The sequence below is a fragment of the Mesoplodon mirus genome (genome assembly GCF_964341445.2).
Source record: "Mesoplodon mirus genome assembly, chromosome: X".
NCBI classification, from domain to species: Eukaryota; Metazoa; Chordata; class Mammalia; order Artiodactyla; family Ziphiidae; genus Mesoplodon; species Mesoplodon mirus.
In genome coordinates this window covers 5,722,368-6,010,725 of record NC_138981.1, presented here as the reverse complement: position 1 = coordinate 6,010,725, position 288,358 = coordinate 5,722,368, and the positions used below count along the sequence as shown (strand labels likewise).

Sequence of the window (288,358 nt, the reverse complement as noted above, 5' to 3'; positions counted from 1 at the left end):
CAGCTTCCTAATATGTAGTTGGCTTTATGAGTCTGAAATGTAGCAGACAGGCCACATGAAAAGGCTGTTAATGTTGAGAGGGCAGCTGGGGAGACTGGCATAACCTGGGGCTTAGCATACTTTTTCTATAAAAGGCCAGAGAGTAACTATTTTAAGTTTTGTGCACCATAGGGTCTCTGTTGCAGCTCTTCAGCTCTGCTGCAGCAGCTCAAAAGCAGCCACAGGCCATATGCCAAACAGTGGATGTGGCTGTGTTCCAATAAAACTTTATTTACAAAAATGAGTGGTGGGCCTGAGTTGGTCCTTTGGCTGCAGTTTACCAACTTCTGCTATAAATTGTGTATTGAAGACATGGAACAGGTCTCTGAGGAATATAAGTACTTATAACAGAGCCTCTGAAAGTATAAAAGTATAAAAGAATCTCCTGGGAGCTATTTCAAAGGCAGAGATTTCTAGGCCCCATACAAGTTTCCCTTGCAATAGAAATCCAAGCTTGGATTTAAGGGATGGACAGTGAAATGAGCATAAAGAAAAAGGGGAGAGGGCAGCTTCCTGGAGCCTGGTGGAAGGGGCTGTGTACAGCACCCCTAAGAAATTAAGAGTAATTAGGACCACACTTCATCCATTGACCATAGCAACAAAAAGTTTGGGTTTAGTGTTGGGCGCAGAAGCCTGCCTATGGTGGGTGGAGAGGCACAGGGAAATGAAAACAGAAAATAGTGGCTCTAGACAGCTTTTTAATGAAGGGGAAAGCGAAGGTGGCTTTTAATTGGAAGAAGAGTTTCCAGGGAAATGTTTGTTTTAAGGTACGAGAGACATCATCACATTTAAAGGCTGATGACAAGAAGCCAGTGGAGAGGGGAGGTAAGGAACTCAGGAGAGAGGGGGCAGCTGATGATCAGAGCCAGGATGCTGAAGATGCAGCTGTTGGGTGACCAGGGTTTCATGGGAAAAAGCATCTTTATAAAGAGAATAAAAGTGAAGTGTCTGTTGCAAGTAAATTTAGAGGCAAGAAGATAAAATGAAAAAAAAAAAAAAGATAAAGTGATTGCAATTGACGGCCTCTTAGGTTTTCCTAAGCCAGGCCTTAGGTCATCTGCTGAAGGTGAGTGGGGAGGTCCTGTAGCTGGTAGGCTGGAGGGGATGAAGATCCGCTGCAGAAGGTGGGAGAGAGAAGCAGGTAGGAAAGAGGAAGAGTTGTGGGTGCGTTCTGCATCGGATTCAAGTCCAGGTCTTCCAACAAGCCTACATTATCTCCTCCTGGGTGGTTTTCACTTTCGTTCATTCAGTCTAAGAATACCCATGGTGTGCCCATTGCATGCCGGGCTACAGTGGAAGATGCAGCATCAGTGGAACATCATCCTTGCTCTCAGGGAGACATAGAATAAAGAAGTGCAAGGTGATACCTGTAGGAAGAGGTAACCAGAGCTCCACACAGACAGACAGACAGACAGACACACACACACACGTGGAATCTTCCCAGACCAGGGCTCGAACCCGTGTCCCCTGCATTGACAGGCAGATTCCCACCAGGGAAGCCCCAACAGGGTATTTTTGATACTGCACATATTGTAAGGTTACAGCTTGGTGAATTTTCACTACTGTGAACATATGCAACCACCACTCAGATAAGCGAGCAGAATATTCCCAGCCACACAGACCCTTTCTCATGCTCACTCCTGGTCACTAAGCATCTCCCTCTCCACAGCTAACCGTACAATTGACTTGACATTGTACATAACTTTTGTCTGTTTTGAACTTTACCTACATCATACATCATACTGTATGTTCTCTTTGTCCTGTCTTCTTTCACTCAGTGCCAAGTGTATGGGATTCTTCCATGTACCTCCATGGAGCAATAGTCCCTTGATTCTTATTACTGTCTTGCAGAATATTGTTGTAATTTTACCACCATTTATTTATCCATTCTGCTGTTGGTACACATTTCCCTTTTTTTCTCTATTACAAATGGCACAGCTCTGGTTATTTATTTATTTATTTATTTATTATTTGTACATTCACAACAGTGTGCAACCATTCCCTCTATCAAGGTCTGTACAAGTTTCATCACCTGCAAATGCTCTAAGTATCCTTCCTTGTGTGCGTTTTTGGTGGATATATACATGCATTCTGTTGTGTATGTACATATGAGTATAATTTCTGGGTCACAGCTGTATATTTGGGTTGGCCAAGAAGTTCGTAAGATGCTCTGGAAAAGCCTGAATGAACTTTTTGGCAAACCCAATATGTATTTAAAAATAACAATCACAAGGGAGGAGATATGGGGATATATGGATATGTATAACTGATTTACTTTGTTATAAATCAGAAAGTAACACACCACTGTAAAGCAATTATACTCCAATAAAGATGTTAAAAAAATTTTTAAATACATAAAGATAACGATCACGAAACTGCCATGTAGCTTGGACACTGATATTTTACAGGATAACACTGTTTGGGTTTTAAAATACTGTGGTTCATTGCAGACAATTTGGACAGTTCAAAAGGTCACGAAGTAAAGAATAAAAATCATGCATAATGCTCACATCCAGAGACAGCCACTCTTAGTGAGTCAAGGTGTCCTAGCTAACCTTTTATGTGTGCATTTCACGGACTACTTTTAAACCATTTATTTTTACTCAATCGTGAATTTTGTTTTATAGCTATTCCTTTACAAAATATTTTTAGTGGTTGAATAGTTATTCTATACTACGTGTCTATCATGGTTTATTTTCCAGTTTTTGGACTTATAGGTCATTTCTAATTTTCACTGTTTTAAAATACCAATGTTGTGGGTCAATGTGCATCCGTCTTTGTGAGTATATATCTCTATTTTCTTAGAATTACTTCCCAGAGGTGGAATTGCTGGGAATAAGGGTATTATCAGTCTTAAGGTTTGGTATATATTTCCACCCTGACCGTACAAGGGTATGTCAGTTTGTGTCTCATCTTAGCAGTGTATGGAATGTATGAATCACCGTTTCTCCACACCTCAGCTCATGCTGGTGGTCTAATGAAAATTCTTCGGCAATTTGGTCATACTGGAATACTGTGTGTGTCCTAAAATACAGCAGCCAGATTGTTTACACAGAAATGCATCAGTTTCTTGTAGTAGAGATGAAAATGGAAGTTTAAAAAACATTAGAATGGGGCTTCCCTGGTGGCGCAGTGGTTGATAGTCCGCCTGCCGATGCAGGGGACACGGGTTCGTGCCCCGGTCCGGGAAGATCCCACATGCCGTGGAGCGGCTGGGCCCGTGAGCCATGGCTGCTGAGCCTGCGCGTCCGGAGCCTGTGCTCTGCAGCGGGAGAGGCCACAAAATAAATAAATAAATAAAAAATATTAGAATGGTTCAAAAGAAATATGCTGATCTATAGGCAGTGTAAATGTTTATCAGACTAGTGATATGTAGAATGTTCTAGAACTGTCTCCTGTGCCTCCATTCTCATATAAAACATTTACCAGCATTTTATTATCAACACAGATATTCATGCTGTGCCTGCTGGGTATTATTTTAAAAACAGCACACCATCCTTGCCCTGTGTACAATGTAGCAGGGAAATCTTACTTAAAGTCCATCAAAGAGTTAAACAACATTATAGGAAATAAGAATTCAGGACAACAGTAGAAGCATTTTCATGAGCCATTTGATGATAATAATCACAGGCGTTTCAAAGATAGGTGGCTGTTACAGCGAAGAAGGTGAATTGGACAGATTTTCAGGGAAGGAGGGACTGAAAGCCCCTGGACTGTTCCAAGTGGGGGAGGCCTTCTAGGAGTTCTGAAAAGTGTGAACAAAATCCCCAAAGAGGAAAACTCAAGGCATTTTTTTTTCAGCTTTACTGGGGTATAATTGACAAAATTCTAAGATAATAACAGTATGATTTTATACACACACACACACATATTGTGAAAGAATTTCCCCCATCAAATTAAACACATCCATCACCTATCCTTCCTCCTTTCCTTCCTTCCTTCCTTTCTTTTTTTGTGAGAACAATTGAGTTCTACTCTCTTAGGAAACTTCAATGATATAATACAGGGTTATTAACTGTAGTCACCATTTTGTACATTGGATCCTCAGATCTTATTCATCTTATAACTGAAAGTTTGGACCCTTTGACCAACATTTCCCTGTGTCCCCCACCCCAACCTTCTGTTTCTAGGAGTTTGATTTTTTTTTTTTAAGATTCCACATATAAGTGAGATGATGCCATATGTGTCTTCTCTCTCTGGCTTATTTCATGTAGCGTAACTCTAGATTCATCCACGTTGGCTCAAATGGTAGAACTTCCTTCTTTTTTATGGCTAAATAATTCAAAACATTTTGGAAAAGTGCAATTAAATCTTTGGGCCCAAGGGTTGACTTCTTTGAAAATCTGAATTCCGGAGTTGAAGAGTGGGTTAGGAAAAGAGAGTCCATCGCTACTGAGCGGCCAGAGACGCTGGTCTCAGTGCAGACGGGTTCATGGTCTTCTCCTGCGGGGCAGATCTTAGGTGACTGTGAGAAGTGGGATTTAAAGGAACAGAGAGACAGGACGCAGAGGGAGGGACACTTGTGAAGCCTAGTGTGGCTAGGTGATTGCTAGGCTAGATGCAGTGGACAGAGAATTGGTCACCTGAGAAGTTAATGTGCACAGATCAGGAGGAGTGAGAACAACGGGTAGACGGGAGTATGCAGGCACCTTTTACTGATTTAGCGATTTTGCCTTTTGCTTGGCATCGTCATCTTATGATTGCCCCTGAAATGGGCGAAGGTTTCCTGGTGAAGACAACAGAAGGGAGGTACTGTGCCGTATGTGTATAGGTTTTTGCAGAATTGCTGGTGCACACCTGTTCAGGAAATTATGGTAGAGCAGCAAATACATTTGCATGTGTACAGCAGCTAAGGAAGTTATGAAAATGAATCAAAGTACAGACTCCAGAGAATTCAAAATGCTACTTCTCTCCCTATTCTACTCTCCCCCAAAAGCTTTATTGGTCATCTTTAGGACTCCAACTGTTTATTCTGAAATTTAATAAATGGAAGGAAAATAACACACATATATTCTGTCTTTTCTGAATGGATTTTACTTCAAGGATTTTACTTCAAGGTAATTTTACTTCAAGACTATCTGGATTTTACTTCAGATAGTCTATGATGGAAAGCCATTCTTTGTAGAGAAGCACATTAATAAACAAAGGAGGGATAATAGAGTTAGAGCATCACGCTTTGCTACCCCTAATGATGTCATACATCAAGGCAGTGATCATCGGTGGCTGCTAAAATCTTTAGGTGCAAGGTTGATGGGAGCTTTCAGATGGCTCCATCAGGGTGACCCCTCCAGAATCCCATGTCAGTCTTATCCGTATTAGCAGTGCCTCCTGCTGGGATGCAATAAGCTCCACCAAGGAAGTATTCTTGCCTTCCCCCCCACACAAAAAAATCAAGCCTCAATCTAATCAAGTCTCTAGAGCTAAACGGCACTTTGTATAAAAATACACGTGATAAAGGAGCATGTAAAAAATCACCACAAGAACACAACGTGTAACATTCTAGATTGTGGGAAATCTTATAGGAATATTGACTCAGGTTCTGAACGATATAAGTGACATAAGAGAGGAGTGCTGGGGCGCTGAAAGAAGCTTAGGTGACGTATCAATCATAAGAATCCTGACGCAAACAGATTAACTGCTGAAATTTTATCTTTCTGCAAAAAGTCAAAAAATAAATGATGACGGCTGGTATTAAATGATACTTAGGAATACTTGTTAATTTTGTTTGATGTGGCATTGTGGTTAAGTTTTTAAAAGCCCCGATTAGAGATATCTGGTGAAGAAGTTATAGGTAAATGATGATATTTTGACTCAGAGGGTAGTCAGCCATTCTGGTTTACCTGGGACCGAGTGGATTCCTGAGATACGGGACTTTCAGTGCTATGGGCTGGTCCAGGGCAAATATGGACAGTGGGCCTTTCCATCTGAGGTTTGCTTTAAAAAGCTCCATTAAAGGAAAAATAGAGAGCGCTTTAGAAAAATGTTGATGGTGAAATGGAGCAATGGATACCTAGAGGTTTATGACTCCATTCTGTCTATTTGGGACTAGGTTTGAGAATTTCTGTTATAATAAAAAATAAGATAGTAAAGATAATAATAAAATGATCTCTACTTTTAATAGTGTTTCTGAATGATAAGGGTATCTTTTCTCCATTTTGTCATCATCTGGGGAATCAAGGAGTCAAAATAAGAAGGAATCTCAGGGAATTTGTGGATATGGTGAAGGCCACTCAAAGTGTGTGTTATAGGGAGAACTTCTGGCAAAGATGCAAAGCTGGGGAGATTTCCTTCTATTTGGACCATATGTATTTCCACCGGACACGCCACGCCAATGATTTACTTGCCGGCTAGACAATGGTAAACTCAGGAAATAATTTATTTACAAAGAACATTATTTATATCGGAGACTGGGTGTGAGGTCTTGTTGGAAATACAGGGTCTATATACTCATATAGCATCTTTCTCCAAGGAGTGCTATCAACAGCGAGTTAATGCTGTGGTGCTGAATGTGAGGTCGACAAGAAACAGATATTTCTGTGAAATTGAATTGAATCTTTTGAGTCCAAATGGCAGTTTAATGGCATAAGGAAAAACTCGTGAAGGAAACGGAGACCCCTGTCACGTCATCTAATATTTGACAAGTTTTGCACAAACGTTTTGACAACTTTCAGGTCAGTGTTGGACAGTTTTCCAATTATTCAACGTGAAAGAGGAAGCCAAATGCCAGGTTACCGGTATAATGTTAAAGAGAGAAAATAAAACGGTGTCAGGAGATTACAGTCGGCCCCAAACATTTTCGCTTTCTAGTTGCGTACAAGTTGACGCTTATTTCTAAAAACCCTTTCGGCTTACGTCAATAAAGAGAATGTGAGAAAAGCAAAGGCGGCTGAAAACGGCAGGGTCGGGCGGAGCAAGCCTGGAGGAGACCCGCCACGCACCCCGGCCTCCGAGCTTCCGTGGGCACCGCGTGGGATGCCGTCCACACGCGTGTGCACACGTGCTCGTGCCGAGCCCTGCGCCCGGCCAGCGTGCTCGTGCGTGGAAATGCCCGACTGCACGAGTGGAAGCGACCGGCCGGGCCCCTGGTCTCTGCAAACCAAGCTTCTTGGAACCGGGTCATTCTACATTGCAGGATGGCTGTGTGTGGTCACGTGCGTGTCACAGATGTGCATGTGTCCATCCCCAAACCTAGACGTGAGCTAGGACACCACATCCGTATCTGGGGCAGGAAACCACAAAACCTGACCATCAGAACAAGGCGGCCGGGGAGAGAAGTGACTAGTTTTTATCTGAAGCTGCCATCAGCACCCTGTGGGAGGAAGTACTGGGATCCCAGTATTGGAAACAGTCAGCTTTGCTTTGTTTTACTGACTACAGATCCTTGAAAGTCTGATGACTGGGATGAAATAGGACCTTTTGTCTGTGATGGCGTTCAGGTGAGACCAGCTGCGATTTGGCTCCTGGGAGCTCTGCAGTAATAGAAAATATCATTTGTTTCAAAGGCTCAGGAAGCAGGCTGTGCCTTCTGGAAAGGCCGGTTTGGGGGTCCACATGTACACAGCGCCATCACCAGGGCAATCTGGAACATGCATGATCCCCAGAGCTAGTGCCTGCAGTTAGGAAGAGCCCTGCAGGGAGGAAACACCTCACCTATCATCATCATCATCATTAGCAGCATCAGCATGAGCATCATCAGTAGGACCAGGAGAGATCAGTGTCTGCAGCCTCCACGCCAGAGCGGCAAATAAATAGGGAGCTCCCAGTCCAAGGAGCTTCGCTGGGGAGAACTAAGAGCATGCTCTGAGCAGAGTTAGGCGATGCAGGTTTGGAGTCAGAGAAGAGGCGACGGGTGGAAGCGGGCGATGGATGGAGCGCTTCCTCCGCGACGGCTGGGCTGGGCTGGGCTTTGCCCCTGAGTTCCAGAGCAAGCCTCACTTGCAGATGATAAGCCCCAACTCCCAGCAGTCTTCTCCAAAACTTGTCTGCTCCGCTGGCCTCTGTGTTTGCGCTAAGGAGGAGAAAAAAATGTCCAAGGGCAGCGCGGAGGGTTAGCCAGTATTGTGGGAATTGCCAGAAGACAGAGGTTTGCCGAAATCTCGGGGATTCACCCTTTCCTTGCCCTGTGACCTAAGTCACAACACTTGCTCTGTTTGTGTTGTTGAATGACCACAATGGGATAAAATTTGCAAGTTTGTTTCGCAGGGTAAATGAGATACAAAAAGCACCAACATAAACGTGCTGAAATAGTCTCTTTTATTAAATAGTTAATAATGTGTAAAATCCAGTCTTGATGGGGAGAGATCCTGGGTGCAAATTGGTCCAAAAAAGGGTGTAATTGGCTTGATATTGCATTTGTTGGGGCAGCAAAGTGTAGAAAGAAGAGGCTCAGAAGCTAGAAGTCCCTGATTTCCCTTGGGTCGGCCTTTTTATTGAAGAATTCATGCACTACATGGGCATTTTAAAGAGGATCCTAATAACAAGCAATAACAAATCAATGATTATTATTATTATTTTAATGAGCACCTGCTATGTGTTGTGTGCTCCATTCAGCAATTTCCCACTGACCCTCTCTTTCACTCTTAAGAAACAGGTGGGTGAAATTATACCTGTTTTTATTTTTTTAATTTATTTTTTAAAGTAAGGTATTTTCTCTTTTTTAAAATTTATTTATTTTATTTATTTATGTTTGGCTGCGTTGGGTCTTTGTTGCTGCACGCGGGCTTTCTCTAGCTGCGATGAGCGGGGGCTTCTCTTCACTGCAGTGCACGGGCTTCTCATTGCGGTGGCTTCTCTTGTTCTGGAGCACAGGCTTTAGGCACGTGGGCTTCAGTAGTTGTGGCATGTGGGCTCAGTAGTTGTGGCTCACAGGCTCTAGAGTGCAGGCTCAGTAGTTGTGACGCACGGGCTTAGTTGCTCCGCGGCATGTGGGATCTTCCCGGACCAGGGCTCTAACCTGTGTCCCCTGCATTGGCAGTCGGATTCTTAACCACTGCGCCACCAGGGAAGTCCTATAGCTCTTTTTAGAGAGGAAGTAATTGAATGAGGCACCAAGAGATTTTTTTCTTATTGCTGTAAAGTTCATTCAACTTGGAAGGAGCAAGCCATGAGGTCTGCCTGGCTTTACAGATAGAAACGTTTTCAGGTGAATTCTGACATCAAAAGACTGTATACAGTATTTTTTGCAATCAGTTATGGAATATGTGTTTAAAAAAATGTGACCCTTTCTTAAGTGTGTGTCTAATTTTCGTGTAATATATAAATGACTACAAATAGTCGCCTATGTATTAGTCATCTAAGTAATTATATTAGACTTGGGTAAAGTTACATGGTTTGTTACTTAAAGAAAAACAAACTTTAAGCCACAATTTGCTGATATCATATGCTAGTTCATCAATTTCACTTTCTACTTTTTTCTTTATTTTTCCTTTATACTCTCTGTCAGTATTAATATAGGTAACCTACCTATACGGTGTTGCCTTCATAAATTAAAAAAAAAAAGATTGGTAATTGTGAAATACTTTTTAAGTGAACTCTGGGGAAAAATGTGTCACATATCTGAAGTATAAAGAGAATTCCCTGAGTTAAACATCTGTACTTAATGGCAATACTGATTTTAAAGTCTCCCCACCTCACTTTTGTCACCGTAGAAACACCGACTCTTTTTCTACTTGAGTATGTATGGGAATTAAAGGATGAAATTACTGCCATCTTGTGTTGCATTTGTTAAACGTCTTTCAACTGCCTTAGAGAAAAATGAAAATAAATCTTCACATTTCCAGCCCCTGGGTTTCACTAAGTAGGGAAAGCTCTTCTTCGTCAGAGGATGAGGATTATAAATATATCTTAAGTTCACTTAATGAATATTTAAATTTAAAATCCCAACAGAGCACCTGCGTGATCATTTCTCTTTGTACAGAAGAATCACTCTTTAAGTCTGACAATGCAGAATTTTTTTTTTGCCTTAATCTCATTACATCAAAATATTACTTAGTTATCTCAATAACTTTATTTAAGTAATAAAGTTACCTGTATTATTTAAAAGCTGTTAGGGTGAATGACTAGTAGAGGCATACCTCATCTTATTACACTTTGCATTGGTGTATTGCACTGCAAGTTACTTTGAATTTTACAAATTGAAAATGTGGGTCAACCCTGTGTTGTCAGTTGATGGTTAGCACTTTTTAGCAATAAAGCACTTTAAGGTATGTACATTGTTTTTCGGGGGTTTTTTGTTTGTTTTTTTAAACATAATGCTATTGTACACTTGATAGACTACAATAGAGCGTAAACATAACTTTTTAAAAATAGATCTTTATTGGAGTATAATTGCTTCACAGTACTGTGTTAGTTTCTCTTGTACACCAAAGTGAATCAGCCATATGCATACACATGTCCCCATATCCCCTCCCTCTTGAGCCTCCCTCCCACCCTCCCTATCCCACCTCTCTAGGTCATCACAAAGCTCCGAGCTGATCTCCCTGTGCTATGCGGCTGCTTCCCACTAGCTAGCTATTTTACATTCTGTAGTGTATATATATGTAGATGCTACTTTCTCTTTGCCCCAGCTTCCGCCTCCCACCCGTGTCCTCAAGTCCATTCTCTATGTCTGCCTCTTTATTCCTGCCCTGCAACTAGGTTCATCAGTACCATTTTTGATTTTTTTTTAGATTCCATATATATGTGTTAGCATATGCTATTTGTTTTTCTCTTTCTGACTTACTTCACTCTGTATGACAGACTCTAGGTCCATCCATCTCACTACAAATAACTCAATTTTGTTTCTTTTTATGGCTGAGTAATATTCCATTGTACATATGTGCCACATCTTTTTTATCCATTCATCTGTCGGTGGACATTGAGGTTGGTTCCATGTCCTGGCTAATGTAAATAGTGCTGCAGTGAACATTTTGGTACATGACTCTTTTTGAATTATGGTTTTCTCAGGGTATATGATGTGGGATTGCTGAGTCATATGGTAGTTCTATTTTTAGTTTTTTAAGGAAACTCCATACTGTTTTCCATAGTGGTTGTATCAATTTACATTCCCACCAACAGTGCAGGAGGGTTCCCTTTTCACCACACCCTTTCCAGCATTTATGGTTTCTAGATTTTTTGATGCTGGCCATTCTGGCCAGTGTGAGGTGATACCCCATTGTAGTTTTTTGATTTGCATTTCTCTAATAGTTAGTGATGTTGAGCATCTTTTCATGTGCTTCTTGGCCATCTGTATGTCTTCCTTGGTGAAATGTCTATTTAGGTCTTCCGCCCATTTTTTAATTGGATTGTTTGTTTTTTGGTATTGAGCTCCATGAGCTATTTGTATATTTTGGAGATTAATCCTTTGTTGTTTCATTTGCAAATATTTTCTCCCATTCTGAGCGTGTCTTTTTGTCTTGTTTATGGTTTCCTTTGCTGTGCAAAAGCTTTTAAGTTTAATTAAGTCCCATTTGTGTATTTTTGTTTTTATTTCCATTACTCTAGGTGGTGGGTCAGAAAAGATGTTGCCGTGGTTTACGTCAAAGAGCTTTTTTCCTATGTTTTCCTCTAAGAGTTTTATAATATCTGGTCTTACATTTAGGTCTCTAATCCATTTTGAGTTTATTTTTGTGTATGGTGTTAGGCTGTGTTATAATCTCATTCTTTTACATACATGTAGCTGTCCAGTTTTCCCAGCACCACTTATTGAAGAGGCTCTCTTTTCTCCATTGTATGTTCTTGCCTCCTTTATCTTAAATTAGGTGACCATATGTGTGTGCATTTATCTCTGTACCATTGATCTATATTTCTGTTTTTGTGCCAGTACCTGACTGTCTTGATTACTGTAGCTTTGTGGTATAGTTTGAAGTCGGGGAGCCTGATTCCTCCAAGTCCGTTTTTCTTTCTCAAGATTGCTTTGGCTATTTGGGGTCTTTTGTGTCTCCATACAGATTTTAAGATTTTTTTGTTCTAGTTCTGTAAAAAATGCCATTGGTAGTTTGATAGGGATTGCAGTGACTCTCCAGATTGCTTTGGGTAGTATAGTCATTTTCACAATATTGACTCTTCCAATCTAAGAACATGGTATATCTCTCCATCTGTTTATGTCATCTCTGATTTCTTTCATCAGTGTTTTATAGTTTTCTGAGTACAAGTCTTTTGCCTCCTTAGGCAGGTTTATTTCTAGGTATTTTCTTCTTTTTGTTGCAATGGTAAATGGGAGTGTTTCCTTAACTTCTCTTTCTGATTTTTCGTTGTTAGTATATAGGAATGCAAGAGATTTCTGTGCATTAATTTTGTATCCTGCAACCTTAACAAATTCATTGATTAGCTGTAGTACTTTTCTAGTGGCATCTTTAGGATTTTCTACTTATAGTATTATGTCATCTGCAAACAGTGACAGTTTTACTGCTTCTTTTCCAATTTGTATTCCTTTTATTTCTTTTTCTTCTCTGATTGCCATGACTAGGACTTCCAAAATTATGTTGAATAAGAGTGGCAAGAGTGGACATCCTTGTCTTGTTCCTGATCTTAGAGGAAATGCTTTCAGTTTTTCACCCTTGAGAATGATGTTTGCTGTGGGTCTGTTGGATATGTCCTTTATTATGTTGAGGTAGGTTCCCTCTGTGCCCACTTTCTGGAGAGTTTTTATCATAAACAGGTGTTGAATTTTGTCCAAAGCTTTTCCTGCATCTATTGAGTTGATCATATGGTTTTTATCCCTTAATGTAGTGTATCACATTGATTAATTTGCATATATGAAGAATCCTTGCATCCCTGGGATAAGTCCCATTTGATCGTGGTGTATGATCCTTTTAATGTGTTGTTGGATTCTGCTTGCTAGTATTTTGTTCAGGATTTTTGCATCTATTTTCATCAGTGATATTAGTTTATAATTTTCTTTTTATGTGACACCTTTGTCTGGTTTTGGTATCAGGGTGATGGTGGCTTTGTAGAATGAATTTGGGAGTGTTTCTCCCTTTGCAATATTTTGGAAGAGTTTGAGAAGGATCAGTGTTAGCTCTTCTCTAAATGTTCGATAGAATTTGCCTGTGAAGCCATGTGGTCCTGGACTTCTGCTTGTTGGAAGATTTTTAATTATGGTTTCAATTTCATTATTTGTTATAGGTCTGTATATATTTTCTAATACTTCCTGGTTCATCCTTGGAAAATTGTACCTTTCCAAGAATTTGTCCATTTCTTCGTAATTGTCCATATTATTGGCATGTAGTTTTTTGTAGTAGTCTCTTATAATCCTTTGTACTTCTGTGGCATCAGTTGTGATTTCCCCTTTTTCATTTCTAATTTTATTGATTTGTGTCCTCTCCCTTTTTTTCTTGATGAGTCTGGCTAAGGGTTTATCAATTTTGTTTATCTTCTCAAAGAACCAGCTTTTAGTTTTATTCATCTTTGCTATTGTTTTCTTCATTTCTATTTCATTTATTTCTGCTCTGATTTGTATGATTTCTTTCCTTCTTCTGACTTTGGGTTTTCTTTGTTCTTCTTTCTCTAGTTGTTTTAAGTGTAGGGTTAGATTGTTTATTTGAGATTTTATTGTTTCTTGAGGTGAGATTGAATTGCTATAAGCTTCTCTCTTAGAACTGCTTTTGCTGTGTCCCATAGATTTTGGGTCGTCTGTTTTTGTTGTCATTTGTTTCTATGTATTTTTAAAATTTCTTCTTTGATTTCTTCAGTGATCTCTTGGTTATTTAGTAGTACACTGTTTAGCCTCCATGTATTTGTGTTTTTTATAGTTTTTTTTTCCTGTAATTGATTTCCAATCTCATAGTGTTGGGGTCAGAAAAGATGCTTGATATGATTTCAGTTTTCTTAAATTTTCCGAGACTTGATTTGTGACCCAAGCTGTGATCTATCCTGGAGAATGTTCCATGTGCACTTGAGAAAAAAGTGTATTCTGCCACTTTTGGGTGGAATGTTTTATAAATATCAATTAAATCTATCTGGTCTCTTGTGTCATTTAAAGCTTGTGTTTCCCTATTTATTTTCTGTTTAGATGCTCTGTCCATTGGTTTAAGTCCCCTACTATTATTGTGTTACTGTCAATTTCTTCTTTCATTGTTGTTAGCATTTGCTTTATGTATTGAGGTGCTCCTATGTTGGTGCATAAATATTTATAATTGTTATATCTTCTTCTTGGTGTGATCCTTTGATCATTATGTAGTGCCCTTTGTGTCTTGTAATAGTCTTTATTTTAAAGTCTGTTTTGTCTGATATGAGAATTGCTACTCCAGCTTTCTTTTGATTTCCATTTGCATGGAATATCTTTTTCCATCCCTTCACCTTCAGTCTGTATGTGTCCCTAGGTCTGAAGTGGGTCTCTTGTAGACAGCATATATAGGGATCTTGTTTTGGTATCCATTCAGCCAGTCTGTGTCTTTTGGTTAAGGCATTTAATCGATTTACGTTCAAGGTTATTATCGATATGTTTGTTCCTGTTACCATTTTCTTAATTGTTTTAGGTTTGTTTTTGTGAGTCTTTTTCTTCTCTTGTGTTTCCTGCCTAGAGAAGTTTCTTTAACATTTGTTGTAAAGCTGGTTTGGTGGTGCTGAATTCTCTTAGGTTTTGCTTGCCTGAAAAGCTTTTTATTTCTCTGTTGAATCTGAATGAGATGCTTGCTGGGTAGAGTAATCTTGGTTGTAGGTTTTTCTCTTTCATCACTTTAAGTATATCCTGCCACTCCCTTCTGGCCTGCAGAGTTTCTGCTGAAAAATCAGCTGATAACCTTATGAGGATTCCTTTGTATGTTATTTTTTGTTTTTCCCTTGCTGCTTTTAATATTTTTTCTTTGAATTTAATTTTTGTTAGTTTGATTAATATGTGTCTTGGTGTGTTTTTCCTAGGGTTTATGCTGTATGGGACTCTCTGTACTTCCTGGACTTGGGTGACTATTTCCCATGTTAGGGAAGTTTTCCATTATAATCTCTTCAAATATTTTCTCCAACCCTTTCTTTTTCTCTTCTTCTTCTGGGACCCCTATAATTCAAATGTTGGTGCCTTTAGTGTTGTCCCAGAGGTCTCTGAGACTGTCTTCAATTCTTTTCATTCTTTTTTCTTTATTCTGCTCCTCGGCAGTTAGTTCCACCATCTTGTCTTCCAGCTCACTTATTCGTTCTTCTGCCTCCTTCTGTTACTGATTCCTTCTAGTGTATTTTTCATTTCAGTTATTGTGTTGTTCATCTGTGTTTGTTTGTTCTTTAATTCTTCTAGATCTTTCTTAAACATTTCTTGTATTTTCTCAATCCGTGCCTCCATTCTATTTCTGAGATTCTGGATCATCTTTACTCTCGTTACTCTAAATTCTTTTTCAGGTAGATTGCATATTTCCTCTTCATTTATTTGGTCTTGTAGGTTTTTACCTTGTTCCTTCATCTGTGACATATTTTTTTCCTGTCTCATTTTTTTTTTTTTTTTGTGAGTGGGATTGTGTTCCTGTCTTACTGGTTGTTTGACCTGAGGCTTCCAACACTGGAGTTTGTAGGCTGTTGGGTAGAGCTGGGTCTTGATGCTGAGATGAGGACCTCCATTAGAGCTCACTCTGATGAATATTCCCTGGGGTCTGAGGTTCTCTGTTAGTCCAGTGGTTCTGACACGGAGGTCCCACTGCAGGAGCTTCGGCCCGACCCCCGGCTCGTGAACCAAGATCCCACAAGCCTCGTGGGGTGGCAAAAAAAAAAAAAAAGAGAGAGAGAGCAATAACAAAGTAAAAAATAAAATTAGACTAGGAAACTAACAGATACGTTAGAAAGAATATAAAAATAAAAATATAGATGAATCAACAACCGGAAGGTACATCAGTACCACAATAGTAAAAAAAAGAGTAGGAGGGAAAAGAGAAAAAAAAAAAAAAAGGGTGGGGGGAAGGCCTTGGCTGTGGAGGGCAGGGCCTAAGCAAGTAGGAGGTTTGGGCAGTGGGTGGGGCCTATGCTCAGGACCCACAGGGCTGGAAAAAGCCCTGGGGACTGTTGGGGGTGGGGCTTAGGCTCAAGGAACAGAAGGGGCCCAGGCGTGCCCCCCACCCCTGGTCCCAGAGGGCAGGGGACCTCACCTGGGAGCCCGGCAGGCTTCCTGGGCTGCAGTGGGTGGGGCAAACGCCCTCCGCTCCTCACTTCCCAGAGGGCCCCTCCCACCTGCCTCTCCTGTTCTCCCTTTGGCCTCCTTCCTATGCCCCCAGGACCAACGTGGCTGCGGGGATGGGGGGACCTGGGCAGGGGACCGGCCTGGAAACTCAGCAGGCTCCCCAGCCAAGTGGGCAGGGCAGTCACCCTCCGCTCCTCTCCTGCCCCTCCTGGAGGGCCCCTTCTGCCTGCCTTTCCTGATCTCCCCAGCCTCAGGGGCGCCGATCCTACTTGGCCTCCACTTCTCCTCCCCCCTCAGTCCCCCACCATGTCTTACCAGTTCACTTGGGGGTTCCTCCCGTCTCCTTGGGCATCAAGTTCCCCCACCCGTGGCCAGCAGGCGCCCTAGTTGCGGGGAGACGCTAACTCGGCATCTTCCCACACCACCATCTTGACTCTGCCGCATAAACATAACTTTTATAATACACTGGGAAACCAAAAAATTAGTTGGACTCGCTTTATTGCAATATTAGCTTTATTGTGATGGTCTGGAACCAAACCTGCAATATCTCCAAGATATACCTGTATATTTGGATGTGAAAATTTGCTGTTCAAAATGCTTTTGGGCTACAAGGGTAGAAAAGGCATGAGGACTTTGACTGGGAAGGGGTTTATCCCTGCTCATCTGTCTGGAGCCCCCGTGCTTTTTGTGAATTGGATTGGCCATGTGTACAGCCATGGTCTTCAAACATCCTCGCTTAAATACTCTCTAAAAGGATCTTGCCACCCTGCGCAACTTCTAGCACACTTTGGTTACATCCCAAATTATACATCATCATTTTAACTAGATAGAAAAAATAGAATTTCCAGCGTACTGTCCATATAGACTGCTTAACACAGAACTGTGAGATCACTCTTTTAAACATGTTCAGTGTAATCTAATCACTACAGCAATTTGACACCTATTATAAGCAATTAAAAACCCTGAAAAGGCACTTTTCTAACAGGATGAAATTTTACATCATTTGTTTGCTTCCTTGAATTTTAGTTTCCATTCTGATTTCTGCAGAGAATTTTACCTTAAAGTAATGTTATATGATGCTCGAAAATCTTTTATTGGTAACTTGTTTTACTTACTGCTGTGGTCTGAATATTTGTGCCCTAGCCTGCCACAGTTCATGTGGTAAAATGTTAACCTGCAGTATGATGGTATTTAGAGATGGAACTTTGGGGGGGTGATGAGGGCATGTGGGTGGAGCCCTTATAGATGAGTCCCCAGAGAGCACCCTCACTGCCCCCCCTCCTCCCATGTGAGGACTCAGCTATGAGCCAGGAAGAGGGCCCTCGCCTGACCATTGTGGTGCTTTGGTCTTGGACTTCCAGCCTCCAGAACTGTGAGAAACAAATTTCTGTTCTTTATAAACCACCCAGTTTCTGGTATTTTGTTATAGAAGCCTGAACAGACTAAGACACTTACCTGAAACAATACTATAAATTATTTTAAACGTTACTTTTTTTTTTTTTTTTTTTTTTTCTTTTTGCGGTATGCGGGCCTCTCACTGTTGTGGCCTCCCCCGTTGCGGAGCACAGGCTCCGGACGCGCAGGCCCAGCGGCCATGGCTCACGGGCCCAGCCGCTCCGTGGCATATGGGATCCTCCCAGACCGGGGCACGAACCCGTATCCCCTGCATCGGCAGGCGGACTCTCAACCACTTGCGCCACCAGGGAGGCCCTAAACGTTACTTTTAAAAAATGTCTTGTAACCACAAGACTGAAGAGTTTAAAATTTTTTTCTAGTTTGTGTTTTCATTACATTTATTATTATTACATAGTTAATCAAAGCAACATAAACAGACATTGTTTAATTAAAGCATAAACATTCATAATTATTAAATAAAATTTCTTTAAGTGAATCTTTTAATGAGATAAGTAGAGGTTTTTTCCCCATTTTAAATTTATTTATAAATCCATATATAAGGGTTTCTCAACTTGGACACTGTTAACATTTGGGACTGGATAATTCCTTGGAGGCTAAGGAACTGTCCTCTGCATTGTGGGATTTTCAGCAGCATCTCTGGCCTCTTCCACTAGATGTCAGTAGTATCTACTCAGTTGTGTCCTCTAAAAATGCCTATAGACACTGCCAAATCTCCCCTGGGGAGCAAACTTCCCCTCCCCTCCAAAATATCCCTGCTGGCTATTCCATCAGGTCCTCCTTCAGTTTTGTGAAAACAAACACTTGGAAATAACGATCTTCCAAAGGATTTATTACCCATCACTAAGTTAATTTTTCTCAAATTCTCATAATTAAACCAAAAATAGTTATGAGGACTTGTAAAATTATTATTAATTTTACATTTTTTCCCTTAGAGGTACTCTTTTAACCCAATAAACAGAGTTGAGAACAATATAAATATTGTTGAATTACAATAAACCTTTCCCAACACTACACTTTTTGATAAAAATGTGCCCTACATGCGCTTTTGTCAAAACCTTGGATCTATGTATAAGCTTTTCTCAGTAAATGAGAAATTTCTACTGTGAAACTAATAAACAAATCAGCCTCTTTTTCAAAGTAATCAACCATATCAGACTTCCTTTCCGTCAAAACATTCAGACAGAATAGTTCAAGTGAAATGCATGAGTTAATTTATGTTTCAAAGAACATCATAAGACCTTCTGGGGAATAAATTACAGTAGACATTTGTAAGACTAATTATCAAAAGCAGTAAAGAGATAATGAATTTATCCATTTTTATTGTAGGCTATATAAACAAGAATAAATCTATATCCTGTTACTCATTATTTAATTTGCAGTAAACGTAATGTGATGTGTTGTATAAAATTGCAAGTTTTTATTAAGCAAGGGTTGTGATAAATGACATGATATTCTTTTGGTAAATATGTGTGCTGTTGATAGGCTTTTGGGAATAACTAAGAATCATCTATAAAAATTCAGACATAACTCTCTTAATTCTGTGAGACATCATGATCTTACTTTCCCTCTTTGTTTAATGAAAAAGAAAAGATAAAAAAACTAAAAATCAATTATCCCAGGAGCCTGTATGTTTTATGTCTTATTAATGAGAAATAAAATGTTAAACATTTTATATGATGAAATGAGGTGGGGTTGACTGTAATTTAAGGAAACACACGTTGCTTTTTTTGGTAAAGTAGGTTTCCATTGTTATTGGATAACGCACGAAATCCCAAAGAAAGCACATCAGATTTTTTTATTCTGAAGGTTTAAATCCAAAGTAATGTGAAGATCGGGTAGATCCTGACTCCCGTCAGTTGCATTTAATAAAATCAAGGTTACTAGCCTGTATCGATTCACCTGCTTGAAGATATTTTTCTTTCTCACTCATGACACACCACTTGCCCTGGACTATGTGTTGAGACTCTGAAAAGGATTGTTTGCATTGAGCTACATGGGAAAAATAACTTTTCTTATTCAACATTTTAAAATAATGTTCTTTTTGCTTTGTTAGTAGCAAAGGATGTCTCTTGAAAGACAGCCTAAGATAATGGGATAGGTGAGACTGAGGTTGGTTAAGGAAAGCTGACATCAGTGTCACACTGCCCAGCCTCTGCAGCGTATCTCAGGCCTGGCCTCTCTCCTCAAACGGAAACAGAGTGTGTGAGCAGAGCCCGGATTGTAATTCTACTCGCTTTCCTACTCAATGAGCATCTTACATTCACTTCCCAGTTTCCAAAATGTGTTAAAATCTCCTCTGCTACCGTCTCCTCCCGCATTCCGTCTGTCATTATGAATTAATACATTGATTGACATACCATTATTGTGAGCTTTGAAAAGGAGAGAGAGAATATGTGTTGTTAATCCACCATGGGTACGTAGACCTCTTAATTTTTCCCAAACTCCAAATTTAGACCTTATTTAACAATCTAGTTGATTTCATTAACAAGATAACTAACTCCTCCTCTTAACTATAATGGAGAGTTTGAGTTTTTATAATATCACCAAACCAAATCCCTTGTTATTGTATTAGAGCAGATTGACAGCATTTCATAATTCTTGCAACTGCTGTTTCTTTCTCTGAGAAAAAAGCTCATGACTGGTGTAAGGAGCTCCTAACAAACTCTTTGTTTGCCCTAGGTCAGGGGATGGCACACTAGAGCCAGTGGGTCAAATCCACCCAGCCCCATGTTTTTGTAAATAAAGTTTTATTGGGACACAGTCACACGCCTTCCTTTCTATACTGTCTGTAGCTGCACCTGAGCTACAGTGATGGAGTTGTGTAGCTGGGATAGAGACTGTAGATTTCTACATAGGGCATGTTACCCCGCTTGCTGGTGTTGGCTTGGTCTGTGCCAAGCTGTGTTAATTCTTTGTAGGAGATTTCAGATGCTGCAGTTACGGCTTCGGAGGATCTTTCTGACTCTAATATATGTACCATGCTTTATTCTCACCATGCACATTAACATATGTCTGGCACATGTGAGCACGTCTTTCATTTTGCAGCTGATGAAAGGTTTGCTTTGATGAAGGGATTTTCTGTCCAAGTCTTCCTTGTTACAACCAATAGGATTATTGACTTGTATCCTACTTGTATTTTGTTATTTATGTTATTTATATTATTCATGAATGGAAAAAATATTAATTCACTCTCCTCGAATGCTCTTTTATGGACGTGCACAATTTGCATTTATGGCTAGCTTTGCCAGATTTAGCAAGTAAAAATACAAGATGCCTAAAGCTGAATTTCATATAAAATTCATCAGATCATTTTTTAGGAGAAGTATGTCCCAAGAAAATGTAATTCAAACTTAATACGGCATCTTGGGTTATATCTAGTAACTCTATTTATGAGTTAAATTTATAGTATGTGTGTTTTCTAGGATGGTAGAGCTCTAGGGAATTACCCCAACGATGGCACATAGACTTGAAATAAAGAACTGAAAACTCCACTTTTACAAATGCATGCCATTGTGGTACTTGATGCCAGCCATTGAAGAAACAGATTTATGCAGACAGTAGTTGATTCCTTGTTGGAAAGGAATTATGCTGTAACCAAGATTGATTAAATATTATATACACTTAGGAGAAACAAGGGAAAAACCCATGTTCCACAGGTAGGAAATTAACACAGAGTCCGGCACTTCATAAATACATGTGGAATCGTGTCTGGATGGTAGGTACAAATGGAAGCAAAAATGAGAGATTTGGGAGTGTGCCGAAATTGCCAGAAAGTAAAAACAACTTGCTGGGTCGCAGCTACAATGATTTCATGCACGCTTCTACCAGCACAACTCCATTCCGTATCTCACCGATGTTTTTTTATCTCCTTCCTAAATCTGTGTTCTACACTGTTTTCTTATTGGCTCGCTCTCCAAGAAATAGTAAGGGAAAACACCCTCAGATTTTACCATGAAAGTATTTTAGAAAATAGAGACAGTAAAGGAGTGAGTGAACGCGTGTAGCATCGACACATGCTGCTTGTTGCTCGTGAAGGGTGTGCTGGGGACTTCACGTCAAGGAGGAATCCTGCTCTGAGAAGAGCATCTGGATGCTGTCCTTACCGGAACCTGATATACTGAGACTGTAGGTTTCAAATGGATGTTAGTGAGCGCTGGTTTTGAATATACTTAATTTTTCATTCATTAATGGCAGCGTCTGTAACGTCCCACTCATAAACATAACCTTACATTCTATAAATCCGACTCTGAAATATTTTGCAGGGGGCTCTTCTTAGCAACTTGACGTGACATTTACATCTAAGTCTATTCCTTTGCTAAACATCTAGTTAACCTTGCAAGTACAAAGGAGGTAAGAGTGTCCTTGACCTCCCCAGCCTTAGATGGTTCCTGGTTTTGAACTTGCATTCCTTGAGAACAAACTTTGGTTTTTAAGTAGTGGATGTGAGGTTGTGACAGAGGCCCTGATGGTGTTTCCAGCCATAGCTGACCAGGGCTCATTGTCCCTCCTTCCACACTCTCAGTCTCCCAGCTACCTGCTCTTCCGGCTTATGGGGTATATTTCTCTTTCGTATGTAGCATGAGACCCTCGCTTTTATACTGATCTTATTACCATCACAAATTATAGGTTCTGGCTTTACTAAATGACCCTTCGAGTCAAAATAAATGATTATGGACATTCATAATTACAGTTATACATGGAATCAGCTCAGTAATGGAGGATGGTGTGGGTTTCACTGATGCTCTGTTTTATTTATATCAGAATAATTTTATGCACACAATAATATATCATATAGGATGCTCCAGAGGGTGATTTTAGGGAACTTTGGCTAAAAGCTCTCCCTAGGGTTTGCATACAGTTTTAATAATATTCAACTAAACACATAATCAGATGTTTCTCATATATTTTCAAAAGCCCCATATGGTGAGAAATGCCTGCCAGATTTCTCTGTTTTGATAAACAGAATGACATTTATTTAAAGAGTTCTGAAAAATATCTTCTTTCTCTACTTTATACTCAGGAGAGTTAATGCAGTCCTGTTTCAGGCAACACAATGCCACATTGCCTGGACCTGTCCTACTGATGATTCTGATTTTCTCCCTCACATGTCATTCTGGAGAGACCCCAAGGACACTAGCCTTCAAAGATTTAAGGGTTTTAAACCAAGAATGGATGATGGCGAGTGTCTGACGTCAGTGAACTGGTTGGCGCTGAGTTTTTAAGGAGTTGTTGTTTGTTGCCTGTGAAACTTGGTATTCTCTAAAGAGGTGGTTACTTTTACCGCATGACATTCAATATATTTACCATAAATTCCAATAATAGAAATTCAAGCAGAATGGCTGAAGCAAAGCAGATAGGAAAAGGAGTAAATACTTTGGACATTGTTATGTTACGTTGACATATTTTCTACTCTGGCTCTACGGGTCACTGAACCCCATTATTTTAGCAAGGAAATCTAATTGAACTGAAAGCCTCCATCCTTGAAACATGCACTGTTTTGTTTTGTTTGGCTTCTTCCCTGTCAACCTTCCCCATCTCTGAGGTTTGCTTTGACAGCTCGGAAGTTTGGTTTATATACAATAATACACACAAAGTAAGGAAATAATTAGGTTGTATGGTACATTTTCATCCAGAAAACCACAGCTTTAAAATATTCCTACTGTCTTCCCCTGTCCTTTGCTGCTTGCTGATAGTTAGCAAGGCCTTGTGGGCAAAGGGTTGGAGGCGTGTGTGCCATGCAGAGCTCCGCTTCTCCTGTCGTCCCGCCAAGGGAGTCAGCGTGTGCTGGATTAAGTACAGGTGTGCGAAAGTTACATCCCAGTGCTATCAGTGGATTAGAAAAAGGGCCTTTCATTCCAAACAAAACACTGAATACTTGGGAGAATTGTATGTTGTAGCTGATTGTTGAAGGAAGTCTCCACATCATTTACTCTCGAAGAAATGTGGGCAAGACATACCATGGTATCAGAATACCCAGGATCTAGAAAACGTGGATTCATCCTGCAGAAGCCAAGGACAATCTAGAGAGTGAGCTCTGGCTGGCGCCCCACAAAACGTATTTCCATGGGAGTTTCCGAGCTGTTCAGCGGGTGTTCTCCATTCTTTTTGGCTTCACATTTGTGAAACTGGGTTCTCACAGCTTAGTTTCAGGATTTGACTTCCATGTTTTCTTTATATTTATCTGTATCATTTCAGTTTCTTTGAACGATAAAGTTTAAACAATGCTCCAATGACTCCTTATGAGAAGCTTCGTAAGAATGATAATACTTATTTTATCTTACACCAATACTTATTTAGGCTTATACCAATCCATACTTTGCCACCTTTTTATAACTCTCAGAGATTATGGGTGAAGCTTTCTTTTTCAATACTCAAAATGTCTCTTCAAAAATGTCATAGTGTGTTTTGATAAAAAGGGCCTACATTAGTTAGCCCTGGTAGTTACTAAAATGAATGCTTCACTCACTGAGATGATTTCCACTCAGTGAAAATGAAGCAATGAAGCAATGAAGCAAGTTTTGAAAATAGACCAAAAGGTATTTTCAGATAAATTCAGGCAAGTCCATCTGCTACTGGAGATTGAAAATTTCTATTTTAAAACTGCTGAATAGGGCTTCCCTGGTGGCGCAGTGGTTGAGAGTCCGCCTGCCGATGCAGGGGACGCGGGTTTGTGCCCCGGTCTGGGAAGATCCCACATGCCACGGAGCGGCTGGGCCCGTGAGCCATGGCCGCTGAGCCTGTGTGTCCGGAGCCTGTGCTCCACAACGGGAGAGGCCACAACAGTGAGAGGCCCGTGTACCGCAAAAAAACAAACAAACAAAAAACCCCCTGCTGAATAAAATGCTATTTTTATTTGCAGTTAGAGAAAAAATGTTGATATTGCTTGCATTAGAGGAACTTCGGAGCCTAGAAATTTTTAAAAGAAAGACTTGGTCTCTGACCCAACAACTTCACTGCTGAAGAATCAGAAACAGACGTATATCTGGAATCAGGTGGGGCGAGCATTCTGCTTTTTCGCAGTGAACTGACAGAAAGGGCTTTCAGGGGATGTCTGTTAATCAGCCCTGTGCATCACCGTTGCTTGCAATCCCATCATTTGTTTCAGTTTCCCAACTGCTAGAAAACTGTAATGCTGTTGGGGAGAAATGAATAATTCAGCTTAAATTTAAAGTAGCAATATTGATTGTCTACATTTTGTAGAATTAGAAAATAATTTTGAGTAATTTCATAAGAAGATAAGACCAAATCTGTAGAAAAGGGAGCCTTTATTGTAAAAACACAACTCTTAGAAACAAATGAAAAATAACAATGTGAAGTAAAAATTAAAGAAAAAGGTAGGAAATAATTCAGGTAATCTCCACATATAAACACATATTTTTAAATAATAGAACATCTGACTACCTTGCTGAATTCAAAATATCTGAATATGTTGCACAGAAAAATGTTTTGCAAGTCTTATGAAAATGAGTAGCCGAATAGAACTTTCTGCTCACGGGCATTTCTGACTTATCTTTGTAATAAATTTTTGTTTTATAACATGAATAGGAAACCCATTATTCATGTTGTCAAAGGCAATCAATTTTTTAAAAGTCTTCCCAATACTGATGGGATATTGCATGGGGTTTTACTATTCTCTGTCAAAAACTGGTTCTACTTTAATGTCTGAAAACACTGCACCAGAGCTCCCCCAGATACAAATGTGAAAGATGTACAATCAGGTAACACTCCTTGTATATTCCAATAAATCTTGGCAACAAAATATTTACGAGGAGAATTGCATTTTAAAACAAGCAAACCGGGCTTCCCTGGTGGCGCAGTGGTTGAGAGTCTGCCTGCCGATGCAGGGGACACGGGTTCGTGCCCCGGTCCGGGAAGATCCCACATGCCGTGGAGCGGCTGGGCCCGTGAGCTGTGGCCGCTGGGCCTGCATGTCCAGAGCCTGTGCTCCGCAAGGGGAGAGGCCACAACAGTAAGAGGCCCGCGTACCACAAAAAAAAAAAAAAAAAAAACAAGCACAAAGGAGAAATACAGAAGAATACATGAATATTTTATTATCTCTTCCAAGAGCCTTACTTGAAAAGACCGTCAGTCCATGGCATATGGACCCAGCTGATCCTGAAATAACCTTGAGTTGGGTGTGTCCCTTGACCATCAGCAAGCCAACTGTAAGGCAACGAGAAGGAAGACCCAGGTCACCTTGGGGTTCCTGTGGCCAACTTAAATGGGAAGCAGGAGCAGGGGACTAGCTGACGTTTACCGAACAAGAAAGGGCAAAGGTCGTGCACTTGGTACCTTTCAGTCATCATTGCTTGGAAACAAAGTGTACTTGTATGTAGGACAATAAATCTAGTGTGCACTTTATAAGAGACCCAGGCAATTAACAAGTGGCAATGCCAGTCCCCAGAATCTGTATAGTCTTTGTGTTGGGCAGCATTTCGATAGAAGCCTGGTAAGAAACCCAAATCAGACAGAGGCAGGCAGATGGCTGGATGTCTCTACTCTATGCAATCCCATCACTTCTCAGTGAACCCCCTGATAAACCCTCCTCACTGCCTTCCAGTTTATCCGAGTCTTTGCATCATTGCAGTACATCGCCCTCCTATTACTACTGATGAATGTTGCCAGTATTAAGGTCTGAAGATGATTTTGACTTTCTTTTCTTAATTAACAATAGTAAGCACATTATGTAACTTAGGGGCCTCTTTTGCATGTGAACGTCTCTTGTAATAGCCCTTGAAGAGTAAGGACTTGAGAAGAATGATATTTCAGTCTCTTTGCAGCTAAAAGGATTTTAATCATATTCCTCGACATTTTCTTGGCTTGTAAGTGGACTGTGTTCCAGAATGCAATGCACACAAGGACGTTTATGTGTCATAGCATCTTTGACAAGTGAAATTCCCCCATTAGCCTATAAATAAAAACAGCTGTGCAATCTCAGACAGTTACATAAACTGAAGATGTGTCAAATTTAAAAATGAAACAGCTATTATGGAATTAAACTCCTCCAGCTTTTAAATATCATTACAGACAACTTAATAATGCATTTCAGACTGACTGTGGCTTTTCAAAAATAAAACCAGAGGCTTCCAACTTTAATCTAGAAAATTGTTTTTGTTGGAGATCCTTCCCTATTATTGTTATGAAACAAAAAGCAAAACGAAAAATATAGATAAAAATTATCTATGAGTAAGATTGTTAAATTGCATATTTGATTAGAGGTTTTTTTAAATAAATTTATTCATTTATTTATTTATTTTTGGCTGCTTTGGGTCTTCATTGCTGTGCGCAGGCTCTCTCTAGTTGCAGCAAGCGGGTGCTACTCTTTGTTGCAGTGCGTGGGCTTCTCATTGCAGTGGCTTCTCTTGTTGTGGAGCACGGGCTCTAGGTGCACGGGCTTCAGTAGTTGTGGTGCACAGGCTCAGTAGTTGTGGCTCGCGGGCTCTAGAGCACAGGCTCAGTAGTTGTGGTGTGCAGGCTTAGTTGCTCCGCTGCATGTGGGATCTTCCCGCACCAGGGCTCGAACCCGTGTCCCCTGCATAGGCAGGGAATTCTTAACCTCTGCGCCACCAGGGAAGCCCCGATTAGAGCTATTTTAAAGTAAAATCGGAAATCCAATGAGGCTGAGAATACATCTACTGAAAAAGCCAAGTTGAAAATGTTAAACAGTCTATCATCATTTAAATAGAAGCCATTTATTATGTAGAGCTCTCTACTAGATGCTGTAAATATTTTATAAACGATGCATAGCAGCCTAATCTACTGAGAGTTTAGCGATGCTCTCTTAAAAATCTGGGTGAATTGAGTCTTATTCAAATATAAAACAGAAGTAGAGATAAGTCACGAGAACAGTTTGAAAAACTGTATGTGGTGGAGGAAAGAGACATCCGTTAACCTAGTACAGGAATCCTGCAAAATAATATATGGTTCCCTAATGAAGACCAGAAGACTGCAGTCCATGACCTCATTACTTCATGGGACTTCAAGGTTAAATTAGTCAGTCCAGGCCCCTCCGTTTCACAGAAACTCCAGGTGCTTTATTATCTTGCCCAAAGTTGCACAGCTAGTTAGAAGCAGACTCCAAACTGGTCTATTTGTTCTACACCTGATTGATTTTCCTGTAATAGCAGAATATTTACATTTTAATATGAAGGTTTCCAAAGGTTTGCATTGATCTACCTAAAAATGTTATAGTTGGATTCCTGAAGGTGTCCCAAGTTGCCTGTTGAGGGTCATTTTCTTTGATTCTCTTTCTAGTTGCATTTTCTTTAACCAATCGACCCCTTACACTGAGTAGTCCCAGGTATCATGGGAACAGTAAGCAGGACTGGTGGTTTTGGATGTTTCTGGTAGGAAAGAAGCTACAGAAACTCTGGAGCACATGCAGAGAAAGGAGTTCTCATTTTGCCCCTAAGATCGCAACTCCTGATGCAACCCATATAAATATCAGAGCATTGCTTGTAGAGATTTTCTGAGGCAGTGGGTGGTGAGGCTGTTCGAAGCGTTTTGTTCTCTGTTACTGACACTGAGGATCATAAAAGTAGATCTCAGTCTCCTGTGCATTTCCTACATGACCAGTCCCCATGCACATGCCCCCCTGACCCTGTCTAGTTGAGCCCCATGTGTGTCTTTGCTTGAATGTCCCTCAGCTCTGAGAAAATCGCCTGGACCGAGTGTGGGCAAAATTCATGATTCACCTAGACAAGATGTCAGTGGTTGGGTTATGATAATAAATGATCCCTGCATTGCAATTGTCTGTAGATTTCTATGCACAAAGGTAAAATTAAATCCAGCCGCAATGTTATGTACATACTTTGAGCCAAACACTATAAAGTAAGCAAAGATTTTCCTTTTATTTTCATATAAAGGCTAAACAGTTGGGGTAATTATACTGACGGCATAAAGTGCACATATTTAAGCCCTCAGATATTTGAGCCAGGGAATATACATAAGCAAGGTTTAAGGACTGCTGTTGCATTGCTTCTCTGTGTAATTGTCTTGTCAAACATTATAGAAATGCCTATAAGTTTCATCTTTATTATCCGGATTGATTTTAACCAAAGCCTTCAGGTAGATCAAATAGATGTAATTACTTATTCCTGTTTTTAATTTCAAATTTGCCGAGGGCTGTGGCAGCCACGGAAGACATACAGAGATGAGAGTCTTGTTCCTGTTTAGGGAAGTCCCTTGAAACCAGGGATATGATATTTCATGTCTTTTAAACCATAAAAAGGTGACAAATACTCCATTTGAGCCCTCTTTTGATGTCCTAAAAGCTAAGGAGATCAGCCTCTCCTGGTTAACTAGACAGACCATCTGGTTCTGGACAGAAGTCTCAGCAGGTGTGATCCGTTGGCCTAGGCCAGACAGGTCGAGAGGGGTGATCACTAACAGGGCTCCAGGATCAGTGGTTCTAACCTTATACAAAGTTCAGGAGACTAGATCTAGTGAAGAATGGCTTCTTGAAAATGAAAACCTGCCGGGAAAGGCAACACAGCCCACTCTTAAGGGGAGAAGAAAGTAGTAGAGAGCTACTTTAGCAACTACCAAGATGGAATCATCGTATATTTTATTAGTAAGATGTTCACACTTCTGGGCTTGGATTCATAAAAAGGACATACTGATTAAACTACGGTACTTAGCTTAGGACCAGGAGGACGTTTTGTTGAAGAGAACACATCAAGGATAAGTAGCATCCTGTCTTTGTCCATTTCTCTCTCACCTCCGGGCCTTCCAGGAGCCAACATGATGAGAGAGGGGTGTCATGTTGAACCTGTAGTGAGCTGGAGGTATGACCTTACCCATCTCGGTCATTATTTTAGGTCTAGTTAATTTCACTTGTGTACATCTTGCCTCTCCCTCAAAGTTGTGAAAATTGTGTTAACTGGGATTATATTCCTTTGCAAGCTTCAACCCTCACATCCCAATGGGTTGTGTAATAGATGTTTGGAGAACCTCCTTTTGGCAACTGAGGGAATTTTGCCCTATAAACGGTAGCTAGGTCATTTGCTATCTAACCTCAGCTCATTCTCTCTGCCCATTTCCCAGTCAGTCCTTTCCCTCTGCAGTGGCAATCAACAGTGTCTGGGAATCATGGTGTCCTTGGAGAATCCGGTGGAAGCTATGGACTTTTGCCACAGGAAATATCCAGTACACACGAAGCTTTGTCCTCAGGGTGTTCCTGACCCATGACTGCCAATCCAGGATCCCATGAAACACCCAGCTGCTTGCCACCCAGCCCTGTACATTTTGGTGTGGTCTGAGGCACACAAGTACTCGTCCATGGCCCACCATATCCTCGAGTTCTTAGGTCAAGCAGAGGTGGCTGCTGCTGGATGCCATGATCTCCTCTCACGGGTTTATGCTTCAAGTTATATTAATCTGAAATCAGGAAAAAACAGGAAACAGGAAAAAATTCTGTTAATTTTTTTCACTAGACATTTCTGTCTTTAAAACTTTTTTTTACTGAGGAAACATGGATATATAACATTATATGTTTCATGTGTTCAACATTATATTTCTACTTCTGTGTACCCTACGACATGCTCACCACCCAACTTTAGTTTCCATCCATCACCATACACTTGACCCCCTTTACCCAGTTAACTCTCCCGCCACACCTCCCTTCTGGTAAACACCACTCTGTTCTTTGTATCTACATACTTGTTTCTGTTTGATGTGGTTTGTTCATTTATTCTGTGTGTTTGTTTATTAGTATTTTATACTCCACATGTGAGTACAATTATATGGTATCTGTCTTTCTCTGTCTGACTTATTGCATTTAACATAGTACCACCTAGGTCCGTCCACGTTGCTGCAAATGGCAAGATTTCATCTTTCTTTATGGCTGAGGAGTCTTCCATTGTGTGTGTGTGTGTGTGTGTGTGTGTATGTGTGTGTGTGTGAGAGAGAGAGAGGGAGAGAGAGTGCATTATTTATTTGTGACAACATGTGTGAAATGTCTCCTACCAGGGAAGCTCATTAAAGAATCATCACCCAGGGTTTTAACTGGGGCTGGTCACGTAGGCACCCTCTGCCTAGCTCGTACCAAAATTCCAGATTGTCAGGGGAGCAGGTGTTTATCATAAACCACATTGTTTGTACAAACAGTTTAGCGCAGTGAGCCATTCTTATCCGGAATGGCAACATTTCTGAGCTCCACGTTCCCAGCTGCCAGCCAAGGGCTGACCTTGCAAGTAGGGTTTCCTCGGAGCGCCCTCTCAGGTCTGCCGTGTGAGACTCTTCTGCATCACCATCACGTCCCTCGTGTCTGGCCCTGCTTACCCAGACCTCCAGGTCCATCCCCCATCCTGCGTCTCATTGACTCTTATGCTCCATCTGCGGGAACTGCTTGCATTCCCCGCAGTCCTCCCCCTTCCCTGCCTCTTACTCCTGCTTCTGCCTGTGATGTAGTGGTGATGACGGACACCTCAGTAAAACTAACCTAAAATACAACGCAGTCACCCTAGACACACGAACATGGGCTGATGGAACAAAAGGCCTATGTTTTTGAACATTAATATTTGGTCCATTGATGTTTTTGAACATGAACGTTTTGCATTATGTTTTGAAACAGGTATGTTTTTATACAGATTTTACTATTACTTCATTTTATAGATGATGCCATTAAGATTTCCTTCTGAAGCTTGTCTTAAAATTTGTTTCATTTTCCTCTGATCATGCTCTTAAAAGGATGAATTGAAATGTAGTTATATAATAACCAATTATTGCTAACAAATATTAATGTTGTATTTTTCTTCTGATTAATTAAGGAGATTTGCACTTCCTGAATTGCCACACTCTTTAGTTTTTTCCCACTTATAATGTGAAAATCAAACATTAGGTTATTTTTGTCACAGTAACTCCTGTCTCTATGGAATATTCATCATTTATTCTCAGTGCTGAATTTCAAAGTGTAACAGAGAAACAGGTGTTGGTGATGATGTGAGGAGTTTAGACTCCTCTAATACTGCTAGTAGGAATGTGAAATGGAGCGACCACTTTGCAAAACACTGGCAGTTTCTCAGAAAGTTAAACATAGAATTTCCATGTGACTCAGAAATTTCACTCCTAGATAGATACCCAAGAGAACTGAAAGCATATGTTCCCCAAGAAGCTTGAATATGAATGTTTGTAGCAGCATATTCGTGCAAGACAAAACGTGGAAACAACCCAAATGCCCATCAACTGATGAGTAGAAAAACAGGATGTGGTCTACCACAGTGGAATAGTATTCAGCCATAAAAAGGAATGGAACACCGATTCATGGTGTGACATGAATGACCCTAGAAAACAAGATGCTAAGAGAAAGAAGCAGCCACGAAAGACCACCTATTGTATCACTCAATTTATATTAAATATCCAGAATTGCCAAATCCATACAGACAGAAAGTAGATTTGTGGTTGCCAGGGGTTGAGAGGAGGGGGAAATAGGGAGTAACTGCTAACGGGTATGGGCTTCCTTTTTGGAGTCATGATGATATTCTGGAATTCAAGGGAAGTGATGGCTGCACAACGTGTGAATATGGTAAAATCCCTGAATTGTGCACTTTAGAATGGTGGATTTTATGCTATGTAAGTTACACCTCAATAAAAAAAATGAGAAAAAATCATGAAGTTCCATTTGAAGATAAAGAAAATAATATTTTAAGTTTCTCTGGAAGAATTTTACAACAGAGGATCTAACGGAAGTTTAAAAAGAAATGAGAAATGAGAACCAAGGTCAGTCCTACTTAATTCAATGACAGTGTTTTGAAGAATCATCTAAGTCAGCAATCGGTGTTTACTTTGTCAGAGAGTCCCCAGTCACACCTAATAATGCATAATGATGTACAGCAAGTGATCCTGTTAAAGTAAATAGCTTTCTTCGTGTCAGTCTTCTCTCCGCTTCCAATGTTTTGAGGTATTGCAGGTTTTTTCACAGATGCATGAATAGTGTGAGGGAAAGACATATTGAGGGCATTTGGAAAACCTCAATGTCTCCTACCACTCCATCACCAGTAAAAGTAAAAAATGTGTCTGATGATGTATACATAAAGCTCATGTCTTTCTCTCTCCATAGAACTCCACTGAAGCGCTGTTAGGTGTTTCACCCTCGCTAGCTTTGGTAGCTTGCGTTTGCGCTAAGAACAATTGGTCAGGAAGAGGAATTAGTTTAAGCAATGCCACAGTTAATATTGCATTTCCAGTTTCCGGCTTTTTAAGTCTGATGATTTTGTTGGACCGTGAGGTAGTTTCTCAGTGTTTTTGGCTACTTGGAGGAATGTAATCATACTTTCACATTTTTTCAATGTGGGTGCTTTTTTTTTTTACTTGCTTATGCTTATGCTTAAGATAATTTTATCTTTGTGCTGTACTATGTGATAAGCTAAAATTGCAACAAACTACTTTACTAATAACAGGGGGCAGTTGGAATACCTTCACTCTGTGAACAGAGGACTAGTGGAATAGATTAAATGTCCAAAAATGATGACAGTTGTTTGTTTTGTTTTCTTTTGTGGTACGCAGGCCTCTCACAGCTGTGGTCTCTCCCGTTGCGGAGCACAGGCTCCGGACGCGCAGGCTCAGCGGCCACGGCTCACGGGCCCAGCCGCTCCGCGGCACGTGGGATCTTCCCGGACCGGGGCACGAACCCGTGTCCCCTGCACCGGCAGGCAGACTCTCAACCACTGTGCCACCAGGGAAGCCCGATGACAGTTTTTAAAAGATCCTATTTTTTTGGTTTCTGTTTTGATTAAGATGTTTTAAAATTAGTCATGCTCCTTTACAGGAAAGTAAGAATAAATATTCACTTACTTAAGGACTATTACAAAGTAGGCACCATCTGTGAGACCCAGGGACTAGGAGAATGGGTAAGCACACAAAGCAGCTCTTCAATCTGCCAGTGCACCAGAGGGGCCTCCAGTGGGCAGTGGGTGTGTCCCACATCCCTGAAGCAGATGACCATGGACTTGCCCTTACTTTCTTTCTACAGCTCAAAGGTCCAGCAGCTTCCCTTGAACCTAGAATGAACCCAGAAGTGAAGTCATGCACTGGTGCCAGGAGTAAAAATTGCCCAAACCTAGCAATTATATATGGTCCACCTTTGTTACTTGTAATCCCATAAAGTGATAAATCAATGACAAAATACCAGAAAATGTGAACTACTTGGGAATTGGAAATACTTCAAGAGAAATCTGAATCAGAGCATCAGTCAACATTTTAGGGAGGGGATCGGACCACAGTTCTGCCTCCCGTGAAACCTTTTGCCAATAAAAGACAATGTAAAAAATGGTACTAAAATGACAAGAAATTCTAGAAGAGAAAAATCGGGGGTACGACATACAGTACATTCTAGGGAACCATTGCACATAGCTTTGGATTGCGTCTCGTAAAGAAGAAGAACAGAACTTTCATTTCCTGCTCTGTGTTGTTTACAAAGTTACTTGCATCCTTCTTAGGGGAGAGGAAGAGAGAACAGAAAACCATTCACCCACCATTGGTGGTGGAGGAAGGAGCGATAACCTAACTAATTGGAATGTTCCCCAGGACCAGTCTTTCATGGCCATGCGCTAAGCGTTTAAGGCTTATTATCTCAATTGATCCTTTTAATAGCCTGTAAGTTAGGTATTATTAGTATCTCTATTTTACAGATGTGAAAACAGGATAGAGAGCTAAGTGTCGATATTTTGCCTGGGAATGAATTGTGAGTATTTGGTAAGGATGGATGTAATTGATGTTTAATCATCATAACTGGTCTGTTCTCTGTCTATACCACACTTTCTTTCATCTCCTGATTCATTCAAGACTTGGGTCAAAAATCACTTTACACTTCACCTTTTCTAGAAGGCATCATCTGTTGGTTCTCAAACAAAATTGTGGTTTTCCTTATTCTTCTCTCTGTAGTGTTTCCGTAGCTCTCAAACCACATATTATGGCTGTTATTTACTTAACTGGTGCCCAGAAGTTTTATTGCATTCATAGTTTTATTCCTGGAACCTGGCATACTCCCGGGTGTATAGAGGTGCTCGGTAAAAATTTGCTGAGTGAATGATTGACCAGTGAAGGAGTAAATTGGATAATGTTGAGCAAACGTTAATTTCCCATCCTCTGTGTTTACATACATATTAGAATTAACTTCACCTAGTTAAAACGTTGTCTTGAAATTTATTCAAACTTCCCATTTTCTATGAATTAACCAGAAATCCTCTGTCTTTAGATTTTCACTAGTTAACGAGTTAAATCTCTTTTGAATTACATCATTTGAAAATATCAAGTGGGACAAAATCCGACAGTTCAGATAGTTCACGTCTCTTTAAGGAGCAAAGGTTGCCCAGCCGTTTGCTCCCCTGTCTCAGAACTCAGCCAACACTTGCCCTGATGTCTGTTAATGCACATTAAATCACATCTCCTTACCTGGCCTCCAAGTGTGCCTTATTCAACAGGTCACTTGGTTATTATTATCTTCTACCCAGGAACAAGATAAAATATGTGCCAGAGAAAGATGTCTTATAGAGATTCTCGAAATGGGCTAGTTATACATAAACAAATAAATTACCAGACCGAACGCTCCTACCTTTTCGAAAGAGAAGGTTTGTTCTAGGGGTTGAGAGTGAAGAAAATCGATCCCTGTTGAACTGATAAATGTCCCTTCTAGATAGTTTATGTTGCCATTAAAGCATAAAGTTGCCACTTTCCTCTATCTGTCACCTACTTACTTCCTGCATGAGCTATTCAGGCTTTCTAAATCATATCTGTTGGTCTCTTGCCAAATGCTTGGCTGTTGGGTGCATATGGAATAAATTATACAATGAAAAACATCTCCATCTTTCCAGCTATTTGATCAAATGCACCTGTAAATCTTGAAACGCCTATAAAGAAATGTCTAACAAGCACCTTGGACACAAGATACAAAAATCTCACACAGGACAATAGTAACTAAAATTCAGAAGGTTCACTGGACTTAGGAGATTTCAATAGTTAGGGAGGAAACATCCCCAAACCAAGTCTTGAAATTCTAATAGATGGTAACCACTACTTATACACATTTACATTACTCTTCGTCTTTGGGAAACTGATGGGGAAATGGATAGTGGTATTTCCTTTTTAGGGTAGGAGGGGGAATTCCCCAATAATGGAAGGGGAGAAATACCCAGGAGAAAGGAGCACTCTTTCAAAGCCCCTCTTTTCCCAGCCATGGGAAAGGCTCCCATTTCTGAGCTGTGCTGTCCTGTGTTACTTGTTCTCCTGTAGTGGATACTTGTCGAGGCTGCCTGTTTTGTGAGAGCTGTGTCCTCAGGCCCAGCATACTAGAAGAGTATTAAATATTGTTGAATAAATGTATGTCGCTGCTGGTTCCTACCTGTGCACCTCTGTCAAGGTCATCCGTTCCTGCACCGGTCTCTCATCAGTACCCCAGCACGGATTATCTGCATCCTTCAAGGGGAAGACTTTCTTTCTCTGGGGGACATTTTCTGAGCCTCCCTTGCAGCCTACCTGGGGGAAACTTCTCCATCTTTTTTCCTTTGTTCTACAATTTGCATGTTGGAAACCTTTACTAATGCCCCTGTTACACTGCGTTGCTGTGTTTTACAGTATTTGTTCCTTCAATTACATGTGTTGTTTGCATTCCCAGGGTCCAGTTTTGTTCAATAAATAGCAAACGAACGAGTGAGGTAATGAGGGAGTGAATAAGGATACGATGTCCCTTATTGCCTTTTCTCATTGAAATACGTCCTTGTTCTGTGGCCTCTTCCAAAGAAGTGCAAGTTCACTGAGCATAGGGTTGCCAGATTTCGCAAAACGAAACAAAGTCTTACCATACGATCCAGCAATTGTACTCCTTGGTATTTACCTAAATGAATTGCTAAGTTCTATTCACTTGAAAACCTGCATGCAAATGTTTAAGCAGCTTTATTCATAATAGCCAGAACTTGGAAGCAAGCAAGATGTCCTTCAGTGGGTCAATGGATAAGCCAACTGTGGTCCATCCAGACAATGGAACATTATTCAGCAATGACCGGAAATGAGCTGTGGTGCCATGAAAAGACATGGAAGAACCTGAAGTGTATATGGCTGAGCGAAAGAAAGCAATCTGAGAAAGTTATATACTACGTGATTCCAGCTCTGTGACATTCTCAAAAAGACAAAACTGTGGAGACAGTTAAAAGGTCAGTGGTTGCCTGGGGTTAAGTGTGGGGAGGAATGAACTGGCCGAGCACAGTGGATGTTTAGGGCCGTGAGACTACTTTATGTGGTACTGGAATGGTGATACATGTCACTGTACATTTGTCCAGACCCATAGAACACAGCACCCAGAGTGAACCCTCGTGTAAACTATGGACTTTGGGGGATGATGATGCTGTGTCGGTGTTGCTTCACTGATGGTAACAAGCGCACCGTCTGGTGTGGGATGTTGATAGACAGGCAGCTGTGCCTGTGTTGGGGAGGGATCTATGCGTGTGGAAACTCTACTTTCCCCTCAGTTGTTAACCAAAAACAATTCTAAAAGGAAGGGTCTACCTCCAAAATGCAGGGAACCCAATTAAATGTGAATTTCGGATAACAAGACCTTTTTAGTATAAGTATGTCCCATGCAGTGCATGTGTGCATGTGTGTGCTTGTGTGTGTGTGCACAAAGACCCTCGCATACTGCTAAGTGTTATTTGTTTGTTTTAGTTGAGACATGGTTTACATACCGTAACATCACCATTGCGAAGCATACAGTTTGGTGGTTTCTTGTGTATCGGCAAAGGGGTATGATGACCATCACCACTGTCTAATTCCAGAGTATTTTCAACACCCTGGAAAGAAATCCCACAGCCACTAGCGGCTCACCCTCCTTCACGCCTCGTCCCAGCAACTGGCAGCCACTAGTCTTCTTCTTCTGTCTTTGTGGATTGCGGACTGGTTGCTATTTAAGGCTCCCTTGAACTTGGGGATTCCGTTTCTGTGTCCCAGCTCACAGACACAAGCAGGCCTTTCCTGAGGGCAAGGAAGGCTCAGCAACTGGAGGTACTCTTACACTCATGTTCTGAGTACAAAGAACTGACAAGACACCTTCCTCATTTATTTATTTTTTAACATCTTTATTAGAGTATAATTGCTTTACAATGGTATGTTAGTTTCTGCTGTATAACAAAGTGAATCAGCTATACATATACATACATCCCCATATCCCCTCCCTCTTGCGTCTCCCTCCCACCCTCCCTATGAGGCACCGTCTTTAAATCTCACATTGATCTCATGGCACTCACTCTCCATCTGAATAACCCTTAAGTGTTTACTGCACATAAACATGCACTGGTGAGTCTGTGACTTAAAGGAGACTCCTGAAGTCAAAAAGTGAAAACTCCATTTTACTCCTAGCCTCATTTGGTTCTACAGGAAATCTTAGTTTCTGTTCTTTTCTGACTGTTATGCAGTTACGGCTTGGTTAAAAGTATGCGTTCCCTTCCTCTCTCCCTTCCTTCCTTCCTTTCTTTCCTTCTCTCTCTTTCTATCTTCCTTTCGGAACTTGTGATTCTGAAAAGGGGAAGCAGGAAATTTAGAGCGCGCTTGCACTAAACCTCCTTGACATAGAGTGACTGGAGAAGATGTCCCTGGTCACAGTCATGATGAAGACGGGGGCAGGTCCCCCTTGTTCTGTGAGGACACCGGGTGGCCCCCATACTTGCGCTTCTTGTCTTTGCTTCAGCAGAGCATGCAAAGCCCGGCTACAGTCAGGCACTGAAGCGCCCGAGACATGCAGGATCAGATATGTTTTATGATAGGAGCATATTTAGGCTATGGTGGAGAGATCTGCTTTTTATTCCCAATATATCACATCTGGGTCGTCCTTAGCCAGAGGACAGCCATGTAATAATTAAAAATGAATTTGAGTTCTTATAGAATTCAAAATTAGCAAGAGCCATGATTGAAAACACATGACAGTGACCGCTGGAAAAGCCAACACTTGTATTTATTTACTGTAAAGCTATCGTAAGAAAAGGGCTTATGTGGCAAAAGTAAAATACTCTGCAGCTAGACCCAAATACTTTCCCTGATGCTGTTCCTGCTCCTGGGGCTGTTCAGAGGGCTTTATACGTATTTGGAGTCTAGGAGAAGTTTCTGTTCAGTTCATGTGTAAGTTATGCACTCTGTGACAAAATACAGTGGATTCTTGGCCTCTAAATTTCATGAACTCACTTTTTTTCCTTAAGGAACTATCTTTGAATTTGATATAATTGAGGACAGTTAGTAGAGTCACCTCATACACTTGGAGCGATATGAGGATCTCGTGGCATCAACTGTTGTACCACATAAATGCCTAGTGAATGGTGCATACGAGTTCTGGGGCTGCACAAGGAGAATCCTGACCTGCAGACCCGTGGGAAAAGTTTGCAAACCATTGAAAAACAGCACAAGGTACTAGTGGCTATGTCACTGAGAGGACATCCTACATAATTGTGGCAAGCCACGATAGCCTGTGCTACGGAGCATCGGGACCCCAGCATGGGGCACCGGAGTCCATTAACAGAGGGTGTAAGCCAAGATGAAACCACCATGTGGTCCTGCCATCGCTAAGCACGGCCTGCAGCGTCTGCTGTCTGCTGGTCGGGCTGCCCACTCCTCCATGGACGTGGCCAGTGGGGACACAAGGAGCCCAGATGGATGCAGGCAGGGAGCAAGGTCAGCATGGCATTGGCTCCCCAGGACTCTGGTCTCACACGACAGCAAAGAACTCAAGCACGCAGATGGCAGAGGCCTTGAGCTGTGGGTGGCTGAAACCAGGGACATGCAGCAGTGACCATCGGTGGGGGGAAGGGCTGGGAACGTGCCTCATAGCAGCTGCTCCCTAGGCTTCACTCTACCAGCTCCCAAAGGAATTGCAGGGTCTTCCACCAAGACGTGGGTTGAGGTGTGGTCAGCCTTTGCATGGGCGGCCTGTGGAGCACACACGAGATGCCAGGACACCACCGCGGAGGTGTTGCCTACAGAGAATTGCTCAGTGTCGGCAGGGGGGCATCTGTGCCCCCACGGTCCACAGCCCGGTCCCCTCGAATCTATCAGAAACTTGCAGTAGTAACTCTCCAAGGAATGTCTGGAGCCAGGCTTGGCTACGGGGGTGTTTAAGATTGTGCGGGGCTATGTGCTGGCGAAACTGGGACCAGAACTCAGTGAATCTTCCTTATCTTTCTTGGCTACTCATTCAGGCCTGGCGATAACACCCTGGACGACAGGGTAAAATAATTCCTCTGGCTTCTGTCCGCCCCAGCCCCCAGCCAAATCTCCTGTTCTGCGTCCTGCATCTATTTCAGTGTTTGTCCATGACACGTCAGTGCCCTGAAACGTGCGTGGACGCCATGGGGATGACCTCCCCCGTACAGGTCCGAGTTCTGAGTATTTCTCTCTCTGTCCTGAATATCAGTCAATCACTGTGGCCTGTTCCAGGATGTCTGAGGAGAAGGCAGTGACCACAGCTGTGGTTACTGGGGGTTTGGCCTGCGAGGTGCCCCGAGATCCACCAGAAAGGCCGTCCTCTCGTGATTCCCATGCATCAGTACAAACGTTTGCCCTCAGCAATTTCATGCTGCAGACTGGAGGGATTTTTCTTCATTCAGACGCTCATGGGTTGTCAGAATTCTTGTGCTATCTTATACTGTAATGCGGAAAGCGCAGCGGATGATGAGGACACTGAGATAGATTTAATGTGTCCCTTTGTGTAATTAAGGCCTCATGACGAATGACTTTGCCATATATGACTGTGATTCTACTCTACGTCGGATTATAGCTCTTGTCTACAGTGGTGATTTATAGCGCATCTCTCTTGTGGTAATGGAGGAAACATTAAACCAGAGCTTATCTGCTAAACCTACTGAGAGGCTAAGTCACTTGGTTTTAGTCCGTGGTGAGTCATGAGTGTATCACTGGCCACTGCCTTGCTTCACTTTCTCCTACCTGACTTCCAAGAAGGCGTTAAACACAAGAAAGATAAATGTGTATTTCAAGGTCTACCAGGAAATCGGACAGTACTCTGAGTATTTAAAACAGAGGGCACTTAATTCAGGAAGGTGGTGGCAGGGGATGGAAGAACTAAACAGCCAACCCGGGATAGGAGGGCAACGCAGAGCACAACCTCCAAAACCAGTAAGCCCCTTCGGGATGGAATGCAGGACGGAAGCAATGATTTCCAAACCCAGGGCCAGCACCGCCTGCTGGAAAGTGGAGGCACTGGGATCTGTTAAAAGACACAGAAGCCCAGACGCACTGCCCATTGGGCAATCCAGCTGGAAGCCTGCTCCTTGGAGAGCCTGGGGACCAGCCTGGGGGGACCAGCCCCATTACCAGGAAGGGACGACAGTGCAATACACAGAATGTTTGTGCCCCTTTCCGCTGCCAAAGTCCTCTGTTGAAATGCTATTGCCCAGTGTGATGGCATTAAGAGGTGGAGCCTTTGGGAGTGATGAGGTCATGAGGGTGGAGCCCCCCATGAATGGATTAGCTTCCTCGAGGGTAAAAGAGACCCCAGAGAGCTCCCGCACTCCGCCACCATGTGACGTTGTATTGAGAACGCAGCTATCCATGAACCAAGACGTGGGCCCTCACCAGACACTGAATCTGCCTGCACTTGATCTTGGACTTCTAGTCTCCAGACTGTGAGAAACAAATGCTTGTTGTTCACGCCTCCCAGGCTAGGGTATGTTTATATAGCAGCCCACACAGACAGGTACAAGAAATGGAGCAAATTGACAAAGACTTGAGCCTTCTTGAAGCTTCCCTTTTAGGGAGACATGATAAACAATAAGCATTTTATATCACTCATCATTACATAGCACATTATTATTCTAGTTTACCTAATGATAATTTTATGCTGCATTTTTTAGACTTTAAAAGGGTGGTGAGTGTCACGGGAAAACAAGTTCAGCAGAGGAAGGGGGTCAAGAGGACTGGGGTGGAGGCAGTTCCCAGCCTTAGACGTGAAAGGCAGCGTGTGCTGACCTGACACGCTTGCCTCTGAGCAAAGACTGGACGGAGGCAAGTGTCGCTTACGTGAAATTCTTTCCCCTGGTGTATTTCAGGCAGAGGACACTGCAAGGACAAAGACCTCAAAAGAAAGCAGGCCAGAAATGTTCCAGAATCACAAAGAAAGAAAGAACGAAAGAGAGAGAGAAAGAAAGGGAGGGAGAGAGGAAGGGAGGAGGGAAGGAAGGAAGGAAAGAGAGAGACAGACAGACAGAGAGAGACAGAGAGGGAGAGAGGGAGGGAGGAAAGGGCAGTTTCGGAAGAGGTCAGAAAGGGAAGGGGGCACCAGATCACACACCCTGGGGAGAGGTACGGGCAGCTGTAAAGTAGAATCATCCCTTCAGTTTGGTCCAAAGGATGTAAATTATGTCAACAGAACAACAGGATCTGTGTATTATCAAGTAACATTTTATCTGTAAACATGGACAACTCACCCAATCTTCGATAAATATTGAGTTCTTGTTGTGTGTCGAGTGGCAAATTTGATAGAAAAAAAATCTCTTTCATGGAGATTCTATTCTGATTAGAGATAAAGAGCAAACAATAAAATAAATAAATGTACAAATGCAGAATACAACTTCAGGCAGAGATAAGTGTTAGGAAGAAAAATGAAGCAAGGTACAGTGAGTGATTGGGGGTTGAGAGTATATACGTGACTAGAGATGGAGAAATCAGAACTTGACAAAAACATATTTTTCTTGGCTTCTTACAAGCCATTTTACAAATTTTTTCAGTTAGAGTGACGATAGGGAAATAAAAATCAACTTAAGTACCATCTTTTATATATTGAGGATTTTGAGGAAAGTTGTCATTTCTTGTTTGATGACATTCAAAATGCAGTTCTCGTAAAGACTAGGGGTATTTCTGCTGGACTTTGTGGAATTCTTTTCCTTGCGGCAAAGAGTGCGGTGGTGACACTGGCACGGGTGCTGGAGGATGAAGGGCTGATGGGGTGTAAAAATGTCTTTGGCTCTGGGAAACATTTGCTCATCTTCTGAGGAAGGAACAAGCTTGAAGTACAGCAAGATATACCCTGGGGCCGGCGTGAACAGAACAAGGAGAGGACACAAGAGGGAGCCCGGGCCAACCAGGAAGGGCTGGAGGACAGGAAAAGAGATGGGGTTTAACCTACAAGTGATGGGGAGCCATGGTGGGTGGGGAGGTGGAGAGCTACACCATCTCCTTTGTGCTTTGAGGGATCAGTCTGCTGACCTTGGTCAGCAGTGGGAAGGGAAGGTGTGAAGGCCAAGACCCCCTCGACAGCTCTCGAAGTAGTGAACAGAAAAGAGCAGTGTCAGAGGGGGGGCTAACGGAGGTCAGGTGTGAAATAGGTGTGTCAGGGCTGTGTAACACCGTATCGCTGGCAAGACTCGGGCAAGAGTGCACAGGCAGGAGGCAAGCCACGTGGTTCCATCACACTGAGAATGCCATCTGCCCAACACGTGGTCTCTGCTTTATGCTAGGGGTGGGCAAACTTCTTCCATAAAGGTCAGGTAGTCCACCTTCTAAGCTTGGTGCATCATAAGGTTTCTGTGACAACTACTCACCTCGGTCCGTGTAGTGTGAGAGATAGTATGCAAATGAGTGGAAGTGGCTCATTTTTTGTTCCAATAAAACTTTATTTAGAGAAACAGAAGGCAAGCAGTATTTGGCTCCTGGGCTCTAATTAGCTGGCCTTGTTTTAGAATCTTGGACCACCCGTAAAATTCCCTGACCTCTGCTCCGTGTAAGAGATTGTGGCCATGTTCTCTGGCCGTCCATGTGTCCAGGGACCCATGCTTCTGGACATTTTGAGCCGGTCAGTACCCGCCACCACCACCCCCAACTTCTGACCTGTAGGTTCACTTAATCTCTGGACCACAATGAGTCTTTTGAGCAGCTCACTGAAATAATATCATTCTTCTTGGTGTTTACTTACAAATCTTTCACTTCTGTGTAAGATTTTAATGCTAGCCTTTAACTTCAGGTTATTACAGATGAAGCCATAGGTGCATTTTTTCTGCTTCCCAATTACTTTCTTCCTTCTATTAAATCCTTTTCTGCATTTTTGGTGTCTGGAGGGATGGTCTAATGCAAAACACGTGGAATTTGGAGTACCTGGACCTGGGTTTGGATAACAGTTCCACACTTACCCACTGGGATTGGGCAATTGCTTAACTTCTGTGAACCTTCATTTCCTCATCTGAATACTCACATAATATTTCCTTTGCAGCCTAGTTAATATTAAACGATAACCCTAAAGTACCAAAGTACCAGACACTGAAACAACTTAGGATTTCTTTCTTCTTTTTTTAATTAATTTATATTGGAGTATAGTTGATTTACAATGTTGTGTTAGTTTCTGCACAGCAAAGTGAATCAGTTATACAGCAGAGTGAATCAGTTATACACATACATATATCCACCCTTTTTTAGATTCTATTCCCATATAGGTCATTACAGAGTACTGAGTAGAGTTCCCTGTGCTATACAGTAGGTCCTTATCAGTTATCTGTTTTATATATAGTAGTGTGTATATGGCAATCCCAATCTCCCAGTTTATCCCTCCCCCCCTTCTTGCTTGGTAACCATAAGTTTGTCTTCTACATCTGTGACTCTATTTCTGTTTTGTAAATAGGTTCATTTGTACCATTTTTTTAAATGCCACATATAAGCGATATCATATGATATTTGTCTTCGTCTGACTTACTTCACTCAGTATGACAATCTCTAGGTCCATCCATGTCGCTGCAGATGGTATTATTTCATTCTTTTTTATGGCTGAGTAACATTCCATTGTATACATGTACCACATCTTCTTTATCCATTCCTCCGTCGATGGACATTTAAGTTGCTTCCATGACCTGGCTATTGTAAATAGTGCTGCAGTGAACATTGGGGTGCATGTGTCTTTTTGAATTATGGTTTTCTCAGGGTATATGCCCAGTAGTGGGATTGCTGGGTCATATGGTAGCTCTATTTGTAGTTTTTTAAGGAATCTCCATACCGTTCTCCATAGTGGCTGTACCAATTTACATTCCCACCAACAGTGCAGGAGGGTTCCCTTTTCTCCACACCCTCTCCAGCATTTATTGTTTCTAGATTTTTTGATGATAGCCATTCTGACCGGTGTGAGGTGGTACCTAACTGTAGTTTTGATTTGCATTTCTCTAATAATTAGGGATATTGAGCATCTTTTCACGTGCTTTTTGGCTGTCTGTATGCTTTGGAGAAATGTCTGTTTAGATCTTCTGCCTGTTTTTTGATTGGGTCGCTTTTTGGATATTGAGCTGCATGAACTGTTTGTATATTTTGGAGATTAATCCCTTGTTGGTTGCTTTGTTTGCAGATATTTTCTCCCATTCTGTTGGTTGTCTTTTCATTTTGTTTATGGTTTCCTTTGCTGTACAAAAGCTTTTAAGTTTAATGAGGTCCCATTTGAATATTTTTCTTTATATTTTCATTACTCTAGGAGGTGGATCAAAAAAGATCTTGACGCGATTTATGTCAGAGAGTGTCCTGCCTATGCTTTCCTCTAGGAGTTTAATAGTATCCAGTCTTACATTTAGGTCTTTAATCCATTTTGAGTTTATTTTTGTGTATGATGTTAGAGAATGTTCTCATTTCATTCTTTTATATGTAGCTGTCCAGTTTTCCAAGCATCACTTATTAAAGAGACTGCCTTTTCTCCATTGTATATTCTTGCCTCCTTTGTCATAGATTAGGTGACCATAGGTGCATGGGTTTATCTCTGGACTTTCTATCCTGTTCCATTGATCTATATTTCTGTTTTTGTGCCAGTACCATACTGTTTTGATGACTGTAGCTTTGTAGTATAATCTGAGCCTGATTCTTCCAGCTCTGATTTTCTTTCTGAAGATTGCTTTGGCTATTTGGGTTTTTTTGTGTTTCCATACAAGTTATAAAATTTTTTGTTCTAATTCTGTGAAAAATGCTATTGGTAATTTGATAGGGATTGCATTGAATCTGTAGATTACTTTGGGTAGGATTTCTTTCTTAACACATATCAAATAGAAGTCAAATAGAAGGCACTGAACCCACTAGAAAATGCTAAGATTTGTGAAACCTCCAATTAATACTTTACTGTTTTCTAATATTTTCATAAAGTTCCAGTGACCTCTTAATTTGACTGTTTATGAATATTATGCAAATAAAGCACATCAACTCTAAGTATATATTTAGAAGAGATATTCAACTAATTGGTTATTCTTAGGGAATACAAGATGTAGAGCAGGAAAACCACATTTTCTAAATTTTTGTTAAAATGTCCTACCAATATACAGTGACAGAAACAGTAAATAGCTCTATAAGGGCAGAGATTTTTAATGTAGTGAGATAGGTAACAGTCACAAAACTCAAAATGTTTTAAGCCATTTACCAGTGCTTCATAAGTAGATATAAGTACAGCTATAAGCATCGACATTATAATAGCATCGTAAAAAGCGCCACACGTTTTCTTTTATTCATTCCTAGTAGATCGACTTAATGTTTATGCTAGGCTTGGAGACCCAGCTAATGAGCATCTACCAGCATCTTTATGTCCCAAGTTTCATTACATTCTTTTGAACCAACAATTTCTTTTTCACTTAAATTTCACAGTTACTAGACTAGTCATTCAGCATGGAAAATAAAAGTCAATACAGTCAGTCAGTGTAATTGCAAAGTCTGGGATGATGGTTCCATAATTGCTTTTATACTGTCTTCTAGGTATCTTGTGAGATTGCAAATAAATAATGGCCACACACATGTAGAGTATAGAGAGAAAATGCAGCCGAGTTGTAACCAGAGTGGCAGTTGTCGTCATACTGACGACAAGTAGAGTTGAGGTGTGTTCGAGCACCGTATTAGAAATCACGGCATCGGGTTAATTAAGGTTTTTGAAGAGAATTACCCTCTTTTTTTTTTTTAGTTTTATGTTATGTGTCTTTTTTTTTTTACATCTTTATTGGAGTATAATTGCTTTATAATGGTGTGTTATTTCTGCTTTATAACAAAGTGAATCAGTTATACATATACATGTGTTCCCATATCTCTTCCCTCTTGCATCTCCCTCCCACCCTCCCTATCCCACCCCTCTAGGAGGTCACAAAGCACCGAGCTGATCTCCCTGTGCTATGTGGCTGCTTCCCACTAGCTATCTATTTTACGTTGGGTAGTGTATATATGTCCATGCCACTCTCTCACTTTGTCCCAGCTTACCCTTCCCCTCCCCATATCCTCAAGTCCATTCTCTAGTAGGTCTGTGTCTTTATTCCTGGGTTCTTCATGACATTTTTTTCCCTTAAATTCCATATATATGTGTTAGCATACAGTATTTGTCTTGAAGAGAATTACCCTCTTAACTCATTTTTATAGCTTTATTTTACAGAGATATTCATTCCATTTTTCATCCTATAAAGGATTTTAACATCGTATGATAAATGTGGGTTCCTTTCTTATATTCTCTTCTGTCTTCATGGAAGGTACCAGGGTGCAGACAAATTCAGCTGCCCAGAGAAGAAAGCAGGCAAGCAGTGCATGGCTTCAACGAGAATGACGCTGAGTGTGCGCTATGACGTCCCATGCTTGCGTGCACGGGATAAAGATGAGTGCATTGCAGCCTCACAACCAAGCTGTGAGCAGGACTCTGCCCCCTAGTTCACAGATTCAGGAACATCTATTTTTACACATATTAACCTCTCTGAAATGGAGGTGGGGCTCCCAGCACAACCACAGCGTCTGACGGTCACGGATGGCCAGACGGCAGGTGGGAGACAGTCATCTTCACCCGAACATCGTCACGGCCGTCGTTCACTTCTGCTGGGTTTTGTGAACTGGTGGTGCCACACACGCTGGTTCTCCACGCCCAGCAGATGACACGAACAGTGGGAGAAGTCTCCGGCTCTCCCCTTTGAGGAGCGGCTGTCAGCGTGCTGCTGGGCCCCTGTCCGCGCTGAACGCGGGTTCCGCAGAGGTTCTGTGCATCTCCCACCTGACAGCCCCATTTCAGGGCGGGTCACCTCTGACTCAGTGCCTAAGGACGTGGGAAGGGCCCAGCAAGCCGCCTCGCTTGCCCCGCGTGAACGGGGCGTTCAGGGAGGCACCTCGGCTTCCCACAGGGGCTGCTACCCCTTGGCGGGACCCTCTCGCTCCCACTGTCATCACCTGAAGCAAAGCCCTTGGTTCCCAGAGTTTCCCCTAAGTGCCGGGGTCTGGTTCACCAACGGTTTGGCTGAGATGAAACCCAGCAGGGTCCACCGGGCTGCAGTGGCTGTCCACCCTCAGCACCAGCAAGGCAGGTCCAAAGGTGGACAGCCCGCAAGGCCATTCTCACAGCTCTGAGCAACACTCGACTTGATGAACCCGTTTTATTTTACTGATCCTCAGGGGGTTGCCATTTAGACCACTCCAGACTTGACAGCTATGATTAAACCCCGTGGCTCACCAACACGGGTGACCCCAACCAGGGCCCCTTCTCTGCTGAGAGACTGATTGCAGTAAAGCTGCACCACCCAGATGGTCCCCAGTGCTACCTGGTGATGGGTGACCTTGGCGCTGCAGCCCCCCATCCGGGCTCTTCAAGGTGCCCTCCCCTGCTTGCTGTCAAAGCGTTCATTGCTTTTGAACTTACTCAACACAGTGTCAGGAATGCTTGTCAGACACCTCAAGACCAAGTGCAATTTGCTGGCTGGTTACAAAATAATCCCAGCAGACCAGTAACAGCCTTCACTTGCCTTCAAGTAGCTGGGTAGGCAAGTTCAACATTTTAAAAAACCCTCGTTCTTAGCATTCTTTGGAACTAGAAAAGTTCATTGGTTGAGTATTTGTTGAAAAGAGAAGCTCATTCAATAAGGAAATGCAAACTGTAGGACTGAATATCATTGTCTAGAGGGATGTAAACATCTCCACCTATGAATAAGGAACCTCCAGAGGGTGGAGACTTTATTCTGTCTGTTATTGCGACACAGCGTCTGGAACAGTGGTTGAAACATAGTGAGAGGCTCAGAGAGTCACTGAATGAATGAAGATTATTTTTAACTTGTTGCTGGACAAGTAAAATATAAAACTAATCATGTTAAAATCACGAGGCGGAGAGAGGAGAGCAAATGAGAAACAGAAACTGATTTAACTGTACCCCTGTCCTGCCAGGCGGAGGACAGGAGAAGGACAGCAGGTGAACGCATGGTCTTCCCTCCCGGGGGCTGCTTCTGGTCGCTGATTCAGGGGCAGAGGCCAGTCAAGTGCAGCCTGTGGGGACGGAGCTGTGGAGCCCTTAGCTGGAAGTGAGGCTGTGGAAGGGGGAGCTAGTTACAACCTTCCAGTAGTTAGGGAGAGGGGGAGAGAGAGAGGGAGAGGCTTTTATCTTCACAAGAAGCTCCACTTTGAAGAGGGAGTGGAGTGAAGGCGGGGTAGGGGTGGGGATCCAGAAGTGAAACCGTACAAGAAACGGAAAGCTTTTATATGGTTCACTTCTAATTCAGAACATCCAGAACTTCATTTTGAAATATTGTGTCTCCTTTTTTTTTTTTTTTTTTTTTGCATGGTTATATATTGTTGTTTTAATTGAAGGACACATTTGTTTATTTGTTTCATTTTTCCTAGAAGTACTGCTTGGATATCCTTCATGTAGGAATTAGTCACACTGGTGGTTCTCAACCTAGGAAAGGGAGCAAGATTGTCCCCCAGAGGCACGTGGCAGTGTCTGGAGACACCTTCGGTTGTCACACTGGGGAGAGGGTGCTACTGGCATCCAGTGGCTGGAGGCCAGAGATGCCACTCACCATCCTACAGTGCACAGGAGAGACCTCGCAACAAAGAAGGATCCTGTTCAAAATGTGAATAGTGCTGATGTTGAGAAATCATGAGTTTCCTACCATATTCATCAAATTCTCATAATTTTTCTTAAATCTATCATTTGAATTCACGGACAAAAATTCTTGTTGATTCTCAACTCTGGTGGCATCAAAATCACCTAAACGCTTTAAAAATTACTGATACCTAAGCCACCCCAGACCATTAAATGAAGATGTCTTGAGTTGGGGCCTTGAGTTCAGCATCTGCATTTTTAAATTACTCATGGTCACAAGCATTGAGCAGCACTGATTTAAATGATGCAACACAAGAAATTAAAACCACCAGAGTTGATTTACCTTATCTGTGTTTAAAATATCTACAAATAAAATGATACAACTCTCCAGCTTAAATGAGAATATAATAGCTACCATTACTCCATGGCTTCCTATGTGCTTGCTTATATTTTGTAAAAGGATTTTCTTTCACTTAGATATGGAAAAATGTGCATTAAAAATGTTTCCTGGGCTTCCCTGGTGGCGCAGTGGTTGAGAGTCCACCTGCCGATGCAGGCGACGCGGGTTCGTGCCCTGGTCCGGGAGGATCCCACGTGCCGCGGAGTGGCTGGGCCGGGGGGCCATGGCCGCTGAGCCTGCGCATCTGGAGCCTGTGCTCCGCAGCGGGAGAGGCCAGCGTTCCGCAAAAAAAAAAAAAAAAAAAAAATGTTTCCTGTCTTGTAAAGATAGATCTGGAATAGGATAAAAATATTTACTTCTTTGTCTTGACATGTTGGTAGCAATGCTTAATTTCTAAGTCCTTATTTTTTTTAGTGAACATTTCAGTGACTTACTGGAGATACAAAATAATAGTAATAATAATAAAAGTTATAGAGTATTTTATGCTATTAGTCTGCTAGGCTGCAAGTCCAAATATAAGACCATTATAATTTCTCTATAAATAAAAACTGGAACATAAACTACCTATGGATTGGTAACTTTAAAATAACTTCTAGAATAATTGCGGTTTGGATGTAAACATTTTAGTTTTGGGTTGGATTATTAGTTTATTTCCTTTTAACTAAGTTTATGCTGCTGTGCAAGTGTTGTGTTTTTGTGTTTCTTTCTCTTCAATGCCCTAGACTTTTCCAGAGTTACTTATGAGGTTAGAAATAGACGCAGACTTCCATGTATTAGGATTCTCCAGAGAAACAGAACCGAAAGAAGATAGGTAGGTAGGTAGATAAATAGATAGACAAACAGATGATAGATAAATAGATTAGATACATGGATAACAGATAACTAGATGATACTGTAGATAGACAGATAGATGACAAATATGCTAGATACATAGAGATAGCTAGCTAGGCAGATAGATAGATAGATAGATAGAAAGAAGAGACAGAGATTTATTATAGGAATTGGCTCATGTGGTTATGGAGTCCAAGAAGCCCCACCATCTGTCAGCTGCTGTCTGGAAAACCAGGAAGGTCCGTGGTGCAATTAGGCCTCAGTACCAAGACCTGAGAATTGTGGGGCAGATGACGTAGGTCCTGGTTTGAATCTGAAAGCCCGAGAACCAGGAATGTGGATGTGTGTGAGCAGAAGCAGAAGAAGAAGCAGAGAGAGAGAAAAGGGCCCTTCCCCTGCCCTTTTGTTCTGATCAGGCCCTCGGTGGATTGGATGGTGGCCACCTGCACTGGTGAGGGCCATCTTTGTTCAGTCTACTGATTCATACGCTAATATCTTCCAAAGACACCCTCTCAGGCACACCCCGAAATAACATTTTGCCAGCCATCTGGGCGTCGCTTAGCCTAGTCAAATCAACACGTGAAATTAACCATCACAGTTCCTTTATCATATTAATAAATGGTTTCCCACTAACATGAAAAGGATCATGTTTGAAGAGAGTCTTTCCTAAAACTCACTCAAGTAATCAAAAAAGTAGATAAGTCTAACAAACATGGAGAAAACAATTTAGTAATATCATAGTAACAGAAAACCCTCAGATGGCTGATAGAAGGATTTCGGTTAGGTTAGGTTGTATCTGATACAGATACAATTAGGAACATATCTTTTCCTAATACTACATTACTTGAGACCTTCCCCAGATTACAGGTCTGGGTTTTCCAGACATCACCAACCCATGAGTCTAGGGAAGGCTTTGTTACAGTAGGAACTATTTTCCTGGCTTGTGATGGTCTTTAATCCTTGTAGCTCTTCCCTTTTACATATACCCATACTTGCTCCCCATGTGAGCTCATTCAGCCCGTGGTTTTGAGTATCATCTGTATGACGATGAGCCTTAAAATTTTCTGTTAGGAGAGTGAAGAGGTGAGAAACAAGGTGTCCCCTATCAGTGGGCAGGCAGGAGGTGCACAGCAGACCATGCCATGGGCGGTGGTGGTTTAAACCCTGCAGTTCTCATAGTCTCCCAGTGAGTCAGTTCCCTGTCTTGTACTTTTTACCTTCTCATTTTTCTCACAGTCACGTATTGTCTTCCTAGGGACACGAAACAGTTCTACAAAGTCTGGAGCTATTGCATTCTCAAGGTCAACATTCTTCAGTCATTTGAACGCTACCTTTTTGTTCTTTATTATTCCCAAGAATAACTTTCGACTACTAAGACTTATTCTTCTCTGGCTGTGTACTCAGAAAAAAAAAAAAGAATTGCTTTTTGACTTATTCTTTTAACAAGAATACATTTAATATTACTCTAGAAGACCTGGGCCCTGAATTGCTGCTTAAATAAACATTTAGTATCTGTTACTGTTAATTTTACTTCATTACATATATATATATAAATCTATCTATTTATCTATCTATTTATTTATTTATTTATGTCTGCATTGGATTTTCATTGCTGTGCGTGCAAGCGGGGGCTACTCTTCGTTGCGGTGCGCAGGCTTCTCACTGCGGTGGCTTCTCTTGCTGTGGAGCACAGGCCCTAGGCATGCAGGCTTCAGTAGTTGTGGCACATGGGCTCAGTAGTTGTGGCTCGCGGCCTCTAGAGCACAGGCTCAGTAGTTGTGGCACATGGGCTTAGTTGCTCTGCGGCATGTGGGATCTTCCCGGACCAGAGCTTGAACCTGTGTCCCCTGCATCAGCAGGCGGATTCTCAACCACTGCGCCACCAGGGAAGTCCCCCATTATATATATATATATATATATATATATATATATATATATATATATTTTTTTTTTTTTTTTTTTTTTTTTTTTTTTTGCGTTACGCGGGCCTCTCACTGCTGTGGCCTCTCCCGCTGCGGAGCACAGGCTCCGGACGCGCAAGCCCAGCGGCCATGGCTCACCGGCCCAGCCGCTCCGCGGCACGCGGGATCCTCCTGGCCCGGGGCACGAACCCGCGTCCCCTGCATCGGCAAGCGGACTCTCAACCACTGCGCCACCAGGGAAGCCCCCTATTATATTTTTAAATTAAATGTCAGGAACATGGATGAATTATAATTCCTGGTCCAGACATTTTCACCATTTTCCAGATATGGCACCTTTTACGTATTCAACCAGCTACTTAATTAGTTATTGTTAAGAGTGTAATGGACACGAGAAAATCCCATTACCAACAACAAAAGCCAGGTCTTTCACAATCAACCAACCCTCTTGCTTTCTTCACCATAACCCTGCAATCTAGGTCAACTATCCCTTTTTCTTTCTTTTTAATGTAGATTTATTGCATATGTATGCTTACTAATTAATTTGATTCTACTTACCTTTAAGTTTATGAAAAGGATATCCTGCCATACTAATCTCTTGGCAGTTTTCTTCACTGCCAAGTTGTTTTCAGTTTTTAAGGTTGATCTTTAACATGTACATCTCAGTAATTAATTTATTTTGATAGCTGTATACGACTTCATTATGTGTATGCATCTGCTCTTCCACTGATAGACATTTTGTTGGTTTCAAGGTCTTGCTAATTTGAGCTGTGCTATTATAAAACTTGCTTGTCTGTGGTTTTTGCAATACACATGCAATAGCTTCTCTTGGGTTGCCCAGGAGTGTAATTGAGTGATCATCAGCTGTGTGAGTGGTTGGTTGTTTACAGGTGATGTCTGGCCCTTTTCCCGAGTCATTGCATCAATTTACAGCCCCACCAGCAATGAATAAAAGCTTCTGTGGAGCCACCTACTCTCTGAGACGTAGCATGGTCGGACTTTCAGTTGTAGCCGAGAGAAAGGGTGTAAAATCACATGTGCTCTGGTCTTATTTTAGATATTTTTTTCCCTGATCATCAGTGATGCCAAACATCCCTTCATCTGTCTTTTAGAAATATGTGTTTCCTCATCTGCCCGTGCTTGTTCATAACTGTTGCTTATTTTTCTTTTGGTCTGTTTGTGCTCTTTTTATTGATTTGTAGGAATTCACTCCCTGGTCTTCATTCTACTATTTTGTCAGTGGTGAAAATATTTTTCTTCCACTTTGCAATGAGTCTCTTTTCTTTCTTTAAGATGTTTTTGATGAACACTATGTCTTAATTTTTAATAGAACTGAATATATCTTTTTTTAAAATAGGGAATGCATTGTGTGTTTTATTTAAGAAATGCTTTTCTAGTCTGTAGTTCTGGATTTATCTTTGATCTAACCTCTGATTTGTCCTCTCATGTCAGATGATGGTTTGAGGACTTCCTCACCTTCCCGGGCCTAATTCAGGTTTTGCTGGAGGGTAAAGCTGAAGCTTTGAGCTGGAAGCTCTCTCACCTGGGACTGAGCTTCCGGCCCCAGTTCCACATCTCTGACTCTGGGGGCAAACGTTGGTGCTGCATCCCAGCCCTTTGCCGCCCCCTGCAGGCAGCTGTAACTAGAGTTGCTGCATTAAATCAGCCAAATTGCATGCTGGGAAGCAGAGAGAAGGGTGTGGCCTGATGAATTTCCATTTGTTTCAGGTCTCAATAATTTCAGATAATTCTTATGCGGTTCCTGAATCCCCACCTCATACTTTCAGAACCTCACATAGTTACAGGGATAAACTATTCCTGCATCCAACATGTTGAATTCAGAAACAACATGCTCCGTGAAAAAAAGCCAGAGACAACACTTCATACTGTCGTTTATATGACGTTGTGGAAAAGAGAAAAATGGAAGGACAGAAATCAGATCACTGGGAGCAAGGGCAGGAAATGGATACAACAGGGCACAAGAGAACTATTCATGGTGCTGGAAATATTCTATATCACAGTCACATCGGTGGTCACACAACTGCACACTTTGTTAAGGCAAATTACGCCTTAACAATCCAATTGCTCATTTAAAATTTACAAATTGTATTTTATATAAGTTAATTCTGTTTTTAGTAGATTTACCTCCATAAAGCTGACGAAAAAGTCAAGAGTTTACTGAGGAAAAAATGTATAATTTAACTCCCCAATGATCAAATTTTATGCAGCAGGCACCTAAAGAGGTGTGTTTAAGATCAGGTAGAGTGTTTGACCAGGTGTAGAAAAACGGCTCTGGTGTTCACATCTGCTGTGCGAGTTCTTTTTGGATAACATCCGAGGTTTGACCGCTTGTCTTGGATACTTTGGAGAGGCAGGTGGTCGTTGTACCTGGGTATTTGCTTCTCTCTTTCGTCTGTCATCATTTATATATCGTCAAATAAGCTGTTTGGAGAAATCCTTTTAGAGAGTGGACTTGGTTTTCATGTTCGGAAGCTAATGTTCATTTCAGAAGTCATTTGAAAATCATCTTTACCTTTCCATTAGTGGGAACTGACTCCTTGCTCTAACACAGTGGTTCTCAGCTGGGAGTCATTGAGGAGACACGGTGCTATCGGGAGACAATTTTGTTAGATATGATTGTGTGGGGATGGGGTGTGGATGCTACTGACATCTAGTGGGTGGAAGCCAGATCAGCTTCCCATGGTAGAGGAAGCTCCCCACGGCAAATTATCCCCAAATGTCAGTAGCGCTGAGGTTGGAAACCCTGGTATAAAATTTATACTAAAGGAGTAGTTAAAAAACAAAACCAAAACGTACATTATAAATCCGTTGGTAAATACTGTGAATGCTGTATGTACCTTGCCTAGTTTGGGCACTTATTATTAACTGAAGGCCTGTACCTAATCTTTTCCAAGTATTACTTCAGAATAATCCTGGGAGGTAGTTTCTGTTACAATCTCTGTTTTGCAATGGGAAGATACGGGAACGCAGGGAAGGGAAGGAATTTGCCTAGGTGGCACATCCCTCGTTGCTCCTGTTGAGATTTTAACACCAGGTTGGTTCCGAACTGATGTTTTTCACCCCTTCTGATCTTCAAACTACATCATTTTTCACAATCCCTTAGCATCTGAAGAGGCACGTATGAAGTCACAACTTTATAATTTTTACAGTTACAGCTATCATTTCAGTTCATTATTTGGCAGGGAGGGAAAAATCTCTAGGGTAAAAAGTCTTTGATATGAAATTAACATTGATTAACACTGAACATGTGCACCTAATTCTCTGAAAACAGGAAGGGGCTTAGATCACGTTCATTTCTTTCATTGTTTGTAATGCCACGGAGCAGTAATGCACTTAGTGAGATCCTGCTAATGTGACAGAGTGAGCCAGATCTCGGTGATCCCAGACTCCGCTCACCTCCTCTTACTCTGCATCAGTGACCCAGGTACACGTCTGCCGGTATGGTTTCTCTCAACTGAACACTTTTCCTAGCTCGGTCCTCACATATGAAGAACAGTATGAATATCAATATGTCGAACATACATTTCTCCAGGATGACTGTGGTCTGTAATCATCCAAAAGGGTAGCTACTAATTATTTGCAGGAGAAGAAAAAGAAACGGATTCAGAGTTCTTTTTGAGCTGAGAAGTTGTTGCATTGTCACCAAGGACCTTCTCTACATGGTGCAACATCCAGAAGGACTGTAAGAACAATGTTCCCACTAGGAATCCCACTTAAACACTAGGGGAACCCCATTTACCATCTTTGATATCCAATTCTTGTCCATCTGTGTCCCAGAGAAGCACAGATTGCTAAGAAAACAGAGCACACAGAGCAAAGCAGGCTTGGCATTCCTTGTCTCGAACTCAACGTCAACCTTTTGTGTGAGCCTGTGAAGAGGAGTGGGCAGAAGGTCCAGAATCAAGTGTGTGGAGAGAGGAGGGAAGGGAATGACCTTTGATTTCTGATTCCTGGAAGCACCCAAAGGCAATCAAAGGGCAGAATAGCCTCCAGCTGGTTCCTGTTAGCCACTATAGAAAATCCTGGAAGTAAACCAAAACGTTTTTGTCTTTTGTTTTGTTTTGGTGCTAGGGGACACTTTTTTTTTAGCCCCTGCAGATTCAGAAGAGAAAAATATTAATTCCGACCTTAGTTACATTCATCAGTCTATTTCCCTTGGTCCCAGGGTATCACAGTGCTTCCCTCAAATTCTTCAACGTGTTTATCTTAATCTCTTGACTGTTGGTTCATCTTGTGTAAAGTGGCCAGTGAGCGATGATGAAAGGCAGTTTCTGGGTCTTCCTTCTGTTTGCTAACACTGAAGATAAAGGCTGTCAACTTTATTTGCTTTAGTTTCCCCTTGTGTTGAATTTTATTCACCTAAGTCTCATATTTTAGGAAATCTTAACAAGCAAGCAACGCGTGAGCTGCAAAGGTGTTTGGAAAAGGAGCTACTTCAAATACAATTCACGCACAGGCTGCCTTTGTCATGTAGTTTTGTAGTGAATAGTTTGAGAAGTGCTTAAAAGCTGGGAAAAAATTCATTTGAAGACAGCTGTGCTCGTTTCCCTAGTTTAGTTCAGTGGGACCATAGTTAAAGAGGAAAGCTTTGCTGTGTTGAAGTCCACAGTGGAATTAGTCTAGTTGCTATTAATTGACAACGTTGCATGATTATCCCAGTCAGATTTAGGCCTTAAAGTTGACGTCCTCAAATTAGCTTATCAGAGGATTCTGTCGACGGCCGTCATGTTTTATTTAGATGGCCAGCATGTGGCGCTGTTTCCTGCTAAAAGTTGCCTTTTTCATTTTCAGAAACTTCTCCGAATCAATGGTATTTACATGGCTCAGTGGAAATTTCCATGGGCTGAACAACATCAAAGAACAGCCCCACTTCAGTCTTTCAACAGAATAGAGCTTCAGTTTTCTGAGGAGCACCTGTGTAGGTTTCTTTTCATGTTTAGGAATGAAAATCCGAATAAAAGTCTGATTATGTGAGCTTCATTTTAAAAAGCCAAAAAAGTCTCATTTTACAAAATTTTAAATATGAATTTTACTGCACAATTTATCATTCATTTCCCATGAAAAGCAGGCCCTTCAGAAGTGAGAAATGAGGTTTTTAGTTAAAGTTATCTCATTTAAGATTTGGGATAAAATTATATAATTTACATTTCTTTTAACTTGCTTATGCTGCTCAAAATGTATGTTTGGGGGCAAACTGGTCATATTTTGGTCATGTCAAGAACCTGAAATACACAAGTTACTTTTTATATTTTAGTGTCCAGCATTTGGCTGTTACATAGTATTTCTTTTACGGCTATTTATATGTTTTTCAGTATCTACAGCTTGTCTATAAAATCAAATGTGAGAACCCTGACTCTTTCTGGTTGCTCATTGTTGTGTTGCTAACATTAAAATTTGTGTAAAATCAGTTAATTGCCTGGTCTTTGGGACAGGTGTTCAATTCTACTGACATTGAGCATTCTTTGAAACCATGGGGTTTTAAAAACCCAGTGTTCCTTGCATGGGCAGCAGCTGTTATGCTCAATAAGACACTAAAATCAACAAAAGCCCTCAAATAAGCTACAGTTAAAATTTTCTGCGGCTGGGAGGGTAAAAGCATTTACATTTGAACATCACCATCACCATACAATTGATCCCTGAAACATAAACATGCACACACTCCTATACATTTTTTTAGTAAGTATTTAAATTTTAGTAATTATTGCAGGAACAGAATAAAACTTTAGTGATGACTTAATCTAGAACAGGCTCTTAGCATGACTGCAGAACTGGCACCAAACAACTTTAACACTAATTGATGGATTGATGGTGACTTTGGGGGAGGGAAGGGAAAAAGGGCAAGGAGACAAATTCTTGAAGCGTAGTAGTAGCTTGAAATTGTGATATCTGACAATTCTTTGTATATTTTGCAGAAAAAAGTTTAAAATTTTCATTAAAATAATCTTCAGCACGCAAAAGTAACAGCAAACACATTTCTTATACTTCTTAGTAATAGCTTAGTAAACATCGAGGTAATTAAAAATAATACCTTTACACCTGTGTATACTGCAACTGAATTTTTATAATCTTGCTGAGGAGGAACATGTCTTGTAAACTACAATTGTCTCCAAATAGGATATTTACATTGCAGGATGAAAAAAGCAAGCAGATAATTGCAAATGGATATGCGTGTCCTTTTCCAAAAAGCTGAGTGTATATTCAATGACCCAATGCAAAAAGCTATACTTTTCGTTTGTAAATGATTAAATTTGCCATCAGGGAACAGATTGGTACAGCGCCACAGAGGTCCACCCCATTCTTACCTGAAATCATATTACAAAGGATACAAATGTGATATTTAGACATGCAGTTTTTAACTGCATCTGAGCTCCCCATTTCACGCTTTTTTTTCTTTTTTTCTTTTTTTTAAGAGCTCTCTCTATGTTCCCTGGATCATACAGTTCAAAGCTGAGCAGACAAGAGTTAAGTCTGGAGGAGGGGGAAAGCCCAGTTGAAGAAGAGATCTGGAAGAGTCTGGCTACCAAATTCTGACAACTCCACATGCAGATGTAGAGGTGAGTATGGGCCAAGGCTGTAGCATGGCTCACTTCTTGGTTTTTCTCAAGATGTTAATTTTTAATTTTTAAAAATTAATTTTAGGGCTTCCCTGGTGGCGCACTGGTTGAGAGTCCGCCTGCCGATGCAGGGGACACGGGTTCGTGCCCCGGTCTGGGAGGATCCCATATGCCGCGGAGCGGCTGGGCCCGTGAGCCATGGCCGCTGAGCCTGCGCCTCCGGAGCCTGTGCTCCGCAACGGGAGAGGCCACAACAGTGAGAGGCCCGCACCGCAAAAAAAAAAAAAAAAAAAAAAATTAATTTTAGTTTCTCTGAATGTTAACTGCAGTTTCTGAGAGAAGATGCATGTTAATTGCATCATCCAGTGAAAGCAATTAAAAGGAAACTGGGCCCCATATGTGAGTTCCCTGCCCTCACATCACTGTCCCCTATAACCTATAACCAATGACCGTGGACCACACTAGGTTTAAAACTCATAAATGCCATCGAATTAAAGTATTGGTCTTCTCCAGTTTTAGAGCAAGCTCTCAATTTGCTTTTCCAAGAGGGAAATGTCAGAGAAAGATTGTGCTTGCTTCCTTCACAGTTTAGTCTTATTGAATGCAGCTGAAAAGCCTTTAAAAAGACAAGCCGCTGGCCCCCAAAATGAGTCTAAGAGTGTCTTGGCTAAATGTTTTGGAAAAAATATATCAATATGATTATTAAGAAGTAGATAGGTATGTCCAATCTATATCAACACACATACCTAAAAAAGGTACTTTAAACAAAATGCAGTCATAGATGCTACTGAAATCAAAGCTTCCACTCCATTTTAAATGGGGCACAGGTTTTCTAAATCAGTTCTCTCTCAAACCTGTCCGTGGCTCACTTGCTCTGTGATCAGGTGTTGTTTCGAAGCTGAGATTCCAGGGCTGCCTTACCTCAGATATGCTTACTTAGAATCTCTGCATGTGGCGTCTTGGAGTGCACCTTTAGCAAACCTCTCAGGGGCCTCTTATTCTCTGCTTAAGAAAAAAAAGGAGAAGAAACTGATAACCTAAATCAATTGCAAGGAAGAGCATAGCTAACTTTTTGGAAACTGGGAATGGGGGCCTTGTTTTGTGTTTCTTCTGTAACCTGACTGAGATGGACCACACATTCTGGTCCAACTGTGTTCATGTACATAGAGATAAGAGTTAATTAAGGTCCTTTTCTACTCTGTTTAATAGGTGGGTGTTTTGTCTATTTAAGTCCCATTGAAGTCAATATGAGGTTCATTTCCTCTCCAAATTCAGACCGTGAGGTCCAACATGGCTTTGAGGAAAGACATACTAAGCGCTTTCTTACTAAGGCACCTACCTGGACGAGTCCCACCCATCCATTTACCAGTCATTCCTCCACACCTACTTCTGGTTCCCCTCTCATGTGGTTGGTCTTCAGGATCGTAGGGTATGGCTTACCCAGTCATGTCAAAAGTTAGGGAGTCTCTGTGCCAATTCAAAGGGTGAGCTGTGTAATAGATTGCGCATATGTGAGCAGAATAAAATAGTAGATTTTGACTGTTATTCTGACTTTACCAAAATGCTTTCCTTTTCAAAGTTACTTTAAACTGCAATTCAAATAAATAACATGAAAAAAGCCAGCATAATCACAGAAGATGTCTGTGATAATTCTAAAAGAAGAAAGCAATATAACCGCAAGTATTATTTTAACATATGCATAATAAAGCAGCCCTATATGTTTAATCCTAAGCTTTTTGTGCAACTCACTAGATGTTCTTTTGTGGCTTATCATAAAATGCATTTATTCATGGAAATGAATATGTTATGTAACCCATATAAGCAGAACACACGTCGCTTTTTAAAAAAATACAGTGATTCCTTTGAACATTTAAAAGCTGTTTTAAAAGCTCAGCATGCTTGTCCTTGTGACTTCACTTTCTAGAATATAAATTTCACGATATAACATGCAGAGTTATAAATCAAAGATACCATAAGAAAATATAGGCATGCATAATATCCTTGCCTTCATGAAGACCAGGTATTTGCTTAACTTTAAAACTCAAACCCTGTGGGAAGGATCCACTGCAGCTTTTGGAAATGTTTGTAGTAATTCCTGAATGAAACCGATAACATTCAGAAGACAATCCCGGTATTTAGGTGCCTCTCCTCCGTTAGTTGACCTAAGGCTCAATGCACCTTCCTGCTTGGGGTCACCACGGTGAGCTTCTTGGCGCTTCGTCAATACTGAGTATGTTTAACATTCTTTAAGAATACTTCCATCCACAGTTCTGAGCATCTTTTAAACAAACTTCTGAGCTCATGTGAGCTCATGTCTAGATTTTTTATGTCTCCGGCTCACGTGTAGCACAGTAATGCTAAAACCTACAGGTGCCGCCGGCTCTGTAATTCGTGGGACCCAGGGCGAAATGAGAGTTCGGAGGACGGTGTTGAAAATGAACGTCAGGGTTGTGACAGAAGAGCATTACACAAGGTATGGATCCTTCTGAGGTCACACACCCATCAGGCCAGCTCTGCCTACAGGACCTTTTGAACAAAACAACTCTGGTTTTTAAAACTCACTGGGAAACACGCTAAGCAATTAATTTTATTGGCCTTGCTGATTTAAACTCTATGAAGAAATATACATGTAAGATGATGTAAAAGAAACATGGGTATAATAGGATAACTGCAGATGCTTGTCTTTACCATTGAACAGGAAGATCTCAAAATCTCAGAGTGGAAAATCTGCAGAATTTTAGGGGGACAGGTATGGAGGTTGGAAAAAGCCACGGGCTCTATGGGAAGAAGACTCCAGCTTTGCGCGGTATCTTCGAGCAGGTTGCGTGCATCTAGACGCTCCAGCTACGCTTAGTGGCGTATTTAGGGAGATAGTGCGTTTTGGAATGTGAGTGCAATTCTGTATGAGAATGTGGCAGTGCCAGTTCATGGGAGTATCAGTCAGTTGTCCCGCATCCGAATGTGTGTGCGTGAGTCTTTTGGACCCTGCTGCGTTACATAAATATCCCCAAGTTTGGAGCACAGCCTTCCTCACATCCCAGCCCCTCTGTAGGCTCTCCTACCGGCAGGGGGCTGGAGCACAGTCACTTCCCAGTGGAGCTCAGGGCAGTCCAGAGCTTTGTTAGGGGTGGTGTGGCATAGATGCTGCTGCGTCTCCTCCTCTGGTGGGGCCCTAGCTGGGGCTGGAGAACGCGCGTGGTGAAGCAGCATTGGAAGAGAGTACAAGAGGGGACGGGGCAGCAATTTTGCTGCTGAAAAGGCCCAATCAGAAGACTTGGGGCAAAGACCAGGAGAAGAGTGTGGGAAAGGTTTGTGTTGAATTAGTCACTCAGGCTGGGCGGGTGGTGCTTCCTAGAACAACAGACACCTGAGGAAACTAGCGGTGTGGGTCTCTGTAATAAATGCTCCCAGCTGCGCGCTCAGATCGGTTTCCACGGGATAATAGGAAGGAGGGAAGGAAAGGCCTGGAGGAAGGTCTGAAATGGAGGAAGAAGAGAGGGAACGAGGGAGGGAGGGAGGGAGGGAGGGAGGAGGAGGGACGTGTCGGTCAAACGTCCCCGCCTGGCCTCTGTCTCGCCGTATGACACCCACCACGGTCCTGTCACTTGGCTCCTTCCCACTCCTCGGGAAAAGGGAAATTCAGACAAGCGAAGGCGTGAGCGGAGCTGAGCACGGGGTAGGAACCGGGGAGAAAGCCCACAGCGCAGGGGCGCTCCGCCCTTCCTTAGCCTGTTCCCATGCCCTTGTGGGTGCCGAGGCCCTGCTGCCCGAGACAGCGCCTCACATCCAGGCCCGGGCTTGCTCGCACCTGACGTTCACCTGGACGGCGGGGGGAGGTGGGGCAGGAAGGAGCGCGAGCGGACCGTGGGGAAAGCTGCGTGGGAGCGGACCACCTGGAGAGGGGCGCGCGGCGGCGCTCGGCCGGCCTCCCCCTGCGCCGGAGCTCGCGGCTCGCTGCCCCTCAGACCTGCCCACGGCCCTCCGCCCGCCCCCCGTCACTCACTTCCCTTCCAGCCAATGGCGCGGCCGCCTGTCACCCTCGCCCCACCCCTGGAGGCAGAGCGGGGAGGGCCTTGCCGGGGAGGGCGCGGGGCCGGAGTTGAATGATTGAACTTTCCAGCGGAGTTGCGGCGGCCGCGAGGTTCCCGGCAGTGCGGCCCCGGCGCGGAGCTGGGAGCCTCGGCCAGCGCCCGGCGCCCGCGCCCCCGACCCGCAGCCATGGTGCCCGGGGCGCCCCTGACCCTCTGCCTCTGGCTGGCGGCCTCCGGGGGATGCCTGGCGGCCGGCTCCGGCGCGACGGCCGCCCGGCGGCTGGACGAGTCGCTGTCGGCCGGGAGCGTCCAGCGCGCCCGCTGCGCCTCCAGGTGCCTCAGCCTGCAGATCACGCGCATCTCCGCCTTCTTCCAGCACTCCCAGGTACGAACCGCCGCCCGCCCGGGTCCTCCCCGGCGCTGCGGGCCGCGGCGGGTGCGCACGGGGCGCGCGCCTCCCAGCCTCGCCGCCCAAACTTCTCGCCCAGCTCAGCCGGCAGATCCGGCTTTCCCTCCGCGTGGATTTTACAGTCTGGGTGCGCGAACCTTCTTTTCCAGCCCCCTCCCTGCCCCCGAAAGGAAAAAGAAGCCTGCGGCGTCTTTACCTAACTCCCTTCTTCCGAGGGGCAGACGAAAGGCGGTTTCTCGGGGAAGGGAGAGCCGTTTTGTGGCTTCCAAGGGTGGAAGTGTGGGTTTGTTAGTTGCCCGGGACTTCCGCGCGGGAGTGCGGGCTGCTGGTGAGTCCCGCAAACTCCTGGGCGCTCCGGGCCCTCGGCGCGGCGGGCGCGGCGGGCACAGCGAGCGAGGCCGGGAGGCGCGCACCGCTGCGCCCGGGGAGCCGCGCGACGAGCCCCGGCCCCGCAGGTGCCGGCGGGCGGACACTTTTGTCTCTTTCGAGCTTTGCTTTCCCCCTCGGCGGGCCGAGAGCTCGCGGCCCACCCTTCGAGCCCCGGGCGGGGCACTTGGGCCAAGCCGTGCGTTCCAGCGCGTTTGTGTTGGGGCCCGGGGAGGCGGTGGTGATGGTAGCTGTGCGCGCCCCAGTTCGGAGCCCCAGAGCTTCCAGGTCTCGCCAACGAATGGCGTGGGGAGTAAGGGAAGGGATGCAGGGGATACGGGACTTGGAGGCGTCGTGTTTGGATGCTCTGAGCGGACTCCCGGGGGCCAGTATCTCCCCCCAGCCCTCGTAGGTTCTGTCGGCTTGAGGGTAGGAGAGCTTGTTTGTGGGAGCGTGGGTGTTGGGTGTGTAGAAGGCTCAGAGAACGGCACGCTTTTGGTGCCGTGGATGGCCAGGATCCTGGGGCGGGGGGCCGGGGGGAGGGAGGGCGCCACAGAGGGGAGGACCCCCGCGGGACTTGCTCAGGGACACTGAGCTGAGGCTGAGGGTGGGCGCACGGGAACCGCTCCCGGCCCCGACCGAGGTGCGTCCCACAGCTGCCTTCCGCAAATGACCCGAGTGCGCGCACTCTGGAACCATTCACGCAGATATTAACCGAATCCCTGTCGTCTGCCCTGGTTCTCGCCCGCCCTGGTTCTCGCCCTCTCGTTTCGGTCCTATCCTTAGTTGCTCACCTGTTCCAAAGTCCCAGCTTCTCGCCGCAGGGAAAACTGCGGAGGCCAGAAGGAGACCGGGGCTCCTGGGTGGGCTTCTAAGCCGAGCCCTCTGCCCTTGAGAAATAAACTGGGCGTCTCTTCCACTCGGGCGGGATACATGAGCCTTCCCAGAGGCCCTGGGCACTAAGCTGCGACAGGAGGCCATCGTAATGACCGTGGAGGTGGGGACGAATTTCCGAAGTCTGAAGCGATGTTCATTCTGGCGTGAGAACTCCTGAAACCTCGCGCCGAGGGGCACGAGGAGAACTAAAAGTTGGGCTCTGCAGAGAGTGAACCAGCAGGCGAAGTTTGCATGCGCCTGAGTGCGTGCTTCTCTGTCTTCTCCAAGAAGCGACATCGGTGGGTGTCAGAGAGCTCGGCGCGCTCTGCTGTCCTCGTGGGTCTTCAGGGAAAGGGAAAAGGCAGTGTGGTCTCGTGCGCTGAAATTACGCGGACATCCTGGAGAGGGCTCCTTCCCAGCCCGCTGGTTTCCAAACCGCCGGCCCTGCGCCCGCAGTCACTCCTTAGGAGACGCCACACTCTTGTGTCAGCGACAACAGAAAACAAAACGAAACGGCAGCCTGTTCCCAGGGAGAAAGAGTATCTTTTCTTTTTCTTCTTCCCTTCCTTTCTTTCTCCTTTCTTTCTTTAAATGGAATTGTCAGTTGCTGTAATTTATTTGTTTTACAGTTTCAGCGGCTAAAGAAGCAGTTTAGATCGAGCCAATTCCCGTGAAAGGCTTTTCTTGTGATCTCTTGGCATGATTTCTCTTCGGAAGAAAAACTGCTGACAGAATCCACATTGCCAGACAATCCTGATTACATTTTAATTAGCTGGGTGAAATAAGCTGCAAATTACTCAGTTAGGACTTAATAACTGCTGTTTTTGCAATCAATTGCAAAGCCATTCTTGGAGGTTTAACCCTCACCTGGTAATGCCTCTCTGATTTATCTAAATTGCAGGGATTAAGCGTTCTTTAGATTTGAGAAGACAGAACCACACACTCCTCATAAAGCGTCAAGCTTCCCTGCCCCTCCCCCTTTTAAATAATTGGAAGGATGCGGAGGAATCAGCCTGCGGGCAACTCATTACGCCGCACGTGGGATTCATTAATGGGCGGGAGAGGCTGGGCTGGGGGAAGGGTTCGGAAGAGCCCCTTCTCTCAGGGTCACCCCGCCCACTTGTACAAATAAACCGGAGCAGAAGGCTGTTTCTGGAGCAGGTGCCGGTTCCCAACTTCTCCTGCACAGCTCCCGGCCTCCCTTAAAGGAGCTGCCAGGGCCAGTGACCTAGGGTAGCAGGCCTGCAGAGGAGGCTGGGATCCAAACGTCCCCGCCCCAATTCTGCACACGCTCCGGTGCCTCGCAGCCTTGCAGCTCGAGGCTGGAGGTGGATGGAGCGCACGCGTGCCTCCACACGTGTGGGGCTAGGTCGGCTTCACTCGTCAATCATGTGGCTGTCAGCCTTGCCTGATGGCACAGGGGACTCAGTCCTGATGCCTGGAAGTGGGTGTGGTGATGGGGATACTGGAGTATCTGTATCCTGAATGGTCTGCCCTTGGCCCCCGACCTGAAGGCGCTTAGCATTTCACACTGCAAGGGAGATGGATTCTGAACTGAATCATTGATTTCACCACCGAGGGCTGCCTCTCATTTGTGAAAAGCAGAAACGGCTAGCATCTCACAGGTTATCAGTACCCGGCTCCACGATGCCGTGCGCAGGGCACTGGGCACGTTGCCATTTCAAGTTCACACGTATCATGCGTGCACGTGGCTAAAAGCCTGGCAACGGAGGCAGCTGGGAAGGGCGTCCTTTGCTCAGTGAATGCAGCCGAGGTCCGAGCTGTGGGGTAAGGAGCAGGGAGGTGGGCTCTGCAGCCGGGCAGGTGGGCTCTGCGTCAGGCTGAGCCACTTGGCAGATACGTAGCTTGGGGAAGATCACCTTCCTGAGCTTCCAGCCTCTCGTGTGTCCGGTAGGACACCTGCCCAGCAAGGTGGAGGTCATAAAACCTGTTGGGGATAATGAAAGCGATGGTAATAAAAGGGTCACTGTTCTGGGGGTCTTACAAGTCTGTCTCATTTCATCCCCATCACCGTCATACAAAGAAGGTACCGTTGGTGTCCTCCTAGAGCTGATAAGGACCCGGGATGCTGAGACGCTAATAGATGGGGGACCTGGGTTCCCAGCAAGGACAGCTACAGGTTTGGGATTTGTTCTTATTTTTAGGATCTTATTGGTTAGTGGTTTAACTTTCTTCAGAACCGGCTGCCTTTTTCTCAGGCCGCAGCGCCAAATGGAAACGTGCCGTCCATTATTCAGACAGCAAGAAGTGTTGTCGAAGGAACTAAAGTATAAAGCTTGTTCTTTCTTCTGTGACCCGTCTCTCTTGGAATTTGCTATCCAATGCTGTTCTCGGTAAAGCATAATTTAAACATGAAGTCATTCGCGTGGATTTCACTGTTCATCTTTCTCTTGTGCAGTGCCAGAGCATTTCACTTGTATGTGGAATCACCAGCAGTACACAGTTCTGATGTCCTGGGTCATCCCTGGAGGGAAAAGCGGGGACCAGACTCAGGAAGGTGGGAAGGAGGAAGCGAGGACACCCAAAGTGCCCTGTGTAGGGTTTGCCCAGTGGGTGCCCCACAAGGGGATCTTGCAGGACACGTGCAGACCGTCCTGGGTACTTGGGGTCTGGCGAGCGCATACGCCTGCTCAGGCACGGCACTTGCCCAGTGCCCTGTTCTGCCAGCTGCTGGACCAGCGCACCACACTTTGTTCTAGCCGGATCCTCAGGAAGCTGAGCTAGGGCTCTCCCCCTCCTACGCTCAACCCATAGCAGATGGTCAGCCCCCAGGTGTGCTTAGATCTGCTTGCCAGATGCAATTAGCTACCTGCATGAGGGACGGGCAATAGGCTTGTTCCCGTGGAGTCTTGGACTCCGGCTAGCCATCCACCAAACACAGTATGATGGTCGCAGCCTGGGCCGGGGACAGCCACTAAGAAATTCTGGGACACATCCACGCATGCATGCGCCACCCTGACCCTCGTCGTGCTCACTCAGGCCCCTGCAGAGGGTAGAGGGTGACAGTGACTTGGGGGTGAGGAGGGGGAGGCTGGGAGGGTTGGGGTGCCAGTGGGCCAGGGAGTGGGCAGCCGAGACTCTTCCCCGGGGAGGAGGGGGGTGGGGAGAGGCCGCATCATGCATGCCAGAGCCTCCAGAACACGCTCCCATATCCCACCAGACTGCACATACGAAACACAAGCTCAAAGACACGGTCGTTGAGGATTTCAGTATGGCCATCTCGGCACCTTAACCCTCAGGTGCGGGGCCCCTTCTGAGCGAGGGCCACGTGCGCTGGTCATTTGTCCCTGAGGCTGGCCCCGGTTTGGGTTTTTTAACCCTTGGAAGAGGTAGGTTAAGCCCACTTGTCCTGGCGGTTCTTCATAGTCTTGCATCGTGTTCAAGGGCGCAGTGCTGACGTGCTCACTTGGGAATAACCTGCCGTGCACTTGTTTTGTCAACCTCGCTAGGAGATTAAAGAAGAGGGGGACAGTGACAATGTGCCTGGAATAAGCTCTGTCTCTGTTTGGGTGACTCTCATTTAACTTGAGGGTGGCCTCCTTCTCTGTGCTCCTTGGGACCTTCAGGGTGGAGACTCTGCCTGTCTCGCTAGGTTCCGCTCATCCTGGCAGTGATGGAGCTGAGTCACAGAGCCTTTCCACTAAGTATTAGCAGACCTGCAACCTGCTCTTTCTCTGCCCGAGTTTTCTCAAAGGTGGCTCAGTAGAATTGGGCTTGAGGAAAAAGAGGAGCCCACGTGTCATAAAATAGGAAGAGCGTGTCTATTTCTTTGCCAGATTTTGGGACCAGAGGGGAAAAGTGGGTGGAATCTTGTTGGAAGATAAGTAGCAAGTGGCTGGCAGCCTTGGTCCTAGGGCTCTAGAATTTTATTAGTGTTAAGAGATTCCAGCTTAATGGGACATTATTCAGCCTCCAAACTACGGCTGATAGACTCGTTTAGGTAGCTGATTAGAGATCAGAGGCTTTTTTTCTAGTAGTAATTGGAAGCTGTTTGTTTTGGCAAAAGAGAGAAGTAAGCTGGTGATTAGCTCATTCTGCTTAGAAGACTAGCCTCTCCTCTCAGAAAAAGTAAACAAACAATTAGCGCATCAGAAACCTTTAGCAGCCACAGAACTGCCCCAGGCTTGCAGATTTTTGGAGGAGCGATTTTGTGGTGAACATACTCAGCTGTGGTGTGTCCGTTTGGCCTGCCGTGAGATTGAAGTTATACGCTAGAAAGTCTCTGGGAAGAGAGGCCATCCTCAAGTTTGACCTGTATGTTTCCTGGTCTGGGTCACTGGATCTCTGGCTGTGGTTCTAAGAATTTCTGAATTTGACCCAAACTAAACATTAGGTTATTCATGGCAAATTTTCATGTTTTTAATACAGCATTTCTCCTTGAACCGTGATTTACAAGTGTATCTTATTGTGACTATTACAGAACATTAAGAAAACACATTAGAAAATACCGACTTATTTATTTATTTGTGCACTGTACAATTAGAGGAGAAATATATTTATATATCTATATGTTTATATATTGAGTATAGTATATATTTATATATATTTCAATATATTATATTAATAAATACATACATATATGTATGTTTGGAGACCTACATTTAAAAGTTAATGTTGTTAGTTTAAGCATTCCCACCTTAATAACCTCCCAACTTATAATTTTTTTAATGTTTTTTTTTAAAATAGATTCATCAGATTTCACTGTATAACCTACCTGAGTATGTTTCGGCAAATGGGCATAAAACTTTCAGGCTAGGTAAAGAAACTTATCAAAGTGTCAGTGGGCGTTGCTTGTATTCACTCAGAAATGGAGAAGTTCCTACGTGTGACTTGCTATTGCCTTCCGGAAATCTGATTCTTACACGATTTTGAGGGTTGGGCTTGGGACAGTGATCGGTGAAGTGTATCTGTATTATTGAGAGACATTTTTTATATGAACAATAGTACTGGGGAGAAGAAAATAGCAAACGCCCTGTTGGAGTGCTTTGTCACATCACCCCATAACTCATGCTGTTGCTGCGGTGTCTGAGCTCCAAGTCCTTTCGAGTGCTGAAGCCAGCCACCTTTCAACATTTCCACTCAGCCTGCCCTCCGTATTTTGAAAGTATGTTGTCTATCAACATATGGCCTTTATTAAGTATGACCTAGTTTTTCCTCTTCACATTAATCAAAGATATCCATAACTCCTTCAAACCTCAGATCAGCGTGAGGTCGCCCACAGTACCACAGCAGACTGATAAAACTGACATTCTTGACATTTTAGCTATTTTTGTACTATCTGTCTTAGGAGAACGTGTAATTTGTTTTGGATTCTCTGAATATTGGAAATGGGTCATAGACACCTATTCCTTCTCAGGAGACGCTGTTGGTGACTTTCTGTCCCTCACCCCGCCAGCCCCCCGGCTCCTGGCTCGGCAGCTAATAGCTTACAGCTGCTCCCCCTGAGAGACTAACCTTTAGCCCCTGGGCACCATCTTGCCAGCAGGGCAGTGTACCCTCCTTCCCTGATGAGGGCAGATCATGGCCATTGGCTCTCTGCTGGGGGATCCAGGAGGCCAGCCCTCTGCTGGGATCAACTCTGGTGCAATTTATGCTCCAAAGCATTGCACGGGGCCAGGCTTATCAGGTCTCTAGCCGAGACCACATGCCTACTCAGGTACTCCTGCATCCTTCCCTCCCCTTCCACTGAGAGCTTCCCCCCGAGACATCACATTCACAGAAAGACCCCCTTTCAGCCTCAGCTTCCAGGAAACCCGACCTCAGACACCTACCTTCAGATACCTCATCTAATTCAACCCTTTTGTTTTGCAGATTAGACAGCTTGATGCTTATAGGAATGATTCATTCAAGCACATACAGATAATAGATAGTAGAAGTAAAGCTATAACCCAGCGTTCACAACTCTCAGCTCAGACTTTCCCCACTATCCCCTTTGCTGGTTTTCTTCTTATTTATTTTTTTAACTTAATTTTTATTTTACATTGGAGTATAGTTGATATACAGTGTTGTGTAGTTTCAGGCATACAGCAAAGTGAATCAGTTATACATATACATATATCCATTCTTTTTCAGATTCTTTTCCCTTATAGGTTATTACAGAACATTGAGTAGAGTTCCCTGTGCTCTACAGCAGGTCCTTGGTGATGATGGAGTTTATATACTGTATAGTGGTGTGTACATGTTCATCCCAAACTCCTAATTTATCCCTCCCCCTCCTGTCCCCTTTGGTAACCATAAGTTTGTTTTCTAAGTCTGTGAGTCTGTTTCTGTTTTGTAATCCACCATTCCCTTTAAAAAAAAAAGTGAGAGTTTATACAAATTAAAAAGAGAATCCTTCTAGACATGGAAGCACGTAAGAGCCGGTACGTTTTCTGTTATCTGAATTTAGTTTCTCTCTCCTGATGATTTCAGTAAAAAGTCTCAAATATTCATCCTAAGACATAAGCACATCATGCGCCTTCATTGCCTGTGTGAAAAAATATATATAGTCGGCGCTCCGTGTGTTCTGGTTCTGCCTGGCCGCAGCTGGTTGAATCCGCCAGTGAGGAACCCGTGGATACAGGGGACCGGCTATACTCTTATTATAATACGGACCGGCTGTCTGTATTACATAACGGACTTGAGCATCCCCGGATTTGGTATCCACAGGGGTCCTGGAACCAATCCCCCAAGGTCTCAAGGGATGATGGTGCTCTTAAAGCCAGCTTGAAATAGTTGTCTGGTAGGTGGACAGTAGGTGGGGTGAGGGGACATCATTAACCTCAGTACCCCTGGCAGGTCTAAGAGGATGGCAAAGAGGACCAGTTAGTTCAGATATTAACCAACTTTGCATTTACTCAGCAAGTGACCAGGCTGCCACATCCCCCAGGACCTAGAGTCCCCTCCATATCTTTAAAAGATTATGCACATGGTTTCAAAATAGTGAGCGGAGGCATTTTCCCCGATGGTGATGGAGAAGGTTAGATAAAAGTGGTTACCCCTGATAGCCGATAAGTAAGGATAGATTTATGGAAGCAGTGTTTATGGCTCATTTTAATGTAAATCTCAGACCGTAGATGCTGGGTCTGTTTCTCCCTTAAAACAAACAAACAAAAAAAACCCCACAAAAAACGCCACTTGAATCACTTCTACTTATTTCAGCTAATATCGATGGATTGCTGCAATTTCAAAGAGGAGGTGGTAAAATCCCTACTCCTGGGGGATTTATAGTCTGGTAGGGGCTAAGACTTATAAACAGACCACTGCAGTCCACAAGGGAGGGCTCAGGGAGAGTTATTTGTGTGAGATCTCAGGCTTGTTGCTGTAGGGGACGTGTCCTAGGGGAGATGACACTTGAGCTGAGACTCAAAAGCTGGGCTCTTCCAACGTAGAACAGCCGACGTGAGTAAATGCAGAGTCTTGCAGGAGTTCGGTCTGTCTGTTGGGGGCTCTCGGTGGCTCCTAATGGACGGGATGCAGCTTCAGCCCGCCCAGCCAGCAGCCAGGCCTTGGGAACTTGTTGGTAAGAGCTGTGACAAAACTCAAATGCTTTGTTCCCCAGGACGGGTTGAGAGCAGGTCATCACACTTAGTGGTGTCTTCCTGCTTCTTGCTGATCTGGTTGAACATCGGGCCACACTACCAGCTGCCCTCATGCTACTGAGTTGATCTCTGTGGAGATCCTCGCCAGCACCCCTAAGAAAGAGCCCCAGATGAACATAAAAAGGAGAGAAGGGGGCTGCCTCTCCCATCTCCCTGCCATCATGCTTTGGTTTACGGAAGGACCCCAGTTCCGATTGGTGGGGCTGGATCCTAAGTAAGAAACTCTCCTGAATCACTGAGCCACAGGTTAGAAGGTATTTAGCGTTCATCGCATTTTTTGCTGTCTTGGTGCTGAGAAAGTAGTTTCACATAATGTATCTATTTGACCTTCACAACAACTCTTTGAGGTCAGGAGTGTTATTTTATTTTTACAGATAAGACAGCTGAAGGTTGTGAGCTATTGGGAAGTGAGATAACCAAGTCTTCGTAGCAGAAACTCAAGCCCTGATTGTCAGGTTCCCAAATATTTATACTAAATGATCTGCTTCTCAGCATGTTGACAGTGAGAGAAGACAGAGTGAAAATATCAGCTGTAATGTCATCGACAATCATGGAGTTTTTGGGGGGAAACGGACCTCCATGTCTCACTCTCTCCTTGCCCCTTGGAGGTACCACTGCATCACGAAGTGGCACAATTGTGGACGACTGAAAGGTTGCTGGTGTGATAGAAAAAGCCCATTCAAAATAGCAGTCCATCAACGACACCCGCTGTGCATCTGTCTACCCCAATCCTTCTTCCAACCAATATGGATCTGTCACACACAGTTGTTTTTCAGGTAGCTTAGATTCTTGGGACCCAGCATCAGTGACACGTGCTTCCTGCCCACAAAAGAATTATTTTCTACTAGAGAGAGAGGGGGAGAGAGGGGGGAGGAGAGAGGGAGAGAGAGAGACAGACATTTACACAAATCATGAATCATCTTTTAAATCTTTACGGAGAATTGTTTGACACATTACCATAATTTCTTAGATGAAGAACTTTTTTCCCCCGTATAAGTTGATTTTGTTGAGGTCCACCCAGAATCCCACTTGTCTAGCAAAATAGCGGAGTAGTATTGTGATCCTTGCAGGAATGTTTCACGAACAGCTGAACGCCTTGATGCCATGGAGGATGAGTTTGTTGTCTGGAAATAACAGAGGTCTCAGGGCTTCACCCTGGACCTTCATTCTTGGCTGCCTTTGCTGTTTTGTGCAGTGGTGGGACGCATTTGGAATATTTGCAAGTGGTGTTCATGGCTTGTAGGTATGTGACAGCGACTTCTAAGAACTCAGAGTGTCTTATAAGTTTGCTTGCTTTTGTTTTGGTTTTGGGAGAGAGAGAGTGTGTGTGTGTGTGTGTGTGTGTTTACATTTTATCATTCTTTCCATCATCTCTGTAAGATATAAAAGTTGGGCAATAAGGAATTCTGAGAAGAGAATTTAGAAAATTCTCAAGGCTGCACATGAAAAGAAAATGGTGATGAATTGGGGTTCTTTAATCCCCCAGAGTGCAAAAATCTATCCTCAATCTGAGAAACAATGGCTCATCAAGAGGGAAGAAAAGCTCTTAATTCACATGCTATTTATCCTTTTTTTTTTTTTAACATCTTTATTGGGCTATAATTGCTTTACAATGGTGTGTTAGTTTCTGCTGTATAACGAAGTGAATCAGCTATACGTATACATATATCCCCATATCTCCTCCCTCTTGCGTCTCCCTCCCACCCTCCCTATCCCACCCCTCTAGGTGGACGCAAAGCACCGAGCTGATCTCCCTGTGCTACATGCTATCCTTTTGTTTTAAATTATAACTTTTGTCATTTAATAAGCTTTTCCATCTCCAAGTGATTAATATCCTGCCAACTTGAGAAAATAGCATTCTGTTAGAGTGACCTCAAAATATATAATTTTGTATTTCATATTACCTTCTTACTTTGAAAGATAAGGCACATATGCCGTCACCACTGAATGTCTGGTGACCGCCATCTTCATTTTAGGGAAGTGCGTGTTCTTACTGGCGTGTGCATAGGATCTCAGATAACCTTCAGAGAACAAAAATGGATGTTTCCCCTCAATTCAGTATCTAATTATCCTGGATGACTTTTTAAATTTCATAGCTAATTTCTGGTTATATCCAAAGAAGTGACAATTTTATAAGTCTGTAAGTGCAAACACAAAACAGAGGGTCCTTTTAATGAAACAAGAAACATTAATTTTGCACAGTAATCCATCACCTTACGAAAATGTCATTAATCCTACTGGTGCTGGGGACAAGAAAAATGCTGGGAATTCATTCACTTAAGCAACTTAGAGCTCTTTTCTCCATATTCTGTTTGCAGTTTACACCTTTTTCAACCCACTTTAATATTCTAATGCATTAATAATTCTTATGTGTGAAACGCATCACAGTGTTTTTGTTCTTCCTCTCTCCCTCCAATGCAAATGATGGTCTTGTCTGAGGACAAACCAGGTGGATCACATTCTTGGGAGATTACTGACAGCTTCTCTAAAAGAAAGACTGAAACGGTTGAGAAATTCTAAATGCAAACAAATATAAAGTTTTCAGGTTAAAGGTGATTTTACCTATTACTTATTGTATCTCTATTGAGTTCATATAAATGGTTCATCTGATGTATGTTTACCAACTCTTGTTTAATTCTCTGATAATGCATAATTGAGAGAGACAGCACTTTCTAGACTTAAGTAAGTGCCTCTATTCCTGTCTTTAAATGCCTACACTACTGGAATGAATAGCACTCTTTTGAAATTTATACTGTTTGTTATACTTTGTGGACTGGAAGCAAAACGGACAAAGCCTTGCAATAGTGACAGAGATTTTGAAGAGGATGCACATCTTGTAGTGATGTGTCACCCCAGCCGCTGGACAGGTTTCCAGGTGCTGTTATAGCAACTCAAATATGGCAAGGATCCTGGCATCTCAGGATCATTAGCTTGCTTTCCAACGGATGAGCAGACCCCTTCAGAATGCAAATACCAAGACCATTTCCAATCACGAGGGAATCATCACCACCACCACCATCATCATCATCATCACCATCAACACCATCACCATCATCATCATCATTATCATCATCATCATCACCACCACCACCACCATCATCATCATTATCACCATCACCACCATCATCATCACCACATTTGAACATATGACACTGTTCCCTGAGAAATCTCTGTACAAACAATTCTGTTGAGATACTCAGATTACCATGCCTATCCATCATGACAGGCTACTTATTTTTGCTCCTGCTTACTGATGTCTGTTCTTCCCTTGATGGCCATTCCCCCAAGAAGAGGGTTTTGCTCACCATAGAGGAGAAACCTCTTGTGAAACAAGGATCAGAAGACCACCCAGGCATCTGGGGTGGCCCATTCTTGCCCAGCAGTCCTGCCATATGGATGATTCAAATGTACGTACAGTTAAGAGCTGCAACATAGCGTAACTTGGAGCTTGCTTTCTGGAGTGGAAACGTGTTAGCGATAAGGATGCCAAGCTTATGCAGAAGTTACTGATTACTTTGAGGAACGATGAGCAGAAAATAGGAGACCGGTCTCTGCTAAAATGTTTTGGTAACTGCAGTTCTTTTACATTTCTTCTGTGGCAAGGAAGTGCAGAGAAATCCTCCAAGATGCTGTCCACGATTAAAGATAGTCATTGGTTGAAGGTGAGCACTTTCTTGGCTTCTCATTTTCTCGTTCACGTTTTGGGCTATTATAGCCGTTTAGAACTAGAACTTTGCCTTTAAAACCTAAGATATGTACCCCAGTTCCTTTCTTCCTCTTTTAGACATAGGTAGGCCCTTGGTAGAGGTCTGGCAAATATCCCTGGCACATGTTTGACTAGCAATGCACTTTCTCTCCCTTTCTGTCACCCCCTCCTCTCTCCCTCTCCTTCCTTTATTTTGACACTTGGCTGTACCATTCTGAAAGTAGCACAGCCAAACCCATTTGCTGATCATTCCAGAAATGGCCTGCATCTGGGAAGTTATTTTCCCATTGGGCCAGAATGTAAAAGAAAGTACGGAACATCTTTTGTTGTTGTTGTTTCCACATTTTTTGTATCCGGAATTATGAGATAATGTCCTCACAGCTGCCAAGAAATAAAAAAACACTTCTGGACAGGATATATTCACTTGTTAAGTATCACCAGAGAAAAACATATTTAGAGGCGAGACTCCATGAGAACAGACATCCATTTGTATTTTGATGTTTCTCCTACACAGGGGCCATGGACTTGTATAATATTTTAAACCTGTTTTTTATTGGGCAAGATTGGCATACTCTAGTCCCATTTATGACTCCACAATTTTGAAAAAAAAGGAGGAAGTTTCTTCTTTTTTGAACAGCCGTATGAAGTTAGGGCCAAAATGTTTTTTTCCATATATATGTCTGTATGTGTATGATCCAGGAGTGTCTAGTTCATGGTTTCTCACCCTTGGCACTACTGACCTTTGGGGCCAGATTATCCTTTGTTATGAGGTCTGTGCTGTGCATTGTTGGATGTTTAGCAGCATCCCTGGTCTTTACCCACTAGATACCAGTAGCATCCCTCCTACCCCCAGTCATGACAAAAAAAATATCTCCAGACATTACAATATGTGCCATAGGACAAAATCACCCTTGTTGAAAGCCACTGGTCTAGTTCTCTCTCTTTTTACTTTACATCTGTCTCGGTTGATGTGTCTCTAGTTCAATATCTGTATTCAGATATGTATATCCATATCTAAATGTACATGTATGAGTCTTTTATTACATATTCAGTTACCCTCTTTGAAAGAAAAAACTCAGATATATGAGTCAATAAATTGATTGCAGTAACAGTGTTCCTTTTCACTTATAACATGAGAGTTTGGAAAGGTGCTCATTTATGTCTCCATTTGAGAATCTAGGAAAGAATAAGGCACTTATTTTGAAAAAAATGCTTGTCTTCCATTCTATAGCAAACCTTCTCCTGAATGAAAACAACAGTATCTCTGTCTTTAGCAGTGATGATTCTGAAGATATGTCATGGCATTTGTGGATGTGATAGCCTATAAGAAAGTCGGGGTTTTTCAGCCATGACCAGTCTAATGTGTAAAGTTGGTCATATTGCACCTTTGCCTTTAAATACCTGTTATGTTTTAAAATTTTGGTGAGCTGGTCCGAAAGTCTGATTCCCTTGGAACTTCTTTGCAAGTGAACTGTCTTTTCCTTTTAAGAAGCTTTTGTCTCTGAGCGTTGTTGCTGACTGCTCACGTGCTCTTCACCTCAAGTGCCTCGCCTGTAAAGCGGTGGCGATGGTAACACAGCTTCACTGGATCGTGCTGTGATGCCACACAATTCACTCGGAGCAGAACCTCCCGTGTACTTAGCTGTACAGAAGTACTGGCTGCTGTTGTTTAGGTGAGCGAGTGCTGGTGCTGAAGATCTTGGGACGGAAAAATGAGTCGTGTGCCCCCCTCGATCCTCCACAGGCTGGTCTGAGAGCAATAACAGGGAATTTAAACAACCTCATTTTCAAGTGCGCCAAAGACCTCAACTGACACCACACCGAAGAAAATATATAGATGGCAAACAAGCATATGCAAAGACGCTCCACATCACATGTCGTCAGGGAAGTGCAAATTAAAACAACAAGATAGCACCACGTACCCATTAGAATGGCCATAATCCAGAACTCTGACAGCACCAGGTGATGCCGGGGCTGTGCAGCAACAGGGACTCTCCTTCCTGGTGCTGGGAATGCAAAGTGGGACACTCACTTGGGGAGGTAAGCAGTTTCTTACAAAACGAAACGTACCCTTACTCCTCGGTGTTTCTTCAAATGAGACGAAAACTTACGTACACGATGTAACTTGCACTTAGATGTGTAGAGCAGCTTTATCCATAATTGCCCAAACTTGGAAGCAACCAAGATGTCGTTCAGTGAGTGAATGGATAAAGAAACTGAGGTACATCCAGATTATGGAATATCACTCAGCACTAAACAGAAATGAGCTATCAAGCCGTGAAAAGACATGGAGGAACCTAAAATGCATATCACTATGTGAAAGAGGCCCATCTGAAAAGGCTGCACACTGTATGATTCCAACTGTCTGTCATTCTGGAAAAAGCAAAACTATGGAGACAGTGGAAAGATCAGTGGTTGCCAGGGGCTGGGGATGGGGTCTGGGTAGGAATGAATAGATGGAGCACAGAGGATTTTTTCAGGATTTTAATTTTTTTGGGGGGAACCAACATGGTTTTCTTATCAACAGAACCTGCCTGGGGAAGTAGGGGGCCTACTCTGCCCCCAGAGGGGCTATGGACCTTGGTTGTCTGGGGCCCGTGGGAGAGATAAGTGCACCCAGTGAGAACAGCTCTGGCCACCACTGGCACCTGGGTGGTCAGAGGCAGGGTCTGGGGGGCCAGCAGGGGGCATGGGAGCCCCCCGGGGACCTGAGTCTTGGTTCCCCCTGGCTCATCTGCAGGAAGCCAGTGAGGGCGATCAGCTCAGGCCCACTGAGCCAGGTGGTGGGGCAGCCAGAGGACGGAGTGGGGAGAACCCAGGGGGACATGACTGGGGGTGGGACTGGCAGCTTCAGAGAGCCCATCACCTGCTGAGGGGCCTGAGACAGGTGCAGGGGAACACACTGCCCACAGGGCAGCGGAGGGTCAGAAAGAAAGACATCTTCACAGCACATCCCTGGGAACCCTGCATCCCTGGGTGGCTACTCTCCACTCTGATGTCCTGCTAGACTGGCCCTGAGGCCTCTGCCTGAGGCTGCTTTGTACAGAGGCCAGAATGAAGGATGGTACAGGGTATGATACTATAGTTATGGACATGTCATTATACATTTGTCCAAACCCATAGAATATACAGCCAAGGGTGAACTCTAATGTAAACTATAGATTCTGGGTGATAATGATGTTTCAGTGTAGGTTCATCAGTTGTAACAAATGTGCCCCTGATTGGGATGTTGATAATGGGGGAGGCTGTGTATGGGGGAACAGGGTGGGTATGGAATCTCTGTGCCTTTTAATTTTGCTATGAACCTAAAGTGCTCTAAAAATAACTTTTTAAAAATAAATATTTTAAAATTTATTTTTTTAATTTAAAAAACCCTTTGAAGTTTCTTGGAAAGTTCTTAGTTCTAGGTGGTGAATGAAATTCAGATCTCTTATATGCTCTTGTCACTTAAAGATTTTCTGTTCCCGTGTGATGCATGGGAATAGCTTAAGTAGATTTTTAAATTGAAATTTGAAATCCAGGATAGGTATTGTGTAAGTAGAAAAGGCCATTGAATTCTAGGTCATCTATTCTATTAGGAAAACATAGTTGACTTCCCAGATGCTGGGTGCTTATAATTCTGCAGATAACATATTTTTCTTGAAATTGACTTTTTTTTTTTTTTTTTGCAAAGCAAGGTCTTTTCTTGGGGTTATTGAGCTTTCTCTTGTATCCCATTTAATTCATCATGTTTTCTCAAGTGATCTCTCATTAAAACATACTATTTTTTTGAAGTTCATATTAAAATAACCCAGAATCATGATGAATGGACTAGAATATCATGTAAGTCAGGGTATAATGGACTATGAGGTGTTCTGTATTAGTTTGATTAATTATTCTGTACTCTCTAATGAATAGCATAAATTAGCACAATGAAGAAGCATATATCACAAGAAAACCATGTGACAAAAATCTGACTTAGTAAAGTCAATTAGAATGGGAAAACCATGTATCTCTAGTAATTCTTTTTTCCTGCTTAGGTTTTCTCCACTACAAATGAAAGTCAACTAAACTACATCCTGAGCCTTCCAGCCTATATGTGTGTATCAAGGTGGTAGACTTTGCTTTAGTATTAAAATAAGTCCTTCTAGGATTTATTGAGTGTATTCCAAAACGGGTTACTAAACTCTCGTGTAGGAATGCAAATAGTTTTCATTTATAGGGCCTTGTATGTTTTTTCAAGTAACATTTTTTAAATGGTTGTAGTGATAATAGCAATAGAATCCAGTTCATGTATCCAGTTCATGTTATCTGGCAACACATTGTCTCTGGTTACTATTAATGCTTCTGAGTAATTAGCTCGATAATTTAAAATTAATCCTTAGCCTCTGCTGGTCAACACACCAGAAACCAGGCCATAATGAGTCTCTTGGGAACTGCTTATTATGAACCACGGATCACCCCTGTCAAGTTTCACAGCTGCCAAGGATCTATTTTGAAAAATAATAGGGGACTTGAGAGTGCCTTTGAAGACTGCTGCGATTTTTCTCCTCACCGTTTTCCCAACCAATACATAGCATCTTCCTCGAGTTGTTTATTTTATGAAGATACCCGGAGACTGAGGTGAGGCTGAGACACAGTGGAGGCCAGCGTGGCCTGGACCTGCTGGGGATCATTGCTCTGGGTGATTCGTGCTCCCCGAGTTAGTGTCGGCCTTCAGGCTCAGAAGCAGAAACGGACTTGAGTTGGAGGAAAATTACATGTGTGCGCACACACACATACACACACACACACGCACACGCACACAGAGACATCCAAAGATCAACTTATTACTTGATACAGAGGATTGTATGTCTCAGTACCCAGAATGCTATGAGATACCTGAAGAGCTGGATGAAGTACTCAGGACTCTTGCTGGTAACATGGAGAGAGAGAAGGAAGCAACACTTGGAGTGGGATTCCGTGAAGTGTCCTGTGTAGCAAAGTACGACCAACAGTCCTCCTCCCTCTGTAGCCAGGTTCTCTAGCTTCAGCAAGCCTCAGAATCATTGGGTAGCCTTGTTAAAACACAGCTCACTGCACCCCACCCTCAGAGCTTTTGATTCTGTGGGTCTCGGGTCACACTCGAGATGTGCATGTCTGACAAGCTTCCAGCTGAGGCTGACACTGCTGGTCCCGGGACCCCACTTTGAGAACCACTGATGTAGGGTTATTTATGCTCCGGGGCTTCTCTCTAGGGTCCTTCTCTGCTTGGTAAGTTGTGCCACGTTCCAGCATGGAAACCTTACGTTCTCTGCCCCCTGACCTCAGCATTCCTCTTCTGACCAACCTTCCTCCTTCGTTCAAAGTTACATAACATTTATTAAGATTTAGCTTATTAAGTAGGAGTCGGTGGTGGCTTCCTCAGCAGGAATGTCACTGAGGGCACAGTTTCAAAACAGTCACTTGTCTAGGGGGAGGGTTGGAGTCTCCGCTGGCCGTCATCTCTTTTGAAGCATGGGTCACGGCTCCAATCTGTTGATGGGGGAAGAAGCTCATCACTGCTTCCTCTGACCATATGTGTTCAGGAAATCTAGGTGTGGGGGCAGACGCCTTCACAAAGACCTCAGAGGGCAAAAGTCATTAGCAGTCAAGGTTTGTTATGAAATGAAGTCAAGAACATGACGTTGGGGGTCTGGACAGGGTAGAAAAAGCACTGTAAGAATGGACTGGTTCCCCTGTGGGGACAGCAGATGCTGGGCACGCCCACATCATCTCCTTGTGCCTGTGTGGTTGCTTATTTAAGAGGGCTGTTTTCTCCACAGACTGGACTGCTTGATCCTAAAGAGTCTACTTTATGGTTCACAAGTGTCTCCTTATGATGCAAGCATATGCCTTAAGTCCTTTCTGTAAAACACGAGGGACCGGTCGTCGCTGGCGAGATGGACAGACGATGGGACGTACGGAGACCCTGCGCTCTGACCGATGCCGGGGGGTGGCAGGGAGGTCAAGGTGAGGGAATAAACCCCGACCGTGATTTTCTGAAGCAAGTGGAAAAACTGCATGAAAACATGAAGGCAGATTCTCAGTTGGGGTGGAGGTCGACGTTTGGTTGAAACAACATAGCATGTCTTCCATGGCTTTGCTTTAGTTTTAGTCACTGTTATGGGATGAACTGTGTCCCCCACCCCCCAAATCCATATGCTGATGTCCTCCCCCCCAGTACCTCAGAAAATGAGCTTACGTGGAAATAGAGTTGTTGGACATAGCATTGGTTAAGATGAGGTCATACTCGAGTAGGCTGAGCCCCTAATTCAGTATGACTGGTGTCCTTGTAAAAAGGGCAGATTTGGACACAGACACGCATAGATGTGAGGACGCAGGTAGAAAACCATGTGACGATTGGATTTGCAAGAAGAACAGGCAGCTAACGCTTAAAGGACCCGCACTCCCTGGTGGCTTTCAGAGGTGGGGGCGGTTTAAAGGCATCATTTGGGGTGAGGGTTCCAGGGTGCATGACTTTCTTCTGATGGGTTGGTGGTGAGGGAACAGGAATCTTAATCATCAACCTCTGGTTCCAGCCCGACTGGGTCTTGTGCTCTGTAGGCAGTCACCGTCCTCCACCCGGGTGGGAGCCTTCGTTTCTGAAGAACAACTCAAACACATGTGTCAGATGGTGATGTATGTTCCTTGAGCAGCTAGGACTCTGTTTTATGCTGAACTACTGTTTAAACTATCATTACTTTTTTTGCTTAACTGCTTTTCCTATGTTTCTGCCTTCCCTCACTTCCCTAATTAGTAACTACTTAAGTCTGCTCTTTAGAACTTAGCGAAGGCTTAGAAGACTAAAGCCTTTTTCTGTAAACAAGGAACAGGGTACATGGAGGGGCTTTTGTACCAGGGAGGCCCCTGCAGGGTCCTGCTCAGTTCCAGTCCTCCCTTTTCTCTGCTACTCCTTGGCCCTAATGGGAACAGGGACAGGACAAGCAAGGGAATAAAGTTTTGGATAGAGAGGTTAATTTTGTACTTGGCAGGGGAACTCGGTTTTAGGGGGACTCAGTTTGACCATAAAGCAAGGAACGGCTAAAAGTTAAGAGAAGGGCATGGACCACATTCTCCCCTAGGGCCTTCGGAGAGGGTTTGGCTCTGCTGACACGTTGATCTCAGACCTCTAGCCTCCGGAGCTGTGAGATGATCTGTTTCTGTTGTTTAAACCATCTAGTTTGTGGTACTTTATTACAGCAGCACTAGGAAGCTTATTGTCACTGTGTTTCATTTTGAGTTTTAAATACTATTAGGAATAGTGTGATACTGTGATTTATAAGAATATATATTTGGTGGTTCAGGTGACCAGAATATTTCTCATATTACGTATTTGGTCTTCACCCACGGGTTCCTGACTCACAACTCTTAAAATCCTTGCAATTTCCTGTAATAAGAGTGACGAAGGTATCTTTTGTTATGTTAATGAGAATAGGGGTGACTTTTGGAAAACTCCTGGGCAATCTAAAGAAGGGGGTTGGTTGCCGCCCCCTTCAGACATCCTGGGAGGGGAGGTGGGCTGGAGGTTGGATCAATCACCAGTGGCCCATGACTTAATCATACCTATGTAATAATAATAAGCCCTCTGTAAGAACTCAAAAGGATGGGATTCAGAGAGGTTTCGGGTGGGTGACCACGTGGAGGTGCTGGGAGAGGGTTGAGCTTGGAGATAGCACGGAAGCTCCGTGCCCCCGCCCCATGCCTTGCCCTGTGCATCATTTCCATTTGGCTGTTCCTGAGTGATATCCTTTTATAATACACCAGTAATCTAGGAAGTAAAATGTTCCTCTGGATCCTGTGGGCCGCTCTAGCAAATTAATCAAACCCAAGAAGGGGTCATGAGAACCCCTATTTGTAGCCAGTTGGTCACACGTATAGGTAACAACTTGGACTTGGAACTGGTGTTTAAAGCCAAGGAGGGATTGTTGGAACCGCCAATCTGTAGTTTGTTGGTCAGAAGCTCAGCTGATAGCCTGGGCTTGCTGGTGGCCTCTGAAGGCGTGGGGGCAGTCTAGTGGGACTGAGCCCTGATCCTGTGGCATCTGGCACTGTCTCAGGGTAGATAGCGTCCTAATTGAATCACCCTGTTGATGTGCAAGAATTGCTTCGTGGGAGAAACTACCCTCCCCCTCGCAACACACATGTTGGAATCGGGTCCAGGAACTGCAAAGAAATAGTATTTGTTGTTATTAGATTTTTAATGTTCCCCCAAATGGGGTTATGAGTTATGAATTTAATTTAGTGCAGCTCTGCACTGAAGTACTGGTCTGAGCTGTGCTTTGCATGGACCTCGTGCCTTTGCGAAGACTCCAACCAACCAGATGACATAGAAGTCCATGACTGACCTTATTCCTAAGCAGTTGAAAGTCATTTTCTTTATCATTAAATCAAACCTTATTGAGCGCTCTTAGAATTCTGACTTCTGCACAGTTAATCAATCACAGGAGCCAGGCAGGACTCCAGAACTCTCTGTGAACTTTTTCTAAGTTATTAAGAGTCACTGCTTGTACGATGGATTTGCATCTTGCCAGCTAGACAGCAGCCTTGACTTTAGAGGATCCCAGGGGTCTTCATAAACATCTCTGTGAGGATCTTTATAAAAACACTCTTCTTCGCATTTTAGAAAAGAAGAAATTAATTTTTCCGAGAGCTCACAGTTTACGACGGAGAAGTGGCCTGGGATGCTAAGTAGGGTCTTCTGACTCCACATGAGGTGTGATTTCTATTAACGTATTTTGATTTGAATCCACAATGTGTTACCTATTTTTAGACTTCCTGGGCTCCACTGTCTGCATGTCTAAAGAGAGGGCATCGGTCTTGAATCTCCCTTAACTGTCCCAATTCTCATGACCTAGAATTTTCCTCAGAACCTGGTGTTGCCTGTATTGCTGATGGCTTTCATGTGTCATTCAAATCCATGATAATGAGTGACCCAAGTGGCGAGACAGTCCTAGCCCTGGTCATGCCGAGGTTTAGTGCCATCACTGGACACTTACAGCCTCCCTTCCCACCCATTCTGCACTTTCCTTTCTCCTCAGACCCTGGTGGGCGTTTCTCAAAAAGTTCCCCATTTCACGTTCACTTCCAAAATGCGGGTTGTCTGCCTCATTATCTTGGTCCCGCTGTTGAGTTTCGTGGGGTTGAGGAACATCTCTGTGGTCTTCTCTCTTAGGACTCAGACTGAATGGACCCTGTGTTGTGTCTTTCTCATGTGGGTTTGGCTGTTCTTTGTAGGCGTTGTAAATGTTTTGGAGAGTTATTATTAGAGGCGCTAGTTAATGAGAGGATAAAATATTAGCAGGCAGAAGGTCTGAAAGTTAATAACTTCTTACCCCTTTGCTCTTAAATGGTTTTGAGAGGTTTAGGTAGGAATTCAGGGATGGAAGCGTCGATGAGACAGGATAACGTGACTGGGACACTGTAACCTCTTTCCTTTGGAAAGTGCCTTGTATCGTAAGACAATGGCGTGTCATTAACAACTTACATGTGTCTTGTTTTCAGCAAGAAGATGGATTAAATGACCCTTAAAGGTCTTCTCTGATTTGTAATTATATGGTAGCGTCTGAGTCAGAATTCTACAGTTTACAAACATTTTGAGTGGGTATTTGCCATCATGTCTTCGGTCCCTTTCCTTGTCCTGGTTGTACTTAGACAACAGGCTTGGTCTTGGTCGAATAGATCTTATACTTTCACAGAGAGGGACTGACAGAAATGCACACTGATGCAAATGCTTTGCACAAAAGGTGACTGTTTTAATAATGTTGAAGGAGGTCTCAGCTCTGGGATCCCACATGACTCATGTGATGAATGGTGGAGAGCCCTCAATAAGGTTTTTTTTTTTTTTTTTTTTTGTGGTACGCGGGCCTCTCACTGCGTGGCCTCTCCCGTTGCGGAGCATAGGCTCCGGACGCGCAGGCTCAGTGGCCATGGCTCATGGGCCCAGCCGCTCCGCGGCTCGTGGGATCCTCCCAGACCAGGGCACGAACCCGCTTCCCCTGCATCGGCAGGCGGACTCTCAACCACTGCGCCACCAGGGAAGCCCCCCTCAATAAGTTTTGATATAATACATTGGTTTTCAATTGCTTATGAATAAGAGCAGCTTTTATATACTACCCGTCCCAGGTGGGACAAGATTGAATCCCTCTGTAGCTCAGAGATCTTGTGAAGTCATTGTTTTAGTAGCTGACTACATCCCTTTAGATTCTGCTAATACTTCTCCTAATTTTCTGTTTTGCTCACGTCTAAAACATCCCACAATAAAAACAACAGCAACAAGAGCAACGACAATTAAGGAAAGAAAAGACCTTAGAAGTCTCCTAAACGTTACTAGTCATTTAACATTGCCTACGTATACTTCAGTGAGTTGTAAACATGTACCTCATCACTGTCTTTCCAGAGAATGATAGTAAAAGATGTAATTAAGAGTTGTGTAGGGCTTCCCTGGTGGCGCAGTGGTTGGGGGTCCGCCTGCCGATGCAGGGGACGCGGGTTCGTGCCCCGGTCTGGGAAGATCCCACGTGCCACGGAGCGGCTGGGCCCGTGAGCCATGGCCACTGAGCCTGCGCGTCCGGAGCCTGTGCTCTGCAACGGGAGGGGCCACAGCAGTGAGAGGCCCGCGTACCGCAAAAAAACAAAAACAAAAACAAAAACACAAAAAAAAGAGTTGTGTAAAGTTACGTTTTTAAATTGCTGTTCCACGTTGCTCTTGCATTTTTTTCTCCTTTGATAATGGTTTGAACTCTTCACAGGAACTTTGATGTGTCTTTTAAACAATATTTCCACTGTTCCTTTCAATTGTTTGGTACACAGCCTCACATGAAAGTTGCTTTCAAAAGTGCAGATTAACATAGCTGCCAATAACAAGTGGAAACGTATTGTAAAAACAATACGTTCTTTGGTGAATGTGCTCAAGAGACCACAATTCTCTTAGTTTCAGGGAGGATGTATTAACCTGCAGTGAAATTGTGATGGCTCCTAAAGTAGCTTGGTTGATTGAGGAGCATCTTGGGACTTGAAATGAAGAGATGTGTCCTTGGGCTAAAATGCTGACCCCCTCACCAGCCTCTTCGTATGAACCCACTTTCCTCTTCTGCGCTGGAGGGGCTACACTTCCATGCTGCTCTTAACACCTTCCCACCATGGGGTTCATTTCTTCAACACCCTCATCTTTTTCGAGAAATACGCCTCATATCTGCTTGCCTTTGTTGAGACTTAGCTTCTTCCAGAAGCCCTTGCATTGGAGAAAGCGCATTCCCTCATACTTGATGTCTATGGCAAGATGCATACTTTTCTCGGGTTGTGTTACTCGTGCAGCATATTCTGAGATTTTGAGATCTGAGCTCAGAACGTTCCTGGGTGGTGTTCTTAGGATCAGGCCTGGAGGGGAAGTGGACGGAGCCTGGAGCGGGAGGCGGATTCGGGCTGCGGGCCGGAGCAACTGCAGCCACTGCGGGTCCCATCGCACGCCCTGCAGCTTAGGGTGCCTTGAAAGTTACCCTGAATGGGACAAGGTTGGTCCTTTGTTCCCCAGCATCAACCAGGCATTGGATATGGGCTTCTCCCTGAAGAAACACGGTCTTGCATCGGCTCTCTTCAACCAAGTACCACTTCTGGGCGGGGAGAGAGGGAGTTTAGCTGTGAGCTGTCAGTTCTAACAGTCTCAGGAGCCAGGAACGTGTTCATTTCAGTCACGTGGTTGGGATGTGGGGCCATCTGGGTGGTCCATGCAGTATTTCCTACAGACAGTTACTCTTATTTTGTAGGACAGAATTCTCCTACAGTTCCAACCATTGGCACACCTTGGCCCTCTCACCCACCAGAACTCTTCTGTCTTACGCTTTTTAAACTCCACTTTTCCATGCTGAGCACAAGCACCTACCATTTTAGTGCTTTTATTTCCTTTGCACAAGTGCTCTCTCTCGTTCACCGCAAGACCTTCATTCCGGAATCCCTCAAAGTTCAGATAGTCTGTTGGCCTAGTGTTTACCACATGTGCCACATTGTAAGGAACGTTCGGGGCATCTGTTAATCTACAGGTTCCAGGGTCACGTCTAGGTCTACTGAGTCAGTCCCTGAGAGCCTTTATGTTGAACACATTTCCCAGGTGATTCTTTTTTTTTTTTTTTTTAAAGAAGATGTTGGGGTAGGAGTTTATTTATTACTTTTGCTGTGTTGGGTCTTCGTTTCTGTGTGAGGGCTTTCTCTAGTTGTGGCAAGCGGGGGCCACTCTTCATCACGGTGCACGGGCCTCTCACTGTCGCGGCTTCTCTTGTTGCGGAGCGCAGGCTCAGTAGTTGTGGCTCACGGGCTTAGTTGCTCCGCGGCACGTGGGATCCTCCCAGACCAGGGCTCGAACCCGTGTCCCCTGCATTAGCAGGCAGATTCTCAACCACTGCGCCACCAGGGAAGCCCCCCAGGTGATTCTTGAACCAGGGAAGTTTGAAAGTACTGTTACATTGACCCTTCTTGTAATTTCCTGCTGAGTCCTGTCTAGGACCCGTGATGCATCATTTTAATCTTTTATTTTTTTTTCCCCCAGTAGTTTCATTTTCTTGCCCTTTGGCTAACTCTCTAGCTATAAAATTCTAACTCTAAATCTGTCAGGCCTTAATAGCTGCCTACTTGGATGTGAGTTCAGTGCTGGGTACTGCCCGAGAAGATCACACACCTGTATGGAGTGGGGTGACTGTAAATCCATAGTCTCAGCCGCAGGTAAACATCTGAACTGTCCATCCATCCTCCGAGTGTACCTCGAGTCCACTCCAGCTCTCATCTTCCTCCAGCAACGAGTGCACTTTTCACTTCTCTGCTTAAATTCCCTCCCCCATTACACTCACTTCTTGTGGAAAATCTCCTCAGTCCTGATCTCATTGGGAAGAATGAAGGGCACGGGAATCTCCTTCCTCCAACTTCCCGTCAGGACAGATGCTGTACTCACATCGCACGTAGACATCACCGGAGCTGACACTGGGTTTACCTTCGGTGTTTGTGATACGGGTAGACCTTCCTACATCCGCTGACCATACCCCGCTCTTTATCAGCACAGGCTCACTTTCTAGAAAATAGTTACCAGTTTAATAAATTACTCACTAATTATTTCCTGGCTGCAGATTAGGGAAAGGGGGAATAGTCCCCAAAAGAGTAACTGTGAAGATATGTCAGTATGGAGGAGAAAGGGATTTGTGGAGAGCTCACATACATCTGTGTACAAGATTTCACAGGATCTAAGAAGCCATGGGCAAAACATCCATTTTTACACAACCCTAAGATTTTTATTTATTTATTTATTTATTTATTTTTGCGGTATGCGGGCCTCTCACTGTTGTGGCCTCTCCCGTTTTGGAGCACAGGCTCTGGACGCTCAGGTTCAGCGGCCATGGCTCACGGGCCCAGCCGCTCCGCGGCATGTGGGATCTTCCCGGACCGGGGCACGAACCCGTGTCCCCTGCATCGGCAGGCGGACTCTCAACCACTGCGCCAGCAGGGAAGCCCAACCCTAAGATTTTTAAAAAGTGATTGTAAATAATGACAGATGGTTTAATGATGGTCATTTATGAAGCATCATTTGGTCTCACTAATATCTTGTTGCTTTGTTAACAGCTTTCATCTGGTCCAGCAGATTTGGTGATTTCTTCTGCCTTCATTTGCCTTTTTGCATGAGATTGTGAATCCTTTTGTTCATATATTAGTAAGAATGTGTAGCACAGATTCATCTATCTGTGACATACTCCTTCCTTAAATCCTATAAAGTATTAGTTATTTAGTTACAAGAAAATATGAAAATGCGCAAGTTCAGTCTTTCCACCAATGAATATTTGCCGCACCTCTTCAGTCTTTGCATTTCTGAGCACAGAACAATTTTTCCTTTCAATGTCAAATCTTAGTCTAATTATTTTAATCACATTTTTTAAAATTAATTTTTACTGGAGCATAGTTGATTTACAGTGTTGTATTAGTTTCTGCTGTACAGCAAAGTGAATCAGTTATACATATGCATATATCCACTCTTTTTTAGATTCTTTTCCCATATAGATCATTGCAGGGTATTGAGTAGAGTTCCCTGTGCTGTACGGTAGGTTCTTAGTAGTTATCTGTTTTACATATAGTAGTGTGTATATGTCAATCCTAATCTCCCGATTTATCCCTCTCCCGTTCTTTCTACCTTGATAACCATAAGTTTGTTTTCTACATCTGTGACTCTATTTCTGTTTTGTAAGTAAGTTCATTTGTACCATTATTTTAGATTCCATGTGTAAGCGATATCATATGGTAATTTGTCTTTCTCTCTCTGACTTCACTCAGTATGACAATCTCTAGGTCCATCCATGTCACCGCAAATGGCATTATTTAGTTCTTTGTTATGGCTGAGTAATAGTCCATTGTACACATGTACCACATCTTCTTTATCCATTCCTCTGTTGATGGACATTTAGGTTGCTTCCATGTCTTGGCTATTGTAAATAGTGCTGCAGTGAACACTGGGGTGCATGCATCTTTTCAAATTATGGTTTTCTCCGGATATATGCCCAGGAGTAGGATTGCTAGATCTTATGGTAGCTCTATTTTTAGTTTTTTAAGGAACCTCCATACTGTTCTCCATAGTGGCTGCACCAATTCACATTCCCACCAACAGTGTAGAAGGGTTCCCCTTTCTCCACACCCTCTCCAGCATTTACTATTTGTAGATTTTTTGATGACTGGTATGAGGTGATACCTCACTGTAGTTTTGATTTGCATTTCTCTAATAATCTGTGACGATGAGCATATTTTCATGTGCTTTTTCACCATCTGTAAGTCTTCTTTGGAGAAATGTCTATTTAGGTCTTCTGTCCACTTTTGGATTGGGTTGTTTGTTTTACTGATATTGAGCTGCATGAGCTGTTTGTATATTTTGGAGATTAGTCCCTTGTCAGTTGCTTCATTTGCAAATATTTTCTCCTAGTCTGTATGTTGTCTTTTCATTTTGTTTATGGTTTCCTTTGCTGTGCAAAAGCTTCTAAGTTTAATGAGGTCCCATTTGTTTATTTTTGTTTTTATTTTCATTACTCTAGGAGGTGGATCAAAAAAGATCTTGACGCAATTTATGTCAGAGAGTGTTGTACCTATGTTTTCCTCTAAGAGTTTTATAGTATCTGCTCTTACATTTAGGTCTTTAATCCATTTTGAGTTTATTTTTGTGTATGGTGTTAGAGAATGTTCTAATTTCATTCTTTTTCATGTAGCTGTCCAGTTTTCCCAGCACCACTTATTGAAGAGGCTGTCTTTTCTCCATTGTATATTCTTGCCTCCTTTATCAAAAATAAAGTGACCATATGTGCATGGGTTTATCTCTGGGCTTTCTATCCTGCTCCATTGATCTATATTTCTGTTTTTGTGCCAGTACCATACTGTCTTGATGACTGTGTAGCTTTGTAGTATAGTCTGAAGTGAGAGAGCCCGATTCCTCCAGCTCTGTTTTTCTTTCTCAAGATTGCTGTGGCTATTCAGGGCCTTTTGTGTTTCCATACAAATTGTAAAATTTTTTGTTCTAATTCTGTGAAAAATGCCTTTGGTAATTCGATAGATATTGCATTGAATCTGTAGATTGCTTTGCGTAGTATAGTCCTTTTGACAGTATTGATTCTTGCAATCCAAGAACATGGTATATCTCTTCATCTGTGTCACCTTTGATTTGTTTCATCAGTATCTTATAGTTTTCTGAGTACAGGCCTTTTGCCTCCTTAGGTAGGTTTATTCCTAGGTATTTTATTCTTTCTGATGCGATGGTAAATGGGATTGTTTCCTTAATTTCTCTTTTTGACCTTTCGAATCACGCTTTAAGTAGTAATTAAACCCAACATGTATAGAACCAACAAGGTACACAACTCAGTGTCAGTGGTGGTAGCGTGCACAACTGGGACCATCAAGTTCACATGTGTGAAGTGTTGACCTCTATGTCATGACTGCCACCTGGCCAGCAGTGATGGTGCACATTCATCAGTTGGGGTATGAAGCACCCCGACTTCAGAAACAATCAGATTTTATGTCTTCATGGTGTGTTATCTCAGGACTTTTCCTAAGGTTGTTGAAAGGGTTCGTTCTAGGTCCAAACAAGCGGATCCTGGTTACTAATCACGTTTCCAGAACTCATTGCCTCCTCGTGTCCACCAAACTTTCTTTCTGTGCTTTGTCTCTTAATTCCTGTAGACTGCAGGTGTAGCTGGGATACTCAGATTTTCGTGGGGACCCCATATCCAAAGTTGGACACGATGGCCCGGTGGTTGCCATGGAGACCGAGCTGAAGCTACATAACTGAGCATAGCCTCCTAGTGTCAGAAAGTGCCACCTCTTCATTCAGACACCCACCAAAGGGACCGCTGAGAGGCAGCCCATTGGCAGCTGATGGCAGTCCTCATGCCAATGGCTTTAGTGTGGCTGGGTTATAATAATCTTAAAGAGTGCGGAAGGTTTGCTTTGCCTCTTGATGACAAAAGCAAAATGTGCTTCTATATTAAATTTTAGAGAGGTTTTAACATCTCATGTTTATGCCCAAGGACTTAATATGCCACTTACCCCAGACTTTTGGGACCTTTTCTATCTTTCTTGCCTATTTCATCCACTTCCTTCCCTACGGCTCCTTCTCTTCTTCCCAGTCTTGTCTTTCTCACCATCACTGAGACCAAAACAAATGATCAAAACTAAAGTCAGGGACCCTTCAAAGTAAGGGTTGGAAACAGAAGTGGCTGTGGCCACCTCAAGCCACCCACCTTGGAGATAACCCTTCCAGCACTTTGAAGCAGATGGTCATTCCTACATGATGAACCGTCGTGTACCTCTGTCCTGCCGGCCTGGGCACTTTATTCCATAGGCATTTACTTTCTAGACAGCAGGTATGGCGACTGGGGAGAGGTTCCTGGAATTGGGAGAATCCACACAATTTACCAGCGAAGTAAAAACTTGAGAGTGATGTCTGAGCATGCCTGCCTTTATAATCTGCGTTCATCTTCATCGACACTGTTTCTTGTCCCTGCTGTGAAGGAGGAGCTGGGAAGAGAATGAAGTTTATACCGACGTTTCTTTATTTTCTAGGTTCCCCAGAAACAAGGCTGTAGTTGTTTAATTTATATAGGTACTCTACTGCTCATGCTTTCCTTACTTTGTAAGATGAGTCATTTACTAAATTTTAGTTATTACATTGAATGCTCCCTCTAAACCTACCTAAGGTTGGATTTCTTTGGGCACAACTCATTTATTCAGTCTTGAAATCCTCCAGGGCTCTATGTGATTTTGTGGAGAATGCACAATTTACCAGAATTTTCTCCTGAAAATATAAATTTTACGACCAAACATGGTTCAGTGAATACATACCCAAAATCATAGCCGTGGTAAGAAGGAATTCAGAGCTAGCACATGCTCTTGGAGGAGGTTACAGTCGGAAGACTAGTGCCTGAAGTGTGCTAACAGAAGCTAGTATCTCCGATTCTGTGGTGGGTCCTAGCCTTCTGTCAGAGACAGTAAGCAGTAAAAGCTGCGTCCTCCTGTAGCGCTCTCCCACAGACAGAATTTGTAAGCATATTCCTGATTAAAATTCATAGTCAAGTGTTCATGAAAGCAATGTTTTCCCATATGGCATCGTCGAGCCCTTGCTGTCCTATACATTTTTCTTTAGATGACTCTATTTACATCTATAAAAAGCTAATGAGCATGATTCTTTCTTAAGTAATTTGTGCTTGATTCTGAATACAAGTTTTTGTTCAGATTTTCATATTCTCAGGCCGAATCGCTTGGACATTGACTCTACAGGAAACAAAATAATGAAGCCGTTTCCTAAAAGCTCCACCCAGAGAAGATGAAAAATTTGTTCAGCTCCATCTATTTATTTCCTTCTTTTCAGTTCCTCATGATCTAATGATTACGCTTAAATGTATCTGTATGACTCCGTATTCCATTCATTTATTTATTCAGTCAGTATTCATTAAGGTCATGAGGGAGCCAGTGGTGAGGGGGAGATATAGACACATTCTGTCTTTAAGGAGGTCATAGGCGGGGCTGGGTGGGGAGCGGTGGTGATGATCACTAAGGAAAAACAACACGAATATGTTTCTACTTGGCAACTGTGTAGAGTGCCTTGGAAGAGAAGTACAGGTAGGCGCAGAGCATGTGCAACAGGGGAGCTGTTGTAGTCAGGGAGTGGGCGTCGGGGAAGGCTTCCTGGAAGAAGCGGCACTTGCAGCGGCCTGAAGGGTGCATGGGAGTTGACTTGGGGAGGGGACGAGTTCTGGGTGGGAGGACAGCACTTACAGAGGTTCTCATTCCTGGACAGGCTTGCCAGGTGTGAAGAAGTGAAGCAAAGAACAGCGTGGCCAGGCCCTGCATTCCATGGTGGGGGCCAGAGGGGAGGGCTGGGTGTCTGGAGAGGTATATTTGTATGGTCCAGTACTGTTTTCCTATAGAATTCAGTTCACTGTGAGAGATTTGTAGAATCCAGAGGGAAATGTTTTAGGGGGACTGGTTAATGAAGAGGCTGTTTATTTACTGAGGATGATCCATAACATTTGAAAGAACTCCTACTGTAAACAACAAATGTAAACATAGAGCTTTTTTTTAACCTTTTAAGTAGACTTTGTTTTAGAGCTGTTTTAGGTTCACAGCAAAATGGAGCAGAAAATACAAAGAGTTCCTATATACCCTCTGACCCTGTACATGCACAGCCTCTCCTGTTATCACCCTCCCTCCCTGGTGGTACATTTGCTACATTGATGAACCTTCACCGGCATGTCTTCATCACCCCAAGTCCATAGTTTACATCAGGGCTCGCTCTTGTACATTTTATGGGTTTGGACAAATGTATAATGTATCCACCATTACAGTATCATACAGAGTGGGTTCAGTTTCCTAAAAACTCCTCTGTGCTCTGCCTGTTATCCCTCCCTCCCCTCAACCTCTGACGACCGCTGATCCGTTCACTGTCTCCATAGTTTTGCCTTTTCTAGAACGTCATAGAGTTGGAATCTTACAATATTATAGCCTTTTCAGATTGACTTCTTTCACTCAGCAATATGCATTTAAGTTCCCTGAGAAATCTTTTGAATGAATGTATAGTTGTGATGATCACTAGCAAAGATTCATTTTAAAACATATTTTGAGGGCTTCCCTGGTGGCGCAGTGGTTGAGGGTCTGCCTGCCGATGCAGGGGACACGGGTTCGTGCCCCGGTCCGGGAAGATCCCACATGCCGTGGAACGGCTGGGCCCGTGAGCCACGGCCACTGAGCCTGCGCGTCCGGAGCCTGTGCTCCACAATGGGAGAGGCCACGACAGTGAGGGGCCCGCATACCGAAAAAAAAAAAAAAAAATTGAGCCATGGAAATGCTTAGTCTCAATTTAAGTCTCCTGAACTCCTCTTTTAGCTGTTGAATACATGAGAAACTTTGTGAGTGTATCGACAATACAAAGGAATATCCTTAAAACAATAAATGAAATCAACTATTTTATTCCTTAATTCCAAAGTAATAGGAAAATATTCTGGATTAAAATGAACTGCTAAATTCTAATCTATGCCTTCATTTTAAAAACCTTACATTTAACATGAAAAGAAAATCATCGATTGAGTCACCGCTGATTACTTGTGGTTTCATAGGGTTGATTTGTAAAGTTTAGGTCTGTGGTGGGTTTTCTGCAATGGTTTCAACTCAAATGTTCTGTCCTGCTGTTGGGCGGTCACTCAGTGTTGAGTTTCCAAAACTGCACACTGGTTAGTCCTTGTGGCTCTTCCACACCATCACCTGCTTATGCTAAAAAACAAGTGGGACCTGTTCTAGTTCTCTTTTTTCTTTGCAAACGGTTGTATCTAGATAACTAGTTTTCATCTCTCTTTATCCTTCCCTTGAGGGCTGTCTTTGAGTGAAGTGTTTACTTGAAGCTTTTGAAGAATTATTTTTCTTAAAGGAAAAAATCAAAAGGCTAGAATGGAGGGACTTTGAAAATATCATTGAAATAGTGTCTGGGTGCAGTTGATTGAACTTATGTAGACTCTTTGAAAGTTGGATTGACTGGCATTCATGTTTGATCTAGTTAAACCAATAAAATACAGGATATAATCTTTATATAATTACAAAACTCCCGCTGTCTGATCCTACCTGGAGGTTACAAGGATGATTCTAGAAGCAGATGTCTTTCATGCCTAATGTACTTTGTCTCTTTATTTTGCTGGCTTTTAGCCAGAGTGAGACTTTTTTATTTTTGTTGTCAATTGGCTTTACTGGTGAAGGCTATTGTAATCCAACTAAAAACTTCCCCCAGGCGGGATGTTGAAAGGTACCGGATTCTTGTCTTTTTCCATTGCTTTCCTGCTCAAAGAGCATTCCAGGTAAGCAGCGTAGGTGGATGGTGCAATGTACGTGCACACCTGGCCCAGACACAGTGGCTGGAGTTACTCAGCCACTTGATGCCATGAGGTAGGGTTCGTAGAAGTTCTTTGTAGAGATAAATTGTATTGTATGGCCGATGCTGATTGATACAGGCAAAAGCATAGGGCAGCTGCAATACCTTGACGTGGGTGGGGGGTGGGGACTGTTTTAAGAAAAATAGGAAACCCAAAACCCAAAAAGGAAATAGGGTGGAAATGTGTGTGTGTGTGTGTGTAGAAAATTTCTGCAGAGAGAAAACTCCATGAATAAATTCAAAAGACAGATGATGCACTGGAAACATTTTACAACACCTATTACTGACAAGTTATTATTAAGTCTAATTGGTACTAATAGCTGCTACAATTGCCAAGAAAAGAGTAAGCCATCCAAAATAGAAATGGTAAAATGCATAGACGGTTCACCGTAAAGGAAATACAAATGGCCAGTCAAAGGCAATTAAAGCAATTGCCGTCTCATCACATTGGCAAACATTGGAAAATTGCTACCACCCAGGGAAAAATCCATGATAATTCCCCCCGCCCCCTCCCACCCCCCAAGCCTCAGTAATAAGATGGAACCATTTAGCATAGGATGAGTGCTACACACAGGAGTTGGGAGACTGTAAGTCCAGGATTACTCCTCAGAACAAACCTAATGGCAAACAAAGAAAGTAACATCAATAATCACAATGGCCTTTAAAAAAACCTTTTTTTTTTTTTACATCTAACTCTGTGCCAAATGTTTTGCTAAATACTTTGCATGGATTACCTTTTTAATCTTCCCAAGCAAACTATGACATACTATCTTCAGTAATGAAAAAAGAAATGATTATAATCACAATCATCTTTCATGCCTGCTTGCTGTTGCCCTGAATATTTCTTTCTAATGACAGCTTTTCATTTTATGATTAATGGGAAATTTTGCTTAAAATGAAAATGCTTTGGTTGACGAGATGCATTGATATAAACTCCCAATAAAATGTAGACAACAGATGGGCTTTGTGGCCATTGGGGTATACGAGCCAATAGGACAGGGAACACTGTTTCAGCATGGGAGGGGTTAGCAGAGTTTGCATGTGCTGGGCGGCTGAAGACAGGCTTTGCTGGATTCTTTTATTGTTGAGGTTGGACCATTTCATCTACAAAGGGAACAAAAGGATTCTAACCAAGGTGTGCCATGAACAGAGCGTCTCACAGATCTAATCCTCTTTTTTTTTTTTTTTAAACCCTCTGACATGTACTAAATAAAATACTTTATTTCCAATAAGTCAAAATCCACTGTAATCTGCTTTCTACCTATTCAGCCGACCTCCTCTCCTATTGTCTGCTCCAGCCCATCCATCCGATCTGCTGTTCCCTGAGCTTACAGCGTTCAGGACTCTCTGGACCAATTCTACTCTCCTTCCAAGATTATAAACCTGGGGATTCCTTCACAGCCCACTGTAAATCTCACCCTGTGTCTCACTCAGCTTTCCTCACTGGGGTTCTCACGGTGGAGTTAGCCACTGGCTTCAGGATGTCCATATTTTAGTTGCCGTCTTTGACTCCCAGTTTCTTAAGTAGAAAATGGGTAAATGAAACTTGTGTCGTATACAGGATGATGATATGGGGCTGAATATGTCCAGCACCAGAGCGAGTGCCTGTTCTACAGATGTGGACGGTCATGCAATCATGGTAATATTTATAGATAATAATTGGGTCAGTGGCATATTACCCCGCGGGTAATATTTTTGTCAGCCACTAATTGGGGGCAGGCAGCAGTTGCCACGCCTACTTTTGCAGGCCCAGTCACCTTTGCGTGGCCTTTGATGGAGGCCACCTCTGTGAGAACCAGGAGCTGGTCCAGTGGCTTGTGTGAAACTTTGAAGCAGAGAACAAACAGGAAGGCCGGTCTACTGGACCACGCTCTAGCTGAGGAGCAAAGGCTTAGGTCAAAGAAAACAGATGCTACAGCAGGAGAGCATGTGATACATCTCTCAGGAGCAGTGCAGCAAATGCAGAGAGGCAGACATCCAGAGGTCCTGCCCATCTGTCCAGGAAAAGGAAGACCTGGAAGGGAAGGAGGTGGAAGCTGGTCCGAGGTCAAGGCTCCCAGAGCAAGGGGCCGGACCCTCTGACCTGACACAGGGAGGCAGAAGCTCCTCAGACCTGGTGCAGGAGGTTGTCAGGATGTGGCCCTGACCTAGTCTCTTAGATTGGCGTCCATTCACTTCAGCCCTGAGTCTCTTTAGAAGGAACCTCACTGGTTCCCATCTCTGGGCTGTAAGCACAGAGCACTGAAGTTGGGGCCAGGATGTTCTCTGACAGACGTGGTCCTCGGAAGTCCCAGCAGGACCCAACCCCGCATGGACCAGAGACCCTTCCGGGAAAAGACAAGGAGGGTGGACGTTCTCCCAAAGCTGCCCTGGACCCTGTTGTCGGCTTTCCTGTGATAATATACTCCTCAACGTTTGGCCCCTGCTTTTTGTTGCAGTTGTCACCCTATTTATGACCGACAGCTCAGTCTGCCTAACCCCCTCTGTGAACTTTGAGTGTGTCACCAGGCCCAGGGCTCCCTTTCTGAAACACCAATTTGCCCGTCATGCCCTCTTTCTTGCACCCTTTTTACTAACACGTCATTTCCAGTAATTAAACCATGTCCACTGTTTGTCCAACTTTGGCCTCTGCCCAATCTAATTATTTCTCTGATCTTGCCAAAGATCATACTTAACCTCAGCCCAGGCTGTTCATATACTGCTCCAGCTTCAGCCCTTGTTTGTCGGACTGATGTACAATGATATGTAGAGAGAGATAAGGGCCCCCTGAAGATGTGTGGACCTTAATAAGGGGATGAGTAGGTTGATACCAGATTATCTAAAATTGCAGAGATTTTCAGCAATTTGGGGGAGTTAAGACTGTAAAGGAGAAAGTTAGGGCCGCATGGTGCAGAGATTTAATAGCTGAAGCCTTACTGTGGGACTGAGATCTATAGCCGAGTGATTTTTAGATAGGAGGGGAAATTTTCTAATCCTAAACAGTTGAGATCTACCCAGTGGTTTTGGGAATCCTGTAGTATTAAGATATATTATTGTGAATGGAAGAGCAAATATCCATACAATGGAACGTGACAACAAAAAAGAATGAAGTATTGACATATATGACAATATGGATGAAGCAAAAATAGTATATCATTTAACATCATGTAAAACATTATGAAATGAAAGAAGTCGGACACAGAAGACTACATATTGTATGATTCCGTTTATAAGAAGTGTCCAGGGTAGGTAAATTTATAGAGAAAGAAAGTACGTTCGTGGTGGCCAGGACCTGGGTGGAAGGACTGCTAATGGGTACTGCTTTCTGTCAGGGGTGATGAGAAAGTTCAGAAATTACTGGTGATGGTCGCACAACCTTTCTTCTGAAAACCACTGAGTTATATGATTAACTTTTGTGTTTGTGAATTATATATGAATAAACGTGTAATAAGAGTATTTTTCAAAAGATGTATCATTGGTTCAATTTTTGGGGTTTTTTTTAATAGTGTTTATTTTTGTTGACAGTTTGCTTTATTTATTTATTTATTTATGGCTGTGTTGGGTCTTCATTTCTGTGCGAGGGCTTTCTCTAGTTGTGGCAAACGGGGGCCACTCTTCATTGCGGTGCGTGGGCCTCTCACTATTGTGGCCTCTCTTGTTGCGGAGCACAGTCTCCAGATGCGCAGGCTCAGTAATTGTGGCTCACGGGCCCAGTTGCTCTGCGGCATGTGGGATCTTCCCAGACCAGGGCTCGAACCCGTGTCCCCTGCATTGGCAGGCAGATTCTCAACCACTGCGCCACCAAGGAAGCCCCTCAATGTTCTTTTAACTGCAAACAAAGGTGATACTATTCTGTTCATACCGATGTTCTTAAAAGTTTAGGCATTCATACATAGGAAATGGACTACTTTATCTCATACCCAACCTTGAACTTCAAAGAACAAGAGGCCACAGCATCTTAATTTTTGGGTGACTGTTTCTGTTATCTGTTACAACCACCCCAGCCTAGAACAATCTGATGTAAATATCACAGTCCAACCATCACCAAAATTTTAGTCATGTGGAATGACAAGTTTCAAGCAGAAATTCAAATACTAGGGATAATAAATCATAGTCCTACAAAACTATATTCAAAAAGATACAGGCACCCCTATCTTCATAGCAGCACTATTTATAATAGCCAAGACATGGAAGCAACCTAAGTATCCATCGACAGATGAATGGGTAAGGAAGATGTGGTACATATATACAATGGAATACTACTCAGCCATAAAAAAGAAGGAAACAGTGCCATTTGCAGCAACATGGATGGACCTAGAGATTATCATACTAAGTGAAGTAAGTCAAAGGCAAATACCACAGGATATCACTTATATGTAGAATCTAAAATGTGACACAAATGAATTTATCTACAACACAGAAACAGACTCACAGACAGAGAGAACAGACTTGTCGTTGCCAAGGGGGAGGGGTGTTGGGGACGGGAAGGATTGGGAGTTTGGGGTTAGGAGATGCAAACTATTGTATATAGAGAATGGATAAACAACAAGGTCTTACTGTAGAGTACAGGGAACTCTATTCAATATCCTGTGATAAACCATTACTGGAAAAGAATATGAAAAAGAATGTATATATTTATATAACTGAATCACTTTGCTGGACAGCAGAAATTAACACAACATTGTAAATCAACTATACTTCAATAAAATACATTTTAATAAACAAGTAAATCCTAGTCCTAGTATTTGGTACATGTTGAGTAGCTGTCAAGCTGTGCGAAGTGGATTGTGTCTCACTTAGTTATCCCACTGACCTCATGCAGAAGGTATTGTCCTTATGCTTTGCAGACAGATACAGACTGAGGGACAGACATAGTAAGCCCCTTGTCCAGAGTCACACATCCCAGTGAAAGGGAAAAAGGAGGTTTTTCCCATGGGATTTGACTTCCAGGCTCAAACACTTATTACTGAATTGGTTAAAATTGAAAGCCTCCAGGATGCCAACTTGTACATTTACCACAGGTACTCACTACAGAAGAACCGTCTAGCGGTCATTTTCCTGTTGGTCTGTATTCTGTTGCTCAGCACACCCAAGAGATGGCTCAGACACTTTTCCTTTTGAAACACCTTGAAATCTTCATTATTTTATATGTGTTTGTATCATAAAGTCCAGGGCAAAAAATGATATCCTATTTTAGGGAGAGGGACATATATCAGGGTGCCAAAATTGGTCTTTCATTAATGCAGGTATTTTAAAATGATATTAATACACACAGCTGTATGTAGATTTCAAGTAGAAAATTATTTAATGAGTCAATATTTCTTTTTCTTTTTGCAGAACAACGGTTCCCTGGTTTGGTGCCAGAACCACAAGCAATGTTCTAAGGTACGTTCCCTACAACTATATCAGTATTTAGAAAAACGTTTCATTTTGTAACAACTGTAGAGTCACAGGACGTTGCCAAGCTAGTACAGAGAAATCACATGTACTCTTCACTCATTTCCCACCAGCGGTTACCCTTTACGTATATGTAGAACAATACCACAAGCAGAAAATTGCCTTGGTACAAGGTATGTATATAGTTCTATGAGATTTTATCACATGTATGGATTTAGTTAGTGTAGCCACCACTTCAATCGAGGTACATATATCAGCATTACTGTATACTACCTTATTTCTCTCTTTAGTCTCGAATTACTTCAATCAAAAGTATTTTTAAGGAGAAAACATCTTCTGATTACACGAGAAGATTTAATGCATTCTCCTTACGCCTAAGTTGTTTTGTATGCGTTTATTGTGTTTGTGTGTGGGAATTGCTCGTTCGCTAATCTGATTCTTTAACTAAGCAGTCTCTTTTCTATCTTGGAGTATTTCTTGTTGCACACACATATGCTCTAAAGTTATCATTATACTCATTCATATGTTTCATAGCATAGATTTCTTACCTCAGTCCCCAAACATCACCATCTTTAAATATATTTATATGTTTATAGAGAGAGTATATATGTATGTATATGCTTCAGCTCCAGTCTCAAAGTCGGTTTTATATTCAGAATACTGCAGCACTTTGGGATTGTAATAGCGTTTGATGAGATTTCTTTCATGGTTATGACTATTAGACCGAACATTGAAGCATTCCTTTATTTTACAACCAAAATTTCATCTGAGCAATACACGATAATATGAAACAGCATATTTATGAAGAACATTATTAGTTTGAAGGGTCTTTCAAACAAATTATCTCAAAGTAAATGATTGTAGAGTAATGTTCCTAAACCTAAAACTTCACTATAATGATACATTCTGACATTCATGCATGCGTTGTGTCATTTAATCTGCATGAGCGTTATTAAAAACAGAACAGAATTATTATGTGAATGTGAAATAATTTGGTGAAAACAAACTTTGCTTAGTTCTGACTCTCTAGATCCTGAGCAGAAATGAAATGTCTGGTTTATGATCCTTTTACTCTTTTCATATAATATCATACATATTTGCTCTGATTAGAGATTTTTTGCTTATTAATTGTTCTTCAGTTGGTGTTTTGGGTAATTTGTTTATGTCATCACTGCAGGAGAAGATATGTGTGTGTGTGTGTGTGTGTATTTATATGAATGTATGGCTATGAGGCTGACTAAATTTCATAAGTAGTGTTTTTGTCCAGTTTTGTTCGTTGGGTATTACTTGAATGATAATTTGTTGTATGAGTATTATTTCTCATAAGCACCTCTTTTCTCCTTATGCCATCAAGAAATTAATTTTTTTTACACACTTGAAATTTGAGTGGGACACGTTCATTTAAACTGCTTTTAAAATATCCTAATTAAAGAACATTGCAGCCCTAGGGAATACAGATTGTTAAACCATATTTTGTAATTGAATGATCAAGGCTGACATGAGAGACTGAACTTGACAAGAAAAGAAATCAGTTCCTTTTGCCTGAAAGCGGAAATGAATCAGTAAGTCATAGACAACTTCAACAGAAACTTTGGAATATATTACAAAGCCAACATAAATTTAAGGGTTGTCTTTAGTCTGAATACTTGGGGATGAATCTTACATGTTAATCACAGTTTATCTCTTTTGGATATTATCACCATGGGATACATTTGCAGATAATTACAGTTTGCACTTCTTCTGAGATTCATGAAGCATTGTGTAGGCTTTTCCTTTGCTTTTTAGGTTAATGAGGTGAAGGGTGAGCGGTGGTAACTCCATTTTACACATGGGGAAATTCAGGCACATACGTATTGGATAATGTCCTGGAATCACTCAGCCAATCAGCAGAGGTAAACTAAAGTTTGGAATGCCATCTCCTAGGCTGTGTTGTATAGAGACCAACAACTTGAAAAACCGTTGTGAGCAAATATTGGGACCGAAGAGTAAAAACACCTCACCAAATCAAGAAGTAATGCTGATGATATAACTTTCTGAATATATGTTAAAAGATAAAGTTCACATAACATTTTATAGAAAGCACACACTTTCTAATTCGTTCTCATTGTGTTTGCAAAGCCCATCACCTTCAGGATCCCCCCAGAAGGTGAGTTCTTCTTCCCGTCTAACTGCCTGCCTTGTCCAATCTGCCATCATCTCTTGCCTGGACCAATCCAGGAGCATCCTCTTGGGTCTCCCAGCTTCTACTGCACCCACGTGGCTGCTGGAAAGACCCTTTAAACATATAAGCTGAATCTTGCTGCTGTCTGCCTCACACCTTTTAATATCTTCCTACCTCACTCAGTCTAAGACATCGATCGGCCCTGCCTTGTCTGCCTGTGCTCTCTCTCCAACTTTCTCCTTTGCTTTACCCCCATCAAGCCTGCTTTTCCCTCCACCAGAAGGCTCCTTCCGCAGTCACCCAGCTCACCGCACCCCATTCATGTCTCAGCACAAAGGCCCCCTGCTCAGCCTTGCCCTCCCAGGCCACCTCCCACCCATTTACACACTTCCTCGGCCGTATATTATACCCGCACGACATGATATAGTTGTTCCGTTATCTCTGAGAGTCTGTCTCCTTCACCAGAAAGTAAGCGCCGAGGGGCATCGACTGAGTTGTTTTTGTTCACTGTGGTATTTTCAAGCCTAGAATGGTGTTTGGCACAGAGTAGTTGCTCCCCTAATATTTGTGAATGAATCCATGAATGAAGTCCATACAGCACATTTTCCTCCTCCCCCAAAGTACATCACTACTGTATTACCTTCAGGAAAAAGGTTATAATCCATTTTGTATCCATGTAACTTAGCATGATTATTTATTATTAATTAGGAAAATCTTCCTCCTATAATGAAGCCAGTACTATGAAGTCAGGGGTCTTTGGCATCATTTAGCTCCTAGATGATGTAGAGCAGTGACTTACTGTCCTGCATGGTTTGAGGCCAGTGGTTCTCAAGCTGGAGCGATTCTGCTCCCAAGGGATCATTTGGCAATGGCAGGAGACATTTGTGGTTGTCACTACTGCCATCTAGTGGGTGGAGGTCAGAAATGCTGACAAACTACAATGCACAGGACGCCCTCACAGTGAAGAAGCTGTAAGCTCAATAGCGCCCAGGGAGGTTGAAAAACCCTGGTCTGTGCATTTTGCGAGTTATAAAGGAATTGAAGAACACATTCCTATTCTCAGCAGTTTTACTTTATTATATGAAGGAAAATAAACATATAACTTACCGAGCATGTGGTATGCGCCAAGCACCTTTTCAGGGGCTCATTATATGTTAGGAGTTCTAATGCTCATCATATACAATTTCTTTATTTTAATATATTTATTTATTTATTTTGGGCTGCATTGGGTCTTCGTTGCTGCGCACGGGCTTTCTCTAGTTGCGGCGAGCGGGGGCTACTCTTCGTTGCAATGCCCGGGCTTCTCATTGCGGTGGCTTCTCTTGTTGTGGAGCACGGGCTCTAGGCACGCGGGCTCAGTAGTTGTGGCTCACGGGCTCTAGAGCACAGGCTCAGTAGTTGTGGCGCCTGGGCTTAGTTGCTCTGCGGCATGTGGGATCTTCCAGGACCAGGGCTCAAACCCATGTCCCCTGCATTGGCAGGCGGATTGTTAACTACTGCACCACCAGGGAAGTCCACATCATATACAATTTCTGTAAAAGGCCAGATAGTAAATATTTCCATCTTTGTAGCCCATAAAGTCTCTGTGGCAACTACTCATGTGGCCACTCTAGCATGAAATCAGTGATAGATAGTACCTAAACAAAGGACAGTGGCTGTGTTCCAGTAAAGCTTTATGTTTGGACACTGGAATTTGAATTTCATGTAATGTTCATGTCATGAAATTTTATTATCCTTCCCAACCATTAAAAAATGTAAGAACCATTCTTTGCCTGCTGGCTGTACACAAACAAGTGCCAGGCTGGATTTGCCCATTTGCCAGAGTTTGCCATTGCATTCACATATGCAAAATCAGTCAAAAACAAAACAGTAAAGTTGCATTTGTCTCTCAATACAAAGACATATCTTGATGTATTCAAACTAAAAGATGGACAGTTTCTAGCTTCCTGTGTGGAACATTTTTGGTCAGCTTGCGAGGATTTGTTGATTGAATGAAGGAATGGTAAACAACAGTAAGAAAACATCAAATCACAATTAATTTTTGAAAATTCAGTGTTAAAACGCAATTATTAGAGCCAGTAAAAATTGTGGAGCACTTTAAGATGGGCAAAATGATGGCTGGATGTCCCCTCTTGCACCCTTGCAGGTTATCTGCATTGTTCATTGTCTTTGAGCTATTTTCTTACTCTGTAAATGTAGAAAGCTGATCATAATGCAGATGATTCTTGTCCATGGAAATGCAAATGGTTGTGTGCAGTGTATTGCAATTGATGCTTCCCCCATCAATAGACCGTTTTGCATCTGGTTGTAAATCCGTTTTAGCATTTGTTTTTGTGTGTGAATATATTTATATTTGTATTTCTTGGATTTCTCCTTTGAACCACATGTAACATACTACTGGTTCTTGCAGTGTTTTCATGGGTTAAATCTTTGAGACTTGTTCATTTTATATTTGCATGTGAGTCATGCATTTACTTTATAAAATAAGCATCCTTTGACCTTACGCTGCTCAGTTACCCTTCTAAACATTGCATCTGAGAATGGCATTCTTGTTGACACGCACCCCTGTCTGGGGAGCAGGCATGCTCGTCCTTCTCCTTTTGGGTGTTATAGCTCACTCACTTGACTTTTGTTTCCCATTTGGTTGTGAGGATTTGAGTTGAAAAGCAGTAATTTAGGGCTCAATCTTGGTGTGGTGGCATGTTGCTTTGATCTCAGTGGGAGTTCGGTTCTTATAAGGGCTATAACTCCAGATTCTTAGTGATTTTCCAGGTTTATTCAGAGCCAAATTTAGAGGTGAGGAAGATTGGTTTTGCTTGTATGAACATCTGGACAGTTTCATTTGACATCTCTGAAATTTACTGGATAAAGGTCAAACCCCAGAAACATAACTGAATGTGACCGTTGAAGGTTTTTGTGTTGTGTTAGGTGCTTTCTATGATTTATGTGGTAATGACAGTAAATCTATAGAGCCCCAGGAAAATACATCTTAAGGAGGAAAATGAAAACTCAGGCACCCATGGAAATGCGCTATGTCCAAACACCCAAAGAACCAAAGTCGAACAGTTTATTTTTTGTAATATTCTAGTATCCAACAGTTTGAAATTTCAGTTGTTTTATATCCTTTAAAACATTTAAAGCCTATTGTAATACTTACTGATATTCCTACAGTTTTCCCTGACTTTGTGTAATCAACTTCAAGGACAAAGTTGATGTATATCGAGCATCTCTTGTCCAGCATACTGATATCTTTTGGGAGGTACCAATTATTTCATAGGCAAAGCCACCACTGACATTGATTGTCAAGAAAAGTTGTAGGTTTGTGCCACTGGAGGAGTAGAAAACTTCTCCAATATTATAATTAATTCCCTTTATTTTGGATACCAATGTTATTATTTCCATAAGTAATGATCATGATATTATTTCTAAGTAAATGGGATGTGATAATCTAGGAAGAGAAGAGAAATATTCTATTTCCTTACGCCAGTGGAATTAAAATGTGTATGGAATGCATATGAAAAGAAATTGTGAGGTGTGTGAAAGTTTGGCTAGTGTTCTTTTGAAATACCAGTCTGTACATGCAGTATTGTACTAGCATGATGAATAAAAATTGTCACATGCACATTTGTTAGACTATCCTATAACATCATGCCAGTACATGGCGTGATTTTAAGTACCCCAAAGGCCATTATGTGCTTTTGTGCTTACCAGGAGATGAAGTCTGTCCTCTGGGAGACCTGAGCTCTTGGATTTCCTGGTCTCCATGCAGCTGAAAAATCACATCATCAGCAACCTTGAGTCAGGGGTCCATGTGTAACTGCATTCTCGAGCACTCCATCCAGTGTCCCTGTAGGGGAACATTCAAGTCGGTATCATCTCTGCGGTGAAGGCAGAAATGGAGAAAAAAAGAAAGGACAAAGTGAGAGAATGTGGAGCAACAGATAAAAACAAAAAGAACTTACAAATGGGGGAGCTAAATGAATACCTAGTTTCCAAACTTCATTTCTGAAGTGGTAGGTGCTGAGGTTTGTGAGAATCAGCGAAGGCTCCCATCAGGGTCCCTGCTAGGGCTCAGGCAGGTGGATCGGTGAGTTGATGATTTTAACAATGAGAGATTTGCCATCTGTCACCGCCTCCTGGAATGCAAGCTCACAGCTCTAATTGGAGCCTTCAGCATGGAAGGCAGCCTGAACTGGTGTCACTGATTTGCTTTCCCTCACACTGTCATTCTTATGGTAAGTGTTTTCTGCCCTCACGCTGGGAACTTTTATCAAACATATTAGTGTGCTTTGGGGCGATCATTAGCCATCAGTAGCTGGAACATTCCAGGGTGTTTTTAGCCTGGAAACTAGCCTGTGTGCTGCAGTAACTTGCAAAGCTTGGCCAGGCTCACAGCACAATCAATATTTAAGGAAAAGAACAGGTTCGTATTTGGATGTAAATCCAACATGCGACATGTTAATAGCCCATCGTGTTTCTGATTTTCCATATCAGTTTTTACGGATGCGAAAGACTTCCACCTGCTGTAAACTTCAAAGCAAAGACATGTGGAGGGGAAAAAACATCTGTATACAAGTCTTTATCCTCACCCCTTCCTCAGCTCTTCCTATTAATTTCTCCTTCCATCTGATGAAAGAAGATGCCAACGAAATCTCTTATTTGGTTCATGACTGATCAAGGGTTCTTGAAAGCTGGCTTTAGAAAGGGGATGCATTTTGAACATATGAAACACGTATACATCAGGATGCGTCACATGGTGATTATGGTCTGACAGACGTTTTGAAGTTGTATTCATCAGAAGGTACACAGAGGAGCCTGGATGAGCTCCGATTGCTTGAAGATGTTGGGTTTGAGCTGGCAACTGGCAAAGAGCACCAGTGTCGATTGAAGGATGGGAATGGTTGTGTTTTAGAAAGAAGATAGACTTGGACTTCAGTAAGCTGGGGAGGGCAGAATTTGTGGGCACTGAATACGTCATTGTGCTGAGTTGCCCTGCCTTCTCCAAGGAGAAGTAGTCTCCCCTGAGGTGAAAACTCTCACTTGAATTTGGGGGGGGCGGTCAGCATTTATTTTTCTATGTTCATGATTGTGACCTCATCCTGTAGGTAATCCTTGACATGAGGGTCAAGTTGTTCTACCGAATCATACACAGGAATTCCTCTTAGAAGCCTAATATGTGTTGGTACATGGTCTGACTTGGAAACATTATTGCTTTATGTTTGTAAAAGAACAGTTGTTATAGGGAAATAAATCTAAGTATTAATTTCAACTCTGTTTTTACTACCTGACACTCTCTTTACTAGGAGATGCTCTTGTGTCTAATTTGCCTAAAGAAGGAATATAGGCTAATTATTTGAAAAATTAATTTTCCTTTCTCAAGATTTCTCACTTTTTATCTATTTGATGTGGAAGAACTTCCTTCATCCTATAAATAATCACATTCAGTTACCTTAGTTTATTTGTTTTCTAATCTTTGGGGTCATAGGACTTTCTGTAAGATTCATTGCTCAAAGCATGACGCTCTTTGGGTGATGTTGTTACTGAACCAAAAACTTGGGTCTGATTGCCTGTGCAGTAAACCCAATCTACTGACACTGGGTTGTGGTGAAGGGAAGTGTAGTGTTGATTGCAAAGCCAAGAAAGGAGTATGGACAGCTCGTGCTCAGAAGACCCAAACTCCCTGATGGCTTTCAGGGAAATGTTTTTAATGACTCGGTGAGGAGAAGGGTTGCAGGTGTATGATCAGCTTGTGGACATAATTTTATTGGTTGGTGGTGAAGTAATCTGGTGGTATTTTGGGAGTCAACGTCATCAACCTTCTGGTTCCAGCTGGTCTGGGGTCTACGTGCTTGTGGTCAACGTGAAGTTAACTTCTTCCACCTGGTGGAGGTTTCAGTATCTCCAAAACAGCCAAAGGACATGGCTCAGAATATTATCTATAGCCCTTGAGAAGGAAACAAATGTCCTTGATTTTGTTTAATGGCTAAACTATTATTTTGTCTTGCTTGACTGTTTTCCTTTGTTTCTGCATTTTTCACTTCTCAGATTAAATTTGTTCTTTGGAACTCAGGGAAAGCCTAGGAGGCTAAAGTTTTTCTACAAACAAGAGGAATGCAGAGGACATGGGGGGATGGTCTGTCCTGGGAAGGTCCCAGAGGGTGCTGCTGGGTTATAATATGAAGTGTGTGTGTGTGTGTGTGTTTAATGGCTAAGCTGGGCATTTCTTCTAAACTCTTTTTCAGCCAAAAATTACCATAGCTGTGCATGGGATCTACCATTGAGTTTGTACCTTTTGTTTTCTTCTGAGTTGGAAGAGAAAATTTTTCCTAAGGAGGATCTTTATCAAGTACTCCCTTCATCTTCTTTGGTGCGTGTCTAGGCAGAGTTAGGGTGACGTTTTTATTCAAGCAGTCATCCTCATTAGGATCTGTAATTTTTGCTGTGGATGTCAGAGCTCACAGCAGTTCTGCTGGCTGTGAAATGACAGTGATGTATCAACAAGCCGCTGCTCTCCTGCTACTTGCCAAGAACTAGGATATCAAACCTTTTGTATCCTTGCAGTACCAAAAGGCACCAGAGAGGAACAACGTTTATACATGCCTGATAGATATATAGTTTCCAGATGCTGTACAATCCATGCTTCCATTACAGGACTAACTATGTCCTTTCACAATCTCAAAATTGTCCTTTGACAAATGACGTTTACTGAATCCCATGTTGCTGCAATGCAGCACGTGTAATATTCTCAGAAACTATCTCATAAACCCAGTCACCAAGGCCACTCTGAGGAACTTGCCAAGGACATCAGTCTGTTATTCCATGCCATCTTTAGGAGAAAACTTGGGAAAGCATTCATCGTGTTCACTTTATCAGTACTAATTATGCGTCCCTTAGAAACTGGTAGATATTTTAGCCTGTGGACACTGTGTTTTCCCCTTAGAACTGACTGTTAGAAAGCTGAATGATAAATAAAATCACCTACTTTAACAAGGTTACTGAAATTTATCCCGTGTATACGGGGACTAGCTTCATCCCTGACTCCAGTTTTTATTTTCTTTTATCTTGTTTTTATCACACACACGTAAGATTTGTTTTCTAGCTGTATCCCGTGGATCTTTGTAAATTGTCTTGAATCCTTTTAGGAGTGAGAAAGGCAATAGATAAATCCATACATCCCTAAAATAACAAATAACTAGAGAAATGCCCCATTGTGGCTGACACTTGCCTGGTGCGTCGTTTAGTTTCCTGAACCATTTTATCCACAGTTTCATGGTTCACTGAGGTGAGATGACAAGACATCTATATTCCTAGCAGGGCTCTTTCAGCTGGTGCTGACAACTAGGGCTTCATTCCTTGGGAATTAGCAAAGGTGGCCCCTTGTCATTTAGGTAGTGGCTGTGACTGGGCCGAAGAAAGAAACCAGGGGGTGAGTATGGACGTGTTCTGAGGGGGAATGAGGTAAGTGGAACAAAGGTGAAAAGCTTTTGTTGGTGAGCGCCTTTTCGAGCCAAAGGGGTTTGGCCCTGTCTTCACAGATCTTAAGTCATAAATAGCAGAGGTCAAAGAATAGTCTTTAAAACCGCACAATAAAGAAAGAACTTCTCTCAGCTGGGTCTTTTCAGAGCAGAGCTACCAATGTGGGTGAGTTCATTTTCCATTCGCATGGGGGAGGCAATGACTTAAAGTGCGCACTCTGTAAAGATGGCCCTCCCTCCCTCCCTCCTTTTCCCTTTTCTTTCTCTTTACTTACTTTTTCTCTCTCTCTCCCTTCCTCCTTCCCTCCTTCCCTCCCTCCCTCCCTTTTTTCTTTCCTTCTTTTTCTCTATTATAGTATCTCTTAGAGTAGCAAATGTTGATGTCTGTGAAGAACCTTCCCAATCTGCCTTAGGTGATGGGAGTTCCTCTTGAAAATTTTAGGCACAGAGTAATAGAAGTGCTTGAACTGGGCATTTTACCTTCTTTAGCTACAGCAGAAACCCCACTCAAGCTACGGCGTGTGCATCTCCATGTGCTTTTCCTTACTCCACTAGCGCAGTTCACATGGATGTTGACGTATATTCGTGTTGGAAGCCAGGTCGCGGTAAGGCAGAGCTGAAGGAGAGACGTGTGCTGGTGGTTAGAAAACTGGGGTCACCTGGCATTGCCTTACTAAACACCGGGCGTTTTAAGTAATTACAAGTGACGGAGGCTGCGTCACATCCCACGTAGGGAATGAGAACTGTGGAAGCTGCCTGGGCCAGGACGGGCCTTGCGCTGTGCAAGCAGAGGCCACTGGGTGTTCGGCCGCCTGCAGATGTGGCCCGTTCAGCCTTTCGTAGACGTTTCTCACGTGCCTCGATGGCAGCTTTGTGGAGAGGGGCCCGGGAGCTGCTCGCTCTTCCTCCGGACAGAATGCAGCTCTTCTGGAGTCCATCTGTGGATGAAGGTGGGGCTCTGGAGGGCTGCGCGCCTCCGGGTTCTCACAGCTGCAAGGTTGAACTTGGGCGGTTGCAGATGAATGAGCCGCCTTTCCCAAGAGAAGCTGCATAATGGCTTCGGGACTATTAAGCTGTGAAGATTCATGCTCTGGCGTTTGGGAGTGTGTGTTCTGCATCTTTTCCTTGGGGAGCGAGGGGGGCATTGCGTTTTTGGCTTTTTACATCCAACTGTATGCACATTTTCCCTTTTTGTATGAGGAAATAAAGCCTGCACTAAGGGTAAACCCTCCCCTCCTCCTAAATCCTTCCACAAAAAGATACTTATTAAGGCTGGCATTCTGAAGAACTAAATGCTTCTTTAACTTTGCTTTATCTGCTTCAATGAGCACAGTGTACGGAGTCCGGGGAATTCACATTATGGCCGCGAGCCGCCCTCCCTATTCTCTGGGGCCCTTTGGGCACAGAAATAATCCCTTCCTAGAAGCTTTTGAGAAAGGAACTGAACTATGCGGGCTAATCAACTGTAAATCTTGGCCATCCCCAAAGTCTTGCATGAAGTTGCATCGAAAAGTGTCCCGATCACCAAGAAGCCTAATTTCAAGACCTAGGGCAAATCTGCCGCAAACATGTTGATTTGCTGTGTTTTAAAACTCTGGAATGCTGCTCCTTTCTGCAGCCATCCTCCGCTTTTGTTGTTTGCATCCTGTGTATGGTTCTTTCGTTTCTTTGTCATTTGGAGACAAAAAGACAATGAAACTCCTTAGAACTTTTGTTTTCCAACTGGTAATGGAGAATATTATAAGGAGACGTGAACTCTGATGGAACGTTGAGTTACAAACACTCGGAGGCTTTTCTATGTGACTTCTAAATCATTTTCTGCTCAGTCAGAGGACAATATTGGGGAGGAAAAAAATAACCTAGGTTGGGGGAGTCACATCTCCAGGCCTCTGTGAGCCACCGTGCTGGAATCCCCCATGTTTTCACAGTGGCTGTCATTCTGCTGAGAGGCTGTGTCCTGCTCAGGACGAAGGCAAAGCTAGGTTGCCTGCCTTCTCCTTGGACATCTAAGATAGTATCAGCAATGCATGTATAGTAGCATAAATCAGGCCTTAAGACACTTAACGTATAGAAGTGAAGGCTGTCTTTCGGAATCACCAAAACCTAATGGAAATGGGACAGTGGCATTGGCTCTCTGATATGTGGAAGGCGGGATGAGACCTTCATTTTTGGCCAATGAAATGCCCCCTCTTTACCTGCCTCATTCTTGCTGATAGTCCTCCGTCTCTACGTGCACAAACCACGGCCATTATTTCTATCCTGAGATGTGGGTTCAGCTCCATACTGATCATTTCTGATTTACGGTCCCTTAAAAACCCTTTAAGTTGCTGTGTCCTCATGGAGACACATTTCTTCTGCCCTTTGCATGCGAGGTGGCGAGCGGCATGTGGAGAGTCTGGTCTTTGGGCTCCAGGGCTGAGGGTGTGACTTAAAAGCTCTGTGACCTGGACCAAGTTGCCTCTTTGCCTTCTCCAAACCTGTCCCTCACCCTGGATTCTCTATAGTCATTAAAAACATGGATATTCCCTCAATCACTCAACCTAAAAACTCACAATTCTCTTTAGTGCCATCCTCTTCCTTTACCTTTATACCCATCCTTCTGCAAAGTTCTTCCGTTTCATGCCTCAAGCTAATTTGCCATCCTGTCTGCTATAACTCACACATGTATCGTCCTTGACATATACTTGTCTCATGGCCTCTATTTTCTCCCTCTTTCGACTATTTTATGGCTCCCAACTTCTTAGAGCAATGCTTCTCAAACGTTAGCATGCTTAAGCGTCTCCTGGTGAGCCTACGCTAGTACAGATTCCTGGGTCCCACCTCCAAAGATTCTGATTCAGTAGGTCTGGGCTGGGGTTTGAGATTCCGTGTTTCTAAGAGACTTCCAGTGGCTTCTGGTGTTGCTGGTCCAGGGTAGCTCAAGTTTCTCACCATTAAGTCTCATGATAGCTGTAGGTATTTTTGTCAATAGTCTTTATCAAGTTGAGAAAGTTTCCCTCTATTCCTAATTTACTGAAAGTCTTTATCGTGAATGAGTGTCAGATTTTGTTAAATGATTTTCCTGCATCTATTAATATAATCATGTGATTTTTCTCTTTTAGCCTCTTATCGTTATGGATTACATTAATTGATTTTTGAATGTTGAGCCAGCATTGCATTCAATGCTGGGGTAAATCCCTGTTGGTCAAGTGTTGTGAATTCTTTTTATACATTTTTGGATTTGGTTTGCTAATATTTTCTTGAGGATTTCTGCATCTGTGTTCATGAGAGATAATTTTCTACAGCTTTCTTGTAATGTCTTTGTCTGGTTTGGGTATTAGGGTAATGTTGGCCTCATAGAATGAGTGAGGAATTATTCCCTCTGCTGCTATCCTCTGAAATAGACTGTAGAGAATTAGTATAATTCCTTCCTTAAATGTTTGGTAGAATTCACCAGTGATCCCGTGTGGGCCTGGTGTTTTCTGTTTTTGAAGGTTATTAATTATTGATTCAATGTCTTAACATAGATATAAGCATATTCAGATCATTGCTTCTTGTGTGAGTTTTGGCAGGTTGTATCTTTTAAGGAATTAGTCGATTTCATCTAGGTTATTGAATTTTGGGGCATAGAGTTGTTCATAGTATTCCTTTATTGTACTCTAAAGTTCCATGTGATCCATAGTGATGTCCCCTCTTTCATTTCTGATATTAGTAATTTGTGTCCTTTCTCTTTTTCTTTGTTAGCCTGTCTGGAGGCTTAATGATTTTATTGATCTTTTTAAAGAAACAGCTTTTGGTTTTGTTGATTTTCTTTATTGATTTCCTGTTTTTAATTTCATTTATTTCTGTTCTAATTCTTTTTTCTTCTCCTCACTTTGGATGTAATTTGTTCTTTTTTTTCTAGTTTTGTAAATTGGAAATGTAGATTATTGATTTTAGATCTTTCTTTTCTAATATAACAGTCAATGCTATATGTTTTTCTTTAAGTACTGATTCCCGTACATGCCACAGGTTTTGAAAAGTTGTGTTTTTATATTCATTCAGTTCAAAATAATTTTGAATTACTTTTGAGATTTCTTCTTTGACCCATGTGTTATTTAGAAGTGTGTTGTTTAATCTCCATATGTTTGGGGGTTTTCCAGTGATCTTTCTGTTATTAACTTCTAGTTTTCATTCCATTGTGATCTGGGAGCAGACATTTGTATGATATATCTTCTTTTAAATTTGTTATACTGTATTTTACGGCCCAGAATGTGGCCTGTCTTCATGAGTATTCCATGTGAGCTTGAGAAAAATGTGTATTCTGCTGTTGTTGGATGAAGTAGTCTGTAGATGTCAATTATATACAGTTGACTGTTGGTACTGTTGAGTTCAACCATATCTTCACTGATTTTCTGCCTGCTGGATCTGTACATTGCTGAGAGAGGGGTGTTGAAGTCTCCAGCTATGAAAGTGATTGCACCTACTTCTCCTTGTCGTTCTACTTGGGTTTGTCTCATGGAGTTTGTTAAGAACCGTTATGTCTTCTTGGAGAATTGACCCCTTTATCATTATGTAATGTTCTTTTTTTATCCCTGATAATTTTCTTTACTTTGAAGTCTGCTCTGTCTGAAATTAATATAGCTACTCATGCTTTCTTATGATTAGTATTAGCATACTTTTTTAATCTATATGTGTCTGTATATTTAAGGCACACTTCTTTTTTTTTTTTTTTTGCGGTACACGGGCCTCTCACTGCTGTGGCCTCTCCCGTTGCGGAGCACAGGCTCCGGACGCGCAGGCTCAGCGGCCATGGCTCACGGGCCCAGCCGCTCTGCGGCATGTGGGATCTTCCCGGACCAGGGCACGAACCCGTGTCCCCTGCATCGGCAGGCGGACTCCCACCCACTGCGCCACCAGGGAAGCCCTAAGGCACACTTCTTATAGACAACATATAGTTGGGTCTGGGTTTTTGATTCATTCTGACATTCAGTGTCTTTTAATTGGTACATTTAGACTATTGACATTCAAAGTGATTATTGATTTAGTTGGGTTAATAGCTATCATATTTGATACTATTTTGTTTGTTGCTGTTCTTTGTTCTTACTTTTTGTGTTTTTTTTAAATTAAAGTCTAGATGATTTACAGTGATTCAGGTGTATAGCAAATTCATTCAGTTTTATAGATAGAGATATTGTTTTTCAGATTTTTTTCTGTTGTAGGTTATTACAAGATATTGAATATAGCTCCCTGTGCTGTACAGTAGGTCCTTGTTGTTTACCTGTTTTACATGTACTAGCGTGTATCTCTTAATCCCAAACTCCTAATTTATCCCTCCCACCCCTTCCCCATTGGTAACCATAAGTTTGTTTTCTATGTCTGTGAGTTTATTTCTGTTTTGTAAATTTGTATTATTTTTTTAGATTCTACAGATAAGTGGCATCTTGATATTTGTATACTCTGACTTCACTTAGTATGATAATGTCTAGGTCCATCCACGTTGCTGCAAAGCATTATTTCATTATTCTTTTATGACTGATATTCCACTGTGTATATATACCACATCTTCTTTATCCATTTATCTGTCAGTGGGCACTTAGGTTGCTTCCATGTCCTGGCTATTGTGAATAGTGCTGAAATGAACGTTGGGGTGCATGTGTCTTTTCGAATTATGGTTTTCTCCAGGTATATGCCCAGGAGTGGGATTGCTGGGTCATATGGTAATTCTATTTTTAGTTTTTTGAGGGACTTCCATACTGTTCTCCATAGTGGCTGTATCAATTTACATTCCCACCAACAGTGTAGGAGGGTTTCTTTTTCCCCACACCCTCTCCAGCATTTGGTGTTTGTAGATTTTTTGATGATAGCCATTCTGACCAGTGTGAGGTGGTACCTAATTGTGGTTTTGATTTGCATTTCTCTAATAATTAGGGATGTTGAGCATCTTTTCATGTGCCTCTTGGCCATGTGTATGTCTTCTTTGGAGAAATGTCTATTTAGGTCTTCTGCCCATTTTTTGATTTTTTTTTTTTTTTATTGAGCTGTATAGGCTGTTTGTATATTTTGGAAATTAAACCTTTGTCTGTCACATTGTTTGCAAATATTTTCTCCCATTCTGTGGGTTGTCTTTTCATTTTGTTTATAGTTTCCTTTGCTGGGCAAAAGCTTTTAAGTTTCATTAGGTCTCATTTGTTTATTTTTGCTTTTGCTTCCATTACTCTAGGAGAAGGATCCAAAAAAATATTGCTGTGATTTATGTCGAAGAGTGTTCCGCCTATGTTTTCCTCTAGGAGTTTTATAATATCCAGTCTTACATTTAGGCCTTTAATCCATTTTGAGTTTATTTTTGTATATGGTGTTAGAGAACATTCTAATTTCATTCTTTTACGTGTAGCTGTCCAGTTTTCCCAGCACCACTTATCAAAGAGACTGTCTTTTCTCTGTTATATGTTCTTGCCTCCTTTGCCATAGATTAATTGACCATAGATGCGTGGGTTTATTTCTGGGCTCTCTATCCTGTTCCATTGATCTATGCATCTGTTTTTGTGCCAGTACCATACTGTTTCGATGACTGTAGCTTTGTAGTATATTCTGAAGTCAGGGAGTGTGATTCCTCCAGCTTGATTCTTCTTTCTCAAGATTATTTTGGCTCTTTGGGGTCTTTTATGTTTCCACACAAATTTTCAAATATTTTGTTCTCCTTCTGTGAAAAGTGCCATTGGTAATTTGATAGGAATTGCACTGAATCTGTAGATTGCCTTGGGTGGTATGGTCATTTAAATAATATTGGTTCTTCCAATCCAAAAACATGGTGTATCTTTCCATCTGTTTTGTGTCAACTTCACTTTCTTTCATCAGTGTCTTATAGTTTTTGAAGTATAGGTCTTTTGCCTCCTTAGGTAGGATTATTCCTAGGTACTTTATTCTTTTTGATGCAATGGTAAGTGGGATTGTTTCCTTAATTTCTCTTTCTGATAGTTCATATACAGAAATGCAACAGATTTCTGTATATTAATTTTGTATCCTGCAGCTTTACCAAATTCATTGATGAGCTCTAGTGGTTTTCTGGTGGCATCTTTAGCGTTTTCTATGTAAAGTATCATGACATCTGCAAACTGTGACAGTTTTATTTCCTTCCTGTTTGGATTCCTTTTATTTCTTTTTCTTCTCTGATTGCTGTGACTAAGACTTTCAAATCTATGTTGAATAAAAGTGGTGAGAGTGGGCATCCTTGTCTTGTTCCTGATCTTAGAGGAACTCTTTCAGTTTTTCACTATTGAGTATGATGTTAACTGTGGGTTTGTCATATATGGCCTTTATTATGTTGAGGTATGTTCCCTGTATGCCCACTTTCTGGAGAGTTTTTATCATAAATGAATGGGGAATTTTATCAAATGCTTTTTCTGCATCTATTGAGATAATCATATGGTTTTTATTCTTCAATTGGTTAATGTAGTGTATCAATTTGATTAATTTGTGGATATTGAAAAATCCTTGCATCCCTGGGATAAATCCCACTTGATCAAGGTGTATGATCCTTTTAATGTATTGTTGGATTCAATTTGCAAGTATTTTGTTGAGGATTTTTGCATCTATGCTCATCGGTGATATTGGCCTGTAGTTTTCTTTTTGTGGTATCTTTTTCTGGTTGTGGTATCAGAGTGATAGTGGCCTTGTAAAATGAGTTTGGAAGCATTCCTTCCTCTGCAATTTTTTGGAATACTTTGAGAAGTCCTGTTGTTACCTCTTTTCTAAATGTTTGGTAGAATTTGCCTGTGAAGGCATGTGGTCCTGGACTTTTTTTGTTGTTGGGAGTTTTTAAATTACTGATTCAATTTCAGTACTGGTAATTGGTCTGTTCATATTTTTTATTTCTTCCTGGTTTAGTCTTGGGGGATTGTACCTCTCTAAGAATTTGTCCATTTCTTCTAGGTTGTCCATTTTATTGGCATATAGTTGCTCATACTAGTCTGGTGATCCCTTGTGTTTTTGTGGTGTCAGTTTTAACTTCTTTTTCATTTCTGATTTTATTGATTTGGGCCCTCTCCCTTGTTTTCTTGATGAGTCTGGCTAAAGCATTTTATGATTCTAGTTTCTCTCCTTTTTTAGCATATTAGTTATACTTTGTTTTCTACTTTATTTAGTAGTTGTGTTAGAGTTTACAGTATACATTTACAGCGCATCCGAGTCCACTCTCAAATAGTCCTGTACCACTTCACTGGTTGTGTGGGTACTTTACAATAACAAACTAATCCTAATTCCTTTCTCTTGGCCCCTCTATCATTGCTGTCATTCATTTTACTTAAATATAAGTATACAGAAATATATATATCTACAATTATATAAATATATTTATATAATATATAAATATATATTTAGGTATAAATATATACATTTTATATACATATATTTTATATATGTTATATAATAGATAAATGTATACATTATAAAATAAAAAAGCACATATAAATATATATTTATAATGTATAATGTATATGTAAGCACACACAAGTGAATAACTTGATGCTCTTATTATTTTGAAGAAACTTATCAATTAAGAATAAGATAAATTAAATTTTATCTTCACTTATTCCTTCTTTAATATTCTTTCTTGCTTGCTTTATGTAGATCTGAGTGTCTGATGTTATTTTTTTCTCTAAAGAACTTAACACTTCATGCAAGGCAGGTGTCCTGGCAAAAAATTTTCTCAGTTTTGGTTTGTCAGAGAGTCTTTATATCTCTTTCACTTTTGAAGGATAATTTTACAGGTTAAAGAATTCTAGTTGGTGGTGTTTTTTTTTTTCATCTCAACATTTTAAATATTTCTGTCCACTCTCCTTGCTTGCGTGGTTTCTGAGGAAACGTTGGATGTAAGCCTCTGTTCCTCTATAGGTAAAGTATATTTTTCTCCTTTGGCTTTTTTCAGGCTTTCTTTTTTTTATCTTTGATTTTCTGTAATTTGAAAGTGATATGCTGAGGTGTAGGTTTTGGGCATTTATTCCACTGGTTTATTGAGCTTGTGGATCTGAAATTTTGTGTCTGATGATTTTTTTTCCTGAGCTGTGCACTTACCTACTCATAATTCCATCAAAGGCATTCTTCATTTCTGTTACAGTTTTTGATAGCTAGCAGTTCTTTTTGGTTCTTTCTTAGGATTTCCGCCTCTCTGCTTACATTGCCCATCTGTCCTGGCATACTGTCTCCTTTATCCATTTGCGTCCTTAGCATATTAGTCATAGTTGTTTTAAATTTCTGGTCTGATATTTCTTTTTTTTTTTTTTTGTGGTCCACGGGCTTCTCACTGCTGTGGCCTCTCCCGTTGTGGAGCACAGGCTCCGGACGTGCAGGTTCAGTGGTCATGGCTTACGGGCCCAGCCGCTCCGCAGCATGTGGGATCCTCCCGGACTGGGGCACGAACCTGCGTCCCCTGCATCGGCAGGCAGACTCTCAACCACTGCGCCACCAGGGAAGCCCTGGTCTGATATTTCTAACATCCCTGCCATGTCTGCTTCTGATGATCGCTTTTTCTCTTCAAATTGTGTTTTTTGCCTTTTGATATGGCTTGTAATTATCTCTTGAAAGCTGGATGTGATCTACCAGGTAAAAGGAACGGCTGTTAAACAGGCCTTTAGTTATGTGGTGGTGAGGTGCGTGGGGTGTGGAAGCATCCTTAGTCTTACCGTTAGATGTCAGTCTTTTCGTGAGCCTGTGCCTCTGGACTGTGACCTTCACACGTCTTTCTGAAATTTTTTCTCCTCCCTCAGGTGGGACAGAATGGCTGAAGCCAGCTGGCATTGGGTATTCCTTGTCCCCAGGTCAGGTAGGCTCTGATAATACCCTGGCCAGTTAAGGTCTGGTGAACTAGTTTCCCTGAAGCTGGCCCTCTTGGGAAGAACAGAGTGCTCCAGCATATTTCAGAAGGGTTCCTTTTGGAGTCCCTCTGGAGTTTTAACCCTCAGACTTGTCCCCTGGAGCCTCCAGCAGTTGGTCAGTTAGGTTTGAGGTTCCCTGCCCTAGCACTGGTTCCCACGGTGGCTTCCACCTGGGCATCTCCGCTCTGGGAAGCTGTGACTGCCTGTATCCGCCTGGCTGGCTCTCCAGTCTTGGGAGCACTGGTTTGTTCTGTGTCCGCACTTGCCTAATGGGTCCAAGAGCAGTTGTTGATTTTTCAGTCTGTTCAGCTCTTTATTTGTTGTTAAGATGGAGAGGCAACTTCCATGTTCCTTACATGTGGACCTGAAAACCGGATGTGCCCGTTCCATATGTTTTTGCTGTGAAATTCTCCTTTTCCTCCAATGGCCAGATTTAATTCCTTCTTTTTTTTTTTTTTTTTTTTTTTTTTTTTGCGGCACGCGGGCCTCTCACTGTTGTGGCCTCTCCCGTTGCGGAGCACAGACTCCAGACACGCAGGCTCAGCAGCCATGGCTCATGGGCCCAGCTGCTCTGCAGCATGTGGGATCCTCCCGGACCGGGGCACGAACCCGCGTCCCCTGCATCGGCAGATGGACTCTCAACCACTGTGCCACCAGGGAAGCCCTAATTTCTTTCTTTTGTGCAGCCTTTCCTGACCTTTATATTTCCTCAGCTCCAGGACTGATGACTCAATCCCTCCTGGGCGCTGACATGATGCTATGTTCATGTTAATTGTCTTGGAGCTTTCTGCTTCTGTGTGTTGGCGTGTGGCACCCGAGATTCTCAAGGCCGGGAACCTCGTTATCTTCACGCCTCTTTATTATAGTTAGTTTATCCTTCTTCACTCGCTTTATATTGGTCCAGCTTTAATTACATTATATCTGTGTGCCTAGTCCAGCTTGTGGGAGGGTAAGTAGGACGAGGGGATGGGGTGTGGGTTGGATGTAAATTTCATCATCTGATCAGAATTCTTCAGTTTTCTGCTCTCAGAATTACTTTCTGATCAGTGTAATTCTTTCACGTCCTAAATGTACATTAATGGTAATTGGACATTTTTATTCTAGATTCCTTCCGAAATGTGTTGACAGCAACTTTGGCTTGGTCTTCAGTCCTGATGTTAATATCTTTTCGCTTGGTTAAGATTTACAGTCTGCAAAAGTCTTCACATAAATTAATACCATTTGCTTTTCAAAGCATCTTTCTGAAAAGAGAAGGGAAAATACTAACTTTCTTTTTTGTGCAAGATGTGGTGTAGTGGATAGCCTTCTCAGTGTCTTGTGGCTAATAGGGTGTGAGGACAGTGGAATGTACCCCAGTGGCCTTGGTGACTTTGAAGGGGAGGGGGTGGGAGAGCCTGGCTAGCAGGAGCCTGACTGCCTGTGAGTTGAGGAAAATGTGGAAATGGACAGATTTATTTCATGTTACAGTGCCTCCTCCTTTTGATAGTGTGGCCATAAGGAAAAGAGGCTAACAACGGAAATCAGGGTTTTGAGAGCCAGGACAGTCTCTCAAACAATAGATTTAGCTATATTTTCTTGAGTATGCATACATTAATATTCCTCCTCACATTTTACTAGTTTGTATGGATACTGATTTTCATTGGCTGCTTTATAATTGCTGGTTTCCTAGACTAGCGTAGAGGGAAAACACTGTCCCCTTACCCTCTTAGGTTCCCCAGCTTGGTCTCTTGGCTAAACTTGACAAGTATGCTAGTTTTAAGGCAGGGCGTAAAGAACTATGGCAGAATCTTGGGACGGCTCTTAAAACTTCTGCTCCGATGTGGTACTTGGCACTTCTCACAGCCCATTGGCCAAGCAAGACACAGCACCCATGGACAGAGAAGTGTACATAGTCATGGACCATCCCCTTCTAGGTGGGGCAGAAAACATTTGGGATCTGCGTACAATCTGCCTTACTAGGAAGATGACTTAGAATGATGAATTATTGGTTTTCATCATTAAACATGTTTGCAGGTCTGCAGAGAATGGCAGTAACTGGAGATAATTTCACTCACTCATGCTAACATATCCCACCTAAGCCATTGTTTATTTAGCTGGGTTGGAAGCCGTGTTCTCTTGCCCTGACATGGGCGTGAACCTCCTGTGAGACAGGACTGGTTCCTGCACCTCACCCGGATGCAATGGTGTGATTTCTTTAACGTGTGAAATTTCAGGCAGTGTTTAGTTAATATGCACTATATGCATAATACTCTGCTACACATAATTTTTCTATCAGCTAAAATTTTTGAATTAGTTTACATGTTATTCTGCATGACATCTTGACGTCTTAATAGTGCTTTATGATCCCAGGGGTGCAGACCTTTGGGTCTGGCTTTGGCTGTATCTTTTCCCTTCTCCCCACTTCGTTTCCCAGTCAAGGAACCTGATAGAGACGCAAACAGCTAAGATTCTCATTTTAGATGAAAAATCATGGATTTGCCCACATGTACGTCTTTGACATTTTTAACTGTTTTTGCTATTACAGACCACAAATTACTAGTGCCATGTCACACAACATAGTGCAGTGCACCAGTGTGTCAAGGCCCCGTTTGGGGGCCTACTTACGTAGACCAGATTCTTCAAACTTGAGTGTGCGTCACTTGGAGATGTTGTTCACATATAGATTCAGATTCAGCGGGTCCGGTGGGGCACAAGGGTCTGCATTTCCAGCAAGCTCTCGGGTTATGCTGGTGCCGCTGGTCCATGGACCACATTTTGAGTAGCAAGGGTCTAACCAATTAACTGGAAATACTGTGCAGGCCTTCAGGGGTGGCGTCATGTCTAGAATAACATTGCTCATTCGTTGTAAAGGTTATGACATGTAGTTGAGTGAACTTTCCATTTTACCATGTGTAACTGGGTTTCCTTTCCCTCCCTCCCTCCCTCCCTCCCTTTCTTCCTTCCTTCCTTTCTTCTCCTAATGGAAGTGATTCTGTTGCCCAAGGCATTCATTTATTTTATTTCACCACAAACTAAAATTAATCCGGACAAGCTGAGTTCCAGGAACTTTTATTGGCATTATTTACAAAAGGAGATATGTGCCTAAAATACGGATTGTTAAAGTGTTTTTCTTCTTGTTAGCAGTCTGCTTGGTCATCCACCAGAAAAGCTTCTTTGATGTGGCTGCAAGACAAATGGGTCACGTTACACCACAGGACGTGGGCACCCGGCAGGAGACAGGGGCCCTTTAAGCATCGTACCCGCAGCAAGGAATGTCAGCTAATACTCTCTCCTTAGCACTGATTCTGCAGTTCAGCCACAGTCGAGATGCGTGCCACAGGGCGTACTTTCAGGACTGTTTGTTTCCTGTGGGTGGACTGTGCTGGGAGGGGCAACCAAGAGGTTTCTCTGCCGTTCTCTCCTATCTCAGTGCCAAGGGGCCCATAGGTGCAAAGTGTGTGTGTGTGTGTGTGTGTGTGTGAGCCTGTGTGTGTGTGCATGTGCCTGCCTCATAGCTAGGAGTGCTGCATAACCAGGCTGTTCATCTTTTTTTTATTGTGATAAGATACACATAAGATTAAAATGTTACCATTGTCATCACTTTTAAGTGGCATTAAGCACATTCCCATTGTTGGGCAACCATCAGTGCTATCCACATCTCTAGAACTTTTCCATCATCCCAAACCCGAAATTTGTACTCACTAAACACCTGACTCCCCATTTCTCCCTCCCCAGCTCCTGGCACCCCCCCTCCTACTTTCTGCCTCTGTGAACATGGCTCCTCTAAGTGCCTCATGTAAGTGGAATCGTGCAGTGTTTGTCATTTCGTGTCTGGCTCCTTTCACTTACATTATGCACTTCTTTTAAAGCCAAGTTGTTACTTACTTGACCATTATTGTTATTTTTTATGCTAAATTGTCAAAACAAAGGTTGGTGGGACAGGGTGGGTCATCATTTCATCTCTAGGACTGTTGAGTTGAATCGGTGCCCATGAATCAATGGTTTTGAACTGTTTGTCCTTTGGAAGAGCTCTTGAAACTAACAGATGCTTGACCCTTTTTGTTTTACAATTAAAGAGAGTCGTTTATTTTGCTCTCTTTTGGTAGCTGTTCACTTAGGGGGCATTTCCTCTCCAGATTATATGAGCCGTGGCGTCCGGGTTGCTCCCACAGTAAGTGGTGTGTTCCCACTGTGGACCTCTTTCATCTACTGCGGTGTTTATGTGCCTGTCTCCTTAGATGGGCGTCCCTGGAGCCGAGAGACGGTGCTGACAGCCACTGGGGCTCCGTGAGCTCCTTGCTGGGCAGGGCAGTCTTTATTCTTTTCTGTATCTTTTAGCACCACGAGCGTCAAAATACCCTCGGTGAAGGGAAATTGAAAGTTAGAGCACGTGAAATGGGCGAAATGTACAGGGTGGCACATTCTGAAAGGTGCTCTTTTCAGTTTTTGCAGTGACCCCAGGAAGTGGCTATTATTTTTCTCACTTTACAGTTCAGAAAGCTGGGCTTTGCTTGGAATCACGAGTTGTCCAAGGTTCCCGAAACTGGCCAGTTGTGGGCTCGATGGCAGGACTGTTTGTCTCTACAGCCCATGTTCTTTCTTTGTACTTTAACTGTTCCTGGCATCAGAAATGTTGAGTAGGTTCCCCCTCCAAGTACTTGGGAGGAAATATAAAACGTTAGTGTATTTCACCACACTGAATATTGTTTCTCTGCAGAAGTACCCGTATATTTCTTGGGTTGTAGAACTGGGAAGCGAGACATTTCAGCCTCAGGGCTCTTGCTGTTCAATTGCCTTTGACATTCCAGAGAGGCGGATTGCTTTAGGCGCCACTCCCTTTGAACTTGGACTCCTTCTGGGGCCCTTGGTTGTTTATGGAGTCTCTGACCTGACACAGTTATCTCATGTCCATGGGGGATTGTCTTCCCTCCTCCTTGTCACTAAACTTTCCACGGTATCCTAGGATCCTGTGTAACCCCACTTGAAAGGCCCCGGCGTCGGCTCAGGGTCCAGTGATGGAAATGAGGTGACCGCGGCGGGCTGAGGGACAGCTCGCCGGGTCAGGTCACTCCTGCTGCCCCAGAGCAGCCGCACCTGGTCCCACGTGGTGGAAGTGTTCGCAGAGAGGGGACAGCCAGCCAGCAGGCACAGCTTGGGGTGGTCGCGGCTGTTAACTCCCTCTTTGGTTCCGGCCCCTGCTACTGACGGATCTCTGCTCATCTCATTATTCCCTCCCTGGGTGGCAGGTATGGATTAAAAAAAAACAAAAAACAAAACAAAAACCTGTGGTGGTTTTTTAAAAATCTCCTTTTTTCCTATTAATTTTGTACCTTTTGACACACTGCTGGGTTAGGATTGCCGTCAGTGCTCTGAGCTGAAGACAGCAAATACATAATTATTTTGCAAATAAAGTGAAAGCTTACATTGTTTTAATCCTTAGCCCTTTCAGGAAAAAAAATTCTGAGTGTCCCATCATATTTGTTGACTGTCAGCCTAGCCTTTTTTTTTTTTTTAATAAATTTTATTTATTTTTTTATTTTTGGCTGCGTTGGGTCTTCGTTGCTGCGCGCGGGCTTTCCCTAGTTGCGGAGAGCGGGGGCTCCTCTTCGTTGCGGTGCGCGGGCTTCTCACTGCGGTGGCTTCTCTTGTTGCGGAGCACGGGCTCTAGGCGCGCGGGCTTCAGTAGTTGTGGCTCGCGGGTTCAGTAATTGCAGTGCATGGGTTTAGTTGCTCCGCGGCATGTGGGATCTTCCCGGACCAGGGCTTGAACCCATGTCCCCTGCCTTGGCAGGAGGATTCTTAACCACGGCGCCACCAGGGAAGCCCAGTCTAGCTTTTTATACTAATTTCAGGAGTTTTAAGACAGTGCTGTCCAAAATAGTAGCTGCTTGACACATTTGCTATTTAAATTAATTTAAACTGAATGCAATTAAAAATTCAGTTCCGGTAGCCCCATGGTTCTCAACCAGAGCTAACTTTGCTGCCCCCAGGGGACATTTGGCAGTGCCTGGAGTCATCTTCGGTTGTCACAGCTAGCAGGAGGAGGTGCTGCTGGCGTCTAGTGGGTAGAGCCCAGGGTTGCTGCTCTAGACATCCTACAGTGCCCAGGACAGATCCCACGACAAAGAAGTATTTGACCCAAATGTCAGTAGTGCTCAGGTAGAGCAACTCCACATTAGCCACATTGCAAGGGCTCGGTGTCCACTTACCGCTAGAGGCTGCAGTGTGGGGCAGCCCAGGCAGAGAACATTTCCAGCCCTCGCTGTGGACAGTCTTACTGGACAGCACCATCTAAGGTGAGAGGGAAGATGTGAATAAAACTGAGGTGAGGAAGAGAGAGAGCAGGGAAGTAATATACTTCTAAAATAGATTTCTCTGGACAAGGTAGTGCAGTTTCTGTATTGCTTTTCCAACCTCTGTCTTAAGTTTTGGAGATTACGGTCCTCACTGAAGTCACACCATTAGTAATGTTAGTGCTCATCCTCGTGTAGAAATCCGTGACTGACCATTACTTTACCGTCAGCTGTCTCATTTAATTTTTGCAGAAGTCTAAAACAGATAAGCTTTCCATTTTACAGATTTTTAAAAACGAGAGAGCGATTTATTTGACTGTCTTCATACGTGAGTGAAATATATTTTAAACAGAAAACTGGTTTGGTCACGCCCGTGTCACGGGTGGAGCCCAGGTCTTCTGGTTTGGGAGCCGGTGCCCTTTCCACTTTGTCACCGATGTGTCCTTTGAGAAAGTTTTTAAAGACTGCACTAGTCAATGTCTAATGTTTAGAAACAGGCCAGCTCTCAAAACCCCCAATCATTTTTGCATCTCAATTTTCCGTGGTCAGTCTTGGAAGGGAAAGAAAGGTATAAAGAAAAGGTCGTTCTTTTCCCCTCACTGAACATTTATGAGACAGTTATGGATCTTCCTAAGTTTATAGACCATGTTTTCATAAATACATTTTTACTGGAACATCTCAACTGAAGAAGAGAAGGCATACCCCGCCCCCCACCTCCTAAGTTCAGTGGAACTTATGGACAAATAATGTGACATTTTACAATAAGTATCAACTCATTTTATTTTTCATATTTGGAAAGCTCATTTTCCCCAGATTAGCTTATGCAAATAAAGATAACATATGCATGTGCCTTAGTTTTCTTAGTTTCTTTCCAAAGGAAAACCAGTTACAGTTATGCTCTTTCAACAAAATGAGCGATTTTGGAGAGGAAATCAAAGTATATGATATTAAACCATACATAAGGGAACCCAATTCTCAACTTCGGCTGGTTTGCCATTTGAGTTAAATGAAAAACAAATCCGTCAAAACAGCAAGAAATATATACTCGGACACCCAAGGAGAAACTCCTCTTAACCATTTCTAAACAAAATCGTTGATGTCGATATGCTTAATTTTAGAGACCAAAGACATGGGCTTCTTATATTTAGATATCTTGATGATTGCGTTCTCCCAAAGGTTAAGACCCATGGCTGTTTTCAGCTCCACGTTCAGATAGAGACTGCCATTGTCATTAATTTCTCGAGACTTTACCTGGCATCTGGGTGGACTCTCTCTGAACACCAGCAGAGAGGACGGGATTTCTGGGGTCATGGTTACCATGCCTTTCTTTGAGGAGATCCTTTGAGATCCTGCTTCTCTGCTTTGAAGGTTGAAGCCAGCATATGATCAGTTTATGTATCTATGTGTTACCACATGTTTTGGCCCAAAAACGATGCCTAGGAAAATATGGAATACATTATGTTACAAAATACTTGGGAGATTCTCTCTGTTAACTTTTGTGCCAGTTCAGGGGTGCCAACTTTTGAAAGGAAATTTGTGCTAGTTGAGGGTGCTGCATTCATAGCTTTTGGATCTTGAGACATTCCTTTCTTGTATAGGATGTACGGTAGTTCATGCGTGTAAGACTCAATTTCTAGACTTCCATGGCCCACACACGCCTTTCAGATCGTATTTGGTAAGAATAACTCTACAATCAAAAAGGGGCTGAGGAAGTGGGAGCTTGCTATTATGTTACCCAGAGCTGATTGCATGGAGACGGGGCAGAGACGGCCTAGTCGGGAGGTCAAATGCACAGATACCACAGTTTGCCTGAGAAAATCTGTTTGGGATTCCTCTGTTGCTCCTGGGATCACCCACATTTTAGAGGCAATTCAGGGATTTCTGTGTGTGAATTATGAATTTCACATGGATGAGGCACATGCATTTTATTAGGAACTCCTCAGGCCTAGAGTTTTATGCTCATCATTTGAGTCATCTATGTCTTTAAGACCTTAGAAAGTAGGTAAAGCAATCCTATCACTCAATTAGTAACATGTGTTACTTTCTTTGTGAGGCTTGTTGATTTTATAACTCTGACTTAAGGGGATCACAGAAATGTTAACACAAACAACAAAACAGACAAAGTGGGCATTGTTTTCATTTCTGAAAAGAATAAGCAAGAGTAGTATTTTTGAAACCTAAATTAGCCGAGACCTTGAGGAAATGCTTTCTGTGCTTTTGCAACAGATACGCACGTGGATTCTGCGCCTCCCTTTTCTATCACATAAAAGTGAAGGGGCTTTGTAGAGTCTTCCCATGTTAAAAAAATAAATCAATCCAGACCATGAGTTTCTTGGTGGAAAGTCAAGAAATAAGCCAAAAGGTCCTTACATTTGGTTTATGTGGCCCTTCTCGGGAGCTTGTGAAGTTTCCTTTACTGTTGGCATTTGGAACGCGGTGACAGGCTGGTTGACACCTTGGGCAGAGAGAGACAATAGGCACCCTCGCAGTGCAGAGCTTAGGGTGGTGGCGGTGGCCCCTCGCTGAGGCCGGCCTGCCTGCAGCGTCAAGGTCATCACAGTCTACTCCGCTTTCTCTTTGCCCTTGCTGGTTGCGTTCTCCAAGCATGTGCACCTTTGGCCCTATCAGTCTCACTCAAATGTTGACTGCACTCAACCTGGACAATGAATTAATCATCGTCTCTGTGGTGATTTGGGGAAAGGACCCAACACAATTATTTCAAAAACGTGAGTTAACTTTACCTGACATTTCAAGGCAGAACAGAGTTCATTGGCCATTTCTTGACACTTGGACATGGAGGAGGACCGTCTGGAAGTAGGAGTTGGTGTGTGTGCCGTAGGGGAGACCCTCAGACCCACCTTTAAGGCGACATCACTGCCCATGCCATCCTGGATCCAGAGGGCTGATGTGTCTGCAGGCTGCTCTGACTCTTTGTACAAACCAGGGTTCTGTTTTTGACAGCATTTGGAAAAACTACCCTCTCTGTCAGACAGAGATTTTCCTTTTCCATGGAGATTGTAGTAATGGCTAGCAGAAATGCGTACGATGGCCAAGTTCCATGGTTCCGAACGTTTTTGAAGCACCGTCATGTCCTGTGAAATCTCTTGTCAGTTTCTGAAAAAGAACCAAAAAAAGTCATTCCTGGGGCCATCAGTGAACAGAGAAAAGAGCCAAATTCAGTGTGACACGCCAGTTTTAAAAATACATTAGATCAGCGGTAGGTAGTCAGTCATGCATGAAGCATTAACTAGCGTTTACCAAATTAATGCCAAAAGGTGAACGGATGTTGGTGGCACAGAAACAATTTTTAAATATGGGTTTTACCTTAAAATCATGTTACATCACCTTCCTATTTTTATGTTAAAGGACGTCTAAAGTAACAAATGATTTCAGTGTAAAAAAAAAATAGCTGTCTTATTCCGTAATGTGCATAATAAAGTTGAATACTGCGTCGATACTCCATTTTAAGTAATATTTATTTAGTTATATGCTACCGAGATAAAGTTCTAACTTCTTTGTTGGTTCTATGATTTTATTTATTTTTATGTCCCCTGGAACAATTAAGAAAATGTCCTTTTACTCTTGTTTTTTGCTTCCTGGAAGAAGACTCATCCTGTTGAGATCCATCGTGATCTGCTGCTCTGTGAGACCAGCCACCCCCTGGGCAATGAGTTTTCCTGTTACAATCAGGATATGACTGGTGTTCAAGTTGAAGACCCCAAGATGATGAATTAACAGATTGGTTAGCCCTGTCATGGGCCGGTTAAGGGCGAGGGTGTCTGGCACTGAATTCTCATCCAGGGGACAAGAGATGAGCCCCTGTGCCCAGTGCTCCCGGCTGCTTAGCTGCAGCAAAGCTTGTTAGCAATGAATGACTCACATGCTGGGAGCAAGGGCACCCCTGGCCCTGGCGGAGATTATAAACTGACCCCCGTCCCTTGACGGGGAGCGCTCTGGCGTGGGTCGTTCCCACTGCTTCAGGCCAAGCCTAAACAGACCGTTCATGGGAACTGGGCTGATAGATTTGGAGTTCATATGCACAGGTTAGGGCCTGAGCAGCAGATGGATTCCATGTACACTGATCCCCTCAGGCAGTGCACATGCAGCCACCACCGAGAACCTGACACTTTCCTGCTGTAAAAGTAGGTTTCTAAACTCTCCTTGGCATGACGGGGTGGGTCCAAGTTTTAATTCTCTTTAATGTCAGGGGAGGCATGTGGTACAAACAGGAGAGAGAGAGAGAGAGAGAGTGTGTGTGTGTGGGGGGGTGTCTGTGATTTCTCTGTTTTTTGATCCAGTCAAGAAAATTGATTTCTATCATTGGATTTTTTGAATGGTCTTTTATACACACATAGTATATATACATATAATATGTGCCATCATAATATAAAGCATGTATAAATGTTGCTTTATTTGAGAGAAGGTTGGTTTTTATAAGCATGCCGAGGCATTTCCTAAGTCAGAGGAACACTCGTGACTACTGATGGGTCTGGGCATTTGGTCAGGTTACATCCTGGCTCAGCACAGAGGCTTCACAGCCATGTTCTTCTTTTCTCTTTCGAAACCAGCAGGAAATTACTATTCAGAAGAGTAATTTAGCACTGTATCCTCTGGTACCAACCAGAAAGGAAATGTAATTTGCACCTTTCTACAAATATCTTCTTATCTGATTTGTACATGCCTTGACCCACTTTTCTGGAAAAAAATATATTTGAATGTTAAATATTTAAATTAAGCCATTTCCCTTCATAGAGATGAAAACATCTTTCCCCAAAGTAAATTATTTGACCTTTTATAAATACCTCAGATGAAAAATGGAAATATTAGTAAGACGCTAGTATTTAACCTCTCTCTTCTGGAAGTGAGGTTCTCTCCTACACAACAGGTACCTTGATATCATGTAATGAATGACAAATATTCAATATTATGAAAAGGGCTTTTCCCCTTCCTACGACAAAATGAGGGGGAGTATGGTAAATATTTACTAAATGAATGAATGAATTCTGATACCTAACATATTTCTCATGTTTAAAATCATTCATTCATGTATTCATTCATCCATTCACTCAAAAACACACTCATTATGGCACGTCATAGTGTGCTGATTCATTCATTTATTCATTCATCCATTCATGTAAAAAACACTCACTTTAGCACATAATAGTGTGCTAATAAGCCTTTTCTCTGCAGGTTGCTCTGCATGTAGGTACAGACTTGGGCTTTATGGAGTAAAGTCGGTATTATTAGCAAAGAAGGAAGTGAGGAAGGCAGCCATTTCAAAAATGGACAGACATTTTATCAAGTGTTTTGGAAAAAATAGGATACTAAGATAAGAAAGATAGGAGGGCTTCCCTGGTGACACAGTGGTTGAGAGTCCACCTGCTGATGCAGGGGACACGGGTTCGTGCCCTGGTCCGGGAGGATCCCACATGCCGTGGAGCAGCTAGGCCCATGGCCATGGCCGCTGGGCCTGCACGTCCAGAGCCTGTGCTCCGCAACGGGAGAGGCCACAACGGTGAGAGGCCCGCATACTGCAAAAAAAAAAAAAAGAAAAAAAAAGAAAAGAAAGGAGATGTGACATATTGAAAAAGTTCTCTGACGATGAAATTTCTTGGAAATTTTGAAGAGCAGGCAGAGTCAATGGCATGTACCAAGGCACTGGGGCAGGAAAGAGCTCACTGTCTTTGGGGGAGTTTAAGAAACTGTTACATGGCCACAGGAGTCCTGGAGAAGAAGGCCGGGGCCTGCGCTCTACAGGGCTTTGGAGGATCAAGTATTTTATATCCTGTCTGAAAGTTCAAAGATAGAAGCCAATGAGGAGTCATAACTTGGGGTGTGTGTGTGTGATGTGATACAAGTTATATTTGGGGGAGGTTCTTAAGACAGAGACTGGGAACTGGGGACCCGTTCTGAAGCACATGAACTGATTCAGGCAGAAAAGAGAGACTGTGGTGAAGGCAGGGTGAAGAGGATGGATGTGGGGAACCTCCACTCAGAATGGGCCAGGCTTGGATATGAGGTCTGAGGGAGAGGGATGCCTGGGTTTCTTGGGAAACTGGGGAGAAGCGTGGGCCAGTTACTGAGATGGAAGAGACTGGAGGAGGGGCTGGGCTCTTCCTCTTGGGGAGGGGAGGGCCGTGTTGAAACTTCCTTTCGAACATGATACATTGAAGCCTGTGAGATAAGGAAAGGCAGCTCTTAGAGGTCGCTCAGGTCTCTGGCTCAGGAGCAGTCGGGACGAGGGACGTGAAGTTGAGCTGTCAGTGGTTGTGTGACGTTTACAGCTTCCTAGGAGAGCCCCTTGGGCAATTCCACTCTCTGTGCCCGTGGAGAGTGTTTGTCACTGCTTCCCTCCGTGGTAATTTAATAAGCACGGTATGTTGGTGAGGATGGGCGGGGACTCAACCTTGGCGGATAGTTAGGGTGGTTCATCGGATGGGCGGGACCAGAGGCCGGGTCAGCGTGACGTCCACTTCCCATTCCTTGCACCTGCTGTGTGGCCACACCCGGTACCTTCATCTCCTTGCCTTTTTCTTCCCCAAAATAAGAATAATGAAAGTTAAGTTTTATCTTGCAGGTTCATGTAGTTTCAACCACATAGGGAAATCTGGGTTTATGTAGGTTTTCTGGCACATCACGGGTGTTGTGCTGATAGATGCTTTATAAACGCACGGGGAGAAGGAAATGATAAGCCCGAATGCGGGTGTCGGGTGGACCACTGCTGAAGCGGATTCATTTCACAGGCAGTGTCATTCCACAATGTACAGACAGGGTGAATATCCTACTTTTAATGGAAGTAACGACACAGTTGCAGTACCTATTTTAGAGGGCATTTCTGAATCCACAGAAAAAGGCAGGTGTTTACTCTCTTCTTTTCTTTCATTGATTTCCTATTGGACCTACTGCCTTCATGTCACGTGCATGTTGATGAAAGATACTTAATATGTGCAAGCTAGCATTTTTACCATTTATAGATGCTGGTAAAATAATTCAAACAATAGTTTCTTGTGTTTTTTCTTAAATTTCTATGTAGAGTTCTAAATTGTGTTTTTTCATCTACCATGTCAACTCAGTCCATCCACCTACTTGGAGTGGCATTAATTTCAACATAGTTTAGGTACTTGTGTGATAGATTTCTTACTAGAGATATCGTCTTTGATGGAATGTTTGCATGTTTGCCATATGTCTGAGAACATTAAGAGATCGTGGATTTTTTAATGAATAGACTTCTACTGGGTTTTTTTTTTTTTTTTTAGCACTTCCACCCAAAAATTGAGTGGAAAATACATTGAGTTCCCTCTGCATGGTTTTCCCTACCATTAGCATCTTGCTTTAGTTTGGTACCTTTGTTACAATCGATGAGCCAATATTGATATATTATTATTAACTAAAGTCCATAGGTTACATTAGGGTTCACTTTTTTTAAAAAATATGTTTATTTATTTTGGCTGTGCCGGGTCTTAGTTGTGGCACGCGGGATCTCTAGTTGTGGCTCGCAGGCTCTTAGTTGTGGCATGTGTACACTTAGTTGTGGCGTGTGGGATCTAGCTCCCTACGCAGGGATCGAGACCAGGCCCCCTGCATCGGGAGCCCAGAGTCTCACCCACTGGACCACCATGGAAGTTCCAGGGTTCACACTTCATGTAACCAAGAGTGGGGTCCGGCTGCTCACCCCTCAAAAGCCAGTAAAGGGGCCAGGTTGGTGCAAAGGAAAGCTTGCTTTATTTTGGAGGCCGGCAACTGGGGTGGGAGGGTGGACGCCTGTCCAAAGGCTGACTCTCCCCACCCCGCCAAAACTGACAGTCAGTGGGCAAGAGCTTTTATAGCTGGAGGGAGGGAACTGTATGTAGAAACAGCACAGTCAGCTCTGACCGTCGTCTTGAAATTGGTCATTGGTGGTCTGACCAGCGTCATCTTGACGGTTTTAGATACAGTTAGTCTTCAGTTCCAGGGTCGGTTTGTTCCCATTTCCTTAGGCCAGTTCTCGGAATTGTGGCAGCTTATATGTCATGGCTACAGTCTGGTGATCATGGAGTTCACTTCTTCCACCTGCTGGGGGTTTCAGTATTTACAAGACAGCTCACAAGATATGGCTCAGAATATGATCTATAGCCCTTGAGGAGGAACTAAAGGTCCTTGACTTTGCTTAATGACTAAACTATTGTTATTTGGTCTCGTTTGACTGTTTTCCTTTGCTTCTGCATTTTGTTACTTCTCTCATTAAATGTATTCTTTGGCTAAAGTATTTTCACAGACAAAAGGCTGTGTGGTTTTTTTTTTGTTTTTTTTGTGTTTTTTTTGCGGTACGCGGGCCTCTCACTGTCGTGGCCTCTCCCGTGGCGGAGCACAGGCTCCGGACGCGCAGGCTCAGCGGCCATGGCTCACGGGCCCAGCCGCTCCGCGGCATGTGGGATCCTCCTGGACCGGGGCACGAACCCGTGTCCCCTGCATCGGCAGGCGGACTCTCAACCACTGCGCCACCAGGGAAGCTACTCTGTTTCGTTCATGGTGTGCATTCTGTGGGTTTTGACAAACATATAATGCCACGTATGCAGAAGTACAGTATCATGCAGAGTAGTCTCACTGCCCTAGAAGTCCCCTGTGCTCCACCTGTTCACGCCTCCCTCCCTCTCTCCTCGCCTGGGACCACCGATCTGTAACTGTCTTCTTAAGAGGCTTTGGATTTTTACTCTCACCTTGCTTTTTTGTTAGTTTTCATTGTGGCCCCAAGGAAAGGATTTGCTGTTACACCTTTGATGCTGAGACCCTCCTACCTCAACCCAAAGCTTTCGGACCATAGTTGTTGATTCCAGCCATTGGGTTACGGGTAGGACAGGGGAAGGTTATGGCTCCCACAAAGTTGACGTAGCTTTCCTGTGTCAGCGTTGTTTTGGAAACTGGCTCCACGCACTTTGGTTTATACTGTAATACTGACCCTGCTGCTGTGGACATAGAGGTATTCCTAGCTGCTGTTGTAATTTAATGGACCTTATGTGCTCCAGGCAGTTAGAAGCACTTTTCAGGTATCAACTCATGCGGACCCCATTGCAGGCCTATGAAGTAGCTTCTCTTCCTTCCCCGATTCTACATGTGGAGCATCTGGAGGAGACGGGATTTGAACCCGGGACACCTGGCTCCACAGTCCATGCTCTGAGCTTCCACCCGCTCCTGCTTCTGCACAGCTGCAGTCTTACCCTCCTGACCCAGGCGGGATTTGGGGGAGAGCCTGCCTGAAAGAGAGTGGTCCTTTCTGGTCTTTGGCAACTAAATTCCTTAAATTGCTCCCCCCACCCCGAAAGAAACCCTCCGTATCCCTGATGATGTGTGATATCAAATAAACTTCACAGTGGAGTTAAGTGGACAAGGACAGTGACCCGTGATCCCCTGGGTCCCCTGCCTGCTGTGTAAGCCAGGTCCCAGGGTTGTGTTCATTCTCTGGAACTCCGATCTTCTACTTGAGAACTGAAGGGTTTTCATGAGATGCTCTCCTGGGTTTGACCTCTAAGATAAAGTTCTAAAACTTGCATGAAATTAGGGAAGAATTTCATTTGTGCAATATCAGGAAGGCTTGAACCTCTTATAAAAAGCAAATGTAAGCTCATTTTTCTCTTTATTGTAGACTTGAACTTTCTTAGATATGTCCTAGAATTTTGAGGAAAAGTGTCAGCAACTCTGAGCGTCTGATGGGGTAGGGCTGGGTGAAAGAATCTGGACAGAGTTGATAGCTCCCATACAGGTCGATACTATTCAGCCCAAGGCTGTGGGTGATGGCTGGGGTTTCCGTTCTTTTCACGAGTCTGATTGGCCTGGAGCAGGATGTATTTTCTCCCAGGTGGTTCCGCCTGTGGGCACGTGATGTGCTTGTTCGGGGTGGGTAGCAGGAGGGTGGATTGCTGGCGTGGGTGATCCTGTCAGCTCTTGGGCACCCCTGGCCCTCATCCCAGGGCTCAGAAGGAGAGTCGAATTTACAGTTATCAAGAAGTCTGGAGGCTGGGAGGAAATATGGAATTAAAGGGCACTTATCACAAGCGATGTAAATCTCCACGTTTTGGAGAGATGCCACTGTTTCATTTAGTACAAAACCAGTTTGTCCGTTTTTACTTCTTGGCCATTGCAGAATGTAGAGCATTTCCTCTCGAGGTTCTCACATGTCATAGACACCAGCCCATGCACTCCTGAATTCCTAAATTCTTAAGTTCCTCTGTAACCAACTATAATGATGCGTCAACACGTTAAAAGTTAAAACTTGAAAACATCACAATTTTGCAAATTTTCTGACTCCATTTTCTGTGTGTGTGTGTGAATTTTCCTTTAGCTCACAGTAGCAGCATTACTTAATTTCTTGTTACAACACCTATGATATAGGAAAAGATAACCTGTTACTGCTTTGGGAATTCCTGAATTGTTAGTAGTGAACACTGAACACTATTTCCTGTTTCCTTCAATTCCCTGTATCGACATGTTAATCTTTCAAATTTGTGAAGTGTGAACAGGGAGGTTCTTCATACTGGTACATATGTGACAGAGATTACACAGTAAGCTGGAAATACGAGACCCCTTCCCTTCCCTCTGTTTTTTCTTTTATTTTCTCTCTTCTTTTCTTTTGTTTTCTTTGTGGAGTGTTTATGAGTCAGACTGAAGAAATGTCAGTATTTTTAATTTCAAAAAATATCATCAAAAGTTGTTCACTTTGGGGCTTCCCTATTGGTGCAGTGGGTGGGAGTCCGCCTGCCGATGCAGGGGACACGGGTTCGTGCCCTGGTCCGGGAAGATCCCACATGCCGCAGAGCGGCTGGGCCCGTGAGCCATGGCCGCTGAGCCTGCGCGTCCGGAGCCTGTGCTCCGCAGCGGGATGGGCCACAACAGTGAGAGGCCCGCGTACCGCAAAAAAAAAAAAAAAGAAAAAGTTCACTTTGCCAGAGTGAGCATGGTAAATACTGCCACAGTTACCTGCTATAATATTTTGAAGGTCAAATTAAGTGACCGCTTTATTTCTCAATAGTCACTTATTTCTCAGTAGTCGCTTATCCAAGAGGAGAATTTTTTTAAATGTTTACCTCATCGGGATCCCCAACATTTCAGCACCTGAAACATCTACATCCTTATCGAGTAGTTTTAAGAAGGAAAAAATTTGATATTTTAGACTTCAACAGTTGTCTTAATGAGTGCATAGTATAAAAATGCTGCTTCCATGTTGAAGGCAATATACACCCCTTCAGAAACACGTAGAGAGTGCGAATGGGGAGAAAAAGATGTCGCCCATAGGTCCACTACTCAAATATGAGCCTTTGTTGGCATTTGCTTCCTGTATTTTTTTCTAGGACTAGGAAGCCCTTTGGTACCAGTGGAACCTTTTTGCTGCTGATTCTGGCGCATGGGGCTGGGACTAGCTCACGTCTCAAGCACAGCTCTGTCTGGCAGAGCTCTGGGAACCACCGGGGTCCTCTTTCCTTCTGCGTTTATTAATTTGCATCCTGTTTTAAGGAAGAGTTTATTTTCATATTTGTGTTTCTGTTATCAGTGTGGACTCATGAATTTTTATTCACCTTGTGAAAGAAAACCAGAGCCTGAGCACTGCAGAAGGGCCGGCTGAAGCATGGACGTGCTCTTTCTCATGCTCTGGGAGGGGCACTGCTAATGGTGATGAATGCCAGTTGTGTGTGCGATGGCACAGGCCCACACCATCAGGACCGCTGGCCACACCGGGAGCCCAGGAACGGTGGCCTTTGTTATTTTTACTATGGCAGCAGGCACTCTTGGTTAGCATCAGCTTTCTGAATTGTGGTCAGAGCCAATCCTTTATAAAAATCAAACAAGCAATAGAATTCCCCAAAGTCTACCATTCTGGGCTGAATCGTGTCTCCTCTCTCCTGCTTTATATGTTGAAGCCCTAAGCCCCAGAACCTCAGAATGTGAGTATTTGGAGATGGAGCCTTTAAAGAGGGAACTGAGGTAAAGTGAGGTCATTAGGGTGAGTCCTAGTCCAGTAGGACTGGTGTCCTTATAGGAAGAGGTGATCAGGGCACAGACATGGAGAGGGGTGACCACGTGAGGATACAGGGAGAAGACAGCCGTCTTCATGCCGAGGAGGGGGGCCTTGGGAGAATCCCACCCTGGTGACACCTTGATGTCAAACCTCCAGCCTCTAGAACTGTGAGACGGTGAATTTCTGTGGTTAAGCCCCCGGTCTGTGGTACTGTATCGTGAGAGCCCTAGCAAACTATACATCTACCTAGATCCGTACACTTTCTTACCTGGTCGATCGGTCTATTGCTGTAACCTTTAGCGTATGATTGAGAAGTGCCTTTAGTAGGTACTGCTGTATTCCTCTTGTCTCCTCTGCCTGCTGTTCAGCTTCCTGGTCTGCCCTGGCATGCATCACTGTCTGGGCCATTGAAGTTCTTTCTGTTTTGATAAATGTACAGTGAGGCCCTGCTGTTGACAGGTCACTCCCCACCTCCTCTAGGGTGTACATGCATCCAAAGTGTGAAGCACAGTGTGTATATGCAACAGGATTGTGACATGCTGTGGGTTAAGGTAGACATATATCCTTGTTTTCCACGGTGTTCTGGTGCGTGCCTTTTACCTGCAAATCAAGAGCAGAAGAGGTGGACATCCAGGGCGTGTAAGCTGAGGGCCCGTGAAGATATTTTCCAAACGGCCCTCCTTCAAGGAGATTGCATCCTGTCTGCAGTTCTTCCACTAGTTTCTTGGGATCCCTTCTAAAATGACAGTGCCTCTGAGACCAAGTTTTAAATCAGTTCTATACCATTATTCCCAGAATAAATTCCTTCATTTATACTATCAACAGATATTCATTGAACAATTACTAAATATCTTAGTCTCTGGGGATAAATTGGACAAGTCACATATTATGGGGGGAAAACAGGCGATAAAGAGGAAATGGTAACAGAACTTGAGAAGTGCTGTGAGTGGATAGGGCACATCAGACAAGGCCCCCAGGCCCTGGGACGGCACTGGAGCTGAGCTGACTCCGGAGGATGAGTCGGCCAGCTGGGAGGGTGGGAGGTGGAGGGCGTGTCTGTGTTCCTGGGAGGTGAACGGCCGCTACAAGAAAGCCAGATGGGCCAGGCTCACTGGAGGAAATAGAGCTGACCAAGCAGATGCAAATGGGGTCTCCTGTGTCCCCTCTGTGGCGCTGGCTGATCCCCTCACACCCACGGCTGCTTCTGCACGTGTATGTCACTCTGCCTGGGAGCCTGGACACAGGGGGACCCTGCCCTCCGCCATCTGAGGGACGGCCGGGAGGGCTGGGAGTTGCCGCCCTGAGAGCAGCCCCCAAGCCCTGAAGCCGGGAGCTGGTGGACGATAAGGACCTGGGCTTCCCTGTCACTGGGGTGGGAGAACAGTCCGCCGTGGTCCCCAGGGCCGCGGAGCCCCAGGTGCTCGGAGCAGGAGCTCTGCGTGGGTGCGTTCGGGCTCCTGCCCTCGCCTGCCTCACCCCCCTGCCCCTCCCTGCTCCGTCCCAGCAGCGCGCTGACCAGGGCTTCTCCAGACCGGGAGGTGACAGGCACAGTCCTCCTGACAGTCACGTATGTTCTGCTCGTGTGACGCCGACTATAAGTTCAGAGGTTCCGCAGACCACCCTTACGTTGGAAAATTCACTAAAAAGATGCAGCATTCGATGGTTCCTGTTCATTACAGGGAGAGGATGCACGTGTGAACCAAAGGAAGAGACGCACAGGGCAGAGTCTGGGAGGGTTCCAGACAGAGCTTTTCCCTCCCGGCATCCCCGTGTGACACTAGGCACCGAACATCGCCAAGCCTGAAGCTCACCTGTGCTTCGGTGCCCAGAGCGTTTTCTCAGGGCTTTGGCACGTGGGCATGGTTGGTTGAGTCACTGCCCACGTACCTCCATCTCCAGGTGCCCCCGCTCACCTCCCCGGAGGCTGCGCGTGTACCATACGGCCACCACAAGTCAGCCATCTCATCAGTTAAACTGTCCATGAGTCAGAAGGGGACTCCCACCCCTCAGGAAATTGCAGGGGTTTAGGGGGAGACCACCTCCCGGGAACTGGAGGACCAAGGCCGGACCTCTCTGAGGGAGGCCACCTTCCTTACCACGCAGCTCCCACAGCATGAAGCTGGGGGAACCGAAGTCAGGAGCCTTAGGTCTCAGATGCTGGGGAGCGAGGGGCCTGCTTTCCAGCTCTGCTGACTGCGCTGATGTTGCTGGGCTGAGCTGAACGACACTGCCTCGGATAAAGCCACCTTCTCTCCTTCATCCTGGCTGGGGCGCTTCCTACAAGCGATAGACTTGCTTTGTATCCGCCAGAGCCCCGTTTTGCTGATGCTATTTAAGGTACTTTACGAGATAAAAGAAAACAATTTTGAGGTCTCAGATTCTTTCCAAAGGTCAGAATCCTGCTGGTTTGAATTTGATATAGGTTTGAGGGGGGCCCTCTGTGTTCCAGGGCCCTGCTGTATTGTGGGGAGGAGTGATAAACTATTGATAGGACAGGGCTTGGCGAGTTTTCTTTAAAGGGCCAGATAACAAGGATGGGGGGCTTTGTGGGGCTGAGTGCCGCGTTCCAGCTTCTCAACCCTGCCTGCCTGGAAGCAGCTGTGGACAGTATATCAATGAATGGGAGTGTGTGTCAGTCACACCTTGGTTTGGACATTGACATTTGATTTTCATGTAATTGTCACATACTATGAAACTCTTCTTTTGATTTGTTTCAACCATTTAAAAATTTAAAAATCATGGTTAGATTGTGGGCTGTACAGAAACACGAGTCAGGCTAAGTTTTGCTGTTGGACATAAGTTAAAGGCTTTTTATGTTCAGTTCTTAAAAACCTGCTACAGTTCCTATATTGGATGAATTAATGGATATAAAAAGGAAGAATCAAGGAATATAAAATCTTGTTTGCTGAACATGGACTTTTAAAAATAATTAATTTTTCACTGCATTGGGTCTTCACTGCTGAGCACGGGCTTTCTCTGGCTGCGGTGAGTAGGAGCCACTCTTGGTTGCGGTGCGCGGGCTTCTCATTGCAGTGGCTTCTCTTGTTGCTGAGCATGGGCTCTAGGCATGCTGGGTTCAGTATTCATGGCATGTGGGCTCAGGAGTTGAGGCTCATGGGCTCTAGAGCTCAGGCTCAGTAGTTGTGGCATGTGGGCTCAGTAGTTGTGGCTCGCGGGCTCTAGAGCGCAGGCTCAGTAGTTGTGGCGCACGGGCTTAGTTGCTCCGCGGCATGTGGGATCTACCCGGACCGGGCTCGAACTGTGTCCCCTGCATTGGCAGGTGGACTCTTAACCACTGCGCCACCAGGGAAGCCCCAGACTTTTTTCTTTAGGCCACAGCACGATGAATTTTTAGCAAAAGATCAGAAATATTTTTTGTTGCTCTTGGGCAGGTGGCGTAGAGACAGACCTTCACCAAGACCACAGTTTATCGTTTCTTTAATGGTGTTATATTTCCTACTAGCAGAGCACAGGTTTCTTTTTTTTTGGGGGGAGGGGTTTTGTATTCAATTTTATTGAATGCTCTTTGTAAATATCCAAATGCTAATACTGACGTCCTGTACCGGTAGACTCTGCCCTCCTGATGCAGACCGATGGGGAGAAGACACCAGGTCCGGTTTCAAGGGGGCATGGCTGGCAAAAGAGGTGTCAGCTCTGGGGCTGGACGGCTTGGCCTTGAAAGTTAGAGCAGGGACAGTGTCTGAGGCTGAAGCTGAAATGCAGAGCCATTAATTTCATCCCGCTCAGGGCCAGTGCCAAGGGATTTAGCTGAGATGTTCCCTGGAAGCTACAGCCATGTCTATTTTCGTCACCACTGAATCCTCAGCACCTGGCACCATGCGTGGTACTCACTACAGTTCGGCTGGAAAACAAAGACGTTGTTTCATACCTGGAGCCGCGTGTCAATCTGGTTTATTCTTCAGTCGTACATGGATCGTTTATTGAGTGCCAAAGACTGCGAGAGACTCTAGTGATTCTAGAATGAAAGGGTGGACACGTTCCACGTCCTCATGGGGGGACCTTCTAGTGCAGAAGAGAAACCAGAAACACAAGAAGCAAATCTAAATACTGTGGTTGGCAGGGAGCGCAAGGGAGAAAACTGAAGGCAGATTAGGGGAAGGTGGAGTTTGGCGAAGGTATGTTTATTGTGCAAAAGGTTCCCTCTAAAGGCCTTTCGTATTGGCACATCTGGAGAGAGTGAGAGAGAACTTAGGTGTTTGGGAAGGATTTTGAAGGTGGAGCCACCAAGACCTGAGAGGGTGGATGGATGGCAGTTGGGAGATGAGAGGGCAGGATGTCCAGGACGACTCCAGGGATGGAGGGGCGCCTTCCCCTGCTGGGGTGGATGCCACGCCTTCACCGTCTGGGCACTTCCTTGCCACCTGGGAGAGCCACCCAGCAAAGGGATGGTGGGTTCACAGAGACGTGTTCATGCACGGCTCTACGATGAGCTTTGTTTCTTCTCTGTTCCTCGACATCATCAAACCCAGAACACGTCCAGTGAAGAGGTGAGCACGTGACAAACGTGAGAATGAAAGCGTCAAATCTCAGGGTCAGTGATATGAATGACATGGGAGGAAGACGGGCTTCATTCACTGGACAGAGGACTGGCTGTGCTCACACAGTTGGCCGGACCCTGTGGAGTGGAGGCTCCTGACTTTGCTCTGGAGAGATGCTACCCTGCGGTGACACAGGCTGTGAGAAGGGCCCTAGGACACCCCCAGTGTTGCTCCTAGTAGGATACTCTGGCGTATGTCCTGTTACCAGAATGCGCTCTGCCTGAACTTCAGCAGGACCTTCTACTTAGTATTTGTATCGGCAGTAATTGTTCCCGCAGGCTACTTCCTTACTTCTGACTTCTACATGTGTGAACCATGTGGACCGGTCAAGGTCTCCTTTCCCTGTTGGGTCATCGAAAGCTGAGACCAGTATTTGTGGCCTCTGTTCAGCGCACGTTAAGGCCTTTGGAGGGTGGAATTTGGTATCAGATTATTGATTCCACTTCATGACCTCATTTCCCCTTATTTCTTCTCATTAACTTCCAATTTAGGTCAGTTTTCTATTTTTATGAATATGTATATCATTTAAAATTCTTCCTAAGAACAAAACCCAAGGCCTCAATGTACCCTGGCCGTTGCTGGTGACCTCCGCCTTCTCTGTGGCTGCTGTCTGAAGTGCCTGTCCCCTGGGGAAGTTTCAACCTGACCCAGGACCTCTGATCCCTTTGCTCACTAATTATGATGGGAGCTTTAGGGCAGTAAATGCAATTTCAGCTAAACTACTGGTTTGACAGGAGTTTATCTCACATAGGTAAAAACGCGGCAGTGATCTGCCGAGTTTTGTACGTGCCGTTTTCCACTCTGAAGTGTTTTATTGTGTGACCTTGTGGAAGCCAGTGCAGAAATCTCAATGGGGGGAATTGTTTCTTGATTTAATATCATTTTAAATGGTTTTTAGAGCGCCTGCTTTAGTATTCCACAAATCAGAGGCCTGTCCCTCAGACACACTCCTGTTCTAAATCAGATAAAAGTGATGACACTTGGTCTCCTATTACATGAGAATATCGTTCTGAAAAAGGTTTTCTCTTTAAGCCCTCCCAAGTAATCTTCTTTTCCCCCTACAGTTCCGTGACTTTGCTAATCTCTGGCTAATTTTATTTAACATTTTCTCCCCTGTTCTTCAAGGCCTTAACGTATTTTGTGCTCCTTTTCCTGCAAAGGGTAGTATTGGAGGGGTCTAGGAGGTGATTTGCATTGGCTTGAAGACAGAGGGCATGAGAAGGCCGCCTGCTTTGGAGCAGGCTACGTGTTTTGTGGTTTGAGAGGTGGCGGGCCACCTTGGAGCATCTCTGATTCCCTCCGGTAGGCTGGGAGGGACCTGCGTGCTTGGCCGCCCCGTGCCAGCAGCCCCGGCGTTCCCAGGGTACGCGGCACAGGGCTCTGTGTCCCGGCCAGGCCATTTTTCCCAATCATCTGTCCAGTCTGGAGACACTGTGTGCTTTCTTTCAGGTGTCAGTGTGGATCAAAGCCACCCAAAGGACATTTGCATGAGAATCTGTGGAATGATTAATTAGCAATGGTCATTAGTAATTTTCCTTTTAAGGCTTTGAAATGTCTTTCATTGATAAACTGGTTCTGTTAAGCCTTGACTCCTTTTCACATAGTCTTCACTCGGTCCTCCCTCTGTGACTACAAATTGGATTTCCCCCCTGTCTACACCTCTCCTGTTACTTGGATCTGGCAGTGTGGTTGAAAGGACAGCCTCCTGTGAGGGTGGCAGTCTTCATCATCAACCTACACCTTTTTCAGACTGTATTTTATAGGAGGGTATCTTCCATCCTCTCTGTTGGTAATTCCTACAGTTGTTCTGTTTACCCCATCTTCTGGTTCTCTCTGAATTGTAACAGTGCTGTTCTCTTTTTACAAATAGCACTGTGCCTGTGACACTCTGATTCTCATGTGCCTTTTCCTGATGGTCCAGGAGCCCTTGGGGATGTTCTCGTAAAGGGCAGATGGAAAGTGCATCATCAGGCAGGGTCACAGGCACATCCTGAGGCAACAATTTCACACCCAGGAGAGACCCTGGAGAACTCTGGAAAACACTGCAGTCCCCACAAGGGGATGGTGGCAGGTCCCCCAGGCAGGTATCGTGGGCAGCAGATCAAACGAATACCAGCCAACCCTTAGCCAAAAATGGAGCCTGTCACCATCACACACTGGAGGTGTGTGGAATGGAAGCTTACATAGTTAAGAAAAACGAATGAAGCTATGTTCATTTTGCAGATTTCATATGTGGACACATAGCAAAGACTTCTTCCAGGGCCTTGGAGGGGGCTTATATGGAGTGAGGTGCCGTGAGCTTTCGACTTGGGGAGCATCCTGTGAAATTCACTTCAGCACCCAGGGAGGGAGGGCTCAGCCACCTGCTGCCCCCGGAAGGGGTACCTCAGAAGTAGCTGGTCCTTGTGGGAGCTCCACTTGGTGCTGGTGAAGCGTGAGATGACAATTCCTGTTTGTGAGAAATGTTCAATTACAGGACTTGGTCCTGTGGAGGTTGGGGGCGCTGGAATCTGATTGCTCTCTCATTCGTGGAGTACGTCCTGCTCATGCAAAGTATCCCTGAGCACAGAGACAAAAATCTCGTCCTCCTGAGCATAAGAAAAGACGGTGATGGGGCTATGGCAGAAAATATAGTGAAGAATGTGGTGGTAGCCATTCTCCGTGGCTCAGGAAGATGCTGTGACCACTGGGTGAGTGAGTGCCGGGGGCATATGATGGGGGGCTGGCGGGGAGGTGAGGAGATGGGTCTTCAAGTCCTGGTTTTGTCATGAGATGGTGTTAGTCACATATGTCAACTCCCTGGACCATAACGTTCTCAGCAGAAAAATGGCATCCTTTAGACACTTCTGGATCATTCTTAGGATTTATGAAGTCTTGTATTTTGTTTTCTCCATCTCATGTCTGGTTTCAACAATTCCATCCCTGTATGCCTCTTACCGTCAGAGATGTTGGGATCGTTTTGATTTTGCATTTTATGAGGTGTCTTGGAGTTAAGGATGAACCCCTTTGTAAATACCTGGGGTACTAAGGGAATTCAGGTGTCATTCCTGGGAGAGACGTAGGCTGGAGCAGTGTAGCGTTTTTCTAGTGGATTTTCACATCTGTAAACCTTTCTCTATTGGAACCACTTTAATGGACGGTCTGGTGAGAAAGGAATTGCTGGCTTGGGACACTGCCATTCCTTGCTTGGTTCTTTATATTAAAGAAAGGAGATTTAAGGCAATGTTCAGTCATGGGTTCAGTTTTTATTCATTAAACATCTAGAGTGCACCTGGTTCTGTGTAGAATCCTTTAGAATACCATATGTCCATGTCTATAAGTATATATTAAAACTGGTTATTAATTTTTTAAAATTTAATTAAATGAGCATATGTGTTAACATTGGCTATTTAGTAACATCTGGAAATTAAATTAATAAGTAAATTAGTAAGTAAATAAGCATATATGTTAAAACTGACAGTTGAGTAACTGGTTCTCTTAGAGATTCATAGGAGTATTTTAAATACAGTATTGTTGCTTAATATGAGTAACAAATTTCTATGGTTCTTTAATTTTATGAAGTGACAATATATACTGAAAATATAAAGGACATAAAGTTAACATGTGTTAAAGAATTGTTGTTCTTCAACTTGGATTAGGTATAACAAAATGAGAAAAAATTGGCCCACTTTTGAATTACTTTGCTTCTTTTAGACTCCAGAATTATGGCCAATAGTAACTTAGTTTGAAGGCTTATTGGATGCTTTCTTTCAGCATTTACTTGACCTGATTAAATTTGTTTCCTTTGCAATAAAATTATCTTGATATAATTATTCGGTTTTAATATATCATATTGGTCCACTTTATAAGAAACATATAAATTATTTTACACTATGAAGATTAACCCGAGAAGCATTACTTTTAATTGGCTCATCTAACAATTTATAACATCATTACAATTTAATGCACTTCACCAGGTTTTGAATGCTTAGTGGAAATGGGAAGTTTTGATGTTTGTTGCCCTCAAGTAGACGGCTGAGTGGAAGAGAACAGAGTGACTAAATGATGTACAATCAAAATGTGTGCGTTTAAGGTGCTCCTTTGGCTAAAGAGAGTGTAATGAGGGAATTTCAATAATGTAACGATTCATTTTTCTCTCTGTCCCTCATCTTCCTGGAAATCTTAGGTCTTTTCTCAAGGTTGAACATAGTAACTTATTTGCTTACTGCTTACAGCTAATAGGGAAAGTATCTCTCAGAGAGCCTCTAGCTAGAAACATTCTGTTCACTGAAAAGCTAACAGATTTGACTTCTTTACATAAATATTCCAAAGTACCACAGAAATATTATTCAAAACAATGTTGATCTGCGGAAATACTTTTAAACTCTACAGTTATTTTCAAGTGTTAGTTATAATTGTTCTTTATTTTCCTTTTCTTTCACCCTTTGAATTGTTACAGTGAATTACTTCTATTCTGACCTACTGGTTTTAACAATCTGGATTATATTGTTGAGAAAACCATGTTGTGGGGATGAGCGTTCCTATTCTGAATCAGTAGGGCGTGCTCTGAATGCTTTTCCCCTTGGTGCTGATGGTTTTAAACCCATTTATTCATATGCTCTTACCGCATCCTATTGGTTCTCTGTTGGGGACTCGGCAATATTTTGAGATATTTTGGGTTTTCGTACGTGGGGCTGGAGGTGCTGCCGGCCTTTAGTGGGTAGAGGTCAAGGATGTTGCTAACATCCTACAATGCACACGGCTCAGCCTCCCCCAGCAAGGATATAAGGTCCCAAATGTCCAGAGTGCTTAGGAGGAGAAGCCCTGCCTGTTCCATAAGGTGAACAGTATATTACGTAGCAGAGGCCTGCTCAGAAGGTAGAAGAGAGTTTGCTTTGCATATGACAAATTGTGCCATTTGGGGGTCAAGCCCTCAACCTCGGTTTCATTAGTAGCCTCCAAATGACGCATGACGTAGTCTCTTAAAATACGATTCTATCTTCAAGAGTTTCCCTTTTTTGTGGGGGCGGGGGTGAGGAGGGATAGCCTTTACTGATAATTGCAATCTACAAAAGATATAAAGCTTTTATCGTAGCCAAGTAAGGATGCAAGATGGGTGTTATGTTTTACATTTATGTTCATGCTGAGACATATGATGTCATTTCCTTGTAGCCATTTTTAAAGCACTTCAGTATCCTGGCAGCAGTTTCCAAAATCATTGGGCCACAGAATTCAAATTTCACGTGCCTGAACACGTCTTCCTTGATGGTCCCGCATTTATTACTCTTGTTCTTGAACTCTGCAGCTTTTCCTTTGCTGTTTGTTACTATTTTGAAGCATAGAGCCTACGATAGACACGTTGCATGCTACTACTCTTCTTCCCCAGGTAAAGACTCCCATAGGCTAAATGCCTAGATACAGCTAAGGATAGTCTTGCCTCTTTTGAAAAAGTAAATTATGGGGAATTTTAAAAAAGTCTGTTTCCAGAATCAGAGGGAATCTCTATATCTGTATATAGCCACCCTCCCTCCCCAGATCTTTTTGTGCAAGAAGAAAAGACATACGAAACTACATCAGGTAGACCCAGCTTCCAGGCAATGTTTGAGTTCATGTTTCTTCTCTGAGAAGAGAAAGATAGGATGAATTCCAAAATAAATTGAAACAACAAAAGAGCGTCACGATAGCACAGTAAAGGTGAGTGGAGAAATGTAATAAGAGGAAGCGATAGTAGAAACACAAAGTACACTGGTCTACGTCTACCGCTGCATTAGGTCGGCAGGGTTATTGAAGGTAGAATCTGAGGGTCCACACAAGAAGTCTTCCTTCAGGGAGGCCAGCAGTTGGAAATCTCAGTCAGTTCGTGCTTTGCCAGCGTCTGCAGAGAGCCCTGTGGGTCACCCTTCTGGGTCCGGCGGGCGTGGACGTTTCTTCTCCTGCTGGACAGCCGGACACGTTGACCTCCCTCTGTCGATGGGAGGTTGCACACAGCGCCAGGGTTCCTCTGCCTCGTTGCACTTCTCCCCCAAGGAGCCTTGAATTGCATGTTGAGGAACATGCATTTGAAATTGGGTGCTTTTATGGTAAAAGCATTTCACTTCAAAATTACATATGGGAAGCCCATCCAATACAGTGTTGAGGCCAAAAGGTACACCACATAAGCCATTCCTTTCAACCTAGATCTTCAAAAGAAGCAGAACAGAACACTAATATAACTTAGAATGGGAGGGTCCGATTCATGAGGGCAGTGGAGGGGTTTTAGCTTAAAATTGTAGTCACCAGTATCTCGGGATGATACGCCATTTTGCTACATTGATTAGAAGGGAGTCCAATGATTACAAGTTGCAAACGCACCTCCTATTTTTTTTTATTATAAAGACCTTTGCTGGATAACGTATGCAATGTCAGGAATCCATAAAGGAGTGCCAGTTCTTGCATTGGTATGTCTAGAATTTATTTTTCAAGAGGTCATTTCATCTTCAAGAGGTCTTTTTTCCCCCAGGTGACAAACAAATAGAAAAAAATGTTTTGACTGCCCTATAAAACTTAAGGTAATGTCAGTGTTTTCTAGCATCTTCTAGATTTATTGCTTGTGGGTGGTTAAATATGTTGTATGGAAAATAATTATTCCAAAATTAACATGGAAGTAGAAACATTGAAAGTTCTTCAGAAAGAGTCCCATTTTTATGTGGCCAGGTCTTCTTCCGGTCTCAGAGTGATTTGAAGTAATTGTTGTCATTTGGATCGTGGTCCTCAAATTCAGCCTGCATAAGCATCACCTGGAGTCCCTGTGGACACATCTCCCTGGGTGCTCCTTCAGACTGAATCCCAATCTTGGTGAGATGCTGGGGAGGGGACCAAGCTCACACCCTGAGAAAGACTGATCTCTGTGCTCAGCCCACTGAATGGGATGGATGCGTCTGACAACATGAATCTATTCAAAATGGGACAAAGATGACTAAATTTTTAACCTATGTGACTTTCATTTTCGATTATTGTTCAATAAAATTACATATTGGTGGATTTATAAACATAATTTTTAAAAATAGTAACATTATTGAGATATAATTCACATGCCGTACAATTTACCTATTTAAATAATTCATTGGTTTTTCGTGTCCTCGCAAAGTTGTGCAGCCATCAGCACCATTACAGGATATTTTCAACACCATCCTCAGAAAACACCGTAGGCATTAGCAGTCACTCCCAGTTCCCTCTCATTTCCCCAGTCCTAGAGAACCACTCATCTATTTTCTGTCCCTGTGTAGATTGGGTCCTTCTGGACATTTCATATAAATGGAATCGTACGCTACCTTGTTTTCTCTCTCTGGCTTCTCTCACCAAGTATAATGTTTTTAAGGTTCGTTTATGCTGCAGCACGTATCACATCAGTGTTTCATTACTTTTCATTGTCAAATAATATTCCATTGTACATTTTCATTTTTATTCATTCTTCAGGCAATGTACATTAGGGTTGTTTCCACTTTTTGACTATCATGAGGCGTGCTGTTATGAACATTTGTTTACAAATTTTGGGTGGCACGGATGGAATTACTAAACCTACTGGACATATTTTATCCTGAAATTTGTGCATTAACTTTATCCTAGAGTTGTCTGTTATAATATTAAGATAAACTCTTTTCATTGTTTGTCCCCATTGTAAGTTCCTGACATAAGAAAACTCACACCTGACATTAAAACAATAACAAAACAAAACAAAACCAGAGTGGATGCCTTTCTGGAACACTAAACACTAACCTTAAATCAGCTTGTGGGGAAATTTGCTTAGTACTGTTGAGAAAAGATGAAGAGGGTGCGTGCACACACCCACCTTCCCTCAGAGTCACATTCCCTTGAGCACACGGGCATAACTGGGGTCTACATTTGGTATTCGAGGTGATATCTTGTGGGCTTTAAGAGATCCATGATGATTTCCAACAAAATAGCATGTGAATCTGTGTGTGTGTATGCCTGTGTATGTTATTTGCTTTTCAGTCTTCTGATTTTCAGGTCTTGTACTTTCTCTTTATAATATTCTAATGGGTCAAAGAAGGTTGACAGTTGTTAACGAGATGGATTGATTTTCCAGTGATATTGTCTTTCTTTTAAGAAGATTGGTGGGATAATTGCATCTACCTAAGTGACAGTGGGGAAAAAGGATCACAAGAAATAATAGTTTAATGAGAAGGTACATATGAGGATCCCTATTTTATTTCACTGACCACTGTCCTGAAGCCTCTTTTTTTCTCTTTCCACACATCTGATTATTGATTATTCTCTCGTTTAACAGCGATGAATTAGATAGTTGGCAATGTGTTGCTTTTATTTCTTTGCTCTGTGTGTGTGTGTGTATGTATCTGGTTATGTTTATGACCCTTCAGAGTCATAAAATATATTATTTTTTATTGCTTTCTCCCCTGTAAAATTCCTTACTCTTTGGGCATTCCATATGTCTGACTAACCCACTTATTTCCAGTAGTTTCCTCATACTTTAAAAATGTTTCTTTTTCTTCATATAAGCTGAGCTATTGAGGTATAGTCTTAAAGAACATCGGAGAAGGAAGTACAGTCGTGTTACAGTGAGAAAGCATTGCTCTGTTGATTATAACGACATTAGAAAACTCTGTTTTTTAACTCCTGACTTGGGTCATAGTCAGTGATGGGGCCATCTCTACCCACTGGTTTTTTTCTGGAGTTGAAATTGTAGCTATAACATAGAAATGATCGATATGAATCATGTCCTGTAAAGCTTTTCTCATAGAGACTGTCTTTAGATAGAATGGGCTCTTTATTCGCCTCGAATAGCAAATATCTCTTCACAGTCCAACAGGGTTCCTGAATCGAGAAGAATTCATTTCAAAGTCCTGTGTACGATTTTATTGCAAGCAGAAGAAAAAATAGCCCAAGAAACAGATCTTCAATATTTCCAATACTATTTTTTGCAGGTTCTTTTTGCTAATTAAAAAGTGTGAGCAAAAGGCTAGGCTTTGCTTTTTTTTCTCTTTAGAGCAACACGTTGAGAGCCAAGTCTGCAGGACAGAGAAGGCTCCGTGTCTCACGGCTTAACCGCATTGATTTGGTAGGGCCCTCAGTGCGGTGGGCAGCCGATTTACATGTGCCTGATTTCTGTCGAGTGGCAGGCGGGGACTTGCCCCCGCGAAGACGAAACCCCCTCCCTGCAACGGGTTCCCCCCCCCCCATTAGGAGACCTCGCTGAAGACAAACAGATGCCTGCTGCCAAAACGCAGGACTTAACCTGACCCTCCACGGCTCACAAAGGAGGGCTTTCAGGTCCCCCGGGAAACAGCCCCTGCATTTTATCAGGCCGTGAAATTCGGAGTGAAAAGCCCTTGCCTCTGGCTGCCTAGCCATGCGGGGCAGTGGTGAGGGTGTCCGGGAGGGAGGGCGGGGGGGAGGTTGGACAAAGTACCCCCGCACAAAGGCAGCCTGCCCCCCCTTCTTTGATTGCTAGGTGGTCTGTAAGTCTCCTGAGGAGCCGTCCACCCGGCCCAAGAGCATTTTGTTGTCACTGGGTCACTGTGGGGGGGGAGTGCGGGGGAGGGCTGGAGAGGAAGACTGGAGTCTTCTCTGCACAGGAAGGCCCCTGGCTTCTCCTCATTAACAAACAGCAAGGGCAGCTTCGTGTCCAAAAAATAAAAGCTAGAAGAGGGAGAAACTCCTCACTTCACGGGAGGACTTACCTTATCAGACAAGCCTGGAGTCTCTAAAAGTGTTTAGCAAACTCTCTCTCCTGCAGGCGCTGGAATGCTCTTTTTTTTTTTTGCTGTACGCGGGCCTCTCACTGTTGTGGCCTCTCCCGTTGCGGAGCACAGGCTCCGGACGCGCAGGCTCCGCGGCCATGGCTCGCGGGCCCAGCCGCTCCGCGGCATGTGGGATCCTCCGGGATCGGGGCACGAACCCGTGTCCCCCGCATCGGCAGGCGGACTCTCAACCACTACGCCACCAGGGAAGCCCCTGGAATGCTCTTTGCAATGAAGTCTGTGTACGCTTCACTCACATTTCCTGCTTAAAGTTAATAACGGGGTACATGTTTCGAATGTTTTGTATCAACACGTAGAGACGTTGCGAGCGTGTTCAAGAAGTGGGAGAAAAGCCTTCCTCAGAGTGTAAAAGTGCATTCATTAGGTGCCGTCAGGAAGAAAGCGGAGTGGCTGGCCATCCGTGATGTGGCTACATTACGGTGTCTTGGCTGATTTCACTTCTACTTTATTCTGCAGATTCGAGGTGTTTTAGGTCCCTCTCAGGAAATAACAAGTGGACAACACACTGAATGAACTGGGAGAAAATAATAGAACCTGTGGCAGAAATACCCTTTACTTTTCCTCTTGCGTGTCCTTGGCCAGCTAACCTACCAAATTTAGTGGTGCCCAGTTATATTGAGCTGCCAACTCAGATTTATGGGGTCTGAAATTTCCAAAATAATCTTATGTGTGGGTGAGACGATTTTTAAGCTCCCCTAAAATGGAAGAAAGCCGTCGTAATATACCAGCTATGTCATAAATACCCCACGTGTCTGTTATAATATAGGAGCGTCCTAATATACGCTGTTTTCAAGTACATGGAATCTATCTTAGGAATTTTACCATTTCATAAAGCAGCTCTCTCCATGCTGTATTTATTAGGTAATTGAAGAATTGGTTCTATAAACGGCGCTGGATATCTGGAGAAACGGAAGCTAGATCATTTGTCTCTGATAAAGGGAACATAAATTTCTTTAATAACAGAGTCATTTTCTTTCCTCCGTTCTACACTTTGACATCATGTCTGCTATGCTTTTGGAAACACATTCGGCAATTACTCTAAGGACTGCTGAGATCCCAGCTTCCATTTGCCCAGCAGCTAAAGTTTACTCTCAGTAGCCTGTGTGTTATAAATCATGTATGTTTCCCATCTCACAACCCAGCAGAAACTACTGGGGTGGATCTATATTGCCGAAATTTACAGCTTTATTTTCATGCTTCTGAAGGTCAGATTTGACAAGAACATCCCACTTGCTTTTGCTACGCATTCTTCTCCCACTCATTATTCTTTTTACAGCCTAGACATCCCTTCACGCAGAGAGCTTTGTCCAGCTCTATGCTAGGGTTACGTTGTCCCCGTCTGTGCTTCTCTCCATCCTTATTCCATGGTATTGATCCCACGTGTTGCACTGGCTTGATTAATTTTGCCCTCCATCACACTTAAGATTGAAGCAGGCAGACTGCCTGTCATATGTGCCCACGAACTTCCCGTGTCTCTCAGGGTGTCGGACACACGGATGTGGCTCAACAAATACGTTTGCAGGGGCTAGGGAGGTAACAAAGTGAAGGCAGAGCTTATAAACTAATGCGGGTGACACAGTAGACAATGGGAGAAGCCATGGGTACATTTTGCGTTTTTGATGGCGTAGGGGTTAAACCTGAATGCACATCTGTCTTCCTAGTTGCTTGTGTCAGCCAGTGTCAGTGAAGAAAACAAACCACTCTAGGTACATAAACTAGAAGGAATTTAATACAGGGAATTAAATGCTTCTAAAATGATTGGAAGTGTTGAAGGAACGGGCTCTGCGCTAAACATCCAGAGGTGACTCCAGAGCGATACAGAGCCAACCCCCTTGCTCGTTCTGAGGTCTCTCTAGAACAATGACCTCAGAGCTAGGAATCTCCCCCAGGGAAGTCTCTTCAGACATCTAGGAAGCTGAGGAGTGAAGACAGAAGAAAACCTGCACACATCCACAGTAGTTCTGAAAGGGTGAAGAGGGGAAAAGCAAGAAAATACCTTCTGCTTCACTTCCGCCTTCAAAGTTTGCCCTGGAGCATTCATTACCGTGGCCAAACTGCATTCCGAATCTGAGTGATACAGTCATCTGGGAAATGTAGTTTTTATTTGCTTTCCCACTAGAAGGAGTATGTATAGTGGGTATTGAATGTGCACCCTTGTACTTTCTTTTAACACTCTCCAAGGTGGTTGCCACTAGCCACATATGGCTCTGCAAATTTAAATGAATTAAAATTAAGTAAAATTAAGTGTTTACTTTTTCATTTACACTGGCCACATTTCAGGCTCTCAATTGCCTCCTATGGCTGATGGCTCCCATATTGGACCATGCATACATAGAGCATTCCCACTGTGGTCTTACGTTGGGTAGCCCTGGTCGGGATGATGCAAGTGCCTTCTTCTTCTGGCCTTTTTGGTCCAGCAGAGCCACGGATGAATGAGCGGGTAAGGTGGTCGAGAGAGTCAGCATAGAGTTCATCAAATGGGGTTGAATTAGCTGAGTTGGGACATGCAAAACAGCAAGAGGAGACTTCTTTGGTTGGGTCCTTCATTGTGTGTTTCAGGTCAAAAGAGGTACAAGGGGAAATTGGCAAAGAAACCCACATCTGCATTGCCCACAGTGTAAAGAAGTCTATTCTAGACCTTGTGCACAATCTGAATCGTTAAACAAATCTTCATTCTGATCCAAACTTACTAAGTTTGCTCCTGCTGCTAGTTTTGTTTTGTGTTGTGGTACGCGGGCCTCTCACTGTCGTGGCCTCTCCCGTTGCGGAGCACAGGCTCAGCAGCCATGGCTCACGGGCCCAGCCGCTCCACGGCATGTGGGATCTTCCCGGACCGGGGCTTGAACCCGCGTCCCCTGCATCGGCAGGCAGACTCTCAACTACTGCGCCACCAGGGAAGCCCTTGCTGCTAGTTTTGATTGGGCTCACAAGTAGGTTTAATTGCTGTTTTATTATAATGGAATTCCACTGGACACAAGAACCTCAAGATCAGTCTTTAAAGGGAGAACAAAATTTAATATCCAAGTGAGATTGTGCAAGTTCCAAGTTTGGTTTAAAGGGCAAACAGGGTCTATAGAAATAGGGTCTCCCACCCATAACTAACGTATATCCTCCTCCCCAGTGTTTTCAGCTTCCGGAAGGTTAACGAATATTACGACTCACTTGTTAATTTTGAGCAGACCTACCGCATAAGGCCTATTTGAATGGGTTTGTTCAGGGATGCCCTAATGTGCTAGAGGGCCTTTACTGTCAACAAAGCCTGGCTGATTTGATCTGGCTCGGGAGACAGGAAACATGAAAGTCCTTATGAGATTCAGCACCCCCCCCCATCCTTTCAGGAGCAGGCCATGCCTTCCTGGAGCTTGACGTGTCAGACAGCCGAACCACACAGATACATATTAAGCTGTCAGTGTAACAAGCTGCTTCTCTCTGAAAAGGATTAGCACTGACACTCCTGATGATTTGTCTGACTGTAAGGACTCGCTTCATTCCTGGGTCCTTGCTGAGTAGCTGCTACAATCACTCACCTCTCAGACAAATAGATTCGACTTCTTGGAAATAGTTAGCCACAGTGTACATCTGCCTAAGCCATTCATATATATTGCTGACATAAATAATCTCATTAACCCAGAGCACGTATTATAAATAAGTTCAAAAGTACCTCCGTGAGGTTTACTATAGGGCCACATTGAAAACTCAATTACTCCTGTGACGTAGGCAAGATATCATAAGGCCTGTAGCTCAGGGCAAAAGGACAGCAGGCCACCCAGCTTGGGGGTACGATTGACACGGTTCTCTGACACCACCAATTACGTGATTTCTTAGGAATCGTGTATTGTTAAGAAGATGTGTAGAAGAAAATATATACAGAGATAAGGATCAACGCTGGACTTGCCTAAGCTTTTCAATGTAGCATGAAGGCAGGGAACTCCTAATCTCCATTCAGCCTGTGGCATGTCAGGAGCAGTGCCTCAACCTGGGCCTCCGTGCTGGCGGAAGCATGCTGTGCAGATTACATTCCGGCTTTCACGAGGGAGCGGGACCTGGCTGGTTAAACCCGCAGGACGCTCTGACCAGGGATTCCTCTTGAGCTGCGCAGCATCTGATCGAATGAAAGCACAAGACCGTTCTTAATTCAGTCTCTAAAATCTGACATATGTTGGGAGACAGGCTTCCCAAGTTATTTTGATTACCTGGGGGTCAATATTGGAGAAAGATGAGTCGTTGATTTGATAGCCTGCAAAGGACACATGCCTGTAATCAAACTATAATAAAAAACGGTGTGTGTATGTGCGCGTGCGTGCATGCATGCATGTGAGAGAGAGAGAGAGGGGGAGATATCTGACTTTGAAATGACATAGAGATAATATTCTCCAGCCATTGTTGATTTGCTGAGCGCCCTGATGAAATATACATTTTTAATTTTCCCAGAGGAAAGGCTGTCTTGTCGTGTACATCATTTGGGTGGGCTGTCTGCTTCTGCAGTCCGTATCCCACTGAGGGCCCATTCTCAGGCGTCTTTAGGGAAATGTTCAAGTTAGGATGAGGAAATGGAACACACCCTTCTGTTACATCCCTGCCTTGGCCAAACACCAGGATCAGTTTTTCCTCGTTGGACTTGTAATAGGGATGGGCTGATTCTGCTGATTTTAGAATTTAGGTATGAATTTAGGCAGCAGGTGCAGATACTACTGGAAGCTGATAATTATGTAGGACGTCTCACTGACTGGTTTGCAAAGGCAAAATAAGTAGGTTATACTCATTTCCTACTTTCATTGTGAGAAACGTTTTGCTTTGATGTTGTAAGAATGGTTCCTTTAGTACAAAGGAGGGAGGGACATTTTCAGAGGCAAATTGGACCACAGGGCTGAGTGAACTCATTTCCTGTGTTTATAATCAGAAACCAAGACAAGGGGTTGGGATGATTGGGGTCGTCACACCGCCCCCCCCCCATGGAATTACCCTGGGACTCCAGGATGACGGGGCTGCTCCAGCCTCAGCGCCATCAGGGTTCCTGAGGCTGTCCTTAAACCACCTGTTTATAGAACCTGTTAGATACAACTTTGCAGAGCCTAGACGGTTTTTGTTAACCATTCTGTGGGAAGACGTGCCCCTCAGTCACTATGAGGTTTCAGGTCTCAAGCCTTTGTCCCTAAGTCTCCATTTCTTCCCACAACTTGTTTAGAACTGCTTTACTAATTTTCAAATCACCTTTTGCTCATAGGTCTATGTCCATAATAGATTTCAGTGATGCCTGCTGAAGAAAATTTGTGATTTTGAGTAATTTTAAGATTACTTGATGTGTTCATTTTTAAAAATTTGAAGTCTAGTTGATTTACAATGTTGTGTTAATTTCTGCTATACAGCAAACTGACTCAGTTATACACATATATACATTCTTTTTTGTATTCTTTTCCATTATGGTTTATCTCAGGATATTGAATATAGTTCCCTGTGCTCTACAGTAGGACCTTGTTGTTTTGATCTATTCATTTTTTACTTCATTTAGAACACTTCAGAAAAGTTACGAGAATAGGACAGAGAACTTCCATATATCTTTCATCTAGATCAGAGTACAGCAAACATTCTTACAAAGACATAAATATTTTTGCCTTTCTTGGCCATACAAACTGTTTCAACTATTCAACTCGGCTATTGTAGCCCAAAAGCAACCAGTGACAATACATAAATGAATGGGTGTGTCTGTGTTCCAATAAATTTTATTTACAAAAACACATGGTGGGTCAGATTTGGTCCCTGGTTTCTAGTTTCTGACCCCATCCTAGATTTACCAGTTAAGTTTTATTTGCTTTTTCACATTCTCTCTAGATAGATAGATAGATATAGGTGTATGTGTGCATTTACAATTGTTATTTTTTTCCCAACCGTTTAAAAGTAAGTTGCAGACATCATGACTCTTTACGCCTAAATGTTTCAGCATGCATCTCTTGCATAACTGCCGTGGAATAATCAAATTAAGAGAATTTCACATTGATGTAATCTTAAGATCTCCCATTTGGTCTGAATTTTAAATTTCACTAATTGTGTGAATAATGTCCTGTCTGGCATTGTTTTCTCTGATTCAGGATCTGGCCCATCAGCATGCTTTGCGTTTAATTGTCACATGTCTTTACTCTCCTTTCATCTGGAAGCAATCCTCAGCCCTTCTTTGCCTCTCATGATATTGGTATTTTTTTTTGAAACTAATAATATGAATTTTAATGTGGGTAAATTCAAAATCCTACAAATACCGACCACATAGATACAAAGATGAGAGACCAGTTCTTACAAAGGAATCGTCTCGTTGTGGCTTCTTCTTTGTCTTTGGATGTAAGGTCTTTTTTGGTAGGTTCCAGTGTTTTTGTTCGTTTGTTTTTGTTTTTTTGATTTTGGTGTTTTCCTAAGAAGGGGTGAGCTCACGTCCTTCTATTCCGTCGTCTTGCCAGCAAGTTCCCGATGTTGGTATTTTTTAAGACTAGAGGCTTGTTGCTTTGTACAAGGCGCCTCATTCTGGATTTGTCTGATACTTCCTCATGGTTCAGTTCAGGTTCTGCCCTTTGGGCAGGACACTGCCTCAGTGATGGTGATGCTTTGTTTTTACCAGTGCATCACATCGGGGCACACCAGGTGGGTTTCCCTGTTCCTGGGGATGTATCCTTTATCACTTAGTTAAGGTATTATCTCCAGTTTTCTCCACTGTAAAGTTGTCACTTTCTCTTCATTATTAATATTTTTTACCTTTATTTTAAAAAACTTTTTATTACAAAAATTTTTAATTGAACTATATTTGATGTACAATATTATATGTTACAGGTATGTATACAGGTATACATTGTATCTTTTTAATACGAGAAGTAACCATGGGCTATTATTTGGAACTTCAGTACTATGCCAAAATGCCATAGCAGATGATCAGGTGGAAAATCTGGATGCTAAGAAAGTCTGTTTGGTCTTTAATGAAACAGAATCCCCTGACAGATCTATTTCAAGAGACTGAATAATAGGCATAACGGTATGAGAAAGAATGACAGTGACAGGATGGTTTTCTGATAATAACTACCTCAATTCGTTTCTTTTTTCCATTTTAATTGTTTTTGTTTGTTTCTAAATACTTTCGCTGAAACTAAAAGAGCTCTTGAAGTTAGAATTCCCTTTATTGTGAACAGTAGTTGTGATAAAATGAGGCCCAGATTTCTTTTTCCTTTCTTTTTTTTTAACATCTTTATTGCAGTATAATTGCTTTACAATGGTGTGTCAGTTTCTGCTTTATAACAAAGTGAATCAGTTATACATATACATATGTTCCCATATCTCTTCCCTCTTGCGTCTCCCTCCCTCCCACCCTCCCTATCCCACCCCTCCAGGTGGTCACAAAGCACCGAGCTGATCTCCCTATGCGGCTGCTTCCCACTAGCTATCTACCTTACGTTTGGTAGTGTATATATGTCCATGCCACTCTCTCACTTTGTCCCAGCTTACCCTTCCCCCTCCCCATATCCTCAAGTCCATGCCCTAGTAGGTCTGTGTCTTTATTCCTGTCTTACCCCTAGATTCTTCATGACATTTTTTTCCCCTTAAATTCCATAACTCAGCATCGTGGCAGGAGAGTAACTATCCTTTGAGTGTTTCAGAGAAAGTTGACTTCTGATGTGAGATGTCTTGAGGTGTGACATTGCTGTGCTGGGCTGGCATGCTGATCCTCTCGGGTTTAGGCCCTGCTGCTTGTTCAACTGTACTTCCGTGGGCTGACTGCCAAAAGATTTCATTATTTTGGCAAGACATGGTACACTTTTTGACACAACGGGATTGTAACAATTTCTATACCAATTTAGAGCTGGAGAGAGTCACTGAATACGTCTAAAGCCAGTATGGTGCACATATTTCAGGAAATATATTGGGGGAAAAAACGCTTCCATCTAAAAAACAGATCTACAGTTTCCTAGAGAAACTTGCTGCCATTAATTCAGGAAACAGAAAAGGTCTTTGGAAACGTCTATTGCTGGCATTATTATATACTATGAGTATATACCTGTATGAAATGAAAAGTGGATTTTTTTTTCTGGAACCCCAAATTTATTCTTTACATCCATCCAACCATCCAGAGAAAAATTAAATATAAATCACTATTTAACTTTTTTTTTTTAACAGAACATTTTTTGTGTGTGAGAGCATACCATATGTCCTATAAAACGTATGGTGCTCTAGTCTCAGATTTTTCCTTCTGATTCCACCTTCCGGCCGCATACGCAAGAACATGCCACCCCACCCATCCATAGCTGTTGGAATTTGGGCAAAAAATTGGCACTTTTAAAACAATTATTGGAACATGCTTGAGAGACTAGACTTAAAAGAAGATTTATTTTCTTCTTTAATTAAAAGAAACAAAGGTAGATATCAGGGAAATATGAAAGAACTAAAATTAATTCTCCTTTTTGGTCTTCTAGAAATGGAAGGGAATCTCATTCACTGAGTACCTACTACCTACGGGCATTTAAAAATGTGATCATTAAAGTTTTTATTCTGAAAGAATCCTCTTGGGCAAATGTTACTCTTTCATGTATCAGAAACCTCAGACCTGGCTGGAATCGTCAGTTTCTGTGTCCCTCACCTGTGTTGTCTGTCAACTCAGGACCTCTCAAGCTCAGTCACCAGAATTGCCCCTAGAAGGGCACACACATCTAATCATCAGCACTTTCTCACCACACTGGAAAACTAGGGACAGATTGTGCTTCTCATGACCATTGTTGTGTGTCTCTGCCTCCAGATTCTTACATCCTCTAAGCTCAGCAGTGAATTGAATGGTGTGTGTCCAATCACAAATGGAGCCCTGGACTTGAATCCTGCTACCCAGCCATTGCTCCTGTAAAGATGTTTTAGTTCCCAAATCTGGAAGATGTAGGGTTGGGTTAGATGCCATCAAAGATGCTTGCCTTTCTAAACTTCTGTGTTTCCATGTTGTAACCCCTGCACAACTTCTGGGACCTGGGTCTATTGATTATTTCCCATTTCTCCTACATCTTCAGTCAGACCCCCTCCACCTGATCCTTTTTTTCTGCCTACCAGTATGTTCCAGTCCCTTCTTTTTCAGTCTCCCCGGGCACAAATACAGAAGAGGGGGCAAGAGAGATCACACAGAAACATTTTGCTGAACTGTGAGCTCGCCTCAGTGTTGCCATTCTAGCTCTCATATATCCCGGCCCCCCAAATTCTTGACATGCCAACTTCATATTTTCTCTGCTTCCTTTTGACATGTGTCATCTTCGACTTTTGCTTAAAAGTGAACATGCCTTGTTTACCTTTCTAGACTGTGAAGAACTTGAAGGCAGGTGTGTGTGTGTGTGTGTGTAATTCATACATTTAACAGACCCATCACTTAGCATGACGCCGTGGTGATGGCAGTCAGCACATGTTTATGAAAGAAATGAATGCATGGTGTAGAAAGAAAGAGAAAAGAAACCTGTAAATGCTTGTCATTAGCTTTACCCTTTCTCCAGAACTGTGTGTCCATAATTCCAGTGGGCATCCTTCCCTGTATATCCACTTGACAGCTCAAGCTCATCAGGTTAAACGCTTAATTCCACCTCTTGCCCCGTGTTTGTTTCGCCTGCACCCTCCGTCATAGTGGCACAGTCAGCTCCTTTCCGAGTGAGGTTAGGAAGTCGGGTGCCTTTCCCATTCTCACTTCTCCCACGTTGCCTTTCATAGGTTGCTTTTTCTTTTCCTTTCACCCAAGGTCCTCTTCCATCCAAATGGCGTATAGAAGTGCTGGAGAGAAGGTTTGGAAGAAATTGTAAAACCTTTGCTCTGGTTTCATTTGCTGCATATTTTGCCTCCGTAATCCATCTCCTGTTCTAACACTCAAGTCATTTTAAGCACAGATGGGGGCAAGCAACTCCTTTCTAAGACTGTCAGTGGCTCTCATTGAATTCCAGGGGCCATCTTCCTAGCCTTGGGTTTTATTGCGTCTTCTTTTTCAGCTCACACACTCCACATATTTACGACATCATCCAGGCCCCAAATCTATTTACAATTGATCAGGTCCTCCTCAACCTTCTAAGCTAATTCATGAGCCCTCAGTTCTGTGAAATCCTCTCCAGTTATCCCATATGGAACAACATACCACTTCCTTGGTTTCTTATGGGACTTTATTCTTCTATCACTTATTGTATACTTTGTTGCTGTAGACTGATTTATTTGCATGCTTTTCTCCCATGGAGATTATAGACTACCTCAAGGCGGAACAAATTTCGACCAGATTTCCCCCACCTTGGTGAGTCGACGAGCACTTCGCACATAGGAAATATGAATCCACATTCATTGATTTAGCAGAAGTTAATTTGATCAGGTTGAAAAGTATGGAATGCTGGCTGCTTTGTTTTAACGTGGGTTCTGTCTATTTAACATAATGTAATTATGGGTTCTGTTTCCTTGAGGACTGGGCATGTGTGAAAATTTGAATTTTATAGGAAACTTTTTTGCCTCAGAATTCTTTGTGATTGCCATTTAGGTAATGTAATTTCCTTTTCTGTACTTTTGCGTGGAAGTTTTGGGTTAAGTGTAAGGTATGGAACTCTGTGCTAAACTGTCCAGATGGTAGTTCACCAAAGCAATATCAATAATTTTCTTCTTTGTCAGTACTTTGGCTCAGAGGAGTGGGATCTCTTTGTCTGTGGTATACATAAATACCTTGGAATTTGTAGCACCTAGGGCATTCTGGAACTGAATCCTCCTTGGGATCATAATAATTTAGTAATCTCATAGATTTGCAGACTGCTCTTCAGTTTCCAAATCCCTGTCACATATCTCATCTCTTTAAGCTCTTGTAGCATGTGGCGTAAATGGGGCAGTGCTTTATAATGGAAATAACATTCCTTGCAGTGTGCCAAAGCGTGGCTCCAAATTCCAATTCCCATAGCCTCACCCACAGTCACTTGCTTTGTTTCCTCAACCTCTCTAAACTGCAATTTCCTCTCTCTAAAATGTGAGAATAATAGCACCTAATTTTACACACTTCCGTAGTTTTGTTGCTATGAGGCTCCACTGAACAAATCATTTTAAACATGCTCCATAAATCTGTAAAGATTCTCTCACATTCAGTAATAGTTTAACAAGTTAATATGGAGGATTGTGTTCTCATATTTGAATTATCAAGCTGAGGCTAAATAGATAACGTGATTTTCTCAGTTGTAGATTAGACACATGGCCAAGTTAGGGCTCAAACCAAGGCTTTCCATTCCGTGGTGCACATGGCTTGTTTTTTATAATCTGTTCTCTTGTTTGCATGCTCAGTCCCATATGCCTTGTGAGGGATTATAAAAGGGTTAGCAGACATATTCCCTCCTCAAGAGGATCTGGAGGTAGTGTAACTTTAATACAAGTCACAGGCTCCACAAATCAGTCAAAAATGTGAGAATTCTTGGGGGGAACTCTAAATGCTACATGGCTGCAGAGAGGGCAGATAGATCAGTGTGCGCTGTGTGGACAGCAGTGGCCAAACATAGATGGTTTGAAGCAGCTACTGATCTGAGTGGAGAAGGCAGGATAGCTTGTCTGTCAGGAAGACATATCGTAACGGAGTGGAATTAGAAAGGATCTTGTTTTGGGGGAACAGAAAAGCAACCAGCTTCACTGGAAGCAATTCACAGGAGGTTGAAGGAGTTGGTTGGACAGGATTTGCTGGTTGACCAGACGTTTTGAATGTAAAACCATGTACTTCAGGTTAAATTCGATAATTCTTGACTAATTGTATCAGTGACCTCACATCTTCAAAACCGTGTTTTAGAAGGATGAATGTGCCCAAAATGTGTAGAATTGTTCCATGATTGCAGGTCATGGTGCTGAGTAGCATTTACTCCTCCATCCTGGGGAAGTTGTTTCTCAGGACCATCCCTGTTACTGTGGTTCCTTTGCGTGTTGTTCAAAAATTCTCAACCTTGGCACTGTTAACATCTGGAGTCAGATAATTTTTTTTACCATGTGAGTGCTGTCTGGGCCCTGGAGGATGTTTAAGCAGCATCCCTAGCCTCACCCCCAAGAAGCCAGTACCTCTCCCCTTAATCATAACAAAATGATTTCACACATTGCCAAAATCACTCCCATTTCAGAACCACTTACTTAGAGCAATTTAAAAAATTTACCTACTATCTTTTTTATTTTTATTTTTTTTTTTTTTTTTTTTTTTTTTTTTTGCTGTACGCGGGCCTCTCACTGCTGTGGCCTCTCCCGTTGCGGAGCACAGGCTCCGGACACACAGGCTCCGCGGCCATGGCTCGCGGGCCCAGCCGCTCCGCTGCATGTGGGATCTTCCGGGATCGGGGCACGAACCCGTGTCCCCTGCATCGGCAGGCGGACTCTCAACCACTGCGCCACCAGGGAAGCCCTTATTTTTTATTTTTTTTAAGCCACGCCACGCAGCTTACAGGATCAAGCCTGGGTTCCCTGCAGTGGAGGCATGGAGTCCTAACCACTGGACCACCAGGGGATTCCCTCTAGTATATTATAATATAAATTAATTACAATAAAAAAGACCTATACAGTGTTGTACAATATATTTAAAAGTTGGAAGGGTTTATATAACTTCTGCATCATTGGCTTCTCTGTAAAGTTTGAGTGTCAGGCAATTCTGGAAAACAGCCAGAAGGCAGTAAAGAGCAGCTGTTTCCTGGATATGGGCTGACCTCTCCAGTTTCCCATTCTTTTTGTCACCCCAGTTATCCAGAATTTACCCCCTTCACTCTTCCTCATTATTTGCTTCGTCTCTAGAAGTACTTGGGTATCCCAGTCCTAGGTAATAGTTCTAAAAACATTTCAATTTATCAATAAATTTATTCAGCAGGTGTTTATTGAGCTGCAACTAAATGATAAGAATATTGTAGTAAATGTAGTAAATGTCACAAAGTCTCATTGCTCACTACGCCATGAGTGGAATATTGTATCAACATGTTTTATATTACGGTACATTTTATTTTTTATTTATGTATTTTAAACACAACATATCTCTCACTTTCTTTTCTTTTTTTTTTTTTTTTTTTGCGGTACGCGGGCCTCTCACTGTTGCGGCCTCTCCCGTTGCGGAGCTCAGGCTCCGGACGCGCAGGCGCAGCGGCCATGGCTCACGGGCCCAGCCGCTCCGCAGCATGTGGGATCTTCCTGGACCGGGACATGAACCCATGTCCCCTGCATCGGCAGGTGGACTCTCAACCACTGCGCCACCAGGGAAGCCCTATTTATTTCTTTTTTAACTTCACTTAAAAGTATTTTGGGTTTTCAGCATATAGGTCTTGACATTTTTTAATCAGATTTATCCCTAATTTTTTTGAATTTATTTTATTTATTTTTCTTATACAGCAGACTCTTATTTGTTATCTATTTTATATGTATTAGTGTATACATGTCAATCCCAATCTCCCAGTGCAACCCACCACCAACAACAACCCCCGCTGCTTTCCCCGCTTGGTGTCCATACATTTGTTCTCTACATCTGTGTCTCTATTTCTGCCTTGCAAACCAGTTCATCTGTACCATTTCTCTAGATTCCACATATATACATTAATATACGATATTTGTTTTTCTCTTTCTGACTTACTTCACTCTGTATGACAGTCTCTAGGTCCATCCACGTCTCTACAAATGACCCAATTTCATTCCTTTTTATGGCTGAGTAATATTCCATTGCATATATGTACCACATTGTCTTTATCCATTCGTCTGTCGATGGGCATTTAGGTTGCTTCCATGACCTGGCTATTGTAAATAGTACTGCAGTGAACATTGGGGCGCATGTATCTTTTTGAATTATGGTTTTCTCTGGGTATATGCCCAGTAGTGGGATTGCTGGGTCATATGGTAGTTGTATTTGTAGTTTTTTAAGGAACCTCCATACTGTTCTCCATAGTGGCTGTATCAATTTAGATTCCCACCAACAGTGCAAGAGGGTTCCCTTTTCTCCACACCCCCTCCAGCATTTGTTGTTTGTAGCTTTTCTGATGATGCCCATTCTAACCAGTGTGAGATGATACCTCATTGTAGTTTTGATTTGTGTTTCTCTAATAATTAGTGATGGTGAGAAGCTTTTCATGTGCTTCTTGGCCATCTGTATGTCTTCTTTGGAGAAATATCTGTTTAGGTCTTCTGCCCATTTTTTGATTGGGTTGTTTTTTTAATACTGAGCTGCATGAGCTGTTTATATATATTTTGTAGGTTAATCCTTTTTCCATTGATATGTTTGCAAATATTTTCTCCCATCCTGAGGGTTGTCTTTTCATCTTGTTTATAGTTTCCTTTGCTGTGCAAAAGCTTTGACGTTTCATTAGGTCCCCCTGTTTATTTTGGTTTTATTTCCATTACTTTAGGAGGTGGGTCAAAAAAGATCTTGCTGTGATTTATGTCAAAGAGTGTTCTTCTTATGTTTTCCTCTAAGAGTTTTATAGTGTCCAGTCTAACATTTAGGTCTTTAATCCATTGTGAGTTTATTTTTGTGTATGGTGTTAGGAAGTGTTCTAATTTCATTCTTTTACATGTAGCTGTCCAGTTTTCCCAGCACTGCTTATTGAAGAGGCTGTCTTTTCTCCATTGTATATCCTTGCCTCCTTTGTCATAGATTAGGTGACTATACGTGCATGGGTTTATCTCTGGGCTTTCTATCCTGTTCCATTGATCTATATTTCTGTTTTTGTGCCAGTACCATACTCTCTTGATTACTGTAGCTTTATAGTATATTCTGAAGTCAGGGAGTCTGATTCCTCCAGCTCCATTATTTTCCCTCAGGATTGCTTTGGCTATTCAGGGTCTTTTGTGTCTCCATACAAATTTTAAGATTTTTTTGTTCTAGTTCTGTAAAAAATGCCATTGGTAATTTCATAGGGATTGCCCTGAATCTCTAGATTGCTTTGGGTAGTATCTTCATTTTCACAATATTGATTCTTCCAATCTGAAAACATGGTATATCTCTCCATCTGTTTGTGTCATCTTTGATTTCTTTCATCAGTGTCTTAAAGTTTTTTGAGTACAGGTCTTTTACCTCCTTAGGTAGGTTTATTCCTAGGTTTTTTATTCTTTTTGTTGCAATGGTGAATGGGATCGTTTCCTTAATTTCTCTTTATGATTTTTTGTTGTTAGTGTACAGGAATGCAAGAGGTTACTGTGTATTAATTTTGTATCCTGCAACTTTACCAAATTCATTGATTAGCTCTAGTAGTTTTCTGGTGGCATCTTTAGGATTCTCTATGTATAGTACCATGTCATCTGCAAACAGTGGCAGTTTTACTCCTTATTTTCTAATTTGTATTCCTTTTATTTCTTTCTCTTCTCTGATTGCTGTGGCTATGCCTTCCAAAACTGTTGAATAAGAGTGGTGAGAGTGGACATCCTTGTCTTGTTCCTGATCTTAGAGAAAATGCTTTCAGTTTTTCAGCATTGAGAATGATGTTTGCTGTGGGTTTGTCATATATGGCCTTTATTATGTTGAGGTAGGTTCCCTCTATGCCTACTTTCTGGAGAGTTTTCATCATAAATGGGTGTTGAATTTTGTGAAAAGCTTTTTCTGCATCTATTGAGATGATCATATGGTTTTTCTCCTTCAATTTGTTAATATGGTGTACCACATGATTGATTTACGTATACTGAAGAATCCTTGCATCCCTGGGATAAATCCCACTTGATCATGGTGTCTGATCCTTTTAATGTGCTGTTGGATTCTGTTTGCTAGTATTTTGTTGAGGATTTTTGCATCTATATTCATCAGTGATATTAGTCTCTAATTTTCTTTTTTTGTAGTTTCTTTGTCTGGTTTTGGTATCAGGGTGATGGTGGTCTCATAGAATGAGTTTGGGAGTGTTCCTTCTTTTGCAAATTTTTGGAAGAGTTTGAGAAGTGTTAGGTCTTCTCTAAATATTTGGTAGAATTCACCTGTGAAGCCATCTGGTTCTGGACTTTTGTTTGTTGGAAGATTATTTTTTAATATTTATTTATTTATTTGGTTGCACTGGGTCTTAGTTGCAGCAGGTAGGCCCCTTAGTTGCTGCTTGTGGGCTCCTTTAGTTGTGGCTCGAGGGCTCCTTACTTGCAGCATGCAAACTCTTAGTTGTGGCATGCATGTGGGATCTAGTTCCCTGACCAGGGATTGAACCCAGGCCCCCTGCATTGGGAGCTTGGAGTCTTAACCACTGTGCCACCGGGGAAGTCCCTGTTGGAAGATTTTTTTTTTAAATCACAGTTTCAATTTCATTACTTGTGATTTGTCTGTTCATGTTTTCTATTTCTTCCTGGTACAGTCTTGGAAGGTTATACCTTTCTAAGAATTTGTCCATTTCTTCCAGGTTGTCCATTTTATTGGCAGAGTTGCTTTTGTTAGTCTCTTGCGATGCTTTGTATTTCTGCGGTGTCTGTTGTAACTTCTCCTTTTTCATTTCTAATTTTATTTGAGTCCTCTCCCTCTCTGATGAGTCTGGCTAAAGGTTTATCAATTTTGTTTATCTTCTCAAAGAACCAGCTTTTAGTTTTATTGACCTTTGCTATTGTTTTCTTTGTTTCTATTTCATTTACTTCTGCTCTGATCTTTATGATTTCTTTCCTTCTAGTAACTTTGGGTTTTGTTTGTTCTTCTTCCTCTAGCTCCCTTAGCAGTAAAGTTAGATTGTTTATTTGAGATTTTTGTTGTTTTTTGAGGTAGGATTGTATTGCTATCAACTTCCCTCTTAGAATTGCTTTTGCTTCATCCCATAGGTTTTGGATCATTGTTTTTTCATTGTCATTTGCCTCTAGGTATATTTTGATTTCCTCTTTGATTTCTTCATTGATCTCTTAGTTATTTAGCAATGTATTGTTTAGCCTCCATGTGTTTGTGTGTTTTACATTTTTTCCATGTAATTTCTAATCCCACAGCATTGTGGTCAGAAAAAATGCTTGATACAATTTCAGTTTTCTTAAATTTACCAAGGCTTGATTAGTGACCAAAGATGTGATCTATCCTGGAGAATGTTCCGTGTTCACTTGACACAAAAGTGTAATCTGCTGTTTTTGGATGGAATGTCCTATAAATATCAATTAAATCTATCTTGTCTATTATGTCATTTAAAGCTTGTGTTTCCTTATTAATTTTCTGTCTGGATGATCTGTCCATTTAACAAGTGAGGTGTTAAAGTCTCCCACTATTATTGTGTTACTGTCAGTTTCCTCTTTTTTTTTTTTTTTTTTTTTTTGCTGTACGTGGGCCTCTCACTGTTGTGGCCTCTCCCATTGTGGAGCACAGGCTCCGGACACGCAGGCTCAGCGGCCATGGCTCACGGGCCCAGCTGCTCCGCGGCATGTGGGATCCTCCCAGACCGGGGCACGAACCCGTGTCCCCTGCATCGGTAGGCAGACTCTCAACCACTGCGCCACCAGGGAAGCCCAGTTTCCTCTTTTATAGCTGTTAGCATTTGCCTTATGTATTGAGGTGCTGCTCTGTTGGGTGCATATATATTTATAATTGTTATATCTTCTTCTTGGATTGATCCCTTGATCATTATGTAGTGTCCTTCCTTGTCTCTTGTAACATTCTTTATTTTAAAGTTTATTTTATCTGATGTGAGTATTGCTACTCCAGGTTTCTTTTGATTTCCATTTGCATGGAATATCTTTTTCCATCCCCTCACTTTCAGTCTGTATGTGTCCCTAGGTCTGAAGTGGGTCTCTTGTAGACAGCATATATATGGGTCTTGTTTTTGTATTCATTTAGTGAGACTGTGTCTTTTGGTTGGAGCATTTAAACCATTCACATTTAAGGTAATTATCGATATGTATCTTCCTATTACCATTTTGTTAATTGTTTTGGGTTTGTTTTTGTAGGTCCTTTTCTTGTCTTGTGTTTCCTACTTAGAGGAGTTTCTTTAGCATTTGTTGTAGAGCTTGTTTGGTGGTGCTGAATTCTCTTAGCTTTTGCTTGTCCGTAGAGTTCTTGATTTCTTCATTGAATCTGAATGAGATCCTTGCCTGGTAGAGTAATCTTGGTTGTAGGTTCTTCCCTTTCATCACTTTAAGTGTATTGTGTCAGTCTCTTCTGGCATGTAGAGTTTCTGCTGAGAAATCAGCTGTTAACCTTATGGGAGTTCCCTTGTATGTTATTTGTTGTTTCTCCCTTGTTGCTTTTAATCATTTTTCTTTGTCTTTAATTTTTGTTAAGTTGATTACTATGTGTCTCGGCATGTTTCTCCTTGGGTTTATCCTGCCTGGGACTCTCTGCACTTCCTGGACTTGGGTGGCTATTTCATTTCCCATGTTAGGAAAGTTTTTGACTATAATCTCTTCAAATATTTTCTTGGGTCCTTTCTCTCTCTCTTCTCCTTCTGGGACCCCTATAATGTGAATGTTGGTGCGTTTAATGTTGTCCCAGAGGTCTCTTAGGCTCTCTTCATTTCTTTCCATTCTTTTTTCTTTATTCTGTTCCATGGCAGTGAATTCCACCATCCTGTCTTCCAGGTCACTTATCCATTCTTCTGCCTAAGTTATTCTGCTATTGATTCCTTCTAGTGTGTTTTTCATTTCAGTTATTGTATTGTTCATCTCTGTTTGTTTGTGCTTTAATTCTTCTAGGTGTTTGTTCTTTAATTCTTCTAGGTCTTTGTGAAACATTTCTTGCATAGTCTCGATCTTTGCTTCCATTCTTTTTCCGAGGTCCTGGATCATCTTCACTGTCATTATTCTGAATTCTTTTTCTGGAAGGTTGCCTATCTCCACTTCATTTAGTTGTTTTTCTGGGGTTTTATCTTGTTCCTTCGTCTGGTACATAGCCCTCTGCCTTTTCATCTTGTCTATCTTTCTGTGAATGTGGTTTTTGTTCCACAGGCTGCAGGATTGTCGTTCTTCTTGCTTCTGCTCTCTGTCCTCTGGTGGATCAGGCTATCTAAGAGGCTTGTGCAAGTTTCCTGATGGGAGGGACTAGTGGTGGGTAGAGCTGGCTGTTGCTCTGCTGGGCAGAGCTTAGTAAAACTTTAACCTGCTTGACTGCTGATGGGTGGGGCTGGGTTCCCTCCCTGTTGGTTGTTTGGCCTGAGGGGACTCAACACTGGAGCCTACCTGGGCTCTTTGGTGGGGCTAATGGGGGTCTCTAGGAGGGCTCACTCCAAGGAGTACTTCCCAGAACTTCTGCTGCCAGTGTCCTTGTCCTCACGGTGAGACACAGCCGCCCCTTGCCTCTGCAACAGACACTCCAACACTAGCAGGTGGGTCTGGTTCAGTCTCCTATGGGGTCACTGCTCCTTCCCCTGGGTCCCGATGTGCACACTACTTTGTGTGTGACCTCCAAGAGTGTGTTTGTTTTCCCCAGACCTTTCAAAGTCCTGCAGTCAAATCCCAGTAGCCTTCAAAGTCTGATTCTCTGGGAATTCTTCCTCCCATTTCCTGACCCCCAGGTTGGGAAGCCTGACATGTAGCTTAGAACTTCACTCCTGTGGTGGACCTCTGTGGTATAATTATTCTCCAGTTTGTGAGTCACCCACCCAGGGGTTATGGGATTTGATTTTATAGTGATTGCGCCCCTCCTACTGTTTCACTGCAGCTTCTCCTTTGTCTTTGGACGTGGGGTATCTTTTTTGGTGAGTTCCAGTGTCTTCTTCTCGATGATTATTCAGCAGTTAGTTGTGATTCTGGTGCTGTTGCAAGAGGGAGGGAGCATTCGTCCTTTTATACTCCACCATCTTGAACCAATCTCTATTACTGTACATTTAAAAAACATAAATTTAATATAGTTATCATCTGAGCAAGTGATAGTGTGAATGTATCTTTCTAGATTAAGTAAAAAAAAAAAATTGATAGCTATATTCCAAATGATGATCAATGTGATTAGCTTGCTCAACCTTTTTTTTTTTTTTTTTTAAGTTTCTCTGAAATGTGAAGTTTTTCTTCACTGGGCTTGAAGCAGTAGCCTAGGAGGAAATGATTTCAAACAGTTGATCAGCCTAAACCTTGAAAGCCTAAACCACTTGCTAAAAAATACTAACTTTCATTACTGTTTTTGTGTGTTTGTTTTTGTAGTTGGATGCAGGACGTGATCATGGCCCTTAGAGTTGCAGTTGTTTGCTTGTAGTATTGGTTCTCTACTGCTCCCTTCACACATGGAAGAGAGTTTTGCGACTACCTTTTTTTGGCGGCACTTTTTTATTATTGTTACTTGGAGAAATAGAAAGTGTTTTCTCCTTGTTCAAAGTGTGTGAGAAATGGCTGTCATGTTTTTCCTCTTTGGCTTTTGTTGAAATCATTTTACCTGGCCAGTAGCACCATAACGAAATAGAGCTTTGGAAAATTTATCCTGCAAAGATTTACTCAGATGTTTACATCTAGGCTGTTCTTGTCAGGTAGTTTTCACAGGATTACTAAAAGAAAATGTTGGCTGTCATTAGTAGCATTTTGAGATGTGTCTTTAGGTGCTACTGGTTAGTGGTGACTGGAAATGAGGCAAGCATGCAGTTAGAATAGAACTTTAAATGAATCGCCTATACCAATGCTAGACTTGACAGATGGAGATTCTGGATTAACAAGAAGACAAGTGCATTACGTATTGCTGTTGTTAGCATTTCAGAAATATGCCCACTTTTGTAAATGATACCTAGTTTTTATAAGGCATTTATTCCACAAGTTGTCAGGAATACGGTTATTTGGAATCGTGGACATCACAAAGGACTGACTTTTTTAATGCACTCATGCATGTCTCTAGTTGTGAAAATGCAACTGTATACATGTAATATCTTGTTTTCATAATTTACATTTTCAGCGGTGACAGAAAGCAAGAATCACATAATTATTCTGAGACATTTTTAGACACATTTCACTGAACAGTTTTTATATGGAATAAATGCTTGTTGGATGTTTCCCAAGTGAAATGACAGATACTTAACTTGTAAGTAGCTGAGCCTCTGTCCGTGAAAAATCCCCAGGTCTTGTGGTGCAGTCCTGCTCCGTTGTAGGCCACTTCTTCAAATGAAAAAAATTGCAAGGTATTTTAAAGAGTGCCATTTATTCATTTCAAGTAGTCTTGAGAAGGAGTTAGGTCTAAGCATATTTATTAAATGACCAGTAAAGTTTTTTGGCTAGGAGCCAGTGTCTTGCAACAAATAAGGATAGCTCTGTGGTAAGGCATTGGATGTACCTTTAGGAAACAAAATTCACTGTTTAGGGAGCTCATGAAGTATGTAAGGTAGACAAGTTTTAAACTATTTCATTGCTATTAGAAAAATGGTATTGTTTTAAAATTGTTATATTGGTGAAAAATTGTGCATTTGTTTTAGAACATGCTTGGAAGAGCTGAACACTAATAGACTTGGGACAAGCTTATATAGGTCTTGGAAAAGCATCACTGACGAGCTCAAGTTTTTTTAATTAAAATAACTAAAAATGAATTGTTCATATACAACATTAAATGATATAAAATCTAGAATATTCTCACAAGCAGTAGACTGATTCTTAAATGATATTTACATGAACCAAGAAAGAGCCATTACAGACTCTGTTTTCATCAAATTCTATAGCAGTTCTTTTTTCCCCCCAGCTTTATTGAGATATAAGTGACATATATAACGTTGTGTAAGTTTAAAGTGTACAGTGTGCTGATTTGATACACGTATATATTGGGAAATGTTTACCACAATAAGGCAGTTCTTTTTAAAGTTTAGTGTAAGCACCAAGATTTTCAGGAGAACTTGCTGAAAGAGGTTCTCAGCTCCCAACCCCAGAGACCTGACACTGTATACCTAGTGCCTTTCCCATGAATTCCAAGGTGATGCTCATATTCTTGGTCATTTATCGCACTTTGAGGGCAGTGCTGTGACAGACTGACAGCTGATACGGTCAGTAGTTTGTTGTTTTCATATATGCATTTTTGATTGAAAAAAGTAGCAATGGATATTTGCAAAGTCAATTTCACCATAGAGTCTTCCAGTTCATCTTTAAACTGTATCTTTATTTTAAAACAGGGAGGTTACTAGAAAGTCAAGTGAAACTATAGTACAGGTGTATGTTCTGAATTCTACATTATATATGTCTGAAATTTAACTGAGAATTTTGATATCAACTGGAAAATTTATCAATAATGAAAGTCAGATACGTAGAATTACCATGAGCTTATGGGAACCAGGGTATGCCAATATTTAGATAACTGTCATTTAACTCTATGAGATGATTAATTTGTACTAATTAAAATTTTCATTAAAATATAATTTTGAGAATCACATATCCATTCATATGAATGTAAGATTTTAATTTCAATCATGAGGCCTGGCTGTTATCTCTTATTTATTACAATATATTATATAGATACTATATATAGTACTATATTTTAAGTGTTATAATTATACATTATACATAGTAGTATGTATACAAAACCTACATTTACACGTATATATACTTTGTTCATTCAGTAATATATTGTTTATTATTACAATTGTTACTGAACAGTGGATCCTGGCTGTTATCTTTGATTTATTAAATCATATGTGTAAATTATATATATGTATTCAAACTTTATTCTGAAGCTCTTATGGCAGAGTCTCATATTCAGGTTTATTCCATACACTTTAATAGAGTAATTAAACTGGATAAATGTGAATGCTGCTGGATTCACTGAGATAAACACATAAGTTAACAATAATGGGTGTGATATATATAAACATATATATATATACACATATACATATATTTAATGTAATACTTCAGTCACTTAGAGAAGAATATTCAAAATATAGCCCTATATTGGCAATTTAAAAGCAAGTTATTGGGGCTTCCCTGGTGGCGCAGTGGTTGAGAGTCCGCCTGCCGATGCAGGGGACACGGTCCAGGAAGATCCCACATGCCGTGGAGCGGCTGGGCCCGTGAGCCATGGCCGCTGAGCCTGCGTGTCCGGAGCCTGTGCTCTGCAACGGGAGAGGCCACAACAGTGAGAGGCCCGCATGCCGCAAAAAAAAAAAAAAAAAGCAAGTTATTGTTAAGGTTGATGAGAAAAAAATTCATCTATAACAACAACCTTTAGAAAATATTTTTTACTGAATAAAAATAAATATCCAAACTGCTGTGCCTGACAGTGAATATAATTGCTTCTCCTACATGTCGCCTCCAGACTGTGCAGCTTTCCTTTTTCGACTGTGTGGAAACGTATGTCTTTCTGTCCCTGGTTGGTCATGATGCCCTTGCTCGGGTTCCTATGATACACACAGTTAAGATGAGCTGCTGATTAATTGGATTTCCTAAAGTCACTAGGAAAAGTAGGCCCTGAAAAGTCAGGAGTGTGCACAGGTGGGTTCTTTCCTTGTGGGCTTTGTTTCTTTCCCATGTTTACTGACTGGTTTTCACTGTTCATCTCTCCTAGTGCCTGGAGCCCTGCAAGGTGTCCTGGGACCTGCGGAAGCAGCAGTGCCAGAGCTTCTGTGAGGTGAGAGGCCCGGGGCGTACACAGCCACAGACACTCAGGACACAGTTACAGGCTGACCACGTGCCAGCGGGTCCTTGGCATGGGAGGGCATCATGTTCTTCTGTGGCTGGGGAAGTGCACTTTCCTTCAGGTGTGTGTGTGTGCATGTGTGTGTAAATTCACATTCAAAAAATTCTCGAGACGTCTTAAAACCTAGCCACCCACTGCTTCCATTATGAATCAGACAGTAAAACTTTTTTTTTTTTATCACCATTGAAGAGGGTACAAGCTGTTGCCATCCTCCCACCTCACATCATGGCTCTTCTGTGGGTGCTTCTCGGCATGATGATTCTCATGCCTTTTGGAGGAAGCCAGCATTTTATTAGTGGTGGGGCTTCTCAGAGATTTTCACCTGACTGTTCACCCTCTGGGCTGCCCATACTCTGGGCTGAGGCTTGCCCACGTTTTCCCGTATGGAAGGCACCTTACTTTCCCTGTGCTCTCAGGTAGATGATAGAGCGTTGCTGTCCCAGACAACCACTGTCTAAAATCATCAGTTGTGCTGACGAGGGGGAGGGCTGCTTTGCTGCACTGTGTCTTCCAGGGCAAACCAGGGACCCAGGGACCTGCTGTGAAGCAGCCAGGCTGATGGCACGGTGGCTGCTCAGAGTAAGAGCAGTCGGAAAGCCCACAAGGGCCATGAGCACAAGAGTTGGAAGAGTCCACTCTGGGGACCAAAGAAACACCGTGGAGGGTGGTGGTGAGGGAACGCCAGAAGACATGCCCGTGCGGCATCAGAGGGAAACGACGCTGCAGGGCTTCTTTGAGTGGAATTGGGGGCTGATAGGGCGCTTCCGAACTTCTCCAAACAGACACGGTGGTCCCACCACCGTGCGGGAGCTGCCAAGGTGGTCCTGTTGCCTGCGTTTCACCTTGGAGGGCACACAGATTCTGTTCTGCAAACATGCCTGTGGACCTGGGGTCATAACAGTGCCATCAGTTTTTTTGTTTGTTTGTTTTTAATTACTTTATTTATTTATTTTTGGCTGCATTGGGTCCTCATTGCTGCGCGCGGCCTTTCTCTAGTTGTGGTAAGCGGGGGCTGCTCTTCGTTGCGGTGCGTGGCTTCTCACTGCAGTGGCTTCTCTTGTTGTGGAGCACGGTCTCTAGGTGTGTGGGCTTCAGCAGTTGTGGCACGTGGGCTCAGTAGTTGTGGCTCGTGGGCTCAGTAGTTGTGGCGCACGGGCTTAGTAGTTGTGGCGCACGGGCTTAGTTGCTCTGCAGCATGTGGGATCCTCCCAGACCGGGGCTCGAACCTGTGTCCCCTGCACTGGCAGGCTGATTCTTAACGACTGAGCCACCAAGGAAGCCACAGCTCCATCAATTTTAAGGTGCGTGAAATACATCCTCAGTCCTGATACCGTCTGACTTTCCCAATAAGCATGGAGATAAGCAGGGCACACTGTAAGTCCACAGAGCTGTGTGTGGATGTGTGGAGGCCTGGGAAGCTGGAAATTATCAAGTCACGTGGCTCACCCACTGCAGGTGGCAAGACCGGCTCTCAACTGCATCTCTGACCCCTCTCCCCATGTCCATGTGCTGCTGTGGCTGGATTCCCCTTGGACGGTTACAGGGGCTCACTGCGTTACAGGGTTATTTTAGAAAAGTGTTTAGTGTTGTTTTGGAAAACTAGGATGGAAGTGTTTCTCAAATGCTAACGTAATCAATAGGGGATCTTCCTAATCTCAGTTTTATTTTGCTCCAAAAGTTTCTACTCAGCATTTTGTGAATGGCTGGAATATGGGTGATTTGCAAAGTCTTACCTAATGCCATCTGTTGCCAGAAGTACCTGGGGGCTGAGGATTTTACCATAAGTGAAGTCTTTGTAGTAGTGAACTTTAAAATGCTTCCAGTAATACATAGGACTGGCAGATATTTGAAGTTACATAGCCAACTGCTCTGCTGCTGACACACACAGCTAAGCTGATGATTCAGTGTCAAATCAAATAGAAGAGCTCTCCTATGTCTTTTTGCATCTTGTCCTTTTCTGGACGTTGGAGATGACGCAGCTCCCTCAAGGGAGCGGACATATTACACTTCAGGTTTTCCAAAGTATCTTCAGGCTTCTTTAGGGATCCAATCCAAACTTTCCCGGGAAGTGTGCTCACCTGCCATTCACGTGAATGTTTCTTTATATTACTTACCTCTTCCTGCATAAAAAATTACCCCCAAACTTAGTGGCTGAACACAGAACACAGTTTCTTTGGGTCAGGAGTTTGGGCACAGCTTAACTGCATTCTCTGCACAGGGTCTGTCAAGTCTGTAATCAAGGTGCTGGCTGGGCTGCCTTCTCATCTGGGGGCTCGATTGTAGGAGAACCTGCTTCTAAGCTCATTGCAATTGTCGGCAGAATTCATTTCCTTGCAGTTGTAGGACTGCGGTCCTGTTTCCTTGATGACTCTTGGCTGGAGTGCACTCTTAGCCCCTAGAAGTTGCCTGTGGTCCCTCCCCATGTGGCCCCCCTCATTGGCAGGTCACAAAACAGTTATGTACTTCTTTAAGGCCAGAATCCTGATTTCCAGTCTGCTGAGACGGAATTTTGTATAACACAACATAATCTCAGGAGTGGCAGTGCTTCACCTTGGCCATGTTCTATTGGTTAGAAGCAGACACACACGCACACGCACACACACACACACACACACACGGAGGTGATTACACCAGCGCAGGTCATGACTCAGTGGGGCTCATTCTAGGCTGTGCAGGGATTCAGGTCCCTTGAGACACAGAACAGAGAAGATTGATCAGAAATGGAAACAAACAAGCAATAAACAAAACTGATGAATCTGTGCAAAGGCAAGGGAGTAAGGCCATCCCTGTGTCTCCTACATTCTGTAAAGTGCACTCCTACTTTATTTTGTATTCTATCCTGTACACAAACTGTACATATATATGCTGCTGTAGAATCTAGAGGAACAATATGTGCCCTGCTGTTCGCTTGGTGAACACTTTATCCCTTAATATCACTAACTCTGTGTTGATAGTTTTCCCTCTGATCCCTGAGAAGGGAGATATAATTGAAACCTTTCTCCCTGAAATTCCAGATGTGATAGTGGGCTTCTGTAATTGCCGTTCTCTCTGAAGTAACCGTGAGGACTTCTGAACCACATCGGTTTATTAAAATGGGACTCGTGTGTACAAATTGTGTCTGCTATGGCAGAAAGGTTAACTGAAACTTGAAAGGTGGGAAAAACAGAGGCCAGTTAATGTGAGGGACTTTGTGGAGAGACCTCAGCCCACTGGTCCAATGACTCAAAGCCTTAACGTTCAATTTTAGTTGCTTTGATTGTTCTTATCTCTCTGTGTTTTTTTGCTTCTGTTTTATTTTGCAGTAAGTGTCTGACTATTATGCTTAAACAGACTGAATCCTGAAAGGACTCGTCCCTGTTTCAGTATTTTTAAGGCTAGTCATTCATTGAGACAGACCCGTCCATCCCCTTGGTTATCACATTATGTATTAAGAATGCATACCAGTTCCATATTGTCAGGAACCTAAGCTTTCCTTTTGTAAGAGTTGGGACCCAGAAGGACTCCAGGTTTTGTTCTTCTCCAACAGAAACAACTAGACTGTTAGATATATTTGGCTCAATGTGTATATTTGCAAGATGGTCTGAGCTTTATCTTCTAAGGCACGAGCTTGCAAACCACACCCCACAGAGCAAAACTGGTCTGCCTCTTGTTTTTGTAAGTAAAGTTTTGTCGGAACTTGGCCAAAGCAGTTTTTTTTTTTAATATATCATGTATGGCTGCTTTTGTGTTACAACAGCAGAGTTGGGTAGTTGTGATGTATCATATGGTCCACAAAGTGGGAACTTTCCAGGAAGTCTGGCCTTTTACAGAAAGCGCATTCCAACTCCTGCTCTAAGAAGAACCACAGTCCTAATGATATCCCACAACCTACCTGACCATTCCGACTGTCATGATTTCTTAGTCTGTATTACCGGCACCAATTTCTAAACATAAAGTATTTATTTTCTTGGTAATTTTAGTCGTAAAGTTGCGCTATGTGGAAAAGATTTTCGGGGGCATGTTAATAATAACATACCTAGAATTCATTCATGGCCTCCTCATGTATTGATCTCTTTAACTTCTCATATGATTATCTATACAGTTCTACTTTTGCTATTTTTTCAGGCTGATGGCAGAGTTAACAATGTTATTTTTTTTAAATGACATAGTTAAGTATATTAGAACAGGAATCTTTTTTTAAAAAATTTTTCACATTTATTAACTCATCATAGGGGTTCACTCCAGAATATGTTTTCTGCTTTTGGATAACGTATGAACTCTGACAAAAGTCACCATCAGCATTCATTGGGAATGTCTCCAGTATGAATCTTTGGGGGCAAATTAAGATAAACATCTTCATCTTGTCTCAAGAACCCTTTGGGATCCTGATGTAGCTTACAGGAAAAAGAGGCAGTTCTGGTACACAGAGTATTAGGACACTCTGTTCACCTTTCAATGTTTGGGATAGATGACAGCCCAAGGCTATGGATGTCTCTCAAGCCTAGATCTGACTCATAAGGGATGATTTCTCTGACTCATAGGGGATGAATTCTCCTGTGTCCTTTTATGAAACGTGTTATTTTCCACGATAGAGACATAGATAGATTGTGCTTCATTGCTTTAGTTTATTAACTAACCATTAGCCCCTTCCTCTTACTTTTATAAAACCTTAAGAAACATGATAAACTATTATAATTTTTCATACGAGTCATAAAATACATGTTTTCCCATGTTTAAATGTACTTTTCTTACAACTGATGTAATCTTGAATTATAAATGAACACGTCCTTTTAACTTGTTAATGGTATATAAAACAGTCACGTGTGTTACAGCTGTTGTCTTAGTTTCATTCTTTTTTTAAGAAGTAAATTTATTTATTTATTTATTTTGGGCTGTGTTGGGTCTTCGTTGCTGCGCGTGGGCTATCTCTAGTTGTGGTGAGCGGGGGCTACTCTTCGTTGCGGTGCGCGGGCTTCTCATTGCGGTGGCTTCTCTTGTTGTGGAGCACGGGCTCTAGGTGCACGGGCTTCAGTAATTGTGGCTCACAGGCTCTAGAAGCCAGGCTCAGTAGTTGTGGCTCACGGGGTCTAGAGCGCAGGCTCAGTAGTTGTGGCGCACGGGCTTAGTTGCTCCGCGGCATGTGGAATCTTCCCGGACCAGGGCTCGAACCTGCGTCCCCTGCATTGGCAGGCCGATTCTTAACCACTGTGCCATCAGAGAAGGCCCCTATTGTCTTAGTTTTGATGACACCTGATACACCGTCGTTTATGAATGGCCTTCTTGCTGACGAAACACCTCCCATCTTTAATTCTGATGTTTTTGACTTCATAATATCCCCACCCTAGTAGGATGTCAGCTGAGATGTCAACCTTGGCTGTATGAAATGTGCACTAAGGGTCATGGAAAGCTGAGACCTCACCTGCGTCAGGGGTCAGTCAGTGAGGGAAGCATCCATTGTTGTTATTGAACTTGTCATTCGATCAGCCTGGATTCTCATCGATCCAGCCCTGGTCAGGGTGAAATTAGGAATAAAAAAGAGGTTTTCACTCTGCCACAGATAGCATTAGTGATTCATTTCTTTGTGCTTTTGGATTTTCAAAATATTTTCCCATATTACTCCATTTGATTTCATAGCAATTCTTAGAAGTTAGGTCTGGATTTTACTAGGCGAACTTTATGGACAGTGAAACCAGCACACAAGGAGAAAATGTTTTATTGGCCCAAGATGACATGGTTCAGAGGCAGAGGAATAAGGTCTAAAATCGAGGGGCTGTGCCTTCTAGTTACGTTTCTTTCCCACTGTCCTCCATCCCAGACACCTCTGTCTACCTCTGCTCCATGAATGAGCCTGTCTCTTATGTAAAATTGTTGGTCCAACCATTTGTGTGTAAACAGGCTTACTCTCAAATGAGAAGGAAGTTTTTGTTTTTGTTTTTGTTTTTTTTTTGCAGTATGTGGGCCTCCCACTGTTGTGGCCTCTCCCGTTGCAGAACACAGGCTCCAGACGTGCAGGCTCAGCGGCCACGGCTCACGGGCCCAGCCGCTCCACGGCATGTGGGATCTTCCCGGACCGGGGCACGAACCCGCGTCCCCTGCATCGGCAGGCAGACTCTCAACCACTGCGCCACCAGGGAAGCCCGAGAAGGAGGTTTTGATGATGCAGAATTATAGTTAGTTAACTGAAGGAAGAACAAGCCTCCTTACAAGGTTCTTCCACGGCAGGGTCTCTTTGGCCATGGGATGTTCCAATGTGACTGGGAAGACACCTCGAAACTAAGGTGTCAGATGTATCACACTCCTCCGCTTGCTGTCAAAACTTGTCCTCCATCCGCTGCTCCACAACCCAGTGTTATGTCTTCAAATCTAGGGTATTAAGTAAATGCATCGCTTCAGGAACTCAGGCAGAGCCATCACCTGTGTGGGAATGTCTCTACAAGAGGTAAAGGTACTGAAAGAAGCTGATGAGAGCTAAACAGGAAAAGGATGTAACCTGCCCCAGATGTTTGCATGCCGGGGGAGGGACCGGCACGTAGAATTTAATACAAGTTAGCAATCTTTTGCTTTCGTGTACCAGAACAACAGCTGACCTGATTAGAATATCCTTGTGAAGGGACGAGTGGAGATGGACCTTGGTGCTGTTTTTTGAACGTAGTCATGTCTTTTCTTTCTTGGGGGTTGGGGATATACCAGAGCGTAATAAAATAAAGCTGGCTTTGGGTGCCACACCATGGGAGTCATGATACAGTCACCTCTAGTCTTTTGAAAAGTCAATTAGTGAATCGTTCTGAGTCCATTAAATTAAGGTCCAGTGTACAAGATGGACTCAATTTTTATTAAAAAGGTTTGCTATGTTGGAATATTTTCCCTAAGAAAGTTATATTATTATATGGCTCCTGAGTCCTCCCTTTAGGGGAGTCGTTCATATTTGGGGGGGCACCAGGATGGCTCTTGAGGTGTAGGACTGGTGGGTAAGAAGCACAGGTTCTTCTTACTTGTACAGTGTGAGTGCTTGAGCAGAAGAGAGATGTTGGTGGGTTAGTCCAGGGTGCCAGTGGTGGAGGTGGTCAGCACATATTCTGAAGGTAGAGCTGACAGGATCTGATGACAGGTTGCATGGGATGAATCGGGGGAAATGAAGCGTTGATGGTAATGGTGGGTCTTTGTCATGAACAGCTGGGTGAGGGAGCTGGCATGACCTTGAGCAGATACCAACATGTGGGGTGTGTGAGAGGCACAGGTTTTGTGGGGGAGGCGGGGAGAAAGGACGGCCAGAGGCTTGGTGTTGAGCATGCTGTGTCTGAGATGTAAATCAGACCTCCACTCCAGATGTGTCATGGGCACGTAAGATACATGAGTCTGGTGTTGAGAGATCAGGCTGGACATACAAATGTCATGGTTGATAGATGGTATTTAAAGTAATGAAGCTGGGGGCTTCCCTGGTGGCGCAGTGGTTGAGAGTCCGCCTGCCGATGCAGGGGACACGGGTTCGTGCCCCGATCCCGGAGGATCCCACGTGCCGCGGAGCGGCTGGGCCCGCGAGCCATGGCCGCGGAGCCTGTGTGTCCGGAGCCTGTGCTCCGCAACGGGAGAGGCCACAGCAGTGAGAGGCCCGCGTACAGCAAAAAAAAAAAAAAAAAAAAAAAGTAATGAAGCTGGATGAAGTGGTAGGAGGCCAAGAGCATCATGGGACATGTCCTGAATCACACCAGTGTAAGAAGGATGGGAGCCAAGGAAGAGCCAGCAGGTGGACTAAGGGGGGCCGTTAAGATGGGAGAAGGTCCACGCGAGGGTGGAGCTCTAAAGGACACATGGCAACAGCTCTTCAAGAAGGAAGAGGTGATCAGTTGCATCTGCAAGACTGTGGAGGTCTGGAGATTGGTCACTGGGTACCGTGATGCACAGGTCACGGTCGACCTTAACAAGAGCAGAGTTAGCGGGTGGCTGCAGAGAAAGCCTGACGGATGTGTTCCAGAGGGGTGGTGGGGCGAGAGGGAGAGAGGAGGGGGCATGAGAGCATTTCAGACAGCGCGGATTGCTGTGGAAGGTTGTGGGTGAAGGGGTGAGCAGGGCGACCCCACATTACATCACGTTTGGGGTGAAGCGATCATCCCATAGTCTAAGCGGATGGGAACTGTCCTGAAGAGAGAGGGTGTTTGATGCTGGAGGAGAAGGGAGAACTGCAGAAGCACGTGACCTGAAGCGGCAGCGGCGTCCACTGCACCACGTGAGGAAGGTTTGACGTGGGAGTAAAGGACCGCGCCTCCTTGTCACAGGACGAGGTAGCGAATGAGAGCGCACGGGCCAGCTTCCGGTGCATAGGCGGGTGTGAAAGGGGATTCGTGGAAGTGTCCTTCTCAACACTTCACTTTTCTCCATGAAATGGGGTGTTGAGCTGAGAGCGATGGAGCCTGGGGTGACCAGCACGTAGCGCATTTCCCAAAAGCGCCAGCTTTTGAATAAACTTTTATTTTTTACAAATGATAAACATTTACCTTTTATATTTTTATAGTAAAGAAAAGTGTTAATGATATAGTCTGGATTGTGGTCCTTGGTCAAGGTGCAGATATGGTCCAAGTTTTCTTTTCCACTTAGTGAGGGTGGGAGTAATGGAATCGAAATGTTTCAAGGAAGGCTGAAGACTTTTATAATCGTTACAAGATTTCCTTTACCACCATCTTATAAAGCAAGCTGTCCTTATGAGATCAAATTTCACAGTCCTGGAAAATGAGGATATCAAGAATATTGAATGACGTTTTATCGTCGTTCAGTAAATTATTTACTGGGTGGAACGTGTTCTCCACGGAATGCAGCCTTTTTTTTCTTTTCATTTTTTTAAACAGTGAGGCTCAATTTTCATTGAATTTTTATGTGTTGCTGGGGAGTATACCATGAGACTCTATTGAGGAGAATTGATGAGTTTTGAAAATTTATAAGAGGCTGAGACTGGAGGCTATTTGGAATGATTTAAAGACCTATCCTGTCTGAAAAGAGGGACTAGCCAGGTAGCTACACAAGGCATTAGGGGAATATCATAGAAATTACAAAAGCATCTAATTTAAGTAAAAAATCAAAGGTGCATGTAAAGCACTTCAACGGTGTCTGAACATAACAGACGTTAGATAAATAGTAGCTCTTTTTATTATGAAGGCGGAGGGCCAGGTCACCCCTTTGGAATTCTATGACGGGTCAGTAGAACACAGCCTTAAAAGGTCCCACTCGAATAGTGAACGTACAGGAGGAAATGTACAACAGATGCACACAACTCTGTCCACAAGTTTAAGTTCCTTCCTAAGACCACCTGGGTGGGAAAGAGGAGACACAAGTGGCTTGGTCAGGGGCTTTGATTTTGGGGAAACGGTTTTTGTGTTTTTACCTTGAGAAGACTTGAATACATTTATAAGCCGAGGGGAAATGACCGTCATCGGGAGTGTGAAGTGGGAGATTCGCTGGGGGAAAAGCCCAGGTTTCTGGAGTGAGAAACTAGGCTTGAATCAAGTTTCAGTGCCGAGATGGAGAGACTCAGCTTCTGCAGATGCCAGCTGCAGCTCCCCGGGTCCAGAGCAGCGCTTGCCAGACTTGGTCCTTCACACACATCGCCTGGAGTCTTGCTAAAGTGCAGATTCTGTCTTAGCAGGCGTGGGCTCTCGGCACGAGAGTCTCCGTTTCCCCAGCGGTGCTGATGCTGCTGGATGAAGGACTAGCAAATGTGTGGATGCTCCTTCTTTGATAGTGGGGTTCCCTGTAAGCTCTCACTTTGAGGTGCCTACTGATGAAGTCTTGTGGTTTCTTCTGTGGTATTCTATAGAGAGAAAATGTGCGATGGCCGAGAATGATTGAAAATAAACAGATGAAAGTGGTTTTTAAAAGTGGAAGGGCTTCCCTGGTGGTGCAGTGCTTAGGAAGATCCCACATGCCGTGGAGCCACTAAACCCACGAGCCACAACTCCTGAGCCCACGTGCCACAACTCCTGAGTCCACGTGCCACAACTCCTGAGTCCACGTGCCTAGAGCCCGTGCTCCGCAACAAGAGAAGCCACGGCAACGAGAAGCCCACGCACTGCAACGGAGAGTACCCCCCGGCTCACCGCAACTAGAGAAAGCCGGCGCGCAGCAACAAAGACCCAACACAGCCATACATACATACATACATACATACATACATACATAAAGAAATCAACCCCTCACACTTTTATCATTCAAAACGCAGAATTATAATTGTCGGTTTGTCTCTGTCCCCAGACAAAAGGTATTTCACTGGGTACAGAATTTCCAGTTAGCAATTTTTTAAAAATTAGTTGTTTAAAAATCTTTTCTTCTGTCTTGTATATTTTCTGAAAAATCTCCAACATTCTTTTTTTTTCAACTGTTTATAAAGAATCTTTTTATTTCTCTGTCTACTTTTAAGTGTTTCTTTCTATGTCTAGTTTTAATATGATTATGGTATACCTTGATGGGGTGACCTTTATGTGTTTTCTGTTTGGGGTCACTAAGTTTCTTCTAATTGTGGGCTTATACTTTTAATCAAATTTTAAGCATATGGGCCAATTTTTTTTCTGCCCCAGCCTCTGTGTCTTGTCTTCTGGGGCCCTAAATATACATGACAGACTTTATGTGGTCTCCTGGGTCAGTCAATCTCTGATCATGTTCTTTGCTCATTTTTTCCCCCACTGTCTGCTTCATTTTGATCGTTTTTATCATTGTGTCTTCAAGTTCCCATCAAGTGATCTTTTCTTCTACAGTGTCTGAGACTTTTTAAATCCTCTCTGGCATGTTTTTGTTTCTTCATTTTTACTTCTGGAAGTTCCATGCAGGTCTTTCCTGCATCTTCTGTTCCTCTCCTCTCTGTGTCCATGTTTTCTTCTACATTCTTGGGCAAATAGAGCATGAATAATATCCTTTTATTGATAAATGTCCTTTCCTGCTAATTACATCACCTGTGTTGTTTCTGGCTCTGTTTCTTTAGATTCTCTATTTCCCTTTTGGTTGTGTGTCATAGTTTCCTGCTTCTTTGCATGCCTGATGATTTTTTTTTTTAAAGAAAGTACTTTTTTAAAAATAATTAATTTTTGGCTGCATTGGGTCTTCATTGCTGCGCACGGGCTTTCTCTAGTTGCAGTGAGTGGGGGCTACTCTTCATTGCTGTGCGCAGGCTTCTCATTGCGGTGGCTTTTCTTGTTGCGGACCACGGGCTCTAGGCACGTGGGCTTCAGTAATTATGGCACGCGGTTTCAGTGGTTGTGGTGCATGGGCTTAGTTGCTCCATGGCATGTGGGATCTTCCCAGACCAGGGATCGAACCTGTGTCCCCTGCATTGGCAGGCGGATTCTTAACCACTGTGCCACCAGGGGTGTCCAGTGTGCCTGATGCTTTTTGATTGGATGTCAGATTTTCGTGTTCTGAATTTTGGTGTATTTTGTAAAAAGCATTCGATTGTTCTGGCATGTAGTTACTTGGGATCAGTTTGCTTTTGTAGAGACTTGCTTTTAAACTTTCTTAGGGCAGATTCAGAGCAGCCTTTAGTCTAGGGCTAATTTGTCCCCATTACTATAGTGATATTTTTCTGAGGGCTCTATCCGATGCCCTGTGTATTATGTATCCTTTCTGCTCTGACGGTTAGAATGTGAGGTAGTAACCTCCTTAGAACTCCAGGACTTGCTTGCTCTAGTGCTTTCTGTCTGTTCCTTCCCTGGTCTCGTGTGCTTTCACCTCATGCATGTTCAAGAAACAGACTTGATGGACATAGAGAACAGACTTGTGGTTGCCAAGGGGGAGCGGGTTGGGAGAGGGGTGGAATGGGAGTTTGGGGTTAGCAGATGTGAGCTTTTACATGTAGGATGGATAAACAACAGGTCCTACCGTAGAGCACAGGGAACTCTCTTCAGTGTCTTGGGATAAACCATAATGGAAAAGAAGATGAAAAACAAAAAAAAGAATGTTAGAAGAAAGTAGTATTCAGCCCCAAACTTGAGGGGTCCCTCACAGCTCTCTGGGTTTCTCTTTGCCTAGTTCCATCCTTCCTGATTTTCTGCCCACAAGACCTACTCGTTTCAGCCTCCTCAAACTTTGATCTCTTTCTCCTCGACTCAGAAAAGCTGCAGGACAACCTTTGGGTCACCCATCCTTGCACTGTGGACTTGAACCTACCCCCGGCCGTGCAGTGTCGGCCATCTCCAGGCTCACCTCATTTGTGTGCTCTCTCAGGGCGTACAGCCCTGTGCTAGCTGTTGGCCATGGTCTGCTGTTACATATGTTCTGTCCTGCTTTATGGTCGTTTCCAGAAGGTCAGTTCCCACATGCCTCAACAGGCCTACGTAGAGGGTTTTTGCCAAATAAACCAAATGGATTGAAGCCCTCCAGACTGTGCTCTGACTACTCTGGTTTTGCACAATTGATTCTTTATGGCTGAAAAAAGCACTGACATGCGAACGGTCCTCTTCACTCCTGCCTTTCTTAATTTCAGACAGCTGTTACATCTCCTGAGCGCCTTCTTTGACCTTCCTGTGAGCTCGTGTCTCTCCTGTGTTTATTAACTGATATGGTTATTTACATTTTATCGCCCCTGAAAGGCAGGCAGCCTGGGAGCAGAAGCCGTGACTTCCTTCTCTCTGTCCCTGTCGTATGACACACTGCGGGACACTGTCGAGATGTTTTTTGAATACGTGCTACCAGTCGTTCTGGCTGGATTTGTACGTGTCTGTTACAGCGCTTATGACATCGTGGTCTGGTTGTTTCGAGGTCTGTCTCCTACAGAGGATTCTGGACTTCTCCAGAGGGTGATGGAAACTTATCTCCCTTTCACATTTGTGCTTTTCTGGCTAATTCATCAATATATTGCTCTAATCCAGTCTTGACCTACGACACTGTTGACATTTTTGGTTAAATACTTCTTTGCCACGAGGCTGTCCTGTGCGCTGTAGGACCTTTAGCCGCATCCCTGGGCTGTACCCAGTCACGAGATGCCAGGAGCACTCCCCTCCCGGTTGTAAGGACCAAAAAATGTCTCCAGGCCTTGCCTTAGAATACTCTCTGTGGGGCAAAAGTCACTTCTGCTGAGAAGCCTTTTGCTAACCTATGGCATTTGTAATTTCCCTTGCACATTATAATGAGGAAATAACATTCTGTTCACATTAATTCCTAGTTCACTTGGTGATGGTACAATCAGTCTAAAAGTGTGCTATCCATATAGTAGTGTATAAACAAAGGAAGAGAAATTTCAAGGAAGATTTCTGGGATCCTGCGATTTATAAGAAGAAATGTATGCCTTTGGTTTTCAACTCCCTGCTTGGCACAGAGGTCCTCGGGAATGTCCTAAGTGGTGAGACCTCTCACCAGGTGTCTTTTGTTACTTTAATGAGGTGACCTTTGCAAAGCACCTGCTCACAGGGGGCTGGTTGCCAGTGGAACGACCCTGTAGTTAGGGGTTGGAACTTTCCTCCCACCCTCTGACTTAAGGGAAGGAGGGAAGACCTGGACATGGACTTCAGTCCTCAGCGGCTCATGAGCTGATCAGTCATGCCCGAGTAATGAGGCCTCCATCAAACCCCCAGGGGACTGGCTTCAGAGAACTTCCTGGTTGGTGAACACGTGGAGATGTGGGAAAAGTATCTTGTGTCCTTTCCCCATACCGTGCCCTATGCACGGCTTCCACCTGGCTGTTTCCGCCTTACATCCTTTCGTAAGAAACTGGTAATACAGTAGGAAAATGTTGCTCTGATTTCTCTGAGGCACTCTAGCAAACTAATGGAACCTGAGTGGGGCTTGTTGGAACCTCCAATCTGTAGCCCTTTGGTCGGAAGCACAGGCGACAACCTGAACTTGGAACTGGCCTGTGCAGGGGCAGTAGGGGATGTCGTCCTGTAGGACTGAGCCCGTGACCTGTGGGGTCTGATGCCGTCTCCAGGAAGATAGTGTCAGAATTGAGTTGAGTTGTGTAAGCACCCAGCGGGGGTCTGAGAATTGCTTGGTGTTTGTGCGGGGAATGCCCCCCGCCCCTGGATGACATTGGAATTGGGGGTACAGACCTTGTATAACTTCTAAGACTGTGAAAGTGTATCTCTTTTCTGAAGTATGATTTTGCTTGTAACTTGGCTGGGACAGTATTTGCAAAATTCTCTGAGATGGAAACATGTTAGAAACTTAAAACTACAAATCAGAGTAAATATGTACATTTAACAACTTGACAATTTATTCCTCCCTGAAAGAAATTTTTCATATGAGGATGTTACGTACTCTATAATTAACCTCTTGTGTTTCTCATTGTTTTTTTGTAGAATTTCTAGAATGATGTTTTAAAACTCCAGTACTTCTTTTCGGGGCTAGCCCTAATTTCAGCAGGATTATGTGGCCGAACCTGTACCAAGTGTTTAATACACGTCAATGCTTAGGGTCATCGTACACAATAAGTATTATCGTTATTCCCCTCTTACATTTGGAGTAACCAAGACTTGGAGCACTGACGCTGTCACCACAGCACGCAGCTCCTGCCTTACTGATGTGTTTGCCGTGCCGTGCATGGAGTGCCCTGTATTTGCTTCTGCCCTCGTACTTGTCATCGTTGCCTTCTAGAATAGTCCTCGGCCCTCCCACACCGCGCTTACCCAGTTAACTCACGCTAAGCGTTGGCAGCCTATCTTAAAAGCTTCCTCCTTGTCTAATCATCTTCTGACCTCACGTGTGTGGACCTGCGTTACCTCCCGTGTCTCGCTCTATTTTAATACAAGTGAAACTGCTTAACGATGTCACCTGTCTGTTAGTAGAGACATAAACTGCAAGCATAGTGCGTCCTAACTGTCACGCTTGTCTTCTGTTCATCAGTACATCCCTAGTACCTAGAATGCCAGTTTGGCTTCCGAGTCAGTCTGTAAAGGCTTTGGGGGGGCTAATTATTCATAGACATGCCTGGTAGCTCCTAGTAATGAAATGCAGGACGAAGGAGAGAGCAGGAAATGGTGGTTTATCAAGTGTCCTAACTGTCCCTGATTCTCTAGAAAAATTTGAATTTTTGGAATTATTTTTGTGCCTGGCGATCTTCCAAAGATCTTGAAGCATGACTCTGGAGTGGTGCTCCCAGTGGAGGGTTGGACCGTTGATACCCTCATACACTGTGTCACATTTGCCTTCAAAATAAATAGAAAAGCCAAGGAAGAGGAAGCCGAGAGAAACACACATAAAGAGGACTCTAATGTAGCAAAAGGGGCATGTACTCATAGGAAAGTGACTCTTTTCAAATACATGTTTCTGATTTTCTCCTAATTTTACAGTATTCATGGCCAAGGTCTACAGTTTGCCTGGGAACCAAATTAACTGTAATCACATTTAATAAATTAGGATGTGTAGCTGAGTTTCCAAGCAAATTATAATTTCATTTCCAAGCATAAATTAGAAACATTTGAACTGAGAAGGCTTTTTCCTATTTCATGCATACTTAGTATTTAGTTGCCTTCTTTGAAAGATACAACTGGCAGTGTGGGTTGTTTTTTTAAACAGTATAATGTCTTTATTTTTTATAGAAATTATATATGCCCATTGAAACCTTTATGTAACAAACTGCACAGGAGACTAAAACTTAACCTTTACTGCAAAGTCTACCATCTGGAAATAGCCATGGTTACCTGAGTGGAGGAGTTATCATAGCAAACCTGTCCTTAGAAATTCCTGCTTAAAAGGTTGGCCCTTGGCTGGCTTCTGGAAACTTAGACTTGGGTGGGGGGAGATTTTCCCACCAATCCCCAACTGAGAAGAGGGGCTCACTGTTCTAAACTATTTTTCTTTTCTTCCTTGTATTTTATTTGTTTATTTATTTATTTTTAACATCTTTATTGGAATATAATTGCTCTACAACGGTGTGTTAGTTTCTGCTGTATAACAAAGTGAATCAGCTATACATATACATATACATATATCCCCATATCCCCTCCCTCTTGTGTCTCCCTCCCACCCTCCCTATCCCACCCCTCTAGGTGGTCACAAAGCACCGAGCTGATCTCCCTGTGCTATGCGTCTGCTTCCCACTAGCTATCTCTTTTACATTTGGAAGTGTATATATGTCCATGTCACTCTCCCACTTGGTCCCAGCTTACCCTTCCCCCTCCCCGTGTCTCAAGTCCATTCTCTACGACGTCTGAGTCTTTATTCCTGTCCTGCCCCTAGGTTCTTCAGAACCTTTTTTTTTTTTTTAGATTCCATATATATGTGTTAGCATACGGTATTTGTTTTTGTCCTTCTGACTTACTTCACTCTGTATGACAGACTCTAGGTCCACTACAATTAACTCAATTTCGTTTCTTTTTATGGCTGAGTAATATTCCACTGTATATATGTGCCACTTCTTCTTTATCCATTCATCTGTTGATGGACACTTAGGTTGCTTCCATGCCCTGGCTATTGTAGATAGAGCTGCAATGAACATTGTGGTACATGACTCTTTTTGAATTATGGTTTTCTCAGGGTATATGCCCAGTAGTGGGATTGTTGGGTCATATGGTAGTTCTATTTGTAGTTTTTTTTTTAAGGAACCTCCATACTGTTCTCCGTAGTAGCTGTACCAATTTACCTTCCCACCAACAGTGCAAGAGGATTCCTTTTTCTCCACACCCTCTCCAGCATTTCTTATTTGTAGATTTTTTGATGATGGCCATTCTGACCGGTGTGAGATGATATCTCATTGTAGTTTTGATTTGCATTTCTCTAATGTTTAATGATGTTGAGCATCCTTTCATGTGTTTGTTGGCAATCTGTATATCTGCTTTGGAGAAATGTCTGTTTAGGTCTTCTGCCCATTTTTGGATTGGGTTGTTTTGTTTTTTTTGATATTGAGCTGCATGAGCTGCTTTTATATTTTGGAGATTAATCCTTTGTCAGTTGCTTCATTTGCAAATATTTTCTCCCATTCTAAGGGTTGTCTTTTCATCTTGTTTATGGTTTCCTTTGCTGTGCAAAAGCTTTTAAGTTTCATTAGGTCCCATGTGTTTATTTTTGTTTTTATTTCCATTTCTCTAGGAGGTGGGTCCAAAAGGATCTTGCTGTGATTTATGTCATACAGTGTTCTGCCTTGTTTTCCTCAAGAGTTTTATAGTGTCTGGCCTTACATTTAGGTCTTTAATCCATTTTGAGTTTATTTTTGTTTATGGTATTAGGGAGTGTTCTAATTTCATTCTTTTACATGTAGCTTCCAGTTTTCCCAGCACCACTTATTGAAGAGGCTGTCTTTTCACCATTGAATACTTTTGCCTCCTTTATCAAAGATAAGGTGACCATATGTGCGTGGGTTTATCTCTGGGCTTTCTATCCTGTTCTATTGATCTATATTTCTGTTTTTGTGCCAGTACTATACTGTCTTGATTACTTAGCTTTGTAGTATATAGTCTGAAGTCAGGGAGCCTGATTCCTCCAGCTCTGTTTTTCTTTCTCAAGATTGTTTTGGCTATTCAAGGTCTTTTGTGTTTCCATACAAACTGCAAAATTATTTGTTCTAGTTCTGTGAAAAATGCCATTGGTAGTTTGATAGGGATTGCATTGAATCTGTAGAGTGCTTTGGGTAGTAGAGTCATTTTCACAATGTTGATTCTTCCAATCCAAGAAGATGGTATATCTCTCTATCTATTTGTATCATCTTTAATTTCTTTCATCAGTGTCTTATTTTCTGCATACAGGTCTTTTGTCTCCTTAGGTAGGTTTATTCCTAGGTATTTTATTCTTTTTTTTTTGTAATGGTAAATGGGAGTGTTTCCTTAATTTCTCTTTGAGATTTTTCATCATTAGTGTACAGGAATGCCAGAGACTTCTGTGCATTAATTTTGTATCCTGCTACTTTACCAAATTCATTCATTAGCTCTAGTAGTTTTCTGGTAACATCTTTAGGATTCTCTATGCATAGTATCATGTCATCTGCAAACAGTGACAGCTTTACTTCTTCTTTTTCGATTTGGATTCCTTTTATTTCTTTTTCTTCTCTGCTGTGGCCAAAACTTCCAAAACTATGTTGAATAATAGTGGTGAGAGTGGGCAACCTTGTCTTTTTCCTGATCTTAGTGGAAATGGTTTCAGTTTTTCACCATTGAGGACGATGTTGGCTGTGCGTTTGTCATATATGGCCTTTATTATGTTGAGGCAAGTTCCCTCTATGCCTACTTTCTGGAGAGTTTTTGTCATAAATGGGTGTTGAATTTTGTCAAAAGCTTTTTCTGCATCTATTGAGATGATCGTATGGTTTTTCTCCTTCAATTTGTTCATATGGTTTATCACATTGGTTCATTTGCATATATTGAAGAAGGCTTGCATTCCTGGGATAAACCCCACTTGATTATGTGTATGATCCTTTTAATGTGTTGTTGGATTGTGTTTACTAGTATTTTGTTGAGGATTTTTGCGTCTGTGTTCATCAGTGATATTGGTCTGTATCAAGAAAAAAAGGGAGAAGACTCAAAGCAGTAGAATTAGAAATGAAAAAGGAGAAGTAACAACTGACACTGCAGAAATACAAAGGATCATGAGTGATTACTACAAGCAACTATAAGCCAATAAAACGGACAACCTGGAAGAAATGGACAAATTTTTAGAAAAGCACAACCTCCTGAGACTGAACCAGGAAGAAATAGAAAATATAAACAGGCGAATCACAAGCACTGAAATTGAAACTGTGATTAAAACTCTTCCAACAAACAAAAGTCCAGGACCAGATGGCTTCACAGGCGAATTCCATCAAACATTTAGAGAAAAGCTAACACCTACCCTTCTCAAACTCTTCCAAAATACAGCAGAGGGAGGAACACTCCCAACCTCATTTCGCGAGGCCACCATCACCCTGATACCAAAACCAGACAAAGATGTCACACAAAAAGAAAACTACAGACCAATATCACTGTTCCTAAACTATTGACACCTGTTTCCTTCTGGGAGTCTGGGTTTTGGTACATGGTATGCAGGAGGTGCCTATGTGACCAGCCCCCCAGAAAAGCTCTGGGCTTCAAGTCTCCCCTGGACTTCTCTGGTTGACAGCATTTCACACGTGTTGTTACAACTCATGGCTGGAGGAATTTAATGCATCCTGTGTGACTCCGCAGGGAACGTTTGCACCTGGTTTCCTCTGGACTTCTCCCCACAGGCCTTTTCCCTTCTGCTGATTTCGCGCTGCACCGTTTAGCCGCAGTACATCATAGCCCTGAATACAGATGTCCTAAAATTAAGGTCAAGATTTCTTGCTCCATTCCTTCTAACCTACCGGTTTTTTAAGACATATTCTTTTAATTTTATTATATCATATTATCTTTTAAAACTGTAATTCCTACTTTTTTCAATTTTAGTTTTACATTTATGTGGATGACAAAATGATTAGTAATTCTTTTATGCTAATTTCTTTATTTTGGGCTTTCTAAATTGGATCATGTCTCAGTGTCTTTTTAAAATATACCATTTTCTTTGAGATTATTCATGACAGGCTCTGCCTACTGTTATACCTGATGTCCACATGGGTTTGCACAAACTTTTTTCTCACGTAATGTGTAAGTACACGCTTTATATTTTTTTTCAGGGGGTGCTGTGCTAGCCCACCTACTCTTTATTTCCGTGAATTTGTGGAACAGCTGAATTTTACCATTGCATAGTTTTGCAAGAAAGGCTCATGAGTGTCATATTCTCTGAATCTTTATGTCTTTGAGAATATTTCTGTCACATGTTTATTTGAGTAACAACTTAGCTGATTTTACATATATATATTCTTTAGTATTATATAGCCACTGCTGTATTGCCGTCACACATTAAATTTTATAGAGACAAATGAACCTGGGAGAAACCTTATTTTCTCCATCATAACCAACTTGCCTTCTCTACCTGGGTGCCTGAAAAATTATATTTTTCTCGTCGACATTCAGTGGTGCTAGCTATATCTCAATGTTGCTCATTCTTATCAGTATTTGTGGACTATAACTGCCCTTTTGATTTATATATATATATATATATATATATACACATATACATATGATTTACATGTATACAGGTATATAAGTGTGTGTGTTTGTGCACCCGCGTGCATTCTTCCCCTCTGGTCTAGTCCTAGATATTTCCAGAATGCTAGAAGCCCCCAGGTTATCCTAGTAGGGAAGCAAGTTGAAAGCCACTGGCTTAGCCATCTTCTAATTTTACCCTGAGATACGGGGCAGCCCTTAGATAAACACTGGCCCACACTCTTACTTGTTTGTGATTTTGGATACATTACAGCCTCCCCGAGCTTCTGTCTGCTCATTTGTGAGATGGAAATAATCCTGGCTGTAGGGCCCGGGGAGGAGTACGTGGGGTGAGCTAGGAAAGCAGCTGGTAGAGGTGACGGGGTGGGAGACCCTCGGCAGCTGTTAGTGATGACCTACCACGGCTGGTTCCTCGGCTTGTCACTGGTGAGGGTGGCAGGGATGGTGGTGATGATGGTGGAGAACTCATTTCAGGGGTCCACACTGAAGGTTGCATGCCTGTGTGTTGGCTGGAGCCAGAAGAGAGCCCCCAGGCCCTGGCTCCTTGCCAAGGCTGTGTATTGTGATTGCGCACATGTGCAGGTCTGGTGAATTGAACCAGACACCAAATGCAGAGTTTTCTCCATATCTGAGGCCTCATATTTATATGATTTCTAACGTATTAGTATATGTTACTGAATTTGATGTGTTTGTGTTCATCATTCCATGATTGCTGCACAAATTATTTTATTGTGCAATACCTTGCATTTTACACCAAACAAAATGAAGATCATGGTATCTTTTTAAAAAGCACCCAAGAACAGTTAGTGACTATTGTTAGTATTTCATTTTGTTTTTACCATTTGCCACAAGAAAGATGAGCTTACTGTGTTGCCTAAGTGAGGCACTGAAAACACATTTTAGTTTTGGGCTAAGAGATGGGATGTAGGAGAGATTTATAAGAATTTATTAATATTGTGTAGAATGTTTATTAAAATATGGAGGAGTTTCCCCTTAATGCAATGCACCCAAGGGCATTTTCCTTCACCTCTTTGCTTTTTTGAGCCCGTCTTTGGATGCATAATGACATCTTTTAGGCACTAACTACTCTAGAAAAATACATGATCTTTGAAGACTATTCCGCTCTTATTTTTGTGTATGGACAGGGCAGAAAAAAACAAACAAAAATTAATCAGCATAGTAACTACGTTTTCTCCAAATTTTAAACTCGAGCCAGTGACCTGGCGAAATGGTTATTTGTGTGAAATTATTCATATGAATAGTTTTATAAAGGAATTGTAGTTACATAGTTTTACAGTTCATAATTTGCCTTAACAGACTGCATGCAGTTGTATAAACAAGAAATGCAGCATTTAGTAGATGCATCTGTTGTTGCCATGCGTATTTTCATTTCTGTGAAGTTGAGGGGCATGACACTCCTTGTGGTTTGGGTAACCCGCACCTTTGCTAAAATGTTCACATCCCTCTTGACAAGTCTATGAGTTATTAACTTGTAATAGCCCAAGAAATATGACACGCTTAAAGGTCAGAAGTTTCTTTTCCTGCACCCAAATGATCTTTTGCTCACAGGATTTCCAACTGGTGATCAGGGGACCAATTTACACATTTTCTTTATATATAGAGTACTCATGTTCACACATCGTTTTCTATCACCTATGAGCATTTTTGCCTTATTCCATTCAATGGTAAATTCTCATTAAGCAATGATTAAAGACATGGGGAGAGACCTTGTGTACAGATACCATATGTTCTCTAATTTATATTCAGACCATTAATAGTTTTCAACCTAATCCAAGAGGATTATCCAAGATAATTGATAGAGAACATCAAAATTTGCCTTCAGTAGAGCTGAACAAATAGAACTGTTAAGTAGAACGCCTCTATACGATTACTGTACCAAATCCACGTATTTGTAAGATGATCTTCATTTAAGTTCAAGGACTGAAGACTATTTCTTTATTATAAATTCCGAGGGGCCCCAGTTCCCTCCTTGCAGATTTCAGTGCTGGGCCTGGTGGGGGCATGTTGGAGACTTGTGGATGGTCATGCCGTAGGAGAAGTGGAGCCACCTCTCTGTCTTTGGCTCTTGTAACGTATGATCAGAATAACAGAAGAATTTGGAAATGTTAAACAGGAAACGTGGAGCAGTGGGAAAAGAAAAGATACATCCATGAGTCCAGTCCTGCTGAGTAGCTGTTAGGAGCTAACTTGGTACAGCCCTGCCTAGTTCTCCGTGTACACAATCTAATATAATACTCATAATGTCATCTGGAACAATGCAAGCTCAGGGACCAGTCTAGAAAGCTCCAGTGCAGAGAGGAATTTTCTTTGATTCCCGATTTGTTTCCATGGACCTCAAAACACCCACCCCCCCACACACAAAAGAATCACATGTTTGAATCCATAGCAAAAAGGAAAAGAATTGTACAGAACAACCCTACATCAACTGGAAGATCCAAATTACTGTGCTAAGTATGATCATTCTTCTTTTACACTCAGTGGGAACAAGTATTGCAGATCTGTCTCTACCAGTGTTTTTGTTTATTTGTTTTTAATTCTGGCCCGTTAGCTCGGTGAGTAAATCAGTAAAGGGAGGAGATAGCAGCTCCTGCTTTCCTGTTCCTCCCAGTTCAAGGGCGTGGCAGTTGGCTTGAAGATGATTAGAGTCATATGAACAGACAGCCCTTACTTTGTTATCTGATTCCCAAGTTATACTCCGTTTTCATGTGTGAAGAAGTTTGCCGTGAGTTGATTTGATTATACATAGTGCAAACTAAGTCCCTGTAATTGCTAACTTAGCAAGCAGTGAACACTTGCCAGATTTAATAAAATTATGCCTACTTGCAAATCTCAGCCGGTGTGGCAGGGGCCAATGATTTTAGTAATTTAAGTAGCTTCTTTCAGTGCATGTAATGTATACATGTTGTTGAAAGAGGAAAGCTGGCCAAAACTCTATAATTGTTCCAGGTCCTTTCACATGCTTCTTTGATTCCTAAGTTAGATTTGGACCTGAATTTAGAACTTCAAAAACCAATGAAGGGCTTCCCTGGTGGCGCAGTGGTTGAGAATCCACCTGCCAATGCAGGAGACACTTGTTCAAGCCCTGATGTGGGAAGATCCCACATACCACGGAACAACTAAGCCCGTGCGCCACAACTACTGAGCCTGTGCTCTAGAGCCTGTGCGCCACAACTACTGAACCCATGTGCCTCAACTACGGAAGCCCACGCACCTACAGCCCGTGCTCCACGAGAGAAGCCACTGCAATGAGAAGCCCACGCACTGCAACGAAGAGTAGCCCCCACTCTCCCACAGCTAGAGAAAGCCCGCATGCAGCAATGAACACCCAACACAGCCAAAAATAAATAAATATATATAAAAAAAAACCCCACACCATACCAACTCAGTATCCTTAAAAAAAAAAAAAAAAAAAAAGGGACTTCCCTGGTGGTGCAGTGGATAAGACTCCGCACTCCTAATGCCGTGGGCCTGGGTTCAATCCCTGGTCAGGGAACTAGATCCCACGTGCATGCCACAACTAAGGAGCCCAGGAGCTGCAACTAAGGAGCCCACTTGTCACACCTAAGACCTGGTGCAACCAAATAAATGAATAAATATTAAAAAAAAAAAAAAATGAAGTAAAACACATGTAGCAGCTAACAGAGAAATGAGCTGTGAAAGTGAATAAGAGAGAAAAGCCTTAAGAACTTAAGAACTGATGATGCTTTAAATGTTTATAAAGTTTTTTTAATTTAAATTAACTAGCTACAGATGTGTGGTACTTCAGTATTGAAAGCATGACCTTTCTTCTGTTTTTACCTGGAAAGTTCTTGAATTGAGACACTGTTTTAATGCAGTCAATTTATGTTATTTTCAAATTTTATATATCATTAATTTAAAATTTTTTTAACTTTTTTTTAATGAATTAATTAATTTATTTTGGCTGTGTTGGGTCTCTGTTGCAGTGTGCAAGCTTCTCATTGCCGTGGCTTCTCTTGTTGTGGAGCACGGGCTCTAGGCGCACGGGCTTCAGTAGTTGTGGCGCATGGGCTTCAGCAGTTGTGGCTTGTGGGCTCTAGAGCGCAGGCTCAGTTGTCGTGCAAGGGTTTAGGTGCTCCGCGGCATGTGGGATCTTCCCGGACCAGGGCTTGAACCCATGTCCCCTGCATTGGCTGGCAGATTCCTAACCACTGCACTACCAGGGAAGCCCTATATATGATTATTATTAACAATCAATTTTATTCTCATCTACAATTCTAATTCAAACCTTGAAATTATACTTTTTCTAGCTAGTGTTTCTAGTTTTCTACCTTTGGTAATTAAATTAAGAGTGTGAAATTTTCCCCTGGTATTTAATTGTCCGAGTATTTATGTCTCGATGTACATTAAATTTACAATATCAGAACTCAGAATGTAACAATAATCTGTGAATGCGTGTATGTGTAATTGATGTGTATCTGTTGCATGTAAAATAAAGTTCTAAGTCATGGGTCATAGTCCTTTAAAAAATGAGCATAAAAGATCACTTCTTTAGGGGGAAAGAAAGCAAGTACATTTACTCTGTAAACAATTCAAGGGAGAATTTGATGCAGTAAGAATTTTGACCTGCCTTTCCGATGTCTTGGAAATCAGACTCCATGTGTCTTTAACGGGAGAATTTTTTTTCTATTCTCTCCCAGCCTCTGTTCCCCAAGAAGAACTATGAATGCCTGACCAGCTGTGAATTCCTCAAGTACATCCTGTCGGTAAAGCAGGGGGATTGCCCAGCTCCCGAGAAAGCCAGTGGCTTTGCCGCCGCCTGTGTCGAAAGCTGTGAAGTGGACAATGAGTGCTCTGGGGTTAAGAAGTGTTGTTCCAATGGATGTGGACACACCTGCCAGGTGCCCAAGACTCTGTACAAAGGTAAGGGGCAGAGTGGAGTAGGTGAGGGGACCTCCAGGGTCACAGGGGGATTTGTGTGCCTGTGAGGGAGGGTGTCAAAGATGTGACTTGGAAGGAAAGAGAGAACTGTAAGAAAATTTACCTTGTGCCACATACTAACATCTGAAAATACTTACTGGGCCGTAGAAATCAGCCCCAGTGAACTCATATTGGGCTGGAGTAAATCCTTCATGGGAATTCTTCTTATTTTTTATTGAAGTATGGTTGATTTACAGTATTCGTTTCAGGTGTACAATATCGTGGCTCAGTATTTCTATAGATTATATTCCATTTAAAGTTATTATAAAATAATGGCTCTATCATATGAATTCTTTTAGAAGTTAACATGTAGGAAGGCCACCATCAATTCAGGAACTTTTTTTGTGTTTTTCTCCAACATGAGTAAATGAATGAAGCTCCACTGGCTACCTTGGAGTGACTGTATTCAAATCCTTGGAAAACAGGCTAGCGATGGGGCCCAGCTGAAAAAGGCTTAATAGACGCATGAATTTTGTGGGGTTTTCTGTTGGCATAATCCAAGAACAGAAGTGTGCTTGCAGGGAACTTTCAATATTTTGATTAGTATCTTAAGTTCCCAGATGGAGGAATTGCCCTCTTCCAAAAGATAGGGATGCAAGTTATCCAACAATTTAGCCGATGTAACGGTTTACATCCATAGGCAGTTTCTAGAGCGCTTAACTCCTTTATGCTGTTACATGCCTCTTTCTGTAAGTGTGACAAAGTTCTTGTATGTTAAACCGATGCTGTTGTATTATGTATAGTTAGGCATGCCAAAAAGTATACTATGGGAGACATAACATTTCGTTACTTTTTTAGGTCTAATTGGAAGAGAAAAATAGAATCAGTCGCTAGGCATTATTCATTATAAGTAGAAAGAGAAATCTGTCTTGCTTTCTCTCACTTTCCCTCTCACGCATCAAGCATATGTTGTTGCAATGCCGGTTCTGAATGATGGGCTTCTTGACTATTTTCACAAGTCCATTCTTAGGCTTATAACAATTCAGGTCTCCCAGAAGTCACATACCTGCGCCATCCTCCTCCAGCTGTCACTTGGAAATACTCTTCTGTGAAATCTATGGAATCCATCCAGTTTTCCATTTTTTTCCCCTAAGATCCCTGGAAACCTGGCACAAATACTGTCTCAAATTCAAAATAATTGCTGCTTTCCCTTTCTTAACAGACTGACGTTTCCTTAATGGATTTAAAGTTTTATTGTTTCCATGCCTTTTATTAGAAACTACGTAAAATCACTTCTGCCCAATCTAACACCATTTAATTTTTTAAAAGTCTACTACTATGAAACCTGTTCAGTTATTATAGATCATTTGCTATTTAAGTATCAGCATTTACCATAAAAATAGGATGCTTTTAGAATGATTGTTGAAAACCCATTTGTAAAACCTTTTTTGTTTTAAAAGTAAGGCGGTTAAAGGACTCAATATACATTAAAATGTGCTTTTCATGTGAAAGCAGTGAAGAGTCAGTATGAATTTCAAGTATGCCCGGTTCACCGAGAATCTGGGAAATATTCTCTAAAGGGCCAGCGTAAATGATTAACGATTAAAAGATACCTGCGATTTAAACTTAATACGATGGGCTTTTTTCAAGTGCTGAAGTCACCTTTCTACTACAATAAGTCTTGACCTGGGTGTTTGTGGACAGAGGCAATTCACGGAGCACTAACCACAAATGGAATAAAAAAGACTCTCTTGACCTGACAGTGACTTTTGCATAATGAGCACAAGGATAAAATAGTATTATTTTGAAAAAATATATATATATACACACACACACTACATAGAGATTTTTTTTCCTTGCTCTCTGAATGAAGGCTGGCTTCCATGTCCTGGGAGCACCTGACAGTCATCAAAAGAGGGTTCTGGTGCTGATGGCCCCGGCCTCTCTGGGAAAGGGTCCTTCCTGACCCAGCGCTTGGCTTTGTGAGGAGAAAAACATGCATGCAGCCAGACAACATGCATGCAGATCAACCTGGCAATCTGTGGAGGCCCAGCTGTCCCTGTCCCCTCTCACCTTCATAAGGGCCCTCTTACTGCCCCAAACAACCGGCGGGAAATGAGCTCGCCTGCCTGTCTCTGCTCACGCCACGTCTGTGCAGGCGTTTTCCTTAGGAAGAGGGAGCTGCACCGCTGGTGGAGCTGGACCAGTCCCGCTGTCCGTTCACAAGTGCTGAGGCTGAGGCCACAGGCCGCCGCTGAGGGGATCCAGTGGTTCGCAGAAGCAGTGCATCTCGTGCCTGTTCCCGCCCGGGCCAGCTCTCCTGTCAGCTTTATTTTGACTCTATCCAGCTACTGTAATAGGACCCTACACTTCAGGCCCTCTTTGGGCACCCCTGTATTATTATATTATAGCTCAAGTAAAAGATAGATCAAGATCGAATAGATTAAATCTGATACAGTCACTGATTTATCAGTATTTTTTAGGCTCATAAATAACATGGAGCTGTTTTTCTTTGAACTTTATTTCCAACTAGTTTGTGGAGTTGTAATATTTAAATTAGATACAAAGTATACCTCGTGAAGAACCAACTTCTATTGGGCAAACCTGTAAGTTCCTCATGGCCATTTCATTCATTCATTATTTACTTATTGAAGTGTCGTAGGAAATCCCAGAGGGCATTTTCTTAATGTCTTCCCCATTTTGAGTTTAAAAGGGACTGATGTCACCTGGATCTACAAGTACTGACACATTTCAGCTCAGTTGGTAATTACTGACTGTGTGTTAGGAGTTACGGGCAGTGCCTGACATTGGTTATGGCCTGTACTGGGTGAGCACCGGGGTGCAAAATCAAAGGACACCAACCTCCACCCGGCCCAGCAGTTCCTCGTCAAGGTGGTCATACGCACACACTCACTGAAGTGGACCGATCACTTTCTTAACTTCTGCCATAAATTGCTATGTGCCATCCGCTGTCCTGTTTTTCCTTTTATCGCTTATTGAGTTAATGAAAAATTTTTAAAATACATGGAAACGCATATATCCTTTCTGTCTGGTCCACTTTTGTAGAAAGGAAGATGGGCTGTGGGCTGATTTCATACCTTTGAAGGCTTTATATGCTGGAAACTTGAGTTTTTCAAAACACTGTGTGTTTTGAAAAAATGATCAGCAGAATGTCCCGCGTGACATTTGCGCATCTAATTTGGGTTATGCTGTGAGAACTGTCCCTGGCTGACGCCTGAGTTAACTTTACAGACTGGTGTTAGGGTTTGAGACAAAGGAAAATGAAAGAGAGCTTTTCCTTCACCCTTCAAGTAAAGACGATGAGAAGCAGCCCCCTGGAAGACTTGACCATGTTACCGTGGGTAAACCAGGCCCGAAGGTGCTGGTCTCTGACACTCACACCTTCGTGAGATTGTGGGAAATTCACAAGCTGGTCTTCTACGGGTGAAACACAAGCTCCGGTTCGTCGGGGCACTGGTTTTCCTTTGATCCTCCCCTATTTTGGGTCTGGTTTACAGCTTAGTTGGACTGTCCTCTGTCTAGAGGTGATGCTTTAGTACCTTGCTGCCTCTCCTCACTCCCAACTGGGACATTTGGTTTGGGGAGGGAAAGAGAAAAGCTGAACTTGTTTTCCAAATGTAAAGATTCAGAGTAGTTTGTGGCCTTCAGTTAGGTAGGTGGCCGTGACACAGCAGTCATTTTTCTTTACCAGGTGCTAACCAGGAATTAATCCTATATCAGTTTGTTTCTTCCCAAAAAGATCTGATGTGATGATGGAGTTGATTTACTATTTCCATGAAACTCTTAGTATTTGAAATACATAAACCTCAGGATTTTAGAGGTGGGCCGCTTTTCACAAATTAACTTTTCACATTTTGAATATAGTGACTGAGTGCCTTAATGTGATGTAAACACAAATTCCTTGAGTACAGTTGTCCTTATGAGAGACATTATCCCTGGAACACAATATCTTTTTTTTAAAATTTATTTTATTTATTTTTGGCTACGTTGGGTCTTCATTGCTGTGCATGGGCTTTCTCTAGTTGCGGCGAGCAGGGGCTACTGTTCGTTGCGGTGCGTGGGCTTCTCATTGTGGTGGCTTCTCGTTGCAGAGCACGGGCTCTAGGCATGCAGGCTTCAGTGGTTGTGGTGCTTGGGCTTCAGTAGTTGTGGCTCACGGGCTTAGCTGCTCTGCGGCATGTGGGATATTCCCGGACCAGGGCTTGAACCCGTGTCCCCTGCATTGGCAGTCGGATTCTTAATCATCGTGCCACCAGGAAGGCCCGGAACACAATATCTTGCTGCATTTTCATACCTAGACTTGTGACAAGTATATTTATATGAATAGTCAGATCTTGTGGTGATTTGCAAACTGCTGATGGTCTGTCTTGATTGAGTTTTCTATCAGTATAGTTTCAACATTTTTTGAAGCATTGGGTTTCTGTTCCTTTGATTTCACCAAAATACTTGCAAGGTTTTAAAGAAAACAAAAATGCACCAATATTGTCCTATATTGTGGGATGTTATATGATAGCATTTTTGAAGTTTTTAACAGAACAGTTTAGATTTCAGATGACTAATACGTTCAAAAATACTAAAAAAGAAAGATCCTAGTCATTTACATAATAAAAACCACACTGAGGACAGATCCATCCTCTGCATCTGGTTATGCAGCCAGGATGCTGGGTGAGCTCGCAGGGACTATGAAAGGACTGACGTGAGGGCTGAGGGTCCAGGCCTGAGCCCCATCTGCACACAATTACAGCGAGGGCTGCAGTTACTCCCAGACAGGGGAGCCAGCTGACCCTAATGCAAACCAGATGGACCATTTCTTAAAATGCAAATTGCAAGACCATTGCACATCATAATTAAAGAGATTCTCCAATGAAGGAATTTGAACTGACAGTGCCCTGACACTCGTCATGTTCCATGAAGGCTCTTGGTAGCTGAACGATATTCAAGACTGAAGCCTCAGAGCACGGGGTGCGGATGCAACTCAGCAGCGGCAACTCTGCTGCTGACGGGTTCAGGGTGCTTCAGTGACTTGAGGATTTACTGTAGCTGCGTTTACGCCAGAGGATTAGACATGGAGAGCCAAGAAAGTGCTCTGTGAGGTTCAGGAACTAGCCAGCCGTCTTCTCTTTAAACAGTAAGTAAAGGAATGTTTGAGCCATTGGACCTTGACAGAAAAGGAGATGTGAGCTCCTTGAAAGGATACACACGCCAGAGAAGGTGGCACCGAACGCCTGCGATACGTCTTCTCCTTCCCCTCCATGAGTCTCAAGCAGAGAGGGGTTTACCATTGTCACAAAGATGTGTGTAAATGTTCCGAGTCCTCTTACGTCCGCAGGTGTATTCTTGAGAGAAGGATAAGGAAGCGCGTTGGGCTGTTTCTTCAGCGAACAGTTCCGGGCCATTCCCTCTTGCACAGCGCTTTCTACGAGGACATGGTGATGTGGAAATTGAGGAGACGTGGTTCTTGACCTCTGGGGCTTTAGCTTTGTGGGGAAGACAGACGTCATTACACGAGCTGGCTGTGGGGAGAGGCAGTTAAGTGCACTTTGACGGTTACAGGTTAAACGCTGAAGAGCTGGCAGAAGAATGGAGCCTTTATTCCCAATTGGGAGCTTCAGGGAAAGTGGCTCCGAAGGGAGGCATTTGGCCTGAGCCTGGAAGTATTCCAGGGTCTGTGGTCAGAAAATAGAAGGAAGGAGATTTCAGAGTGAAGAAAACACCATGAACAGGCCATGGTCGTAGGGAGTGCCAGGCAGTGTGTTTGTGGGAAAGCTGGGTGTAAAGGCAGGGTGTGTGACAGACACGTAAAAGGTACCACGAGATCAGCTGAAAGATAACTGGTAGGCGGTGGTGAAGATGGATGCCTCGAGTGAGATGCAGAGACGTTTCCCTCCCTGCTGTAGAAAACGGATGCGCTTGAACCTTCTGAGAAGGAGAAGGAGACCCCCTCTCCTCCACTTGAAGAAAATAACCACAAATACGGTGAAGAGGGAATTAGAGAAAAGAGATTGGCTTCCAGGGAGATGGGTTAGAGGCTACGGTGAGGGTCCAGACAGGAGAGGAAAGTGCCTAAAGCAGGTGGTCACCATGGAGACAGGATGACTGAGGTGTTCCTGAAATGATACTCTGCAGTAAAACACCAGGATGTTGGTAGGTGCAAGCGCTAGACAAAAGGTTTTGGGAACCCTTCAGTGTCCAAGAGCCTAGAGATGTCATGAAGACCTATGTCTCAGGAGGAGGGGCGTATCCGGGGAGAGGCATTCGAGAGGGGACTTACGCAGCTTTATGAGGTCCTGCAGCCCTGAGAGGGACTGGGGGTAGATGTGAGAATCACTCGCTCTGCAGAAATATTCCAGGCATGGAAGCGTAAGTGTAAGGTTATGCACCAAGAAGTCCCTGACATGAGCTTGGAAAGGACTCTTGCAGGGGCACAGCAGGAGCAAAGACTAGGAGGGAAGTCCCACCCCAACCAGGAACTTCAAGGACGTTAGAATCAGAACGTCCAAGGGACTTGCAGAGCTACGGAAACCACTTCTCTCTACCTTTCTAAGTGGCTTTTCCTAATCCAAAATGCGGCAGAAAATTCAGAGAGAAACCGGGGATGGGTCATAGCTCCAGGCAATTTATTTAATCGTCCTCAGACTCAATTCCCTGGTGCTCAAAATGTAGCTGCTTCACCCTTCACCCACTTGATGAGGTCACAGCAAGGATCCCATGAGACAACTTTATGGTAAAGTGAAAGGGTAACATACAGATACAACCCGCCAGCAAATCAACACGGAGAATGCAGTAGGGGCGGTGACCGTGGCTGTTTAGAAAATAGTTTTGGGGTTTTTTTTTAATTTATTTTATTTTTATTTTATTTATTTTTGGCTGTATTGGGTCTTCGTCACTGCACGCGGGCTTTCTCTAGTTGTGGCGAGCAGGGGCTACTCTTTGTTGCAGTGCGCGGGGTTCTCGTGGCGGTGGCTTCTCTTGTTGCAGAGCACGGCTCTAGGCGTGCGGGCTTCAGTAGTTGTGGCGCGTGGGCTCAGTAGTTGTGGCTCACGGGCTCTAGAGTGCAGGCTCAGTAGTTGTGGCGCATGGGCTTAGTGGCTCCGCGGCATGTGGGATCTTCCCGGACCAGGGCTCGAACCCGTGTCCCCTGCATTGGCAGGCGGATTCTTAACCACTGCACCACCAGGGAAGCCCTAGAAAATAGTTTTTAAGAGTCAGGGAGCTTTTGAGCAGATATACATGTGCCATTTTTAAATTATCCAACTGTGTCCACCTCAGTGTTTAATGACTTTAAAAGTTCCCAGCACAGGATTTGGCTTGGATTAAGATAAAAATGAAATGAGTTGAATTCAGCCACATCACTAACATGCATCAGAGCTCATATTTTGTATTTGCACATTTTCTAGTTTTCTCAGTTTAAACTTAAGAAACGGAAAAATTAATGCCGCATTCTGAAGTAACCATTTCAAATGATAAGTCGTCAGTGCTTTAGGCAAATGCTCATTCTCAGCAGAGAATGATTTTAATGCACCTGGTGTTCTTGGTTTGGAAGGCATTGAACATCATGATGCCATAGACTCTACCTAATTCAGTTAGTTTCATATATCCTCTTAGTATTATACATTTGTTTTAAAACTCCCTTTCCATAACGGCTGCTATTTTGAACCGTGGTTCTTAAATCTTTCAGTTACCAGGCAACTTGCATGCACTGTAGGGGGAAAAAGAAATCAAAATGATGAACTACTTTCCAATGAGGCACCTGTGAGGGGCTTCTGAAGCCAGGCACTCACTCATGCCAAAAGCAAACATTATAAATTCATCTTTTTCCAATTTTAGACGGTAAGTCAATAAGGCAGAGGCCCAGCAATCAGTTGGGGAATCCACAAGACCCATGCTTTGGAAACCATTCTTGTAAGATTTGACCACATGAGAGGACTGGGCTTTATAATGTTTTCCTTAAGAGGAAAACTCGTTCAGATAGAGAGGAGAGGAAACTTGAGAACCGTGCTTGAAGGACCCTAGGATCTATCAGCAGAGACGGAGCGTGTTACGTGGGAAAAAGGACTCAAGACTCCTCATGACTGTCGCCTCGTGTGGATTCCGGGTTAGCCTCCAGTGCTGCAGCTTGGTAACAGGATGTCCTTGGAAGAACACACATAAAGGAATTGCTCTAGAGGTTACCTTGTCCAGAATCAGGAATCAGTTTAGAGCCTCTAAAAAAACTGGGAAAGTGAAACTGAACTTAGTGTCAGGAGATTTCAAATGTGAGCCCCTGATAGGGAGAAGCTGCTTTTAAGAAAGGAAATAGAGGATCTGTTGTTTAGATGAGATTTGTCTCTTCCGTAGATTTTCTTCTTCAACCTTCACCGCACTCCGAGTCACACACAGGCTGTTTTAACTGGCACGGTTCTGTTTCAGGTGTCCCCCTGAAGCCCAGGAAGGAGTTACGATTCACAGAACTGCAGTCCGGGCAGCTGGAGATTAAGTGGTCCTCAAAATTCAATATTTCAATTGAGCCCGTGATCTACGTGGTACAGAGAAGATGGAATTATGGAATCCATCCTAGTGAAGACGACGCCACACATTGGCAGACGGTAGCCCAGGTTAGTGCTTCCTAGGCTTTGTTTTCCCCTTGAGGTAGTGTCTCCTTCGCCTACAGAGAGAAACTTAGCTTGCTGGGCCCCAGTCAGAACAACCTGGGCACCGAAATCACGTAATCCGAGGTGGACGTGCCCTGCATGTTGGCGGAAGACGGGGTGGGCTCTGTAGGCATAACCGGGTACCACGAGGAACTTGGCTGAATGTGTTCACGGCGCACGTGGAAGGGAGACGGTTTTCTGAGTGTTCACATTGATTCCGAGAAGTACACTTGCCTGAGATAAACTTAACACCGACTAGAGTGAGGGAAACGCAACACCCCTAGGACTGGTCAATGTGCTCTTTGATCATCTCAACGACTTCTCCTCTGTTTCTCCTACATTTAAGCCTTTATTCCGCATGGGACTTTCGTGGCGGGAGGAAGACTCATGTCACACAACTACTTAGTGGGAAGCAGCCAGCAGCTCATCAATCTCCCCTAAGTGCTTTCTTCTTCTTGGTCAGCTTACCAACTGGGAGGCCACCTGGATGGCAGCCCTCCTGGAGTTTATCTTCCCGGCGCTTTTCCTCCTCTGTCTTGTGGATGTGAAAAGCAAAATATTTTCTTTCTTTTTAAGAGCTGTTAAATGGACTACCAGCTGCAAGCAGACTCCACGGATGGAGAAGAGAATAAATTCTCAATATGCAACTGCTTCATGCTTTTCAGCAACTGAAATGCCTTCTCTACATGTAGGTCTCTAGGGGGAAATTCTTTCCTGAAGTTGATCAGGTCATTTTTTTCTCCAAGGACAAGATTCCCGTGATTTTTTTTCAGTAAATATAAAGTAAATTTCAGTATTCAGGTGTTTAGAAGAAGAATTTAGTCCCTTTTGCAATAGTAGTATCTCAGAGAGGCTAAACACTAAAATAATTTAAATACCACCCAAATCAATGAGAAATGTGATGTTAAGAGAAGCATCTTAAATTAGGGAGGGAAAAATGGTCAGATAAATTTAGCAATTCTATTCCATACCTATTTTGTTAAAAAAATTGTACTTTAACAAAACATAAAGATCTTCAGAATACAGCCTAAAATTATATTTGGTTTACATGGCATTCTCCCTCAAACAGTGCTTCGGCATCATTTGTAACTTTCCCAAATTATGCAATTTCCAAATTATAAATTTGAAGATTTCTGAAAGTAACTGATGATAAGCCCTTCTCTTTCATATCCTCTTATTCGGAGAGAGGAAAGACCTTGCATTATTGTTTCTGTTATTATTACTATTTTCACTAGTTAATGCCACATGTAATGCTTCCTTTCTCTGTCTGCTGAATGCTGTGGCTAGCATGCTGGCTTTAGTTCCTTAAATTGAAGGCTAAAACTAGACAAACTAGTCAATGAGAATGTTGTCTCAAATTCTGCCAAACGAGGTAGAAAGCCACACTTGAGGTCATCTTCTTCCCTTGAGCTCGGAAATGCTTAGCTTCTTTTGAATGTTAAAGTACACATGACGATCCTTTTCAATAAGTTATTATAAACTCAGGTTTAGGAGGGTTTCCATTCAGTTCTGTTGCCCAGTTTTATCCATCGAGCGCCAAGCTGAGCTCAGCCCTTGGCGCAGATGAGGCATAGAACTCGGGCGTTTACCCCTCGGAGTCAAGGCCAAGGTTTCACGTCTACCCTGGGACATTGCTGGAAGCAGGCATATCGCCCTGAGTTTGATGAAGAGGAGGGCAGTGGGAAGATGCTCAAGTTGTTTGATATCTTGGGACGTAGCTGTAGGGACAGCAAGACCTGTGGACCTGTCCCATTGTCCAGTTTTCTTCTCTGGACCTTTTATTGGACGAAACCTACCTCACCCTTCAGGAACACGACTCTTGGCAGATCTTACATGATTTACTCAAATTAAACAAAAAAGTCTTGGGTTGCGATGTACTTCCAGAATTTAAGTGTGTGGGTTCACATACATACTTCCAAAGTTATATTTGGCACGCAAGTAGGAGGCATTTCCCTTCTATGAACTAAAGTTGATTTCATTTTCTCTATACTGTAATGATTACTTCATGTATTTATTCATTCATAAGTATAATTTATTGATGAAATCTCTCCAATGCTGTATTTAGTCACCAGATTTTAAAACAGCCCAAGCATTTGTCACGAGATTTTGACTTCCAGAGAGCTTTAACTCTTCGAGGTAAAATACCTATGAATGGAATCAAGCAGTTGGAACCTTCCCTAGGAATTCCTTGGTCCCCGACGGCCCTTCCCGTACCTGAGCAGGATGGGCTGCCCTCATCCAGGAGGGCAAGGCTGTGTTGCATGGGCTGATGAGTGCGTGTGTTTCTAAAACAGACCTGATGTGCACGTCAGGATAAAGGGGGTCTCTGTGCTCTGTGACTTTCCCCTCAGACCACGGATGAGCGGGTCCAACTGACCGACATACGGCCCAGCAGGTGGTACCAGTTCCGAGTGGCAGCCGTGAATGTGCACGGGACCCGAGGCTTCACCGCCCCCAGCAAACACTTCCGCTCCTCCAAAGGTCAGTTTTGCTTGCCTGCCCCTCTATGCCCAACTCGCCATGGGGGCACATCCATCTCATTTCCAAGTTCTTTTTTTTTTTTTTTTAATTTATGTATTTATTTTGGCTGTGTTGGGTCTTCGTTTCTGTGCGAGGGCTTCCCCTAGTTGCGGCGAGCGGGGGCCACTCTTCATCGTGGTGCGCGGGCCTCTCACTATCACGGCCTCTCTTGTTGCGGAGCACAGGCTCCAGACGCGCAGGCTCAGTAGTTGTGGCTCACGGGCCTAGTTGCTCCGCGGCATGTGGGATCCTCCCAGACCAGGGCTCGAACCCATGTCCCCTGCATTGGCAGGCAGATTCTCAACCACTGCGCCATCAGGGAAGCCCCATCTCCGAGTTCTTATGTGTGGTTGGCCAACAGGTGGCTGTGCTGTGCTTAGCGAACGGGACCAGATGGGTCTGAAGGTGCCGGCGAATTTATGATTAGGACCATCCCTGGGCTTTTACCTCTGAGAGACTGGAGAAGATAATGTGATGGGGTTTTCTCAACTCTGAAGTCATGGTTTTCCATGATCAACTTCCGTTGGCTGTCTCAATATCTTCTGAGTCGAGCAGCATTCAGTTAATTTTTGGAGAGAAAGGTTTAGTTTCTGCCACATCAGACTATGCAGGTTTCTTGAAACAACTGCTATGCTGAGTGTGAATTAATCTCTTTTGTTTCATAAGAGGCAGAATTTAAATCCCTCCCAAGTCACTTTATCATGGCTGTCATTTTGTTCAGTTCCTACTTCAGTGCTATTTTAAAACCTCTGTGGGATCCGATGAATACTAAGTATATTACATTTGTGGGTAGTTTAGTCTGTGACAGTGGGAGGACATCATTTGACTGGATATTAATAATAGCTCTGCGTTTATTTCTCCAGTTGTGTTGAGATGGCTGTGTGCTCTGAATTAATGATACATCTGCTTGGCTAGTAGTCCGTGAGGGCCAGTTTCATGGATGGAGATTCGTCAGATGATTCCCTTACCAATTAGCAGTTATCCTCTTAGGGAGCTCGTTTAAGTTTATTTTAAGAATACATTATGATATTAATGAATAACGTGAGACTGGTAACATCAGTCATGTCTTTCAAAACGGGAAAGTTTGAACTGGCTGCTATAAATTGCAGTTTCCATTCCATTTTGGGTAAAATGTATGTTTACATTAGTCCATTTCTCACCAGATAATATTGCCACACCTTTCTCTGCATAATCATAGGTCTCAAGTGGAAACCTTGCAACCAGATCAATTGAGTATTTGAATTCTATTACAGTGTATGTTGTAGATTTTTAAGTCTTTCTTTTAAAAAAGTCCTTTTAAGAAAAGAAAAGTGCAGTGCACACCCCCGCCAACCCCGAGGCAAATACGCTGAGCAGGTCCAAAAATGAAATAAGAAATACAGACATCAGACCTTCCTTGTCTGAGGACTGCCTCCAAGTGGTCTGAGGACTGAGAGAGGCCGTGGGAACAAATAATTCACAGTGGGTTCAGAGGCAAGGATCGGTACAGGGCTCGAGAAGTCTTCACCTTGACCTTGGCAGTTCAGATGTGGTCCAGGCGCACGGTGGTCACAGTGCGTTCCCATCTCCTCCCTTGCCGGCAGGCTTGGGGTCTGGCGCTGTCAGATCACGGCTGCCTGTCCAGACATGACGCAGAGCAGCTCCCAGCCTCTGCAGACAGAGGTGGAATCCCTGTCAGAGTCGGACGGGGTCTGGGCAGAGGCCCTGCGACAGTCCCCAGGGCCGGCCCGGTGGCTGCCAACCAGCAAAGAGGCATCCGTCCTGGGCAAGGAGCAAGGCCGTAGTGTCCCAGCCCTTCCTGCATGTCTGAGGACCGTGTTATGTCTAGAACGAGAGCGGCACCCCTCAAATTTCAACAGGCTTTTGTTGAAGGAAAGTGCACCAGTTTTGGGAAAACTTGCAGTCACCATTTAATTGTTCTGTTTCTTGGTTTTACAAATATGCCCAACATTCAGCTTTCCAGACTTCAGTTCTTGCACTTCTGAAACCAAAAATACATGCCCAGAATTTATGGCAGATTGTACTGTTTCCACTGAAGATGCACCACAGAATGATGGGAATATAATAGACCCACTAAACGGTTGAAAGCATTTCCTCCAGGATATGGCTAAGGATACGTCACCGTTTACAAGGTGGTACCCCGTGTTCCCTCACCTTAGTCAGTTCTCATCAAGCGTAGAAATGTGTCTTACTGGGAAAATAACTTTTAACAGCCTTATTGAAATATAATTTACATACCATAAAATTCAGTCATCTTAAGTGTGTTAGCCAGTGATTTTTAGTATTTACCATAAAGTCGTGCAAGTATCCTTTATACAGTTTTAGAATCCTCCAGGAGACTCCCCGCCTCACTGGGAGAATTTTAAGGTAGAAATAAAGTGTTTTGGGGTCTCGTTTTATCACTCACGTTTCATTCCCTTTTTTATTAAATGTTTGTTGAGCATCTGCTCTGTGTCAGGCACTGTGATAGGCACTGAGGTAACAAGTAAAAGACAAAAATGTCTGCTATTGTGGAAGACACACACACACACACACACACACACACGGATTCACTCTAATTGGGGGAGAGAGGAAACAGTAAACAAGGTTAATACCTAAAACACTCTCATGTACTAGGGTAGAGAGTGATAACTGACAGTGCGGAAAATAAAGACTAGACACAGGAGCTGTGGGGAAGGGGGTGCTTTTGTTTTTTTACTATTTCAGGGAGGGCGGCCACAGAAGAGATGCTGTCTAAAGGAGTAAAGGGCTGGCTTTGTGCCATCCGAAGGAAGAGCCTTCCGGTTCCGGGCGGTGGAGCCTGAGGGTGGAGCAGAGAAGGGTGCAGACGGACAGGAAGAGGAGGGTCTGGGCGTGCCGGGCCTCCAGGGTCATGGCACACAGCGCCAGTGCAGTGTTCCTGGTCAGAGATGACGGTCGCCTGGAGGGCACTGCGCTGAGTGAAGTGAGCCAGACAGAGGAAGACGAGCGCTGTGGGTTGTCGTTTACATGTGGATCTAAAAGGTACAGCAAACCAGTGACGCAGTAGCGGTAACGAAAGGTGACAGTAAGTTGGACAAAGGCAGACGTCAGCTGGCCGGGGAGCACACGTGGAAAGGTGACTCTGACAGGCTTCGGGGATTTACCCGTGGCCTGTAGGAAATGACTCCAGGGTCTTCGGTCAGGAGCTGCTGGGAGATTGCTGTTGCCAGTGTCTAAAACAGAGATGACTGAGACAAGAGGGTGCTTCTTCCTTTGGGGACGCACGTATTTCCAGAAGAGGAGTAATCCTTGCCCAGTCAGTATGACTGCTGTGTTTTAGGGCCTTTCCTGCACATGGGCTTTTCTGAGGGGTGGACGTACCCAGGTGAAGGACCCTGGACATGCTGGAAACACGAGTAATCAAAGGAGAAGCTGAAGACACAAAAATAACTTTGTTTCTGCCTTAAAATTTTCCCGGCAGGGCAGGGAGGATCTTGATGGGGCAGCAGAATCCTTCTAAAATGGATGGTGGTGGTGATGGTCACACAACTTAGTAAACACTAGAAATCACTGCTTGCACACTTGAGTGAACTGGATGGCATATAAATTATAGTTCAATAAGATTGTTACGTGTTTTCCCCCAGCAAGCACTTTTGTACATTTGTAAGTGCAGTGGAGTAAGATGGGGAGAAACGAGGTGGACCGTCCTGGCAATGTCTTCAGCCATCAAGCAGGTCTGTTATCCCCACGCCCCCAGCCCCATTCTGTGATGCATCTTCCCTGAGACCACCAGAGGATCTGTGACGACCACTGCACACACGTTTTGGTTTGCAGCGCGCAAGGACTGAAGTCTGGAATCCTCCTCACCTTGAGATGTATGGAAGAATGGATGAGCGGTGTGGTTTGTAAAAGGAAATAGCGCCACATTTTAACGGTCACTGCAGCGCCTCCAAAAACGGTGCATTTTCATTTAATTAAAAGCCCACTTATGCCCGCCGTGCTCCAGAACCAGCTGACACTGTACCAGTTGTACGTCTTCTAGTGGTTTAAAATTACTTTAAGAAAGAAATAGTGCTTCCAAAATAATTGTCTGTGCAAAGGGTAGGCAATTTTCTAGTGCATTTGGATTTGGATATGGGACCAGACTTGATCATTTAAGGCTGGGGCAAGGGAAGGGGCAAGGATCTTATCCATGTTCCACGAACACCTCTGAAAATAAAAGCAAAATTAAATAGGATGATAAAAAAACGTGGTAAAATGGGCGTCATTTAGTTTAGGTCTGCTGCCTGGTACTCATCCTGATTCTCACAGAAATGCCAAAATTCTTGTCTTTCTCTTCTTTAGGGTTACTTTTAAATACAAAATTACTAGTCTGTGGTTTGCCGGAATAGATTTGTTACTCAGTTAATTCCCCCCCACCCTTTTTTTTTTTTTTTTTTTTTTCCGGTACGCGGGCTTCTCACTGTTGTGGCCTCTCCCACTGCGGAGCACAGGCTCTGGACGCACAGGCTCAGCGGCCATGGCTCACGGGCCCAGCCGCTCCGCAGCATGTGGGATCTTCCCGGACTGGGGCACGAACCTGTGTCCCCTGCATCAGCAGGCGGACTGTCAACCACTGCGCCCCCAGGGAAGCCCTCCCTTTAACTCTTATATCTCCCTATAACTTAATCCTAACCCCTTAGAATACCTATTTTCTATAAGAAAATTCTGAGTTGCTCATAGATTGGTAAGTCAGTTTCAGGCTTTTTCTTTTCCAGGTGAATACTGTTTCTGGATATTTTTATTGCTAACCCCTGCCAACCCTCCTCCCCAAGGTTGAGGTGATTTCTGTATTTACTTATTTAAATGCTCTATACTGTCTTTCTCCCTGGTACTTGAGAAGGAAAGTTGGCTACAACCTTAAAAACTAGAATTACAGATAATTTAATAGACTAATGTATAATGTCCCTTTCTACTTTTTGTCTCTTAATGGAGAAAATGGAAATGGTAACCCTTCCACATGGTGAATTGCCTTCCTAGGCTACTCCTGGGATGAAGCGCTCGCTTTTCTGGGCACCAAGCCTGCCAGACCCTAGGGTCTTGGAAACTTTTCCATCCCGTGGCGTGGGGAGTGAACCCTAGGAAGCATCGGGAGACAGGTGTAGATACGTGTGGAATCACAGGGGCGTTTGCACGTGGGACTCCTGATGCGGGAGATGACCTGCCAGGGACATGATCCCCAGACGCCCATGCAAGTTAAGGCTCCGCATGGAAGCAGTTTACAGAGGCAAGGATCCAGGACACTGGATGGGCAGGGGCGGGGATGAGAGGGGAAGGTGACCGGGAAGGGAAGGCGGAACACAAAGGTGCGTTCTCATGCTAGTTGCCACTGTGGGCAGCGCTTCGCCCTCTGAGGAACTGGGGCATTGCAGGCAGGCTGCTCCAGGGCGTCTGTGTCCTGCACATGCACAGAGCCAGCTCTGGGTGCAGACAGAGGCGCGGGCGTTTACAAGCGGAGCGGACGTGCCCTGAAATAGCACAGGACGGGACGGGTGACACCCCGAGAGCGTCTGCTGTCTGCCTCTTGGTTTACTCAATATCTGCAAGATTCCCATTACAGACGTGTCTACTGTAGTTTGAATTATGGTTTAAAACAAAGATACAAAGAGTTTGATGGACGCAATTCGGTGAGATCATGAAAGGAGTCCCCCCCACCCCGTGTTCCCAAATGTGGGACAGACGTCATAGTAAGTGGAGACAGACAGGCCTTCCCAGGCTCGCTTTCTTCCCTCCCCCGTCTGCCGTCACCCTTCCCAACATCAGATCCATTTCACACTGTCGTCCGCTGCTTTGACGAAGACGCCCCTGACTGCTAACCCACAGAGCGCCCCAAGGTGGCAGGCATCAATTTAGAGTGACGCTTTTGCCAGCAGAAAACATACTTTGGTATACACTCGTCTTTAACATTTTCTCGATCATGTTGATATTTATGGACGGGGCAAAAAATGTGCATATACTGCGTGCTTGGTATTGGAAGTATACGTTACTAGTACTACTTCCTGTTACAAGGGACTGCTTACAAGTTGACTGAATTTGGGAAATAAAGTGCTACCGAGACTTCTGTGTGTCGACATCAGCAGTGAAAGCAGGTAGACGGACAGTTTCGCGCATTATATTAAGCAAAACCCAGATTCATTTTTTTGCATGTTGCCAAAAGCAGGCAAACATTTGTTTGGATGTTTGAGATTAGTCAGTATCCATTTAACACTGAATTAATGTGCTTTTAAGAGATCTTATAAAGAAAAATTTTAAAATCCACCTTCCATTGTCATTAACCTAATACGTCTTCCAGTGTACATAATACAGTTATTATATTCACTTCCTTCCAAATTCAGAGTTTTCCATCCATCTTTTCCCCCTTATTTCCCCATGTGTACAGGATACATTAAAAAGGAGAAGAAAAGCAGACAACATTGTTTTCACAGCGTACAGGTATCACACGGGATGTTATTCCACTCGTACATTACAGAGTGTTAGGAAAGCGAGAACAGACTCCACTGTGGTCATAAAGTTCCCTGTTGCTCCACGGGGACCCGTGACTTTCTGCACAGCTGCTCTGTGTGCCATTTCCACTGGATAACACTGTGCTGAGCACATGTCCTGAAGCTATTTAATAGCTGGAAATTCGCCTGCCATGCAGCTTCTGCAGCTTCTCTAAGCTGTTGTGTGTCTAGATACTGCAGGGGGATTTCTTCCTTCTCCTTCCCTTTCCCTTTCCCTTCCATTTCCCTTCCCTTTCTTTCTTTCTTTCTTTCTTTCCTTTCTTTCTTGTCTTTCTTTCTTTTCTTTTTTTTTTTGTTAATGAGGGAAGTAAAATTATTCCAACTGCTGTGTCTGGAAAGAAAAAACAGTTTAAATACCAGAACGAACCTACTCATTAGCTGGAGAACGTGTGACTGGTTGTATCATTGCTTTGAAAATCTAACTGCCCTTGATCACCGCCCCACACCTAAGAGGCAGTCCTCTGATGCATTTCACATGGGAAGTCTGTTCCCTGGACATCCTTTGAGGAACTCAAATAAGTAATAAAACGAACATTCATGCTCTTAAAGCATATCTTGTTCCTCTCTCTGTGTCTCTGTATATATACGTACATATATATATTCCTTCATGATCGTGTATTTATAAAGGTCTCTCTTTTTTTTACTGAAGTAGAGTTGATTTACAATATTGTGTTAGTTCCAGGGGTACAGCAAAGTGACTCAGTTATAAGTATATATGTTTTCAGATTATTTTCTCTTGTAGGTCATCACAAGATACTGAGTTTAGCTCCCTGTGCTGCACAGTAGGTCCTGCTGTTTATCTATTTTATATATAGTGGTGTGTATCTGCTAGTCCCAGGCTCCTGATTTATCCGTCCCCGCCTTTCCCCTTTGGTACCCGTGAGTTTGTTTTCTGTCTGTGAGGCTGCCTCTGTTTTGTCGATGGACTCATTTGTGCCACATTTTCGATTCCACATGTACGTGGTATCCTGTGATGCCTGCCTTCCTCTGTCCGACTGACTTCACTGAGTACGACCGTCTAAAGGTCTCTCTCTTCGCTGCCACTGGCACCCCACTCTGCTGTTGTGCTCACACGCGCGGCTGGGTCTCCGTGTTTAACCAACAGGATCGTCTGGACACGTGGAGGCGCCTGCCTCACAGTCAGTGCTGGGCTTTCCCCTGGGATGACAGGAAGGGCCCCTTTCCCATGAGAGTTCACATCAGTGTGAGAACAGGCCTGCCTTTCTCCAGGGGTGACAAGTGATTTCATTTGGCACTTTACCCGTGGTAGGCGTAAAGCTGTTCCCCCGTGCCTGTTACTTTGTCACAAAAGGGTCAGAGATGAAACCGTAAATCTATCTGCTGAAACCCAAGGTTCCATGTTGCTTTGCCAAAAGCACTACCTATGATCGTTCATAGAAGGAACTATTTTTCTCCAAGGCTGAAGTTGGTTATTCCTGCTAAACATTGAATATATCTTTGCCCTGGAAATCATGCAAGCTGTAAAAGGAGCTAATACGGGCTTCCTATTACGTTTATCTTTGAAAGTGTCCTTGCTGTCTGCTTTGTGAGTTGTGTTTCTGCAGATAATTGGGAAGGTGGCAAAGAGGGAGTGGATGAAGCAGAAAGAGAAGTGAGGTGGGGGAGAAAAGCTCTCATTTAAGCTTCAGAGGGAGGGGTCCAGGGGGCTCTGGTCTTGTGATGGGCCTCTGACCTTCTCCCCCTGCACTCTGGAACTAGTGAATTAAACTCTCTGATCCTCAGTTTCCTCATCTGCAAAATGGGAGCAAAATGCCAACATTAAAAAAACAAAGTACAACCACAGGCATATAAAATTGGAAATAAGCTGTGCTTATGTCCAGTTCCAAGAGACTAAAGGGTGTCATTGCTTTGGAAAGACGCTAGCTCAGGGGTTGACAGTCCATGGCCTGTGGTCCCTATTTGGCCTGCCGCCTGTTTCTGCAGATAGCGTTTCACTAGCGCAGAGCCGTGCTCATTCGTTTCCATATTATCTGCAACTCCTTTCAAGCTACAACAGCAGAGTGGATTCGTTGCAACAGAGACTGTCTGGTCTGCAAAGCCTTGAGAGTCACTGTCTGCCCCTTTACAGAAAAAGGCTTTCAGTCCCTGTGCTAGACTGTAATGGGCACTTTCCCCAGCAAACGGCTTCACATGTTGACTTTCTGTAGAGACGGTGGCCCATCGTGACGATGATGATGATGATGATGTTGATGACACGTAACAGATGTAGAGATGTGGCCTCAAACCCCCCTTTCTCCCCTTATTGTCATCCTCACGCCTGGCTCTGCCATCGTTACGTGAATGACCTCGGGCAGGTCACTTTACCTATCCAACCCTTAAGATTGTTTTTAAAAAAAGGTCATATAAATAAATTATAAAATCCCTTAGGGCTTTATCATAATGTGGAGTTGCTCTATGCATGTAATTTTTCCCACAAGCTTCCAACTGCATGTCAGTGTTTTAATAGAATGAAAACATTACGTAAACTGAAAGAAAAGATTTTGTGTATTTCCACAAAGTGAATATACTTGATTTCACACCGCAGGGAAGCATTTCACGAGGCAGTGAATAACAGCAATCTGGGAATTTGTTGGGCCTGAATGAAATCCTTCAGGTTAGACAACCAGGACAGACTGTCTCATCTGATTCGTCTTCAGTGACTAGACAGATAAATGAGTAGCTTGTTTACAGAGGGTAATTGGGGCGATAAACAGATAACCTCTGCTATTCCCCTTTGGCTTCAAAATTTTAAAAAGTGGTAATTTGGGGGGAGAAAGATTGGGGGTGACTCACGTTGGTAATGGGAGTAGGCCACCTGGGTATTGTGAGTACTCAAACGGGCCTTACTTTTAAGAAAATGTGAAGCAAATATTACTAATTTGTTTATTGGAAAGCACTACTTCCTAATGCCATTTTCATAAATTATGTTGTTTCATATTTTATCATGTGTCATAATAAACTAGATGATGTTATTCTGAATTATGATCACATCTAAGGTATGAGAAATTTTTCCAGGGCAGTAAGAAATGATATTGTGAATGAAGTAGATTAAGGAAATGATGAAATACCAAATACTAGTTGCCTTCCTTAAACCTGGAATTTCTTTAGAAAAGGAGATGATTTTGAGCTTTTCCTATGAACCTAGACTCTCTGGAAAATTCACATAACTACTTATTTTCAGCATGTAGACATCCAGGTGCATCACTGAAAACATGAATGGCTGTAATTATCTTTACACATTGTGATTTTTCTCTTGCTTTGAAGTGACGATGAGCTTGCCAACCAGCTTTCTGTAGGAAAGGTCTGCAGTAACCTGCTATAGGTTAAGGACTGAGTCATACCGCAGAGGTTGATCTTAAGGGCGTTGGAGAAAGCAAAGCAGGAGAAAATCACGGTGAAACTCTGCTGGTGCGTGGAGGAAATCACATGTAACCGTTTTGAATAGGGTGACATCTGGTCGACCTGCAGTAGGTAAAGACTCTCGGGGAGGGGGGCGGGTAGGGAGGGAGGCGTTTAGGCTAAACCGGTGGAAAAGCTTCAGTAGCTCCTGGTTCTCATCTGCACGTAATCAGATGGGAACCAGTGTGGCCAGGGCAGCAGGCTCAGGTGGGGACAGGAGAGGAGGTTTGGGAGGTTATGTGTGGTAAGAACGCACAGGACTTTGGGGAGGCTGCCAGCACTTGGACTGTAAGTGAGACTGGAGGCCATCGAGAGCTTCCAAGCTGAGGAGCCTCAGCTTGGGTCGTAAAGAACCACCAGCTGCCGCACTGAGAAAGGCTCGGAGGCCTTTGCCGTCGTCAGGGAGCAAAGACAAAGGCTTGGCACACGGTGTTCTTCTGGTGGAAACAGTAAGATTCCAGATTTTTAAAAATTTATCTATTTGTTTGTTTATTTTGGGCTGTGTTGGGTCTTCGTTGCTGTGCGTGGGCTTTCTCCAGTTGCGGCAGCGGGGGCTACTCTTCGTTGTGGTGCGCGGGCTTCTCACTGCAGTGGCTTCTCTTGTTGCGGAACACGGGCTCTAGGCGCATGGGCTCAATCTGCTCCGTGGCATGTGGGATCCTCCAGGTGCAGGGCTCGAACCCGTGTCCCCTGCATTGGCAGGCAGAGTCTTAACCACTGCGCCACCAGGGAAGGCCTCCAGATAGATTTTTGAAGGTACCTGCTAGCTCAAGGAATGAAAGCAGAAGTGTACGACCTCGAGGTTTGGGGCGGGAGCAGCAGGAAGGAGGAATTCGTGTTTCCTGAGACAGGGCGTCTGTGGTGGGCAGCAGGGGCTGGGAGGGACGGGGACTTTGGTCTTGGGCACATTCCTTTCAAGCTGCCTCTGGGACCTCCAAGCGTAGCTGACGCAAAGACCCTTTAGTACGTGAATCCAAGTTCAGGGGCAAAGTCTGTGTTGAAGCCATACCTTTGAGAGTTATCAGCTCAAAGACTTTTTAAAGCCGTGACTGGTGAGATCTCTAGAGATTGGGTATAGATGCCGAGAGGCCCCCGAGTTCAGAGGCCGGATGCTCCCCCGCTTAGCGACGGTGGGATGGGGAGGTCAGGAGCGGGAGGCCGAGGAGGGACACGGGACCAGAGGGACAGCCAGTGGGGAACGGAAGCAGGCGAAGAGCACGATGCAAGGTGAAAGCGGTGAGGCGTGTGGCGACTCCGTGGGGGTGACCAGAGCGGGGCTCCCAGGGGCTCCGCAGAACCTGCAGAGGGAGGAAGGCCATGCCTCCTGAGCCCGTGATAACAGGACCCAGCACTTCCCTCCTCGCGGGAGCCGAGGGCTGTTTACACCTTTGCTTGGCCGCCACCAGCTGCAGGACTGTTCAGCTTCTGACCTGTGGATCATCTCCTTCAGAGTAGCATGTGTGTGCTTTACATAAAAGTGTGTATTTTACATAAAACATGAATATATATTTAACGTGAATATATCAGTGGGCCACACCTGTGCTCACTGAATCGGCATGCCTCAGTACAAGTCTCGGGCGCTCCCAGAGGGTTCCCCACGGTGACTGAGAACCGCCTTGGTCAAGCATGTCAGGTAATGTGCTTTGGATGAGCCATTAGCCTAGGAAAGCAACTACAAAGCTTTTAAAAATGACACAGCCCAGCACACCTCCAAAGCTTACCTATCTTACAGAAAAGCAACAGATTTTTAAAAAAATAATTCATGTTTCCATCATCCCTGAAACACAAACCATCCCAAGAGTAAAAACCATGGGTATTTTTCCCCAGTCTTCTTCGTTTATAGGGAGTTAGATATAGCGTCTTTGCCCCTTTGATGCAGATGGTATTATAATTAGAATTATTGACAGCATTTTCCCGGGCAGGCATCTTAAAACAAAACCATCTGTAAATCATCTGTGGTGAGTGGCATCTATACTTGCTCAATTTGGGGCAAAAAATGAAGGAAAGACCCTCAGCTTTACAGGTACTTGTCATCTTCATGTATATATTTCAAATGGAGGCTTGTAGAGAAATCACTCCAGAACCTAATCTCTCTCTTGACAGCTGAGACGGTTTTGGCTTATGCGACAAACTAGAAATGGTGAAATTATAAAAATGTTACCCGTCTGTCATCCACTTTGTAATGTGGATAAAAAATAAATGGTTTGTTTTTGCTGATGGTTTCATGTCACTCTTAACTTCTAATTCAAGGATCTAAAGCTCCAGGACCTCTCGGATGAAAACAGTTACTTGAATGAGCTGGTCCTAGATTTCTGTCTTGTCTTTTCAGAATTTTCAAAGGCATTTCAACCTTGCTGACCTATTTAATGCCAACCAACCTAAATGGAATTTGACCGTGTTTTACAGAACTTTATCAATTTCGGGACAGTGAAAATTTGGCTGGGTTGTCGTGGTGTGGAAATGCCTAGATTACAGATATGGCCCAAACACATTGATCTTACTGTTCTTTATAGGCTGTATTTCAATTTGAGGCTTAAGAAGGGGACCTTCCTTAGTGCTTGTCTTCAGCTATTCTCCATATCAAGGGCAGTCTTCCTGCATCGACCCTGTAGTCATTCCATGTCCAGAGGCGATGCTTTTGTGGTCATCCTGGGCCCTTGTGTCTTTCTCCTGGGATTTCAGATCCATCTGCACCACCGGCCCCAGCCAACCTCCGGCTTGCAAACTCCACCATCAACAGCGACGGAAGCTTGACTGTGACGATCATTTGGGATCTCCCCGAGGAACTGGACATCCCAGTGCATCACTACAAAGTCTTCTGGAGCTGGACGGTCAGCGGCAAGTCACTTGTGCCCACGAAGAAGAAGAGGAGAAAGACCACGGGTGGGGTGAGTGAGAACTAGGGGAAAGAGGCCCATGTCCTCGCAGTGGTGTTTGAACTCAGGCACCTGGTCTGAGAGTGGCCTCTGCTGAGCCACAGAGAGGGACGCATGAGGGTTCCCATCCCTCCCCTTTGAACGAGGAAGTTCAGAAAACAGGGGACCACGCCAGCCGTTTAGCCGTGCACATTTTAGGTGACAACGGTTGAATTTAGTCTGTCGACTTACTCATGTCCAAATGGCTGGCACCACTCCAGAAATCACAGGAACAAAAATGTCTCCATCTTAACCTGTCTAGCCATTGAAAACGAGACAATTCAAAATGTCCTTGACGTTTAGGTCTCTTTTTTTCTAAAGAGATCCTTGTAAACTGAAGAGTAAATGTTCATGGCTTTATCTGTTGTGTATGGTAAGGTGCTCCCATCTATAATCTAATCAGTGCAACAGCAAACAGTTTAGAAAATGCATGTTGGACAATATGCTTTTCTTATGGATTAAAAGACCTTGGAATGGCTTATTTTCCACATGCCAAGAAATAAAATCTTCACTGAACCGTTTTATGCGATGAGACCTCTATAACACTGAACATTTTGCATCATATGAAATGCTTAATGCATAGAAATGAGTGTTCGGTGTCCTTTTAGTACATATTCCTTTATCTTGTTGTTATAAAACTTAACACCTTTTCCCCTAATTCATAAGGTTGAATTCCATAAATAAATGTTTGAAAGTGCTTTAGAAGGACACCAAGACTTTTTTTTTTTTTTTTGCACTGAAGATTCCAATATCTGTGCCATTGAGAATTATAAAACATATCTCCACAGGTCCATATCACTGATGTTTAGCTGTGATACTGTTTTGGTTTTATTTTCAAGAAACTTTCTGACAGTTCCAGCTTTTATTTTGTAGGACTTTGTGCAACAAGTGACCATTGGTAATATGTGCTTATCTCACAGAAAGTGCTGAAAGAGATAAACTTGTTTAAGCACAGGGGTGGAAAGCAAAAAGTGATGTGATGAAATGCTGACAGACCCCTGCCCCTGCCATGCCCTTAATAACCAAACAGCATCAAGGATTAGTAGGGAAGTTTGCAATTTATTTCCAGTATATGTCAATTCGATAAATAAAAAATGAACTGCAAATTTAATTATAATTGTTAACAGGCCCAGAGTAGCCTTAATCACAGGTCACTGTCTTACAGGTGACATGTTTTTTTGGATCCACAAGAGGCGCGCTGTAGGTCATGTGACTCATTAAAGTTCTCAGTATTAAAATTTGACCAACTGAGAATTAGGATCAGGAAGTGGAAACATATAGAAGAACATGAGAAATTGTGAAATTTTCTTCTTGGGGATCAATGTCTTTTCATTTCCTAAGAGTCCATCCTAATACCCGTGAAAACTAAGAGGAGTGGGGATTTTCAAGGAAATGCTCTTTCGAAAGTGAATTTTATTTTACTTGTTTGAAGATAATAGTTTAGGAAGAGTGACGCAGAACATAACAAGAAAGCCTAACTCAAAAAAATTGGGAATTGGTAGTTCATAGACATACTGTAGGTAAAAGGCAGAAAGGGCACGAAGATGCACGGTTCATACCACAGTGGGTGTGGCTGAGAGGCGGCCCAGCCTCCCCTGGGAACAGGGACCACGGTCCACAGCCTGCCTCTCAGCCTCCACTTGTGAAGTGCAGTCCTTTCAGCCATCCAGAGCCAACCTGCTGCAAGGTGGCCGAGTTCTGATAACTGATCCCTCAAAAGCCTGAATCATGTAAGGGTGCCAAGCTATTAATTTACAGGGAGCGTTGTGCTCAAGGGTCTGAAATGCCCGTGGAAATCATGTTCTCTCCCTGAAAAGAGATCTCACGTGACTCCAAATGATGCGGAGAATTCCGACAGGTCATTGTGGTATTTAAACAAGGGACCGGCTTATGTGATTCAGTATTTGACAATTTCAAGATGACGATACCTTCATGTAGCACAATGCACGCATACAGCTGGCCTACTCTTTGCGGGGAAGCACGTGCTACTTACTGACTGCCTGATGTCTGGTGTCGCGTTAGTGATGGACACATTTTTCCCTTCATAGGTGTTAATACCACCAATTAGACCATTTAGGGCCATGTGATATCACATGTACTATATTTTGATGAATGTTTGAATTCTAAGACAATAACCTTCTTTCTCTTAATTCTGAGTACTTGTAAGGGACTTTATTATGATACCTGCAAGCCATAAAAAAGTGCTTTAAGCATTTTGTCAGGTTGATTTTTCTTACAACTTTTCGTGGAAATTTACTCATAGAAGATTTAGGATAAAATCAGAGAAATACAGGGAATGCCAATTCATAATCTTTCCAGGTGTGTGCTAACACGAGCCTTTACAGCTCTCTTCTCTCTGTAAGGAGGGAGGGGACATAATTATTCATTTTCTTGCTACCAGAAAGCATCCAATGATGGGATTAGGAATACAATGTCAAAAAAAACCTGTTTGTGCTTTTTGTATGCCATTTATTTCGATCCACGGTAAAAGTGGATTTTCAGATGCTGAAGATGTAGAACGATCTGTGATCTTAGATAGTCCGGGCAGACCTCAGAGAGGAGCTGGTGTGCTTCACGGGGACACAGCAGCTGGGCAGGGAGGCAGAGAGGCAGGGAGGCTTGTAACGGAGTCTGTGTGTGTTCCCTCCACCTGCAGTCTCAGAATTCTGTGACCCTGGAGCCACTGCAGCCCAACTGCGACTACACAGTGGAACTGCAGGCTGTCACCTACTGGGGCCAGACACGCCTCAAGAGCACCAAGGTCTCCCTGCAGTTCACGTCCACACATGCCGTCCACAGCAGTAAGTGCTTCGAGTTCCTTTTTCTTATTTGCGGTCTTTACATGGAGAATCTTCATACCCGTGTACACGTAAATATGTCCTTTGAACTATGATGTGTACAAATTTTACCTTTGAGTCTTTCTTAGGATTTTTATCCGTTTTATGTGCAATATTTTGGCGTCATAATGGAAATTTAAGAAGAAAGGGTGTCTCATTCAAACAGATGTTTATAATTCCATGATTTGGGGTCCTTATGCATATGCGTCCTTGTTTTTAAGGAGGGTCCGCACAGTTAAACTGTTAGAAACTGTTGCTTCCCTCCTAAAAATGCGACATGCCCCCCCCCCCTTTTTTTTCTACTGGTTTTACACAGTGGTCACAATTACTGCAGAAGGCTACCTAATTCTCCACTGGGGGCAGCGACCAAATCATTCCCATACCCGCTTCCTGTTGCCAGTGGTTCTAAACTAGTCTGTTTGCCATGAACTGAGCAAAGCAAGAGGAGAGTCTTAGGAGACATTCATCTCTGAGCTGGAAACTGCGTTACGTGGTGTTTCCGGCTTTGCTCAGAGGTGGGGACTGGTGAGAAGAGCTGTGGGGAAGCTCCTGGCCAGGGATCTGGGGACGGGCAGACAGAAGGCGAGCCCGAGAGAGGCCGCCAGGGGTCTCCGCAGGTGCTGCTTCCCCAGGCTCGCAGGGTCCCGTGGGATCTGCCTTTCATCCCGGCCCGGGGCCTGGTCAGACACGGAAGGTGTGACAAGCTTGTTGAATTTAGGAAAGGCAAGGCTGGCTCCGCACTGTTAGATGCAGGGATTGCCCATAAGTATCTTCTACCACCTGGGAAACAACAGGGTCCGAACGAGCGGGTCCATTTGAAATGAAGCTTTCAAAATAGTTCTAGAAACAGAGCTTCCTACCTATTTGAGAAATAGTCCTTTTGGAGATTAAATGGATTTGAAAAGTCTACTATTTCTATGTATAAGTTTACATACAGTACAACTTTTACATAAAAATTCTCATGGAAACATTTCTATGTGTTTAGTAACTTCACTGATTTTTTTATCAATATTTTTTATTGAAGCCGAGTTGATTTACAATGTTAATTTCTGCTGTACCGCAAAGTGAGTCAGTTATGTGCACACACATACACATACACACACACACACACATATATATATTCTTTTCCATATGGGTTATCCCTGGAGATTGAATATAGTGCCCTGTGCTCTACAGTAGGACCTTGTTGTTTATCCATTCTCTATATAATAGTTTGTATCTGCTAATCCCAGACTCCCACTCCATCCCTCCCCCTTGGCAACCACAACTGTGGTCTCTATGTCCATGATTCTGTTTGTTTCATAACAGGTTCATCTGTGTCATATTTTAGGTTCCACATGTAAGTGATATCGTATGGTATTTGTCTTTCTCTGACTTACTACACTGACTATGATCATCTCTAGGTCCACCCATGTTGCTGCAAATGGCATCATTTCATTCTTTTTGATGGCTGAGTAGCATTCCATTGTATATATGTACCACATCTTCTTTTTATCCATTCCTCCGTCGATGGGCATTTCGGTTGTTTCCATGTCTTGGCTGTGCTGTGACTGTGTTGCTGTGAACATAGGGGTGCATGTATCTTTTTTGGATCTGTAAAATTTTTATTTTATATTGGAGTATAGTTGATTAACACTGTTGTGTTAGTTTCAGGTGTACAGCAAAGTGATTTTGTTATATATATACCCGTATCTATTCTTTTTCAAGTTCTTTTCCCATTGAGGTTATTACAGACTATTGAGCAGAGTCCCCTGCACTATACAGTAGGTCCTTGTTGGTTAAAACCACCGTTACACAATTCAGTTTTAACAGCATTAATTTGTGTGCCTAATTTCAGCTTGACTGTCCTTAGGGAGGTCCAATCTGACAATTTGTAAATAGGCCCAGTATGTCCATTATATGATTATGAATCAATTTCAAGAGTAATTTTAGAGTCAGACTTAGTGATATCTATGACAACACTTATGGAGCACGTGGCATGTTAAAGGCAAGATATTATGCATGAGAGACAGCTTTCAGCTGAGCGGAAGAATGAGGCATAAGTCAATACTGGTGTTCTAGGTGTGATGAAACAGGGCCAGAAAATCCTTATATGCATTGGACAATATATACCACACGTGTAGGGTCTCAATAGCTTAGTTGCTTGAAGTCATTGTTTCTTTAGCCTGGTTGCACATTATGGTCAACTAGAGAGTTGTTTGTAAAAATGCTAGTGGTAAGCCACCATGCGCAGAGATTATAATTCAATGGTGGCAGGAGGTGGAGGGTTGGGGGAAGATGCCTCTCAATTTCTTTTTCTTTTCTTTTTTTAATTCTACTGAAGTATAGTTGGTTTACAATATTGTGTTTAATTTCTGGTGTCCAGCAAAGTGACTTGGTGATACATATATATTCTTTTTCATGTTCTTTCCCATTATGCTTTATCACAGGATATTGAATATAGTTCCCTGTACTATAGGGTAGAACCTTGTTGTCTATCCATCCTATATATACTAGTTTGCATCTGCTAACCCCAAACTCCCAGTCCACCCCTCCCCCACCTCTGCTCCCCCTTGGCAACCACAAGTCTGTTCTCTATGTCTGTGAGTCTGTTTTTGTTTCGTAGATAGGTTCGTGTGAGTCATATTTTAGATTCTCCATACAGGTGATATCACTTGGTATTTCTCTTTCTGACTTACTTCACTTAGTATGATAATCTCTAGGTCCATCCATGTTGCTGCAAATGGCATTATTTCATTCCTCTTTATGGCTGAGTAGTATTCCACTGTATATATGCACCACATCTTCTTTATCCATTCGTCTGTTGATGGACATTTAGGTTGCTTCCATGACCTGGCTATTGTAAATAGTGCTGCTATGAATATAGGGGTGCAGGTATCTTTTTGAATTACAGTTCTGTCTGGATATATGCCGAGGAGTGGGATTGCTGGATCATATGGCAACTCTATTTTTAGTTTTCCGAGGAACCTCCATACTGTTTTGCATAGTGGCTGCAACTTACATTTGCACCATTCATTGATTTCTTTAATGCAGTCCTCCATTCATTCATCAAACTGTGTCTAATGATGGGAATAATTACTACCTTATACCACTGTACACTGTATTATAGTATAAAGATATGTACACTGTAGGATATATATACTATATAGACTGTACGTTATATAGTATATGTGTACCATGTATTTATATGTGTATGTGTGTTCATGTATATACACACATGCATACATATACATGTGCAAACACACTCATACACACGCATTACTGCAGCACTAGACACATTTCCATCTCTGCCTTCAAAGCGCCTACTGTTGAATTTGGGAGATAAACATGTCAGCATGATTACACAAAGACCAGTCCGTTGCACACAGGGCTGCAGGGAAACGTGGCACAGACGGACAGACATGGCGGTGGGGACCAAGAGCACAGCACTCCTCCTGGGTCCTGAAGAATGGGTGCTCCATGGGACACAGGGCACAGGGTGTCACCCCACACAAGCGCAGAGTTGGAAGAGAGCATCGTTTGTGCAGAGAATCAGCTTGGGGGTGGGGAATGCGGGGGGCAGTTCCCTCCCTGGGAGACCTCAGTGACTCCCGTGGGTGTCATAACCATCCACGTGCAAAGGCCACCCTGTGTCTCCCACCTGATGCTCCCTGAAAGCCGAGGTATGTGTTCAGCTGCCTGCTCAGCACCTCCACTGGGATGGCTAACAGGTACTTCGAATGTAACATCCCCAAAACCAAGCTCTTCACTTCCCTCTCACACCTGTTCCTCTCCCAGGCTCTCCTGCCCCCAAAGTTCCCACCGTTCCCCGTTTTGTTCAAGTCATCCATAGAGGTCATTCGTCATGCTTTGCTTTTCTTTCTCTTCAGAAATCCAGTCCATTAGAAAGTCCTTCTGACTCTGATTTCAGATTCTGGGTGGGGTCCGTCCAATTTTGCCCGTGTTCAGCCCACTGTCACCTTTCTTATAAAATAATCTCCTAATTAATATGTTTCCACTCTTTCTTAAATATCCATTTTGTAGATAGCTGCCAAAATATTCTTTAGAAAATATTAACCATATCTCCTTAGTTGCACTCTCAAGACTGTCACCTACATCTTCTCTTTGCAGGTCTCCACAGATCTCATCCTTTCTTGCTTTCCCATGTTTTCCTCCCCAAATGTCTTCTCAAACCAAAATCCTTTAAACTTCTGCTTCTCCTAAGACCCTTTTTTTTTTTTTCCTATTGGTGATGGGGATTTCCTCTATTGTGTAAAATAAGTTTGCCTTTTAGTCTCCTGGCTTTTCCAGTAAACCACATTCCTTCCCCATTAGAGACTGGTATGGGATTGCAAACGCCCATAATTTAATATGTGTTTCTGCCCACAACCAAGAACGAGGTGAGGAAAACCCAGCCTCGGCTTGCCATTGTTGAAGTCACGTCATCGAGAATCTCTTCATGGTCCAGCCCACAGACACAACTGTTACACACTCTGGGTCTCCAGAGCACATCTGGGGCTTTCTCCCTCTTCCCGGGGCATCTCCCCACACACCCCTGGTGAGATCCTCTCTAATTAGCCCCCTCTCCCTTCCTCTCAGGTATGATTACAAACCCTTCTCTCTCCCTTTAAGCCATACGGCATCACATAGACTGAATTCTTCCCTCTCAGTGAGCCACTCAGATCCCCCCCCAGATACAAACACATCTGTCCTTCACCCCTGTCTTCCCCTATCCTCTGGACTCTCCGGTGGAAGTGTCCTTCCTTTTGCACACGACAGATTCCAGTCTGGGGGGTCTAGACCCATCCCTTGGAAAGTACATCCGCTCAACTAAGGTCTCGTCTAGGTCAGAGAACAGGGACTGTCCGCCTGTGTGCCCACAGCAGCCATCGGAGCCCACGTGCTCCAGAAGCCTAGGCGTGGCCTGTAGCACTGCTTCAGGAGCTCCTGTGACAGCAAACTGGTCAGGGGTTCCCGCTCTTACCTGCGCACGCAACCAACTCCTGTTCCCGCAAGACGCTGGCGCTGAGCGTTACGGCCACTTTCTAATCATCCTGTACAGTGAGGTAACGTTTTACCTGACCAATAAAGAGATGTGACAGTTAACCTACCAAAGGCCACTATATGCTAGGATTAACTGGTGCCTGTCATGCGGATTCAGAAAAATAAAAAAAGAAGTGATAGTGCAAAGTACCTGTCATAATGCATATTATTTGGGTGTCAGCGTAGCCGACAGAAGAGACTGGTTTTACAAAGGATGAGGCAGGATATAGCTGAATACGTGTCAGGATGTTCTTTATAACCCAATGTTGATATATAATCTCGTAAACACCAGTATATGACTTTTACAAGAACACTATATATTTCATCATGAAGCAACTAGAAGTAAGGAATAATTACAACTTTGTAGTATAAGGGAAATTATATTTTATAGGAATGAGTGTAGTAAATGTCAGCATATAAATTACTTTTTGAATTATAGTTTTCCAGGTCTGCGGGCTGCTAGGTGTTGTAATGATAAATATTTCGACGCAAGCAAAGCCTGAATGTTCATACAGTTTTATAAAAGGGTCCCTTGAAGGAGGAAAGACATAATACTATCTTTAATGGAAATGTAACTTGCTTTTTTGGACGCAGGAGGAGTATTTCCAGGGTTGACAGATTCCAAATGTTTTTCATAGTTGCCTCATGCAACTGGAATATACTTCCAGCTCTCCAAAATAAAAATGGAGTGGAGAGAAAATACTCTGAATCTCTCATTCTGAAAAGGTAATCGGAGTTTTGACATCTGGAGAAATAGCATAGTCACTCAATTCTTTTAACTTTTAGGACTATTAAAGAGTATAAATAAAGCAGACCTCATACCTCTTCAGAATGTGAAGGAATTTTATTCCATTTTTGTTTCCTGCTTAAAGTGGAGGACACACTCCGAGTCAAGAACGTGCTCCCAGGACTGAACTATCACGTCTGTCCCTACGGGGGGGATGGGGCATGTCCATGCGTGTCTATGCTGGAAATATTCAATAAAGCAGCAAAGATTCAATCTTGAGATATATATATATTATATATTTATATATATATATTATATATATAATATATATATTCTTATATAATATATATATATATAAATATATATATATATATTCATACGTTCTTACGTCTGTAATGAGAAATGAATGTTTCCATGGCATATAAAAGACTGCAGGAAGACAGAATTCACAGAGAGATGAAACACGGTTATCTAAACTGTCTTGGTAGTCTGCTGGCGACTTCTTCCCATCCCAGGTTCTTAAAGGAATTAGAAGCATAAATGGGCTTGTGAAAATCTGAAGCCTTTAATTCTTTAAAAGAAAAATGCTTTAGGTGTTAGCAGCAGGATCCTTTAACCGCCTGGTGGTGTCAAGAAAGGGATGCATTTGGGGGCGGAGCCTTGTGAGGGCTCCAGCTGCGCTGGCGTCTGCAGGCTGGGAAGCAGCGCCTCCTGCTATCTGGTCTCGGCACATTCCTGGCCCCCAGAACGCTTGGAATTTCCTAAGTGAGGAGGAACGATAAAGGCGTCTTCTGGGATGTGAGAGAGGTGACTGGGCGGAGCGGCTGAGGATGGGGGTGACCACAGAGGAACCAAGGAGTGACTGGAAGCCTGGAAGGTTCAGTCTCCCGTTCCCACCTCCACCTGCGAGCTGAGGACGGAGATCAGTCATCAGTGGCTAGTCATTTAATCAGCACGCCCGTGTGATGACGCCTCTGTAAAAATCCAAAAAGACGGGGTTCAGAGAGCTTCCAGGGTGGTGAACGCATGCTGGGGGAGGGACTCCCTTAGACCCTCAGAGGTGGAAGCTCCGCCCCCTTTCCCACACCCTGCCGTGTGCATCTCTTCCAGCTGCCTCTTGCTGACTTATAGCCTCCTTTTCCCACTCACTTTCCATATATCTAAATCAAATTTTATACTTAGGCATTAGTAACTTTGTAGATGTTCTTGTTTACGTGAGCTAAATATGAGCTTACACGGCAAGCAATATCGATGTGAACATTTCTATACAAGGTCTTCTACGTCATAGATCCTCATCCCTAGAACGGTCTTTTTTGTTGTCTGTGGTTTTGTTTCTTTTTTTAAATCGAAGTATAGTTGATTTACAATGTTGTGTTAGTTTCAGGTGTACAGCATAGTGATTCAGTTATACACATGCACATATTCTTGTTCAGATTATTTTCCATTATAGGTTATTACAAAATATTGAGTATAGTTCCCTCTGCTATACAGCAGGTCCTTGTTGGTTATCTCTTTTATATAGAGTAGTGTGTATATTTTAATCTCAAACTCTTAATTTATCCCTTCACTTCCCCCCTTTCCCCTGTGGTAACCATAAGGTTATTTTCTACGTCTGTGAGTGTTTCTGTTTCGTAGATAAGTTCATTTCTGTCATATTTTAGATTCCACATGTAAGTGATATCATATGATACTTGTCTTTCTCTGTCTGGCTTACGTCACTTAGTATGATTATCTCTAGGTCCATCCATGTGGCTGCAGATGGCATTATTTCATTCTTTTTTATGGCTGAGTAGTATTCCATTGTATATATGTACTGCATCTTTATTCATTCCTCTGTCGATGGACACTTAGGTTGCTGAGTTATATCCTTTTATTATAAACGGGTAATCTAGCAAGTAAAATTTTTCTCTGAGTTCTGTGAATTGCTCTTGCAAATTATTTGAATCTGAGGAAGGGGTCTTTGGAACCCCCCATCTATAGCAGGTCATCAGAAGCACTGATGGCAACCTGGACTCGTGACTGGCATCTGAAGCTGGGGGGGCGGGGCAGTCTTGCAGCACTGAGCCCTTACCCTGTGGGATCTGATGCTGTCTGCAGGTAGAAACTGTCAGAACTGAGTTGAACTGTAGGACACCCCGCTGGGGTCTGAGAATTGGTGGTGTGGGGAACCCCTCATACACACACTGGATTTGGGTGCAGAATCCTTAACCTAATCAATGTCTGAGTTATCCAAACATTCATTTGAATTATTTAAACTAAAATGTAAGTACCAAATAATGTACGTATCCCATTCCTTTTAATCAGATCCATTGCATGGATGGTTTGACAGGCACACACCCCTGTAAGGAGAAGTGCACATTCGATGTGCTTTTTCTTCTGGGTCCTCAGTTTTCCCTTCCTTCTCCTGATTCACCGCAGGTCAGCACTTCTCTGCATTCATCCTCATATTTCCCTCTTCCTCCCACCTTCTCAAGAATGCAGACCTCACAGCTCTATCGGAAAAGTTTTGATAACACGTTTCTGACTGCTTTATAACGAATACAGCTTAAGCTGTTATCTCTCAAAAGGGCTACTTGGAATTCTGAAAGCAGAAAAGTCTTGTCTCCAAGGACGGAATTTCTAAATGTGCAACTTCTAAAATCAATGAACTGGTAAAGGAGAGATGAGAGGGCAGGAGTTTTTGGTATACTTCCTACTAAGCCGTATAAATTCTCATCTGGCTTTCTAAAGATGGAGGAACATAACATGCTGGTACTTCTGTGAAAAGCTACCTATACTGTTTTCATGAAATGGTATTTTAATATTACTTCATTTACTTCATAACGGCAAAAAAGTCTATCTATGGTGAGAAATACTACTTCCCCCTATTACTGAAATCAGAGCATCTTTCTGGGCTGCTGAATGTATGTTGATTCCCAATTTAAGTTCGGGGGATTCCGTGTAATATATACAGTCTACTTTTAGGTATGCATTCCAGCGTGTGAGGGGGGAGGTGTCATCAACTTGAGCGGAAAGGAACGTGTAGTCACATTACATTTTACTTTAAACATCAGGCACTAACTATGAATGAATAGCAGAGTGAAATTAAATACACTGGGATTACTATCAGGTTACAGATTTATTTTTAACCAGTAAATCAGAATGTTGTGCTTTGTTGTAGAAGAGCAACTTGGGAAAACTAGAAAAAGTGTGATGCAAATCCAGCCTCCATTTCAAAGACGACGGCCCACTCGCCTCCTGGAAATCGGAGCTCCGTTCTATCAAGACAACCAGCTGCAAGTGAAGGTGTACTGGAAGAAGACCGAAGGTGGGCAGATGCTTCTGTTTATTTGTTGTTGTTCTTGCTAAGTGTTAGTTTATATCGGAGTCGAGTTGATTCACAGTGTTCTGTTAGTTTCAGGTGTACAGCAAAGTGATTCAGTTGTACACATACACGCGTGTATTCTTTTTCAAATTCTTTTCCCATTTAGGTTATTACGGAACACTGAGCAGAGTTCCCTGTGCTACACAGTAGGTCCTTATTAGTTATCGATTTTATATACAGTCGTGTGTGTATGTCACTCCCAATCTCGCAATGTATCCCTCCCGGCCACCCTTCCCCTTTGGTAACCATAAGTTTGTTTTCTAAGTCTGTGAGTCTGTTTTTGCCTTGTAAATAAGTTCACTTGTGTCATTTTTTTAAGATTCCGTACATAAGCAACATCAGATGATATGTCTTTCTATGTCTGACTTCACTTAGTATGATCATCTCCAGGTCCATCCATGTTGCTGCAAATGGCATTATTTCATTCTTTTTTATCGCTGAGTGAAATTCCATTGTATATATGTACCACATCTTCTATATCCATTCATCTGTTGATGGACACTTAGGTTGCTTCCATGTCCCGGCTATTGTAAATAGAGCTGCAGTGAACACTGTGGTGCATGACTCCTTTTGAATTATGGTTTTCTCAGGGTAGATGCCCAGGAGTGGGATTGCTGGGTCATATGGTAGTTGTATTTCTAGTTTTTTAAGGAACCTCCATACTGTTCTCCATAGTGGCTGTATCAATCTACATTCCCACCAACAGTGCAAGAGGGTTCCCTTTTCTCCACACCCTCTCCAGCATTTATTGTTTGTAGACTTTTTGGTGATGCCCATTCTGACTGGTGTGAGGTGATACCTCATTGTAGTTTTGATTTGCATTTCTCTAATAATTAGTGATTTTGAGCATCTTTTCATGTGCCTCTTGGCCATTGGTATGTCTTTGGAGAACTGTCTATTTAGGTTTTCTGCCCACTTTTTTCACTGGGTTGTTCGTTTTCTTGATATTGAGCTGTGTGAACTGTCTGTATATTTTGGAGATTAATACCTTGTCAGTCACATCGTTTGCAAATATTTTCTTCCATTCCGTAGGTTGTCTTTTTATTTTGTTTATGGTTTCCTTTGCTGTGCAAAAGCTTTGAAGTTTAATTAGGTCGCATTTGTTTATTTTTGGTTTTATTTTCATTAATCTAGGAGGTGGGTCAAAATGATTTTGCTGGGATTTATGTCAGAGAGTGTTCTGCCTATGTTTTCCTCTAAGAGTTTTATATTTGTTGTTTGCATTGAAGAGTGCTGTGATGTAAGGTTGCTTGTGCAAACGTCACCGTCAAGCCACACTATTGATATTAAGGAAACAGTAGCTGAACAAAACACATGCATGCTTTTTAAAAAATTATTACTAAATGCCTTGCTCTTCTGCAGTCTGAATGGGTTGCCTTTGATTCCCAGGAATCTGTATCACATACTGAAATCTGCTGCTTACATTTTATCATTTCAGGGATATTGACCTGTCTTCATGTCTTTCCTAAGAAGGCTGATCTTGTGTCCCAAACTCTTAAGGCAGTCATTATTTTGCACTGTAAATTCTTGTTCTAAATTAAAAGACCTATAATGCAAATAATTTGGAAAATAGAATAAAAAAGCCAATTCTCTTCTCAATATCATTTCATGGAAATAGCATTTTACTGGGTTTTCTTTCAGAAGTCTCCTATACCTCTGTTTCTCACTCAGTTGTTTTATATGTATATGTGTGTTTGTAAAGCACAACACATTTTCATAAAATACTAATTTGCATTCTATATTGTTAGTATTTTTAATAACATTTTTAAGTGGCTGCCTTGATGGATATTATGTCATAATGATTCCACTATAGTCAAACATTTAGCTGCCTTCAGAATTTCCATCTTATAATCAATACTGCAATGAACAGTCACCCTTAGAATAGATTGTTTTTTCTCTTTATCTTTGGGATAAATTCCTTTTGTTTCTTTGTTTTCTGTACTCTTAGAATATTTATTTTGCATTATTGAAATAGTATTTTTAGAGTTACTTGACATACATTTTTTTTTTTTTTTTTTTTTTTCGGTATGCGGGCCTCTCACTGTTGTGGCCTCTCCCGTTGCGGAGCACAGGCTCCGGATGCGCAGGCTCAGCGGCCATGGCTCACGGGCCCAGCCTCTCCGCGGCATATGGGATCCTCCCGGACCGGGACACGAACCCGTATCCCCTGCATCGGCAGGCGGACTTTCAACCACTGCGCCACCAGGGAGGCCCGACATACATTTTTATATTTATCACTTTTGTGCATTTTAAGACATAAACTCTATTTTAAGCAAAAAACAATAGATTGTTTCAAGAATTCAGTTTTTAAAATTCTTCTTATTTTTCTGAAGTGCTATTTTACTCAGGGTATCAGCTCATGAGCCATGGGGGATATTGGTGTTGGAGCTCTTCTTGTTCCAGAATTTTCTTCCAAGCTGCTGAAATTCATTCTCTAGCTAAAATAACATTACCAATCATGTTAATGTTTTATTACTATCATATGTTAATTTAAATTAAATTTTATTTATTGAATATTAATTATTAAATTAAAATTACGTTAATATATCCATATTATGACATTTAATGATAGTTTTAAGTTAATATTAAATTGTAAAATGTATTTGATCTATTGTATAGTCAAGCCCTCCACATCAATGGGTTCTGTATCTGCGAATTCAACCAACTGGGGATTGTGTACTATGTTTAAGATTGGCAGTTGGTTGAATCCAAGCATGCAGAACCCAGATACGAAGGGCTAACTGTGGGACTCGAGCAGCCTGGAATTTGGTATCCAGGGTGTGGATCCAATCCCCACTCTCCAGTGGGTACCAAAGGATGACTGTAATTATCAATTTCAAATTAGAATTGTAGGTCAATATGACATATTAATAAAACAACATATTAATATAATACTGAAAATGTACACATCTCACATAAGGAAATGAAAATGTACACACACAGGAGGTGCAAACATCTTAAGCACAGAATAGTAACCACCATTTCCTCACTTCTAAAATTGAAGATTTGTTTTACGTGTACTTGAAGGTATACAGATGGAATCATACAGTTTGCATTAGTCTTCTCACAGGGAACACTGCATGTGGGAAACCCCTCCATCCTGTTGCAGGAAGCAGTGATTCATCCATTTATATCACTGCATAGTTGTCCCTGGTACAGCAGTTGACGGAGATTTGGTTTGTTCAAATCTCTTCAGCAGTTGATGGAGATTTGGTTTGTTGCAGGGATGGGCTATTCAGAATGGCCCTGCTGTGAAGAGCCTATGAATACATGTCTGTTGATGCACATGTGTACCTGTTCCCCCACAGAGGTGGGATTCTTAGGTCACAGAGGATGTTGACCTTTAGAAGATAGCGAGAATTTCCAAAGTGGCTGGACCAATGCACATTCCCACCAGGAGGGTAAGATGGTCTCCACTGCCCCACCTGCTTTCCCCCATGAGGCGTGTTCCGTCTTTCTCAGTTGAGCCTTTCCGGTACGTGTGACGTGATGGCTCAGTGCTGTTTGAATTTGCGTTTTTCTGGTCATCCAGGCGTTGAACACCTTTTCATAAGTTTACTGGCAATGGAGCTCCTGTTTTTCAAAGCACTTTTCAACTGTTTAGCCAGCCTGTCCTGCAAGAGTCCTTTACATGTGGAGTGTATGCGTCATCTGCTGGTTTCATCTTAGTATTTTCTACTTTTATTTTTTTCACATTCTTAATAGTTCTTACTTTTAGAGATGATCAGTTTATCATTTTGTTTCCTTGAGGCTTACCGCTCTTTGTGTCCTCTTTAAGAAATTTTTGCTTAGGCCAGGGTCACAGAGATACTCTTATCTCCTAGGACTTATACTGTTTCATCTTTCTCTAGCTTTTACCCAGACTTGATTATTGTTGTAAGCAGCTAGTGTAGGGCATCAATGTCCTTTCATTTTTCTTTCCCTCTTTTTTCCTCCAAAACAAAGAACTTTTTATTGAAGTATTAGTTGATTTACAATGTTGTGTTAGTTTCAGGTATACAGCAAAGTGATTCAGTATTACATATATATATGTCTATTCTTTTTCACATTCTTTTCCATTATAGGTTATTAGAATATATTGAATATAGTTCCCTGTGCTATAAAGTAGGACGTTGTTGTTTATCTACTTTATATACAGTAATTTGTACCTGCTAATCCCAAACTCCTAATTTATCCCTCCCCCACCCCCTTTGCCCTCTGGTAATCATAAGTTTCTTTTCTAAGTCTGTGAGTCTGTTTCTTTTTGTAAGTAATTTTATTTTTATAATTTTTTTACATTCATATATAAGTGACATCATGATATCTGTCTTTCTCTGTCTGACCTACTTCACTTAGCATGATCATCTCTAGGTCCATCCACGTTGCTGCAAATGGCATTACTTCATTCTTTTCTGTGGCTGAGTAAAATTCCATTGTATACATGTACCACATCTTCTTGATCCATTCATCTGTCGATGGACACTTAGGTTGCTTCCATGTCTTGGCTGTTGTAAATAGTGCTGCTACGAACACAGGGGTGCATGTATCTTTTTAAATTATAGTTTTGTCTGGATATATGCCCAGGAGTGGGATTGCTGGATCATATGGTAGCTCTATTTTTAGTTTTTTAAGGAATCTCCATACTGTTCTCCGTAGTGGCTGCACCAGTTTACATTCCCACCAACCGTGTAGGAGGGTTCACTTTTCTCCACATCCTCTCCAGCATTTATTATTTGTAGACTTTTTAATGATCGCCATTCTGACTGGTGTGAGGTGGTACGTCACTGTAGTTTTGATTTGCGTTTCTCTAATAATTAGTGATAATGAGCATCTTTTCATGTGCCTATTGACCATCTGTATGTCTTCTTTGGAGAAATGTCTATTTAGGTCTTCTGCCCATTTTTGGATTGGGTTGTTTGTTTTCTTGTTATTAAACTCTATGAGCTGTTTGTATATTTCGGAAATTAAACTGTTGATTGCATCATTTGCAAATATTTTCTCCCAGTGCATAAGGTATCTTTTTATTTTGTTTATGGTTTCCTTTCTGTGCAAAAGCTTGTAATTTTGAATAGGTCCCATTTGTTTATTTTTGCTTTTATTTCTATTGCCTTGGGAGACTGATGTAAGAAAACGTTTGTACGATTTATGTAAGAGAATATTTTGCCAATACTCTATCCTAGGAGTTTTATGGTGTCATGACTTATATTTTTGTGTATTGTGTTAGAGAATGTTCAAATTTCCTTCTTTTACATGTAGCTGTTCAGTTTTCTCAGCACCACTTATTGAAGAGACTGTCTTTTCTCCAATGTATATTCTTGCCTCCTTTGTCATAGATTAATTGACCATAAGTGTGTGGGTTTATTTCTGGACTTTCTATCCTGTTCCATTGATCTATATTTCTGTTTTTCTGCCAGTACTATAGTATTTACTGTAACTTTGTAGTATAGTCTGAAGTCAAGGAGCTGTGATTCCTGCAGCTCTGTTCTTCTTTCTCAAGATTGTTGTGGCTATTTTGAGGGCTTTTGTGTTTCATAGACATTTTAAAATTTTTTGGTCTAGTTCTTTGAAAAATGCCAGTGGTAATTTGACAGGGATTACATTGAATCTGTAGATTACCTTGGGTAGTATGGTTATTATAACAATATTGATTCTTCCACTCCAACAATGTAGTGTAACTGTCCACCTCTGTCAACTTCAGTTTCTTTCATCAGCGTCCTATAGTTTTTGGAGTACAGGTCTTTTACCTCTTTAGGTAGGTTTATTCCTAGGTATCTTATTCTTTTTTTTCTTTCCCCCTCTCCACGGAAATCTTTAGTAAAAGGCAAAAGATTTATATGATCTGAAGAGAAACCAGAGTATGAATGGTATTTTATTCTTTTTGATGCAATGGTAAATGGGATTGTTTCCTTAATTTCTCTTTCTGATAGTTCGTTGTAGTGTATAGAAATGCAACAGATTTCTGTATATTAAGTTTGTATCCTGCAACTTTACTGAATTCATCGATGAGCTCTAGTAGTATTCTGGTAGTATCTTAAGGGTTTTTTAATGTATGGTATCATGTCATATGCAAGCAGTGACAGTTTTACATCTTCCTTTCCAATCTGGATTCCCTTTCTTCTCTGATTGCTGTGTCTAGGCCTTCCAAAACTATGTTTGAATAAAAGTGGTGAGAGTGGGCCTCCTTGTCTCCTTCCTGATCTTAGAGGAAATGCTTTCAGTTTTTCACCATTGAGAATGATGTTTGCTGTGGGTTTGTCATATACGGCCTTCATTATGTTGAGGTAGATTCCCTCTATGCCCACTTTCTGGAGAGTTTTTATCATAAATTGATGTTGAATTCTATCAAAAGCTTTTTCTGCATCTATTGAGCTGATCTTATGGTTTTTACTCTTCAGTTTGTTAATATGGTGTATCACACTGATTGAGGATATTGAAAAATCCTTGCATCCCTGGGATCAATCCCACTTGATCATGGTGTATGATCCTTTTAATATACTGTTAGATTTGGTTCACTAGTATTTTGTTGAGGATTTTTGCATCTATGTTCATCAAAGGTACTGGCCTATTATTTTCTTTTTTTGTGGTATCTGGCTGGTTTTGGTATCAGGGTGATGGTGGCCTCATCGAATGAATTCGGATGTGTTCCTACCTCTGCAGTTTTTTGGAATGGTTTCAGAAGCACAGGTATTAACTCTTCTCTAAATGTTTGATAGAATCTGCCTGTGAAGCCATCTGGTCCTGGACTCTGGTTGTTGGGAGTTTTTTAATCACAGTTTCAATTTCGGTACTGGTAATTGGTCTGTTCATATTTCCTATTTCTTCCTGGTTCAGTCTTGGGACGTTGTACCTGTCTAAGAGTTTGTCCATTTCTTCTAGCTTGTCTGTTTTACTGGCATATAGGTGCTTGTAGTAGTCTCTTATGATTCTTTCTATTTCTCTGGTGTCTGTTGTAACTTTTCCTTTTTCATTTCTAATTTTATTGATTTGAGCTTTCCTTTTTCTTCTTGATGAGTCAGGCTAAAGGTTTATCAACTTTATCTTTTCAAAGAACCAGCTTGTCGGTTTCTTTGATCTTTTCTATTCTTTTTTTAGTCTGTTTATTCAAAATAAGGATTAGTCAGAAGCACTTTTTTTCCTTGCTTTCTTCTTAGTTACTTGGTTGCTTATTTACTAGTAATTCACCGGAATATTTATATGGAAACAAGCTAACAGTATTATTTACAACTAAGCAAAGTCACTGCAAACAAGTGTCTGTAAGCAACTATTACAGGTAAAACATTGTACAGTTGTAAAGTAGTACTTGGACCTGAATAACGTAGACTTTAAGAATAAGTTCTTAAATAAGCCTGGGATCCCCTAGAGAGAAGAGGGACCAGGACCGGGTGTGAAGGAACTCCAGTTTCAGGACAAAGAGGGGTGATGCAGCAGAGGACAGTGCAAGTGAGTGCGGGGAGATGTGAGACAGAAGCCAAGGCGGGCAAGGGGTTTAAGAAGAGGGAGGGGGCTTCCCTGGTGGCGCAGTGGTTGAGAGTCCGCCTGCCGATGCAGGGGACACGGGTTCGTGTCCTGGAAGATCCCACGTGCCGTGGAGCAGCGGCTGGGTCCGTGAGCCATGGCCGCTGAGCCTGCGCGTCCGGAGCCTGTGCTCCGCAACGGGAGAGGCCACAACAGTGAGAGGCCCGCGTACCGCAAAAAAAAACAAAAGAAGAAGAAGAGGGAGGGATGTCAGACACTGCTGAGACTGCATGTAAAGTGCCGGAAACATGGGCCTGCAGTGATCACTATTTAAATCAAATGATAGCACTGGAACCACTTCAGTCAATACCTCTGCACCAAAGGGTGAGGACTGGCTTAAAGGTAACATATGAAAAGGTTGTGGAATTTGTTTTTTAAAAAGCTACCTTAGGGCTTTCCTGGTGGTGCAGTGGTTGAGAGTCCGCCTGCCAATGCAGGGGACATGGGTTCGTGCCCTGGTCCTGGAAGATCCCACGTGCCGTGGAGCAGCGGCTGGGTCCGTGAGCCATGGCCGCTGAGCCTGCGTGTCCGGAGCCCGTGCTCCGCAACAGTGAGAGGCCCGCATACTGCAAAAAAAAAAAAAAAAAGCTACCTTATGCTACTGATTTTAAAATGAAAGGGGACACAGTGGATGCTCACTACTCACAGAGTGTGTATTTGCAGATTCGTGTCGTCACTAAGATTCATTTGTAACCCCTATAACCAGTACTGGGGGGCGCTTGTGTGGTCCTTTGTGGGGGTGCTCGTGCAGGGCGTGGCGATGGGCTTGAGTTGCCCCACGTACACGTTCCCACCTGACGCTGAGGGGACGCTGCCCTCTCGTTTCCGCTCTCATACTGGCAACACATCCTTTGCCCGGTCTGTTTAGCGCCGTGGGTTTCTGGTCTGTTTTGTTGCATTTCCTTGCTTTTTGTTGGAGATTTGTTCTGGTTAAGTGGCCCCAAGCATAGTGGTGGAGCGCTGCCTGGTGTGTCTCAGCCTTCTCAGTAAGAAGGCGACACGGTGCTTTCCGGTGAAGATATGTGGCTGGCTTGTCTTCCTCCAGGTGTGAGTTCAGTGTGAAGGAATCAGTAATATGGTGCACCCAGAAGGAGGAGAAAAATTGCTGATTTATACATGAGGCTGCCTGTGAGGTGCTCGTCACATTGGTAGTGTGTGATGAAGTTCTGAAAAGGTAAAAAAGTGGCTAAATGTGTCGTTTTTGAGATGGTGATTGATTTTAAAAAAAAGTACAGTGGAGGCGTTCTTGTGAGGCTGAAAGCAAAAGAAATTTAGTGTCCTGCTACCCAGGATCATGAAAATAATTTCAACTAGAGTTTTTTAAGTAAAGAAATATTACAATTAATTATGACTTTATTAAATACGTTTTTAAAAAAGAAAAACACACATAAAATAAGATTCTGTATTGACTGGCAAAAATGTGGTGACCAGAAGCTCACGGGAAACTAACACTGTGTTTCTCCAAGAAACAGCCATCCAGGATTTGCTAATTCGGCATTCACGGTGATTTTCTAAACCCTCACTTGTGTGAATAATGAGAACCGATTGTGTAGACCTGCATGAGGAACGAAACGCATGCCAGTTTTTGATTAAGCTTGGAAGAGTGTGGACTGCTGTGTATGTGTCTGAAAAAGTGCCATGAAGGACTGCTTAAAAGACGGCCTGTTCATTTTAATCATGTCTTAAAGAGTGGGTTTTATTCGGGTTTGGTGAAGGCAACAGATCCAGAGACAACGGCCACTGAGAAGGTAGTTTGTTACTCACAGCTCCCAGGAGGGGGGACCCTCCACACCACTCGGGCCACACGGGGAGGCACCAGGGTCGGTCAGGAAGCAGGAAACTGTGCTCAGGAGCCTTTACTCTGGCGCGTAGGAAAGGCAAGATGGTCTCAGGATTGGCTAGTTTGGATACTTGCGGTGGGCTCTGGCACTGTCCCCAGCTGCCTGGCCCTGGGGTGACAAGGGTGGTGGCCCAGAGTGTGAGGGCCCCATAGAGGAGGTGCTGGGGAGGGGCTCTGGGTCAGCTGGTCTGCACGGGACACACAGGCCTGCGGGTGCGTTGTCTGCTATCTGGGCAGCAGCCACCCTGCGAGGGTGGTCCCGGCAGGGTCAGCAAGGCTGCAAGATGTCAGAACATCACAGATACAGAAAACAGAAAGGCGTGATTAAATAAGAGGCAAGCTGAATGCAAGGGCAACTGAGGGCAGGGATCAAGGGTGTGGTTTTGGAAGCGCTGAGTTTGAACAGCATCTACATGGGACAGGAAGTCGGGAACACCAGCTCCTCCAGGGAACAGCTCAGGTGACAGGAGAAACGCAGAGCCGTCTTGGAAAGCCTCGGGCTTGGGTGACATTCTTCACGGAGGTGGCGGACCCAGAGAGCGCGGGCGTGGACCCGGGCGGGGCGGCCTCGAGAGCTGAGGGGTCTGATGTGCCGCTCGGTGCGTCCTCTTGTGAAAACACAGTTACGCCGTCAGATACGTGTGGGGTTCTTTGGAGCCACAGGTATCAATTACACATCACAGCACTGGAGTGCAGCGAACTGGACTCCAGCCCCGGCTGCTCCAGACCAGGGACTGTCAGGCCTGCTCTGTGCCTGACTTTGGAACCTGGTCCTCTGTCCAGTACGGGAGCCACGAGTCCCGCGGAGCAGCCGAATCTTAAATTGATTTCAGTGATTTAAGAATTTGATTCCTCAGCAGCAGTGTGGTGACGCGGGGTCACCACATACAGAAGCTTTCGTCACGGCAGACTGTTGTGTTGGGCGGTGCCCTGCCCCCCGTCATCCACACCGACCAGGCCCAGTGCCAGCCTCCTTCCAGGTCCCCCTCCGAGGTCAGCGCCTCTGTGAGCTGCGCCAGCGCTTCAGTGACAGCCGCAACCCTCTGCCGGGACGCCGTACCTCTCTCGCCCTCCGTCTTCAGCTGTAGGCTCATCTCCCTCCGCCCTGGCTGAGACCTGACTCATGCGCTTTATTACTTGTCCAGCCCCCTTAGGATTTAAGAGGCGTGAGGGCAGCTGCTCCTGGGAGGTTATTTCACGACGATGCCTAGAGCGGCACCACTTGTTGAAAGAAAGGGTATGAATTCACTCAGTGATTGGCTTCAGACTTAATGTATAACGTGCAATTCTTTTCTTAAAAAAAAAAAAAAAGCCCTTGATGTCTGCCATGTAAAGAGTTAAAAACCTCTAGTCAGGGGGTTCTCCTTTTAGCTAAACACCATCGGTGCCCTCTTGCTGTTTATTTTCTCAGATTGAAAGTTCTTCTTTTCTTGTTCCAAAGTGCTCGGAGCAAGTTCCCACCAGACGCACCCAGTTTCATCCAAGAGTTTTCCCCTCGGAAAACCTCCATCAAACGCTTGGCGTGAGCATTCGGACGAGATGCTAATCACCCAGGGAAGCGACGCCTTTCCCAACCAGGGACACACTGGGGTGATTATTAAGCCCAGGATTGCCCGGATCTCCTTTCCCACACTCAGCGACCGGATTCTCATCACGGTGGCTTTTTTCCCCACTCGGTCGGCCCGAGTAAAGACACGTGCAGAAAACGCGCTGCGCCAGCTGGAAGTAAACGTTTAAGGAGCCCGTATGCTGGGCTGGCTCTGCGAGCAGGCCTTGTTTCCACAGCGATCGCACACACGCACTGCAAGGATGCACTTACCGTAAGGCTCCGGGAGGCTGTTCACCCTGTATCTTCTGGTGAGGGGACCCTGTCACAGCAAGGCTTGAGACGGGGCACATCTGAAGGGCCATGTCTTCAAGTTGAGGGAAAGACTTGTGTTCCTGCCTGGGCTTGACAGCCTCTCCATCAGCTTCGTCAGAAAAACGTAGGATTCAGAGACTTGAGACGAGTCTCTCTTATAGCCTAGGAAGTAAGAGAATGGCTGCTGAGTGTTACCCTTTGTTGGGGGATTTACTTCCTGTGGACACCATGGCTAGGTTATTCTCAAGACCTCTGTGGAGTCATTTTGCTATGCCTTTTCTAATTTTTTTCTATGTGGTTCTCGTATTTCAATTCACTTTTCCTTTGATGGTTTATTTCTTTTCCCCCCGACTTAACTCAAGTCAGAATTTCAGGAGACCCACCTCCTCTGGTTGGTGTACGCAGTTCTAGATCACCTGCATGACTCTGTCCGTCCTTCCTGGTCTGTCGTGCTTTAAGAACTTGGGGCTGCGTGCACTGTGACTTGCAGACTGTTCTTTTTTGCTGATTGGTGTTGACCTTACAGATCCCAGTGTCAGTCGGTATCACGTGCAGTGGTTTCCAGAAGTCTGTGCCCACAACGAATCTGCCGGGGCGGAGGCATCCTCGGGCATGACCCAGGTGAGGAGGTGGCCGAAATGCCGGATTCTGAATGGCTTCTAGACTCACCTGATCGGGGGACAAAGCTGGACAGAGAGAGGTGCAGGCTGTGTGTCCAGTGGGTAACTCGTCCTCACCGGGCTCCGTACGGGACCCACGACCAGGTGGGAGCGGGAGACACAGGGTCACCTGTTTACACATCCCTTGGCCCTTCACAACCTCACACATCGTCAGTCAGCACAGGGCGGGCCCTGAGATGCAGATATTCAGGACACGGGGGAAACGCTGCCAGCCTCTGGGTATCTCAGCTTAATTGCACGAAAGCTCTGAATTGTTTTCTGGATTTTGACTCGGGAGGACGACCTAAAAGGTCTCATTTCCTCGGAGAATTTCTATACGACGCTATCATTCAGCATCTCCTTTGCTGCGTCTCTAACTTCCACCAGCTCATCCAGGTGATGAGAGGTACGGCCCGTCCTGTGATGCTCTGCCTTTAAGGGTCCCAGAGATGCTGCAGCTCTCGTACATGTACACAAAGCCCTGACAACCACAGCCAAAGGCGAAGAAACCTCGCACAAGCTCGTGAGGCCCGTCAGTGTCAGCTCTCCTGTTAGCGTAAGGTTATACCCTCAGCCTCTCACTCCGCCGCAGTTGAGGCTGGTTTTCGTAATCCTGTTTAATCTCAAAGTTCCTGCCGGCAGCAATCACAGTCCCCCCCCAGCAGGGGAGGAAATACACTGCTCAAGAATGTCTTCCTTTCCGTAAGGAAAAACTCACAGCTAAAAGCACGCCTGTGTCTCAGAGAAGCCCGCGTTACTTCGGTGTCTGTTTACAGCGTTGCCCACCTCCCCCCACTGCTGCTCACCCAGGCTGGTCGTGAGGGCTGCAAGTCGGCTGCTTTGACGTGGAAGCGCTGCCGTCCTGTCGGGTTCTGGAGCCTGTGTCCCACCCCATGGGAGCCTCTCACAGCTGTAATAAATGAAAGCAGGGCCCCTGTCTCCTTTGCACTTGTTATGAAAGCCGTGTTGCACACGTCCCATATATAGGAAGACAGCCTTGGTGGAGGTAGGATTTCCTCTCCTGCCAATTTCGTACCCTCGAGAGAGTGACTGTTCGCGTATTCTCTCTCTCTCTAGGAAAATTACATGATTCTTCAAGATCTGTCATTTTCCTGCAAATATAAGGTGACCGTCCAACCCACACGGCCAAAGGGCCGCTTGAAAGCAGAAACCGTTTTCTTTACGACCCCGCCGTGCTCCGCTCTGAAGGGCAAAAGCCACAAGCACGTCAGCTGCCCCGGCGACGCAGGTACGTTTCACGCGAACTTCCACGGTTGCGGCTGTGATGCTGGCCACTCTGTACACATTTCCAGACCGCATTTCACAAGCGCCTACAAACCCAAAGTATCCCCCTTTCTAAATAAACTGCAGCGTGCCGGCCCAGTTGGGAGGTAACATACGTATGACGGCACGCATCACTTCCTCATTGCAACAGCTTTGGCGAGACGGCCTTTGCTGGCGTATCAGCCCTTTAGAAATGAAGCCAAGGGTCTGTGTACCGCTTGTGCTCTGGCGCACTTTATGTCAATGATTTCACTTTTATCCCGGCCCTCTGCCGTGGGCGTTACCTCCACACGCTTTCCGAACGCCCCGTCTTTACCTTCCCAAGCCTCTCCTACAACGGGGGCGGCTATTCCCAGACGCAGACCCCTGAGCGCCTTCTAGTAACTTCTGACGACTCGTGTAGTACCTTGAATATCACCCGTCTCACCGCAGTCTCTCCTGTTCTCTAAGTGGCCAGGTCCCGCCAGCTCACAAAATTCTTCCTCCGTCTCCCACCCCCAAAGCAGGACTCTCAACATAGCGCCCAAGGGAGCGGAAGCACGTGGCACGAAGGCGCCGGGCTGAGGCTGCCTCGGCACAGGGCGACCGTCGGACCCCGCGCTCCCAGGGTGGCCGGCCGAACCCCACGGGACGTACCTGCCACCCAGGGCCCCGCGCGCGCTCTCCATCCCCTGACCCGGCCTTCCTCTTCCCGCTGTTCCAGGTCACATTCATTCCAAAGTGCAAGCCAAGCCCGAGAACCTGTCGGCCTCCTTTGCGGTCCAGGACACGAACGTCACGGGGCGCTTCTCCTGGAAGATGAGCAAGGCCACCGTCCAGCGGCCCGTGACCGGCTTCCACGTGACGTGGGCCGAGGTCACGACCGAGAGCAGGCAGAACGGCCTTCCCAACAGCCTCATCCTGCAGTCCCAGATCCTCCCGGCGGTGGGTGCCCCTCCCTCCCGGGCCCTCGGGCGGGTACCTGCACCGCAGGGGGGTTACTCACTGTCGGCGCCCACGTCCCGTCACGCTGGGGCGAGCTGTTGAGCCGCGTGTGTGCGCTTTCTTCTCCCGAGTGTATTATTTCGCAAGTACTGAAAGACACCCCAAGTGTGGCTGTGAACAAACTAAACTGTCGTCTAGATGAACTGTGATGACTAGAGCCCCGCTTCAACACACGTCTCCTGTCGACACGGGATGCACGCGGTGTAACCATTTTCTTCTCCTTTGTGAAGCCCGTGTCCCTCTGGCCCAGGTGGACAGGCCCTGTTTGAAGGGTTAAATTTGGGGGAAAATAGCCAAGAGAACCTTATTCTTTCTCTTCGTTTCCCCGCTTCAAATCTGGCCAGAGCCCATAATGAGTTGGCCTGTCTTCCAGGCCACTAATTCCTTGGCTTGAAAAAAAAACCCATGTACGGGTTTTTACCCGCTCTAAAAATGCCCTTAGAATATCCAACTCCTGCTCCAAAAAGAAAAAGAAAAAACAAACAAAACAACCCCTTAAATCCCGGAAGGAAAAATTCCATGGAATTGGAAAGTAATTTTTCTATGTGTGTATATATTAGGTTATATTGAGTTTTGAGAAGAATGTGTTGGCATAAAAATAAACACTGTTGGCTATGGGCACTGACAGGTAGATACTGCATCTTAAAGAACGTAGTTGGCTTGCTCACGGAAAGGTGGATTATCAAGCATTCACGTCACAAGATGTGCAGATGAAAACTTTAAACCAGGGGAAAGTCTTGGGTTGAGGAATACAAAATGGGGTCCCAGGGGTGAGCCCTGAGACTGGCCCCGGCCCATCTTAACTCTGCAAGCGTCCCCGGCTGCCAAGAGCTGGGCTTTCAGTGTTGAGGCTGCCCGGCAGGGCAGGACTCTAGCAAACAAGGACAGACGTTCGACTGACCACGCTGGGGTGTCAAAGCAACCACACCCGTGTCTACAGGGTGATCGCGGGCGTGCGGGCGGGAGGAAACGGGCAGAGAATGAGAGAGTCCGTCGTGCGCCTTTGTGGTCAAGAGGTGCCTGACGGGCGCATCCTCTCCTGTCCCCCGCTGTTCCCCCTCAGGATCGCTCTGTGCTCACGGTGCCAGGTCTGCGGCCGGCCACCCTCTACCGTCTGGAGGTGCAGGTGCTGACTGCAGGCGGGGAGGGACCCACCACCATCAAGACCTTCCGGACCCCCGACCTCCCACCCTCAGCTGCACACAGTGAGTGCCGGGGGCCCCCGCCAGCCTTGGGGACACAGAGAAAGTCTTGGTGAAAAAACGAAAATCAACAGATCACTGCAGGTTCCTACGGACAGGGAGTTCTCTGCACCTGAACGTCTTCCAGCCCTTTGTATGTGCTTTTCCTGGCGGCCACGCCTGCTGCCCGCAGCCCACCTTACACGCTTCCTGGTCCTGCTCCCTCCTCCCTGCCTTCCTTTCTGTTACTTCCTTTTCCATACTTCCATTTTTTTCCCTACATGATGCATGCTTTCTCCTTGTCTTTTAACCACAGATACACATGGTGGGGGGGAAATCTATCGTCTCATATCAATCTGAATTTTTTTTAAATTAAGGTGTTCAAATATGACAAAATAGCAAATAGTATTTGGCTACAGAGCTTATCTTCTTATTACCTATATTGTTACTATAATCTATATTGCATGAATTTTCTTCATAACATGACCCAAATCAACTTACTTGACTTATAATTGTCACATATTATTTCAAAACAATGAGCCTCTTATTGGTTTTTAAATTATGCACTTTGCTTTTCTAGCTTAAACCTCTGACATGGCTTTTTAAGTTCATGTGTTGATAAGAAAACTGAGAAGTCGTTCTAGTTTTACTTCTGTTTTTTAAAAAAATGATGGATCAAATTTGCCCCCCAATAGCTTTCTGCACTTCGCATTTAAAGGAAAAAACCATCACGTGGGAGAGCTCGATGGCCCCTTACGTCTATAAGGGTGAATGCAGTCCCCATGTGCCTCCACTGAAATTCTCTGTAATAAGAGCATGGGTTAAGTTTTAAACTTTCTTGAGGAAATGCAAAGGATTTTGGCTTGCTTATAATTGTGAGCCTAAAGAAAGGGGCTTGTCTTCTTTTTCTTGTGATTTTTGGCGTTAGGGAGGGAACCAAAGAGCGGGGGGAAGGCAGAGAGAAGAGAGGGAGAGGGAATGTCTGTCCCCCTGCACGTTCAGAGCTGGGAGAGGAGGGACCTGGCCGGGAGGGAGCGCGTGCCCAGGGCCAAGGCGTTCACCAGAGTCAGCGTGTTCCTACTGCGCGTTCAGCCAGCCGGGGAAAGCGTCACGACCGCTGGATGTGTCTGTTCTGTCCCCCTAGGACCCCACCTGAAACACCATCATTCACACCATTACAAGCCTCCTCCAGAAAGATACTGACCTGTTCCCGGAGATGTCTGAACCCCGAGCGAGCGTGTAAGCTTGCAGACCTTCGAGGACCGGCCGCGCCCACTTCCGGGGGCACCAGGCCTTTCCCATAGGACCTCCCGCCCCATCTAACTTTACTGCACTAAACGCTTCTGTCTGTCTCGGACGCGCCTGGACACCAGGGACAACTGATGAGACGGTGGACGTGGACACAGTTTCCTGTGAGAATGGAGAGAACACGAAGGCCAGGCCTGTTTCACTGCAAAATCTGTTTCCATACATGGTTTAGCTATGACCTCAAGTGAGTTACTGCAGATCTGAGGCGTCCCTGAATTTAGAGCGGCAAATTCTCAAGAGAAACCGGCGTAACTTATACACGTAATAAGCATGCTAAGCGTACACATAGTAAGCATCACATTACTCAATAAACATTTTAAAATTAAATGATTGGTTTGGTTTGCAAAATCGACTGAAGACTATACAGTTTTTTGGCCCTATTTATTCAAATACTTCTTAAGATGATTTTGATCACGTGATTTTTTTTTAGCTGAAAACTTGTAACCTGAAATATGCCAATTAATTTAGACTTAAAATGTTCCCACTTGAAGCACCTAAGCTTCATTTTCTACAAAGGCAAAGAAGAGTGCAGCCTGTCAATGGGGATTTAGGGAAGACATCCACAGCAGAAAGGAGTCAGTGCCTTACGCTGCTATCCAGAGTCTGCCTTGGAGAAACTAAAAGTCTTTTCTGGGGATGCTTTTTAATATTTCATCCTGTACTGTAAGAGATTTTCCTGATACGCTACTTATGCTTTTCCTCAATGTGGGAAACGGCTGCTGATGTGCTTTGTTTTGCAGCTTTCACGTATCTAAGACTTTACAAAACCTCTTGCTTGAAATGAAGGAATCCCAGCAATTGAATATTTTCAAATCTTTACCGAGATTTGCCTTTTCTTAACGAAAGCAAGCTCTTTACATGGTAGAATACTGTCCGTAACGTAGAAAAGGCGGAAGGGCTTTGGTTGGTGGAGAAGGACAGCTACTTGCCTTTGACTAACCTTCCTCCACTCCTACAGATGTATTATAGCTTATTTGAAAAATTTCCCAGGTTCCACGCTAAGCCCTCAGAGCATGAACGCAAGTCAAACGCGTTGTCAGTATATAGTATAGCAGGGTATGTCGCAGCCTTAAACCAAAATGTTTAGTTTAATATAGTTTTTTTCTGGAGGGAATACCCATATGTATGTTTTGAAACAGGCATGTATGTATGTGTGTCTGCGTGCTGCTTCCGTGTGTATACGTATACACATAGGCGCAAACACACATACATACACACACTCATAGACTCACACATACATACATATACACCTTGAGGACGGATCTCTGAAGAAATTGTTTTCCCAGCTTGGCAATGGTGGATAAAGACACAGTTCTCCTAACGATCATTAGGGTCATCTATTTTCCCCGTCAGTATTGACACTATGAGAAAAGATCAGCTTATCAAAATTGAACATTTTAAAGGATAGGCCTCCTCGTTTCATCACCTACACAAGTAAAACGAGGAAATTTTCAGTACGCTTTTCTTGGGTTTTCATGGTGGGACTTGGAACTGGTCGTTTTGTTACGTTTCCTGAAACCCTGCGGGTGCCCTGACTGCTCCTGGTGGGGTGAAGAGGAGAGAGAACGTGTTGGCTTTGTGGGGCTTCCCACGCTAAGAGCAGAAGCCATGCAGAACGCAGACAGACTCTGTCTGTTACCAAATCGATGCCTAGCCTTAGGGAACACAGTCTGTAGGCATGGATCCCTGAAAGAGGATATTGAAAACTGCTTCCTGCGCGTTAAAAGTGTTTAAAAGTCGAGAAGGCAGACGGTGCTCTGTGGCTTTGGACACGCGGCTCCGTGGGAAATCTCAGAACGGAAGTTCACAGTGCTTCTGGCTGTTTCTCTGCAGCTCCTAACGTGGCCTGGGATGGACTTTAGCACAAGGTGTCCTGAAATCACCTGCTTCCAAGACTTCCAAATTTTGAATGGAGAGAACAGGAACACCCTTCATTTCAAACGCCCTTGAGCTTGAGCAAACGCAGAGATCTTCTCCGAAACTATGATCTACTCTAGGGCCATTCCCAACATCTGAATTTCAAATTCTTAAAACTTCAAAAATGAAAACTCCACATTATTGGCTACAAGTTTATCTTTTACCTTAATTTGTCATGAAGAAATCCACCAGGTATTCGTGCCAGCAAATTTTTGTACTGTTGTATAGTTTAAAATGCAGGAGTATATACATAGATACAAAATATTATTAAATTATTAAATAAGCTTAATTTTATAAAATTTAATTATGTTTCTTTTGTCTGGGTAAGAGACATTGAGCAAATATATTTTCAGTTCAGATAAAGGGTCTGTAGCTTACACCTTCCTTAAAAAAATCTGAAGCAGCTCTTATGAGCATTTCATTCTGCTATAATATTCAATAATTTAAATTTTATTAGTATTATTGGAAGAAAATGCTATTAATTAGGCAATGAAAGAAACCTGAGTTTCTTTTACGAATTTCAGTAATCTTCAATAATAGTCAAATGAACAAAAATATAATTATTACTTTTTGAATTTTTAAAATTTGAGAGCCCTAATAAAAGGCTAAAAAGATCTGTTTCTTATTTTAAAACATAGTTTTAGTGGCTGACTCTCTGATACGTTTTATCGAAATTAGATGCATTTCTCTCACGTGAGAAAAAGTATATTAACTGATAGTATTTACTCTTTAAAAAACTGAGCTCGTCAAACATATGACGTCCTCGTCAAACATATGACGTCATCAAAGACAGGCGGCTAATTCCATGTACATCAAGGCTACACGTGCTCTTTTTACTTAGAACATTCACTCCTCAGTGATGGATTTATCTGTGCTACCCCTTATTCTAAGTGGCCTCTTTGGAGCAATTTTTATAAACGAATGTGTGCCCTTCACGTCATCTAGTGTTTTAATATGACATATTTATGACAGGTAATTTTCTGAAATGTTTATTAAACAAAATTCAAAGTTGAAAAACAGATCTACGTCCTAGAAAGCTGAAAGAACCTATACCCAATCTATAGAGCAGGGTTTCTCCACCGCAGCGCTGTTGAGATTTGGGGCTGCACGTTTCCCTGTTCGAGGGGCCCGCCCCCTGGGCGCTGCAGGACGTTGAGCGGCATCCCAGGTCTCCACCCAGCAGCTGCCACGAGCACCTCCCCCAGGGGGTGACAGCCACAAGCTCTCCAGTCATGGCCCACGCCCTCTGGGGGGTAAGGTCACCCCCAGTGGAGAATCACTGCTTCGTAATGTTTACTGAACAGATGAGAATTTGAGGAACCCAGTAATTCGCAGGTATAGGAACAGCTAGGAAGTGATTACACTGGACTTCAAAGCCCTTGATTGTATCTTTTATCACCACTGAAAAATCCGATTAAAAGGCTGAATTTGGACTTGTGTCTGTATCACGTGAGTACAAATATTAATTTTGTCCTACGAATCGGTCAGTGTCATTTGTGATAACGGCTTATTTACTTAATGCCCTTTCTGACACCACGTGCTGTGGGGTTCCTCAAGTTTACTCCTTCCTACGATTGCAAATATCTCAATCTTGTTTCGCAAACTTTGACGACGTGACCAGAACACAGAGGCTACATATCTGTTGCATGGACTTTAAGATTCATTTAAAATATAAATGCATAAAGATGGCGACTCTTATCTACGGTTTTGCATGGCCAGACTGAGCTGCTTACCTCTACTGAACATTTTATAGCAAGTTATACCATTCACAGGGTGATTAACAGAGGCCTGTATGTAAAGCTGTTATGACTTTTTCTTGACTTAATTATAGTGTGCAGATAACACAACGGCTACCTTGTCATCCAAATGGCCTGTAGAAACCATGTCCCTTAGAGAGGTCATTTAAAGTCAATATTTATTTATGTATGTAATAAAAAATGTTTGATTTCTGTGTGTCTATTATGTTATTTTAGGGAGAAGTAATCTTGTAAAAAAAAATTTGTAAAAAACAAAAAAGCCCTGTAAATAGGCTGATACCCCGTGACTCATTATTTTCATGGTAGAGTTTGTACATACTGATTCCATAATAAAGGATCTTTAAACCCGCGCAGTGGACTAGACTCGTTTCCTGAAAACACATACACACGCACGCACGCACATTTTCTTTCCATTTAAAAAGAAAAATTAGCAGTTTCCTACGGCCCCAGAGAGATGCAAAAAGCCTCACTCTCCTGTCAGTATGAAGGGAATTTGAGGTCTGGTAAGTGCCACAAGGCAGCACGTCATCCTGAAGAAGGTATCCTGGCCTTGGACAGTCAGCGCTTCCGAGTTCTTTGATCGCGTTTACAACCCTGACTCCTGATGGTTTGGTGGCATTTTCTAGCAATAGTGTACAAGTTTACATGGCTCCCTGCCCCCAGGATGTATCCATAAAAGGCTAGGTATGTGCATTGCTAATAAGCTTTCACCCACACCCCGGTGTTTTCAACACCAGAGGCCACTGACGGCTGCGGTCTCCACTCCCCATGCAGCGTCTGGACAGGTTCCTGCGGCCGCCACGCTGGCAGGCACTATGCCCACAGCATCTCTACGGGGGACTTAGAATGCTGTTCCATAAAACACGAGTAGGAAGGTGTTAACGTAGGGAAGCCGGGATTCTTTTTCTCTCCATAAAAATCACCTATTTATTTATTTAGTAGACACTCACTCAGCAGAAATGTCCTTATGCCTGGTCCTGCTCTACAGGTGGGACACTGACTAAGCACGGCAGGTTCCAGGTTTTCAGGGGTCTTCCTCTAGGAGAAAGAGGCTGGCAGTAAGTAAGGACATCGTACGTGTGAAAAGCCAGGGGTGGGAAGGATGCGCGGCGCCGGGCTAGGGGGCGGCCGTGGGGTGCTGAGGGTGGAGTTTCAGGCAGGACGCACTGTGGGCTCACAGGTCAGCTACGCCCCGAGGGACGGGAAGAAGCCAGGGCGGGGTGGGGGGGACCCACACTGAGCCGGGGGCCCAGCCCTGGGGCGCAAGCCTCTCAGCTGTGCGTCTGGGGTTACTGCTGAGGGTCTTCCAAGCCGCGTGTCCTTCCTTGGGTCTTTCCTAGCTGCTACTTCAAAATGATGGGGTTTGCCTGACAAAAATTACGTAATCGTTTCTTTCCTTTCTTTGTAATCAGAAGCCGTGACATGGACAGAGACGGAAAATTACTGGGCGCTGCCCCGAATGAACAATGGTGATAGGTTCTTTGTAAAGAGTATTAGCAACACCTAAGAACCTGGACACAAACGGTTCCCTATTGCGTGACTGCATTTTTGTGAACATTCTAGAACAGGAAAGTCCATGGAGGCAGAAAACGGATGGGCGGTTGCCTGGGGCCGGGGGGACGGGATGGGAAGTGACTACTTCATGGGGGGCGGGATTTGCTTTTGGAGTCAGTGAGACCGTTTTGGAACTGGCTGCGTACTTGAACGTGAACTAAAGGCCACTGAATTATACACTTAAACTGGCCCAGTTTATGTCATGCGAGTCTTAACTTCAATGGAAACAAATACTGGCAATACCACCTAATTTCCAAACACAGACACGCGCATATATCATATTCAGTTTTAGTAGTAAGTGAAACTTATTTGCAGGATAACTTATCCCTCTGACTTGCAAATGAAAAGTAAGCAGAAGTGACGCCACAGACGGAACGTTCCTGGTCTTGACCTTGACTAGGGAGCGTCTGGGTTTCAGTCCCACTCCTCCCAGGCATCCTGTGGGAGGTGGTGCCCCTCTGGTCGCTGAGCCCCACTGCCCGCTGGCTGAGCCACCGTCACCACCGAGGCTTCAGCACCGAGGTCCCGCCGGCCCTGGCCCCCCAGTGTCCTCCCCACTGTGATACTGCCCTTGTACAAGCCGGGGTCTGAGGCGTCACCGCCCCACAGCTGCAGGGCTGTGGCCCCTCCGACTGGCGTCCACCCTCCCTGCTTCCAGCCACCCCTGCCAAGAGCGGAGGGACCGTGGGCTCCTGGCCCAGAGCCCGGGCTTGCGACTTACAAGAGAGACTCGACTTCCACATATTCTTGAGCCCCTGAGCTAGACTACGGGGCCCACAGCGGTGGAGGGCTGGTGGAGGGCCGTGGCAGAGACGCGAAACCAAGGAACGTTTTCAGTATGGTTTCCTTTGGGGAGAGGCTTTCACGCAGGTGTGTCTCGGGAACATGACTGTTATAAATTGGAGAACATGTTTACATACAACAGCCGCTTACGGAAAATGTCATGCTCGGCGAGGTAGCTGTGGGTGACGGAGAATTTTTAAAAGAGTAGGAACTGGGCCCCCTCTTGTGCTGTGGCACATGGAGTGTGATGGTCCCGTTCCACCCCCCCACCCACCCACTGCAGTTTGCGGCCAGATCGGGGCCGACAGGTCCCGGGAGACCCAGGCCCCAGGCGACGAGAGCACCAACAATTCAACTCCTGCAGCCACTGCGCCCCTGCCCCAGCGCCACCCAACTCCACACTGCAGCCACGCACTAGGTCTGCAACGAACACAGCGGACAAGGGGACGCGACCTTGGCCTGCCTCTGGGCAGGACCGCGGATGCCTGCACGGGCAGTGGGTAGGGTGCTGTGACCATGTGGGCCTCATTGCTGTACCGCTCACCTCCTTGGGGACACACTTAAGGGCGATGGAGCCTCATCAAACCTGACCTTCAAGGCTTCTACGTCAACGCCCAGGGAGCAGACCCTGCCCCCGATAGGGCTGTGACAGCCGTGGAGCAAAGAGAAGGCCCCGCCCGACATCCAGTGCAGGCTCTGGTCACAATGCCCGTCGCACCCTCTATCAAGGGAATAACGGCCAGCACACCAAAGAAAGATGTGGCTGGCATCCGTACCAAAGAGAGTCCTCACGCCAAAAATACTGGACTCACAGTTTACGTGGAAACACTCCCACATACAAATACCCCTTCAGACCACAGTAGATAACTGTTTCTCCTAAATTCACAGAGACAAAGGAAAATGAAAAAGCAGACAAACTACACCCAACTAAAAGAACAAGAGAACCCCCCTGAAAGAACAAATAATGAAACGGACCTCACCAGTCTACTAGACCCTGAGTTCAAAAAGGAGGTAATAAAAATGCTAAAGGAATTAAGAAAGATGATTGATAGAAATGCCGAGTACTGTAACAAGGGGGCAGAAAGTATAAAGAGGAACCAGTCAAAATCAGACAACTCGATTGCCGAGATAACAACCGATCTAGAAGCAATGCATAGAAGACTAAGTAATGCGGAAGAATGAATAAGTGATCTGAAAGACAGAGTAAGGGAAATCAGCCAATCAGAACAGCAGAGAGAAGACAAATGAAAAAAATGAAAGCAACATAACGAGATCTATTGGATAATATAAAGCATGCCGACCTACACATAATAGGGATCTCAGAAGGAGAAGGAAGAGAAAAGGGGATTGAAAATGTATGTCAAGAAATTACAGCTGAAAACATCCCAAACCTAAAGAAGGAAACAGATATCCAGGTACAGGAAGCACAGAGGGTTCCAGACAGGATGAATCAAACAGACCCACACCAAGACATACCATAATTAAAATGGCAAAACTTAATGAGAGGATTCTAAAAGCAGCAAGAGAAAAATAGTCAATTACAAGTGAACCCCGACAAGACTACCAGCTGATTTCTCTGCAGAAACGTTGCAGGCCAGAATGCAGTGGTAAGATATAGTCAAAGTCCTGAAAGGGAAAAACCTGCAACCTAGCACACTCCACCCAGCAAGATTATCATTTAGAATATAAGGAGAGGGCCTCCCTGGTGGCGCAGTGGTTGAGAGTCCGCCTGCCGATGCAGGGGATACGGGTTCGTGCCCCGGTCTGGGAGGATCCCATATGCCGCGGAGCGGCTGGGCCCGTGAGCCATGGCCGCTGAGCCTGTGCGTCCGGAGCCTGTGCTCCGCAACGGGAGAGGCCACAACAGTGAGAGGCCCGCGTACAGCAAAAAAAAAAAAAAAAAAAAAAAAAAAAAATAGAATATAAGGAGAGAAAGAATTTCTCGGTGAAGCAAAGACTGAAAGAATACAGCAATACTAAATCTATCCTAAAAGAAAAATGGAAAGGCCTTCTCTACATAGAAAAGAAGCAAGAGGGCTTCCCTGGTGGCGCAGTGGTTGAGAGTCCGCCTGCCGATGCAGGGGACACGGGTTCGTGCCCTGATCCCGGAAGATCCCACATGCCGCGGAGCGGCTGGGCCCGCGAGCCATGGCCGCGGAGCCTGTGTGTCCGGAGCCTGTGCTCCGCAACGGGAGAGGCCACAGCAGTGAGAGGCCCGCGTACAGCAAAAAAAAAAAAAAAAAAAAAAAAAAAAAAAAAAAAGAAAAGAAGCAAGAATCTATAGGAAAGGGAGAATCACAATAGGAAAACCACATACGTAAAAGGATTGAAGATCACCTAAGTAAGCCAGTACACAGATTAAAAAAGAATCAAAACAATTCTGTAAAAGTGATTATAACTACAATTAACAGCAAAAGGATAAACAACATTAAGATGTAAAAGAGGACATTAAAATCACAAAATGTAGGAGAGGGAAGTAAAAAAATGTAGATCTTTTAGAATGTGTTTGAACTTATATTACTATCAGTCAAAAGCAAGTAGGTGTAGTTATGGGTTAACATACCCAGGGTAACCACAAATCAAAAATATACAAGAGATTCACAAAAGCCAAAAAGAAAGAAACTCAAGCATATTATAAAAGAAAACCATCACATCACAAAAGGAAAAACAAAAAAAGAAGAAATGAACAGAGAAGAACTACAAGACGAACTGCGAAACAAAGTTTAAAAGGGTAATAAGGACACACCTATCAATAATTACTCTAAATATCAGTGGACAAAAGGCTCCAGTCAAAGGACACAGAGTGGAAGACTGGATAATAGAACAAGAACCTACAATATGCTGCCTACAAGAGACACACTTTAGGGTGAAAGACAGATATAGACTGAAAGTGAGGGGGATGGAATACCTATCAGAACGGCTATCATCAAAAAGAACACAAATAACAAATGTTGGTGAGGATGTGGAGAAAAGGGAACCCTTGTACACTGTTGGTGGGAATGTAAATTGGTGCAGCCACTGTGGAAAACAGTATGGAGGTTTCTCAAAAAACTAAAAATAGAATACCATATGACCCAGCAATTCCACTCCTGTGTATATATCTGAAAAAAACAAAAACACTAATTTAAAAAGATATATGCACCCCCATGTTCATAGCAACATTATTTACAACTGCCAATATATGGAAGCAACCTAAGTGTCCATCAACAGAGGAATGGATAAAGAAGATGTGTATACACACACACACACACGAATACTACTCAGCCATAAAAAATGAAATTATGCCATTTGCAGCAACATGGATGACTTGGAGGGCATTATGCTAAGTGATATAAGTCTGACAGAGAAAGACAAATACTGTATGGTAACACTTATGTGTGGAATCTAAAAAATAAGACAAACCAGTGAATATAACAAAAAAGCAGCAGACTCACAGATATAGAGAACAAAGTACTGGTTACCAGTGGGGGTGTGGAGGGACAATATAGGGGTTGGAGACTGGGAGATACAAATTATTGGGTGTAAGATAAGGATGTATTGTACAACACAGAGAATATAGCCAATATTTTGTAATAATAGAAAATGGAGTGTAATCTTTATATAAAATTTTTAATTAAAAAATAAAATATTTAAAAATAAAAATCAGGGCTTCCCTGGTGGTGCAGTGGTTGAGAGTCCGCCTGCTGATGCAGGGGACATGGGTTCGGGCCCCGGTCCGGGAAGATCCCACATGCTGCGGAGTGGCTGGGCCTGTGAGCCATGGTCGCGGAGCCTGCTCATCTGCAGCCTGTGCTCCGTGACGGGAGAGGCCACAACAGTGAGAGGCCCGTGTACCGCAAAAAAAAATAAAAATAAAAATCATAAGTTAAAAAATAAAGATATTTTCCTGCAACCTGAAAAAAAATGGGTCAATGATCAAATTTAAGAGGAAATCAGAAAATACCTTGAGACAAATGACAATGAAAATACAACTTTACAAAAATCTATGGGATGCAGCAAAAGCAGTTTTAAGAGGGAAGTTCTTAGCAACACCTGCCTTCCTCAAGAAACAAGAAAAATCTCAAACAACCTAACCTACCACTTCAAAGAATTAGAAAAAGAACAAACAAAACCCAAAGTCAGAAGAAGGAAGGAAATAATAAAAATCAGACAGGAAATAAACAGAGATCACAAAAACAAAAAGATCAATAAAACCAAGAGCTGGTTTTTCAAAAAGATAAACAAAACTGACAAAACTCTAGCCAGGCTCATGAAGAATAAAGGAGAGAGGACCCAAATAAACAAAATAAGAAATGAAAGAGGAGAAATAACAACAGGTACTGCAGAAATACAAAAAATCATAAGAGAAAACTATAGTTTTCTATAGTTAGTTACATGCCAGTAGTTACATGCCAGCAAACTGGACAGCCTAGAAGAAATGGGCAAGTTTCTGGAAACACACAGCCTGCCAAAACTGAGTCAAGGAGAAATACGTAACTGTAATAGACTGATCACTAGAAGTGAAATAGAATCTATAAAACAAAAACAAAACAAACAAAAAAACCTCCCAGCAAACAAAAGTGCAGGACTGGACATCTTCACTGGGTAATTATACCAAACATACAAAGAAAAACTTATACCTATTGTTCTCAAACTATTCCAAAAGATTGAAGAGGAGGGAACACACCCAAATTCTTTCTATGAAGCCACCATCACCCTGATACTAAAACCAGACAAAGACACTACAAGAAAGTAAAAGTACAGGCCAATATCTTTGATAAATATAGATGCAAAAATTCTTAACAAAATATTAGCAAACCAAATCCAACAATACATCAAAAGGACCACATACCATGATCAAGTTGGATTCATTCCAGGTTCACAAGGATGGTTCAGTATACACATATCAATCAACATGATACACCACATTAACAAAAGAAAAGACAAAAACCACATGATCATTTCAACAGAAAAAACATTTGATAAAATTCATTGTCCATTCATGATAAAAAAAAAAAAAACTCTCACCAAAGTGGGTATAGAGGGAACATATCTTAACATAATAAAAACTATTTATGATAAACCCACAGCCAACATAATTCTCAACAATCAAAAGCTGAAAGGCGTCCCACTAAATTCAGGAACAAGACAAGGATGCCCACTCTTGCCACTTCTATTGAACATAGTATTGGAAATCCTAGTCACAGCAGTCAGACAAGAAAAAGAAATAAAAGGTATCCAAATTGGAAAGAAAGAGGTAAAATGGTCACTATTTGCATATGACATGGTAATCTATATAGAGAGCCCCAAAGACTCCATACAAAAACTATTAGAACTAATAAATGAAGTCAGCAAGGTAGTAAGATAGAAAATCAACATACAGAAATCTGTTGTATATCTTTACACTAACAATGAAATATCAAAAAACAAAAAATCAACAAGCCAATCCTGTCTAAAATTTCATTAAAAAAAATACCTAGGAATAAAGTTAATCAAAGAGGTGAAAGACCTATACGTTGAAAACTATAAAGCATTGATAAAGGAAAATGAAGATGATTCAAAGAAATGGAAAGATATCCCATGCTCTTGGATTGGAAGAATTAATATTGTCAAAATGGCCATACTACTCGAAGGAATCTACAGATTTAATGTGATCCCTATTAAAATACCCATATTTTTTCACAGAACTAGAACAAATAATCCTAAAATTTGTATGGAACCACCAAAGACCCAGAATTGCCAAAGCAATCCTGAGGAAAAAGAACAAAGCTGGAGGCACAACCCTTGCAGACTTCAGACTCTCCTACAAAGCTACAATAATCAAAACAGTGTGGTACTAGCAAAAAAAAAAAAAAAAAAAAAAAACCCAGACATATAGATCAATGGAACAGAATAGAGAGCCCAGATATTACCCACACACCTATAGTAAATTAACCTACAACAAAGGAGACAAGAATATATAATGGAGAAAAGACAAACTCTTGAGCAAGTGGTGTTGAGAAAGCTGGACAGCAGCATGTAAATCAATGAAGTTAGAATACTCCCTCACACCATACACGAAAATAAACTCAAAATGGCTTAAAAACCTAAATGTAAGACATGACACCATAAAACTCCTAGAAGACAACATATGCAAAACATTCTCAGACATAAATCATAGCAATATTTTCTTAGATCAGCCTCCCATGGCAAAACAAATAAAAGTAAAATAAACAAATGGGACCTAATCAAACTTAAAAGCTTTTACACAGCAAAGGAAACTATCAACAAAATGAAAAGACAGCCTAATGAATGGGAGAAAATATTTGCAAACAACACGACTCACAAAGGATTAATAGCCAATATATACAAACAGCTTATACAACCCAACGACAAAAACAACAAACAACCCAATCAAAAAATGGGCAGAGGGGGCTTCCCTGGTGGCGCAGTGGTTGAGAATCTGCCTGCCAATGCAGGGGACATGGGTTTGAGCCCTGGTCTGGGAGGATCCCACATGCCGTGGAGCAACTAGGCCCGTGAGCCACAACTACTGAGCCTGCGCGTCTGGAGCCTGTGCTCCGCAACGGGAGAGGCCGCGATAGTGAGAGGCCCGCGCACCGCGATGAAGAGTGGCCCCCGCTTGCCACAACTAGAGAAAGCCCTTGCACAGAAACGAAGACCCAACACAGCCAAAAATAAATACATTAATTAACTAATTAAAAAAACAAAAAAAAACCCTAGAAATCCAAAATATCAAGCTTGCTGTTAACATTTGCCTCTTAAATTTCAGTTAAAAAAGAAAGATGGGGCTTCCCTGGTGGCGCAGTGGTTGAGAGTCTGCCTGCCGATGCAGGGGACACGGGTTCATGCCCCGGTCCGGGAGGATCCCACATGCCGCGGAGCGGCTGGGCCCGTGAGCCATGGCCGCTGAGCCTGCGCGTCCGGAGCCTGTGCTCCGCAACGGGAGAGGCCACAACAGTGAGAGGCCCGCATACCGCAAAAAGAAAAGAAAAAAAGATAAGGTTTGAACAAACACCTCCAGTTGTGAGCATGAGTCCCACACGGCTCAGATGCTTTCAACACTAGTTGCCTATTAGATCCCAGGGGAGTTTTAACCCGTGTCCTCCTGGACTTGCAGGTCTGGACTGAAGCGTGGACATCAGGGCTGTTTTAAAGGGTCCCTTGGTAATTCTAAGAAGTACCCATGGTGAGAACCAGTCCTCCTGACCCCGAGGAGGTGCTGAATAGTACATGTTATAAACATCCAGCTTGTGGAGCTGAAGAAGTAAAAGTCATACCAAAGCATCACATTCTGATGACACCAGAGTGAACCGAAGTTTTTCTCCCCTAGTTTATGCTTGAGTAAATGATACCTAAAGATGCAGCTGCAGATCTGAGGATGCATGCAGATATATACAGGTGTAGACGGATGGAGGTATTCCTATCCACAGACGTCTCCCATTCAGTCTTTTGGTTGTAATTGAGAATTTATTGTGGGACCCATTGATAAAACACAGGGCAGTCAAATATAGTTTTGGAGATTCTACTGTGTGTGTGTTAGTAGAAATTACATTGCTTTCCTGGCTGTTGTGGAAGACCTTTCACAGAGGCAGCTTAAGTGGTTTAAATGCAGTCCTGGGGAGCCAATTAGAATGGAGCAGGCGGTGTAGTTACAGCCCCAGGTCGTGTGCGATCCAAACCTGACTCTGACTGACCTTTTCACCCTGGGTATCTCTCTCCTCATCTCAAACAACAGCCCATCACACGCAGTTGGGTTCATTACCAATAACGGAAACCATCCCTCAGTCCTTTGTTGATTGGACACACCTGGTATTGCACTGGGTTGATCATTTGATTGTAAGACACCCTTTGTATTTTACTAGAGAAATGGCTAACAGAATCAACCCCAGAGCTAACACTGAGAGGACCATCTGTAAAGCCCTTGGCTAAAGGTGCTCTTTGCATTAACTCATTCATTTCTACCATCCAGGAGGCAGACGGCATCTGAAAGCTCAGAAGTATGAGACATAAATTGTTTAAGTCAATTGCTCAGATCAGGTAGCGGGTGAGTTCCAGAGAATGAAGATGAACCCAGGCCACAAACGTCAGGCCAGCATCCTAGCCGTTAACCACTGAACTCTGCCTGCCAGCCTGTCTTCCATCAGCTCCAGTTACAAAAGGTACCATGGAGCCTTTATAAGTAAGCACGTGATCTTATATATGTGTGTGTAAATAGATGCTTATGAAATACTACATATATATGTTTATAAAATACTATGTATATATGTGTAACATATATAGATACATATATGAAATGTAAATGATACTAAATATATCTTTTTATGTATGTATGTGACTTGCTAGGTAGGAGAGTGTTTGCTTGTTTGTTTATCCTGTTTTGTTTTTGTTTTTGGAGTTACCCTCACGGATTCCCTGAGAATCTTGATGGTGGAATGTCCCTAGGGCTTCTGGATGGATTGTAACATGCAGCCAGACAGAGAACCACTGCCTTACGGGGTTGTCCAAACTCTCAGACAGAACTGAAGCCTTCTGCAATGTGCCCACAGCATAATTTTCTGGCAGTATGGCTTGGGTTTGGTGACTGGAACGCAGACTAATAAATATGGGTAACCGTGAAGTTCTTTTACAAAATCTTTTCCTTTTTTCTCTCCTCCTTCCCCTACCCAGATAGCAGGGGAGAAATCATAACTGTTTTATTATTTTACACAGAAAATCGTCCTTACATGTTTGTTTCTGAGTAAATTTGGGAAACCAAGGAGACATACTTTTAAGGACTTGGTTGACCAGCTGAATAAAAGTGATGCATTTATACAGTCATCAGTTTTGTTTGCAATGACTCACTCTGGGGTTGGCAAATAATTTGCCAGTCAGATGGTAAATTTGGAAGTCTGCCTAGAGGTTTTAAGAAAAGAATGAAAAAGAAGCTCCTTTTTGCAGGTTTGATGTGACTGAATGTTCCGGATGGTCTGGAATATAGAACAGGTGGTGAGGTCTGTACTCTCGGCTCATGCCATGTTTCTGAGCTCTCGATATCTGCCCAGTCCTTAGACTGCAAGTTGAAGATGCATTTACAGGGGCAGGTGTTTCCCAGTCCTTTTTTTTTTTTTTTTTTTTTACTATATTTGTATATAAATAAGTGATTATTGGATGAACTCTATCAAAGGTTAAACACATATATCATGGGGTGATTATTTTCCTTAAAACACGTTTATTGACTAAGCAGTAGATGGAAGACCCAGTATCACTGTTTGTCTATGTGAGGATAATTACAATTTCTTCCAAAATAACTGCATGCAGTGGTTTAAGATTTAACAGCGAAAGGATTTACTAGTCCTCCGTTCCCAGAGGTAGTCATGCAAGAGGGAAGAGTGCTGAAAGACGCCCCAATATTTGCAGGAACAGTGACGCAAAGCATTTCCGTGCTTTCCTTATCATCAGATTCACTCACACTTCTTCCTCCAAAACATCAGGGTGTGACTCTGGTTCCAGGCTGACTCGTTGTCACCCGCCTCCCCCCAACCCCATCTATAAGACTGTCCCTTGGGATCTCCCAGAGGCTCCCAGAGGTGTTCCAGACCGAAGCCCAGGCCCAGTTCTGTTCACGTGGCAGGAAAGGCACAGGCTGGCCCTGCAGCTGTGGTCCAAGTGCTGGCATGAACGCGCCACACGGCGTGCACAAAACCCCTGGGCACCTTCACCCTGTGCGTTTACAGATGCTGGACTGTCATCTGGCCACGTGCCAGCTTCCTCAAGGAACCCCTGAAGCCAAAACACCAGCATTTATCCAGTTGCTGACGAGCCAGCACTTGTAAGAAGCAAAAGAAAACACCGAGGGATGGGGGTGGGAGTCACACAGGGCGCAGCATCTCCATCCCGCCCACGGGCTTGGCATTGCAAGCTGGCCAACGGCAGCCCCGCTGCGTTACATGAGATCAGCTTAAATCAACAAACATTTTACAGCAGACAGCACGGCTGAGGGCCTGAAACCTGCCTCTTATGGAGACGGACGGTGAGCTCTGTGGAGTCTCCAAAAGTCTTCAAGAGATGAACCTTGGGCATGATTTTTTTTTTTTTTTTTTTTTAACCGCCTTCAGAAGTCATTTTTGAGCGTTGCTTTTTGCTGTGGAGTTTTCGGTCCATCCTCAACACCCCCCCACAGAGCATGTAGGGCTTGGCTGGAGCCTGTTTTCTTGATGTCTGTCCAGAATCAAAAGGCAAGGAAGCTTTAGTCCCAGAAACAAAGGCTGGGCTTTGGGGGTGGGAGGGGGGCCTTCCAGTCAATGCTGGCTTAAAGGGGGAGAGCTTATTCGTGTCCACAAGCACAGCTTTGTCGACCCAGAGAGGCCTGTATGGCTGACCGCCCTGCTCAGTGATGAACTGCTGATGGTGGGTGGGAGGTGGGAAATGGAAGCGGGACATCTGATCAGGAAATCAATCGGAAGCTCCCGCCCACTGGGGAGCCAACGCAGACAACGGGCTGCGTGCCAATGGCACAGCGGCGATGCTCCCGGCCGCCAGGGAAGCTCTGAAAATGGAGCTTGGGGTCCAATCCAGTAACTCCCCAAGCCACGCTTTCTCGAGAAAGCCAGAGTCTATGCATCCCCATGAGTGTCTACACTTTATCACTGCATTTGAAATTTGTAAGCCACTCCTTATTACCTTGCTTAAAAATTGGTGCTCTCAACCACTGCATGACCTTCCAGATTTTTCCGTACAATGGTACTGCAGAAGAAAACTTTGATTTGCTTCTCTCTTTCCCTCTGTTTTTTAACTGCAGCAGAACATTTGGTGCTTGACATGCCATAAACTCTATTCAAATGCAGCCAAAGTCCTTGACTAGACAGATCCAGAAAACCTGAGGATGTGAGGCCAGCCCTGGAGAACCTGTTTTCTTGCCTCTTCCGTCTTCCAGGGGCCACCTTGCTCCTCGGCCTGAGGCCCCCTGCCGCACCTCCAAAGCCGGCCACGGTGGGTGGAGTCCTTCTCACGCTGTATTCTTCTGCCTTCCTCTTCCACCTTTATGGATCCTTGTGGATCCATCCAAATGAGCCAGGATGCTTTCCCTGCTTTCAGCTGGTTAGCAACCTTAATTCCATGTGCAACTTTAACTCCCCCTTGCCCCATAAGGTAATATATCACAGATTCCAGGGATTAGAGAATGGACTCTTGTGGGGCAGCATTAATCTACCTTACACAGGACCTGGATGTGTTCTCAGACTACAACATTCAGGTGGGAGACACACACATCTCTATTAAATACGAAAAGTTCCTGTTTCTTACTCCCTACCTTCTCAGTGACACAGAGGTACACGTTGCCAACATTTTCATGTGTATCCTTGTTGCATCCCTTCCTCTATGATTTTACAGAGCAAAATATTTTTACATAAATTCAAACTATATGCATTGTTCTTCAACTTGCCTTTCTCATCCATTAATACATCTTGTTGAACTGTCCATGTCAAGGCATATAAATCCATCTTCTTCTAATCAGAATGTCATGAATTTGAATGCCATGAATTACATAATCATTTTTCAAGGGATGGAGTTTGAAGAATCAAAATTCTTCCCTTGAAGACTGGTTAGCTTTAGTGATGCATTTTTTATGAACACAATAGGGGTGAAAGTGACCCTGCATGACTTTTAAATCTAGGTCATGCTTCAGACTATACTACAAAGCTACAGTAATCAAGACAGTATGGTACTGGCACAAAAACAGAAAGATAGATCAATGGAACAGGATAGAAAGCCCAGAGATAAACCCACGCACATATGGTCACCTTATTTTTGATAAAGGAGGCAAGAATGTACAGTAGAGAAAGGACAGCCTCTTCAATAAGTGGTGCTGGGAAAACTGGACAGGTACATGTAAAAGTATGAGATTAGATCACTCCCTAACACCATACACAAAAATAAGCTCAAAATGGATTAAAGTCCTAAATGTAAGGCCAGAAACTATCAAACTCTTAGAGGAAAACATAGGCAGAACACTGTATGACATAAATCACAGCAAGATCCTTTTTGACCCACCTCCTAGAGAAATGGAAATAAAAACAACAACAAACAAATGGGACCTAATGAAACTTAAAAGCTTTTGCACAGCAAAGGAAACCATAAACAAGACCAAAAGACAACCCTCAGATTGGGAGAAAATATTTGCAAATGAAGCAACTGACAAAGGATTAATCTCCAAAATTTATAAGCAGCTCATGCAGCTCAATAACAAAAAAACAACCCAATCCAAAAATGGGCAGAAGACCTAAATAGACATTTCTCCAAAGAAGTTATACAGACTGCCAACAAACACATGAAAGGATGCTCAACATCACTAATCATTAGAGAAATGCAAATCAAAACTACAATGCGATACCATCTCACACCAGTCAGAATGGCCATCATCAAAAAATCTAGAAACAATAAATGCTGGAGAGGGTGTGGAGAAAAGGGAACACTCTTGCACTGCTGGTGGGAATGTGAATTGGTACAGCCACTATGGAGAACAGTATGGAGGTTCCTTAAAAAACTACAAATACAACTACCATATGACCCAGCAATCCCACTACTGGGCATATACCCTGAGAAAACCAAAATTCAAAAAGAGTCACGTACCACAATGTTCACTGCAGCTCTATTTATAATAGCCAGGACATGGAAGCAACCTAAGTGTCCATCATCGGATGAATGGATAAAGAAGATGTGGCACATGTATACAATGGAATATTACTCAGCCATAAAAAGAAACGAAACTGAGCTGTTTGTAATGAGGTGGATAGACCTAGAGTCTGTCATACAGAGTGAAGTACGTCAGAAAGAGAAAGACAAATACCGTATGCTAACACATATATATGGAATTTAAGAAAAAAATGTCATGAAGAACCTAGGGGTAAAACAGGAATAAAGACACAGACCTACTAGAGAATGGACTTGAGGATATGGGGAGGGGGAGGGGTAAGCTGGGACAAAGTGAGAGAGTGGCATGGACATATATACACTACCAAACGTATAACAGATAGCTAGTGGGAAGCAGCCGCATAGCACAGGGAGATCAGCTCGGTGCTTTGTGACCACCTAGAGGGGTGGGATAGGGAGGGAGGGAGGGAGGGAGACGCAAGAGGGAAGGGATATGGGAACAGATGTATATGTATAACTGATTCACTTTGTTATAAAGCAGAAACTGACACACCATTGTAAAGCGATTATACTCTAATAAAGATGTTAAAAAAAATTCACCTCCTTGAAATGTACCATAATGCTAATATTTGAGAGAAACTCTGCAGTTCAGGATGGAGAGAACAGAGAATGAAACTCCAAAGGGAAATCTTTATTATCAAGTTTTACCAAAACACTATCTCATGTCCAATGCCAAATGATTAGCAGATGCATTATACCTTTCCTTAGAAATAATCATGTAGACAAAAATGTTGACTAAGATCAATGATGGTATGCATCCTTGGTTTTTTTTCTTGATTTTAATAAGAAATAGCCCATTGCTTCTTTCTTTCTTAGGATAATTGGTGGTAAGCAGCCTTCTTCATGATTAGGTTGCTTTCCTCTAGTCCTATCTTTTTCTTAGGAGTAGCTGCTGAATTTATCACATGCCTTGCATCATGAGCCACCATGAATAGGAACAGATGGTTTTCTCCTTTAGTTTGTTAGGACAAAAGATCTTCAACCATCACTGCATCCTGGACTTAAAATATCAGTCATCTTCTTAAATACCTTAGACTCTACTGAGTAATAATCTATAATTTTTGCATCTGATCATAAACGATAATCATATATATTCTATAATGTTTCCAATTATTTTGTGCCCTAGCAAGTATTAGCATTAAAATTACGCTAATATCATGGAACTGGACAGTTTCCCAGTTTTCTTCTATAGCCTAGAAAAGTTTACATTACATAGAATTGATCTGTACCTTAAAGCTCAAATAGACTTCAGCTGTGATACCATCTGGGCCTGAGGTATATTATTTTGTGAAACTTGCATCTCTTTAAATTACGTTTTCAGCACCTTCCTTGATTATTTGTGGATTCAGTTTTCTGCCTCTTTGGGAAGAAAGTTTGGATATTTCTTCAGGAAATCAACCGTTCTCTTCAGCATTCTCATATATATAGCAATAGAGGTGTACAAAATATGCCCTTAAAATTCTTCCCATCTCGGGCCTCCCTGGTGGCGCAGTGGTTGAGAGTCCGCCTGCCGATGCAGGGGATACGGGTTCGTGCCCCGGTCTGGGAGGATCCCATATGCCGCGGAGCGGCTGGGCCCATGAGCCATGGCCGCTGGGCCTGTGCATCCGGGGCCTGTGCTCCGCAACGGGAGAGGCCACAACAGTGAGAGGCCCGCATACCGCAAAAAGAAAAAAAAAAAAAAAAAAATTCTTCCCATCTCTTTAATATGTGATTACATTGCTGTTTTTATTCATAATCTCATTCTTTTTTTTTTTTTTTTTTTTGTGGTACGTGAGCTTCTCACTGTTGTGGCCTCTCCCGTTGTGGAGCACAGGCTCCGGACGCGCAGGCTCAGTGGCCATGGCTCATGGGCCCAGCCGCTCCGCGGCATGTGGGATCTTCCCAGACCGGGGCACGAACCCGTGTCCCCTGCATCGGCAGGTGGGCTCTCAACCACTGCGCCACCAGGGAAGCCCTATCTTTATTCTTTTACTTTGCTTTTATTATGGATATTTTTTATCAAGTTGAGGAAGTTCACCTCTATTGCGAGTTTACCGAGAGTTTTTATTATGAATATGTGTTGGATTTTGTTAAATGGTTTTTGTGCATCCATTGATATAACTACGTGGTTTTTCCTTTTTAGCCTGTTGATATCATGGATTACATTAATTGATTTTTTAATGTTGCACCAGCATTGGATTCAATGCAGGATAAATATCACTTGGTCACGGTGTATAATTCTTCGTATACTTTTTTAGATTTGATTTGCTAACACTGTCTTAATGATTTTGCATCTATGTTCGTGGGAGAGCTATCTGTCTACAGTTTTCTTGTAATGTCTTTGGTTCTCATAGAATGAATGAGGAAGTATTCCCTCTGCTGCTATCCTCTGAAGGAGACTGTAGAGAATTAGTATAATTCCTCCCTTCAATGTTTGGTAGAATTCACCAGTGAACCTGTGTGGGCCTGGTGCTTTCTGTTTGGGAAGATTATTCATTATTGATTCAAGTTATATAAAAGAGATAGGCCTGTTCAGATCGTCTCTTTCTTCTTGTGTGAATTTTGGAAGATTGTGTCTCTCAAGGAATTGGTCCATTTCATCTAGGTTATCAAATGTGTGGGCACAGAGTCATTCACAGAATTCCTTTATTATCCTTTCAATTTCCATGGGCTCTATATGATGTCTCTCTTTCATTTCTGGTGTTATTAATTTGTATCTTCTCTCTCTTTGTCTTAGCCTGGCTAGAGTGCTTTGACTGATATATTACCAAAAAAAACCACCCCAGTTTGAGTTCACTGATTTTCTCTATTGATTTTTTATTTTCAGTTTCATTGATTTCTGCTCTGATTCTTATTATTTCTTTTCTTCAGCTTACTTTGGACTTACTGTGTTCCTCTTTTTCTAGTTTCCTAAGGTAAAAAAGTTAGATTATTGATTTTAGGTCTTTCTTCTTTCCTAACATTATACATTCAATGCTGTACTTTCCCCTCTAAGCACTGCTTTCATTTCATCCCACAAATTTTGCCAAGTCGGGTTTTCATTTTCATTTACTCCAAAATAGTTTAAAACTTTTCTTGAGACTTCTTCTTGGACCTATGTATTATTTAGCACTGTGTTGTTTAATCTCCTTGTATTTGATTGTCTTCCTGTTATCCTTCTGTTACTGATTTCTAGTTTAATTCTACTGTGGCCTGAGAGCAGATATTCTATGATTTCTACTCTTTTAAATTTGTAAAGTTGTGCTTATGGAACAGAATAGGGTCTATGTTGGCAAATGTTGCATGTGAACTTGAGAAGAACGTGTACTCTGCTGCTGCATAAAGCAGCCTACAGATGTCAATTATACACACTTGATGCCTGGTATCTGAGTTTCTTTCCCCTTCCTCCTACTGGAATCATGAGGCCATTTTTCTCTGATATTTATTGTAAGAACCTAGTTGAGCTCCTTGCAGTAAACTCACAGAAATCCCCCACTCCTGGACTTTTTACTCTCAGACTTGTCCACGTGAACCTCCAGCAATCCATCATCCTGGGGGCAGTGGTTTGGTCGTGTCCTCCTCTCTGTCATGCATTGAAGAAGAGCTGTTGATTTTCCTCCTTTCTTATGGAACCAGAAACCAGACGTCTTATTCTGCATTTCCAATTATGTTTTCTAGTTTCTTATACTGAAGACGTAGTTCATTTATATTGCATCTTTTTCATTTTAATAATGAAAGCTTAGGTGGATATAAATGGGTCTGTCACAGGCTTTGCCAGATGGATTAACCTTTTCAGTACTTGCTAGATAATTGACAGTTCTGTTAGGATTTTCCCTTTGATCTGGGTGTTGTTTCACAGAACACCTCCCCCCATTTTTTCCCCCAATTTACACATGAATCAATTTACAAATGACTAGGTTTGCGGGTGTGTGTGTGTGTGTGTGTGTGTGTGTACAATTTGTACTGCTGATATCTAGCTTTGTGTATGAACGTGTTTTGTAAAATCTGGACATTTTATATTTTATTAGGATTTTTTTTTTTTACCAAGTCATAATCAGAATGTGGATAAACATATGCAGACATACCTGTATGTACAGATATAAATGTATAGCTATAGATGCAATTACAGATGTAGATTCTGATACAGATGCAGATATCCTACCCCTAGTTCCTTAGCCCTTATGATTTTCATGCACACTGCTCTGGTCCGTCTACCAGTCTTCCAGCACCTGTGTCCCCTTGGCAGGGCCACTGGAACCTGCTCTGCAAACCACACAGCATGCCGGAAGTGCCCAGGGCTTAAGGCCTCCTACACTGGCCCCAGCCAATGGCTGATGGGAGTCGATGCCTAAGCGGTCAGCTCCCTCTTCCCTTGGGAGTGAGAACTCTGAGGTTTGTGTTCTGTACCGCCCCCCGAGAGGCCCTCAAGGGAATTAAGCTCCAGTTGCCCACACTAGAAACTTGCTGGAAAATCCACCTTTTCTTAGCTTCTTTCCTTTCCTTACTTCCCTTTTCTCTGATATTTCTTAACACCACACCCTAAATAAATTTATGACATTCAAAATCACTGTCTCAACATCTGTTCCTGACACACACAGACACATACACACACACACACCCCACATACTGGAAAATAAAGAAAGCACCACTTTGTCTCCCACTATACTAATAAGGACAGGTAATTCCATTACTTAATTTGACCAGAATAGAAAGATCTGGAATGATCTACTCACACTCTTTGGTGAGTAATACATACACTACAGAAGTTAACATTTGTATTCTAAGTCACATCACGACCTATTCTCTTGAACAAAGTCACATGACATCAAGCTCGGCAAACTGCACAGAAGGACCTTCTCCGTCTGTTACGTAAGCAGCTGCGTCTGGCGTCCCTCCCTCTTGGTCTGATAACGCTTCGCAAAGCAATAGCTGACGGGGTTCGTTATCCCCACCTTCCATTGGGGCATTATTTCGACCTGGCTAGAAGCTGATGTTATCTCAGTTCAGTGCCTTCTTCTAATAGAAATCCAAGTTGGGACCATCCAAAATCAGTACTTGAGGCTTTGAGGGGAAAAAAACAGCATGAAAAGTCTGGCACACACCATGATGTATATACAGTACGACTTAGCCTAGGTCAATGCACAGTTGCTGGATTGAGAAAAAAAACCCGAGAACCCAACCAACCAAAAAATGAAAAAAAAAATCAAGTAAATCTAATACATTCTGCTGAATTACACTTCAGTAATCATTTCAAACTAGATGCAGCTGAAGTTGGACAAAGTCCATCAATGTTTCCTATCTCTGTAGCATCCAAACTGATACAAATTGACAAATTGAGGGATTCCTGGAATGTAAGCCTTTTAAAGTTCTTCATGAATGGTTTGGAGCTCGGGCAGTGCCGCGCCGGAGGCGGTTTCCCGGAGGACCGGCCAACTACTCTTCCCTCTATCTCCTCCCCATAACCTCCCTGGGCCGATCCGAAGTCCTGCAATGCATGAACTGCTACCAGAGATTAAATGCTTAGAAAGGAAATGGATACAAATTGAGAGGAAAGCCCCCATTCTGCTATCTGGTCTTTCTCAAGGGGTATTTAAAAGAATAACAAGAGCATTTCTACTTTAAAGCATTGAAGCCTCTTTGAGGCTTATCCAGTCATCCGGTGTATACGAGGATTTTCAGGAGTTCTTACTCAATGCTGATTGCAGAGGCCATGAGTTCACCTGCATGGCGAAGTGTACACCGTGACCAAGGTATTCATCTGATTCACCTCACTCCATGAAAAACTAGTCAGAATTATTAAGTAGCCTTCCTCTTTGGGGTCACGTGGATATGATGTTTAAATAGTTAAAGTATTCTCCTATTCCACTGAACAGTTCCCTACTCAGTTTGTGGTTATGTTGATGAAATAAACGCTTGGTCTTTTTTTTTTTTTTTTTTTTTTGCGGTACGCAGGCCTCTCGCTGTTGTGGCCTGTCCCGTTGCGGAGCACAGGCTCCGGACGCGCAGGCTCAGCGGCCATAGCTCACGGGTCCAGCCGCTCCATGGCATGTGGGATCTTCCCGGACCGGGGCACGAACCCGTGTCCCCTGCATTGGCAGGTGGACTCTCAACCACTGTGCCACCAGGGAAGCCCTTTTTTTTTTTTTGCAGTACGCAGGCCTCTCACTGCTGTGGCCTCTCCTGCTGCCGAGCAACAGGCTCCGGACACGCAGGCTCAGCTGCATGTGGGATCTTCCCGGACCCAGGCACGAACCCGTGTCCCCTGCATTGGCAGGTGGACTCTCAACCACTGTGCCACCAGGGAAGCCCAATGCTTGGTCTTTAAACAGTCCAGATAATATTACATTCTTTGTTACCTGAAGTTTCTCAGTGCACACACACTGGGTCTATGTGGATACAGGCAATTATTATAACTACTATTATGTTACTTGTAACAAACACTCTCAATAAACCCAGAGAACAATGTTTGATTTTCCTCTAGTGTAATGTAGTTTAACTCAAACTTGCTGTTAGTTTTGTTTTTGTTTTTAATATACGCTCTTACTAGAGCTGGGGAGACTAAAGCAATGGATAAATGCATCACAGGACCTCCAGAGGCTTATGGAGAACAATGCTAAGTAATCATCAGTGGAAGACTGCATCGCTGTTTCCTTTCTTCCAGCTCTCCTGGTCCTAAAATTATACACCTTTCCACGGGAGTGTGAGCTCCAGCATCTGCCCTGTTGATGCTGGGCTTGGAAAGAGGACTTACATGGGCCCATGGGAAGTGAGTGACATGACAGTGGTCCAGCTTGGGGTTGAAGCCTCAAGAAGCATTACGTGTTGCCTGCGCTCCTGTGATCTGCCTCTGGGAGATCATGCCCCAGGTAGTCACTGATGAAAGGAATGGGGTGGCACATGGCACCTACGTGGAACACCAACCCCCGCTTGAAGCAGAGTGGCCCAGCTCACCTACACAACCACGAGCCTTCAAATGTTTGCTGCTCTCGGCTGGGTTTTTGGATATTTTTTTCTCTCGGCATGATTATGGGAATGGCTCCACAACAAATGACATAACCATGGTTTGGCCGTGTTGCCACAACCTGCCTGCAAGCAATTTGGCTAAAATCGTTAACAGTTCAAACAAAATAATCATCTGGCCCAAGCCCTTGGTGCTTGCACACGACACATACCGCTGTGAGGAATGCTCCATCACCCACAGCTTCCGACTGAGCGCACACGCCTAAGTCGTTTCTCACACCTAAGCTCCTGACCTATATTTTGGAAATCTTGGGCAAAAGGAGAGAGCCACTGTGTTGGAGATACGGAACATGTAATAGAGAGAAGAGAAAGCAAAAGTAGTGAAAACTATTAACTTCTGAGGCCAGGAAAGCAACAAAGAAATGGTTGATCGAAACTGCCTGTAACTCTTAATTTTCTCCACAATTCTGGCTCTATTTGGGTCGCTGTTCTTTAGTGAGACCGCTATGGGTGATCTCAGTGGAACACCTATTCAGCATGGTGGCCCCCTCATGGAGATTCTGCAGGTTCCTTATTTTCATATGTATCCTCACCATTTGAGGTAAACGGTGGTATTTTCTGGCTTTAAAGCTGGCAAAACCTACTTAACATGCTTGTCAAGATAAGGCTGCTGTATTAAGTTGCTGATGGCTCTCCCTAAACTAATGCTAATACCAGAAAATATCTATATTGCAAGTTCAAAACTGTTGCTGTTATGTTTAGTGATGGTTTTCTGACATTTGAGCATCTGGTCAGTGCCAGGCATTGTATTACGTGCTGGGGCACAAAGATGCTGAATCACTTCTCCCAGGAATCTAGTTGGACATGCAGACATACACAAAGATAGTTTCAATGACGTGTATTAAAGACTAGTTTATACTGGATGTTAAGGAACTGTAGGGGAGAGACAGACCAACAGCTTCATGGAATTTTAAATAACTGGTTGGCAACTCCTCTTTATGAATTAAAGAAAAAAAGAGTACTCAAGTTTCCACATGCACGCTAGTGCATTTATACCTGCCTCTGAAAGCGAACATCCAAAAGTACAAAATACATAGAAGGAGCCCAGTGCATTCCTCCTACCATAGACCCTTGTAACCATTTCAGAGGTGATGAAATCTAACAAAGAAGGGAAGAGTAGGGACATTTTAACAATACTGATTCTCCCCATCCAAGAACACAGTATATCTTTCCATCTGTTTGTGTCCTGTTCAATTTCCTTCATCAGTGTTTTATAGTTTTCCAAGTACAGGTCTTTTGCCTCCTTAGGTAAGCTTATTCCTAGGTATTTTGTTTTTTTGAGGCCATAGTAAATGAGATTGTTTCTTTATTTTCTCTTACTGATAGTTTGTTGTTAGTGTATAGAAATGCAACAGGTTTCTGTATATTAATTTTGTATCCTGCAACTTTACCAAATTCATTCATGAGCTCTAGTCGTTTTCTGGTGACGTCTTTAGGATTTTCCATGTCATCGGCAAACAGTGACAGTTTTACTTCTTTTCCAATTTGGATTCCTTTTATTTCTTTTTCTTCTCTGATTGCTGTGGCTAGGACTTCCAAAACTACGTTGAACTAAAGTGGCAAGAATGTATATCCTTGACTTGTTCCTGACCTTAGAGGAAACAGATTTTCACCACTGGGTATGATGTTGGCTGTTGTTTTGTCATATATGGCCTTTACTATGTTGAGGTATGTTCCCTCTATGCCCACTTTCTAGAGAGTTTTTATCATAAAAGGGTGTTGAATTTTATCATAAAGCTTTTTCTGCATCTTTTGAGATGATCATATGGTTTTTATTCTTCAATTTGTTAATGTGATGTATCACACTGATTGATTTGTGGATAATGAAAAATCCTTGCATCCCTGGGATAAACCCCACTTGATCATGGTGTATGATCCTTTTAATATATTGTTGGATTTGGCTTGCTAGTATTTTGCTGAGGATTTTTGTGTCTATGTTCATCAGTGATACTGGCCTGTCATTTTGTTTTTTTTTGTGATATCTTTGGTTTTAGTATCAGTGTGACTATACCAACCAATGCAATCTACAGATTCAGTGCAGTCCCTATCATAATACCAATGACATTTTTCATAGAACTAGAACAAATAATTTTAAAGTTTGTATGGAAACACATAAGACCCTGAAAAGCCAAAACAATCTTGAGAAAGAAGAACAGAGCTGGAGGAATCATGCTCCCTAACTTCAGACTATACTACAAAGCTACAGTAATCAAAAGTAATCAAAACAGTATGGTATTGGCACAAAAACAGATACATAGATCAATAAAACAGGACAGAGAGCCCAGAAATAAACCCAAGCACTTATGGTCAATTAATCTACAACAAAGGAGGCAAGAATATACAATGGAGAAAAGACAGACCCTTCAATAAGTGGTGCTGGGAAAACTGGGTAGCTACATGTAAAAGAATGAAATTAGAACATTCTCCAATACCATATACAAAAAACAAAACAAAACAAACAAACAAAAAACCATCAAAATGGATTAAAGACCCAAATGTAATACCAGATATTATAAAACTCTTAGAGGAAAACAGGCAGAACACTCTTTGACATAAATCACAGCAATATTTTTTTGGATCCTTCTCTTGAAGTAAAGGAAATAAAAGCAAAAATAACAAAAGGGACTTAAACTTAAAAGCTTTCGCATAGCAAAGGAAACCAGCAACAAAATGAAAAGATACCCTAATGAATGGGAGAAAATATTTGCAAATGATATGATTGATAAGGGATTAATATCCAACATATATAAATAGCTCATACAACTCAACATCCAAAAAAAAAAAAAAACCACAAACAACCTGATTAAACAATGTGCATAAGAACTGAACCATATTTTTCCAAAGAGGAAATGCAAATGGCCAACAGGCACATGAAAAGATGCTCAGCATCACTAATCATCAGGGAAATGCAAATCAAAACCACAATGAGATATCACCTCACACCTATCAGAATGGCTATCATCAAAAAGACCACAAATAACAAATGCTGGAGAGGGTGTGGAGAAAAGGGAACCCTCCTACACTGTTGGTGGGAATGTAAAGTGGTGCAGCCCCTATGGAAAACAGTATGGAGGTTCCTTAAAAAAACTAAAAATAGAGCTACCATATGACTCAGCAATCCCACTCCTGGGCATATATCTGGAGAAAACCATAATTCAAAAAGATACATGTACCCCAATATTCACTGAAGCACTGTTTACAATAACCAGAACATGGAAGCAACCTAAATGTCCATCAACAGAGGAATGGATAAAGAAGATGTGGTACACATATACAATGGAATATTACTCAGCCATAAAAAAGAATGAAATAATGCCATTTGCAGCAACATGGATGACTTGGAGGGCATTATTCTAGGTGAAACAAGTCTGACAGAGATAGACAAATACTGTATGATCTCATTGATAAGTGGAATCTAAAAAATACAACAAACTAGTGAATATAACAAAACAGAAGCAGACTCACAGATACAGAGAGAACAAGTGGTTACCAGTGGGGAGAGGGAAGGCTGGAAGGGCAATACATGGGTAGGGGATTACAAGGTACAAACTATTATGTATAAGATAAGCTAAAGGGATATATTGTACAACACAGAGAGTATAACCAATATTCCACAATGAATATAAATGGAGTATAATCTTTAAAAATTGTGAATCACTATATTGTACACCTGTAACATATAATATTGTACAGCAATGATATTTCAGTTTTCAAAAAAGAAACATCCCCCCAAAAAAGAAGGGAGAAGGACAGAGAGGTTTGCTGAGAAGGGTAGACCAGAAGGCTGAAAAATCTGGTCAGCTTGAGTCCAGTCTACATGGCTGTATTTCCCATTTGTGTTTTAATTGTCACGAGTTCCTCACATATTAAAGATGCATATTCAAATAAATCCCAAAATGTATTCAAATTAGACATAAATTAGTTTTTCATTATCTTAGTTTTAGGATAATCTGTCTCACTAGAGTATTCTTTCCAAACACTGCAGAAATAAAAGTTAAGAAGATTCTAATTGAACTTGAAAAGCTTTCCCTTAGAAAGACATTAGTATTAATAGCATTTGAACTATTGAGTTAAAATATTAACATTTTCCACTTAAAGTGAAATTTAATAATGTATAGTAATGTATACACTAGTGGTTCAGAAGTATAAACGATAAAAGATAATGAGGCTCTTGTCTTTGTAACATGACTAAAACTCAGAATCTTCTAAAATGGATTTTATAAGCCTTGATTCTGTCATTCATTAGTGTGCAGTTTCCAGGCTGATCTTATTGAAAACCTCAGGGGAACATATTTTAAAACTTTCTAGTCTAATATGCTTTGTCACTCATGAAAAGTGACTTCTTCACAGACTTGTGGCTGCCAAAGGGGAGGGGTGAGGGTTGGATTGGGAGTTTGGGATTAGCAGAGGCAAACTAGTATATATAAAATGGATAAACAACAAGGTCCTCCTGTAGAGCACAGTGAGCTACATTCAATATCCTGTGATAAACCATAATGGAAAAGAATATGAAAAAGAATTTATATATTGCATATGTATAACTGAATCACTTTACTGTACAGCAGAAATTAACACAACATTGCAAATCAACTACACTTCAATAAAATAAACTTAAAACAAAATAAAAAGTGACTTCACATAGTTTCAGATAACGTCTGTAATGTGTTACATTGTTAAAAAAATAAAACTAGGGGGCTTCCCTGGTGGCGCAGTGGTAGAGAGTCCGCTTGCCGACGCAGGGGACACGGGTTCGTGCCCCGGTCCGGGAAGATCCCACATGCTGTGGAGCGGCTGGGCCCGTGAGCCATGGCCGCGGAGCCTGCGCGTCTGTAGCCTGTGCTCCGCAACAGAAGAGGCCACAACAGTGAGAGGCCCGTGTACCGCAAAAAATAATAATAAATAAATAAATAAATAAATAAAACTAGGTAGTTCATTTTTTCATATTATATTCTATACACACACACACTTTTCCTCACATTTTTAAAAAGCTTTCAGAGCTGAAGTTCAAGAGGTAACTCCAGCTCTTTCACTGTTTGACAACTCAGTAGTGACAGGCAATAAAACATCATAGTGCTTACTTAATTTGCAAAATGTCCATGGCTCTGAAGAGTAAAATATACATATTATATATATATATATGTATAAAATATATGTTTACATTTATAGTAAATGTCTAAAAAGAAAGGTCTTGCCATGATTATGCTTGAATATTATTTAAAGGTATTGATACGATTCTGGTTAAAAGACAACTTTTAATGTTGCCAATTGGGTGTCAGTTGGAATTACAATCTCAAAAAATTCACCCCACTCTTTCCTATATGGGGAACTGTAAGTGTCCTGCTCTAGACAGAATGTTCCAAGCCTTCCTTTTTGTGTTCACTGGTGTAGGCAGCCTTCTGAGATGACCCCCAATGATCCCTGCCCTCCTCACCTTCGTGCCCTGGGTAACCCCCTCCTGTTGAAGGTGGCGCCTTGCTTCTAAGGAACAGAATACTGCCATGTATTAGGATAACACTTCCGAGATGAAGTCACAAACGACTGTGACTTCTATTTTGAAGGAGGGACCTCTCCTGTTTGTTTTCATGAAGTGATTTGTGAGCTGCCTTTTGGAGAACCCCAGACACCAAGGAACTGAGAACTTCTATCCAGGTGCACACGAGGGGCTGAATCCAGCCATCCTTCCCACAAACACGGGAGTGAGCTTGGAAGAAGATGCGTCTAGGTTTGAGATGTCTCAGGTCCCAGGGGAATGCAATCTCATCAGGAACCCTAAGCCAGAGGACCCAGGGAAGCCACACAATTCCTGACCCACAGAAAGGGTGAGGCAATACATTTTGCTCTTTGTATCCATTACATTTTGGCATAACTTGTTACAAGCTATAGATAACTAATGCATTCACCAACACCATCTCTGAAAGTGGTACTTTCCCACGGACTAGATCATTTGTAAGTAAATACATAGAAAGCCCTGTGTCCTATCTCTTGGTATGTGGAAAAACCTCAACTGGATATTTACTAGATATTGGTTGGAATTACCTTAATTATAGATCAAGCACAGGCCAGCTCCTAGGAGTACTAAGATTAATACAAGTAATCCATGGCGGTTCTTACAATGTCTCCAGTGGTGATTTCTGGCAGGGCTGGTTTCAAGTCCAAAACTGACCACGGATTTGTGGTAAGATCTGGATCAGATAACCTGACCTGATAAAACTTATCATGAAGCATTTTTTGTAAGACTAAAATAATATGTGTGGAGGATCTGACATTTAGAGGGGTCTTAACCCACCACAAATATTATTTTTATGTTCCGAGTCACCAGAGCGCTCTTAATTTAACAAGGAAGGCAGAAATGATTATGGGAAAATGTAGTATGTGATTTAATACAGGTAGATGCATTGTACAGTGGGAACACAGGCTTAGAAACAATCATTCTTCCATCTAAATACTGAGAACATCTCTAGTTGGTTGACTCTGAAGAGAGTAAAATGAAAACCGTATCGGGCTATGATGGCCCCCCTCTTACTAAGACTCCATTAGCTAGCTTTGAAGATGAGACCAGACTTCTCAGATACTTACAAGTTTTCCTAAGTCAAGTTAGAAGGAAGAGAACATGCAGGTTTGATCTGCAATTAAACTACAAGCGATGCCAAGAGTTTTTTGAAACACACACACACACACACACACACACACACACACACCTTACCAAATAAACGGCTGCCCTTAATTCATTGTACAATGTACAGTCTTTGACAGTAAATGCTAGACCTGTATAGTTTTAAAAGCTTCATTAAGTGCTTCTTCACTGCAACCTTCAGCAAATGGGAATTTAGAACAGGCAAAATACCTCATGAAAATGGCTTATTGCACACTGCTTTGTTTTAATGTTCAATTAGCATTCACTGAGCTGCATTTCTCCACCTTCACCAGGCAGCTGCAGTTCCTCACTGTTTAGCTCCTTCCAAATTTGTACATATCTAGATATTTACATCGTCAGCTGAATACATTACAAGTATTTAGTGAGAAAGCTTATGTTTGTTTTTCTTTTTTTGTCTGGCTGCTGCACTGCACTGTCTTAAATAAACCCCATGTTGCTTCAGAGCACTGAGGCGAATCAAACGCCAGGAGCTTTTTTGCAAGAGAATAGCTAAGCCTCAGGCTCTTTTTAAAAATAATTTATTTATTTATTTATTTATTTATTTATTTATTTATTTTGGGCTGTGTTGGGTCTTCGTTGCTGCGCGCGGGCTTTCTCTAGTTGCAGCGAGCGGGGGCTACTCTTCGTTGCGGTGCGCAGGCTTCTCGTTGCGGTGGCTTCTCTTGTTGCGGAGCATGGGGTCTAGGCACGCAGGCTTCAGGAGTTGTGGCACGTGAGCTCAGCAGTTGTGGCTCGCGGGCTCTAGAGCGCAGGCTCAGTAGTTGTGGCACACGGGCTTAGTGGCTCCGCGGCATGTGGGATCTTCCCGGACCAGGGCTCGAACCCGTGTCCCCTGCACTGGCAGGCGGGTTCTTAACCACTGCGCCACCAGGGAAGCCCCTCAGGCTCTTTCTTGACTCTTCAGATGGAAAAGGGAGGTGGCAACCACCTCCTCAGGTGTCAGGAAGAATTCTAAGGTCTCCCAGACACTGAGTCTGTTTTCTCATCCCTCAGTCTAGTCTGAATGCAGCATGAGTGCCCCAGAGTAAGAAAGCTGCATGCCAGTGTTCCCGTCTGTTACATGAATGGAAAATTCCATGCAAACGTAAGGTATCATTATTATGGTTCTTGTTCTTGTTGTGTAGCACGGTCTGTTTATACCTCTGTCAGAATTGTATGGGGTTGTGAGGGAGAGTTCCTCATCACCAGGTTCTCCTCCATGGTGACAAGGGGACACTGAGACGGGCCTCTGTTCTTTCTTTCTGGGTAGAATTCCCATTTCTGCTGCTTCATCAAAGAGAATGAACACAACCTGGACAAACTATCTTCTAGAGCCTTTCCTATAAAGAATACCGGAATTTTTACA

At 43.2% G+C, this 288,358-nt stretch overlaps 1 protein-coding gene across 1 annotated transcript; it reads left to right on the top strand.

Moving 5' to 3' along the window:
• The first annotated feature begins 63,159 nt into the window (after positions 1 to 63,159).
• Positions 63,160 to 258,740, top strand: ANOS1 (anosmin 1). Its single transcript, XM_082609603.1, has 14 exons — positions 63,160 to 63,436; positions 101,745 to 101,792; positions 177,178 to 177,240; positions 201,929 to 202,151; positions 210,579 to 210,763; positions 213,151 to 213,280; positions 225,904 to 226,109; positions 228,793 to 228,937; positions 237,883 to 238,029; positions 249,808 to 249,902; positions 251,018 to 251,189; positions 251,928 to 252,148; positions 253,272 to 253,413; positions 254,534 to 258,740. Exons 1-14 carry the CDS (start codon positions 63,239 to 63,241, stop codon positions 254,590 to 254,592), a joined length of 2,034 nt encoding a protein of 677 aa, XP_082465729.1. The 5' UTR covers positions 63,160 to 63,238; the 3' UTR covers positions 254,593 to 258,740.
• Positions 258,741 to 288,358: the final 29,618 nt, after the last annotated feature.

What these genes read in the sequence shown, in the direction of transcription:
- ANOS1 (XM_082609603.1), top strand. Translation starts at nt 63,239, where the DNA reads ATGGTGCCCGGGGCGCCCCTGACCCTCTGCCTCTGGCTGGCGGCCTCC. An exon ending in GGAGAAAGACCACGGGTGGG is followed by an intron (nt 226,110 to 228,792) that starts GTGAGTGAGAAC and finishes CTCCACCTGCAG; the next exon opens with TCTCAGAATTCTGTGACCCT. An exon ending in AGTCCCAGATCCTCCCGGCG is followed by an intron (nt 252,149 to 253,271) that starts GTGGGTGCCCCT and finishes GTTCCCCCTCAG; the next exon opens with GATCGCTCTGTGCTCACGGT.